The sequence below is a fragment of the Bos taurus genome, chromosome 5 (genome assembly GCF_002263795.3).
Source record: "Bos taurus isolate L1 Dominette 01449 registration number 42190680 breed Hereford chromosome 5, ARS-UCD2.0, whole genome shotgun sequence".
In the NCBI taxonomy this organism is placed as follows: Eukaryota; Metazoa; Chordata; class Mammalia; order Artiodactyla; family Bovidae; genus Bos; species Bos taurus.
The window spans coordinates 10,310,371-10,598,728 of record NC_037332.1 but is presented as its reverse complement, the minus strand read 5'-3'; the positions used below and the strand labels follow the sequence as shown (position 1 = coordinate 10,598,728).

The window sequence follows — 288,358 nt, the reverse complement described above, 5'->3', positions numbered from 1 at the left end:
GGTAAGTCATACATGGCAGGTGGAGTAGTTAAATAACCAGCATAAAGTAAAGAAGCTGGATACCCTCTAAGATGGGGGTGGGAGGGCAGAAAGCTACTAACTTGAGGGGTGGAGGAGTCGGATGGAGGGAGAAACAGGTTCCTGCTGCCCTCCCAAACCTCCTGATCTTGTTCTTGGATGAGTTTAGAAGTAAGCAGGTAGGCAAATTATTACAATGAGGTTTTGACCAACAGTTTCATCAACATAAGCTTTCCCTTTCAGGTTAGTCCTGTCCCAAGGCCAGGTACCCCTAATCCAGTTGGCTCTTCAACCTCACAGTTTGTGAATGTGTGAAAGTGGTCCCAAACATATGTCAATCCTCTGGATCAACTCAAATATTAATTTCACATGGGTCTCATAGACTTGGACTGTGATTTTATTGTTTATTTCTTGGATACTCCTGGAGCCCTAAGGCTGAAGGTGGACTAAGTTGAAGTGGTAGATGCTCGCTCGTGGTGAGGCTCATATAAGTGTCAGCTATCTGAAAGACCCAGTAGTGACCACAGAACTGGAAAAGGTCAGTCCTCATCCTGATTCCCAAGAAGAGTGGGGCTAAAGAACGTTCCAACCATTGGACAGTTGCACACATCTCCCATGCTAGTAAGGTGATGCTTAAAATGTTGCATGCTAAGCTTCAGCATTACATGAACCAGGAACTTCCAGACATTCAAGCTGGATTTAGAAAAGCCAGAGGAACCAGAGATCAAATTGCCAACATTTACTGGATCATAGAGAAGGCAAGGGAATTCCAGAAAAACATCTACCTCTGTTTAATCAACTATGCTAAAGCCTTTGACTGTGTAGTAGTAGTAGTAGTAGTTAAGTCGCTAAGTCGTGTCTGACTTTTCAAACTGTGGAAAGCTCTTAAAGAGATGGGATTACCAGACCATCTTATTTGTATCCTAAAAAACCTGTATGCAGGTCAAGAAGCAACACTTAGAACCCTGTGTGGAAGAGCTGATTGGTTCAGGACCAGGACGGGGCTGCCTCCTGCCACTCTGTTTGTTTAACCCGTATGTGGAGCACATCATGAGAAATGCCAGGCTGGATGAGTTACAAGCTGGAAGATACATGGGAGAAGTATCAACAACCTCAGATATATGGATGATAGCACTCTAATGGCAGAAAACAAAGAGGAAATAAAGAGCCTCTTGATGAGGGTGGAGGAAGAGAGTGAAAGAGCTGGCTTAAAACTAAATATTAAAAAAACTAAGATCATGGCATCCGGCTGTGACAAATAGAAGGGGAAAAGGTGGAAGAAGTGACAGATTTCCTCTTCTTGCTCTCTAAAATCACTGTGGATAGTGACTGCAGCCATGAAATCAGAAGGTGATTGCTGCTTGGCAGGAAATTTATGACAAATCTAGACAGTGGGTTGAAAAGCAGAGACATTACTCTTCTGACAAAGGCTTGTGTAGTCAAGGCTATGGTCTTCCCAGTGGTCATGAACGGTTGTGAGAGCTGGGCTGTAAAGAAGGCAGAGTGACAAAGAATTGATGCCTTTGAACTGTGGTGCTAGAGAAGACACCTGAGAGTCCCTGGACTGCAAGGAGATCAAAACAGTTAGTCTTAAAGGAAATCAACCCTGAATACTCATTGGAAGGACTGATGCTGAAGCTGAAGAAGCTCCAGTATTTTGATCACCTGATGCAAATAGCAACTCATTGAAAAAATCCCTGATGCTGGGAAAGATTGAGGGCATAAGGAGAGGAGGGCATCAGGATGAGATGGCTGGATGGCATCACTGATGCAATGAACATGAACTTGGGCAAACTTCAGGAGATGGTGAGGGACAGGGAGGCCTGGTATTCTGCAGTCCATGGGATCGCAAAGAGTCAGACATGACTGAGTGGCTGAACAACAGCATCTGTGTTAACAGTAGTCACTACAGTAGTAGTTACGGGCTAAGACTGACCTACAGGAATATGGATTGCATGATCTGATAGAGCAGTTGGTAGCCCAAAGCTAGGTCATCAAATTGAATGATGAATAGGGGTCAAAGGCATTCAACATGTGGAACTGGACACAGTAAACAGTTCTTAATGAGCTCTAGGATCTCCTGACTGTCAGTGTAGGGTATGTCTGGGAGTTGGTTGTGACCTGAATCATTGGGAGCAAAAATACTTACTTGACCCCTGCATCAAACATGGTAAATGTTATGAAGAGCCTTATCAGCTCATTGGTTATGTGATTTCTCTTTATTAATTTGAGACCTTGGTCTCTTTCTATATTAGATCTGCCTCAGGCTCACTCAGAGGTCAGGAATCAGTATCTGTTCTTTCACCATATAGAAATCAAGACAGCTTGTTTCGTCAAGACCAGGAGGAATGAGTTTCTTGACTTCTTCCTTCTTTGCTGTCTAAACTCTTTTTAAATGGTTCATGTGATAGCCAGACCCACTCAGGACAATGACCCTTTTAAAAAAAATAATTAGAGATGTTGATTATATCTGTAAAATCCCTTCACCATTGCCATCAATTCAGTTCCGTTCAGTCACTCAGTCATGTCCAACTGTTTGTGACCCCACGGACTGCAGCACGCCAGGCCTCCCTGTCCATCACCAACTCCCAGAGTTTATTCAAACTCATGTCCATTGAGTCAGTGATGCCATCCAACCATCTCATCTTCTGTCGTTCCCGTCTTCTCCCGCCTTCAATCTTTCCCAGCCTCAGGGTCTTTTCAAATGAGTCATTTCTTTGCATCTGGTGACCAAAATATTGGAATTTCAGCTTCAGCATCAGTCCTTCCAATGAATATTCAGGACTGATTTCCTTTAGAAGGGACTGGTTGGATCTTGTTGCAGTCCAAGGGACTCTCAATAGTCTTCTCCAACACCGCAGTTCAAAAGCATCAATTCTTTGGCGCTCAGCTTTCTTTATAGTCTAACTCTCACATCCGTACATCTTCTATAGATTAGAAGCAAGTTAAAAGTCCCACCCATTGTTTCAAGAGGAGGAAGTAATGCAGTAGTGTAAATCATTGGGGCTCTTTAAAAAATTCTACATGGTACAAAGTAGTGAGTTCCAATGCAGGAATGTGGCATTCTTTCTATTCATTTTTGTTATTTTTAACATGTCTCAACCATATTTTGTAGTTTTAGCACATCCATTGGAAGACTTATTTCTAGGAGTTAGATTTCTGGTGTTATAAATGATATTTTATTGTTATTTTCCTTTTTTATTAAAATTTTTGTTTTGTATTCCAGTATAACCAATTAACAAATATTGTGATAGTTTCAGTATTATTTTCTATTTTTTGTCTTCAACATATAGAAATAAAATTTACCTTTGTATATTATTATTAGTTTTGAATCTTGATAAACTTATACAGTAATTTCTCCTAGCTTATCTGGAAATATTATTAGATTTTATAAAGATACACAATCATGTCATCTGTTTCCCTTTATCCTCTCCACCTTTATCCTTTTCAGTACTTTTTGACCTGGACAGAGGCTACAATTCAGAGCTTAATAGAAGTGGTAATAATGGCATTCTTGCCTTTTCCAAGCTAAAGAAAAAATGTTAAATATTTCATCATTAAATGTAATCATAGCTGTGGATTTTTAAAATAAATATCCTTTATGAAATTTAGGAAGTTTTCCTCCATTGCCATTTGTAGTTTTTTTTTTTTTAATCATCATTGATGTTGAATATTGTCAAACGGCTTTTCTGCATTTATTGATTTATTGATATAGTTAAATTATTTTTATTTTTCATTCTCTTAATGTGGTTAGTTATATCAACTCCTCTAATATTAATGCAAACATGCTTTCCTGAAACAAATCACAATTCATCATGATAACACATCATATATTTTATATACTACTTTATTTGACTTGCTAATGTTTATTTAAGGATTTTGCCTACATGTCATGAGAGATTCTGGCCTGTAATATATCTTTGTTACATTGTCCTTGTTATATTTTCATATCAGATTTATTCTGACTTCATAAAATACACTGGAAAGTAGTCCCTCTCTCTATATGCCAAGGAAGGTTTTGCATTGATTAATGCTATGTGTTTTTTGTATATTTAGAAGGACTCACAAGTAATGGCTGGTATTTACATTTTTGTGAATGTTAATTTACAGATTCGGTGTCTTCCATAGATATAGAACTGTTCAGAAACTGTTTTTTATTTTGTCATTTTTGGTAAATTATCTTTGTTAAGGAATTTTTCCTGTCGTCCTTCTGTGTTAGTCTCAGTCCAGGCTTCTAGAATCTCCACCCCTACTCAACTACCAATAGAGAGTAAGTTAATTATTGGCACAAATTCTTCTGAAGCTGTTAAGTAAGCTTACTATTAATGGTTGATATATTTGAAAATTTTCCATTTCTGTCTCATAACTAATTGACCATAAACAATAATCAAGTAAATTTTGTTTATATTTCAGTTCAGTTCAGTCGCATAGTCGTGTCTCTTTGCGACCCCATGAACTGCAGCAAGCCAGGCCTCCCTGTCCAACACCAACTCCCGGAGTTCACTCAAACTCCTGCCCATTGAGTCGGTGATGCCATCCAGCCATCTCATCCTCTGTCATCCCCTTCTCCTCCTGCCCCCAATCCCTCCCAGCATCAGAGTCTTTTCCAATGAGTCAACTCTTCGCATGAGGTGGCCAAAGTACTGGAGTTTCAGCTTTAGCATCATTCCTTCCAAAGAAATCCCAGGGCTGATCTCCTTCAGAATGGACTGGTTGGATCTCCTTGCAGTCCAAAGGACTCTCAAGAGTCTTCTCCAACACCACAGTTCAAAAGCATCAATTCTTCGGTGCTCAGCTTTCTTCACAGTCCAACTTTCACATCCATACATGACCACTGGAAACACCATAGCCTTGACTAGATGAACCTTTGTTGGCAAAGTAATGTCTCTGCTTTTGAATATGGTATCTAGGTTGGTCATAACTTTCCTTCCAAGGAGTAAGCGTCTTTTAATTTCATGGCTGCAGTCACCATCTGCAGTGATTTTGGAGCCCAAAAAAAATAAAGTCTGACACTGTTTCCCCATCTATTTCCCATGAAGTGATGGAACTGGATGCCATGATCTTTGTTTTCTGAATGTTGAGCTTTAAGCCAACTTTTTCACTCTCTTCTTTCACTTTCATCAAGAGGCTTTTTAGTTTCCCTTCACTTTCTGCCATAAGGGTGGTGTCATCTGCATATCTGAGGTTATTGTTATTTCTCCTGGCAATCTTGATTCCAGATTGTGCTTCTTCTAGCCCAGTGTTTCTCATGATGTACTCTGCATAGAAGTTAAATAAGCAGGGTGACAATATACAGCCTTGACGTACTCCTTTTCCTATTTGGAACCAGTCTGTTGTTCCATGTTTATATTTAGTGTCTTTTAAATCCTTTTTTTTTTTAAAGAGATTTTGGTTTCTATAAATTTTGCTAAGTGAAATCTCTGGAGAAGGCAATGGCACCCCACTCCAGTACTCTTGCCTGGAAAATCCCATGGATGGAGGAGCCTGGTAGGCTGCAGTCCATGGGGTTGCTGAGGGTCAGACACAACTGAGCGACTTCACTTTCACTTTTCACTTTCATGTATTGGAGAAGGAAATGGCAACCCACTCCAGTGTTCTTGCCTGGAGAATCCCAGGGACGGGGAGCCTGGTGGGCTGCCATCTATGGGGTCGCACAGAGTCAGACATGACTGAAGTGATGCAGCAGCAGCAGCAGCAAGTGAAATCTCAGTAGCTGAAGTAGAGAGCTGCTAAAAAGTCTGAAAGGACTTCAAGCTGTTCTTTGCATGCTACTCCAGCCACTGCAGTTTGTCATGAATTAGTCATATAAATATCCTCTCAATAAGTCACCTAATGTGGATATACGTTATAATAAAAATGAATTTTTTCATGTCTTCATAATGTCAAAACATCCTAATAAAAAGTGAAAAATCTGAATAACCATTTGAATATTGATAGCTTCTACCTAAAATACATGATGTTTTGACTAGTTCATTCATTATATGGATATATATTTTTAAGTATTCTAGAGATACTTTTGTACATGGGTACTAGAATACTAGGAAATACAGCTAAAATTGGGGAAATCTGGAATTAGTTACCATATGTTGTTGTTTAGTCACCGAGTCTTATCTGACTCCCTTGTGACACCAGGCTCCTCTGTCCATGGGCAAGATTACTGGAGTAAATTGCTATTTCCTGTTCCAGGGAATCTTCCTCATCCAGAGATTGAACTCACGTCTTTGCATCTCTTGCATTTCAGTCAGATTCTTTACCATGGAGTCACCTTAGCAAACACATTTGAATTTGGGGAAATCTGAAATTTGTTACCGCGTGTGTGTGTGTGTGTGTGTGTGTTAGCTGCTCAGTCCAACTATTTGCAGCAATGGCACCCCACTCCAGTACTCTTGCCTGGAAAATCCCATGGACGGGGGAGCCTGGTAGGCTGCAGTCCATGGTGTCGCTAAGAGTCGGACACAACTGAACGACTTCACTTTCACTTTTCACTTTCATGCATTGGAGGAGAAAATGGCAACCCACTCCAGTGTTCTTGCCTGGAGAATCCCAGGGACGGTGGGGCCTGGTGGGCTGCCGTCTATGGGGTCCCACAGAGTCGGACACGACTGAAGTGACTTAGTAGTAGCAGCAGGACTGCAGTCCTCCAGGCTCCTCTGTCCATGGAATTCTCCAGGCAAGAATCCTGGAGTGGGTTGCCATTTCCTTCTCCAGAGAATTACTATCCGGGGATCACATCCAGGTCTTCCACATTGTAGGCAGATTTTTTTACTGCCTGAGCCACCAGGGAAGCCACTTTTTACCATACAGTTAATGCTTATGTAAATACTATTTTAATATTTTTTAAAGATTGGGAATACTTCATGAATCTGTGAAATGACAGTATTAGACTAAACATTTGGGAATTTTGAGTTTTAAGTCTTTATTATCTCTTTTAGTTTTTACTTATTACCAACACTTATAATTGTACCAAAATTATACTTGTTTGAAACTAATCTTAGAATACTATATCATTCTCTTGTCTAATCAAATAGAGAGATACTTATTTTTACAAAGTATAAAGAAACAAGGTTTCAATTTATACTGTTCTGTATAAAGTAAAAAACAAAAATCAGGCAAATAAAAATTGCCTGATTTTGTTCATTGGTTGATTGGTGTTTGCACTCTCTTGCTTGTTTCAGGTACACTTGGAAGGATATAGAAAGCTATTGGAGGGGTTAGCGAGGGATCAGATGGAGGGTATGCATACTCAGACAAAGACATGTATGAGTTAAATATTCTGTGCTGTGTAATAAGCGTGATCAGTGTTTCACACACCAGTTACATATACTGTGTTTGCTCTGAAGTCCAACAGAAGGCTGTCCTTTCTGTACACTTCAATGCTTTATCCCCTCTCACTGCCTAAGTAGTTTCCGGCTGATACTCAGCTGACATGCCAGCTACTCTTTCCTGCTGCCAAACATTCCTTTGATGGCCTCTGTCTAGACCTCAGTCCCTCACTACCCATATCTTTAATGCTTAAATGGTTTACACCATTTATTTTCTTCTGCCAAGGTAAACCTGAGTTGGTGCCTGAAACCCAAGGAAATAGATCTGTAACTGTTTAATACGGAGGTGCAAATGTATGACCAGCTTTCTCTGGGAGTATCTATTTGGTGGTCTGATGAATGAGAACATTGCTTAAATATACTATAGTATTCAGATTCCACCACTTAAGTACCCATCCCCTTTTGGTCCTCATTGTTAAAATCCATGTATATTTCACAGGGTAGGCTCTACCTTACACTGCTGAACACTTGCCTTATAGAGAACAATCATTTGAAAACTAGAGTCCGTGGGCAAAAGAACCTTATTGCCAAGGTTAGAAAATACATTGATAATGGAAGAAGGAGCCCAGCATGAAGATTAAATGTTTGGGATGCAGAAAGCTGTCTTCCTATAGATTTGTCGTATCTTTACCTATGTTGATTTTGTCAAAATACATTTATTTTGCAAGTGGGATCAACTGAAAAAGACACTTTGATAAAAGTTGCAGATTATATTTTCAATCCTTTCATATGGGTTATTTTAAATGAAGAGAAGAGTTATTTCTCCTGTCTGCTATAATTGAAAGATTTTCAGTTAAACAAATACCTCTTCTTTGTGCATAAAAGATTTTTTTCTAAACACAGTAGATATATACAGACTGAGATTAAACTATGGGAAAGAAAAAGATAAGACACACAACTTATCTTCTGGCAAACCCTTTGTATTTTCCATTAAGCCCTTGTTTCAGAATCTTTGCATTCTAGTATCAGCGTCATGAAACTTTAGAGCTGATAAAGACAATCTAATTTACACCCCTCATTTCCCAAGTGACGAACAATCTCCTAAATCCCAGTTCAGAGGTGATTCCACAACATCAAATGCCATTGTCTCCCTTACATATTTATTTTTATTTATAGTTGTTTCAGGGATGGAACTAATATCTGTACGACAATAATGTTCAAATTAGTTAGCATATTGGGGTAATTTTTGAGTAAGTGCTTTAGACAAAGCAGTGTTGACTAGCTATTAGTATCAAAGGTCATATGTTTTAGTGTATATTTTGTTCAAAGACTAAGTATTTATTTTCATGTCATGTGAAGATGCTAAAATGACATTATCAGTATTAAATGCATATAAATTAATATAAAATCTAGTCAAAATTCTCCCTTGGCTAAGTGGACTTATACATAACACATATATCATTTGGAATTTCCATTTTAAAAAGCATAAATCCAAGTATTCAAGTGGACGTATTAATAAACCATCTGTCTTTAATTACAGTTCAAATTACTTGCACTTTAAAGCATGAAACTTTACTAAAAATCCTTAGTTTAAATTCACTGGTGCTTTTAATTTTATGCAGCTTTAAGTATTGAGTGTCCTGCAGCTCTGTATCCTTCTATTCATTAAACGAAGATTTTGAACAAAGAACTGACTCCTTGAAATGCATGTTGTTACATTTTACTAAGTGAATGACTAAGTAGATCAAGAAATAAACTTAAATTCTTCTGACTTAACACACTTAGCACTAAAATATTTTAGTGAACTATATTTTAGAAGTTATATTAAGTAAGAATAACTGGGAGGAAATATTATCATAAAGTACATAGACATAGATGTGTAAAGTTGTCAGATTTATAGGGTACTTTCTGGCAATCTAGCAGTTAGGACTTCACACTTCCTTCAAACTGTTGGAGGGCCTGGGTTCAACATCTGGTTGGGGAACCAAAATCTCGCCAGCTGCGTGGAGCTTCCAAAACATAAAAATAAAAATATTAGATTTATAAAATTTCTAGATCTATAAAATTTAATTGTAAGAACATTTATTAGTTAGAAAGGCTCTGTCTTGAGCAATTTTCCCCTCCCCTTCCAACTTCAGAAAATGGAAAACTATGGCAAAAATAAAGTAAATGAAATTAAAGAAATATTTTTTAAAATATCTGACCACTGTTCTTTCAGGTTAGCTGTATTTTGGTCACTACTTCCTGTGCTCGTCTAAAATTGTGGGACCACATTTCAAGAATCACTGAATCACTTGACTTTTATCTACTTTTTCTTCATATCTTTTCCAATTGCCTGTTATTCTAAAGCTTTATTTGTCATTCTGAAAAGTGGAATCCTTGAAAGTTTTCCCCTCTTCTGAATAACATATTATTCTGATACATGAATGTATTTATTATCTGCTATTGTTTTGAATCATATAAAATTGCCATTTGACTAGACAAACCATTAAAATATTGGTAGTTTTATATAATTCAAATTAATATATGCCAAGCAGTCCATGTATGCTTTCAAATGTGTGATTTACTTCATTCCGTCACATCCTCATTGTATACCACATTTTACTTTATTATATGTAATTAAATATGTATCAATTTCCCATCTAACTTATAAACTCCCAAAGAAAAGAATAGTTACATTTTTTGTTTTTAATAAAGAAGAGCAAAAAAAAAAATTTTGTTGAATGAGCAAGTAGAAAAGAAGTAAATGCTATCGTTGCATTAACAAATGCACTTTTAATATCTCTTAGCCTGAGTTCTGACTTCTTATATAGCTTCTTATTGGTTAAGAAAAAAACAGAGAAGCAATATAAAATTTCTTCAATAAGTGATATGTATCTTTTAATACAGAAACATAGGTATTCATTCATTCAACAATATGTTGGCTGCACCTACAATATTTTGGACATCATAATCTAAGCATGAGAGGAAAATAATATCAAATATTTATTGAGTTCTTGTATGCCAGGCTCCATTCTACTGGTTTACGTATTTTAAGCTCACATGAAAACTATGAAATACTATTGACAATTATCAAATGGTGAAAATGAGGCACAGAGAAGTAACTTTTCAAGGGTATTTAGCTCGTAAATAGTAGAGATGGGCTTCAAACAGTGCAGTCTAGTTCCAAAATCTGTTCCCTTAACCACTGACTAGGTACTGCTTCTCAAGACAAAATCTGAACACAACACCCAATACATTCTGCGGTAAAAAATCATTTCTATTGTTTTCATCATGGTATCCTGAGCACCTATACCAATACCTCTTACATCTTATGTACAGAATAGCTGTTGTTGAATAAATGAATAATGTTCAAGAATTCCACTAGAGAACTGGTATGATGAGATAAAATCTGTTATAGACACATGAAAAAAGTATTGTTGAGGGTCTCAGGATGCAGGACCTAACCTTGTCTAATAGAATTACGACATGTTTTTTTGAGTAATTTGTGAGTAGTATTGAAAAGATATTAGCTATAAGCCTATTCTTGATGTAGAACACAGCATTTGCAAAAATTTAAGTCTTGAACAGAGTTAGGTTCTACTGCTGGGTGTTAGAAGACAGAAGAGACTGGAAAACTGGAAAGGTGCTCTGAGATGGGACTATAAAGAGTGATATATCTCAATTTGGGGTGATTGCATTTATCCCAGGGGCAAGGGGAAGGCAACCAACTTGTTTTCTTTCTTCTTTTCTCTCTTTCTATTCGAATACCTTTTAAAAGTGATTGTCAAGTAATCCACTAGTGTTATTGTTATTGCTCTCAACTACATCTTACTTAGATTTACTGAAATATCAGTCATTAAAATGACAAGTTTCAGATTTTAAAGCAAAGTAGTAATGTATTAAACCAAGCCTCCAGAAAGTCAAGGTGAATGAACAATAATTTAACTGTTAGAACAAAAGTAAACACTTTCAGAGGAAGATGACAGAATTCAGTTTTTACATCTTTCCCCTACAATGTCTAACACTGTCTAACATCTAATAATGATGTTAGATGTCTAACATTTAATAAAACATACTCAACCTCAAAGAATCAGGGAAAAGTGATTCATTGTCAAGAAAAAAGAATTTTAAGTATTCAGTAGGAAAAAACTCTAAGATGGCTGATGTATTGAAAATAGCAGATAAGGGTTTTACATATGTTCAGTGGGCTTAACAGCAGATTGGAGACAACAGAAAAAGATGTCAGTGAAATTGAACTTAGGTCAACTGAAATTCTCCAATATGAAGATAGAAGAAAAAAATGTAAGATAAATAAATAAAGAGTATCACTGAACTGTGATAAATGCTACGTGGTCTGACATACATGCAAATGAAGTTCTAGAAATATAAGAGGGAGAATAGGGCAGATTAATTGGAGAAATTTTTCACAAGCGTGGAAACCAACAAGAAGTTCAGCTAACTCCACACAGGATAAATACAAAGAAAATACACTGAGAGACATCATAATCAAACTACAAATGAGTATCAAAAACAAAGAAAGTGTCTTAAGTAGCAAGAGGGGGTAAAACATACATTACAATCAGAGGAATAGCTATATGAATTAAGTGGACTTGTTTCTCATTAGGAAAAAAAAAAAAACAAAGAAAATGCAATAGCATCTTCGAAATCAGAATTTGATGTTATGAAAATTATTCTTTTAACAGTAAGAATAAAAAACACTGTTTTTCAGATAAGCCGAAACTGAATTCATTTCAGATATCTACACTCGTGGAAATGCTGAAGACTGTAAAATGTGGCTGGGCAGACTGGTTTTCTTCCTTTGTGCATTCTTCCTATTGCATGTTACAATACCTGACACAGGTAATAATAATCTTCTCAGAATCCATGTTTGCAGTTAATTAACAAATAAAAAGTAGTTTCGGATTAGTTATCTGCACTATGGATCCTATCATTCTCCAACTTCCACAATTTTGTTTTCCTAGTCCAGTTTTTTTTTCCTGGCATTTTTAGGTTTTGATTTACTTATATTCTTCAAAAAACTACTAAAGTTAGGTCAATGTTTAAATAGAAAATGAGATTTGTGATAGCCAAACAAATTCTGAACAACCAACCATTTTCCTTGAAAGATTCATGACTTCATTTAATCATTCTTTATGCCTGAAGCATCCAAGTAATTGCCTTTTGTTTACTTACACTTTATCATGGTGTAATATATTTAAATATCTGTACCTTTATTTTCTGAGCTAAAATATAATTTTAAAAGTATTAGTGTGCATTTTTCTGGAATATGCTTTAAACTACAGTCTGGGAGAAATAATTATGAAAAGCGTTTTGCTGCATGTGCGTGTGTGTATGTGTTTGGCCTGGACAAAATTTATTATACCCCTATTCGGAGAGGGCAATGGCACCCACTCCAGTACTCTAGCCTGGAAAATCCCATGGACGGAGGAGCCTGGTGGGCTGCAGTCCATGGGGTCGCTGGGAGTCAGGCATGACTGAGCAACTTCACTTTCACGCATTGGAGAAGGAAATGGCAACCCACTCCAGTGTTCTTGCCTGGAGAATCCCAGGGACGGGGGAGCCTGGTGGGCTGCCGTCTATGGGGTTGCACAGAGTTGGACACGACTGAAGTGACTTAGCAGCAGCAGCAGCAAACCTTCTATTATGTATTTTTATTATCTTAATTCCCAAAACTGGAATACAAACTTCTCATGAACAGAATATAATCTGGAATCCTTTGCTACAGTGTTTTCTCCCTAGCAGCTGCTCAGCTATTGGTGAATGAAAGAATGAATGAATATGACAGATGATAGAATCTCTAGTTGGTTGTACAATCCTCTAAATTCTAGTTATTCCAAAGTTTGATATTAAAGTAGTTGTATTGTTTGCCACACAATCCGATTATTTGCCTGTTTTTGACCTCATAGCCAATATCATAGAGTTATCTATATTTCCTTTCTGTGTTTGTACTCTACTCTCCCTTTTTTTATGCCCTGCATTCCACCTGAAACTCTGTTTATCTTGGTCACAGTACTTGCCATCTTAATGCAATTGCTTTCTTTCTATCTTCATAATATTTCAACTTTTAGAACTAAAACCCAACCCGTTACTGAAACATTTTTCTCTACATTTCTATAATGCCATATTTGCCTAATTTTCCTCCTGGTTCATCAACTTCTAGATGTGTAATTCTATTATATAGTTTTGATAATTTATTGAGATGGTGATTTTTCTGTACTACATTGATGATGTAATATCAATATCTTTCCCAATGTTAATATATCCTTGAATTCCTATGGATAACTCTATGTGGTTGTAGAGGGTTATTAGCTTGTTATGATTTTTTTACTGAAGCATGTGCTCAGTTGATCAGTTGTGTCTGACTCTTTGCAACACCACAGACTCTAGCCTGCCAGGCTCCTCTGTCCATGGAATTATCCAGGTGGAAATACTGGAGTAAGTTGCCATTTTCTACTCCAGGGGAACTTGCTGCTGCTACTGCTGCTAAGTCGCTTCAGTCGTGTCTGACTCTGTGCGACCTCATAGACGGCAGCCCACCAGGCTCCCCTGTCCCTGGGACTCTCCAGGCAAGAACACTAGAGTGGGTTGCCATTTCCTTCTCCAATGCATGAAAGTGAAAAAATAAAGTGAAGTCGCTCAGTCGTGTCCGACTCCTAGCGACCCCATGGACTGCAGCCCACCAGGCCCCTCCATCCATGGGATTTTCCAGGCAAGAGTACTGGAGTGGGGTGCCATTGCCTTCTGATCTGGAATTGAATCCCGATCTCCTGTGTCTCCCTTGGTGGGCAGATTCTTTACCACTGAGCCACTGCAGAATGTTGAGTTAGTTTCTGATGTATAGCAAAGTGATTCATTTTCTTTTTCCATTATAGTTTATTACAGTATATTAAATATAATTCCCAGTGCTCTGCAATAGGGCCTTGTCATTCCTCTATTCTCTGTATGATGGCTTGCATCTGTTAGTTCCAAACTCCCAATTCGGTCCTCCCCCCTTCTCGTCCCCCTTGGCAACTCTCTGTGAGTCTGTATCTGTTTGTGTTGTGACTTTTTAGTGAATCCCGAAGGTGCTTTTTTTATTCTACATATTCATAAGCAGGTTTGCCTACAGTGAGTGAGGGAGAGAGAATTTTCCTATATTCTGAGCTCAGGAGGATGTTCACTTCGAAAATGACAGAGAAACGTTCTATGTTTCTAACCTGTGGTAGTTTGTATAGAATCAGTTGCATCTACAATTAAGCCATTAAGGAAAGAATTCTTTAATAAATTTAATAATGTATTTTTTTATTTTTCCATGGTTATTATTCAATTTTTTGTTTACTCTGGAGTGAGTATTGGTAATTTTTCAGAAAATTGCCACTTGCAATAATATTTTCAAATTTATTAGTGGGTCTATGAAAGGTCTCAAATTTCTTATCTCTGATTTTATCTCCTATTATATGTTTAAAATTAATTTTTTCTTTTGTCACATTTGTTATAGAGTTTATGTTCTATGTGTTACACATTCTTTCTATCCCTACTCTCCACAAACATGTAAGAACAAAGATAAGTACAATAGAAATCACAAATTTTGGATTTACTTATGAATTGTTTCTCTTCTAATATTTAAAAATTTTTCATCTTTCTACTTTGATCCCATTTATTTTCGTTCTCATATTTCTATAAACTATTTTCATCTCTTCTATATTCTTTACCTGCATAATTTATTAATGTTTTCTTTTTTAAAACATGATGCCCTCTTTGAAGCATGTTATTTTACTTCTGAGTATACATTTGGCTGTATCCCCTAAGTTCTCATTTTTCTTTTTATCTAAGTAGTTTTTTAATGCAGATTTTATTATCTATTTGAATAAATAGTTGCTTTGGGAATTTTTAAATTAAAATTTTAAATTCTTACCCTTTGAAGGGCTCTCTCCTGAGAGAGATTATTTCCTATTAATGTTTAATACTTGCCAGAACTTCCTTTTCTCCCCTGACATCCTGCACCCAGCAGTTTCTCCTTTAGATTCCACAGGTCTCATATGCTTTCTTTATATGTACATGTGGTTTCCATAATCTCCATGCTTCCTAGTTTTGTAGAAAATATAGTTTGCAAATTCCTCCTTTTCCCCTCTCCATTCTCCTTGATGCTCTCTATGGTTTCTAGAAGAGCAATGAGAAGATAAATAACTAAGCCGTTGCTGCCATATTTTGGAGACTGAATTTGTAAAATATTTATAGTAACTTAATAAATCTGCTACAGCAAAAAGAATCTTTTCTCTCCACCAAAGTCTCTGCTCATTGAATATATGAATATACTTTTTACACTGTCTCATTACTACTAAAGTTAATTTTAAATTAAACTTTTTCATCAACTAATCTAACCTTAATTAATGTTCAGGCATCCTGTATCTGTTCAGAGAATGTATGATTAACATTTTAAAAACTAAATTGATTTTATACCTATTATTGGAATTATACCAACAGGGGTAGCTAGATTATAAAGCATTTTGCCTGAATGTTTTTAATACTTAGAAAACTAAGTAAATGGCTAGAACAATCTATTTTTTTAAATTTTATTTTATTTTTAAACTTTATATAATTGTATTAGTTTTGCCAAATATCAAAATGAATCCGCCACAGGTATACATGTGTTCCCCATCCTGAACCCTCCTCCCTCCTCCCTCCCCATACCATCCCTCTGGGTCGTCCCAGTGCACTAGCCCCAAGCGTCCAGTATCGTGCATCGAACCTGGACTGGCGACTCGTTTCATACATGATATTTTACATGTTTCAATGCCATTCTCCCAAATCTTCCCACCCTCTCCCTCTCCCACAGAGTCCATAAGACTGTTCTATCTATTTTTTATCATGGACTCAGTTATTTATATGACTTAATGAGTATTATTGTTTGACTTCTTTTCTGAGTTTGATTTGATTAATTTGTATGTATGATATGATCAAATCACCATATATTTTAGACTCTTTGAGCTTTTAAATATAAAATGAAAGTCCATTCAGATTTCTAAATAGAGGAAAGTATTAATATTTATTAATGTAAGTTAAAAAATATCTTTCATTAGAAGAATATTATTGAGATCCTGATTTTCAAGTTTTAAGTTACAGGCTATAAATAGTGAGATGGCACCCCACTCCAGTACTCTTGCCTGGAAAATCCCATGGATGGAGGAGCCTCGTAGGCTGCAGTCCACGGGGTCGAGAAGAGTCGGACACGACTGAGCGACTTCACTTTCACTTTTCACTTTCATGCATTGGAGAAGGAAAGGGCAAACCCACTCCAGTGTTCTTGCCTGGAGAATCCCAGGGACGGGGGAGCCTGTTGGGCTGCCGTCTATGGGGTCGCACAGAGTCAGACACGACTGAAGCGACTTAGCAGCAGTAGCAGCATACACAAGATCTACTCTTACCAAAGGTACAAATGAGCCTGCTACATATAAGCTTATTATTCATCACAATAGCATAGTCTCTCTTCCAGCTAACAAAATTGTCTTTAAAAATTCTGGTGGTAGATTTATATTCATGAGCACTAACCTGTCTCATAATACTAAATTGCATGCACATTTCAAACTATCATATATGATTACCTTTAAAAGTTGCTACCTTTTGCTTGCCTCATTTCCAACACTATTTTGGTTTCAGGTTTTTTTTTAATTAATTAATTTATTTATTTTTGGTTGCACTCGATCTTCGTTGCTGCATGCGGGCTTTCTCTACTTGTGATGACTGGGGGTCCTTCTTGGTTGCAATACACGGACTTCTCATTACAGCCTCTCTTGTTGCGGAGCCCAGACTCTAGGCAGGAGAGCTTCAGTAGTTGCAGAGCAGAGGCTCAGTAGTTGTGGCTCCTAGGACAGGACTGCACAGATTTCAGTAATTGTGACACAAGGGCTTTAGTTGCCCCAGGCACATGGAATCTTAACAGTGCAGGGATGTTAATCTTAACAGTGTCCCCTGCATTGGCAGGCGGATTTCTATCCACTCTACCAGCAGGAAAGTCCTTGGTTATAGTTTTGAACACAGCATATTATGTTTTGTTTTACACTTATTTTGCAATTTTAATTCATACCTTTTATGGTTACTTGCCTGGGGCTTCCCAGGTGGCACGAGCAGTAAAGAATCCACCTGCCAATGCAGGAGACTCAAGAGAGGAAGGTTCAATCCCTGGGTTGGGAAGATCCCTGGAGTGGGAAATAGCAACCTGCTCCAATATTCCTGCATGGAAAATCCCATGGACAGAGGAACCTGGTGGTCTATAATCCATGGTGCGCAGAAGAGTCGGACTTGACTGAGCATACATGCATACACATCCATGGTTAACTTGATTAATAATTTGCAGAGGTTCTATGGACTCTGCTAAGAGTAAACTGGATCCTTCTGTCAAAAGTATTATAGTAGCATTGTGGTAATTACATTAATAATTTCTACATTAATACATTTTAATGTATTTCACACCAACCACACAAACCCATTTTCTTACTAATAACGTAACTGTGATATCTACGAAGTTCAATCCTTTTCTTTCACGCCGTAACTCAAGTGTTATCTTCTTGGCAACATCTTTCTTAGCCATCCTATTTAAAAATATACCTCCAATGTCCCGTATCCTCTAACCTGAAATATTTTGCTCCATAGCATTTAAAAATTTTTTTCTATTTCTTTACTTTTTTTTGGCTTAATGGGTCTTCCTTGCTGTGAGGACTTTCTCTAGTTGTGATGAGTAGGGGCTGCTCTTGATAGCAGTGTGTGGACTTTTCACGGCCGTGACTCCTCTTGTCGCAGATCTCAGGCTCTAGGGCACGCAGGCTTCAGTACTTGCGGCACATGGACTCGGTGGTTGCGGCTCCCAGGCTCGGGGGCACAGGCTCAGCAGCTACGGTGCACAGGCTTTGTCGCTCCATGGCACATGGGGTCTTCCCAGACGAGGGATCGAACCCCCATGTCTCTTGCACTGGCAGGTGGATTCTTTACAATTGAGCCACCAGGGAAGCCCGCTCCATAGCATTTATCATCTTCTGATACTGTTTTACTTATCTGTTGTCTGCCTTTCCTCTTTAGTTTTTACGTTTTCTGATGTCAGAAATAATATGTGCCCTCTCCATGTTCCAGTCTCTGCTGCCAGAATAGTTTCTGGAATGCAGTAGGTGCTCAATAAATATTTGTTGAATAAACAAACAAACAATAACAACAACAAAAAAACCAGAATAATATGGACCTTATAGAAAAAGATACATAGAAAGTGTCAGGGGTGTTATAAAGAAAGTAACGTTTGGCATAATCTTGAGATAGAAAAGAAGAATGGAGTCTCAGCCATCTGGATTCATGTTTACAATAAAGATGTTAAATCAGTAGTGAAATGATGATCTGAGCATGGGTTATGAAGGGGTGAGAATGTAGTAGGAGCCAGAAAACTGAGTCAGTTATGTTCGTGCTAGGTTGCTTCTCCGTTTCCCTTCAGATGCTGGGTCCCATTCAGTCATCCTCACTGTGACCTGACTCTCACTGTAAAGAATACTCTGCTTGAAAGATTCAAGACAGCTCCGATCCGGCTGATTGTTTTCCTGTCTTTGGCATGGATGGTACTCTGGGGAATAAAAAACCCTTGATATAGTTGGTTTCTCTACTATTTAAGGTGTTTCTCAGTGTTTCATGAAGCAAACTGTTCTATAACTGAGAAGGCAGGCGCATCACTACCAAAGCAGCTAAAATCATAGCTCATTTTGCCCCTAGTACCTGAAGCAGAATGAAGAAAGCAGCAATGTGCCAGGTGGAGAACAGTCACTTAGCTGACTGATTACATCAAACTACTCCCAATGTAATCAGCCGGGACACATTTACCAAATTGGCATTTTAAACCATTGTAAGGAAGTTGAATTAACTACCTCGGTATGTGGTTTTAACATTATGTATTTGGTATGTACTCATAGCAAGCACTTAATAAAAAATAGAATAAAATCATAACTGATTTCTTGGTAATGCTAGACTTATCTTTACATTATGACTCTGCAGTATTGTCCTAATGGTAAACTCGGTTAGGCATCAATGAATGTTTTTGATTACCCGAAAATCTGTACTGAGACAGAACAGGCTACAACTTCCAACACTCAGCACCTGAAATTTCCTTGTGTCATTTTCCATTTAGAGTCAATCAAAACTGGATTACAACTTGTTTTTAAATGTCCCTGGTTCTTCACTGCTATGTCTGCCAGCCCCTGAATCAAACCTCAGCTGTGCTATGTCCCGCATACAGTTCCCTTGATTAAGAGGCTTGTTAGTTGGTTGTGATGAGGTTGTGATGTGGGATCCCGTGATCCCACAGAGCTCACTGTCCTGACCATTTTACATTTCATTACATGGAGAAAACGAAACTTGGGAAAGATTGGGGCATAATATACGTCATTTTTCTAAACTTTGAAACTGATGACATGACAAATGGCAATAAAAATGCATCTTAAATCCTAGTACAGTGACACTGAAATTAATATAAATGGTAAGTTCTGTGACTATCTTCCTCTTGCACTACAAATAATTGTTGAATACAATTGCCTTTATGATATAATTGCCTTTATATCATAACAAAAGATTTTTAAAGCTTTTTTAAAGCTGTTTCCAAAACTAAATTATCTTTTTCTTAGCAACTTTAAAATTCTTAAAACATCAAAATTACAAAGATAAAGAATTTATGAAGGCTTTTTAATCACTTCAAAATAATTCAATCAGAGAGCCTCTAAAATTTTACTCCTGGCACATAAAAAAAAAAAAAAAATCCTACCCAACTATTAACATTGGCAACCTTATGAAGGATTATGATTTTTTAAAATTTGATTTTATTAAAACCAGAAATACAATTTTTTAAATTTGAAGTATTTAACAACATGCTACTGCTGCTGTTTAGTCACTCAGTCGTGTCTGACTCTTTGCAACCCCATGGGCTGTAGCCCACCAGGCTCCTATGTCCATGGGATTTCCCAGGCAAAAATATTGGAGTGGGTTGGCATTTTCTACTCCAGGGGATCTTCCTGACCCAGGAATAGAACCCAAGTCTGCTGGAAAAACTATAGTTTCCACTATATGGATATTTGTCAGCAAAGTGATGTCTCTGCTTTTTAATATGTGGTCTAGGTTTGTCATAGCTTTCCTTCCAAGGAGCAAATATTTTTTAATTTCATGGCTACAGTCACCATCCGCAGTGATTTTGGAGCCCAAGAAAATAATATATGTCACCACTTCCACTTTCTCCACTTCTATTTACCATGAAGTGGTGGGACTGGATGCCATGATCTTATATTTTTGAATGTTGAGTTTTAAGCCAGTTTTTTCACTCTCCGCTTTCAGCCTCATCAAGAGGCTCTTTAGTTCCTCTTCACTCTCTGCCATTAGAGTGGTATCATCTGCATATCTGAGGCTGTTGATATTTCTCCCTGCAATCTTGACTCCACCTTGTGAGTCATCCCCCTGGGCATTCCTCATGATGTACTCTGCATATAAGTTAAATAAGCAGGGTAACAACACACAGCCTTGTAGTACTCCTTTCCTAGTTTTGAACCAGTACGTTGTCCCATGTCTGGTTCTCACAGTTGCTTCTTGACCTGCATACAGGCTTCTCAGGAGACAGGTAAGGTGGTCTGGTATTCCCATTTCTTTAAGGATTTTTCAGTTTGTTATGATCCACACAGTCAAAGGCTTTAGTGTAGTCAATGAAACATAAGTAGATGTTTTTCTGGAATTTCCTTGCTTACTCCATGATCCATCGAGTGTTGGCAATTTGATCTCTGGTTCTTCTGCCTTTTCTAAATCTCCATCTGGAAGTTCTTGGTTCAAGTACAGCTGAAGCTTAGCTTATACATCTGGAAGTTCTTGGTTCAAGTATAGCTGAAGCTTAGCTTGAAGGATTTTGAGCATAACCTTGATAGCATGTGAAATGAGCAAAACTGTACAGTAGTTTGAACATTCTTTGGCATTGTCTTTCTTGAGACCTGGAATGAAAATTGACATTTTCTGGCCCTGTGGCCATTGCTGAGTTTTCCAAATTTGCTGGCATATTGCACTTTAACAGCATCACCTTTTAGGATTTTACTTCGTTCAGCCAGAATTCCATCACCTCCACTAGCTTTGTTTGTGGTAATGCTTCCTAAGGCTCGCTTGACTTGACACTCCAGGATGTCTGGCTCTAGATGAGTGATCACACCATCGTGGTTATCCCGGTCATTAAGACCCTTTTTGTATAGTTCTTCCATGTATTCTTGCCACCTCTTCTTAATCTTTTCTGCTTCTTTTAGATCCTTATTGTTTCTATTTTTTATCATGCCCATCCTTGCATGAAATATTCCCTTGGTATAACCAATATTCTTGAAGAGATCTCTGGTCTTTCTCATTCTATTATTTTCCTTTATTTCATTGCGTTTTTTATTTAAGAAGGCTTTCTTATCTCTCCTTACTATTCTGTAACTCTGGAACTCTGCATTTGCTTGAGTGTATCTTTCCCTTTCTCCCTTGCCTTTTGCTTCTCTTCTCTCCTCAGCTATTTGTAAAGCCTCCTCAAATAACCACTTTACCTTCTTACATTTCTTCTTCTTGAGGATGGCTTTGTTCACTGACACCTGTAAAATGTTACAAACCCCTATCCATAGCTCTTCAGGCACTGTGTCTGTCATATATTTGTCTCGCTCTGTCTGACTTACAACACTCAGTATGACAATCTAGGTTCCTCCATGTTGCTGTAAATGACATTATTTCATTCTTTTTTTTTATCACTGAGTAATATTGCACTGTGTATATGTACCACATCTTCTTTATCCATTCATCCGTTGATAGACATTTAGGTTGCTTCCCTGTCCTGGCTATTATAAATAGTGCTGCGGTGAACATTAGGGTGCAGAACTCACGTTTCTGGCTCAAAATTTATGGCACTGGTTCAGAAAGAGTAAAGATGCAGTGGGTATGGTTATATAAGTGAGATTATTAGGATTTGAAAACATGCGCTCATTATCCAATCCTATTAACCAGATTTAAAAAATCCTTTTCATTTGCTTAACAGCTAATCACCTTGCATGAGAGTATCCTGTAGACAATTAAATCAATTTCCTCATATCCAATGGCCCAATCATACTCATGATCTCCAGGCTTCCAACTGGAGCCATGTATCGGCATGTTTCATACAGACTCAGAGAGCTTCAGAACTTTGATATTTATGTGTGTAAATGTGTGAAAACAGAAGGTGCTCTACCAAAGAGGGGGCAATGTAATTTGAAACTGCGCTGAAGGGCTCACTATGAGCACGCTTCTCAGAGAGTCCTGATTCATTCAGTGTGTTACCTCAATTTGCTCATATGGGTCTACTTATTTGCTCCCCTAAGATGACTTATGACTGGTTACCCAATTGAACTGAGCCACGTTAATGCCCAGTATCCCAGACTGCCCCTACAGAGAGTGAGAATGAGAGTTTACTGCAGTCAGATGGTTGGTTGAGTTCTGGCCAAAGTCTGCCTCTTGGTTGGCCCAACTGAAGACAAGTCCATGGTGATTTTATTTCACAGGTCCTGACACTGTTCTGCCAATTTCATTTCTGCTGAAGTTAATCGGAGTTCATTTCTATTGCTTACAATAGAGGTCACTCACTGGCTGATGCAGATCTGTGGAACTTATCCATGTCTTTCATTGATTGGAAAAGGGACTGGTGTTAATATGAATACACCTACTTTTATTTTTTTTTAACTTTTTTTTTTTACTGCCTTTCATTCTGTTTCAATACAGTCATCATTTTAGAAAATAATGGTTTGGCCGCACCAGGTCTTGGTTGCAGCAGGCAGCGTCTTCGATCTTCACTGTGGAGTGCGGGATGTTCAGCTGCATCATGTGAACTCCTAATCGCGGCATGTGGGACCTAGTTCCCTGACCAGAGATCGAACCTTGGATCCCCTGCATTGGGAGCTCAGAGCCTTAGCCACTGAGCCACCAGGGAAGTCCCCTCTACTTTTAATTTCAGCTTTGAAACTAAATAATGTGTGACTTTGAGCACCTACTTTCTTCACTTGTAAAATGAGAAGATCTGACCATCATTTGGCTTGCTCCCAAGCCTAAAATTCTTGATTCTTTACACCATAACTGAGTCTACATGTAGCATCTCCAAACTGCTTTTATTTTTAACCCAGTGGTTTGACAGCTCCCAAATACTAATGTGTCAATGGAATTAGAATTATTGGTAAATCCTGCTCGAAATCTGGGTGTTTTTTTTTTTTTTTTTCCCACTTTCCTGCTCAGTGATATAGTCACCAAAGTTCTAAAACATAAACCTACGTTCACTAGTTTATCCCCTGAAAAAGTGTTTTTTCCTGTTTATTTTCAACCATATGATTATTGTCTTCGTTAATTTACAACAGTTACAACTAGATCAATTTCTTTAGTCTACAGTAGAACATAATCTCCAGGCCAAAGAGGAACAAATACAGAGAGAATACTTTTACAAATAGAACAACTGTGGCAAGTGCCACAGAGTTTAACAGGGAGCTGTGAGATCACATAATGAGACAGACACCTGGCAGATAACTGCCTCCGAGAGAAGCATTGTGTGTTTCCGGGGAATGCTAAGATGAAATCTGGATCACTCTAAGGCTGGCAGCTGACAGGTACAGGGCTTCTCCAGCTAGTATGTTAAAGTGAAGTGAAGTCACTCAGTTGTGTCTGACTCTTTGCGACCCTGTGGGCTGTAGCCTACCAGCCTTCTCAATCCACGGAATTCTCCAGGTAAGAATACTAGAGCGAGTTGCCATTTCCTTCTCCAGGGGATCTTCCCGACCCAGAGATCGAACCTGGGTCTCCCACGTTACAGGCAGACGCTTTACCGTCTGAGCCACCAGGGAAGCCCCGCTGATATGCTAAATGCAGATCAAACTGAGGCACAGGGTAATGTGTGGTGTGCCAGTTTGCTGACATCAAAATGCTGTATTAATCCTCACTTCCTCTTGGAGTTCTGGAACCTGAAACCTCAAAGAGCTAAGATTCAGGTTTCTTCCCCTCATCAGCCCCAAACAGGTGTTCATTTCACTTGAGAAGGAGAGGAATGGAAAGGCAAATGCATGCCTTCTGCTTCAAACATCAAGATATCTGCAAAACTCTGCCTTATATCTCTGCAGCCTCCTCTGGTTAGTTCCACTTTCTTTAAACTAAGCAAATAAAAGTTCTCACCTACACGAAATAAATCCAAAATTCTCCTTAAGAAGCAGTGTCCTATAAAAATCCACTATCCACAAAGCAGAAAGTAGATTTTCTTTTAGGCCTCCTGTCCTCATTTGCTTTGCCACTTTCATTTAATTTAGGCCCTGGGCATGAGTTTATTTTCGCAGAGGTATTTATAAAGAGAAGAAGAAAAGACAGAGAAGTTTACACTTTAATTTCTCCAATGCCTTCAAGATGCTGGGGTTTTCTCTAAGGCACATAAATGTATGGATTTCCTTCATGGTGACAGTTTTCTGAACATGATAGCCTGATTAAGTGCCAGGCTCTGGAGAGAGTAGGCTGGGTTATTATTGATGCTGTCATCTACATGGAAAAAGCACTCAATCACCTAAGCCTCAACTTTTCCAGTCTGTGAAATGAGAGCAGTAATAAGGTTGAATAACACACATTTTTGAAATGCTTGGCATGGTACCTGGCCAATATCTGCTCAATAAACATTAGTTATTAACATAGCCATCATCATTACTTTTAACAAATAGCCAATACCAGAAAAATGGTGGGAGTCAAGAGAAGCAGGGTGCAGAAAGACAGGCAAAGGAGCATAATTATGTTACAAGAGACAGCCTCTGAAAACATTCTAACTTAATATGCTCACCTACATTATACATTTTAACTACTTTTATTGACTATACCTCTTTGGATTAACTTTTTATTTATTGCTTGTATCAAAAAGCAGCACATTGCAATGTTTAAAAGTAAGGTCTTGGTAAGATTTTCTGTTAGGTCCTTGCGTTTTTGTCCTTTATTGTGCCCATCTTTGCATGAAATTTTCCCTTGGTAGGGCTTCCTAGATAGCTCAGTTGGTAAAGAATCTGCCTGCAATGCAGGAGACCCTGGTTTGATTCCCGCGTCAGGAAGATCCCCTGGAAAAGGGATAGGCTACCCACGCCCGTATTCTTGGGCTTCCCTTGTGGCTCAGCTCACTGTAGAGTTAGCTACCATCTGAAGTTTATTTTGACTTCCCTGGTGGCTCAGACGGTAAAGCATCTGCCTACAATGCAAGAGACCAGGGTTTGATCCCTGGGTCAGGAAGTCTCCTGTAGAAGGAAATAGCAACCCACTCCAGTATTCTTGCCTGAAAAATCCCATGGACATAGGAGCCTGGCAGGCTGTAGTCCATAGGATCACAAAGAGTTGGATTCAACTGAGCCACTTCACTTCACTTCCTTTGGTATCTCCAATTTTCTTAGAGATCTCTAGTCTTTCCCTTTCTATTGTTTTCCTACATTTCTTTGCATTGTTCAGTTAAGAAAGCTTTCTTATCTCTCCTTGCTATTCTCTGGAACTCTGCATTCAGTTGGCTATATCTTTCCCTTTCTCCTCTTTTCTCAGCTATTTTAAGGCCTCCTCAGAGAACCACTTTGTCTTCTTGCATTTCTTTTTCTTTGGGATCGTTTTGGTCACCATCTCCTGTACAATGTTACGGACCTCCATCCATGGTTCCTCAGGCACGCTGTCTACCAGATATGGTCCCTTGAATCTATTCGTCACCTCCGCTGTATAAACATAAGGGATTTGATTTAGGTCATACCTTAGTGGTAGTAAAGTAATGCTCAAAATTCTCCAAGCTAGGCTTCAGCAATATGTGAACCATGAACTTCCAGATGTTTAAGCTGGTTTTAGAAAAGGCAGAGAAACCAGAGATCAAATTGCCAACATCTGCTGGATCATGGAAAAAGCAAGAGAGTTCCAGAAAAACATCTATTTCTGCTTTATTGACTATGCCGAAGCCTTTGACTGTGTGGATCACAATAAACTGCGGAAAATTCTGAAAGAGATGGGAATACCAGGCCACCTGACCTGCCTCTTGAGAAACCTATATGCATGTCAGGAAGCAACAGTTAGAACTGGACGTGGAACAACAGACTGGTTCCAAAGAGGAAAAGGAGTACGTCAAGACTGTATATTGTCACCCTGCTTATTTAACTTATATGCAGAGTACATCATGAGAAACGCTGGGCTGGAGGAAGCACAAGCTGGAATCAAGATTTCCAGGAGAAATATCAATAACCTCAGATATGCAGATGACACCACCCTTATGGCAGAAAGTGAAGAGGAACTAAAATGCCTTTTGATGAAAGTGAAAGAGGAGAGTGAAAAAGTTGGCTTAAAGCTCAACATTCAGAAAATGAAGATCATGGCATCTGGTCCCATCACTTCCTGGGAAATAGATGGGGAAACAGTGGAAATGGTGTCAGACTTTATTTTTTGGGGCTCCAAAATCACTGCAGATGGTGACTGCAGCCATGAAATTAAAAGATGCTTACTCCTTGGAAGAAAAGTTATGACCAACCTAGATAGCATATTCAAAAGCAGAGACATTACTTTGCCAACAAAGGTCTGTCTAGTCAAGGCTATGGTTTTTCCAGTGGTTATGGATGTGAGAATTGGGCTTTGAAGAAGGCTGAGCGCCGAAGAATTGATGCTTTTGAACTGTGCTTTTGAAGACTCTTGAGAATTGATGCTTTTTGAACTGATGCTTTTGAAGATTCTTGAGAGTCCCTTAGACTGCAAGGAGATCCAACCAGTCCATTTTGAAGGAGATCAGCCCTGGATGTTGTTCTTTGGAAGGAATGATGTTGAAGCTGAAACTCTAATACTTTGTCCACCTCATGCGAAGAGTTGTCTCATTGGAAAAGACTCTGATGCTGGGAGGGATTGGGGGCAGGAGGAGAAGGGGACGACAGAGGATGAGATGGCTGGATGGCATCATTGACTCAATGGATGTGAGTTTGAGTGAACTCCGGGAGTTGGTGATGAACAGGGAGGCATGGTGTGCTGCGATTCATGGGGTCACAAAGAGTTAGACATGACTGAGCAACTGAACTGAACTGAACTGACCTGACCTTAATGGCCTAGTGGTTTTCCCTACTTTCTTCAATTTGAGCCTGAATTTTGCAGTAAGAAACTGATTATCTCAGCCACAGTGAGCTCCAAGTCTTGTTTTTGCTGACTGTATAGAAATTCTCCATCTTTGGCTACAAAGAGTATTATCAGTCTGATTTTGGTACTGACCATCTGGTGATGTCCATATGTAGGGTCATCTCTTGCATTGTTGGCAGAGGGTGTTTGCTATGACCAGTGTATACTCTTGGCAAAACTGTTAGCCTTTGCCCTGCTTCATTTTGTACTCCAAGGCTAAATGTGCCTGTTATTCCAGATATCTCTTCACTTACTACTTTTGCAAGAATGCACAGAAGAACTGTACAAAAAAAGGTCTTAATGACCCAGATAACCACAATGGTGTGGTCACTCACCTAGAGCCAGACTTCCTGGAGTGTGAAGTCAAATGGGCATTAGGAAGTATTACTATGAACAAAGCTAGTGGAGGTGATGGAATTCCAGTTGAGCGATTTCAAATCCTAAAAGATAATGTTGCTAAAGTGCTGCACTTATTATACCAGCAAATTTGGAAACCTCAGCAGTGGCCACAGGACTGGAAAAGATCAGTTTTCACTTCAATCCTAAAGAAAGATAATGGCAAAGAATGTTCAAATTACCACACAGTTGCATTCATTTCACATGCTAGCAATATTATGCTCAAAATCCTTCAAGCTAGGCTTTATCAGTACATGAACTGAGAACTTCCAGATGTTTGAGCTGGATTTGGAAAAGGCAGAGTAACCAGAGATCAAATTGCCAACATATGCTGGATCATAGAAAAACGAAGGGAATTTTTTTAAAAAATCTACTTCTGCTTCATTGACTATGCTAAAGCCTTTGGCTGCGTGGATCACAACAAACTGTGGAATAGTCTTAAAGAGATGGGAACCCCAGACCACCTTACCTGCCTCCTGAGAAATCTATATGCAGGTCAAGAAGCAACAGTTAGAACTGGACATGGAACAAGGGACTGGTTCAAAATTGGGAAAGGAGTACATCAAAGCTGTATATTGTCACTCCGCTTATTTAACTTGAAATAATGCAAAATTATGGGCTGGATGACTCACAAGCTGGAATCAAGACTGGCAGGAGAAATACCAACAACCTCACATATGCAGATGACACCACTTTAACGGCAGAAAGTGAAGAGGAACTAAAGAGCCTCTTGATGAAAGTGAAAGAGAAGAATGAAACGCTGGCTTAAAACTCAACATTCAAAAAAACGAAGGTCATGGCATCTTGCCCCATCACTTCATGGCAAATAGTTGGGGAAAAAGTGGAAACGGTGTCAGATTTCATTTTCTTGGGCTCCAAAATCAATGTGGACAGTGACTGTAGCCACAAAATTAAAAGACACTTGCTCCTTGGAAGATTAGCTATGACAAACCTAGACAGTGTATTAAAAAGCAGAGACATCACTTCGCCAATAAAGGTGCATATAGTTAAAGCTATGGTTTTTCCAGTAATCATCTATAGATGTGAGAGTTGAACCATAAAGAAGGCTGAGTGCCAAAGAATTGATGCTTTTGAACATTGGTGCTAGAGAATACTCTTGAGAGTCCTTTGGATTGCAAGGAGATCAAACCAGTCTATCCTAAAGGCAGTCTGAATGTTCATTGGAAGGACTATGCTGAAGCTGAGGCTCCAACACTTTGGCCACCTGATGGGAAGAATGATTCATTAGAAAAGACCCTGATGCTGGGAAAGATTGAAGACAGGAGGAGAAGGGGACAACAGAGGATGAGATGGTTGGATGGCATCACCAACTCAATGGATATGAGTTTGAGCAAAGTCAGGAAGAGAGTGACGGACACCTGGAGTGCTGAAGTTCTTGGGGTCTCAGAGTCAGACATGACTTAACTGAACCACAGCAACAAGATTTTCTAAAAAATATTTTTAAATCATCACATCACTCTTTTGCCTTACTCCAACTTTTCTAGCCTTCTTTCAGCTGCTTGTAGTCACTGTGCTCTCGCTCGCCCAAAGATTTCTGTGGCTAGCAACCTTCTCTTTCCACTTTTGCTAGTAAATGCCCATTCATCCTCAGGTTTCCACTGAGCTTTACTTCTTTTAGGAAGCCTTCCTCAGTCACTCTAACTACCTCAAACACCTTCTTATGAGTTTTTATAGTGCTAGAGACTTTTCCTTTGAGAAATATTAAGGGTTGAATTGTGGCCCCTCAAATTCACATGCTGAAGTCCTAATCCCAGTACCCCAAAGTGTGACTTTATTTGAAGACAAGGTCATTACAGAAGTAAAGTTAAAATGAGGTCACTAGGGGGATTCCCCAAACCCCTTCCTTTTTGGGAGGTTTCCCAAGTGGTGCTAGTGGTAAAGAATCCACATGCCAGTACAGGAGATGTTAAGAGACATGGGTTTAATCCTTAGGTCAGGAGATCCCCTGGAGGAGGACACAGCAACCCACTCCAGTATTCTTGCCTGGAGAAAACTATGGACAGAGGAGCCTGGCTACAGTCCATAGCTACAGTCCATAGCATTGCAGAGTAGCAACTTAGCATGCACAGGGGTTTCCCAGGTGGCACTAGTGGTAAGGAACGCATCTGCCATTGCAGGAGACATAAGAGGCTTGGGTTTGATCCCTGGGTCAGGAAGATCCTCTGAAGAAGGACATGGCAACCAACTCCATTATTCTTGCCTGGAGAATCCCATGGACAGAGGAGCCTGGCAGGCCACAGCCCATGAGGTCGCAAAGAGTCAGACATGATTGAAGCCACTTAGCACGCATGCACAAGGTCACTAGGGTGCTCCCCAATCCAACAGGATGGGAGTCTTTTCAAAAGGGGAATTTGGACACTGAAACTGTCAAGAGAGGGAAGATGATGTGAAGAGACACAGGGAGAAGATGTCAAGGAGAGAGACTTGGAACAGATCTTTCTGTCAGAGCCCTCAGAAGGAGCCAAACCTCTTGACACCTTAATTTGAGACTTTAGACTTCGAGCCTCCAGAACTGTGAAGCAATAAATATCTGTTTTAAAACCAACATAATAATAATAATAATAAATGTAAAAAATTTTAATACAAGTCATATCTCTGGAGTCACAATACCTGGATACAAATGTAGTCTTTACCATTTTCAAATTCTACAATGTCAGGCAAATTACCTATCTGAGACTCTGTTACTATATCCTTAAACAGGAGTAAAAATAGTGCCTGCCTCATAGGATTGTTGTGAGGATTGTAAAGCTTTCAGAAAACAGTCCAACACAAAGTAGGCATTCAGTAAGTATTAACTCAATATAATTATAAAGTATCATAAATTTTTTATATTCTTCCCCAAGAATCAATAGTGTTATCTCATTTCTTACCCTGCAAAGCCTGTTTAAGGATTTTGTTTAGTGTGGTAAGAGTTGATCTATAAAATTTTCATTTCAAAATTGAGGCTAAAACAAGAAGTATTGCCAAATCTCAAAATTTTTAAATTGATTCCAGCAATTGCGTGGTATCAGTCAGAATTCAGTCATAAAAATGAAGAAACCAGTCTGGTATTGCAAGCAGGAAGACACTTATTTATTTTTTTTAAAGCAGAAGCCACTTTTATTACATTATTCCTGTTGAAATCTGTTCTGCTTTTGCCTGTAGACACAGGGAGCAACTTATTAATTTTATTTTATTTTTAAACTTTACAATATTGTATTGGTTTTGCCAAATATCGTAATGAATCCACCACAGGTATACATGTGTTCCCCATCCTGAACCCTCCTCCCTCTTCCCTCCCCATACCATCCCTCTGGGTCATCCCAGTGCACCAGCCCCAAGCATCCAGTATCGTGCATGGAACCTGGACTGGCAACTCGTTTCTTACATGATATTTTACATGTTTCAATGCCATTCTCCCAAATCTTCCCACCCTCTCCCTCTCCCACAGAGTCCATAAGACTGTTCTATACATCAGTGTCTCTTTTGCTGTCTCGTATACAGGGTTATTGTTACCATCTTTCTAAATTCCATATATATGCATTAGTATACTGTATTGGTGTTTTTCTTTCTGGCTTACTTCACTCTGTATAATAGGCTCCAGTTTCATCCACCTCATTAGAACTGATTCAAATGTATTCTTTTTAATGGCTGAGTAATACTAAGACATTTAATACAGTGAACTAGTGGCTTAAAAATACATTGGAAGGGCTGGAGAAGCAGCGACCATAGAAAGCATTCATTATTAGTCACTATTGCGTCCCCAGCCATAAGGGCATTAGGAACTTCTAGGATCCCAGGCAACTTCCAGTGATGATCTCAGGTCACTGCTACACCAGAGGAATAACTTCCAGGAGGAAGCAGTGGAGCTGCAAAGCATCTCTTGTTGAAGCCCAGGAGGTCTCCTGATTGGATGAAGAGCAATGATTTCTGTTTCCCTTGGCATTTCAAACTTTGTGGCCTCTGCCTGGTGGACTCTAAACTAGAAACCTACTGATAAGAGATTCTGGGAAATGTATTTCCTAGGCTTCCAGCCACTGTGGCATAAGGCCAGCAAGGAAAAGAAATTAGAGTTCAGGCTGGTTGGTTCCCCTAAAATAATACACAACACAGTCATTGCTTTGGCTATTCAGCATTCATAGAGAACCTTCTACCTATATTCAAATTTTGAAATAACATTATTAACTCTAACATAATATAATAATTTCTTCTTCAAATAAATATATGCTAGCTCTCTCCCTGTAAAGGTATGGTCCCACGTTCCATCAGTTACTTTATCCAAATCAGATGATATACTTATCCTTCTAGTTCGGTCACAGTTCTTTTGGTATAAATAGCCCAAACTTTAAAAAATAAGTGATAAAATTAATCACCCACCAAAATAATTGAAATAGGAGAAAGCAAAAAAATGACATAGGTTAATATACAGAAATATATTCATAGCAAATTAAGCAAGAAAGTATACCATACCTGGGCACTATGGTGATTTCTGCATCTGGATGTGAATCAATAGTTGATATTAGTTACTTCCTTTCTCTGGTAGCTGTTCTTTGTCCCCTTCTCCCTTGGCTGCTCTTCTGGCTTTTATCTGGTGGACTGCCAGGTACAGAATTCTGTGGTCCCCACCTTCATTTGGCAGCTGTAATCCTCCATTCATTTCTTCCACCCTCAGAGAGATCAGAGATCAGTCGCTCAGTCGTGTCCGACTCTTTGCGACCCCATGAATCGCAGCACACCAGGCCTCCCTGTCCATCACCAACTCCCGGAGTTCACTCAGACTCACGTCCATCGAGTCAGTGATGCCATCCAGCCATCTCATCCTCTGTCGTTCCCTTCTCCTCCTGCCCCCAACCCCTCCCAGCATCAGAGTCTTTTCCAATGAGTCAACTCTTCGCATGAGGTGGCCAAAGTACTGGAGTTTCAGCTTTAGCATCAGTCGTTCCAAAGAACAACACCCAGGGCTGATCTCCTTCAGAATGGACTGGTTGGATCTCCCTGCAGTCCAAGGGACTCTCAAGAGTCTTCTCCAACACCACAGTTTAAAAGCATCAATTCTTCAGCGCTCAGCCTTCTTCACAGTCCAACTCTCACATCCATACATGACCACAGGAAAAACCATAGCCTTGACTAGACAGACCTTTGTTGGCAAAGTAATGTCTCTGCTTTTGAATATGCTATCTAGGTTGGTCATAACTTTCCTTCCAAGGAGTAAGCGTCTTTTAATTTCATGGCTGCCGTCACCATCTGCAGTGATTTTGGAGCCCCCAAAAATAAAGTCTGACACTGTTTCCACTGTTTCCCCATCTATTTCCCATGAAGTGATGGGACCGGATGCCATGATCTTCGTTTTCTGAATGCTGAACTTTAAGCCAACTTTTTCACTCTCCTCGTTCACTTTCATCAAGAGGCTTTTGAGTTCCTCTTCACTTTCTGCCATAAGGGTGGTGTCATTTGCATATCTGAGGTTATTGATATTTGCCCCGGCAATCTTGATTCCAGCTTGTGTTTCTTCCAGTCCAGCGTTTCTCATGAGGTACTCTGCACATAAGTTAAATAAACAGGGTTCTTCCACCCTAGATGGAAGCAATAAGAGTTTCCCAGAGAATCCCTTCTATATCACAGGCCACTCCACTGTGTAGCAAAGACCTATTTTTCCTTAATTATCAGGACCCTTCATCTAAGACAATTCAGTAAACCTCTCCTTTGCCTGTTGGTTCATTGGCAATCTCAACTTCTAATTTTATAGAAATGTGTTTTGTTCCAGGGTAGAAGTATCCCTGCCTTAGGTATCAGGGAGCCCGAAGTTATTAGGACAGGAATTGAAACAATAGTACTGATTTGAATCATTCCCACTTATTCTGTTAGTTGCACATCTACTTGTTCTCATTGTACTTTTAGATGTTTGAGTAGCGGTAAGGTCAGTAAATCCTAGGGGTTTATTTTATTGCGTCACACTGCACAGTAAATGAGTTTCTTGGTCAGAAACAATGTTTGAGATTCTATGACAATGAATGAGACATTCAGGGGCCCAAAACTTTGTGAAAGGATTACAGAACTAAGGAATATTCATATACACTGACAGACTATTTTTGCGGGCTCCAAAATTACAGCAGATGGTGACTGCAGCCATAAAATTAAAAGAAACTTGCTTCTTGGAAGAAAAGCAATGAGCAACCTAGACAGCATATTAAAAAGCAGAGACATTATTTTGCCAACAAAGGTCCATCTAGTCAAAACTGTGGTTTTTCCAGTGGTCATGTATGGATGTGAGTTGGACTGTGAAGAAAGCAGAGTGCTGAAGAATTGATGCTTTTGAACTGTGGTGTTGGAGAAGACTCTTGAGAGTCCCTTGGACTGCAAGGAGATCCGACCAGTCCATCCTAAATGAGATCAGTCCTGAATATTCATTGGAAGGACTGATGCTGAAGCTGAAACTCCAATACTTTAGCCACATGATGCAAAGAACGAACTCACTGGAAAAGACCCTGATGCTGGGAAAGATTGAAGGTGCAAGGAGAAAGGGATGACAGAGGATGAGATGGTTGGATGGCATCACTGACTTAATGGACATGAGTTTGAGTAAACTCTGGGAGTTGGCAGGGATGCCTGGCGTGCTGCAGTCCATGGGGTCGCAAAGAGTCAGACACGACTGAGCAACTGACCTGAACTAAACTGAAGTGTCTGTTCCACAGAGCACAAATTGCTACCCTTAATAAGATACAAAAATTCAACATGTCAGTTTGTTACCAGGTGAGTGGCTGGTCCTGGGAAATGGTGCCATACTAGGGACTCAGCTTTCATCTCAAGTCTTGACAGACTGCATAGTCAGCAAAGTGTTCACTGGCCAGATAACCCTTAGAGAAAGTATGCCCATGTGGCTTAACTTTGGTACTTCCATCTGAATGGCCTTGGACACTGTTCTTTAATCATTGAGCAAACACTGGGGTGGCTGTTGAGAGAGACTGATTAACATCTATAGGTCATGTCATCATATCTACTTGATTATGGAGAATCTTGGCACTGTATGTCTTTTGATGAGACAGGGTATATATGGGATACAAATTTCTTCTCACTCAGTAATTACCTAAAAGGGTTCTCTTCTGTTGATTTCCCATTTTCTTCCTCCTCTGACTTCCCTATTACCTATGCTCCAATTACATTCCTTCCATATTCATTATTACTCAGTAAATTCATTGAGACCATCTATTAATTGGTATATACAGACTTATGATGGTTTGACTTATGATTTTTCAGCTTCATGATGGTGCAAAAGTGATACACAATCCAGTAAAGACTCTACTTCAGATTTTGAATTTTGATCTTTTCCCAGGCTAGTGATATGCAATCTGATACTCTCCAGCGATGCTGGCGAGTCAAGTGAAGATGAACAATGGACACTTTTACAGCCATCCTGTCTGCACAACCATTTTGCTTTTCACTTTCACCACAGTATTCAACACATTATCTGAGATGTCCAACACTCTATTATAAAATATACTTTGTGTTAGATCTTTTTTTTTTCCAGCTGTAGGCTTGTATAAGTGTTCTGAGCACGTTTAAGATAGGCTAGGTTAAATTATGATGCTGCAGTCCATGGGGTTGCAAAGAGTCAGACACGAATGAGCGACTTCACTTTCACTTTTCACTTTGATGCATTGGAGAAGGAAATGGCAACCCACTCCAGTGTTCTTGCCTGGAGAATCCCAGGGACGGGGGAGCCTGGTGGGCTGCTGTCTGTGGGGTCGCACAGAGTCGGACATGACTGAAGCGACTTAGCAGCAGCAGCAACCCCATTATAAGTCAAGGAAGATGTGTTTCCATGTATCTTGTTATTTTATCTTGTTATTTCCATTACCAGCCAAGTGAAACACTAAATGTAGTGTAGCTCAAGCTGCTGCCCACTAGGCGGGTCTCGCTGTGTCTTCTAGGACCCCAGCTGAGGGGAGTTGTTATGGTATATTGTGTCATTCCGACTGGCTGAGTTCTGTTTTCTTGTGTAAACCATCCTTCAGAGTTTCTTTTCTCATACAACTGGCTGTAAGAACCTTTCCATGAGGTCACAAAGCATGTGGAGGGAGTTGTGGCAATGCAGGTTGCCTGTGAAGTTTAGAGGGGCCTTTTTCTCAATGATAAGGGGTGAGATGCAAGATGAAGCAATGTGTCTTTTACTCTGGAAGGACTGTGTCACCATAACACAGGCCAATGACACTTTAGAAAATTCACCAAGATAGCAAGCCCTGGAATAATCCTGGAAATTATTACTCAGCTTCTGGTACATTGTAATGCCAAGGCATCTGAGATATTTATTGGTATATCAACCAACTAGATGTTCAAAGGATGTTATTAGTTAGTAAACTCCAAACACTATGGGTTGAAGAGATGATTAAGATTTCTATACAGAATTCCTGTGGTGTGGTAGAAAATTAAAATAATCCTGGTAGGTGAAAAAAAAAAAAACTGCTACCAGCAATAATTTTTATGAGTTTAACTTCAAAGACAGACTACAGGGTTTTAATTTATGTGAATTACTGCTTTAGAAAGATTCAAAATTGGATGAAAAATATTTTCATATCTAATAAGCAGATTTATAAAATAAAGCCAGTGAATAAAAGTGATATCTAAGAATAGGATAAAACTATTATGTAAAAATAAAAAATAAGCATGTCAAATGGCAAGAGCTAACAAATAGGATCATAGGATAGAAGTTAGAAATTAAAATAGAATTTTAGAGAGATAATGAATATGAGTTTGGAGAAGACTTTTGAGAGTCCCTTGGAAGGCAAGAAGATCAAACCAGTCAATCCTAAAGGAAATCAACCCTAAATATTCATTGGAAGGACTGATGCTGAAGCTGAAGCTCCAACACTTTGGCCACCTGATGTGAAGAGCTGACTCATTAGAAAAGACCCTGGTGCTGGGAAAGATTGAAGGCAGGAGGAGAAAGAGATGACAGAGATCAAGATGGTTGGATGGCATCAATGACTCGAAGGACATGAGTTTGAGTAAGCTCTGGGAGTTGGTGATGGACAGGGAAGCCTGGTGTGCTACAGTCCATGGGGTTGCAGAGTTGGACACGACTGAGTGACTGAATTGAACTGAACTGAACTGAATGAATATGAGGCAAAAGTGCGGATAAGGCAAGGGGAAAAAAGCAATGATTATAAAGAATGCTGGGATAATCTACTTATGAATTATTCTGTCTACTATAATTATTTTTTTTTAAATTAGTATCTACGAAAGCGAAAATATCCCTGGTGCTAAAAGCAAATATGACTGGTATAGAAAAAAATAACATTTTGCTACAATGCTGATGCAGCAAAATCATAGGTTTTATTTGAAATTTAAATGTGCCCAGTGTTCATCTTTATGTAGATATTTAAAACTGAAATATGCTGATGCATTATTTCATTTTCTTAGTTGCCATTGTTCTAAAAAATTTAAATATTTCTCTTGAATAATTCAATGTCATTCTCTCCTAGTAAAGTTAGTCACCTTCATGCTACTGTTTTAAATCAGAAAGATATTGCTAGTTTTAAAAATAGATTTCTTTAGTTCAGCTTTAACATAATAAATACAAAAGCATATTTCCCCCAGTTTCTTCCCCCAGTTTAATGCTATTTAATAATTATTTTGTTTCTTTTAAAATTCACATTTTATACCTTCATTTTATGTTAATGAGCAAATAACAGACTTATTAAAAATCAGAATATATTTCTAGATTATTTAATTTTACTAAGTCTAAAAGTTTCAGAAGTTCACATTCTTAATACTGCAGTGCTGGAAGAAGTTGAGAGAGAAGCATCATTAAAACTTTGTATTAGGCATCCATATTGTAGAGTTGACACCACGTTAAATATAATATAAAGCATAAGTGCTCATTTTCATCTGGTAGCATGTAATCTAATTTATAAGCCACTCCATATCCCTCCTCATTTTATATAAAATGAGTAAATAAAATTTTAGAATCTCATTTCATTGTTTTATAGTTTGTTTTGTGTTTTATAGCTTACAATTCTAAGTGTCAGAGTAGAAGGTTAAATGACTAGCATTCTGTTCTTTGTTTTTATTTTCAGATTTCAGCTTTGCCAGTTTAAAAATTACAATTATATTGAAATATAATTCACATACCGTGAAATTCAGTTACTTAAAGTGTATAATTCAGTAGTTTTTGGCATATTCATCACTATCTAATTTTAGAACATTTGATTATTTCCAAAAGAAACTTGGTAGCAATCATTACTCATTCCTCCTTTACCTCAGTCCCTAGAAATCACTATCTATTTTTTGTCTCCATGGATTTTTCTATTCAATATATTTCCTGTAAATGAAATCATGTATTTGTTGTTGTTCTGTCACTCATTCGGGTCTGACTCTTTGCAACCCTATGGACTGTACCACACCAGACCTCCCTGTCCATCACCAACTCCCAGAGTTAACCCCAAACTCACGTCCATCGAGTCGGTGATGCCATCCACATCTCATCCTCTGTCGTCCCCTTCTCCTCCTGCCCCCAATCCCTCCCCGCATCAGGGTCTTTTCTAATGAGTCAGTTCTTTGTATCAGGTGGCCAAAGTATTGGAACTTCAGCTTCAGCATCAGTCCTTCCAATAAATATTCAGGGTTGATTTCCTTTAGGATTGACTGGTTTCAAATCATGTATCTAGTTTCACTCACTTACAATGATATTTTCCAGATTTATCCATGCTCTAGCATGTATCAGTACTTTATTCTTTTTAGGATGAATAGGACTATAGGATTATACCACGTTTTGTTTATCCATTCATCAGTTGATTGACATTTAGGTTGTTTCTAGTTTGACTACCATGAATAATGCTGCTATAAGTATTTATATGCAAGCTTTTCTGTAGACTTGTGTTTTCAATTGTCTTGAGTATGTATATATATATAGGTAGGACCGACATGCTACATCATATTGTAACTCTATGTTTAACGTTTTGAGAAAATGTGAAGCAGTTTTTCAAAGTGGTTGTAGCATTTTACAGTCCCATCAACAGTATATGAGGGTTCCTGTTCCTCCACACTCTGATATTTGGTATTATCTGTTTTGTTTAAGCCCTCCTAGTGTGTGTGCAATGGCACCCCACTCCAGTACTCTTGCCTGCAAAGTCCCATGGACGGAGGTGCCTGGAAGGCTGCAGTCCATGGGGTCGCTGAGGGTCGGACACAACTGAGCAACTTCACTTTCACTTTTCAGTTTCATGCATTGGAGAAGGAAATGGCAACCCACCCCAGTGTTCTTGCCTGGAGAATCCCAGGGATGGGGGAGCCTGGTGAGCTGCCGTCTATGGGTTTGCACAGAGTCGGACATGATGAAGCGACTTAGCAGCAGTGTGTGTGAAGTGGTACTTCACTGTAATTTTAATTTACGTTTAGCTAATGAGTGGGCATTTCCCTGGTGGCTCAGATGGTAAAGAATCTGTCTACAGTGCAGGAGACTTGGAGAAGGGAAAGGCTACCCACTTTAGTATTCTTGCCTGGAGAATTCCATGCACAGAAGCGCCTGTTGGGCTACAGCCATGGGGATCACAAAGATTTGGACACGACTGAGTGACTAACACATACACACAATGAATGAATGACGGTGTTGTGCCTCTTCATGTGTATTTTTTTTCTCATTGGTTTATCTATATTAAAGTTTTTTTTACCTTTTAAGAATTAGATCATTTGTCTTTTTATTGTTGAGTTGTAAGAGTCTTTTGTATATTCTTGATACAATTCCCTTATCAGATATATGATTTGCAAATTTTATTTCCTCCTGCAAATATTTTTTCCTCCTCTTTGGGTGGTCTTTTTACTTTATTGATGCTGTTTTTTTGAAGCTAAGCATTTTTGTTTTGATGAAAATGAACTTACCCATTTTTTTTCTCCTGCTGCTTATGCTACTGGTGTCATGTTTAAGAAACCATTGCCTAATCTAAAATTGAAGATTTACTCTTATGTTTTCTTCTAAAAGCTTTATAGTTTTAGCTATTACATTTAGGTTTCCGATCCATTTTGAGTTAGTTTTTGTATATTATGTGAGGTAGGGGTTCAATTTCATTCTTTTGCATGTAGTTTTGCATGTAGTTTTGCATGCATATCCAGTTTTCCTAGGGTTTTTCCATGGAAAGACTATCCTAATTGCTAATGCCTACAATTAGCATTTATATTTGATTGTTATTCATCTATGAAATATATATATATATTTTTAACATAACAGTATAAATAAATAAAACTGAAAATATGTGTATCAGTAAAAGTAAATTTCATTCTTTTTTTTTTTTTTAAAAAGACCAGGCTAAAAACTTTGTGAATGCCTTTATCTCACTTAGCGTGTACCTACTTGGATTAGTATAAATGTCATTTTCCCTCATCTATGTTAGTTGGAAACTTAGGACCATTTCTGAATCATTCTATTCACTGTCTGTTTCCCTTGCCAATGAGATGGTGGTCTAGATTTACCAAGAAAGGCTCTCATGTGAGAAACAAAAAGCATTGCTCCCGGTCAACAGTGGGATATATTTGAGCTTCAGTGGATGTGAAATTTTGCAATAACCTCTAAGAATTTTTCTGCAAATTATCTGCCTTGGAGCTTCAGGCAACTGTAAACCTACATAGTAGATCCCTACAATTTCCTTAAATGGCCTGAGTCTCAGAAAGCTAGCAGTGAATCTACAAGTTATGGTAGCTTTTTCTTACCTTTACTCTTCTAACATAGACAATGGTTTTCCAAGCTTCCAGTTCTTTATATTAAATCTCTTCCTCTTAGATTATGTAAAGTAATTTTTGTGTTTATTTTGCAAGTATAACTGATATATTTATGTTGGAAGATATGCCACATACATATTTTTAAGTACCATGAGTCAAAATTATACTCACACATTTAAGATTTTTTTAAGCCTTAACTATCATTAGATTCTTTCTCTTGCTGCCATCTCCCTTGCTTTGAAACTGCTGTAGCTTCATCTGGAATATCTACAAAACAGCAAAACTTTTCCACTCATATGCCTTACTGAGATCAGTGTTTTAGTCCCTGTTGCATAATGGGTTTTGCTTCCTATCCCCTGAAAAGCCATAGCCCCTAGAATGTTCTTTCCATTTTCATCAGATGTTTCCTCATGGATGATATATAGAACCTTCTCTGACTTCTTATGGGAGGACTGAGTCTATATTTATGCCTTTATTAAGGAAGTTTATGCCTTCCTTCTATATTATTCCAATCCATCCTCCATTACCATGGGATGCTTTTTTTCATAAGCACCTAATATAGTCCCCTTTGCTCATAAATTTTCAGAGGTTCCCTACCACCTACACTCTTTAGTATGGCTTAAATTTCATTCTATACTATACATACCACACTTGGTTATTTGACCCCCAGAACCTACTGTCTTGCTTCCTTTTCTTCCTCCAAACTATATCTTATTCTACCATGTTTTCCCTCTGTCTTGCAATTCTTACACGACTGGCAAGCTCCTAATCATTCTTCATGTCTTGCCTCCAAAGAGCACCTTCTCTGTGAAGGTTCTTATGATTTGATTTCTTCAGGGAAACTTGGACAGACCTTTTCCTCTGCTCCCATAGCTTCTTGCATATGTGTGTAAGCAAAGTATGCCTTGGTCATAAGTTCACTGTGGAAATTAATTATCCATGTGAAAGACTCAACAGAATGCCTAGCACACAGTAAATGCTTGTCAAAATATTTGTTATTATTTTTCTGTTTTTATTACTAAGCATTACCCAAAAATATAAAATTAGCACATTGAAATTTTTAGTTCTTATTATAGCTTTCCATTTTTTAATTTTTCTACCTTTTATATTATAAATTCTTTTTACATAGTATTTGTGTTTCTGACCAGAGAAAATCCTGGGAATATTCTAGGCAGGGCTTGATGGCTAATAGTTACCTCTTGCCAAAGACTGTCTAGTTGGTTGACAAATTTGGCAACTTGAAAAATTTTGAAAAAGTTCTTAGGCCCCTGTTTTTGTAATGTTTATTTATTTGGCAGCATCGAGTCTTAGCTGTGACGTGTGGGACCTCGGTTGCATCACTCAGGGTCTTTTATTGTGGTGCACAGGCTTAGTTGTCCTGCGGCATGTGGGATCTTAGTTCCCCGACCAGGGATCGAACCCATGTTCCCTGCATTTGCAAGGTGGCCCCCAGGGAAGTCTCTTAGGCTCTTATTGAAGACAGTTTGTTATGATGATGTACATGTTGCTTTGACTTAAATTGCATGATGGACTGGGAAGAGCTGAAGTGAACCAGCTGAGTATCTCTGGTCATGGCAGAGGAGAAACACAGTTTCAATTGCTCAGCTATCTGAAAGGTGGTGGTGCCAGGCTGCTTTCAGGAACAGCTTAATGGAACCACACAAGCTCCTTGCCTGCTCTGTTGGCTGCCATGACAACATGCTTATAAAGGTTTCATCATTTAACTAAAGCATAGAACTTGACACAGACATGGAGTCAGGTCTATAACCAGAGTAACATCCTTAGACATCACTAACGCACTTAAAAAAAAATCTTTATAACCATAATTCTTAGCAATATATTTGTACCACATCAGACATTGGGTGAAAGATAAAAGGAAAAAAGGGGGGAAAAGAGAGAGAGGTAGAGGGAGAAATGGAAAGAAAAAGAAGGAAGAAACGAAGAAAGAAAAGTAAGGAAAGGAAGGAGGAAATAAAGAAAAAGGAAAGTCAATGTAAAGAAAGGAGGAGATGGTTGGAGGTGACATTTCTCACTTTTACTGAATTCACCATGCACATCTTCACTTTCCTGTTGCCTATATCTCTGGATTGTTTGCTAAAGAGTGTTTTTTTCCCCTCCACATCTTTTTCCATTATGCTACCCTGCAACAGCCAGTTTCTATTGTAACTATTCTTTTATACTCAGAGCTCTTATGGCAGACATAACTAAAACTTTCTTGGATAGACAAGAAGAAAATCAGTTCAGTTCAGTTCAGTTCAGTCGCTCAGTCATGTCTGACTCTTTGCGACCCCATGAATCACAGTACGCCAGCCTCCCTGTCCATCACAAACTCCTGGAGTTCACCCAAACTCATGTCCATTGAGTTGGTGATGCCATCCAGTCATCTCATCCTCTGTCGTCCCCTTTTTCTCCTGCCCCTAACCCCTCCCAGCATAACAGTCTTTTCCAATGAGTCAACACTTCTCATGAGGTGGCCAAAGTATTGGAGTTTCAGCTTTAGCATCAGTCCTTCCAAAGAACACCTAGGACTGATCTCCTTCAGAATGGACTGGTTGGATCTCCTTGCAGTCCAAGGGATTCTCAAGAGTCTTCTCCAACACCATAGTTCATAAGCATCAATTCTTTGGCGCTCAGCTTTCTTTACAGTTCAACTCTCACATCCATACATGACCACTGGAAAAACCATAGCCTTGACTAGATGGACCTTTGTTGGCAAAGTAATGTCTCTGCTTTTCAATATGCTATCTAATTTGGTCATAACTTTCCTTCCAAGGAGTAAGCGTCTTTTACTTTCATGGCTGCAATCACCATCTGCAGTGATTTCGGAGCCCAGAAAAATAAAGTCTGACACTGTTTCCACTGTTTCCCCATCTATTTCCCAGGAAGTGATGGGACCAGATGCCATGATCTTCATTTTCTGAATGTTGAGCTTTAAGCCAACTTTTTCACTCTCCATTTTCACTTTCATCAAGAGGCTTTTTAGTTCCTCTTCACTTTCTGCCATAAGGGTGGTATCATCTGCATACCTGAGGTTATTGATATTTCTCCCGGCAATCTTGATTCCAGCTTGTGCTTCTTCCAGCCCAGCGTTTCTCATGATGTAGTCTGCATCTAAGTTAAATAAGCAGGGTGACAGTATACAGCCTTGATGTACTCCTTTTCCTATTTGGAACCAGTCTGTTGTTCCATGTCCAGTTCTAACTGTTGCTTCCTGACCTGCATATAGGTTTCTCAAGAGGCAGGTCAGGTGGTCTGGTATTCCCATCTCTTTCAGAATTTTCCACAGTTTATTGTGATCCTTGGAAGGAAATGACCAACCTGATAGCATATTGAAAAGCAAAGACATTACTTTGCCAACAAAGGTCCATCTAGTCAAGTCTATGGTTTTTCCAGTGGTCATGTATGGATGTGAGGGCTGGACTGTGAAGAAAGCTGAGCGCTGAAGAATTGATGCTTTTGAACTATGGTGTTGGAGAAGACTCTTGAGAGTCCCTTGGACTGCAAGGAGATCCAACCAGTCCATTCTGAAGGAGATCAGCCCTGGGATTTCTTCGGAAGGAATGATGCTAAAGCTGAAACTCCAATACATTGGCCACTTCATGCAAAGAGTTGACTCACTGGCAAAGACTCTGATGCTGGGAGGGATTGGGGGCAGGAGAAGAAGGGGACGACAGAGGATGAGATGGCTGGATGGCATCACTGACTCGATGGATGTGAGTTTGAGTGAACTCCGGGAGTTGGTGATGGACAGGGAGGCCTGGAGTGCTGCGATTCATGGGATCGCAAAGAGTCAGACACTACTGAGCAACTGAACTGAACTGAACTGATTGTGATCCACACAGTTAAAGGCCTTGGCATAGTCAATAAAGCAGAAATAGATGTTTTTCTGGAACTCTCTTGCTTTTTCCATGATCCAGCAGATGTTGGCAATTTGATCTCTGGTTCCTCTGCTTTTTCTAAAACCAGCTTGAACATCTGGAATTTCATGGTTCATGTATTGCTGAAGCCTGGCTTGGAGAATTTTGAGCATTACTTTACTAGCATGTGAGATGAGTGCAATTGTGTGTTAGTTTGAACATTGTTTGGCGTTGCCTTTCTTTGGGATTGGATTGAAAACTGACCTTCTCCAGTCCTGTGGCCACTGCTGAGTTTTCCAAATTTGCTGGCATATTGAGTGCAACACTTTCACAGCATCATCTTTCAGGATTTGAAATAGCTCAACTGGAATGCCATCACCTCCACTAGCTTTGTTCATAGTGATGCTTTCTAAGGCCCCCTTGACTTCACATTCCAGGATGTCTGGCCCTAGGTGAGTGATCACATCACTGTGATTATCTTGGTTGTGAAGATCTTTTTTGTACAGTTCTTCTGTGTATTCTTGCCACCTCTTCTTAATATCTTCTGCTTCTGTTAGGTCCATACCATTTCTGTCCTTTATCGAGCTCATCTTCACATGAAATGTTCCCTTGGTATCTCTCATTTCTTGAAGAGATCTCTAGTCTTTCCCATTCTGATGTTTTCCTCTATTTCTTTGCATTGATCGCTGAGGAAGGCTTTCTTATCTCTCCTTGCTATTCCTTGGAACTCTGCATTCAGATGCTTATATCTTTCCTTTTCTCCTTTGCTTTTCACTTCTCTTCTTTTCACAGCTATTTGTAAGGCCTTCCCAGACAGCCATTTTGCTTTTTTGCATTTCTTTTCCATGGGATGGTCTTGATCCCTGTCTCCTGTACAATGTCACAAACCTCTGTCCACAGTTCATCAGGCATTCTATCAGATCTAGTCCCTTAAATCTATTTCTCACTTCAACTGTATAATCATAGGGATTTGATTTAGGTCATACCTGAATGGTCTAGTGGTTTTCCCTACTTTCTTCAACTGAAGTCTGAGTTTGGCAATAAGGAGTTCATGATCTGAGCCACAGTCAGCTCCCGGTCTTGTTTTTGCTGACTGTATAGAGCTTCTCCATCTTTGGCTGCAAAGAATATAATCAATCTGATTTTGGTGTTGACCATCTGGTGATGTCCATGTGTAGAGTCTTCTCTTGTGTTGTTGGAAGAGAGTGTTTGCTATGACCAGTGGGTTCTCTTGGCAAAACTCTATTAGTCTTTGCCCTGCTTCATTCCATATTCCAAGGCCAAATTTGCCTGTTATCCCAGGTGTTTCTTGACTTCCTACTTTTGCATTCCAGTCCCCTTAATGAAAAGGACATCTTTTTTGGGTGTTAGTCCTAAATGGTCTTGTAGGTCTTCATAGAACCGTTCAACTTCAGGTTCTTCAGCATTACTGGTTGGGGCATAGACTTGGATTACTGTGATACTGAATGGTTTGCCTTGGAAACGAACAGATACCATTCTGTCGTTTTTGAGATTGCATCCAAGTACTGCATTTCGGACTATTTTTTTTTGACCATGATGGCTACTCCATTTCTTCTGAGGGATTCCTGCCCACAGTAGTAGGTATAATGGTCATCTGAGTTAAATTCACCCATTCCAGTCCATTTTAGTTCGCTGATTCCTAGAATGTCGACGTTCACACTTGCCATCTCCTGTTTGACTACATTCAACTTGCCTTGATTCATGGACCTAACATTCCAGGTTCCTATGCAATATTGCACTTTACAACATGGGACCTTGCTTCTATCACCAGTCATATCCACAACTGGGTATTGTTTTTGCTTTGGCTCCATCCCTTCATTCTTTCTGGAGTTATTTCTCCACTGATCTCCAGTAGCATATTGGGCACCAACGGACCCGGGGAGTTCCTCTTTCAGTATCCTATCGTTTTGCCTTTTCATACTGTTTATGGGGTTCTCAAGGCAAGAATACTGAAGTGGTTTGCCATTCCCTTCTCCAGTGGACCACATTCTGTCAGATCTCTCCACCATTACCGGCCTGTTTTGGGTGGCCCCACATGGCATGGCTTAGTTTCATTGAGTTAGACAAGGCTGTGGTCCATGTGATCAGATTGGTTAGTTTCTGTGATTATGGTTTCAGTGTGTCTGCTCTTTACCTTGGACAAAGGGTTCTCCTCACCGCCGCCCCTCCTGACCTTGAACATGGAGTAGCTCCTCTCAGCCCTCCTGCGCCCGAGAAGTAAATAGGTCCTCTTAAAATCAGGAACGTCCATGTGACTTGCTTAGGTCCATTATGTGTGAGCAGCAGTAATGAGTGTCTCTTTTCTTCTTTTGGATAGAAGCGTTTCCAAATGGAGAGCAAATGTTCATTGCCTCTTCCCTGCCAGGGCAAATGTGGAAGCATCATGTTAAGAGAGCAATTTGTAAACTAGCATATCCTTGTGTCACCATGATATGCCCAGCTTTCTGGCTAACCCAAATTCATATATGTAACATAAATAAAGAGTAAACATTATTGAAACTAGACATATATATCTTTCGTAAAGTTGATCACTTGGGCTACACAAGTCATTAGCTACACTGAGTTTTAGCCTGACCTCACAGTATTATTGGTCCATCTCTCAGTGTCTTGGCAAAAATTCTTTTATCAACCTTGTTGATATTTGTGAGTGAAAAGGAAAGTTGCATGCCCCCATTAAAGTAATAATATAGAAAAATCTTTGGCTTACAATGGACAGCTACCACAAGTTAAATAGCCACTATTTCTCTCTATTGATATTCTAACTTTTACCCTGATAAAGACAAATCCGTATGACTAAAAGGATGCTTTCCTATCCAGCACCCTTCTTACAAATAAATTCTACCTTCTCAAAATAATTACCATCAATCATTTTTTTTGGGTTCCTTGCATTCCTAATTATATTCAGTTCCAGCCTAGCTCCTATGATCTGATATAGCTCAGCATTCCTTTGGTTTCTGTTTCATAGTACTTAAAGTAGCTGTAGTTACTCAGAGATTTTAAGAAATGCACGATGCTGGATGCTTGGGGCTGGTGCACTGGGACGGCCCAGAGGGATGGTATGGGGAGGGAGGAGGGAGGAGGGTTCGGGATGGAGAACACATGTATACCTGTGGTGGATTCATTTTGATATTTGGCAAAACTAACACAATATTGTAAAGTTTAAAAATAAAATAAAATTAGAAAAAAAAAAAAAAGAAATGTAGAAGGCTAGGTCATTCTGGTTTCCTTTTTCTCACTGCAGGAAAATGAAGGGTGTAATAGGAGCAGAACTGTTTCCTTGTTTCCCAGGGATGTGTCTATAGTTCTGTTGGGGGAGTTTGTAATTTCCTCAGTTCTATCTCGTTGGAGCAAAAATTTAACACAACAGACGGGCCAGTGTTATAGCTCGGTTTTATTGGCAAGCAAAGGAAAATACATCCTCGAGGCATGAGGGCAGTCCGACCCAAAAGACATGAAGAGAAGAGAAGCCCCTGGCTCAATTTTAGCTCCTCTTTCTATATGTTTTTTCTCCTTCCCATGAGCCTGCCCTATGTAAATTGGGCTAGCCAGTAGGGCTGTTTGTTTTACCTGAGGTCCTCAGACCTTCCTTTGTTCCATATTCATGGGCTTTTCCCTTCTTTGTCTTTTAGCCACCACCATTTTGGATTCCTTTTTTCTACTGTAATTACCCAACCGTTCTAAACTAAATTAAACACATCGGTCTGACAACAATAATTACTTTCCTATGGAGGAAACCCTTAAAACCCTTTGCAGTCTTCATTTATTTATTAATTAAAATAAATATTTACTCTGTAATGATAGTAGTTCAGGTGGTTTTCTAAGTCCTGGTGGCCCTGCCCTCATGGAGATAACAGATAAATAATATACAAGAAACCAGAGGAACCAGAAAATGTCAGGTAGTGATATGGGTTACAAATAAAATGGAACTGTTATTGGACTAGGCAGTGCCTGGAGGTGGTCACTTTAGATTGGGTGGTCCGCAAAGACTCCTTGCTTTATTTGTGGGCTCATCCAGGTGAGTACACACCTGGAAGCAAAACAAAAATAGTAGTGGATAGAAAATGACCCTCCAAGATATTAGTGAATTGAGGAAGAACTAGGACCAGATTGACTCCAGAGAATCTGTGTTACTATGCACGCCAGGCCCCCCTTCCAACAGTCAGGCCTGAACCAAATCCAGCCACAAATTTCCACCAGAACAAGATCAGGGTTTATGAAAGTGGTGAAGCATACTGCCTTCTGACCCTGCATTTGGCTCTGAGTGGTGCCCCAGGCCTGGAGACATGTAAAGCCAATTCACTTCAGATCTGAAAATATCAACAGTATTATATTCACTAAAGACCCTCACTTTCATCACAGAGCTTTTATTGACAGATATAAAAAGGCAAATTAGGCTAATCAAAAGCAAATTTTTTAAAAAGTTAATGAAAAAAGTTCAAGTGCCTTGGGGATACCAAAGATATTTTGTTCTGTGTCGACAGTAAATGAAATAGTCCTTTAGAAAAGCTAATAGCATGTGGATTACATGGTCAACAAAGACTTAATTCACAGTCGATTTGAGTCTTTCATTAACATCTAGGAGGGCAGTTATTGAGCCTCAGTGTGTGGAAAGCTAAAAAATCTCCCTCTGAATTTCTCACTCATGCTCATACAGAGGATGACTTTCCAAAAGCTGGACAATCATTTAGCTGACACCTACAGACTGAAGGAAAGAAGGAAAAGATAACGTTTTATTTAGTGTTTCTGGTGGCTACTCATCCCAGGTGCCCTTCCATTTCCAATATTGGAATATTTTACCAGGGTATCAACCTTGGCCCTTCTAGACTCCTCAGTTGTGTTCTGGTCATTCTGCAGCATTTACTGGGACATGAACAGGGGCTCCATTGCTGTAGTTATAGTTTATCAGTTCAGGAGAGCAGTGCGCATATTCCCATAAGACAAGTAAATACAAACTCATAAAAGATTAAAAGTGCACATTTACAGAATCAATATAGAGACTGTATTTAAGAGATGGAGAATTCTGTGTTGTAACCATATCCAAATTATACATGCATAATATCTCTGATAAAAGAAAACAAAGGGCAAGAAAGAAAGTAAGCAAAGGTTTCTATTGTCTTGCCTCTGATTTTTTTAAAAAAGCATTTTATAAGGTAAGATCAGCAATGAAAAGATAATGTCAATACTGGGAGGAGATGAAGGGAAGAACCAGACGCTGGAACGCAGGTTGACAGCCTCTGAGGCGTACACCCTTAGGCTAGGACATGAATTAATCCATCCCCCAAGGGTTGCCTCACAAGAGCAGACTGTCTATTAACGCAAGGTTGAGAGACTGTCTTATTTATCATCTGGGTTTTTGTTGTTTCTTTTTGTAACTATAGCATAACGGACTTTTTTTCTCTTATGTTTTCACTTGAACCAAGGTTATAAAAGTGATCTGAATTGTATATTAGCCATTTTACATCCTCATGAAATCTCTCAATATGACACTTTTGAAAGTAAATGATTGTGTGAGATATGTTTAGAATAGTAAAGTTGTACTGGGAAATGTGGATTGCATTTTTGACATTTATCCATAAATTAATTACTCAAGTATTATGCATAAGGAAAAATTGTTGAATTATCTTCTTATGTTAATTATTGACCAAGATCTTGTTAATATTAAGATATACATCATTCTGGCATTATTTTCTTATGTGCAGTGTGTCTCCAGAAATAAAATAAAAGCCTCTAGGGAAATTGAAATGCCACTACATTTTACAATTATCAGATAAAGTCTAAGTGACAAATATTGCTTTTAAAATGCCTGGGAAACTATAATTTCTAAAAATAAATTGTAAACTAAGCATGATTTTATTTTGCAGGGCTTTGAAGCTATGAATCAATTTATGCTTGCCTCTATTAATTTAACCTATTGTTCCCTCACTTTCCTGTTTCCAAGGAAGTGATGATAATAACCCCTCTGTATCTCCTAGGTGCTACTATAAAGATAACTGGAATAATATATGTGAGCATGCTTTGGGACACTTGAATGAGCATACTTTTGGGAAAATTTGAAAGAATATATAAATTACAATGTGGCTAATATTAATTTTTGTTGAGGAGCTATAGAATGAGCATTTAATAAGATTTTTATACTTTAAAGAAAATTTCATAAATATATTCAACATATTTCAGTAAAAGAATCAGTGACTTAACACATCCCCTGATTCAGGTGATTCAGAATAAATGCTGTTAATTTCCTACTGACTTTATTGTTTCTGATCCTCCTAGGAAGTCCTCACAGGCCAACATTCACTAGTGCATTTTATGATCTGTTGAGCCTAGATTCAGAAACACACCCATACCCTCCTACCCTGTGTTACAACTATAAACAGTTAAGACAGTGGCTATCTAGAGTTAACAAATTATATTCTTCAAGTTAATTTTTAAAAGTCATTGTGTTATTGTCAATCTTAATTGTGTTATTTTAAATCCACCATTTTATTCCTAAATAGAAATAATGATGTAAGTTATCAGAAACAACAGATAATCCATTGATCCTTTTCACAGAATAAGCAGTTGTGTACAATGGGAACCATTATGGGGACTGTAAAAATGTGGCTGTTACTAGGATGAATTTCTTCTTTCTATGTCTTTAGTATATTATTGAAGGAGAGTCCCATCTGTGCTCTTCAACCCCCTTGCCAGTGGCTATTCATGGTTTCAAGGTCATCAACAGTCAGCAAATGAATGCAGATTAATATAGGGAATTGAATTTAATTCTCATTACTCTGGAGAAATAGCACTGGGAATGGATGTTATGCCTGCTTGTCTAATAGACCCTTCTTCTGTGTTCCCCAGGCACCTTGCCTACAGAAATATTTTCACTTGGACAAATAAATAAGTTAGACACTGGCATACATCCTTTAAAAGATTAAAAACATGGATTGTGAAGTTTAACCCCCAGAAACTAGAGCAGTTGTGGGATAGAATTAATGTAATATAAAATATTTGAATGAATGAATAAAAACATTCATTGACAATTTTAGATCTCAATTTGGAAAAAATGTTACTCTTTTATTCTGTCATTAGATAAAAGTAGAAAAAGAGGCTTGGAAAGGAACTTTGGACAAAGTGATGGAATTCAAATAGTCCTTTAAAACATTGATGGCTTTCTTGGAGAAGGGAAACACCTCATTAGGCTATTCAGTTACACACAAATAAAGTAAGCACTCTGCCTCCTATTTTTTGTTCTTGAGGGAAACTGGTACAATTATTTGGACCTTTTAAATCAAAGCTCTACTTGATTTTTCTTTTGTCCAAATGTCTTTCTTTCTTTTGTTTGAATATGTCTACAGCAAGATGCCCTGCAATGCCAAAGTATTTGCTTTGTAGATGTGGTGTATTCTTCTTTGGAAAGTTACTTATGAAATAAAAAGATGAGTCAGGGTCACATAAGATGATGATAGTTTCTGTGGAGTATTAATTTTTCAAGTGTTACCTCCATTACACTATTCAAACATGAAACTTTATAGACTAATTCCAAGTATTGCGTTATAACTTTATAAACAATTTCAGACAAAATTTTCCAAATTGAAGTTTTTAAAGCAAATAAAGATATTTAAGAACTATAATGTCCAGCCAAGATCTAATTTGGCATTACTGTCAATAGAATACAAATTATATGAAAACCTTGATTATAACAATGTAATAAGTAATTTTGCTGAGGGCTAAAATATTAAATTATATGAAATAAATATATAATTTTCAATTTGCTTTACTTTATTATTCATCCAAATATCTTCCTCTTTTCAATGGACTAACCAAGTATGGATCATAATATTTAAACTTGTTCATTTTTGGTATTTTGCTGACCTTCAGTAATGAAAATTACCAGAGCCTAATGGATATTTTTCAATGTGTTTATTATAAAGTAAGTAAGTGTTATTCGTCCAGTTATGTCCGGCTCTTTGTGACCCCAAGGATTTTAGCCTGCTAGGCTCCTCTGTCCGTGAAATTCTTTAGGCAAGAATACTAGAGTGCGTTGTCATTCCTTTCTTCAGGGGATCTTCCCAAACCAAGGTTTGAATCCAGGTCTCTTGCATCGCAGACAGATTCTTTACTGTCTGAGCCACGAGGGAAGCCCTATTATGAAGTGACATTTGTCAAAGGAGGAGAGAAGAATATATTTCATTTAATAGACTCTAGTCATAATTTATGTTTTAAACATTTAGTCTTACTGTATATGGACCTACATTCGTAATATTTTCCAAGTCCCACAAATATTAGGTATAAATCTGAGGACGATTTGCTCTGAAGGAAGTAGTCATTTCTATTTTTACCAATCTTGTGAAGAAGCTAATCAAAGTATCAAAGTATAATTTTCTAAAAGTTAAAAATATAACTCACAGAAACAAAAAGTAAATTCAAATAAAAAACATTAGTGAGGGATTAAGCCAAATGTTAAACTGACTCAACGCAATACAAGAAAGGACAAAGTACATACTACAGTCAGAGGAAACAAACTGCTGAAATGACATTGCTGAATGAAATGCAAAACTGTTTAATAGCTTCCCTGACCATAAAATGTAATCTTTTAGGTTATCTTTTCAATTAGAAATCATTTGTATCTCAAATGAACAAAAATCATTAACAATTTAACAATCTTCTAAGGGTTAACAAGGGCTTCCCTGGTGGCTCAGACAGTAAAGCATCTGCCTTCAATGCAGGAGACCCAGATTCAATCTGTGGGTCAGGAAGATCCCCTGGAGAAGGCAATGGCAACCCACTCCAGTACTCTTGCCTGGAAAATCCCATGGACGGAAGAGCCTGGTGGGCTACAGTCCATGGGTCGTAAAGAGTAGGACACGGCTAAGCGACTTCACTTTCACTTTAACTTCAAAGGTTAACTTCTAACTGCATAGAGTGTGGAACTTTATCAATAGTAAATAGTTAATCAGACAAATCTGAGTCCTCTTAGAGAATTAGATAAGCCTTGGGCAGACCTGTTAGATATTGCATCCCAAGTTTTGGATACTTTTTCTTAGTAAGGGAAAAGAAACAAACATTGGGAATTCAGTCTTGAGAGGGACTTCTCTAACTGGAGCTTGGAAACTGGGCCAGGACTCTGTGAATGGAGATAGACACAAAAACATGCCACATTGTACAAGGAAGCTGGACCCAGCCATTTAGAGACAGGTCTGAGACAATACTGGTCATAGCAAACACCCTTTTCCAACAACACAAGAGAAGACTCTACACATGGACATCACCAGATGGTCAACACCAAAATCAGATTGATTATATTCTTTGCAGCCAAAGATGGAGAAGCTCTATACAGTCAGCAAAAACAAGACCGGGAGCTGACTGTGGCTCAGATCATGAACTCCTTATTGCCAAACTCAGACTTCAATTGAAGAAAGTAGGGCAAATCACTAGACCATTCAGGTATGACCTAAATCAAATTCCTGAAGGGCTGGAAAAAGATTTTCCATGCAAATAGGGACCAAAAGAAAGCAGGAGTAGCAATACTTATATCAGATAAAATAGACTTTAAAACAAAGGCTGTGAAAAGAGACAAAGATGGTCACTACATAATGATCAAAGGATCAATCCAAGAAGCAGATATAACAATTATAAATATATATGCACCTAAAACGGGAGCACCGCAATATGTAAGACAAATGCTAACAAGTATGAAAGGAGAAATTAACAATAACACAATAATAGTGGGAGACTTTAATACCCCACTCACACCTATGGATAGATCAACTAAACAGAAAATTAACAAGGAAACACAAACGTTAAACGATGGAATAGACCAGTTAGACCTAATTGATATCTATAGGACATTTCATCCCAAAACAATGAATTTCACCTTTTTCTCAAGTGCACATGGAACCTTCTCCAGGATAGATCACATCCTGGGCCATAAATCTAGCCTTGGTAAATTCAAAAAAATAGAAATCATTCCAAGCATCTTTTCTGACCACAATGCAGTAAGATTAGATCTCAATTACAGGAGAAAAACTATTAAAAATTCCAACATATGGAGGATGAACAACACCCTGCTGAATAACCAACAAATCACAGAAGAAATAAAAAAAGAAATCAAAATTTGCATAGAAACTAATGAAAATGAAAACACAACAACTCAAAACCTGTGGGACACTTTAAAAGCAGTCCTAAGGGGGAAGTTCATAGCAATACAGGCATACCTCAAGAAACAAGAAAAAAGTCAAATAAATAACCTAACCCTACACCTAAAGCAACTAGAAAAGGAAGAAATGAAGAACCCCAGGGTTAGTAGAAGGAAAGAAATCTTAAAAATTAGGGCAGAAATAAATGCAAAAGAAACAAAAGACACCATAGCAAAAATCAACAAAGCCAAAAGCTGGTTCTTTGAAAGGATAAATAAAATTGAAAAACCATTAGCCAGACTCATCAAGAAACAAAGGGAGAAAAATCAAATCAATAAAATTAGAAACAAAAATGGAGAGATCACAACAGACAACACAGAAATACAAAGGATCATAAGAGACTACTATCAACAATTATATGCCAATAAAATGGACAACGTGGAAGAAATGGACAAATTCTTAGAAAAGTACAACTTTCCAAAACTCGACCAGGAAGAAATAGAAAATCTTAACAGACCCATCACAAGCACGGAAATTGAAACTGTAATCAAAAATCTTCCAGCAAACAAAAGCCCAGGTCCAGACAGCTTCACAGCTGAATTCTACCAAAAATTTAGAGAAGAGCTAACACCTATCCTGCTCAAACTCTTCCAGAAAATTGCAGAGGAAGGTAAACTTCCAAACTCATTCTATGAGGCCACCATCACCCTAATACCAAAACCTGACAAAGATCCCACAAAAAAAGAAAACTACAGGCCAATGTCACTGATGAACATAGATGCAAAAATCCTTAACAAAATTCTAGCAATCAGAATCCAACAACACATTAAAAAGATCATACACCATGACCAAGTGACCAAGTGGGTGTATCCCAGGGATGCAAGGATTCTTCAATATCCGCAAATCAATCAATGTAATACACCACATTAACAAATTAAAAATAAAAACCATATGATTATCTCAATAGATGCAGAGAAAGCCTTTGACAAAATTCAACATCCATTTATGATAAGAACTCTCCAGAAAGCAGGAATAGAAGGAACATACCTCAACATAATAAAAGCTATATATGACAAACCCACAGCAAACATTATCCTCAATGGTGAAAAATTGAAAGCATTTCCTCTAAAGTCAGGAACAAGACAAGGGTGCCCACTTTCACCATTACTATTCAACATAGTTTTGGAAGTTTTGGCCACAGCAATCAGAGCAGAAAAAGAAATAAAAGGAATCCAAATTGGAAAAGAAGAAGTAAAACTCTCACTGTTTGCAGATGACATGATCCTCTACATAGAAAACCCTAAAGACTCCACCAGAAAATTACTAGAACTAATCAATGATTATAGTAAAGTTGCAGGATATAAAATCAACACACAGAAATCCCTTGCATTCCTATACACTAATAATGAGAAAACAGAAAGAGAAATTAAGGAAACAATTCCATTCACCATTGCAACGAAAAGAATAAAATACTTAGGAATATATCTACCTAAAGAAACTAAAGACCTATATATACAAAACTATAAAACACTGGTGAAAGAAATCAAAGAGGACACTAATAGATGGAGAAATATACCATGTTCATGGATTGGAAGAATCAATATAGTGAAAATGAGTATACTACCCAAAGCGATTTATAGATTCAATGCAATCCCTATCAAGCTACCAACGGTATTCTTCACAGAGCTAGAACAAACAATTTCACAATTTGTATGCAAATACAAAAAACCTCGAATGGCCAAAGCTATCTTGAGAAAGAAGAATGGAACTGGAGGAATCAACCTACCTGACTTCAGGCTCTATTACAAAGCCACAGTTATCAAGACAGTATGGTACTGGCACAAAAACAGAAATATTGATCAATGGAACAAAATAGAAAGCCCAGAGATAAATCCACACATATATGGACACCTTATCTTTGACAAAGGAGGCAAGAATATACAATGGATTAAAGACAATCTCTTTAACAAGTGGTGCTGGGAAAACTGGTCAACCACTTGTAAAAGAATGAAACTAGAACACTTTCTGAAACCATACACAAAAATAAACTCAAAATGGATTAAAGATCTCAACGTAAGACCAGAAACTATAAAACTCCTAGAGGAGAACATAGGCAAAACACTCTCCGACATACATCACAGCAGGATCCTCTATGACCCACCTCCCAGAATATTGGAAATAAAAGCAAAAATAAACAAATGGGACCTAATTAAACTTAAAAGCTTCTGCACAACAAAGGAAATTATTAGCAAGGTGAAAAGGCAGCCTTCAGAATGGGAGAAAATAATAGCAAATGAAGCAACGGGCAAACAACTAATCTCAAAAATATACAAACAACTCCTACACCTCAACTCCAGAAAAATAAATGACCCAATCAAAAAATGGGCCAAAGAACTAAATAGACATTTCTCCAAAGAAGACGTACAGATGGCTAACAAACACATGAAAAGATGTTCAACATCACTCATTATCAGAGAAATGCAAATCAAAACCACTATGAGGTACCATTTCACGCCAGTCAGAATGGCTGCGATCCAAAAGTCTACAAGCAATAAATGCTGGAGAGGGTGTGGAGAAAAGGGAACCCTCTTACACTGTTGGTGGGAATGCAAACTAGTACAGCCACTATGGAGAACAGTGTGGAGATTCCTTAAAAAATTGGAAATAGAACTGCCTTATGATCCAGCAATCCCACTGCTGGGCATACACACTGAGGAAACCAGAAGGGAAAGAGACACGTGTACCCCAATGTTCATCGCAGCACTGTTTATAATAGCCAGGACATGGAAGCAACCTAGATGTCCATCAGCAGATGAATGGATAAGAAAGCTGTGGTATATATACACAATGGAGTATTACTCAGCCATTAAAAAGAATACATTTGAATCAGTTCTAATGAGATGGATGAAACTGGAACCTATTATACAGAGTGAAGTAAGCCAGAAAGAAAAACACCAATACAGTATACTAACACATATATATGGAATTTAGAAAGATGGTAACAATAACCCTGTGTACGAGACAGCAAAAGAGACACTGATGTATAGATCAGTCTTATGGACTCTGTGGGAGAGGGAGAGGGTGGGGAGATTTGGGAGAATAGCATTGAAACATGTATAATATCATGTATGAAACGAGTCGCCAGTCCAGGTTTGATGCACGATACTGGATGCTTGGGGCTGGTGCACTGGGACGACCCAGAGGGAGAGTGTGGGGAGGGAGGAGGGAGGAAGGTTCAGGATGGGGAACACAGGTATACCTGTGGTGGATTCATTTCGATATTCGGCAAAACTAATACAATATTGTAAAGTTTAAAAATAAAATAAAATTTAAAAAAATTCCTTATGATTATACAGTGGAAGTGAGAAATAGATTTAAGAGTCTAGATCAGATAGATAGAGTGCCTGGTGAACTATGGACGGAGGTTCGTGACATTGTACAGGAGACAGGGATCAAAACCATCCCCAGGGAAAAGAAATGCAAAGGAGCAAAATGGCTGTCTGGGGAGGCCTTACAAATAGCTGTGAAAAGAAGAGAAGCAAAAAAAACAAATAAAAGGAGAAAAGGAAAGATATAAGCATCTGAATGCAGAGTTCCAGAGAATAGCAAGAAGAGATAAGAAAGCCTTCCTCAGTGATCAATGCAAAGAAATAGAGGAAAACAACAGAATGGGAAAGACTAGAGATATCTTCAAGAAAATGAGAGATACCAAGGGAACATTTCATGCAAAGATGGGCTCTATTAAGGACAGAAATGGGATGGACCTAATAGAAGCAGAAGATATTAAGAAGAGATGGCAAGAATACACAGAAGAACTGTACAAAAAAGATCTTCACGACCCAGATAATCACGATGCTGTGATCACTCACCTAGAGCCAGACATCCTGGAATGTGAAGTCAAGGGGGCTTTAGAAAGCATCACTACGAACAAAGCTAGTGGAGGTGATGGAATTCCAGTTGAGCTATTTCAAATCCTGGAAAATGATGCTGTTAAAGTGTTGCACTCAACATGCCAGCAAATTTGGAAAACTCAGCAGTGGCCACAGGACTGGGAAAGGTCAGTTTTCATTCCAATCCCATAGAAAGGCAATGCCAAAGAATGCTCAAACTACCGCACAATTGCATTCATCTCACACGCTAGTAAAGTAATGCTCAAAATTCTCCAAGCCAGGCTTCAGCAATTTGTGAACCGTGAACTTCCAGATGTTCAAGCTGGTTTTAGAAAAGGCAGAGGAACCAGAGATCAAATTGCCAGCATCTGCTAGATCATGGAAAAAGCAAGAGAGTTCCAGAAAAACATCTATTTCTGCTTTCTTGACTATGGCAAAGCCTTTGACTGCGTGCATCACAATAAACTGTGGAAAATTCTGAAAGAGATGGGAATACCAGACCACTTGATCTGCCTCTTGAGAAACCTATATGCAGGTCAGGAAGCAACAGTTAGAACTGGACATGGAACAACAGACGGGTTCCAAATAGGAAAAGGAGTATGTCAAGGCTGTGTATTGTCACCCTGCTTATTTAACTTAGATGCAGAGTACATCATGAAAAACACTGGGCTGGAAGAAACACAAGCTGGAATCAAGATTGCCGGGAGAAATATCAATAACCTCAGATATGCAGATGATGCCACCTTTATGGCAGAAAGTGAAGAGGAACTAAAAAGCCTCTTGATGAGAGTGAAAGAGGAGAGTGAAAAAGTTGGCTTAAAGCTCAACATTCAGAAAATGAAGATCATGCATCTGGTCCTATCACTTCATGGGAAATAGATGGGGAAACAGTGGAAACAGTGTCAGAGTTTATTTTGGGGGGCTCCAAAATCCCTGCAGATGGTGACTGCAGCCATGAAATTGAAAGACGCTTACTCCTTGAAAGGAAATTTATGACCAACCTAGACAACATATTGAAAAGCAGAGACATTACTTTGCCAACAAAGGTCCATCTAGTCAAGGCTATGGTTTTTCCTGTGGTCATGTATGGATGTGAGAGTTGGACTGTGAAGAAAGCTGAGCACTGAAGAATTGATGCTTTTGAACTGTGGTGTTGGAGAAGACTCTTGAGAGTCCTTTGGACTGCAAGGAGATCCAACCAGTCCATTCTAAAGGAGATCAGCCTTCTGGGTGTTCTTTGGAGGGAATGATGCTAAAGCTGAAACTCCAGTACTTTGGCCACCTCATGCGAAGAGTTGACTCATTGGAAAAGACTCTGATGCTGGGAGGGATTGGGGACAGGAGGAAAAGGAGACAACAGAGGATGAGATGGCTGGATGGAATCATTGACTCGATGGATGTGAGTTTGAGTGAACTCCAGGAGTTGGTGATGGACAGGGAGGTCTGGTGTGCTGCAATTCATGGGGTAGCAAAGAGTCGGACACGACTGAGCGACTGAACTGAAAAAATACCAGTAGGGTCCCTGGGACTGGGACTCTCCAGAGATGCGCCTGGATGGGCACACTCCAAGAGCAGCCTTGTTATACTGTAATTATCATTCATTCTGTATTTCCAAATCCTTTATCTCCAGCCTTCAATAAAATCCAGCCAAGTGGTATTTCAGCCTTGTATTTAGCTGTGTTGTGGGAACTAGACAGGGTCTCTTTTCTGTTTGTGTGAGGTATCCATGTAAGGCATGAAGTAAAAGGGGAAGGGCAGTGGTTTTCTTCATGTTGATGCCAGAATAGTGATAGCAGCAGTGGCTAAAGGGGATGACTAGCAAGAGAAATTACTCACCATTGAAATTGTTGGTCATGCAAAAAAGAGGTGCTATGTTGATCAAATGTGGCTAACAGCAGCGAATCAGTCATCTGAAATACTTGGGCAGACATGTATCTGAGATACTTGGGCAGGTATATATCAGAAATACTTGGATGGGGGTCCTGGGAAAAATTAGCTTTTACTTTGGACAAATGAAACAGGATCCAGAACACCTGGCTTGTTAAATTGTAGTACCATGATTATAGGAAATATAACTAGAGTTATATTTCCTGGTTCAAATCCTAATTCTACCTCTTAATAGTTGTATGATACCATCTAGCTTCTTTATGCCTCAGTTTCCTCATCAGTGAAATACGTATAAAGCATATCTACTATGCAGGGTTGTTATGAGGTCTAAATTAATATTTGTCTATCTGAAAATAGTTAAAATGGTACCCATCATATTGTATGCATTTTGGTAATCTCTTGGCATAATTCCATTTTTGCCTTCCTTCATTCACTTTTGAACTGTAGAAGTAGGAGCCTGGAAAATGCATTTCCCTTTTTAGTTGGGTACAGAATGTTGGAAAGCAAGAGGAAGAGAGATACTGTCTTTCTTTGCTTCTGGAGATGCCTTCAGCAGGAGTAGTGGCATTAGGGCCACACAGGCTCTGCAGTGGGAATGTGGCTCCCAGGTTCCCACTCAGCTGCAATAACAATGGGGACATAGCCTCTGTCAGAGTAGTGGCATGGCGAGGCTTCAGCCCAGGAATGGTACCAGCTCTGTATCAATGGATAGAGCACTAAACTCTTTGGTTCACCCAGCTTTTCCAATATTTTTGTAACTAATTCTGTGCATTAAATCCCTTTACACTTGAAATATCTAGAGAGGTTTTTGTGTTTCTGACTGATGGACACAGTCACTACTGTGTCCATCATTATATTATATATATTATATTATTTCCATTATTAATGTCAATTATACTATTGATGTTATTATTAATATCCTCTGAAATATCTATGAACCAAAATTCTAAAAATATAACGACTGAACTGAACTGACCCAATTTTTCCAATCTACCACTCTAGTCATTTTTTCTACAGATTTCATCCTTGAGCCAGAAGCATATAGAGTGAATGATCAATCATCATATGAACTGGTTTATTGTTTAAATACATCACTATAGGTGTATATCTGTCACTGATCGATAACCTAGTAGGTAGGGAGATTTATTTCTTAGACACTAGTCTAAGAAAGATCATATTATTTTGGAGAATGGACTATGAACAATTAAAAAAATGTATAATCAATAACAGGAGAGTTCTTATGTCCTATATAAGGCATATTATGTGATTAACCTTTAATACATTATCTTTCTCCAGCTCTTTATTGATTACCCATGACTTATAATAGTTTGAAGGAGAAACATATACCGTTAACTAACTTCGCTTCACAGCTAAAGCTAATGTAGTGAGGGAAAATGCCTTGGTAAGAGAAACTATGATCAATGGATTTAACATCCAGAATTATAAATTCATAGAAGAATTTGTGCACGTGAGAGCTTAAAACTGGGGAATGATTTGGAAAATGGTCTGTAAAGGACAGAATTGATATAAAGGGAAAGTACCTCAACGGTTACCTTGAAATGTTTAAAGAGATCAATCTGGCTCACGTTTTTCCTTTATTTTAATTCTTCCTTTTCTTTAAGGGTTGAGTTCTGTTCTGAAACAGCCATACTCATCTTTTCTCATTGTCTTTCTCTGTTAGTCTCTGGAGAAGACTACTGTCATCTCTTTACTCTGGTTTTTGCTGGCAAGCAAGAGACTCCTCATTACACAGTTACCTAATATAGCTGGTCAGGAACCATGTCAGTTGGAAGATGTCTTTACTTTGAATGAAGTTTTTCCAACAGTTTATTTCAGCAAACAGCTTGCTTGGCTATGTTGATCTCTTTATTAATAACCTAGAGTATGTAACTATACAACGTGTGACTAAAAGTAAATAAGATTGATATCCAGCTATGACATGTAAGCCAGCATCATTACTATAGTTATACCACTTGAGACACTTGATTAGTCTATGCATGAGACTTTCTGCAAGCTGGAAAAACAAAATACAAGGAACTTCCGGGATATAATTTGAAGAATCATTGATTAGAAGACAGTATGTATGCTGTTCTAAGTCGCTTTGGTCATGTCTGACTCTTTGCGACCCCAGGGACTGTAGCCTACCAGCTTCCTCTGTCCATAGGATTCTCCAGGCCAGATTACTTGAGTGCCATGTCCTCCTCCAAGGGATCTTCCTGACCCAGGGATTGAGCCAGTATCTCTTACATCTCCTGCACTGGCAGGCACTGGGGGAGCCCAGAAGACAGTATGGCAAAAGAAAAATAACGCTTTCTTTGTAATCAGACCATTTGACCTCAGTCCCTAACTCTTTAAGGATGAATTCATATCTTGTTTATCTGCTTCTCTTTTCCCCTCTATCCCCCTCCTTCTCACACCACACAGGCCACACCTACAGCTTATATCTTAAGTTAGGTGACTATGATCCACAGGCCAAATTCAGCCTGTCACCTGTTTTTGTAAATACAGCTTTGTTAGAAAATAGTCACATCCGTTTACATATGGCCTAAGGCTTTTTTTCCCTCATTAAAGTCAGTTTTCACAACAAAGTCATTGTGAGAGATGATAGGTTGCAAAGGCTAAAATATTTACTATCTGGTCCTTTACAGAACATATTTGCTTATCTCTGGCTTAAATAATAGTAGAAGCTCAAGAAATTTTAGTCTCATTTTTTTAGCTAGAAAAATAATACAACAGAACATCTAGTTCCCAGATCTTGCTTTCTAATAAAAGGATCCAGAGCTCCTTGGAGAAATGTCTGATTCTATGAGCTGAGGCAGGAAATACATAGCATGAGCCTGGAGCATCTTGTAGTGCCAGAAATTAAAGAAATGCAAAAAATACAAACTAAACAGACAAAAGCAGGAGTGTGTCAACAGGACACAGGAGACATGAGACAATTCCCAAAGCTAACAACTTGAGTAAATAAATAAATAGATTTCATCCAGTTATAACTCAAAGTCTAAAATAAATCTCCATGAATCCATACTGATATCAATAAGTGATTCAATACATAAATAATGGGGGTGATAGAAAAATCTACAGTACGGAAAACTTCCAAATACTTTATGTAGATACTCTGTTCTTGAGAAGCGAAACATAACTGTCTACTTCTCAAAGTGGGCTGTGCCTGGTGACTTCCTTCAGAGAGTTACAGCAGAGAACAGGGAAAGAACAAAGAGTAACATTAGAGAAGCTTGAAGAACACTCTTTGAGCCAGATGATCAAGGTCAGCATCATCAATAATAAGTCAGATTGATGTGAATGTACTTTTGATATGATATAATGAGAATGATACTTTGCCTCTCTGGTCTTTCTCCACAAAATATATAACCCAGGTCTAGTCATAAGAAAAACATCAGACAAATCCCCCTAGAGGGATATTTTGCAAAATATCTGACTAATATGGCTCAAAACTGTCAAGGTAATCAAAAACAAGGAAAATCTGAGAAAGTGTCACAGCCGAGTAAGCTAAGAAGATATAACTACTAAATGTGTTGTGTTTTTCTGGATGGAATTCTGGAACAGAAAAAGAATATTGATGCTTTTGAACTGTGGTTGTTGCAGAAGACTCTTAGAGTCCCTTGGACTGCAAGGAGATCCAACTAGTCCATCCTAAAGGAGATCAGTCCTAGATGTTCATTGGAAGGACTGATGCTAAAGCTGAAACTCCAATACTTTGGCCACCTCATGTGAAGAGTTGACTCATTGGAAAAGACCATGATGCTGGGAGGGATTGGGGGCAGGAGGAGAAGGGGACGACAGAGGATGAGATGGTTGGATGGCATCATCGACTTGATGGACATGAGTTTGGGTAAACTCTGGGAGTTGGTGATGGACAGGGAGGCCTGGCATGCTGCAATTCATGGGGTCACAAAGAGTCAGACACAATTGAGTGACTGAACTGAACTGAAGGAAATCTTTAGCTATAGACTTTAGTTAATGATAATGTTTTGATTTTATTCCCATATTAATTGTAACAAGTGTTTAATACTAATATAAGCTATTAACAATAGTGGAAACTAGGTTTGGGGTATACATGAACTCAGCTCTATTTTGTAATTTTTCTGTAAATCTAAAACTAATGTAAAACAAAATGTTTTAATATTTGGCAGAATGCTTGAAAAGTTATTATATTTTGATGACCATAAATTATACATTTTGATACAGAAATTATTTCACCATATAGATCAAACAAAGCAGAATAAAATGAAGACAGAATTCCAAATATGTTTATTCTTTCACAGTCATATACCATACTAACATGTTTTACATGAAAAATGTGTGCCTTTTGAATATATAACTAATGGTCTCCAATCCTAAAAATCCTAGAGAAATAAGAAATTCTTTCTCAAGTAGAAAAGACAAAAATAACAGGAAATAGCAGTCATACACTGAAATATAGTAAAGTCATTGGAAGGTCCTATATAATAGCAGTATAAAAAGGAGAGAAGGACACAGCTAAAGGGTAAAATCTACCGGGGACACATTTAATCCAAGTATTGTATTTTGGAAACTACCCAAAAGCTGTAAGAGAGTTAGCATAACATCTGGGAAATCAGAGTGAGTGCTACAAATAGAATGGTGGTTCATTTGTATATTTGCAGGGTGGGAAATCAGCATAATAAGAAAGAAAACAAGTTTTTCCACATTTAAAGGAAAAAAATAGTCTACATCATGAACATATTTCCCAAATAAATGTCTCCCAGGTAGCAAATATGCAGCTTATAATGTGCTGCTTGAAATGCAAGGGCAATTCTATGTCAAGAATACATCTAAAATTGACACGCAATTCATTGAAGAGATTGCTAAAGTTTGAATACTTTAAAAAACTTAAGCAAAGAAATCCAAAGCTGTCATCTGAAGCATTTTAAATCTGTGACAACATGCTTAGTTATAAAATGATGGTTCGAAGCCAAATTAAGTGATACTGGCAATCTTACTGAAAGAGTAACTGATACTTCACAAGGGCTGTGTCACATCAAATTGGAATAAGGTATCACGGATACCCTGGGCTTCTGATGCTAGAAGCAAAGTGATAGACCCTGACTTAACCCTCAGCAAATATCTTTTTCAATCTTGTTCAGTCGATCAGCCGTGTCTGATTCTTTGTGACCCCATGGACTGCAGCACACCAGGCTTTCCTGTCCTTCTCCATCTCCCGGAGCTTGCTCAAACTCATGTCCATTGAGTCAGTGATGTCATCCAACCATCTCATCCTTTGCCATCCCTTTCTCCTCCTGCCTTCAATCTTTCCCAGCATCAGGGTCTTTTCTAATGAGTTGGCTCTTTGCAGCAGGTGGCCAAAGTATGGAGCTTCAGCTTCAACATCAGTGCTTCCAGTGAATAATTAGGACTGATTTCCTTTAGGATTGGCTAGTTGGATCTCCTTGCAGTCCAAGGACTCTCAAGAGCCTGCTCCAACACTACAGTTCAAAAGCATCAATTCTTTGGCACTCAGCCTTCTTTACGGTGCAACTCTCTTTTCAGTCTACCTGAAGATAAGCAATATAATCATTTAGAAGACCTATGATAGTCCTTTCAAAAGACATATTATTAGGAATGTAGTTAACCACAATGAGTGATTTCAAGGGTTTCCTCTGACATAACAGGAAAAAAAAAAAAACTAGACCCACCCTGCCATTGTGTAGAAAATAGATTTTTTAAATGGATAGTCCTTCAAGCAAATCAAGCGACTTAACTGTTATCTATTTTGTGATGCTAGATCAGAGAATATCTGTTAAATAGAAAATATTTATTAGTTTATTGGTACTCTATGCTAATAGTTAAGCATAGAAAATCAATATAATGTGCTATTATGAACTTAATTATCAAAGTAATTTTCAAAATCTAATTTTACTGATTAACTCCAAATTGAATATATAAGTTCTACATATGCTTGTTTTGTCCACATGTGGCTTGATGTGCACAGTTTGAACATTTTTCTTTAAGCAACTAATATTTCTTTCAATGAAGAGTAAAGCATTAAAGGTGAAACAGACAGACTGATTCCTTTGATTTCTTGATAGTTATGTTGTTTAACTTCTTGGCTTAAAGGAATTAATTTTGCTTATTCCATTATAGCCTTAAAATAGACCACTTATTAACATTCATTTATTTAGCAAATGTTTACTGATGGCAAAATTTGCATTAGCTATTGTGATAAAACTCAAAAGATGCAACTGTAAACAAAATCAGAAAGAATTTGGACCATGGATAAGCTTTGAAGGTCATGGTAAAAATGTTTGTCTTTAAGAGGACAGGGAAAATGTTTAAGAGTTTTACTCAAAGTTACATAATTATTTTTGCATCTAAAAAATGTCATGCAGTCTATGTGTGGATAAATGGTGAGATGAGGCTGGGCTGGATGCAAGTAGATTGCTCAAAGGGTTATTATAGCACTTAGAAGTCAGTTTTTTAGAAGAGGAGGCATGATGTTTCTACTGGAACTGCTAAAAATGGATAGATTTGAGAGCCATTTAGGCAATAATATACACTGGACTTGCTGATGGATTGAATATGGTGGTGGGAGATAAAAGAGACTTCTGGTTAGTACAGCCTCATGGGTATTGAAGACAACCTATAAAAGAAGATTATTAAAATATGGGGAAATGTGATGTGTAATTAATGATTCAATTTTAGGATGTTCATTTTAAAATACCACTGAAACACACACGAAGGGATAACCCAAGGAGAACTTCCAGAATGACAGAGTGAAGATCTCCAAAAATCTGCTCCCTATAAAAACAATGAGAACATTAGCAATTATTCTCAAAGGCAACTTTTTAAAGACTTCTGAAATTAACTAAAGGCTTGCAACAATTACAGAAGCTATTATTCAATAAAAATGACTAGATCTCTGTAAGAAGAATAAGCATTGTGGCATTTTATACCTTGTCTGGCTCCCATGACCCCCTTTTCAGCTCTGTTGTAGAACTGAAAACTTGCAGACTAACAACCAGACAGCTGGAACAACCAGAAGTCTAGCAGCCACTGGAGGGACAGATTTTCCTAAATCTGGATTTTGATAGAAAATTTAGGAAAATCCAGCTTGGATTTTCCTAAAATCTCATCTCCAGAGAAATGTTATTATTTGGCCTTTCTAGGAGAAAGCAATGGCACCCCACTCCAGTACTCTTGCCTGGAGAATCCCATGGATGGAGGAGCCTGGTAGGCTGCAGTCCACGAGGTTGCTAAGAGTCGGACTCAACTGAGTGACTTCACTTTCACTTTTCACTTTCACACATTGGAGAAGGAAATGGCAGCCCACTCCAGTGTTCTTGCCTGGAGAATCCCAGGGATGGGGAAGCCTGGTGGGCTGCCGTCTATGGGGTCGCAGAGTCGGACATGACTGAAGCGACTTAGCAGTAGCAGCAGCAGCTCCTAGGCAAAGTTTCATTCTTAGAACTTGCCTTTATTTGACTTAACCCAGAACTCTCTCTGTGTGACTCTTATCTCCAGGATATTTGTAGAAAATATTTAATAGTAATTGATATTATAGCTAGCTGAGGCAGTGATACCATCTGGAGCTAACAAGAGGTTGACCAGAAATCTCAAAAAAGAAAATGGGAATAAGATATGCATTGAGGGATTTGAAAGAGTCCAAAAATTCCTGAAAATGTAGGTGATGTTCATATGCAGGACTGTGCATATCCCCAGGAATGACCTTGGAATGCCCTAATATTGCACCTTTGGCTGATACTGATGCTCTGCCTAGCTACGAGGTAAAGACTAAGCCATCCCTGGTAGCTCAGCGGTAAAGTCTGCCTGCCAATGCAGGAGACATGGGTTCAATCCCTGGTCTGTGAAGATCCCACACGCTGCGGAGCAACTAAGCCTGTGCTCCACAAGTATTGAGCCTGTGCTCTAGAACCCAGGAACCACAACTACTGAGCCCATGTACCACAACTGCTGAAACCCAGGTGCCCTAGAGCCTGGGCTCAGCAGCAAAAGAAGCCACCACAGTGAGAAGCCATACACTGCAATGAAGAGTAGCACCCGTCTGCTGCAACTAGAAAAAGCCCACAGGCAGCAATATATATATATAATTTATATATTAAAATATATTATATTTTATTTAAAAAATATGATAGTGCTTGTCATTAAAAAGGAATTAAGTACTTGTGCTATAACATGGATGAAGCTTGAAACATCACGTTAAGTGAATAAAACCAAACATAAAAATGCATATATTGTGTGATTCCATTTATATTACATGTCCAGGTTAGTATATCTAGAGAGGTAGTTTAGTGGTTGCTAGGGGCTAGAAAGGTGGGAATGGGGAGCGGTGATGAACATACTCTATAAAGTTATATTGTGAAAGTGAAAGTGCTAGTCACCCAGTCCTGTCCCACTCTTTGTGATCCCTTGGACTGAAGCCCACCAGGCTCCTCTGTCCATAGAATTCTCCAGGCAAGAATACTGGAGTGGGTTGCCATTCTCTTCTCTAGGGGATCTTCCCAAGCTAGGGATCGAACCCAGGTCTCTCACATTGCAGGCAGATTCTTTACCATCTGAACCATTAGGGAAGCCCAAAGTTATATAGTAGAGATGGCTGTACAACTTTATGAATGTGTGTAATTGAATACTTTAAATGGGTAAATTTTAAGGCATATGAATTATATCTCAATAAAACTATTATAAAAAAATTTCACATTGAGGAAATAAAAAAATACAAAAAAAAGGATGAAATTATAAACTTGAATGGCTTTTATAGGATGGATAATTTGACTGCAAGTTAAAAAGTTTTCTGTTAACTATTTTTGATATGTTGATACATAAAATTTCATAATTGTCTTAGTTCATTCAGACTGGTAATAGAATATCAGAGACTGGGTGGCATATATAGAAATATATTTCTCACAGTCCTGGAGTCTGGTAAGTCCAAGATCAAGGTGCTAGCAGATTCTATCTGTGGTGAGGGCCCTCTTCCTTGTTCTCAGATTGCCGTGTTCTCTCTGTGTCCTCACATGGTGGAGGGAAAGAGGGAGCTTTCTAGGATTTCCTTTATAATGGTGCGGATCTCATTCATGAGGGCTCCATCCTCGTGACCTAATCACTTCCCAAAGGCCCCATATCCAAATGCCATCATATTGGGGGTTAAGATTTAAACACATGAATTGAATTCATTCAGTGCATTCATAGCAATAATGAAGTTACAGAGTACAGTGTTTAAAAGAATATGACAGTAAAGATTTCAAATAAAATTGATCTAAATGCAAAAAAAAATAAGGTAGGAGAGATATGAATAAGGGATTCTATGAGGAAATAGTTTTAGAGAACATCTTGGAGATATTACATCTATGTCCCTGCTTTATACTGGTTTAAAGCTATCACGTTAGAGAACATAAATATGACAAAAGTTACTTTGAATCCAGACAAGAAATATTAAGATAGAAGGAGCCAGCTAAGAAAATTAAAGCATCTGGTCCTTTGCTAAACTTTTCAAAGCAATTTGGGTAACAGAACAAAGCATAAAGACAGAGCAAAAACTAAAGGAAGTCATTCACAGTAGTTGAAACAGCTGAATGTAAAATGCAAATAATTTTTAAGGCATTGGTTCTGCATTTTGAGAATTCTTGAAGGTTTTGCAACAGAAGCTAGAAGATGGATACTGTTTAAATGAGTAAAGAGATAGAAATGTAAAAGAAACAAGATTTTCCTCCATGTATGTGGTGCATTCAAACCGCTAGGCAATTCTTAGGACCAATTATATACATCTTTGATGGTGGTGGTGGTGGTTGTTTAGTCGCTAAGTAATGTCCAACTCTTGTGAGTCCATGGATTGCAGCCCAGGCTCGTCTGTCCATGGGATTTCCCAGGCAAGAATATTGGAGTGACTGTCATTTCCTCTCCAGAGGATCTTCCCGACCCAGGGATCAAATTCAGGTCTCCTGCATTGCAGGTAGATTCTTTACCAACCAGGGAAGCCCAGGTACATCTGTAACAAAAGCTAAGAAAAACACTTTTGAGAGTGTTAGTTTTCCACAAGTAATACACTGTAGCATCAAATAAATCAATCTCCTCACTGATTCACATTGTGTTATATAATTACAGGGTCTCTATCTGCTTTGTCCACATTAGAGTCTTATTCAAAAAACTGTTTATATCAATTCAGAGCCTCTTGGCCAGGCAACCTGCTGGCATTTAAACAGTTGCCAACCTTGAATATTAATATCAGAACTATCAACATGAAACAGACTGGGATGGCAATAGATAAATTAGTTTTTGAATAGTGGTGAAAAGTTGATATGGTCCATAGCCAGTCTTTAAATGTCATTTTTGGAGGGGGGACAGGTAATGCAGAATGAGAAAAGGTAAGCTTTGAAATTAGGCTCATGATAAAGCCTGGTTATCTTCCTTAGCTTTTCTGGGTATTGATTTTATTATCCGTAAATAAAGAATAATTATATCTTCTTCGTAGAGATTCAGCAAAGATTAGATGAAAAATAGTTACTATTTGTGTGTCCCTGCCACATAATGGGCCCGCAGTCACAATCACTATCATTATATCTGTTATTTTGGAACCTTACTTTATAACTAAAAAGCATCCGTTAAAAAAGAAACACTTTGTGATGTTATAAGATGTCCAGATATTTATAAAAAAGCATGATCAGCTTTGGCCAACAGTTCCATATCCTAAAAACTTGGCTCCTACCTGCATGAGAAAAAGTGAGGAAAAAATAATCTCTCTATTCAAATATGCCAGAGGTACAGTGTCCATGAAACAGTGTTTTCTTCATTTTCCCCTTCAAAACAAAAAAGAAATCAGATCAGATCAGATCAGTTCCTCAGTCGTGTCCAACTCTTTGCGACCCCATGCATCGCAGCACGCCAGGCCTCCCTGTCCATCACCAACTCCCAGAGTTCACTCAAATTCATGTCCATTGAGTCGGTGATGCCATCCAGCCATCTCATCCTCTGTTGTCCCCTTCTCCTCCTGCCCCCAATCCCTCCCAGCATCAGAGTCTTTTCCAATGAGTCAACTCTTCGCATGAGGTGGCCAAAGTACTGGAGTTTCAGCTTTAGCATCATTCCTTCCAAAGAAATCCCAGGGCTGATCTCCTTCAGAATGGACTGGTTGGATCTCCCTGCAGTTCAAGGGACTCTCAAGAGTCTTCTCCAACACCACAGTTCAAAAGCACAAATACTTCAGCGCTCAGCCTTCTTCACAGTCCAACTCTCACATCCATCCATACATGACCACAGGAAAAACCATACCCTTGACTAGATGAACCTTTGTTGGCAAACTAATGTCTCTGCTTTTGAATATGCTATCTAGGTTGGTCATAACTTTCCTTCCAAGGAGTAAGCATCTTTTAATTTCATGGCTGCAGTCACCATCTGTAGTGATTTTGGAGCCCAGAAAAATAAAGTCTGATACTGTTTCCACGGTCTCCCCATCTATTTCCCAGGAAGTGATGGGACCGGATGCCATTATCTTCGTTTTCTGAATGTTGAGCTTTAAGCCAATTTTTTCACTCTCCTCTTTCACTTTCATCAAGAGGCTTTTTAGTTCCTCTTCACTTTCTGCCATAAGGGTGGTGTCATCTGCATATCTGAGGTTATTGATATTTCTCCCGGCAATCTTGATTCCAGCTTGTGTTTCTTCCAGTCCAGCGTTTCTCATGATGCACTCTGCATGTAAGTTAAATAAGCAGGGTGACAATATACAGTCTTGACGAACTCCTTTTCCTATTTGGAACCAGTCTGCTGTTCCATGTCCAGTTCTAACTGTTGCTTCCTGACCTGCATACAAATTTCTCAAGAGGCAGATCAGGTGGTCTGGTATTCGCATCTGTTGAAGAATTTTCCACAGTTTATTGTGATCCACACAGTCAAAGGCTTTGGCATAGTCAATAAAGCAGAAATAGATGTTTTTCTGGAACTCTCTTGCTTTTTTGATGAGCCAGCGGATGTTGGCAATTTGATCTCTGGTTCCTCTGCCTTTTCTAAAACCAGCTTGAACATCAGGAAGTTCACAGTTCACATAATGCTGAAGCCTGGCTTGGAGAATTTTGAGCATTACTTTACTAGCATGTGAGATGAGTGCAACTGTGCGGTAGTTTGAGCATTCTTTGGCATTGCCTTTCTTTGGGATTGGAATGAAAACTGCCCTTTTCCAGTCCTGTGGCCACTGCTGAGTTTTCCAAATTTGCTGGCATACTGAGTGCAGCACTTTCACAGCATCATCTTTCAGGATTTGAAATAGCTCAACAGGAATTCCATCACCTCCACTAGCTTTGTTCGTAGTGATGCTTTCTAAGGCGCACTTGACTTCACATTCCAGGATGTCTGGCTCTAAGTCAGTGATCACACCATCGTGATTATCTGGGTCGTGAAGATCTTTTTTTTACAGTTCTATAGCCACCCCAAATGAGATCATATAACAACTGGTAGAATGAGAAAAAACTCAAACTGTTTTGGACCTTCTCTTCTTCATAGATGAAAAGTGGAACGCAGAAAAATGTTGATTTTTCAAATGACTACACTTGCCACTCAAATACAAATAGTGCCTATATCAGAATACTCACAAGTATTTCATAATTATGCAGGATGTATTCCAGTCTTGCTATCCTACAAAAGAAAGTTAGCTAAAGCTTTGCTTTGATGACATATATTATGGCAAATTGTCACTAATATAATTTTCATTCTTTCTTCCCAGCTCAAAGGTGCCATGAGATCAGTGTACCTTCTTCACCTATCAGTGTCCTAAGTGTATTGTATCATCCCTGGTGTGCTGCCATACTGACTTAACACTGGTTGAATGAATGAAATATTCGGACTAGGTATGCAAGGAACACATCTGCTACCTCGTTTCAGGAGGAAAAGATACAGGTTGTCCTTATACACATGCAGAGGCAGGCACTCAGGGAAAAGCTCAGTGGAGGTGATATGACAAAGGGGTAGAAGCTTGGGCTTCCCAGGTGGCGCTAGTGGTAAAGAATCTGCCTGCAAGTGCAGAAGACTCAAGAGATGAGGGTTCAATTCCCAGATTGGGAAGACCTCCTGAAGGAGGACATGGCAACCCACTTCAATATTGTTGCCTGGAGAATCTTCTGGACAGAGCAGCCTGGAGGGTCACAGCCATAGGGTTGCAAACAGTCTGACACGACCGAAGCTCAAGGAACCACAGTTACAGAGGGTGTGGGTGTGTGTGTGTGTGTGTCTGCGTGTGTGTGTCTGTGTTAGGTAGGGAGGTGCAGAGTAGATAATGGAACCAGAGACTTTAAAGGCAGAACACCTAGAGAAAACATTTTTTGGAATTCTAGCTGGGGCTACATATGTGATTGAAACTTGGCCAGGTGTAATGGTAGAGAAGGCTCTTTGGTCAAGTAGCCAAAAAAAAAAAAAAAAAGTGCATTTTTAGTGCAGGAGAATTATATTAATAGGAATACAACTTTTGAGTGGGATTTAGAACCTAACCCTCATTTAATTTGCATTTAATGCCTAAGCACATGAGACTGATTCCTGTTCAGTGAGGCCTCAATAGGTACTGACAGTCTGGAAAGGCAGATGTAAGCTGTCAAGGTCTTCGCCCTATCTTTTTCAAAAATGGTATGCATGTCCAACCGCTCACATGCAAAATTTTGGTTAAAATCCCGTGAGCATTGCCTACTGTGTGCCAGTGACACTTTATCTTGTTACTTCCTCCTAAGACACATTTATTTACATTCATTAAGTTTACAGAGGCTGATTTATTAAAACAGAATGGAGTAAATCCTTCAGGCAAACAAAAACATTTTATAATTCTCATCCATCATTTGTTCTCTATTAGGAATTTTATAGTTGTCATAAAGTCAGGAAGAATAGCAAACACGCTTACTGCATGCCAGACTATTTCAGTTTACACAGATTATCTCACTTGACCTTCATAACAACCTATTAGGTTCATAACAACCTATTAGGTAATCCAGTTTTGCAGATGTGGAGACAGAGCAAGACATACTGTCATTTAGCCAAGGTCACACAGGTTCTAATCACTGGACCTAGGATTCACACAGCAGGCTGGTATCAAAGCAGAGACTTTTAATCTTGAAGCCATCCTCTCACTGAGCACTGAGTCATTCACTCCTGAGGGTGTCAACTTTGTTTTGACTTAAGTTTAGCACAGTACTCCTAAAATTTTAATGCATTTAAGAACTACAGTATCAGGGTGAAAGTGTGTTAGTCACTCAGTTGAGTCTGACCCCATGGACTGTAACCTGCCAGGCTCCTCTGTCCATGGAATTATATAGGCAAGAATACTGGAGTGGGTAGCCATTCCTTTCTCAGGGGATCTTCCTGACCCAGCAATCAGGCCCGGGTCTCCTGCATTGCAGGCAGATTCTTTACTGTTCTGAGCCACCAGGGAAGCCCACTATATAAGGATATAGACCCCAAATCAAGTTTTATAGATGATAGAAAGGATTTTTCAAGGGCATTTTTTGCCTTAGTAGCTGACTTTAGAACTTAACCCTAGAAAGAAGCAATCTCACTGTAATTTGCAAGATCACTGCCAGCCTGTGAAGAAAATGAAACATAAGTGGAAGTCAGTCCTCCCTAATAGGGTGCTGGGATATGCCAATTACAGATAACTTATCTATTCATTGGGGCTCAGACGTTTTTAGGTAACACTAGTCTACTTGCTGTATTGCACTTAGTGTATATTTAGGATATAAAATAAATACTTAGAAATATTTTTATTAGCAGTGTTGCCTTTTCAGACAAGTTTTGATCACTCTTCATTTGTTTGTTCATTCATTTGTCCCTTTCCTCTTTTCCTTCCTTTATCTATTTATTATTCATTCCCTACTATATGTTAGGTATGCGGACAAATTAAAACAAAAGAAAATGAAACTCAAACGTGGTCTTGTCCATGTTCAACTTATGTCTTTTAAAAGAATAAGAAGCTTTCATATTTTTCAGTATTGGCTTAACTCTTAGAAACATGCCCAGTGTTCATTAATGGAACTGGATCTTTTGCCTAAAACCACAGAAAAATTTTAAATGCATAGGATTATGCTTTCATATTAATATTTTAGAACTCTAATGGGTAAAAACCACAGAAAAATTTTAAATGCATAGAATTATGCTTTCATATTAATATTTTAGAACTCTAATGGGTAAAATTCTGGTACAAGATAAGGATTATAAGAATCTTATTTGAATTTGGTAAATGTATTTGTTTGTCATCACAATATTTTCTTTTAATTCTAGATAGTAGAAATAATGTGTTTAGCCCTAAAAGTGTCCGTCTTTTATCAAGCTGGGGAAATTAGTTTCCGTTGTCTATATTCTGTTTTTATATTTCTACATTTAAAATTTTCTTAATAAAAATTCCTGGATTTTAGCTTCTAAACTGTTCCAATGATACAAATAAAATCAGACAAGTTTGATGCCCAAATGCTACCATGTACAAGTGAAAACTTCTAGGACATGAGTAACATTAGAATATTATTAAATAAACTCTGTAGGAGATGGAGATTCTAGACCAATAAGATGAAGAAGTTCAACCTACATCTCATTCTGGAGGAAACACAATTACAGTTCTTCAATGCCATAAAGTAATGCCCATCTGAGAAGATCTCATTTAATGGAGGTGTTGCCAAGTTTTAGAAAGACATCTTAACATATTTAATTTGTTTAAATTTTACAATGAGCTTATATGTTGTATATCCAGGAAAACGAATGTATGACTTATGGATTCTATGAAGTTAAAAGAAAAATGAAAGTCACCAATAAGCCAGTGGACACAAATACAACCCTTTTTACGATAGAATACATTCAGGTTTGTTAAAATTAAAAGACAATTTTCATTGATTTTTTAAAAATCAAAATAGACTTTTTCTGTCAAAAACTTAAATTGTGTGATAAGCAAGGTAATGATAAATTTATACACATGTTGCATTTAATGCTCAAAGCTAACAAACTTGGTTTGTGTGATTGTTTCACTAAATTATGCAATAAAATTTGTAACTTGATGGAAAGTTGTTTTCCAGAGCTCTCTTTGAAAGGTGAAGGCACAAAATAAAGTTTTGTTTATTCCTCTTTAAGAGGACGTTTTGCATTTAATAAGCATGACAACTTAACAGTCCATAAAAGGTTTTATATTTCTTTCTGATACCTTCAGTTCTCTCAGGACTTGTATAAATGTTTTCCAAATTTAGCAATGGAATATCTCAAAAATTTTTCAAAAGACAGTATTCATATTGGTAAAATAACCTGAGTGAAAATAAAAGCAAACACAGAAGTAGAAACTTTGAAGAGTGAGAAGAATAAAATGATACTCAAGAAGACAAGACACAAAATACAGGCATTCTTTAATCTACACAAATGTTAACTTTCTACATTAACAAAGTAGTGAAAGAACACTGATAACAATTTAAAGTCTCAAATGTGAAAAGAATTGCTACCTGGAGCTGGTGATAATTAGGCAGTAGTATCCTTGACACATTATTGTACTATAACCCAGATCTAAATCACACTGTGAAGATGAGAGGTCAGGGAATACGGAGGCCGAGTTCCTGAGGCTGCATATTTGGAGTCAGAGGTTCTTTCCTGACATAGAAGAAACTAATAGTCATTGAGAAGGTGGATCCCAAAGGACTAGAAAACTACTAAAAAAGAAAAATGACCTGTCGGATTATAATTAAAATACCTGCGGGCCTACCAGTGATGGCGCACCGCAGTCCCTCGCTTGCCAGAGAGGCATGTAGGAAAATACCTCTTTCCTCCCAAAATCTACTTTTCAATCAGATTACTTGGCAATATTTTCTGAGGAACTATATTTCCAACACTGTATTGAAAATGAATAGATGACTGGCATTTTATTTTTAAAACATCTTGAAAGTCAACTTTATGGACTGTATGTCTTCAATAACCTAAAGGAGTCAAGGGAGGAAAAACTTCAGACGTGGGAAATAAATAATAACGAGTGAAGAAAACACAAGTATAGAGATGAAGGAAAATTGAAGGGCAGAAATATAAATGCTGCAATTTTATCTCCACTTTTTCTCCTGAATGATGTTGAATGCAACAATTAACCTGGCTCTAACCCCCACCCACACCTCCCATTGACTCAGTGGGAGCTCGTCACAGAGCTACAATTATGAGCTGCACATAACACAAAATTGTTAACTTGCTCATTTACCATCTCCCCTATTCCCTAAATATTTTATCTCATCTCCTACTGTAAAAGTTCCACTGATATAAAATACAGATACTTTAAGTCTTAAGAGTTATAACATTTATATATACCTCATATGAAAATGGAGAGGGCAATGGCAACCCACTCCAGTACTCTTGCCTGGAAAATCCCATGGATGGAGGGGCCTGGTGGGCTACAGTCCATGGGGTCGCTAGGAGTCGGACACAACTGAGCGACTTCCCTTTCACTTTTCACTTTCATGCATTGGAGAAGGAAATGGCAACCCACTCCAGTGTTCTTGCCTGGAGAATCCCAGGGACGGTGGAGCCTGGTGGGCTGCCGTCTATGGGGTCGCACAGAGTCGGACACGACTGAAGCGACTTAGCAGCAGTAGCAGCATATGAAAATAGAAGATTAAAAATCTCATATCTATGCTTAAAATATGTCTTACACACCTATGAATCTTAATTTTCTATGACAACTAATCTGGATAAAAATGCCAGTCACTATACACTAACATTATGACGCTGAAAATCAAGGGTGGGAATGTTGTTCAAAAAGACTTGGGGTAAAGAAAGGAAGATACCTCCCACCTGATGTTATAATTTCTACAGGCTCAGTGACATATTCCATATTTTTCTTCAGGGTTTGTCTCTAATTTTAAAACTGGTGTTAATAATAATTACAATGGACATAAATGACCCAGTATAGACACCACCATTTAAATCTCTATAACCACTCCCTGTCCTGATCTACTTCATTTCTTCAAAACACCTCAACTGAATGAGCATATTATTACTTCAAAACTTATATTGGAATGAACAAGTTTCCTGAATTAGTCCCTAAAATCTGTCCTAATGAATATCTTCTTATTGATGTAATAGCAGTATCTGCATCACATTCTATCTATAACAAAATCTCTCATATTTTTTCCTGTTACTTCATTGTTCTTTTTAGACTACCTGAAGATAAGCTATGTCAGTTAGTCAGATCAGATCAGTTGCTCAGTCGTGTCCGACTCTTTGCGACCCCATGAATCCCAGCACGCCAGGCCTCCCTGTCCATCACCAACTCCCGGAGTTCACTCAAACTCACGTCCATCAAGTCAGTGATGCCATCCAGCCATCTCATCCTCTGCCGTCCCCTTCTCCTCCTGCCCCCAATCCCTCTCAGCATCAGAGTCTTTTCCAATGAGTCAACTCTTCACGTGAGGTGGCCAAAGTACTGGAGTTTCAGCTTTAGCATCATTCCTTCAAAGAAATCCCGGGGCTGATCTCCTTCAGAATGGACTGGTTGGATCTCCCTGCAGTCCAAGGGACTCTCAAGAGTCTTCTCCAACATCACAGTTCAAAAGCATCAATTCTTCGGCACTCAGCTTTCTTCACAGTCCAACTCTCACATCCATACATGACCACAGGAAAAACCATACCCTTGACTAGACGAACCTTTGTTGGCAAAGTAAGGTCTCTGCTTTTCAATATGCTATCTAGGTTGGTCATAACTTTCCTTCCAAGGAGTAAGCGTCTTTTAATTTCATGGCTGCAGTCACCATCTGTAGTGATTTTGGAGCCCAGAAAAATAAAGTCTGACACTGTTTCCACTGTTTCCCCATCTATTTCCCATGAAGTGGTGGAACTGGATGCCATGATCTTCGTTTTCTGAATGTTGAGCTTTAAGCCAACTTTTTCACTCTCCACTTTCACTTTCATTAAGAGGCTTTGGAGTTCCTCTTCACTTTCTGCCATAAGGGTGGTGTTATCTGCATATCTGAGGTTATTGATATTTTTCCCGGCAATCTTGATTCCAGCTTGTGTTTCTTCCAGTCCAGCATTTCTCATGATGTACTCTGCATATAAGTTAAACAAACAGGGTGACAATAAACAGCCTTGACGTACTCCTTTTCCTATTTGGAACCAGTCTGTTGTTCTATGTCCAGTTCTAACTGTTGCTTCCTGACCTGCATACAAATTTCTCAAGAGGCAGATCAGGTGGTCTGGTATTCCCATCTCTTTCAGAATTTTCCACAGTTTATTGTGATCCACACAGTCAAAGGCTTTGGCACAGTCAAAGTTCACAAAAGAGCAGAGAGTTACTTGGGGTATAAACAGTGATGTTTTAGGAAAGATGTGCGGTGTTAAGAAATCCTGAGTCCTCAGAATTTCAAATTTAAGCCACTGATCACTTTTCCTTTGTATACCAGCATTACTTCTATGTTTTGTTGTTGTTTAGTTGCTCAGTCATGTCCAATTCTTTTGAGACTGCGTGGACTGTAGCCCATGAGGCTCCTCTGCCCACAGGATTATCCAGGCAAGCATACCAGAGTGGGCTGCCGATCTGCCACGATGACAGTGAAAAAGATGGCACTGAGTGCTCTCCAACCATTCCACCAAGCTATAGTTCTGTGTGAAGGCCTGTCTGTGTGACCTCAGAATGGATCTGTTCTCTTTATATGTGACTAGAACATTATCAGTTGATATGGATAGTTTTGACTTTCTGCTACTCTATTCAGCCTTCCCTGGTGACTCAGACGGTAAAGCGTCTGCCTACAATGCAGGAGACCCGGGTTTGATCCCTGGGTCAGGAAGATCCCCTGGAGAAGGAAATGGCAACCTACTCCAGTATTCTTGCCTGGAAAATCCCATGGACGGAGGAGCTTGGTTGGCTACTGTCAATGGGGTCACAAAGAATTGGACACGACTGAGCGACTTCACTATCACTATCACTATTCAGCGTTTATAATCATTTTTCTATAATAAATTTTAATATACTATTTCAAGAAGAACCTCATACCACCTGCCTGCTTCAAAAGCTTTAATGGCTTTCTGAATAAATTCTGAATTTTTTTGAGTGACTTCACAAGCCCTCCAGGGTAAATGCCATTCCTTTTCCCTACCAGCTTCTTCCTGATTTTACTATTTTGCTACTTCCTTCACATCTTCATACTGCTTCAATAATGTACATGCCATTGCTTTCTGACGCATACATTTTTACATTCTGTTCAGTTCAACTGAAAGTCTATTCAGTTCTACCTCCACCTAAGAAATGCTTTTGTTTGGGATTTCCTTGGTGGTCCAGTGGCTAAGACTCTGCACTCCTAATGCAGGGGACCTGATTTCAATCTGTGGTGAAGGAATAAGATGCTACATGCCACAGCTAAGATATCCCCCATACAACCAAGACCTGAGGCTGCCAAATACACAAATATTTTTTAAGAAATCCTTTTGTTTTTAAAGACCCAGGATAAATGCCATCTCTTTCATGATGCCAACCATGTTCCATGAAATCCTTTGTTCATCTTTTACTGTTCTGGCATTTATCAAGCCTTACATTTCTCAGGACAGACGGAGCCAAAGCAAAAACAACACCCAGTTGTGGATGTGACTGGTGATAGAAGCAAGGTCTGATGCTGTAAAGAGCAATATTTATAGGAACCTGGAATGTGAGGTCCATGAATCAAGGCAAATTGGAAGTGGTCAAACAGGAGATGGCAAGAGTGAAAGTCAACATTTTAGGAATCAGCAAACTAAAATGGACTGGAATGGGTGAATTTAACTCAGATGACCATTATATCTACTACTGTGGGCAAGAATCCCTGAGAAGAAATGGAGTAGCCATCATAGTCAACAAAAGAGTCTGAAATGCAGTACTTGGATGCAATCTCAAGAATGATAGAATGATCTCTATTTGTCTCCAAGGCCAACCATTCAATACCATGGTAATCAAAGTCTATGCTCCGACTAGTAATGCTGAAGAAGCTGAATGGTTCTATGAAGACCTATAAGACCTTCTATAGTGATAGTGATAGTGAAGTCGCTCAGTTGTGTCCGACTCTTTGTGACCCCATGGACAGTAGCCAACCACTCTCCTCCATCCATAGGATTTTCCAGGCAAGAATACTGGAGTGGGTTGCCATTTCCTTCTCCAGGGGAATCTTCCCAACCCAGGGATCGAACCCGGGTCTCCGGCATTCTAGGCAGACGCTTTACCATCTGAGCCACCAGGGAAGACCTTCTATAACTAACACCCAAAAAAGATATCCTTTTCATTATGAGGTACTGGAATGTAGAGGTAGGAAGTCAAGAAACACCTGAAGTAACAGGCCAATTTGGCCTTGGAGTACAGAATGAAGCAGGGCAGAGGCTAATAGTAGAGTTTTGCCAAGAAAACGCACTGGTCATAGCAAACACCCTCTTCCAACAACACAAGAGAAGATTCTACACATGGATATCACCAGATGGTCAATACCGAAATCAGATTGATTCTATTCTTTGCAGCCAAAGATGGAGAAGCTCTATACAGTCAGCAAAAACAAGACCAGGAGCTGACTGTGGCTCAGATCATGAATTCCTTATTGCCAAATTCAGACTTAAATTTAAGAAAGTAGGGAAAACCACTAGTCTATTCAGATATGACCTAAATCAAATCCCTTACGATTATACAGTGGAAGTGAAAAATAGATTCAAAGGATTAGATCTGATAGACAGATTGCCTGAAGAACTATGGACAGAGGTTCATGACACTGTACAGGAGACAGGGATCAAGACCATACCCATGGAAAAGAAGTGCAAAAAACAAACTGGCTGTCTGAGGAGGCCTTACAAATAGCTGAGAAAAGAAGAGAAGCAAAGAGCAAAGGAGAAAAGGAAAGATACACTCAATTGAATGCAGAGTTCCAAAGAAGAGCAAGAAGAGATAAGAAAGCCTTCCTCAGTCATCAGTGCAAAGAAATAGAGGAAAACAATAGAATGGGAAAGACTAGCGATCTCTTCAAGAAAATGAGAGATACCAAGGGAACATTTCATGCAAAGATGGGCACAATAAAGGACAGAAATGGTAGGGACCTAACAGAAGCAAAAGATAGTAAGAAGAGGTGGCAAGAATATACAGAAGAACTATACAAAAAACATCTTCATGACCCTGATAACCATGATGGTGTGATCACTCACCTAGAGCCAGACATTCTGGAATGTGAAGTCAAATGGGCCTTAGGAAGCATCACTATGAACAAAGCTAGTGGAGGTGATGGAATTCCAGTTGAGCTATTTCAAATCCTAAAAGATGATGCTGTGTAAGTGCTACACTCAATATGCCAGCAAATTTGGAAAACTCAGAGGTGGCCACAGGGCTGGAAAAGGTCAGTTTTCATTCCAATCTCAAAGAAAGGCAATGACAAAAAATGCTCAAACTACCGCACAATTGCACTCATCTCACACACTAGTAAAGCAATGCTCAAAACTCTGCAAGCCAGGCTTCAACAGTACATGAACCGTGAACTTCCAGATGTTCACGCTGGATTTATAAAAGGCAGAGGAACCAAAGATCAAATTGCCAACATATGTTGGATCATTGAAAAGGCAGGAGAGTTCTTGAAAAACATGTTTTATTGACTATGCCAAAGCCTTTGACTGTGTGGATCACAACTAACAGTGGGAAATTCTTCAAGAGATGGGAATACCAGACCACCTGATGTGCCTCCTGAGAGATATGTATGCAGGTCAAGACGTAACAGTTAGAACTTGATGTGGAACAACAGACTGGTTCCAAATTGGGAAAGGAGTATGTTAGTTCATTTCAGTCGCTCAGTCGTGTCTGACTCTTTGGGACCCCATGGACTGCCGCACTTCAGGCCTCCCTGTCCATCACCAACTCCTGGAGTTTACTCAAACTCATGTCCATTGAGTCAGTGATGCCATCCAACCGTGTCATCCTCTGTTGTCCCCTTCTCCTCCTGCCTTCAATCTTTCCCAGCATCGGGGTCTTTTCAAATGAGCCAGATCTTCGCATCAGGTGGCCAAAGTACTGGAGTTTCAGCTTCAGCATCAGTCCTTCCAATGAATATTCAGGACTGATTTCCTTTAGGATGGACTGGTTGGATCTCCTTGCAGTCCAAGGGACTCTCAAGAGTCTTCTCCAACACCACAGTTCAAAAGCATCAATTATTTGGCACTCAGTTTTCTCAGTAGTCCAATCCTCACATCCATACATGACTACTGGAAAAACCATAGCCTTGACTAAACAGACCTTTGTTGACAAAGTAATGTCTCTGCTTTTTAATATGCTGTCTAGGTTGCTCATAACTTTCCTTCCAAGGAGCAAATGTCTTTTAATTTAATGGCTGTGGTCACCATCTGCAGTGATTTTGGAGCCCCCCAAAATAAAATCTGTCACTGCTTCCTCTGTTTCCCCATCTATTTGCCGTGAAGTGATGGGTTTTGAATGTTGAGCTTTAAGCCAAGTTTTTCACTCTCCTCTCAAGGCTGCATATTGTCACCCTGTTTATTTGACTTATATGCAGAGTACATCATGTGGAATGCCAGTCTGGATGAAGCACAAGCAGGAATCAAGATTGCCGGGAAAATATCAATAAACTCAGATAAGCAGATGACACCACCCTTATGGCAGAAAGCGAAGAAGAACTAAAGAGCCTCTTGATGAAAGTGAAAGAGGAGAGTGAAAAACTTGGCTTAAATCTCAACATTCAGAAGACTAAGCCATGAAATGAAAAGATGCTTGCTCCTTGGAAGGACTGCTATGACCAACCTAGGCAGCATATTAAAAAGCAGAGACATTACTTTGCCAACAAAGGTTCGTCTCGTCAAGGCTATGGTTTTTCCTGTGGTCATGTATGGATGTGAGAGTTGGACTGTGAAGAAGGCTGAGCGCCGAAGTATTGATGCTTTTGAACTGTGGTGTTGGAGAAGACTCTTGAGAGTCCCTTGGACTGCAGGGAGATCCAACCAGTGTATCCTAAAGGAAATCAGTTCTGAATATTCATTGGAAGGACTGATGCTGAAGCTGAAGCTCCAATACTTTGGCCACCTCATGCGAAGAACTCACTCACTGGAAAAGACCTGATGCTCTGAAGGATTGAAGGTGGGAGGAGTAGGGGACGACCGAGGATAAGATGGTTGGATGGCATCACTGACTCTTGATGGACATGAATTTTAGTAAGCTCCAGGAGTTGGTGATGGACAGGTAAGCCTGGTGTGCTGCAGTCCATGGGGTCTGCAAAGTCTGACACAACTGCGTGACTAAACTGAACTGATGCAAGTCAATGCTTTGAGCAAGAAGTAAAATTAAAAATCTCTGAAAGAGGAAATTTCTCAGGGATGGCATTTCAGTAAGTGGATCTACCTTGCATAACCGTGGACTCGGGGAATGGCACAATAAGACTTTAGGCAACAGAAAGATTCACCTGCACGAGCAAGGGGATGAGAGTTAATCGAGGACCAGGAAAGTAGGGAAGACAGAGAAGCAGAGGATTGGGCATTTAGTTTAATAAAAGCGTAATCTCACCCTACTGAGAAGTTTACGAAATTGATCTTTATGCTTCAGTTTGAGCCCCAGAAAGATCATATTAAACCAATTAAAGTTGTAATCATTTTTGCTTAGAGCATTGGAGGATAAAAACAAGAGTTTATAACTCTCTCCTGAACATGCTGTCCATGCTAATGTTGCATTTTGCTCTCAAGCTTGCTAATTCCTGGCAGTATGGCCCTCAGCACACCTACAGTAAATTCTGTTACTGCCTCAATCACTGTACACTGTCACAATCTGGGAAGAACTTGAAGATGCCCTTTTCATCTGTTCCTACGATTTCTTTTTTTTTTTTTTTTTTCGTTTTTAAAATATAACATTTATTGCTTGTAGATGGTTTGATACAGAACAGCGTTTCTTCTCATTTTGAATCTGGAAGTCTATACAACTGGACACAAAGAGGGACGAGAAGTACCAAACCCGGATCTGTGATTCTCTGTTCTTGTGGCATAAACCAGTTTTGTACACAACATGTAGCAGCAGTTTTTTAAGTTCCCTTTAGAAAAATATGAATTCTACACATTTATTATTGTTTCCTGTTTAATGCATGGGCTGAAATCACCAGGATCAACTTCCTTCTGGAGGAAAGAGAGGAACAGAGCGTGCAAAGAACGGTGAGACTTTCTGAAACAAACGGGCATCCGACTGCCACACGGCTTCCCCTGGGGGCTGATGGGAAAAACAGCCCCGGGTTTTCGTTGTTCCTACGATTTCTAACTAATTCCATAGTACCAGAATTTGAGAGAAATGAATAAGTTGGGCAGGATTAAGAAAAAAAACGAAAATCAGGAATTAAGTTAGAAAGAAAAAGCCATCGAAACCATATTTTAAACAAAGCCAAAGTCCGAAACAACTAAGCCTTAACCATCCTTAGTGTCCTTTTAAGGGTCAAGGCAATAGAGTTCTCCCCTCACCATGGTAAGATTCTCTAGCAACAAAGACACTCAATTACAATAATCATGTCCCTCCTTTTCTTTAGTTCTCAGAAAATCCTGTAGAAGATCCTGGTCCACTTGTTTAGCAATCTTTTGATTCAAAGTTGCACAGTGTAGCTTTCTCCTCAAAGATGTGACATTTTATTATCTGCATACAGGAGAGAAAATACCTCCAAGTTTTGACTAAAAGTGCTTGTTAAGTGCCTCCAGGAAGCATTCAAAGAATCTGGACTTTCCTTTGATTCTGTATGCCTTTAACACATCGAGATTTATACTACCACTTATTCTTGTTGATATATCATTGTGTAATTAAATCTTTGATTTTCCATTGATGCTTCTATTTTCTTTCCAAATATTTTGTAATTCCTCAAAAATAACCTGAATGTCTCCTATTTCTTCTAACTCCATCCCAGGTCCAGCATCCTAGTCAATACTCCATCAAATACTGGATGGATATGTTATTTTTGAAAATTTTCTATCAAGCACAATGTGACTTATTTTCTGATCATTCTAATGTTGCCTGTTTCCTGCTGCATATTTCGTCACAACTTTCTATTTTATTTTCTTTGTGGACTTTATGGTATGCTGGTAAATATTTAACAACCAGATTTCCAGAAGAAAGCAAGCAAGCTAAATACTCCTACCTTGGCCAGCTTAAAGATACGAATGTGATATCACAAAAAATGATATTGGGGCAAGAGGCACAATAACTGGGCCTCACATAACACTGTAAACAGGCATGCCACTGTTTCTGGTTCTTACCATTGCCTAAAATTATCTCATTTATTGTTTACTTATGTTTTATCTGCTTCCTTCATAAAAACTAAGCTCCATAAGGGAAGGCATTCCCTGTGTTTACCACTGAACATAGAACAGTGTCTGTTATATGCCAGGTGCATCATAAGCATTTGCTGGATAAAAGCATAACTATAGACTCAAAATTGAATATACTACAATTTTTTAATGTATTGATAATAAAAATATTTTTTAAAAACCATTAAAATTTGTGGGTTCTAGAAGTTCAGAAATATCTCCTGAGTAGATGTGAGAAAGAGATGAGTCCAGTATCACCTTTGAAAGTCATTTTATCTTGCCTCTCTGTGTCTATTAGGCTTTCCCAAAGGTGGAAATATGAGGATAGAATGCATAAAGAAAATGAAGAAAATGATAAGCTTTGAATTTAAATTCATTATAAAATATCAATCATAAGTTCTAACTGTGAAAGTAGAAAAATGTTCATTTCAAAATGAAACAAAAACATCATTTTATATTTTATGAGTTAAACAGGCATAAGTAAAACATTTTATTACCAGGAAGCCTTTGCACTTATTATATGTGCTATTGCCTACGGCAGAATTAGAGCAAACATTATTATATTCATTATTTGCATAACAGATAATGTAAAATAATGCAAATAAGACCCTCAAGTGAAGATTAATTATTCAGATTTCATATTTCTTTCAGAGTTTTAAAAAATTTCTTTTGAAGGAAATGAAAAATAATTAAAATTGACATTTTATATTTTTATTGCATCTTCAGTTTTCTAACATCCAACACTGAATTAGTAACTCATTCTGATGTTAGTAATTTTTAATCTAGATGCTACAACACAATTCTTTCCTTCTTAGCCTAGATGGTCTTTGTACGTTTCATTGTATGATGGGCACAAAGCAATTCATGAAAGGTTCATTACATTTCTGTTAATTACATTATCTGTCACAACCTGACTCTCCATGGCCCTCTCTAGGCTCATTTCTTATGCTCCAAATTGAACTGGCTGCTTTGCCCAAACATACACCATGTCCGCTTTTCCATCCCTGGCTTTTCTCTCCTGTTTCTCAGAATGCCCCTTTCCCTTATCTCTGTCTTTTGTAATCCTGACATTATTCTAGATTCAATTCAATCTTTATTCATTCTTTGCACAACACATAGTCACTAATTAATCTCTTTCTTGTTTGTTTCTTAGTTTGTTTATTGTCTTTCTCCCCTTATAGAATATAAGCCATGTGAGAACAGGGCCTTTTCGTGTTCGCTACAATATAGCAGTGCCTAGAACAGCACCTGCGACATAGTAAGTAGAGTATTTACTGAATGAACAAACAGATAATAGTTATTAAACAAGTCTAAGATTCAGATATTTTGCCATGAACATATTTGCCACTCGGTTTTAAAAAAGTCTAAGGAAAAATAAATATAATAAGATTCTCAATGATTATTTAAAAAACACACACAAACATTTATATTCCAAAGTATAGGTTGGCACTTCATCTTAATCTAGCACTATTTTGACTAAGCTGTGAGAATTAAAGAAGATAACGTGATATCTTGAATCAGTCAAAAATAATTTCTAACACCCAAGGCTGAAAGAATTCCAGTTTGAAGGTGCTATTTTCTTCATATGAAACTGTGCTTATTATACTACATTTATAGTCTAACTAAACACATTTTCTTAGTATGCTAATGCTTTATGCAAACCTTCTCTTGATTTTGTCATATAATTCACAAAGATTCAAATAAGTGAAACAGACCTTAACGTAACTTTGAATGAATTTTTTAACAAGAACAGATTTTATATTCAAAGCAGATAGTCATTTTAATATTAACCTGTATTTATATAAAATGGAACCAGTATTGTAGTTCTTTCGTTTGACCTAAATTTCCTCCATGCATTTCTCTCTCTGAGTATATCTCAAGCATAACATGAAAAGATAAAGGATACACACACACACACACACACATATGAACACACTCCAAAATACAAGGCTGAAATCACTAAATCTTGAATAGTGCAAGATGAAGTATGTTTTTCAGTAGAACAAACAGGGGCTCTTGAATACAGGTGCCACTATTTTTAAGCAAGTTGCTTAGCCTTTCTGAGTCTCAGTTTATTTATCTATAAAATGGGATAATAATACCTAATCCTCTAGGCTGAAAAGATAAGGAAAGAGAAACCAACCTAGCCCTAAGCCCGGCACACAGAAAGTGTTCAGTAAGTATTTCTGAATTAATGAATTTCATTGAAAATAAATATGCCACAGAAGTATATATATGCTACATATAATTTATTCATATGTATAATTTATTTATAATTAATTTATTTATAATTATATGCTACATATAATTTAATGAAAAAGTACATTGACTGTGTAACCAAATAGCTAAGATAAAAGTATAATCACAGGTGTCTTTGATAATTTCCTAATTAATACACAATCAGCAAAGCATATTCAGTATACTTGACTAGATCAAGTGTACTGACCTTGATGGAACACTGTGGCTGCTACAGGAGTGATCCAGACAGTTATTCAAGCAACCTGATTATTCAGGAACCTATGACTTCCCTGGTGGTTCAGACGGTAAAGAATCCCCCTGCAATGCAGGAGACCTGGGTTTGACCCCTGGGTTGGGAAAATCCCCTGGAGGAGGGCATGGCAACCACTCCAGCAGTCCTGCCTAGAGAATCCCCATGGACAGAGGAGCCTGACTGGCTACATTCCATGGGTTTGCAAAGAGCTGGACACGACTGAGTGACTAAGCACAGCACAGCACACAGCACAAGAATGGTAATTATCTACCAAAGCAATAAAAGAGATTAAGGACTTTTTTTTTAAATGTTTATACATATCTCAAATCAGTTCAGTTCAGTTGCTCAGTCGTGTCCGACTCTTTGCAATCCCATGGTCTGCAGCATACCAGGCTTACCTGTCCATCACCAACTCCTGGAGCTTGCTCAAACTCATGTCCATTGAGTTGGTGATGCCTTCAAAACATTTCATCCTCTGTCATCCCCTTCTCCTGCCTTCAATCTTTCCCAGCATCAGGGTCTTTTCCAGTGAGTCAGTTCTTCACATCAGGTGGCCAAAGTATTGGAGTTTCAACTTCAGCATTAGTCATTCCAATGAATATTCAGGACTGATTTCCTTTAGGATACACTGGTTGGATCTCCTTGCAGTCTAAGGGATTCTCAAGAGTCTCCTCCAACACCACAGTTCAAAAGCATCAATTCTTTGGTGCTCAGCTTTCTTTATAATCCAACTCTCACTACTGGAAAAACCATAGCTTTGACTAGATGGACCTTTGTTGGCAAAGTAATGTCTCTGCTTTTTAATATGTTGTCTAGGTTGGTCATAGCTTTTCTTCCATGACTGAGTGACTTTCACTTTACATTTATACATATCTCAAATAGAAATTCACAAATGTTATTGGAAAGACAGTAGCTACTCATCCTTCATAACAGATAATATTTACTATTCATTTTCTACACCTGTGCAGACATAAGCTAAAAGCATTGAATTTGCCACTACTAGAAACAATAATTAAAATGTCCAACTCTTTGCAAAGATATATGGTGATTTGTTCTTCCTCTTACTTTCTCTTTCAATTCTTAAAAGAACTCTCCAGAGTCAACACAGAGGGAGAATGGTAGAATAAATTTTCAATTAGGGAGCTCAAAGCCTAAGTCCAGAAACATGCTATTAAATATTTGGTGCTGAGAATACATCAGGAAACCAAAAGACAAAAAGCCAACTTTCTTGGACTTCACAGTCTGGGATTTGCATTGAAATGGCTTTTAGAATTATGAATCAAGCCACTCAAATACATATTCATGATACCGTATGTTTTTAAGAACTACTCAAGTGGTCAAAGGATCTGTATATTCTTTTCACCCTAAATTATTGAATGAGGTTTGATATTTTGTGCAAAGCCCTGCCACATACTCTGTTGCTATTGTCCACAATTCAACTTCTTTCTATTGTTTAATTTAGGGGATATGAATAATGATAATCAGGCAGAATTGTTGCTTCTTCTCTCTCTCCCAGTATATCCTTTCCATGGTGCTTAGAGTACTTACTGCTCTCATTTTTGCTCAGAGCTTACTCATATTCTCACAGCCTGCTCATTATTTGTCTCCCAACTTGTACTGAGCACTGTCTAGAAAAAGGGCCATGTCTTATTCAACTTTGTTTGGCTAGCACCTAGCACAGTGCTTGCCATACAGTTCAGGTGTAATGTGTGTTTGTTGTATGCATATATTTGTATATATTTTACTGTTTTCAAAGCACATACATGTGCATGATCTCATTAGACCCTCACAAAACTCAGTAAGCTTGCAGGCAAGAATTAATTCCCTCATTTTACAGACTCTCAATAAGCTTGAAGATTAAAAGTGTCCTTGTTTGACAGATGAAGAAACTGGGGATCAGTGAGAGATTATGTGGTTTCTGGAGAGCATATAACTAAGACTTGAATTTCAAGATCAGGGTTCTTTCTAGACACTAAATGAAAATACAAGCACGCTATTATAAGCAAGAACTATTATTTTAGGTATGTCTTTAAGGTCTGTTAGGGTTTGACCAATCATCTTTGACTTTCTCAAATCACTCGTGAAATCTTGTTTGTTTGTTTTTTCAAACATAAACCATGAGATGGGAAAGGTCTTCAGAAACCATCCATATTGTAATCAGAAGACAATGATGTAGATTATGTGCAAATATTTTGCTGTAAAACAGTGTCTGTCTTCAGGAGTATACTGCTAGCCAAAACAATTCTGCCCTGTCATAAGGACAGGGAAGGAGGCAGCTTTGTCATTTCCAATCCTGAACTCATAGTCATCACCATTTTGGTTACATAAGATATCTATATCTTAGTTTCTTGATCAAAATGAGAGTCCCTATGTGGCAAGACAGTGAAAGCAATCTGTTAGGTGAAGGGGTCACAACCAATATTTGAAAGTTCTAGTCATTGAATCTTGATTGACTGACTCTAAAGTCACCCTTTTAAAAACATCCTCTCCCACTAGATAGCTGGCTACTGGAAGGCAGGGACTGTACTGAATTCCCCAATTCCTGTCAAATATGTTAATTAACCAGCAAGTGGCAACCCTGAGTAACCACTGGCTATAGAACAAGCTGGAAAAGTGCTAGGTACGTGTCTTTCAAACTTTGTGATAGAAACTTCTCTTTGCGATTTTTAATTTAAAACCATTTTAAAGAAGTTTACTTATAAAATAAGTTGTTTTCTAGGCAATATACTCAGGTCCTTAATGGAGACCTAGTGGTGATGGAACCCTGGCTTTACGTCAGTTATCTTGTGTACTCTTAAGAGTCAACGTTCCAAAATAAACTTTAACAGAAATTAACAGCAACCACAATTAAAACCCAACATTTCTGAACTAGAAGCATTTTCTCTCTAGGGGGATGGGATTACATCCCCTCGATTACAACTAGAGGATTGACAAACTCTCTTAATTAAAAAAAAAAAAAAAATCTCTCTGCCTTCCTCCCCTCTATCCCCTTTCATTCTTCTCCTTTCCCCCGAACGCCCGCACGCCGTGACCATTTTATTCGAGTGGAAAGTTGAAAGAAAGCAACACACTAGCTACACCCATCCGGCGCTCCTCGGGTCGAACAGCAAAGTTCCTTCCCAGAGCCAGCGAGGCATTCGCTCTCCCATACCTGCTCAGCTTCACGCCGCATCTGAAGGTCTGCCCGCCGCGGAACAGTTGCGTCTCCATCTGGCTGCCAACCCACCCAGGCTCTCTTCTCCTCCACCACCACCACCACCTTCCCTCCTCCCCCTCCTTTCCGTCTTCCCTCACCACCCCCGCCCCCAGTCTCCTCCTCTTTTTCTCACTACAAGCGGTTGCTGATGCTGAAGCCGAGCGTCACTTCGGCTCCCACGGCAGACATGGCGACACTGACAGTGGTCCAGCCGCTCACTCTGGACAGAGGTAAGGGAGCGGCTCGCCCTTCAGGCCGCTGCGTCCCCCGCCAGCCTCCTCCTCTGGCGCCGCCAACTCCCACCCAGACCGCCAGGCAGCGCTCGGGCAGGGGGAGCAGGGCAGCGAGGATCAGCCTCGGAGAGGGCTTTCGCGCCGAGAGCAGGACACTTTCTTCCCCTTTCTCGCCCGCCACGTCCCCGCTGCCCCTTCGCGCTACCATCGCCCGGCCCAGGGATGCCTCTGCGGGGCTCTTGCAGCCCACGGCGCCCCTCTCAGCCCCTCGGCGGCTCGCCTCCCGGCCGCCGGCTTTGTTGGAGCGGAGGCGCGGGGACCGCTAGGCGCTCGCCCGGGGCTCGGGGTTGGAGAGGGGCAGGGAGGAAAGCTCGCACTGCCGGGCGAGGGCGCCTGCAGCCGGAGCCCAGGGAAGCCTGCAGAGTGAGCCGCCTGGCAGCCTGCGCGGCTGGGGGCCCAGGACGAAGGAAGTTTGTCCCGGCGCCGGGGGGCGAGGGTCGGTCCGGCTGCGGAGACCCCGGCAGCCTCCCGGGAGCGGGCCAGGCGTACCCCCGGGCGGCCGGTGCCGGGGCGTACGGCGGCTGGGCTGCGGCGGCTGGGAGCTGCCCTCCGTGGAAAGGGCGAAGCGAAGCGCGGGCAGCGGGGCCGGGGTCGGGGCGCAGCGTCGCGGCAGCCGCGCCCCGCTCTCCTGGCTTCGCGCTCGGAAGGCGGCGGGGGTCGCGTCTGCCCTCGCCGGGGGCGGCTCTCCGGCCGTGGCAACTCACAGTTTCTCCTGCCCCAGCCAGCCTTGTTCTCTCCTAGCCCGGTGCCACGGCGATACCCGGGCTGCGGAAGGCGCTGGGACGTAGCGCAGGCTGGGTTGCAATTCAACTTCTGACCTGCGACCCTGTGCGTCCTGCTTTCTGACTTGACTGGGAAAGCAGCGTTTGCTTCCTTTCTAGGACCTCCCCAAGCCCAAGGATGGAATCCTTCGCTGCGATCGCGGCCTCTCCCGCGCACGGGTGCGGGGTTATACCTGTCCTTGCGTGTTCGACTTTTCTTTCTGGCTTTCCGACGTCCAGTTATGAATGCTCAGGAGTCCCACGACTCTGCTGCGGAGGACACCTGCTTGTCCTGGTCCGCAGCGGCCGGATTTAGGACCCTGTGCGGCCATTTGGAAATGGTGTGCTCAGATGAAAATGATTCAATCCGATGTGCCTCTAAAAATATTCTTTCTGGAGGATTAAACCGGACTGTGGGGCAAGGCAAAAGAGCATCCTGCTGCGAGTACAGTGAAAAAGCCAGTGCAAAGTTAGGGAGGTTTTTTAATTTGGAGAGATTGTGGGGTGACTTTAACGCAATCTGTTGGCGCCAGAAGAAATGTTATGTGGTGCCCATAGCAACCTTACTCGGGGTACGAGTTGAAAGACAAAAAATAATTGACTTTATGTTGGGAAACGTTGGTTTGCCAGCTAGTAAATTAATAATATAATTAAAGAGTTCAGAAATCTATTGCATAATCCATGATTTCTCCCCAGTATCATCATCTCCACTAAGCAGGATAAACCCACTGCCTCTAAGAACCTAACAGATGGCAAGCTATTAGAAATTATGGACTCCCAAGTATTTCTGTTTTAATGTAATGAGATCTTATATTGTCCCATTCCTATATCACCGTTTTTAAACATCCCAAGTAAAACGACTACATTAGGAAAGAAAGGGGGAAAAAAAAAAGCAAGCAAACTCCAAGAAAATTGCGTACCTGAGCAATTTTATATACTACTACTACTACTAAAAACATTTCACTTTGAAGGGCTTACCTTAAATGCCTGGTCAATTGTGGAGGGGAAGTGCAATCAGATTAAGATCTGTTCTTAGAGTTTGTTCTTGTTCACAGCCAGACTGTACCTGTCCTTCCCAGTTGTGATTCAGAAGCTCAAGAGGCAAGTTGGGTGAGACTGAATGTATCGGAATAAATTCACCAGCAGCTTACTTTGAGGTCTTGTAATTTATGGATGGTGGGTTATTGACGTCATTACTGTGTATGAAGTCAATACATATCCATAATTTCCCCTCTAAGTTGTTTTAAAGTATGATTGTTAATTATATAATAAAATTGATAAAGTAAACTGATGAGAAATTTCCTACAAAAAGTAAAAAAATCTCTGAAAAGATAGTAATTATCTGGTTCCTGGGCGTAACTCTGATACTTACTTTGGAGGAGTTGGTCCACCTCTTTGGGGAGCAGTTTTCCTTTTTGGCACATAAGGAGTTTGGAGTGAAGGATTCAGACAATGTGCAACTCTAAGAGCCTAGAATTTGGTGAATTAAAATTAGGACTCAGTTTCTGGTCACCTACTGGAGGATTTCACAGATGACTTCCTCGCCCACCTCTTCCAGGTGTTCTTTGACGTGCTCTGAGGTCACCCACTACTTTGGCCTCATCCAAGCATTTCTCAAACTGTTGCATCTATCTCCTTTCGAACGGAACTCCCTGAGGGAAGGGACCATTTCTAAATTCATCTCTGCATTCTCAAAGCCTTCCATAGTCCCTGATCACAGTAGAAAAAAAAAAAAAAATTAATGTACGTGAACTAAAGGATTGCAACAATTTAAGCACTGTTAAAATACAGGGATTTCATAGTGAACAGAAAAGTACAGGTCATAGATTCACAACATTTTAACCCTGGGAAGAAAGGCAGGGAGAACACAGGCCAATGATTCTTAAGCTTTCTTTTCTCCCATGCTCTTGACAGATTTCCATCAGCAACCAGAGCTCTGTGATTATTGAGCAAGGAGGGTCATGGCAGGTGGGCGAAGGAGAGAAAGAGAAGAAGATGCCTTATAAAGCCCCCTTCCTAGGCATCTTATCAAGCAAACCCAAATACATAATCCATGTGTATTCTGCAGGTTCTTTTCTAGCATCTTCATTTTTCAGGTGAAAAACATGAAAGAAGCAATGATAAAGAGATGTTTTCAAGGTTACTCTGCTAGTCAATGGGAGATTTTATGCTAAAATCTAATTTTTCTTGTTTGATGCCCTTTGGCATTATCCACGGATTCATCTGGAATCTTTAGGGCAGCAGTTTTAAGCAATCAGATCACAGCTAGAGCTTGAAATTAAGATGGAACACCCCCAGAATTCCAAAGATATCATCTGAAAGTAAAGCTCAGTAGTCTGCACTAGCTTCCTGGGTCTTGTGCTGGAAGCAAGCCTTTGCCAGAACCTGGATGGCCTCTGAAAGGGCAAACAGGATGGCTTCACATTTTCACTGCTCTGTGTATATCCTAAACTCTTTTCCTTCTGCGACTAAGACCTCAGATTAACTCTGTAGGGGCCTCTTGGTGGCTTTGGTCATAGTAAGTTCCTGTTCCTCCTTGCCCCTGTCCTTAGGATTACTCATTGAGTGCTTACAGCAAATCAGACCCTACTGTGGGATTGCTGCATATTGGTGAGCTGAACAGACTACCTCATGGTCTTCATGGTAGTTAGAATCTAAGGAGGGAAAGAGATTTAACACACACACCCATGCTCATGTAAATCATTCATTCATTCATTGAATAAATATTCATTTATCACCTTCTGTATACAAGATGTTACAGGAATGCCAGAGACAAAGTTTCTGCTTTTATGGTCTTTAAGAATCTAGTCACAGAAAAATATCAGTAAGAAATTCGTTCATTCCACAACAAAGTATTGAGTGTCAGCCTTTTGGAAAGCACTGTTTTAAGCAATGTGGTGGTCCTAATGAACAAAGTAGATAAAGGCTAATGGAGTTGACATACCAATGAGAGCCACACACTGAACACATAGGTATATGAGTGCTGGTGAGAAGAACTAAGACTGGGTCAAAGAGAGGGATGTGGTGCTACTTGAAACTTGATAGTCAAGAATTGGTGCCATGGGAGGAGAGACCTGAGGAAAGTAAGGAAGCAAAATTTACAGACATCTGGAGGAATGTGCTCGAGAGAAGGACCTCACGCGTGCGTCCTGGGAGCATCAAGAAAGTCAGTGTGAAAATGTGAACACAGGGAAGAGTGGCAAAAAGCCCCCCCAAAAAAACCAGCAAAGGGTTTGTGAACTGGCCAGGGGCCAGATGATGTAATTTATAATTAGGATTTTAGGTTAGTTGAAAATATGACATGCTGGGAAAACAATGAACATGACACAAAGATAGAGAATAATGAGGAAGGACCTACTTAGATGGCTCACTGAGAAAGTAAAATCTAATCTGCGTTCTGATGTGTTAATAAGACCCTTAGGAAAAACATTATGAATAGAGCAAAGAATACATGAAAGAGCAGTTCTACATCTTCAACTTGGCCACCATCCCATGAGTACATCTATAACCAAGCAAATGATCGGAAAGAAAAACCACCAAGAAATAACAACACTAAGGATGTATTTGGAGTAGGCATTTGGTTATAAGTATACCTCCAGGCAAGAACACTGGAGTGGGTTGCCATTTCCTTCTCCAATGCATGAAAGTGAAAAGTGAAAATGAAGTTGCTCAGTTGTGTTCGACTCCTAGTGACCCCATGGACTGCAGACCACCGGGCTCCCCCGTCCATGGGATTCTACAGGCAAGAACACTGGAATGGGTTGCCATTGCCTTCTCTGATACCAAGAAAATCTATAGAGCAACTGGTTGCTTCTTATTGCTAGACTAAAGCACTGTATATTATAATTAGATTTTCAAAGATATCCTGAACATTATAATGTACATGTCACTATATGTAGATTTACATGTGGAACCCAAGTGGTGATGAGATATATTCATTTTCAGTGTAATATTTTATATTAGACTGTGATGTAGAAAGTAGTAGCTGTAATTTACCCTTGTGGCCAAGAGAAGATGCTGATAAGGAGATTAGTGTGAATAGTCTCTTCCAGAATAATGTTCAGTGTAATTCCTACACCTTTGCCCAGATCTTAATCTCTACACCAGGAATGACCTTCAACTAAAATCAAGGGAATAAAGCAGTGTCCAATCCATGTACTTAATACCATCATAGCAAAGAACATAGGAATACTTCACTGTCTTAAGAATTGCATGGATTCAGGCACTTTTCTTAAGTCCAGTAGCTCTAACTCTCCTTCACTTTCCATCTCAAGGTCAGAAAAGATAATACAATGGAATTCTTCAAAATTTTACTTCAGCTTATCTTTTTACCCTTATTTTTAAGCAGAATTTTTTTTAATCATGACTTATAAGGAAGTGTTTACATGACTTATAAATAAGACTCAAAAAATGAACTCTTGGAGAAAAATGGATAATTAAAATAGTTTCCAAGAGTAATTGAAGTTGTGTAATATTCAATACTTGAGACCTTATAACGTGATCAATGGTTTACAGTCTGCATTTAGGCACCAGTATAAAATAAAATGCTGGTGTTACAGCCACCAAACTTTTCTGTGAGTTAAATTCAACTTGGATACCTTGCAAAAATGTAAATGTAAATCTTGATTTCTTGAATTCTAAAATAAGTTGTAATCTAAAATATTGATTAAACAAATTTTGATGTGTTTTTACTGTAAGAAATTAAAACTTTTGCCCTTTAAAAATTCTAATAGAAAACCAAGAGCTTTTATTTTGTGGGTTTCAACCTCATGAAAAGGAAATGAGCGCAAAAGTTGACTGCAAATGAAAATCCCATGAGTGCCATACTTTTCATAAAATTTGTGATACATTAAACTTTTTCTCTCTTCCCTTTTCCCTTTCCAAGGCAAGCAGAGCTTATTACTTTATGTATTTCCCAATTCAAGCCTTGGGCAACCTATAGATTTTCTAATCAGCTATATTCACCAGTTTATATAAAATCTGTATTTGCCTGAAAATTACTTTTGTTCACAGTCCAGTGGACTTTCCTCTTCTCTTTCTCTCTTTGTTTTTTATTTATTTAGTATGAGGAGAGATTAAGGAAGAAGGAAAGTAAAAATTAAACTAGCCTTTATGTTGTTTTAAGGTTGTATGTCCTGATAGTCGTGGTGGGGAGGACAGAAAGAGGGTTTAACTATATTTTCTGACTCTTGTCCTAAAATCTTTTTACAGCCAGGTATATTTTAGTCTACAAACATTAAGTATTTGCACTCTTTCTCCTGTTTTCCATAAGTTTCACTAAACACTTTAAATATATACATGTATTGAATTTTCTTTGGAAATCAATATTTGAGTTTCTTTTTCCACTATACTTAGAGAATATTTTCCAGGAATCAGAATTGTGTCATATTCATCTTTTCTTTTTGTCTGATATGAAAAGTTGGAAAGAGAAGGGACCAAACTTCTAAAAAGTCTTGATTATTGAAAAAGGTATTTTCCATTTAATGAGAGTTTTAGAATTGAAATTGAAAATTAAGGATCAAACTTCCAGAAAAAGAAACAGAAATTTGGTGCATACCTTCTAGTTTCCTACACCAGCCATCTAAGCTCTGAGGTGTATTTGGTGCACGCTGGTCATTTATGAAAGCAATGCTTTTGCTTTTGGAGTCCTTTTTCAGAATTGCTAGGTAGAGTTTAGCTATTTATTAGGGAATAGAGAATATTTGGAGAGTAGTATCAAATTGGAAGATATATACTGAGTTTTAGGGGCGCTATTCTAAGCTTTCTCTTGGAGAAAGCTCTTTACTTAGTTCTGACACTTGTCTGTTGGGATGAAGTCTTCATTAGGTCAGAGACTATCCTGAATTTGTTTGAATAGAGCTCAATGCATCGTCTGGTACATGGTTGGTGCACTCTTCATATTGATTGATTGAATAAATGGATGAATGAAATTGACTTAGTTGGACTAGCTAGCTTAGAGTCATTCTTAATGCTAAAAAAAAAAAAAAAAAAGCCTTCCAACCTGTTATAACGTAAAAGTGGTAGCTATCATCCTTAATCATGTTGCTCTGTGTGTGTGTGTGTGTGTAGCAGACCTAAATGTGGAATGCTCTCCAGGGCCAAGAAGGGATGTGAGTTACCAGTGTTGAGGCTTGTAGCCCTACTTCCATTGCCGACATCCACCTGCCATCTTAACTTGTTAATTGAACCAGAGAAGTTAATGCCAGAAGACAACTGAAAAGGTTACAAAAAGAGACAGGATGAGAACCAAGCAGAATCCACCTCTTCCCCTACCCTCAACCCCAAACACACATGTAAACTATACTGCCTTATTTTTCTTTTAACCACAAGTGGATGAATGATAGAGCTGTGTCCTGATAAACAAGTTAGAATGGCTTTAATTTGAAATGACTCTGGGTTGGCAAATGAAAAGACAACCTTTAAGTCGTGTTGATTACATCAGTGTTGTCAAAGGTAACTCTGGTCTAGGTGATAGAGTTGTTTTTTATTCTCCATGACTGAGTTTTACTACCTAATGTGCTAGCTGAATTTGAAGATTTGCCTATTAAAAGTAAATATGCCCAAAGACTACTTGAAAAAAGTTATGCTGAATTGAAACTTAAACTGAAGTTATACTCAGATGGTATCTATCTTGGAAAACAAGGGCTTCTAAATTAAACTGGTGGTCACTTCCCTGGTGGCTCAGTTGGTAAAGTATCTGTCTATAATGCGGGAGACCTGGGTTCGATCCCTGGGTTGGGAAGATCCCTTGGAGAAGGAAATGGCAACCCACTCCACTACTCTTGCCTAGAAAATCCCATGGACGGAGGAGCCTGGTGCAGGCTACTGTCCATGGGGTTGCAAAGAGTCGGATGTGACTGAGTGACTTCACTTTCACTTTCAAGTTCCTCTAGAAACACAGTAGCTCTTTCAAGTCCAACTGGTTCTGCTATTTTTGTTTACTTGCCTATTGTGGTGATAGTTAATGAAATTTCATTATGATCTAGTTTTTTTTTTTTTTTTTCTATCCAAGAATCATCTTTCACCAAAAGAAGGGAAGGGGATAGGGTAATGGGAATTACAAATGGCAATAATATTTAAACTCAAGTTAGATGGACTTTAAATGAGTTAAAATGTGCAAAATACTTAAAACAGGCCTGACACATGGGAACCATTTAACAATGATAGTTATTTTTTCTGAGTCCTCAAAGTCCAGAAAGGCATCCTTTGATATCCGCAGGGCATTGGTTCCAGGACTGCCTGCAGATAACAAAATCCTTGGGTGCTCTAGTCCCTTATATAAAAAGGTGTGGTACAGTTGATCATTTGTATTCTTAGGCCTTTATGTTCTGCATTCCGAGATTCAAGCAACCCATCTGTGATTCAACCCAGCTGAATCCGCAGACGCTGAACCCCCAAATATGGAGGGTCAACTGTACTCCTGCCATACTGCCAGGAGGCAGGGCCAGATAAGGTTTGTTATCTTCAAGCATACGGTACCAAGAGGCAGTTGCTGTTCAGTTGCTGAGTCGTTTCCTAATCTTTCCATGGACTACAACACGCCAGGCTTCCCTGTCCGTGGATGGTTCTCCATGCTATCTCCTGGAGTTTGCGCAAACTCATATCCATTGAGTCAGTGATGCCATCCAGCCATCCCATCCTCTGTCACCCCTTTCTCCTCATGCCCTCAGTCTTTCCCAGCATCAAGGTCTTATTTACAATGAGTCGGTTCTTCTCATCATGTGGCCAACGTATTGGAGTTTCCGCTTCAGCATCAGTCCTTCCAATGAATATTCAGGGTTGATTTCCTTTAGGATTGACGGGTTTGATCTCCTCACTGTCCAAGGGACTCTCAGGAGTCTTCTTCAGTGCCACAGTATTTCAAAAGCATCAATTCTTCAGCACTCAACATTCTCTATGGTCCAACTCTCACATCTGTATGACTATTGGGAAAAAACCATAGCTTTGACTATATGGACCTTTGTTGAAAAAGTGATGTCTCTGCTTTCTAATATGCTGTCTAGATTTGTCACAGCTTTTCTTCCAAGGAGCAAGCATCTTTTCTTTTCATGGCTGCAGTCACTGTCCACAGTGATTTTAAGAAAATAGTCTGTCACTGTTTCCATTTTTTCCCTATTTCCATGAAGCGATGGGACTGGATGCCATGACCTTCATTTTTTGAATGTTGAGTTTTAAGCCAGCTTTTTCACTTTCACCTTTATCAAGAAGCTCTTTAGTTCCTCTTCCCTTTCTGCCATAAGGGTGGTATCATCTACATTTCTGAGCTTATTGATATTTCTCCCGGCAATCTTGATTCCAGATTGTGTTTCTTCCAGTCCAGCGTTTCTCATGATGTACTCTGCATATAAGCTAAATAAACAGGGTGACAATATACAGCCTTGACGAACTCCTTTTCCTATTTGGAACCAGTCTGTTGTTCCATGTCTGATTCTGACTCTTGCTTCTTGACCTGCATACAGGTTTCTCAGGAGGCAGATAAGGTGGTCTGGTATTTCTGTCTCTTTAAGACTTTTCCACAGTTTGTTGTGATCCACGCAGTTACAGGCTTTAGTGTAGTCAATGAGGTGGTGAATGTTTTTCTGAAATTCTCTTGCTTTTTCTATGATCCAACAGATGTTGCCAATTTGATCTCTGGTTCCTCTGCCTCATCTGAATCCAGCTTGTACATCTGGAAGTTCTCAGTTCACATATTGTTGAAGCCTAGCTTGAAGGATTTTGAGTATTACCTTGCTAGCATGGGAAATGAATACAATTGTATGGTGGTTTGTACATTTTTTGGCATTGCCCTTCTTTGGGATTGGAATGAAAATGGACCTTTTCCAGTCCTGTGGTCATTGCTGAGTTTTCCAAATGTACTGGCATATTGAGTGCATCACTGTAACAGCATCATGTTTAAGATTTGAAATCGTTCAGCTGGTATTCTAGCACCTCCACTATCTTTGTTCATAGTAATGCATCCTAAGGCCCACTTGACTTCACACTCCAGGATGTCTGACTCTAGGTGAGTAACACACCATTGTAGTTGTGTTGGTCATTGAGACTTTTTTGTATAGTTCTCCTATGTATTCTTGCCACCTCTTCTTAATCTCTTCTACTTCTGTTAGGTCCTTACCATTTCTTTCCTTTATTGTACCCATTTTTGCGTGAAGTGTTCCCTTGGTATCTCTAATTTTCTTGAAGAGATCACTAGTCTTTCCCGTTCCATTGTTTTGCTTATTTCTTTGCATTATTCACTTAAGAGGCAGAGACCATGTTTATTTTGGTATTCTGTAGAAGCAAGGAGCACTTGGAGATGCCTGGAGGTCAAAATAAAAAGTTTCCTGTACAATTACTAATGTGTCAGCTACCTTTTTCCCCAAATCACTTCTTTCTTGATGCTTCTGTTACATTATTTTTTCATAACTGTACCACACAATATAGAAAAATTTCATTTACACTACTGTCACCCTAGCAGCATAAGTTATTTATATTCATCTTTGTGTATGCATTGCCTATCACAGTACCTGAAAGATAAGTGCTCAAAGGTGTGCTGAATAAATTAATTTTTTTTTTCATTCAAATACCACATAGCTTCAGGGGATAAACCTAGGTAAGTTACCAAAGGATACAGGATGACAGAATTTTTATTCAAGAAAAAATTTCCTGCATTCATTCTGTTTAAAATTAGAACAGGTGCCTTCCGGGAATTCATGAACATCCTATTACTGGATTACTGGAAAAGTACAGGCAAAAGTTGAATGACAAATTGGAAAAGTTGTTATAGATGGACTTTTAAGATTCAGTAATTGTTAAGGACATGGACCAGAATTTATGTAGATGTTTGGGGGTTTTATTTTATTCTATTTATCTGCAGATATCAAAAGTGTACTAACATGGATGGACCGTGAGATTGTCATACTGAGTGAAGTCAGATAGAGAAGGAGAAGTATCGTATGACATCCCTTATAGGTGGAAACTCAAAAGAAATGATACAAATGTACTTATTTATAAAACAAAAACAGATTCACAGACTCAGAGAACAAACTTATGGTTTCCAGGGGAGAAGAATGGGATGAAGGGATAGTTAGGAAGTTTGGGTTGGACAGGTATGCAGTGCTGTGTTTAAAATGGATAACCAACAAGGTCCCACTGTATAGCACATGAAACTCTGCTCAATAGTATGTGACAGCCTGGATGGGAGGGGAATTTGGAGGAGAATGGATATATGTACATGTATGGGCGAGTCCCTTTGCTGTTCACCTGAACCTATCAACATATTGTTAATCAGCTGTACTACAATCGGCTATTTTTAAAAAGTTAAAAATAAATAATTAAACAGTTGACTGTGGAATATATAACCAAGAGTGACTCTCTGACTCTTGTTTAGTGCAGTTTAATTGTGAAGCATCCCATGATGCTGAGAGAGGCATACAGGTGCCAGTCAGGGGTGCGAGCACTAGATCCAGACATCTGGGTTCAAATCCTACCTCTACCTGCCCCTTCCTTTGCTCTGTAACCTTAGCCTGTTAAAATCTTCTCTCTTTCCTTTACTTTTCATCTATAAAGTTGCAAATAATAGTAGTCTCTTCCTCCTAAATTTACTGTAAAAATGAGAAAATGTATTTAAGTGCTTAGAACACCGCCAAGTTCATACTATTAAATAAGCTGCTCAATATTGATTGATTATTCCCCATCCCCTTCTCCCCAGGGCATGGATTTTTCCCAGTGCAATAAATGTGAAGTGCACAAGCTTCAGATTTAGACAGATATGGATTTGAATTGCAGTTCTGCCACTTACTATCTGTGGGAGCTTAGAATGCTGCTTACTTTCTCCGCATTCTATTTCTTTCATCCTTAATATAGCAATAGCGATGCCCACTTCGTATGGTGATGCATTCCTTTGGTTCTTCCCTCTCTTAGCCATGCAAGACAGAAGGAGAATCTGCCATGTGCCAGGCACAGAGTCCAAGGCTAGGGGTAAAGCGTGCAGCCCAGGGAAGATAGACATTATCAGATAATTTATGATAACATAATTTGAGTATTTTAGCAACAGCTCACACATATTGAGTATTTACTGCACACCAGGCATTGTGCTTAGAGGTTCTCATATTTGACTTCAGTCAGTCCTGAAGACAAACCTCTGGTGTCGGTGCTATTAGTATTTTGAAGACGTAGGAATTGAGGCAGAAAAAGGCTAAATAAAGGGATTGGAACTCAGGCTGGTTGATATTGAGGCCTTGAGCTTAATCACTGTGATACACTGTAGAGAGCAAGTACATGGGCCTATAACAGGGTCTGTAACAAGCCTTGGGAAACTTGAACTTGTAAGGCATGGCAGGCACAGAGGCGCTTGCAGAGGCTTCAAAGAGCAGACAGACGGATAGGAGGTACCACCAGGAGAGTCCGTTGTCCAGACAGAAGGGAAAGTCAAAGCTTACAGAAGGGACATATACTGATGTTGGTAAAGACTAATTGTGATATATTTTAAAAGCCTAGCACAATTATTTGAAAAGAGCACGTGTTTCATACATGGTTGTGCTTACTCTTAATCATGTTTATTACTTTCTTAGTACAAAAGATGAGAATGCCAATATATGAAATTGTAAGAAAGTACTAGCCACATTCTGGTCCTTCTTTCCATGCTGTGCCAAGGAACCAAGAGATAATGACTGTGACATTTGGATTTTCTTTCACTGATCTGTCATGCACAGGTGAAACTTCTTTACAGACTTGGAGTGTTGACAGGCTCACAGAGGGAGCTGAAAAAGTGATAACAGGGCCCTGGGTCTCTTTCCCTACAATCTTTTCCTTTAAGTGGAACAAGTGCAGCACAACCTGACTTTTCAGGCACAAAGAGAAAAATTGTGACTTCTTTTTTTTCCTTCAAGATTGGCTCTAAATATCCTGAAGGGTATAAACACACTATGCTTACCCATGATCATTAAACTAAATGCCTTGGGGTTTTAACATGTGTTTCAGTGGCCCAAGCTATGCCATATTTGTCTACCACCTAAGCAAACCTCCTGTGAGGCAACTGAAAATTACTCCTTTAGGCCAAAATTGTTAATTTTTTAACCATTTTTCACCTGAAATTACAGGATTTATTTCCTTCTCTTTTCTGGGTACAGAAAATGTTCTCTGGAAAATGAAGTTCTTGTAAAAATATAGTGGAACATAAAATAAGTAAAGCAGTACACCAGTGCATGTTACTAAAGGCATGATGAGGTTTTATTTGCATGGCTCAAAGGGAAATTCTGCATCCCACCAGCTTTTCAGACTTGTTTTAGTCTGTGGAGGTTGACAGATACACACCTCTGGATAAATAAGGTATTCTGGATCATGTAGACACTCATTTCTTCTGATGACTTACATCTTCTAAGTATTGACAATTTGGCATCAAATGATAACTTCGTGTAGCAAAATATTAAGATTGTATATGCTATGGACTGCAGGCTTTTGTCTCTCCCTTTCCCCTTCATATGTTGAAGTCCTAAGCCCCAGTATAGTTTGGATGTGGCGCCTTCAAGCAATAATTAGGGCTAGATGAGGTCATGAGGGTGGAGGTCATGATGTGACTGTTGTCGTTCAGTTGCCAAGTCACGTCCAACTCTTTGTGACTCCATGGACTGTAGCACACTAGACTCCTCTGTCTTCCACTGTCCCCCAGAGTTTGGTCAAATTCATGTCCATTGAGTCCGTGATACTGTCTAACCACCTCTAGAGCACTAGGGCTCTCCCTGTCCTTGCCGTGTGAGTGTGTATACATCCAGGAGGCAGATGGCTGCCAGCTGGGAAGAGATTCTCACCAGAAGCTGAATTTGCTGGCACCTTGATCTTGAACTCCCCAGACTCCAAAACTGTGAGAAAAAAAGGTCTGTATTTTAAGCCACCTAGGCTTAGGAGAAGGCAATGGCACCCCACTCCAGAACTCTTGCCTGGCAAATCCCATGGACAGAGGAGCCGGGTGGGCTGCAGTCCTTTGGGTCGCTAGGAGTCGAACACGACTGAGCGACTTCACTTTCACTTTCATGCATTGGAGAAGGAAATGGCAACCCGCTCCAGTGTTCTTGCCTGGAGAATCCCAGGGATGGGGGAGCCTGGTGGGCTGCCGTCTATCGGGTCGCACAGAGTCGGACACGACTGAAGTGACGCAGCAGCAGCAGCAGCAGGCTAGGACATTGTAGCACTCATCACATGATCTTGGCCTTAGCAACCCTCTATCCTAAGTAGTTGAATAAATTAGCAGTGGGTAAGATTAGCTGTACACAGATATACACTGAAGTATGCCTAATTTCCTGCTTAGTTTAATTTCTTCCCTCAGTGGGTTTAGAAATCTTTGTCTTGGGACTTGCCTGGCAGTCCAGCAGTTAGGACTTGAGCTTCCAGCACAGGGGATGCAGGTTCGATCCCTTGTTGGGGAACTGAGATCCCACATGCCACACAGAACAGCCAAAAAGAAAGAAATCTTTGTCTTACAAGTTCTAACATGTTTTCAAAGCTTCTATTCTTGGATTTTTCTCCATTGTTTTCAAATACATTTAATTATTTAAATACATTTAATTATTTTTTTCTTATAGGTTTCTCCTGGGTATCTTTCAAGGTGAAAGATTTGTAAATTATGCCTTTTCCAAATGTAAAGGAGCTGTAACTAAGCATATTACATTCAAATAATATTTTACTGATCTAATATTTAATAAGCCTTTGCTTATTTTGGGCTTCCATAATAGCTCAGTTGGTAAAGAATCTGCCTGCAATGCAGGAGACTCTGGTTCAATTTCTGGATCAGGAATATCTGCTGGAGAAGGGATAGGCTACCCACTCCAGTGTTCTTGGGCTTCCCTTGTGGCTCAGATGGGAAAGAATCTGCCTACAATGTGGGAGACCTGGGTTGATCCCTGGGTTGGGAAGATCCCCTGGAGAAGGGAAAGGCTTTTTGCTGTAAGTCTTTCTTTTAATGTTGGGGGTAGAGTTTACGGAATTTGTCTTTAACTTGTCACAGTCTTCCTTAATATATTTCCGGCTGCTCCCTCTTGGCTTTTATGCTATTGCTATTTCTGTGTCATAAATGCAAAAGTCAATGCTACTAATCGTGCTTTAAACCAGGGCTTGGTTATAGACCCAAAACCAAATTCAGCTTGTGAGCTAAAAATGAATGTTTTTTTTATATTATTTTAAAATGGTTGGAAATATAAAAAAGAAAAATATTTTGTGATACATGACAACTATTTTAAATTCAAATCTCCATGTTTATAAGTAAAGTTTTATTGGAACACAGCCATGGTCATTTGTCTATGGCTAAGCAGCCATAGAGAGAGACCAACTCGGCCACAGGGGCAGAGTTGAATAATTGCAACAGAGGCCATTTGGTCTGTAAAGCGAATACTATTTACTCTCAGGCTCTTTACAGACAATGCCTGCCAACCTTTCAGAGCATTAAAAGAAATAGGAAAGAGAGAATGGCTTTTAAGTTTGCATCAGTTTAACCATTTGAGTTGCTTGACCCTCAGCTTGCAGTCTTCCTTGTACACAGTGTCCCAGATGGTTCTTGCTCTTTGCTCTCTCCAATCCCCCAGAGGTACACTACTGTTGCTTGATTCTTGGTAGTTGCTAGCCTGGTGGTGGGAGACAAAGGAGCTTCTCTGTTGTCCCAGCCCAGCCTTGGTCTCAGGAAGACCCTGTTCCCGAGTTTCAGGAATGGGCTTTCTCAGTGATCCTGTCTCTCCCCGGTCTACCAGACTAAACCTTTCCCTCATCCTTGGAGGGTCTTGGTGGGAGAGCTCCCTGTCCCTTCTTCAGTGGTAGAGGGCTGCTAATAATACCAGTATAAGATCGCAGAGTTAGCACTCTTTCCTGCCTCCCTCTCACTCCACCCTGGGGTGGGTGCATGTATGCATGCTCAGTTGTGTCCAAATCCTTGAGACCCCATGAACTATAGCCCGCCAGCCTCCTCTGTCCACGGGATTTCCCAGGCAAGAATACTGGAGTATACTGGGGGAATACTGCCATTTCCTCCTCCAGGGGATCTTCCCGACTCAGGGATCGAACCCGAATATCCTGCATTGGCAGGAGGATTCTTTATCACTGAGCCACCTGGGAAGCCCCCACCTTGGGGTAGAAGTGTTTTATCTGTCTCCTAGCTGTAATGGGTTTTTACTTTTACTCTTAACTGTGATCCATTCTTTCTCATCAGCTCCTAGTAAAAGTTTGTGAAAAAAGCGTGTGAAAGATTTCCCTGGTGGTCCGATGGTTGAGATTCTGCCTTCCAAAGTAGGGGTTGCCAATTTGATCCCTGGTCAGGGACCTAAGATCCCACATGCCTCACAGCCAAAAAACCAAAACATAAAATAGAAATATTATTGTAACAAATTCAATAAAGACTTGAAAAATGGCCCACATTTAAAAAAAAAATCTTGAACAAAAGAAGGTCTGGAATTATTCACCACTCCAGAGGTTTTATATTGTCATGTTAGCTCATGTTTGGACTCTCCTCAGACAGTTAAACACTTTAGCTAATTCTCTTTCCCCACTTGTATGGCACCTAGTGTCTCTCCTGCCATGCTGGGTGTGAGCCTGGCTCACCTTCCCTCTTTGCTTGGATGAGTTTCTATACCTTTTACTATTACTGTTGTGCAAAGTTAACTCATCCTTATGTGAGCTGTAATTCACACTAACCTAACTGAGTAAGAAAGTGTATTCCCAGTTGGGGAGGTAGACTTTGAAAGCAGTTTTGTAGCCTGGTTAATATTTGGTATTTATTTGCACATCTGGGCAACTATTTGGTTAGGCAGACTGTCTTTATGTTGTTGCTCACATTTCAAATTAAAGTTCTATTTAGAGACTAATTTGAGTGAATCCGTAGTATGGCAGACTGAGCTAACACAGAACCTCTCCAATCACAAACATCAAGATGTGCCAGATAAAAATCTAACAATTAAAAAACTCTCTATAGTTTGGATTGCAAGTGAGAAAGCGTAATCTCCAGGTGCCAGGAATGAAAGGGGAAGTGAAGGCTGTAATGGCATTGATATCGAGCTGACATCTTGGCAGGTGAGGACAGAGGGAGATGAAGTGGATGCCAAGTGGTCATAGACTGAGAAATAAGCCCATGGCTAGGGACAAAGCAGGTACTGGAGGAAATATGTTAAATTTTCATTATACCCGTACCCTAAACTGTATTACTTAGCTTGGAGTCTGAATATATACCACTGAGTTAGTTTAGAACACTTTCTCTCAAGGAACTTAGATAAAATGAATCTAAGCCTAGGACAGACTAGAGGAAGTAAAATGAAAGCACTCTTAAGAAACGTCCAGTCACACTGGTTTCTCATCAAAGAAATAATCCCTGCCAAATGGGAGCTCACAAATAAACATTAGAAACAAATGAGGAGAACATAGGAGTGAGTCAGTGCTGACAAGTCAGGGGGTGAGTGAGTTCTGTGTTTTTTGCAGAAGGAACAGAAATTCATAGAGAAGAATGGGAAATATAGAAGAAATCAGAAAGAGACCATAAACATATTTATAATGATTTAAAAGTGTACTCTAAAAAAATAGAACTTATAAGGAAAGAATATGACACTGAAAAATAGTAAGTATGCTAAGAAAGAAGACTTTCAAAAAATAAAATGACATTAAATTATATTAAAGTTTTGAAAAACTTGAGAACTTCTATTTATAAGACCATTTAAACAATTTACATATAGGAAAATTAGCACTGTTTTGCTTTATCTGATACTATAGGCTTATATTAGAAATGACTGTGGAACCTGAATGGAAGCTATTGTTGGTTAAGTATCAAAACAGCCAGGAACTGGGGGTTAGCTTTATGTTTAGTTTTGATTTTCTGAAATGTGAAAGTGATCATGTCACTCTTTGCATTAAACTCTTTGGTGGCTTATCATTTTCCAACATTTTAAATATATCTTAATATGTTCTTAATTTTATGAACTGACCATATGCCAAAAATAATTTATGTGTGGCCTTTCCTTTTTACTATGTACGTCCCAAATGCCTAGAACACAGCCTGGCACATTGCAGGTGTTTAATGAATGTTTGTTGAAGAAACAAACTCAGAGTCAGCACTGTTCTCTGTGTGGGGAGAAACTTTCCCTTCTTCTTCCTCCCTTTTCTTGGCAAATTCCTACTTGTCTTTTTAGCATTTGGGTTTCAGATTCCGCAGAGTCTTTTCTTGTTCTCTAAGACTAGTTTGGTTCCCTCTGTTTCATGCTTCCTTAGCAGTTTATAATGCCCTTTTGTGTGTGTGTGTGTTCAGTCACTCAGTTGTGCCTGACTCATTGTGGCCCCATGGACTGTAGCCTTCCAGGCTCCTCTGTCCATGGGCTTTTCCAGGTAACACTGGAGTGGGTTGCCATTTCCTACTCCAGGGGATCTTCCCAACCCAGGAATTGAACCCATTGGCAGGAGGATTCTTTACATTTGAGATATCTGGGGAGCCCACCCTTTTGTAAATTCACTCAGATACTCACTCCAGTATTTCTTGAGTGCCTACTAAGTCTTAACTCCTGTTCTAGGTCCTGGGGATTCAGCAGTTAACATAGACATAATTTCAACTCTTGTGAAGCATATATTCTAGTGAGGTGAGGGTGGAGGGCGGACAAGACAAACAAGTGAGTACATAGTACTTTCTATCATTTTAAGTCATCTGGAGAAACATAGGGCAAGGAAAGTAGGGGTGGATCTGAGGAAGTCCTCCTGCATTAGATATTAGTAAATAAGGAGTTTTCCCTGAGGATAAGTGGAGAAAAGTGGCCCAGGAGAAACAGCAAGGGTAAAGGTCTTGAATGAATAATATTCTGAAAGTATTTTAGGAAAAGCACTGAGGCCTGGTATGCCTGGGGCAGTCAACAATGGGAAGGGTAGAAGTCCATGAAGATAAAGAGACTTTGGGCCTCCAGTTTTTTTCGGAGGGGGCGGGGGGTGAGGGGGCTTCCCTGGTGGCTCTGATGGTAAAGAATCTGCCTGTAATGCAAGAGACCTGGGTTCCATCCTGGGGTGGGAAAGATGCCCTGGAGGAGGAAATGGCAACCCACTTCAGTATTCTTGCCTGGAGAATCCCATGGACAGAAGAGCTGGCGGGTCACAGCCCATGGGGTCGCAGAGTCGGACACGACTGAGCACGAACTCGCACTCGGACAAGTGGTGTCGTTTTAGTTGTCACAGTTACCTCTGAGACGGGCAGGGCGGAGGGGGAAGGCGCAGGGTGTGGACTCTGCATGGGGAGTCCTCGGAAAGCCAGGTGCAGCCCCAGGAGCAGCCGCGAGGCGGCGCCAGGCCGCTCCCGGAAGTGCGGCCCGAGGCTGGGATCCGGGATTGTCGGCGCCGGCAGGCCTAGCCTCCCGGCGGGTGGGCCCGCGGAGAGACTAGAGGGGCTTCGCATTGGTCGGGGGTCCGGGGCCTAGCCTGGTGGCGCCCATCTGTCTGAGGACAGTGTGGTTGTCCCAGCCCAGCCTAGCCCCCGCGGCAGAAGGTCTGCCCGCAGCAGTTTTCAGAGCTGCCAGCGTGGTTGGGGCAGGGTCCCAGGCCGCCCGGTCAGCACGCAGGTGCTGTAGGTAACCCGCCGCCATGCGGGGTGACTGCGGCCGCTGAGGGCCGTCTGGCCGCCTCAGGTTAGACTGTGGCGTGGACGAGCGAGCTCCGGGGCGAGCGCTGCAGGTAGGCCACAGGCCCTCCGCCCAGCAGAGCCTGAGGTAGGCCACGGGCCCTCCGCCCAGCTGTTTTGAGGACTTTGACTTTTATTCTTAAGATGATAAAGCTACAGGCGGTAGGGTTTTTAGTTTGAACGGGCTCTCGCAGCTGTGTTGACAGTAGGGGGTAAAAGGTAGACGGGGAGATTAGAAAGTAATTAAAAGAATCCGTCCATATCAAAGATGATGGGGGTTCAGATCTGGGTAGTAACAGGAAAGGTAGTGATAAGTGGTCAAATTCTGCACTTGCTAGGAAGACTTAGCCAGCAGGATTTGATGAAGGCTTGATTGAGTATAACGTGTAGGAGAAACAAAGCGGTTAATAGAGAATCAGGTCTTTGGTTTGAGAATCAGACAAGATGCCATTTCACCTGATATTGAAAAGACTCTAGAAGAACATAGAAGGGAAGGGGTTACATCCAGGAGAAATACCGAGTTTGGACTTGTAGAGATATCTATTAGACACTCCAGTGGAGAGTTTGAATTGGCAGATGTATATAAAACTCTGGAGCTCAAGAGAAGAGGCCAGGATGGAGATACAAATATGGGAATTATCAACATATAGATGGTATTTTGCCTTGAGAATCCCAGGGACGGGGGAGCCTGGTGGGCTGCCGTCTATGGGGTCACACACAGTCCCACACGACTGAAGTGACTTAGCAGCAACAGCAGCAGATGGTATTTAAAGCTGTCTGGGATCCGTCTAGTCAAGGCTATGGTTTTTCCAGTAGTTATGTATGGATGTGAGAGTTGGACTATAAAAAAAGCTGAGCACCAAAGAATTGATGCTTTTGAACTGTGGTGTTGGAGAAGACTCTTGAGAGTCCCTTGGACTGCAAGGAGATCCAACCAGTACATCCTAAAGGAGGTCAGTCCTGAATATTCATTGGAAGGACTGATGTTGAAGCTGAAACTCCAATACTTTGGCCACATGACGTGAAGAACTGACTCATTTTAAAAGACCCTGATGCTGGAAAAAATTGAAGGCGGGAGGAGAAGGGACCGACAGAGGATGAGATGGTTGGATGGCATCACCAATCAGAGGACATGAGTTTAAGTAAGCTCCAGGAGTTGGTGATGGACAGGGAAGCCTGGCGTGCTGCAGTCCATGGGGTCACAAAGTGTTGGACACGATTGAACAACTGAACTGAACTGAAAGGCATATGGAGGATGCAAAGATGTGATGTTTGATGACTCAGCTCTGGGTAATTATAACACTTAAAGGTTGAGAAGATGTGGAAGCACCAGCCAGGGAGGAAAACTAGAGAGAGGTGATCAGAAGCCAGGTAAATAAAATCTTTTAAGAAGATGGAAAGATTTATCTATGTGAAATGGTATTAATAACAGGTGAAGTAAGACATTGTCTGGGAATTGACCATTGTGGTTAGCAGTGTGAAGGTCACTGATGGTCCTGACACTTGGTTGAAATAGTGGTTGAAATAGTGGTTGAAATAGTGGTAAAAGCTTCATTGGTATTGGCTCAAGAGAGAATAAGAAGAGAGATGTTAGTGACAGTATGGACAACTTTTTTGGATAACTTTTGCTTTCAGAGAAATAGTATAGTAGTAGCTAGAAGGAGATAAAATACTCAGCATGCCTGGAACTCCTGTGTCTGTAAGAATGGTAAGAACTACACTGATAACAACTGTGTCTATTTTATTGACTGCTTTTTGCCTGGTACCAATGCCTGACCAAAAGCAAATGTACAACTAATTATTTCTTGAACAGTAAGTACCATTTCGGTTAAAATTGTAATTAAAAAAATTGTAAGGTTTAGAAGTATTTTCAGGAGATGTTACTTTTTTTAAATTGGATAAGAATATGTATTTTGACACTGGTTAAGAAATGAAGTGATCACAGGTAATGTGATCATTCTACATCTACTTACCAATTTCCTATCTGGCTTAGTTAATGCTAAGTACCACATACCACCTTTATTTTAGGAAAACAGTGCAATAATGACAAATTAATTTGCTAAAAATATTCAGTGCAGGTACTTTGGCCACCTCACGCAAAGAGTTGACTCATTTGAAAAGACTCTGATGCTGGGAGGGATTGGAGGCAGGAGAAGGGGACGACAGAGGATGAGATGGCTGGATGGTATCACTGACTCCATGGACGTGAGTCTGAGTGAACTCTGGGAGTTGGTGATGGACAGGAAGGCCTGGTGTGCTGCGATTCATGGGGTCACAAAGAGTCAGACACGACTGAGCGACTGAACTGAACTTTATCTAGAGTACAGTTTTTTAAATCATGGAGACAAGAAAGGAAATACATTTTTCTTTAGCATAGTTGCTGCTGCTGCTGCTAAGTCACTTCAGTCGTGTCCGACTCTGTGTGACCCTATGGACAGCAGCCCACCAGGCTCCGCCGTCCCTGGGATTCTCCAGGCAAGAACACTGGAGTGGGTTGCCATTTCCTTCTCCAGTGCATGAAAGTAAAAAGTGAAAGTGAAGTCCCTCAATCGTGTCCGACTCTCAGCAACCCCATGGACTGCAGCCTACTAGGCTCCTCCATCCATGGAATTTGCCAGGCAAGAGTACTGGAGTGGGGTGCCATCACCTTCTCCATAGCATAGTAGAGAAACCATTAAGTCTTTAAAGAGATGTTCATAGTATCAGAGTTGTGTGTGAAAGGTTGATTCGTTGCTAAATGATGGTATGCATTTATTTGATGAAACACACTTATTTGGTTTGAAGATGAGCAGTTATAGTACAGTAGATCCTAGGCTTGACATACGGTGAACTACAGAGATGAGTGAAGTCATGGAAGATAAGATTAAACATGTAGGTTGCAGTGAGAGGCGCTTAGCTTTGTTTGATGGGTAATCTAGAACAAGGAAATTTAAAAAAATTTTTTTAAACTTTTGAGCAGGGAAGTGAAATCATCTGAGCTGTATATTTATTGGTTAGTTTGAAAATTGGCTGCAAGATTTAATATACGGGGAAGATGAAGGCTTTACAAACATAACTCTGGAAGATTTTATTGGATGCTCTTTGAAAAACTTTCTGTGGTAAAATGAATTAGGAAATATTGGGTTTCCCAAACATCAGGCTAAACAAACTGAAAGATGTTTCTTTAATGTGTAGCCTTTAAGATACTTTGTGAATCTACAAATTGTATGGAATATGCAGATCATTCAGTTCAGTTCAGTCACTCAGTCATGTCCGCCTATTTGCGACCCCATGAATCGCAGCACGCCAGGCCTCCCTGTCCATCACCAGCTCCCGGAGTTCACTCAGACTCACGTCCATCGAGTCAGTGATGACATCCAGCCATCTCATCTTCTGTCGTCCCCTTCTCCTCCTGCCCCCAATCCCTCCCAGCATCAGAGTCTTTTCCAATGAGTCAACTCTTCGCATGAGGTGGCCAAAGTACTGGAGTTTCAGCTTTAGCATCACTCCTTCCAAAGAAATCCCAGGGCTGATCTCCTTCAGAATGGACTGGTTGGATCTCCTTGCAGTCCAAGGGACTCTCAGGAGTCTTCTCCAACACCACAGTTCAAAAGCATCAATTCTTCGGCGCTCAGCCTTCTTCACAGTCCAACCCTCACATCCGTACATGACCACAGGAAAAACCATAGCCTTGACTAGACGAACTTTTGTTGGCAAGATAATGTCTCTGCTTTTGAATATGCTATCTAGGAACTCTTTATTCCAGGAACCCTGTTATTCTTTGAAACAGTTGACGATTTTGGACTGTCGTCATATTACCGTTGTAATCTGAATGAGCTTACATGAATTTGACAAGGAGTTTTGAGAGTGGAAAAGAAGGAAGAGATAATGATAGGCATGCCTTATTGACTAATAGGTGGTGAGAATGGGAGAGGGAAAAAGTCAAAGGGGAAATGTGGGTCCACAGCCTTGATGAGCTTAGCTTAGCCCCTAGTGAACTTTAAGATGCTGGAAGACAACCAAGAGTAAATTAGGGTTCCTCTCCCCTGAGAGTACTTTTATTGTCTGAAGCCATAGGTTCATGATTGTAATGAAAAAACATAGCAACACACTATGCAGCACACTTGAAACCGATATAATATTGTAAATCAACAATTAAATTAGGGCTTTAACCTGGAAGGCTTGATTCAAGGCTGGAAACAAGTTTTAGGAGCGCAGATACCATGTAGCATATAGTGCACGAGGATAATCTTGAAATGAGTAGAACATGAATTAGGGATACTGAAGAAGTATAGCTGCAGGTTTTCTTTCCTTTTTTTTTTTTCCCCAGAAAAATAATGTGGGGTACGGCCAAAGACTAGTTTTGGAAAAAACGCGGCAGCAAGTACTTGAAAGTAAGCATCATTTTCAGTATTTAGACTGAGATATAAAAAGATAACCTATGTAAAACCTGTTTTTATTCTTAGCATATTAATTCCCCATGTCAATAAAGTGTGATGCTTCTTTCAGAAATCCTGCAGGATGTCAGTTAAAATCCTCTGCATACTTGGGTAGTCGGTATATTGTGGTAAGCTGGAAACTCCTTACTTTTTCAGCTTTGTCGTCTGTCCATTGTGTCCGTATAAGGAGTACTGTCCTAGGTTTATGGCTCCTTTCCTTGACATTCTCACGGGTCTGCCTTTGGGCCTCCTTGTGAGCCTCTCAAAGAAACACTTGTTCTCTAGAACTATGCTGTCGATACTTACAGATGTATCATGGAAAGTCTAGGAATTTACAAAACGGTTGTGAAAGGCTGAAAAAGTATCAGAAATAAAACCTTTAAAAACTCAGAAAATTGAGATTAAATAAACTACAAAACACAGTATGTCATTTGTTGTATTAATATCCTTTGCATAATTGCATCTGCCTGCATTTATGTTCAGAAGGAGGTGCACATAGCAAAACATGTAGATGCACTCTCAAGGTCAGAATGTGGAGTTTGGAAGAAAAATATGGAGCAGACGGTAAGCTCATAGGAAAATTAAGTCAGCCAGCTCTCCCCAGATGGTCATCTTTATACTGGTTTTTTTTGTAGTTTGCGAATTAGGCACCTGTGTTTTCTTTAACTCACTCTGTGCCATGTGAATTCTTACATTTGACATTTAATTGCGAATAAAAACAATAAGTTCTGATTTTTTCCACCAAAACCCCCATATTTTTAATTTTTTTTCTTGAAATGAAATAACACTTATTCATATTTTGGAATTTCTAAAATGCTTATTTGAATTTTACAGGTTATTGCCTGGTATGATAGTGGTTCAACTCACATAAATCATTTCTTTTTGCACTTCTCAGGACACTGGCTTGAGTAGCTTTTAACAACTGTTCAATTGTGTATGTATATATAATTTTTTTTTCTGTAGAATATATTTTTAAAGGAAATCTATGGTTCATGATAAAAATAGTTGTACTGATTTCATATCTAATTTAGTTTAAAATGTTCCTGGATTGTGACAGTCTGATGTTAAGTACATCGTCTAATCTCATATATAAGAAGAACATAATGCCTTTAAATACACAATGATTTTCAGGTAAACAATATGTTTTTCTCAGCCACTGCTTTCAGACTTCTATGGCATTTGAACTGGCATTCTGTTATTGAAATGTCAGATAAAAATAGTAACGCTACCTCTATCCAAGCTTAATAAACCAACACAATTTCCTCCTTCTTTTGCTTCATTTATATGCAGTAATAAGTGTTGACATTGACATGCGTGTAGGAGAAAAGGATTCCTAAGAGAGACATGTTTATCTTTTTCCTTTCCCATTAAAGATATCCTTGATAAATGTCCCGAAAGTAAGTTTGTTTAAAGCATTATAAGAATGTGATGATGTTCTTGCACCTGAGTTAAGGTATTCAGTGTATATATAATTAAAGATAAAATAAAACTACTCAGGAAATTATGGCAGGTGTGGCTTGTGTTAATGACACTTGAAAAATAATGCCTTTAAAATTAAACTTTTTAATGTAAGAGTAGCTTGTTTTGCATTAAAACATGTGAATTCATACTCAGATTTAAGTATTGGGATATTATCTTATTCAAAAGATAAAACAAAGCTAAGCTTATTTAATTTTCTCTGAAATAGAACAAAACCCGGCTATTTCCTATAAATTCAAGACCTTGTTGAGCAAGTCATTTCAAGTTTATTGCATTTGCCTGTTTGTTTTGAGGTCAATTAGATCCTAATGACTCATGAACTAGAAAAGGTACAGGTATAATTTTAAGGGCATCTAATGGTCTAATGGTCTATGGAGAAGGAAATGGCACCCCACTCCAGTGTTCTTGCCTGGAGAATCCCAGGGACGGGGCAGCCTGGTGGGCTGTCGTCTATGGGGTCGCACAGAGTTGGACATGACTGAAGTGACTTAGCAATGGTCTGTGGGATTAATTTTTTTTCATCTGACAAGAAAGTATTGTTATTTTAGTCTAATATGAAGTTGCAGCATCTGTTTTTATCCAATTAAATGTTTTATTTGTGAATTTTTAACTCCTCATGCTTAGAGTCTGCATCCCAACCTCTAAATTCCATCTCCTAGAACTTCCTTAGAATTACAGTTGAAAAATGTTTCCGATCCATTTTCATACATACAGCAGTTAAATTCTGGTTACAGAGTCAGTGGAGCGGTCTTTCTGTGCAGTGTGTTGAATAGCATTATATAAGTCACCCCTACTCCAAAATGTTTCCTCCATCTCTGGACGTGTATTTTCTTTGGGCTCATTTGTTTATTCAGTAAGTATTTAATAGTACCTGCCTTGTTAACAGCCTTCAACTGGGCATGGACAGCAAAGAAGAACAGAACCAATCATGGTTCTTATTTTCCTGAAGGTTACAATCTACAGGAGAGGAGTAGTGGTCAAATAATCCTGGAGATAAACATAAAATTATAATAATGATAAGTACTAGGAAACAAAGATGGACTATGAAAGAACCATGGCACAGAGTAGGCATTTAATAGTAGGTACTTCATATTTGTTGGCTGGATTAATGAAAAATAATTGAATGAAAGGGATGACATGGAGAATTATCCTAGAGAAAGCTTCCCTGAGGAAGTTATATTTGACCTGAGATCTGAAGCATAATCAATCAATCATTCAGTTGGTAAATAGTATAGGAAAGAGAGTTTCAAACAAAGAGAAAAACAAGGTTTTGTGGCAAGATGGACCATGGCAAATAAGAGAGTGAGCCTATAATAAGAGTTCAAAATAGAACATGGTGCCAGGAGACACTGGAGTGATTAGTCTTCATTCACAGACAAAATGCTTATCTGTGTAAAAAATCCTACATGTATGCATGCTAAGTCACTTCAGTGGTGTCTGACTCTTTGTGACTTTATGGACTGACTGTACAGCCCACAAGGCTCTTCTGTCCATGGAATTCTCCAGGCAAGAAGACTGGAGTGGGTTGCCATATCCTCTTCCAGAGATCTTCCTGACCCAGGGATTGATTGAACCCATGTCTCATGTCTCCTGCGTTGGCAGGCAGGTTCTTTACCACTAGTGCCACCAAGGAAGCCTTCTAAAATGAATAGATGACTTTAGTAGGTGAGAAGATGTAAGGTTACCAGGAAAATATCAATTGTATCTCTATATAGCAGCAGTGAGCAATTGAAAACTAAAATTCAAAAACAATATTTATGATAGCATCAAAATCATGAAATACGTAGAGTCAAATTTAACACAATTTGTGTTAGAACTGGATTCTAAAACATACAAAATGTTGCTCAGAGAACATAAAGATTTAAATAGAATGGTATACGATGGTCATGTGGTTAGGGATTCAACACTTTAAAGATGTCATTTTTCCCCAAAGTGTTACACGGTTGTAACACAATCCCAGTTAAAATGTTAGTGGTTTTTTTAAATTGATGATTTAATTGTAAGATCTATATGAAAATACAGACAGGATAGAATAGCAAAATTGAAAACCAAGAACAAAGTTGGAGGGTTTATGTTGCTACTTCATATCATAATTTGCTATAAAGATATAGTAACCAAGATGATGTTAGTGTATATGCCAAGCAATGAAATACAGGATAAAGGTCAGAAATAGGCCCACAAGTGTATAGCTAATTGATATTCAATAGTTGTGCTGGGGAAACTCAATGGAGAAAGGCTAGTCCTTTTAGTAAGTGGTACTATAAGAATTTGATACTCTATGCAAAAAATCAACCCTGACGCTTCCTATCATACTCAAAACTCACACTCAAAACTCAACTCAAAAATGCACCATAATTCTAAATGTAAGAGCTAAAATTATTATACTCTTTTAAAATATAGAATAAAATGCTTGAGAGCTTGGGTTAATCCAAGATTTCCTAGACTGAATGTAAAACGCATGAATGATAGTAGAAAATGATAATAAATTTTAAGTTGTTGGTATTGCCAAGAAAGGTTTGTTAAAGACATTTTCAATTAGAAGGTATTGTTAAGAGAATTAAAAACCAACTCAAGAACCAGGAGAAAATATTTGCACAATATATCTGTTAAAGGATTTGTATACAGAATAGCTCAGATGGTAAAGAATCTGCCTGCAATGCAGAAGACCCAGGTTCGATCCCTGGGTCGGGAAGATGCCCTGGAGAAACAAATTGCAATCCACTCCTGTATTCTTACCTAGGAAATCCCATGGACTGAGAAGACTGGTGGGCTATAGTCTCTGGGGTCGCAAAGAGTTAGACACCACTGAGTGACTAACACTTTCACTTTAACCCCAAATATATGAAGAACTCTTAAAACTCAATAATTTAAATAAGTGACCTAGTTAAAAAAAAAAAAAAAACATAAAATTTAGATCAGATCAGATCAGTTGCTCAGTCGTGTCCGACTCTTTGCAACCCCATGAATCGCAGCACGCCAGGCCTCCCTGTCTATCACCAACTTCCGGAGTTCACCCAGACTCACGTCTATCGAGTCAGTGATGCCATCCAGCCATCTCATCCTCTGTCGTCCCCTTCACCTCCTGCCCCCAACCCCTCCCAGTATCAGAGTCTTTCCCAATGAATCAACTCTTCGCATGAGGTGGCCAAAGTACTGGAGTTTCAGCTTTAACATCATTCCTTCCAAAGAAATCCCAGGGCTGATCTCCTTCACAATGGATTGGTTGGATCTCCTTGCAGTCCAAGGGACTCTCAAGAGTCTTCTCCAACACCACAGTTCAAAAGCATCAATTCTTCGGCACTCAGCCTTCTTCACGGTCCAACTCTCACATCCATACATGACCACAGGAAAAACCATAGCCTTGACTAGACGAACCTTAGTTGGCAAAGTAATGTCTCTGCTTTTGAATATGCTATCTAGGTTGGTCATAACTTTCCTTCCAAGGAGTAAGTGTCTTTTAATTTCATGGCTGCAGTCACCATCTGTAGTGATTTTGGAGCCCAGAAAAATAAAGTCTGACCCTGTTTCCACTGTTTCCCCATCTATTTCCCATGAAGTGGTGGGACCGGATGCCATGATCTTCGTTTTCTGAATGTTGAGCTTTAAGCCAACTTTTTCACTCTCCACTTTCACTTTCACCAAGAGGCTTTTGAATTCCTCTTCACTTTCTGCCATAAGGGTGGTGTCATCTGCATGTCTGAGGTTATTGATATTTCTCCCGGCAATCTTGATTCCAGTTTGTGTTTCTTCCAGTCCAGCGTTTCTCATGATGTACTCTGCATATATGTTAAATAAACAAGGTGACAATATACAGCCTTGACGAACTCCTTTTCCTATTTGGAACCAGTCTGTTCCGTGTCCAGTTCTAATTGTTGCTTCCTGACCTGCATACAAATTTCTCAAGAGGCAGGTCAGGTGGTCTGGTATTCCCATCTCTTTCAGGATTTTCCACAGTTTATTTTGATCCACATAGTCAAAGGCTTTGGCATAGTCAATAAAACAGAAATAGATGTTCCTCTGGAACTCTCTTGCTTTTTCAATGATCCAGCAGATGTCGACAATTTGATCTCTGGTTCCTCTGCCTTTTCTAAAACCAGCTTGAATATCTGGAAGTTCACGGTTCACATATTGCTGAAGCCTGGCTTGGAGAATTTTGAGCGTTACTTTACTAGCATGTGAGATGAGTGCCATTGTGTGGTAGTTTGAGCATTCTTTGGCATTGCCTTTCTTTGGGATTGGAATGAAAACTGACCTTTTCCAGTCCTGTGGCCACTGCTGAGTTTTCCAAATTTGCTGGCATATTGAGTGCAGCACTTTCACAGCATCATCTTTCAGGATTTGGAATAGCTCAACTGGAATTCCATCGCCTCCACTAGCTTTGTTCGTAGTGATGCTTTCTAAGGCCCACTTGACTTCACATTCCAGGATGTCTGGCTCTAGGTCAGTGATCACAGCATCGTGATTATCTGGGTCATGAAGATCTTTTTTGTATAGTTCTTCTGTGTATTCTTGCCATCTCTTCTTAATATCTTCTGCTTCTGTTAGGTCCATACCATTTCTGTCCTTTATCGAGCTCATCTTTGCAGGAAATGTTCCTTTGGTATCTCTGATTTTCTTGAAGAGATCCCTAGTCTTTCCCATTCTGTTGTTTTCCTCTATTTCTTTGCATTGATTGCTGAAGAAGGCTTTCTTATCTCTCCTTGCTATTCTTTGGAACTCTGCATTCAGATGTTTATATCTTTCCTTTTCTCCTTTGCTTTTCACTTCTCTTCTTTTCACAGCTATTTGTAAGGCCTCCCCAGACAGCCATTTTGCTTTTTTGCATTTCTTTTCTATGGGAATGGTCTTGATTCCTGTCTCCTGTACAACTTCACGAACCTCATTCCATAGTTCATCAGGCACTCTATCTATCAGATCTAGGCCCTTCAATCTATTTCTCACTTCCACTGTATAATCATAAGGGATTTGATTTAGGTCATACCTGAATGGTCTAGTGGTTTTCCCTACTTTCTTCAATTTCAGTCTGAATTTGGCAATAAGGAGTTCATGGTCTGAGCCACAGTCAGCTCCTGGTCTTGTTTTTGCTGACTGTATAGAGCTTCTCCATCTTTGGCTGCAAAGAATATAATCAATCTGATTTTGGTGTTGACCATCTGGTGATGTCCATGTATAGAGTCTTCTCTTGTGTTGTTGGAAAAGGGTGTTTGTTATGACCAGTGCATTTTCTTGGTAAAACTCTATTAGTCTTTGCCCTGCTTCATTCCGTATTCCAAGACCAAATTTGCCTGTTACTCCAGGTGTTTCTTGACCTCCTACTTTTGCATTCCTGTCCCCTATAATGAAAAAGACATCTTTTTTGGGTGTTAGTTCTAAAAGGTCATGTAGGTCTTCATAGAACTGTTCAACTTTAGCTTCTTCAGCGTTACTTGGTTGGGGCATAGACTTGGATTACTCTGATATTGAATGGTTTGCCTTGGAAATGAACAGAGATCATTCTGTCGTTTTTGAGGTTGCATCCAAGTACTGCATTTCGGACTCTTTTGTTGACCATGATGGCCACTCCATTTCTTCTGAGGGATTCCTGCCCGCAGTAGTAAATATAATGCTCATCTGAGTTAAATTCACCCACTCCAGTCCATTTCAGTTCTCTGATTCCTAGAATGTCGACATTCACTCTTGCCATCTCTTGTTTGACCACTTCCAATTTGCCTTGATTCATGGACCTGACATTCCAGGTTCCTATGCAATATTGCTCTTTACAGCATCGGACCTTGCTTCTATCACCAGTCACATCCACAGCTGGTTATTCTTTTTGCTTTGGCTCCATCCCTTCATTCTTTCTGGAGTTATTTCTCCACTGATCTCCAGTAGCATATTGGGCACCTACTGACCTGGGGAGTTTCTCTTTCAATATCCTATCATTTTGCCTTTTCATACTGTTTATGGGGTTCTCAAGGCAAGAATACTTAAGTGGTTTGCCATTCCCTTCTCCAGTGGACCACATTCTGTCAAAACTGTCTATCTAAACTGGAAAAAAAAATATTTAGATAGACACCCCAGAAAAGAAGACGTACAGATGGCAGGTAAACATATGAAAGGATGTAGCAGATATGAGAATATTGATTTCGAAAATGTTGCAGTCATTCTCATGAGTTGTACAGATTTGCATATACCATAAGCTATTTTTAATTAGGACCAAGTGACGAAGGCAAGTCTGAACAATTTCAGTGAAATATTGAGTAGTGTAGTGGATAAAGATCAGGCCTGGGGTTCAGAGTATGTTACTCCTAATTCTGACTTCATCATTGACATGTCAGACTACAGAGAAAATAGCAAATGTAACTAAACCATCACATCCAGTGGCAAAGCATCCCTCTTCCTCCTTGCTGAAGTGGCCATTCCTCAGGTACTTGCATACCTAGTCCTGGAAATAGACTTTTAGTATTAGAAACTGTATTCACTGATGAATGGGAATGTCTGTTTGATTATGGAAGTATAATACCATTTAATATAAATCCTAAAGTTAAATATTAAGTAGAAACAAAAAAATCACCCCTCTTTGAGGACAATTTTTATAAAGGCACCTATGTCAGAAAAAATATTACTCAGAAAATAGAGTTAATAGAATAAGCAATACATGCTATCACAAATATAAGAATATCAAGAAAATAATAAGCTGATATGAAAAACAGTCATAAAGAGAAAATTTGGAAATAAGATGGAGAATGCCATACCAGGGAAAAGTTAGAACAAAAATAGGCAGAATGATAATAGAATTCAAGCCAAAACTATGACAAAGGATGATATTTAGTAGAGAAACATTAGTAAGAATCTATTAGAATCCTAAACCTAGCATCAATTTAGAAGTATATGTGTATGAGTCAGAAACTGTTAGTGGAAAAAATCAGCAACTCAACACAACTTTCTCAGAGATTGACAGCTAATAGGCAATAAAGACTATTTGAAATCTCAGTAAAACATTTAACAAGCTCAAGCACACATTTTATATGTCTGTATCTGTTTTGTCTCTTATTTTCATCCATCTGTGACGTATTTACCATGTATTACTCCAAAAATTTGTTAAAATGTGAAATGAGAACTCACACAAGTAATTTTCTCTGATCAATATATGATGCAATCAAAAAGTAAAGAGTAAAGTACAATTCTCTTAAAAGCATTCCCTTGAAAAAAATCATTTTTCTGTAAAGTGTTCACTTTAATACATCAAGTGGTGGGGTACAAAGAAATGATCTGTCAAAAGAAGCAAGATATTGGTATAATGGGATTCTGAGAAAAAAGTAGGGTCATTAAAACACACAGATTCCCTGGTGTCTCAGACTCACCTCTAATGCAGGAGACCTGAGTTCAGTCCCTGGGTCGGGAAGATCCCCTGGAAAATGGGAATTAAAACATACACACGCACACACAGACACACACACACACACACACACATTAATAAATCTAAGCAAATGATAAAGAAGGAAGCTATATAGATAAAAGCAGTTATTACTAAATAAATGGTGATGAAACAAAATATGTTTTATAAAATCAAATGCTGGATCTTTGAAAAGACCAGAAAATGAATAAATATATTGCCATGTTTGATCAAGGAAAAGAGCAATGTTATAAATAACTTTGAAATAAGAATTAGAACATAGCTGTAGATATTGAAGAGTTTTGTTTGTTTGTTTGTTTGTTTGTTTTAAGTATCAAGCGGTGTATACAACCTTAGAGCAAAAAAAAAAAAAAGAAAAGAAAAGATGAAATAGATATACATTGTAGGGGGACTTCCCATGTGACTCAGTGGTAAAGATCCACCTGCCAAAGCAGGAGACACAGGTTTGATCCCTGGGTCAAAAAGATCCCCTGGAGAAAGAAATGGGAATCCACTCCAGTATTCTTGCCTGGAAAATACTACGGGCAGAGGAGCTTGGTGGGGTATAGTACATGGGGTTGCAAAAGAGTCAGACACAACTTAGTCACCAAACAACAACAATACCTTGTAGGACCATAGAAATTCTTTACGTTGACTATGAAGTAATAGGAAATCATAACAGCCCAATAACAGAAAAAATTGAAAAAAAGTAAAACTTATCTGTAATAAAGGCCCCAGGTCCTGATGAATTTACAAAGATATTTTTCAAATAACAGAAAAATACCGTAACTATTCCAAAGTATATGTTAAAATTAATGGAAAATATTTGGTAACTCAGTAAGTAAAATACTAGATAGAATTCTATTTATTATATAAAGGATGATCTGAATATAAAGAAAATGATTATCATAGAACTAAAATTTTAAAGAAATGAAATCGCCATATACCCATGATTAAAAGTCTTTGTAAAATAATGAATTTGGGGGCTTAGAGAAAAATAAAAAAGCTACTTCAATCTTAAGCTACAGTTATTCACTTAAATTATTTTGAATCATCTTTGAAAGTTTTAATTTTAGAAGGATTAGTGATAGTCTTGATAACATAATAAACATTTTAGTTACACATTTTTAAAAAATACCTAAAGCCTAGGACTAAAATTCATATTTACCTGTAAACCACCCTGAGAAGTGAATTATTTTGTAATTAGGGGGAAAAGTAGCCATTTGTTTCTTGTCATCTTTAAATTTATTCAATAGATAGTGTAACTTTCAGTTCAGTTCAGTTCAGTTCAGTCGCTCAGTCGTATCTGACTCTTTGCAACCCCATGAATTGCAGCACACCAGGCCTCCCTGTCCATCACCAACTCCCGGAGTTCACCCAAACTCATGTCCATCGAGTCGGTGATGCCATCCAGCCATCTCATCCTCTGTCATCCCCTTCTCCTCCTGCTCCCAATCCCTCCCAGCATCAGAGTCTTTTCCAATGAGTCAACTCTTCGCATGAGGTGGCCAAAGTATTGGAGTTTCAGCTTTAGCATCATTCCTTCCAAAGAAATCCCAGGGCTGATCTCCTTCAGAATGGACTGGTTGGATCTCCTTGCAGTCCAAGGGACTCTCAAGAGTCTTCTCCAACACCACAGTTCAAAGGCATCAATTCTTCAGCACTCAGCTTTCTTCACAGTCCAATTCTCACATCCATACATGACCACTGGAAAAACCATAGCCTTGACTATACTCATGACCAAATAGCACTTTATTAGTTACTATTAGTTTGCTATGCAAATACAGTAAGTTACTCAATAATTATTTTTCCCCCTCCTCCATTCCCAAGATTTGTTTTAGAAAAGAAATATCTATGAAAAATCTGACAAAGCAGCCCCAGGGAGTCTAACATAATGAGGAGGAACTCATTATTTCATCATTTTTAGTTGGAATTTTAAGTCATCTTTTGTACAGCCTGATAGTAATCACGTTCTTTTGTACAGCCTGATAGTAATCACGTTCTCAATAACTATTCATTCACCATAGCAATTGCTGCAAACACCAAGCTTCACTTTGTCCTCTAATCATCTTTTAAAGATGAAGATAGCACCTCACTAACCTCACCATACAGTTCTCAAAGTATCTAAAAATCCGAGTGACAGTATGATATAGTAGTGATACTGTAACAGAGGAAACATAGTATTAAGTAGCTTGATAGCAGAATAATATATCAGAGTGTCAGTTTAGAGAAAAACATTCATCTGTTCTCTAGTTTAGGAGATATTTGAGGACATGAAAAGTTAAATTTGTAAGATTTCTTTATAATGAGCTCTTTGAAAACACCCAGCTTGATTGGGTGTCTCTCCAGCAATTCCCTGATAAAATTTTTCCCTTCCAACTTCCTGAGCACTATAAAAAGGGGAATTGGAATGTGCTAGTAATACTTACCAGGAAAAAATTCCAGTTTTACCATATACACAGGGGGAATCAAGCTTCTCAGGTGGTGCTAGTGGTAAAGAACCTGCCTCCCAATGCTGGAGACCTGAGAGACACAGGTTCGATTCCTGGTTTAGGATGATCCCCTGGAGAAGGGCATGGCAATCCGCTCTAATATTCTTGCCTGGGGAATCCTATGGACAAAGGAGCCTGGCAGACTATGGTCCATAGGGTCACAGAGAGTTGGATACAACTGAAGGGAATTAGTACTCCTGTCTCCTTCATTGCCAATTACTTCAGGTGGAATCACTACCAATGTAAAAGCTTGGTAATTTTTGATGTACTAAGCTGGAGATATACTAAAACTCATAGAGCCTAAGGATCCATATCTTTTTTGTGTCTAGTATTTTAAGATTTGCTATTCAGTTCCTCAGTCTTGTCCAACTCTTTGCAACCCCATGGACTGTAGCATGTCAGGCTTCCCTGTCCTTCACTATCTCCTGGAGTTTGCTCAAACCCATGTCCATTGAGTCGGTGATGCCATCCAACCATCTCATCCTCTGTTGCCCCCTTCTCCTCCTGCCCTTAATCTTTCTCAGCAGCAGGATCTTTTCCAATAAGTTGGCTGTTTGTATCAGGTGGCCAAAGTATTAGAACTTTGGCATCAGTCCTTCTAATGAATACTCAAAACTGATTTCCTTTAGGATTGACTGGTTTAATCTCCTTGCTGTCTAAGGGACTCTTAAGAGCCTTCCCCAGCACCACATTTTGAAAGCATCAGTTCTTTGGTGCTCAGCCTTCTTTATGGTGCAACTCTCACACCTGTACATGACCACTGGAAAAACCATAGCTTTGACTATACAGACCTTTGTTGGCAAAGTAATGTGTCTGCTTTTTAATATGCTGTCTAGTTCTTCCAAGGAGCAAGCATCTTTTAATTTCATGGCTGCAGTCACCATCTACAGTGACTTTGGAGCCCAAGAAAACAAAATCTGTCACTGTTTCCATTGTTCCCCATCTATTTGCCATGAAGTAATGTGACTGGATGCCATGATCTTAGCTTTTTGAATGCTGAGTTTTAAGCCAGCTTTTTCACTCCTCTTTCACCTTCACCCAGAGGCTCTATAGTTCCTCTTCATTTTCTGCCATTAGGATGGTGTTATCTATGTATCTGAGATTATTGATATTTCTCCTGGCAGTCTTGATTCCAGCTTGTGATTCATACAGCCCAGGATGAAGGGCTGTATGAAGGTACTATGATGTACCTTGCATGTAAGTTAAATAAGCAGCGTGACAATATACAGTATTTTAAGATGTTGGACAATAATGATTTAACTTTTTATTGAGAAACATTAGGTAAGGAGTTATGAAAGGAAAAGTAAAATACATAGAGTTCAATTTAAAGCTTTTTGAAAAGTGTTTTTGTTCTTTCATCCAACAGCATCTAAAGTCAGTTGAGGTCTTAGATGAAATATAAATAAGGGATAGTGGATGGACAGGCTGGTTAGCTGTGATGCACTATTGAGGTATCATCTTGCTAATCTGTATGTGCTAGTTGTATTCCTGAAACTATACTCCCAGTACTTAATTGGCTAATGAAGAAACACGCATTATATTCATTTTTAAAGAAATTTCAGAAACAGTTTTCTGTATATACAATGTAGTTTTGACAAAGTATTTTAAAATACCTCCCAGAGAGTTAAAAATAAGGCTTCTCTAAAAATTTTCACAAGTTCTAAAATAAACTCTGATCTACTTTCCAAGTCATCCCCATGGTTCTTACTCCTCCCATTTGTAGAAGGTTAAATTTGATCTTTATAAAAAGATGGAGTCTACTCCCTTAAACCCTAATTTTCTCCAAATTCACATTTTGTAAAAAAATCTAAATCTTGTCAAATCGGGCTTGATATAGTATCATTGTTAACTAGTGAGGACAAATACTTATATAATATTAAAAGTATATAATATATACTACTTATCTCACAACAACATCTAATTCCTCACAATCAGTCTTATTCAGCAACCAGTTTTTAAGTGCCTACAATTATCATGATTCTGTAGTGGATACAACAGAGCATACAGAAATTAGTAGGACCCTGGTGTTCTAGTATTTAGTGTGAAAAAGGGCTGTAGATTGTCCCACTTCTTTTAGACATGCAAGAATAGATTACATTTTGGCCAGGTCTAAGTCCTCATATATTTCCCCAATACAGTCAAATCAGGTGTTCATTTTTGTAGCTGCCAAGAAGGCTGGAAACAAGAGAAAATGAGATGAGCTAATTTCACTGTCATTAGAAGTTAAGGTTATAGTTGGCTTTCATTATGTAAAGACATGGAGGCAAGATTAAAAAGAAAAGTGAGGTGAAAATATAGAAAAAAGGGAAAGACATCACATATAGTAGAGATAAAGCTCAAACAGAAAAGGAAGTTGAAACTTTTGATTTCCTGAGGTTTCAGGTAATGGTAGGCAAATTAAGCTTCAATTTTAGCTGCCTGGGAAAGTTAGATGAGTTTTTTTTTAAAGGAAGAAAAGAGAAGAAATATAGCTGAATTGAATATAGTTCCTGGAGAAACTGGCAACATGTTGTTCATTCAGACCATGTAACAGGGATTGTTTGACAAAGAAAGCTGTATCTTAAGCTTTGTATACCTAAAGATTTGTTTATTGAGTAAGCAGTCACTTTCAAATGAAACATGTACCTACTACTTCAGAGAATCACTTGGTAACTACAGCTTTTCATTTTGTTACATAAAGTGTTCCTCTGATTGCAGTAGGTTTGGCAAACACTTTGAGCAGAGTCTGGACCAGGTTTTCACTCTATAAATTCATGATTTTAAGATTCTAGTATTGTCAAACTTCTTTGTGGTGACACTTCAGTGTCGTCCCAAATCCTGGGAAGAGAATTCATTCAGCTTTTGATAATAAATATAAAGTGGGATTATTTTTTAACAGCATACTAAGTAAGGTTTTTAATTTGAGCACATTTAAATTGAGCTAGTTCATCCTGCTGCTGCTGCTAAGTTGCTTCAGTCATGTCTGACTCTGTGCGACCCCATATATCGCAGCCCACCAGGCTCCCGCGTCCCTGGGATTCTCCAGGCAAGAACACTGGAGTGGGTTGCCATTTCCTTCTCCAATGCATGAAAGTAAAAAGTGAAAGGGAAGTTGCTCAGTCGTGTCCAACTCTTTGCGACCCCATGGACTGCAGCCCACCAGGCTCTTCCGTCCATGGGATTTTCCAGGCAAGAGTACTGGAATGGGGTGTCATTGCCTTCTCCGCTAGTTCATCCTAAGGTTTACCAAATTGTCTGCATTTAAAAAACATGGCAAGTTGTGAGTAGATCCAAACAAAGATGAGTGTCAGATGAGAAGGACACACTGGTTGTCATGTCTCATTTATAACTTGTAAATTGGCAGAGTTGCTTTCCAAATCGGAGCAATGCAAGTGCAAAGCATTATTATCCACATATATTAATTCGTTGGTACACATGCTTTGTTGTACAGCATTAGGTTTTTAAACTGGATGTTCTTTGATCCAATTTTTGGATACTTCATAAAGCTAGTAATCAGTTAGTATTTCATGTACACTATTTAAAATGTAGACTTAATAATGACTTCTCTAATACTGTACTTGAAATACTAATGTATGGCTAAATTTAGTTGTTCAAAGCCATCCTACTTACACTCTGTTGGTCAGATATGGGTATGTCTTAAAAAAGAGGACATCTGATAATGAGTGATGTTGAGCATCTTTTCATGTGTTTGTTAGCCATCTGTATGTCTTCTTTGGAGAAATGTCTATTTAGTTCTTTGGCCCATTTTTTGATTGGGTCATTTATTTTTCTGGAATTGAGCTGTAGGAGTTGCTTGTATATTTTTGAGATTAGTTGTTTGTCAGTTGCTTCATTTGCTGTTATTTTCTCCCATTCTGAAGGCTGTCTTTTCACCTTGCTAATAGTTTCCTTTGATGTGCAGAAGCTTTTAAGGTTAATTAGGTCCCATTTGTTTATTTTTGCTTTTATTTCCAATATTCTGGGAGGTGGGTCATAGAGGATCCTGCTGTGATGTATGTCAGAGAGTTTTGCCTATGTTCTCCTCTAGGAGTTTTATAGTTTCTGGTCTTACGTTTAGATCTTTAATCCATTTTGAGTTTATTTTTGTGTATGGTGTCAGAAAGTGTTCTAGTTTCATTCTTTTACAAGTGGTTGACCAGATTTCCCAGCACCACTTGTCAAAGAGATTGTCTTTAATCCATTGTATATTCTTGCCTCCTTTGTCAAAGATAAGGTGTCCATATGTGCGTGGATTTATCTCTGGGCTTTCTATTTTGTTCCATTGATCTATATTTCTGTCTTTGTGCCAGTACCATACTGTCTTGATAACTGTAAACCACTATGAGGTACCATTTCACACCAGTCAGAATGGCTGTGATCCAAAAGTCTACAAATAATAAATGCTGGAGAGGGTGTGGAGAAAAGGGAACCCTCTTACACTGTTGGTGGGAATGCAAACTAGTACAGCCACTATGGAGAACAGTGTGGAGATTCCTTAAAAAACTGGAAATAGAACTGCTTTATGATCCAGCAATCCCACTGCTGGGCATACACACTGAGGAAACCAGAAGGGAAAGAGACACGTGTACCCCAATGTTCATCGCAGCACTGTTTATAATAGCCAGGACATGGAAGCAACCTAGATGTCCATCAGCAGATGAATGGATAAGAAAGCGGTGGTACATATACACAATGGAGTATTACTCAGCCATTAAAAAGAATACATTTGAATTAGTTCTAATGAGGTGGATGAAACTGGAGCCTATTATACAGAGTGAAGTAAGCCAGAAGGAAAAACACCAATACAGTATACTAACGCATATATATGGAATTTAGAAAGATGGTAACAATAACCCTGTGTACGAGATAGCAAAAGAGACACTGATGTATAGAACAGTCTTATGGACTTTGGGGGAGAGGGAGAGGGTGGGAAGATTTGGGAGAATGGCATTGAAACATGTAAAATATCATGTATGAAACGAGATGCCAGTCCAGGTTCGATGCATGATACTGGATGCTTGGGGCTGGTGCACTGGGACGACCCAGAGGGATGGTATGGGGAGGGAGGAGGGAGGAGGGTTCAGGATGGGGAACACATGTATACCTGTGGCAGATTCATTTCGATATTTGGCAAAACCAATACAATTATGTAAAGTTTAACAATAAAATAAAATTTTAAAAAAAGGATAAAAAAAAAAGAGGACATCTATTCACCTTTTCAAAGGTAATTTGAGTAGCATAGTTTCATTCCTATAATTTAACATTTTCTCTTCAAACATTTCCACTAAATAGAACAGGAAGTGAGAACTCATAGAAAGAAAGGATTAGAAGTATAGATCTCATATATATAGCTCGTGTGCCAGGCACTCTCTATGAAAATCTCATCATAATTATATTCTCTTTCAGACTTCATAATAGCTATATGATCAGTTATCCCACATTTTATAGTTCTCAGGTCTCTGACTTTTGGGTTTATATCCATATTCTCCAACTGCTTGGTGCAGTGATAAAACATTTTACATAATCCCTAATTGACCCTGAATGGAGGGATCTTAAATGGACAGGAAGAGGCTAAGCAGGAGAGAAAATGCCACCCTGTTATTAATGTCTATTTAAAATAATTTTGTCTTCAGGGTTCTGATACTTCTCTTTTACCTTGTTACTCTTGTTACTTGTGAAGTTTCTTGACACCATTTGCTCATGGGTAAAGCAGCAGACACAATTATTGATGAAGCAGGCTAACATGTATGACTGTATTCACTAATAAATCCTTTTGTGATGAGACATTTTTTTGAGACCTCATCATACTGATGTGCATCCCCTTGGGGCACTGATTATTCTCCCTGCCTGTGCTGTCCATGTCTTGCTGTCCCCGCTGCCACCATTTAATCTAAGCTTTCACCATTTCTTGCCAACGCCACAGTTATAGCCTTCTTTCTAACTGGTTTTCTTTGTATACCATTGATCTGCTATAACTATAGCTATATCTATATATATATATAACTATATAACTATATCTATATATAGATATAACTATATCTATATATAGATATAACTGTATCTATATATATATATAACTATATCTATATATAGATATAACTATCTATATATATATAACTATATAACTATATCTATATATATAACTATATCTATATATAGATATAACTATCTATAGATATAACTATATAACTATAGTTATATCTGCTATAACTATAATTTCAAACAGTAATCATAATGATATTTATGAAACATGAATCAAATTATATCATTCTTCTGCCAAAAATTCTTCAATGACTTTTTTTAGCAATTACATGAAAATAAAATCTTCTTATTAGATCTTTGCATAAAGTCTAACCTGTTTCCTATACAGTGATGTGTTGGAATTGGTACTTTCTGCCTTGTGAGAGCTGATTGTTAAGTAGTCAAGAATTCTTTAAGCCAATGTTAACATGTCAGTAGTTTGAAATTGGTCATGGTAGTAGTATTTGCACTACAGAGATCAGTTGTTGTTGGAGAGTCCCTCAGTCATGTCTGACTCTATGATCCCATGGGCTGCAGCACACAAGTCTTCTCTGTCCTTCACCATCTCCCAGAGCTTGCTCAAATTCATGCCCATTGAGTCGGTGATGCCATCCAACCATCTCATCCTCTGTTATCCCCTTCTCCTCCTGCCTTCAGTCTTCCCAGCATCAGGGTCTTTTCCAATGAGTCAGCTCTTTTCATCAGGTGGCCAAAGTACTGGAGCTTCAGCATCAGTCCTTTCAATGAGTATCCAGGACTGATTTCCTTTAGGATTGACTGGTTTGATCTCCTTGCAGTCCAAGGGACTCTCAAGAGTCTTCTGCAACACCACAGTTCAAAAGCATCAATTCTTCAGCACTCAGCCTTTTTTATGGTCCAACTCTTACATCTGTACATGACTGCTGGAAAAGCCATAGCTTTGACTGTATGGACCTTTGTTGGCAAAGTAATGTTTCTGCTTTTTAATGAGCTGCCTAGGTTGTCATGGCTTTTCTTCCAAGGAGCAAGTGTCTTTTAATTTCATGGCTGCAGTTAGCATCTGCAGTGATTTTGGAATGCAAGAAAATAAAGTCTCTCACTCTTTCCATTGCTTCCCCGTCTATTTGCCATGAAGTGATGTGACTAGGTACCATGATCTTCATTTTTTGAGTGAGAACCCCATGAACAGAAATCAGAACGTGCTACAAATAAAAACTTTTTCTGTTTTGTGTTTTAGAGAACTGGTGGTTAATCATTTGCCAGCATACCATTGTGGCTGTTGCTTCCTCCTGTCTCACATAGTGCTCCACTGACACTGGTTTTATCTATTCTAATATGTAGGCTTGTTCCCTTCAGTTTAGAGTCTTTACTTGCTCTTCTTCTTGTCTGAATATTCCTTCTTTGGATTTTCATATGGCTGGCTCCTTGTCACTATTCAAGTCTCAGTCTGGTGTCACCTTCTCAGAGAGGCTTTCCATGACCATATTTTTAAAAAAATATATTTATTTGGCTGTGTCAGGTCTTGGTTGAGGCATGCGGTGTCTGTAGTTGTCGCATGTGGGCTTAGTTACTTTGCAGCATGTGGGATCTTAGTTCTCAGACCAGGAATCAAACCTATATTTTCTGCATTGCAAGGCAGATTCTTAACCACTGGGCCACCAGGGAAGCCCCTCCATGACTATCTTAATCAAAGGACCACCATCCATGTTTGACCACAGTTTCTGAATAACATCAACCTTATTCCTGCTAGAATAATGCCTTTAAAGTCATTTCATTTGGTAGTAGTTTGTATTTGGCTGCAAGTCACAGAGAACCAAATAGTTAAGCGTGTATTTTTCTCATAGACAAGAATCATGGGGTTGCACAGTTCAAGGCCACTGCACAGCTTGGTGATGACATCAAGGGCTTGGTCCCATCCTTCTTCATACCCCACCTTCCTCAGCACATGATAGTCTTTTCATGATCACACAATAGCCAGTTCACATCTCAGCAGATTTGAGCCTGGCAAGAGATGGGGAAAGAGTAAGGGTGCAAAGACCAAAATGCTGAAGCATATGCCAGCATTTTATCCATTTAAGAAGCCTTCCTGGAAGCCAGACCCAGTGACTTTACCACTTACAACAACTCGGCCAAATGACAGAAGAGTCTGGCAAGAGAAGTGTGTTTGCTTTCCAGCTTTTGTAGTAGAAGAAGGCAAGGAACATGAGGGTTTGGATGACTTTGGGGTAGATAATTCATGTTGTTTGCCATAGTACTCAATAAATTTTTATGAAATTTGTGATGATATGTCTTAAATGACCCAGCTCCATCTTCATCCAAGTTCCAGATGCAAATGAGTCATGGTTAAATTCTGCAGTCTAAATGTTAGCAAAGTTAATAAAAAGTCATCATTAAGGAAAGAGAAGATGATAATTGAAGTATTCCAGATGACTGGAAGCTCCTCCCACTTAAGTTTCAATATTTTGTTTTTGGTTATAATATTCAATTATTTTAAAGGAAGTTTTTCAAGAACATGTTATCTTACTATCATCAGGCAGTTGATGATGATTTAATCATTTTTGATGATTAAAACATGTTATCAATATAACCACACTGATTATCAGTTCAGTTCAGTCACTCAGTCGTGTCTGACTCTTTGCAATCCCATGGATTGCAGCACGCCAGGCCTCCCTGTCCATCACCAACTCCCAGAGTTCACTCAAACTCATGTCCATAGAGTCGGTGATGCCATCCAGCCATCTCATCCTCTGTCGTCCCTTTCTCCTCCTGCCCCCAATCCCTCCCAGCACCAGGGTCTTTTCCAATGAGTCAGTTCTTCACATCTCGTGGCCAAAGTATTGGAGTTGCAGCTTCAACATCAGTCCTTCGGATGAGTATTCAGGACTGATTTCCTTTAGGATGGATTGGTTGGATCTCCTTGCAGTCCAAGGGACTCTCAAGAGTCTTCTCTAACACCACAATTCAAAAGCATCAATTCTTCGGCACTCAACTTTCTTTATGGTCCAACTCTCACATCCATACATGACAACTGGAAAATCCAAAGCTTTGAGTAGATGGACCTTTGTTGGCAAAGTAATGTTTCTACTTTTTAATATGCTGTCAAGGTTGGTCATAACTTTTCTTCCAAGGAGTAAGCGTCTTTTTAATTTCATGGCTGCAATCACCATCTGCAGTCATTTTGGCGCCCAAAAACATAAAGTCTGTCACAGTTTCCACTCTTTCCCCATCTATTTGACATGAAGTGATGGGACCAGATGCCATGATCTTCGTTTTCTGAATGTTGAGCTTTAAGCCAACTTTTTCACTCTCCTCTTTCACTTTCAACAAGAGACTCTTTAGTTCTTCACTTTCTGCCATGGTATCATCTGTATATCTGAGGTTATTGATATTTCTCCCGGCAATCTTCATTCCAGTTTATGCTTCATTCAGCCCAATGTTTCTCATGATGTACTCTGCATATAAGTTAAATAAGCAGGGTGACAATTACAGCCTTGATGTACTCCTTTTCCTATTTGGAACCAGTCTGTTGTTCCATGTCCAGTTCTGTTTCCTGACCTGCATACAGGTTTCTCAGGTGGTCAGGTGGTCTGGTATTCCCATATCTTTAAGAATTTTCCACAGTGTTTTGTGATCCACACAGTCAAAGGCTTTGGCATAGTCAATAAAGCAGAAATAGATGTTTTTCTGGAACTCTCTTGCTTTTTCCATGATCCAGCGGATGTTGGCAACTTGATCTCTGGTTCCTCTGCCTTTTCTAAAACCAGCTTGAATATCTGGAATTTCATGGTTCACGTATTGCTGAAGCCTGGCTTGGAGAATTTTGAGCGTTACTTTACTAACGTGTGAGATGAGTGCCATTGTGCGGTAGTTTGAGCATTCTTTGGCATTGCCTTTCTTTGGGATTGGAATGAAAGCTGCCCTTTTCCAGTCCTGTGGCCACTGCTGAGTTTTCCAAATTTGCTGGCATATTGAGTGCAGCACTTTCACAGCATCATCTTTTAAGATTTGAAATAGCTCCACTGGAATTCCATCACCTCCACTAGCTTTGTTCGTAGTGATGCTTCCTAAGGCCCACTTGACTTCACATTCCAGGATGTCTGGCTCTAGGTCAGTGATCAAGCCATCATGATCATCTGGGTCATGAAAATCTTTTTTGTATAGTTCTTCTGTGTATTCTTGCTACCTCTTCTTAATATCTTCTGCTTCTGTTAGGTCCATACCATTTCTGTCCTTTATTGAGCCCATCTTTGCATGAAGTGTTCCTTTGGTATCTCTCATTTTCTTGAAGAGATCTTTAGTCTTTCCCATTCTGTTATTTTCCGCTATTTCTTTGCATTGATCGCTGGGGAAGGCTTTCTTATCTCTCCTTGTTATTCTTTGGAACTCTGAATTCATATGGGTGTTTCTTTCCTTTTATGTTTTGTTTTATGCTTCTCTTCTTTTCACAGCTATTTGGAAGGCCTCCTCAGACAGCCAGTTTGCTTTTTTGCATTTTTTTTTTCTTGAGGACAGTCTTGATCCCTATTTCCTGTACAATGTCATGAACCTCCACCTGTAGTTCATCAGGCACTCTATCAGATCTAGTCCCTTAAATCTATTTCCCATTTCCACTGTATAATTGTAAGAGATTTGATTTAGGTCATACCTGAATGGTCTCCTGGTTTTCCCTACTTTCTTCAACTGAAGTCTGAATTTGGCAATGAGTTCATGATCTGAGCCACAGTCAGCTCCCAGTCTTGTTCTTGCTGACTGTATAGAGCTTCTCCATCTTTGGCTGCAAAGAATATAATCAACCTGATTTCAGTATTGACCATCTGGTGATGTCCATGTGTAGAGTCTTCTCTTGTATTGTTGGAAGAGGGTGTTTTCTATGATCAGTGCATTCTCTTGGCAAAACTCTATGAGCCTTTGCTGTGCTTCATTTCATACTCCAAGGCCAAATTTGCCTGTTACTCCAGGTGTTTCTTGACTTCCTACTTCTGTATTCCAGTCCTCTGTAATGAAAAGGATATCTTTTTTGGGTCTAGTTCTAAAAGGTCTTGTAAGTCTTTATAGAATCGTTCAAGTTTAGCTTCTTCAGCATTACTGGTCAGGGCATAGACTTGGATTACTATGATATTGAATGGTTTGTGTTGGAAATGAACAGAGATCACTCTGTCATTTTTTAGATTGCATCTGAGTACTGCATTTCAGACTCTTGTTAACTATGATGGCTACTTCATTTCTTCTAAGGGATTCTTGCACACAGTAGTATATATGATGTTCATCTGTTAAATTCACCCATTCCAGTCCATTTTAGTTCGCTGATTCCTAAAATGTTGATGTTCACTCTTGCCGTCTCCTGTTTGACCAGTTCCAATTTGCCTTGATTCATGGGCCTAACATTCCAGGTTCCTATGCACTATTGCCATTTACAGCATCAGACCTTGCTTCCATCACCGGTCACATCCACAAATGGGTGTTGTTTTTGCTTTTGCTCTGTCTCTGTATTCTTTCTGGAGTTATTTCTCCACTGACTTCCAGCAGTATATTGGGCTCCTACTGACCTGGGGAGTTCCATCTTTCAGTATCCTATCTTTTTGCCTTTTCATACTATTCATGGGGTTCTCAAGGCAAGAATATGTTGATATACTGTAATGTATTGAAGGGTTATCTTCCAGGACTTTGAGCAGTGTTATGTCTGTTTGCCTTAGTTTGCAATGATGCTGTATTTAAAAAATAAATTTGCAATACCTTTATTGTTTTATTTCTAATCCTTTTTAATGGCAGGATAGAAAAATAAGTAAGCATGGGCACTGGAGTCAGACGCATCTGATCTTGAATCCTGATTCTACCATTTCCTAGCTGTGTAGCCTTGAGCCAGATAATTTTTCTTTCTCAGCCTTAGCTATTTTTTAAAATATTTCTTTAACTATTCAATGAGGACAGTAGTAAGTAATCCTTATACATGTTTTTGAGGATTTTATAAGATGATCTAAGTAAGGCAAATACAAGTGAATGATGGTCTTTAGCTCACCTTTTTCTGGATCACATATTAAACTATCATTAACCTACACAGTGCATTTGTGGACCACTGCCTGCATCAGCACCACCCACGATGACTACTAAAAGAGAAAATTTCAAGGCTTCCCTGTCAGTCTCTTTTTAAAAAAAAAATCTTAATTTTTAATAAATGGTACAAGGTTAATTTTTTGTTGTTGTTGACTAAAATTTGAGAACCACTGATTTCAGTCCCAAGCAAGGATTTATTGATCAGATTAGCTTAATCTCTGTTAAAGGCTTGGATAAGAAGTGCTGGGAATGATTTTAAGAATATGCTTTCCTGAGCCATGTCTTAAATGTAGTCCAGATTCTAGAGCCATACTGCCAGGATTCAAATCCTAACTTGACAACTTACTAGCTCTTTCTCCAGAGAAGTAATTTTAACTCTATGGGTCTCAGTTTCCTTTCCTGTAAAATGGAGATAATATTACGTACCTCATAGTGCTCAGAGAAGGAAAATGTTGAACATTCATGCTATACCAAAGTCTATACATGACAGCAATTAGTATTATAAGTAACATTGTTTTTAGAACCCATAGGGTGCACCTTAGAGGACATATCAGTGATTCTCAACACAGCCACACATTATATCACTGGAGAGCTCTGAAGATTCTGATGCCCAGGCCATACCTGAGAACAATGAAATCAGAAATAATATGTAGCTAGGATCTATGTATCTGGTTTTTGTTTGTATGTTTGTTTATTTTCAGTTCCTGCAGGTGATTCCAGTGGGTAGCAAAGGCTGATAAAAATTCTTCCCTCTCATTGAAAAGCTCTCCAGGGAATTCCTGGAAGTTCAGTGGTTAGAACTCAGTGTTTTCATTGTCAGGACCTGGGTTCAGTCCCTGGTCAGGGATCTAAGATCCCATAAGCCAAAATAAATAAATGAATTAAATAAAAGCTCTCCAGATAATTTTGATGATCACTGAATATTCCTTGAGAGAGGTATACTGGTAAATGAATTAGAGGTTAGTTTTTATTGAGAAAGGGAAAATAAGAGCTCAGCCTCTGACCAAGAAAGCCTGCAGGACACAGGGCTATTATAAAAGTATTGAATGTTGAAGGAAAAAGCCTCTAAAAGAAAATCTATTACTGGAATAAAAATAAAGGGCATAGGGTCTGGAATCACTTAGATCCAGACTCCAAACCCAAGTCTCCTATTTGTTAATGAAATACTTAATATCACTATAAGCCTCAATGTTCTCATTGTAAAATGTGGATATTTACTACCACGTAAAGTTTTTACGTGGAGAACGAAATGGCAACCCACTCCAGTATTCTTGCCTGGAGAATCCCAGGGATGGGGGAGCCTGGTGGGCTGCCGTCTGTGGGGTTGCACAGAGTCGGACACGACTGAAGCGACTTAGCAGCAGCAGCAGCAGCAGCAAGGTTGTTACGGGCTTTCCAGGTGGCTCAGTGATAAAGAACCCTTCTACCAATGCAGGAGACATAAAAGACAGGGTTCAATTCCTGGGTTTGGAAGATCCCCTGGAAGAGGACATGGAAGCCCAATCTAGTATTCTTGTTTGGAGAATCCCATGGACAGAGGAGTCTGGCAGGCCACAATCCATGGGGTCATAAAGAGTCAGACATGACTGAAGTGACTTAGCAAGCATGCAGCACACAAGGTTGTTAGAAGGATACAGTGGGTAAAGAGATGGAAAGCTCTTGGCTAGTAATGACTCCTACTCCATAGACATTAAATAAAGGTTTATCGTTATGGTTGCTTTTTGAAGTGAGATTAATGGGATCCAGAGTGTGAAGGAGAGTGAGGAGGGGCAAAGGCAATGCCCAAGTACTGTGCTTAGATAATAGGATAGACAATGGAGGTGTGCACCTGAGAGTTGGTAGACGAGAGGAGGAGTTCATTTCAGGAAAAACTTCTGAGATCTCCTTGCTTGCTTAGTGTTTATCAAGCAGCCTCCCCAGTCCTTTTCTAATATTCCTTCCAATGTGAGCTATCCTGGTAAACCCAGACTTCTGTGTTAGTAACCAGATTTTGTAGAAAATTTCATAAAGTGAATGTAAGGAAGTTCTCAGCAAGAACCTTAAGGGGACTTGTAAATAAACTACACACAATTTATTATAGTTGTTTTAAGAACAATTATTTCACTTATTGAAAGGTTTACTTGACTTCCTTATAGATCTTGGGTCTTGCAGGTTTCTGGTACTTTTATAGAGCTAAAGGGAATCAGAATTAATTTTAAACTCCATTTAAACTGCATTTTAACATCCAATTTGTCACTCACCACATCTTTGCAGCACCAGTCAGAGCTAGGCTGGAAGGACCCGATCTCTGCCATTCTTAGTCTCGGGGCTTCTTTTGGCTTTTACCAACTGCCGTATAACCCCATGACCTCACATTGCTAGACTCGCTAGGTGGGTGCCAGCGAGTTGGCTCTGGTGCCAGTGCTCGCCACGTCTCCGCCTCTGACCAGATGGGCAGGGGCAGGCAGATCACCTGAGCGACCAGGAAAGCAGTTGTCTCCCTCTTCAGGCGACCCCCAGTGCCTGCAGGAGCACTCCTTGCTTGGCTCATTGGAGAGAAGACCTAATATTTTGTCCAAAATTAATGAGTCAACAATTCTTCATACATTTTTTTTTTCATCTCACAGTTACCTCTTCATACATACTGGAAAAGGCCTATGGTATAATGTAACAGAACTGGCCCAGCTTTTAGTAATTTTTGGTGGAGTGAAGGGTGACTAGTTTCTTTGATAGCTCATTTTGAACAGTACTTCTCAATTTTGAATGGTCACAGGAATCATCTGGAGTCTTAAAGAACCTGATGACCGAATCTCATACGTAGAGATTGTGAATACAATTATACAAGTTTGGGGAGCAGGCTGACTTTATGACTCCACAGAGGTCAGGGTGACCAGCCTTTGCTAGGAGCACTGTTGCAGAATAGGGTAGATACTTGATACTACTTACTTTCATTTATGGACTTTGATCAATTATTCCAGACTCTCAAAAGAATCCCATTCAGTATCCTGTTATATAGGGTGTCAAAGAATAATAGAAAGTGCAGGAGTTTTGGGAATGCTGGGACGAAAGGAAACCTGAACTATCATTCATATCTCTTGGAAACAGGATCTGTGAAACAACAACTTTAGAATCACTTGAATCTTGGGATTGACATATACACACTACTCCACAGAAAACAGGTAACTGATAAGAACCTACTGTATAGCACAGGGAACTCTACTTAATACTCAGTAATTACCTACATGGGAAAAGAATCTTGGAGTGGATATATGTTTATGTGTAACTGATTCACTTTGCTGTACAGCAGAAACTAATACAACATTTTAAATCAACCATGCACTAATAAATTTTTTTTTATAAAAGCTAAAACTAAAAAAAAAAAAAAATCACTTGATAATTTTAAAATTCCTGAGCCTTATCCTCATGCCTCCTTAGTCAATGTCCCTCAAGTGGCAGTTGGGGGGGGGGGGGATGTCAAGAACCTATATTTTAATACATTTCCCCAGGTGATACTTAGGCACCATTCATTTCTAGCAGAGGTTCTCAACATGCACATTTGAATCACATAGGGCTATAAAAACACCCGTGCCAACTAAACCAGGGGTTCTCAAACATGGCTTTTATCAACCATTGGCATCACCTTGAAGGCTTCCAAAAGCCCTTGCTCAGGCCCCACCCTATGCCAGTCACACTAGAATCTCTCTGTGAGACCTAGGCATCCATGGTTGTCAAAGCTCTCCACGTGGTTCCAGTCTGAAGCCAGGATTGAGAACCACTATACCATATATTCTGGTTTAATTCATTTGGGGTGAGTCTCAGGCATTAAAAACTTATTGTGGCAATCATTTTGCAATATACATATATCAAATAATTATGTTGTACACTTAAACTAACACAATGTTCTGTGTCAACTATGTCTCAATGAAACTGAGGGGAAAATAAATAATTTCTAAATGTACCCCAGGTAATTTTAAAGTGCAGTGCAAGATAAGAACTCCTAAATAGTCATTTTCAGCTTTCTGAATTTCCAGTTCAGTCACTTGATACCCTTTAGCCTACACATTCAGGCTTTCATCCTTCCTGCGCATCAGACCCAACCCAGTCTTGACCAAAGCTGATAGTGATCTGGAGGCTTATTCTCATGAGAAGTTAGTTATATGTCCACCTAGACATAGGCCTCGACCCCCTTCTTTTCTAGGCTCATCAACTAATCTATCATTCATTCAACAAATATAAACACCCAGTATTTGTCAAGGACTCTTCATTGAACTGTGGATACGATGATAAATAATACACTGCTCCTGACCTCTCAAAAATCTTATGTATTTGCAGGGTGAAGGAGGGAGACATACATACAAAAAGAGCTATAGCAGAGAGTAGTAATTATTACAATGGATAAGTGAACAAAGGACTGTGGGAATACCAAATGATAGCAACTAAATCTGCCTTGGAGAGTCAGGGAAGACACGTCTAAGGAGAGGCTATCTAGGCCAAGTCTTCCCTGCGTGACCTGTCACACCCTCCATGATGTGATTCCTCTCTACTGCATTTCTTGCTACTCTTGACCTGGTTTCAACTTCGATCACATTAAACTCTCAGTTCTTTGAATGCCCCACACTCTCTTGATAAAACTTCAGTAGTCTGTGTTTGTTTGCCTGGAATTTTTTCTCCTTTTCCTCATCTGTACCTCCTACCCAGGGCTCCGCTTAGCTGTTATTTTCACAAAGAGCCCCTCACTGACCTCCTGGATGATGATACATGTCCTGGTTAGACATCCGTGTACTAGCCTATAGAGCTGTTTTTATAGCTCATGCCCACTTTATTAGGTATCTGTGATCCTTCAGACCTGTGAATGCCATGAAAGCAAGAGCAACCAGTGGTCTCTATTGCCAGTGTCTCTCATGCCTGGCACTACTGGATGAATAAATTATTGCATTCCAGGAACAGGGGATGATATGTTCAAAATCACAGAGACATGATGTACTGTGTTGTGTTCTAGAGTAGCAAAAACTTTGGATAATCAATGTATAGGTTCGGCAGGAGGAGGTTTTTAGAGATGAGTCAGAAGAGGTTGATTGTTAAGGGCTTTGTATGTATTCCTAAATGGTCTGAACTTCACCCTGTGCAACAGGAAGCCAGAAATATGTTTTATGCAGGGGAGTATAATAATGAGGTTTATCACTCTACAAGAGTGGACTGAAAAAGAAAAGCCATTAAAGAACATTAGGAGATATTCTAGTCCCTAGGTAAAAAATAATAAAGGCTTCCCTGAAGCAATAAAGCACAGGGTTTCCATTCAAAAGGCTTTCTGAGATTGAACCTATAGCACTTGCTGACTAATTACATGTGGGGGTGAATGTAAAAGATGATGCCATGGTCTAGCTTGGAAGACAGGCTGGGTGGAGATGCTGTGAATGGAAATACGGCTGGGTGGAGATGCTATTAATGGAAATACGGAGTGTAAGAAGAGAAGAGCTACTTTCAGGAAAAAATATAACAAGAACAGTTTTAAACATGTTGAGAGTTCCAAGTACCTATTGGAATCTAGAGAGTCTTTCATGTGGTTAGAAGTGCATACAGTTCTTAGCTTGGTATCTTATTGATTGTGGATGCAACTGGTTTTGTCCAACAGACTATATTGACTTTCAGTTAATGTACAAAAAGACAGATTTTTGAAACTGACAGTGTCTTACTGATTTCATGATTTGTGCTTCCTTGGGCCACAATTGGCAATACTTCAAGGGAGTCTCCATTAAAGTTACTTTTTGGTTCTTGTCTTTGATTACATACATAAACCTATGCCAACCCCACCTGAAATTTTAGGTGGTAGCAATGCTCCCCCTGATAGCTCAGTTGATAAAGAATCTGCCTGCAATGCAAGAGACCCCAGTTCGATTCCTGGGTCAGGAAGATCCCCTGGAGAAAGGATAGGCTACTCACTCCAGTATTCTTGGGCTTCCCTTGTGGCTCAGCTGGTAAAGAATATGCCTGCAATGCAGGAGACTTGGGTTCAATCCCTGGGTTGGGTAGATCCCCTGGAGAAGGGAAAGGCTACCCACTCCAGTATTCTGGCCTAGACAATTCCACGGACTGTATAGTCCATGGGTCCCAGAGAGTCAGACACGACTGAGCGACTTTCACCTTCAGTCTTATTATGGGTGACTATACTGTTATGTTTTCTTCCCTCATCTGACTCTGTGTTCAGAAAAGAAGCATGTCTTATTATTCTTGTCAGTCTTAGTGCCAAGTATACAAAGTGATGGATGGATGGCTGAATTATTTATTTAATTAATTAATAATCTGATGGCAGGGATATGGGTACTTCCTGGGGTTAATCACATAGGAATTGAAAATCTCTGTATGTAACGTCTCAGTGTCTTTCAGTGAGTTACTGGCCACAGCAACAGAGGTAGAAGAGATCACTGTAAATATTTTTTAAATGGCCTTCATCTTATCATTTTCTCTTGACAGTACAAAACCATCCTGGGAATTTTAAAGCTATGGTTATAAACGACTGTGTTTCTTGATATATATCATCAGGTGAAAGAGAAGCATTTAAGCTAATTGTTGTTGAAAAACATATTTGGTGCTAAGAGATGGCTAGGTGGGTACATGATCAGATTTTTATTTTCAGAAGATAACTTTATGGATCATATGAAGTGGCTGGAAGAGAATAAATGATTCCAGTTGGACAGAGGACAGATGATGTTGAGGGTCTGCATTAATGCAATGGCAGTAAAATGGAGAGTACTTGTTCATTCATTCATAAATATGAAGTATTTATTTATTGTTTTACACCAGACTCTGAGGATGCAGTGGTGAATAAGCCCAATTAAATTCTTACCCTCAAGGAGATTATAGATTGTAGAGAAGATGCACATAAATCAGATCATCATACTAATAAATGTAAAAATGCAGGTTTGATAAATTTGGAATGAGAAAAGAAAAACTGAAAAAAAGCCTCTCAGAGGTAAAATGGACAGAATTCATTTCGTTATTGGGGTATCAGAATATACAAAAGACCTGCTTCCTGCTCTTCTTTTTTGAAAGAATATTCAGACTAATTTGTGTAACAGAAATAACATATGAGAAATACCATTGAGGAAGATGTATTATGTGACAAATGGTGTGGAACAGATTTAAATGACCTTTTACCAAAAGATGAGATCAAAAGACTACGAATTGTAAATTCTGATTTTGCAATAAATTCCACTTACTTTTTCATAGTCACTGTTTAATTGGAGTAATGGTACTTTTTGATAAGATACAGTTTACTCCATGTCTCTCTCCATTTTGATTTATTTTTTTTTCATTCAGATGTTGCCAGAGCAATTGAATTACTGGAAAAACTGCAGGAATCTGGAGAAGTACCAGTGCACAAGCTACAATCCCTCAAAAAAGTGCTTCAGAGTGAGTTTTGTACTGCTATTCGAGAGGTATGGGACTAATATTTTTATAACTATATTCTGCGCTATGCCTTCTGAATAGAAAGCATGTCTTTTCCACACAAACAGTTGAACTAGTTAAGAATGTAACTGCATCTTAAGCTTTCTGGTTTTAACTGCTTAGACAGATGATAAAATATAATTTAGTCTGCTAAATTCCAAAATTAGATTCAGTTAGGATTTTTGCATTCATGTAAAACCAAATGTTGAGCTTATGGTACCCGTGAAGTGACTACTTCAGTGGGTGACTCTGACACGTAGTCTAAACTTTTTAGTAGTCACTTGAAGTCGTCTGGAAATTCAGGTAGAAGTAGTCATCATTAATGGGGACTGAGCTTTTCTTAAAAGAACACTTGACTAAATCTTTCTCAGGTAAATCTGAAAGAGTAACTCACTACTGACTAAAGTTATAGTTATTTGAAAATTACTGTCTAGTAAAGTAATGGGCACAGGCTGATATGCTCTTCAACAAATCTTTGTAATGCTTTCCTGTTAATGGTTTCAAAAAGCCTGAGGTAGAATAAGTGTGTTCAAAATGACTGTTTGAATTTTTTATTAATTTGTGGTGAAATTGACTAGTCAGTTAATGAATTTCACTGGTTATAAGATAGTTCACTTAATGCTTTCTTCAGTAAGCCCATCACCTCTTCTGCATTTAATTAGCACCTAAAGTACATATATCCAGCATTATTTATCCTGCCCGAAGTCCTCAATAGTAAATTACGTACTGTCATCCTTTCCAAAGTCAGTTGAACCCAATGGCTGCCAAGAGGGTCTGTGTAGCAGAGGGCATGCATCTCTCAGAGATGCTTGTATCAACCTTCCTCTTTAAAAAAAAATTTTTTTTACATAAATGCATTGCTATATTTATGTATTATTTATATATTTATTTTTGGCTGCACTGAGTCTTTGCTGCTGGTGGACTTTCTCTAGTGTGGAGAGCGGGCTCTACTCTAGCTGTGGTTTGCGGGCTTCTCTTGTCTGTAGTGACTTCTTGAGTGACCTTTCTTGATTATAGTGACTTCTCTTGTTGTGAAACCTAAGTTCTAAGGGTGCTGGCTTCAGTTGTTGCAGACAAGGGCTCAGCAGTGTGACTTGCTGCCCCGCTGTGGGCTTCAGCAGCTGTGGCACAAGGGTTCACAAGTTGTGGCTCGCGGGCCCTAGAGAGTGCAGGCTCCGGTAATCATGGCACGCAGGCTCAGTGGTTGTGACTCACAGGCTCTTGTGCACCAGCCTGTAGTGGCACATGGGCTTCGTTGCTCCATAGCATGTGGGATCTTCCCAAACTGGGGATTGAACCTGCATCCCATGCATTGGCAGGCAGATTCTTATCCACCCTACCATGAAGGAAGTCCTCAGCCTTCCACTTTGCAACTGTACTTGTGGTTAATGCATGTTCTCCACCTGAACAGCGCTAGTTTCTGAGTTGTCGTTAAGTAGAAAGCCTCATGTGACATTAAAATACACAAAACCTGTCTCACTGCATATTTTAGCCATGCCTACCCAATGAGGTTAATATTTGAATTTTGCTAGGATTTTACTTAGACGGTGCTTGTGCTAAATCTTCACTACATGAGGTTGTTAACTACTTAATTTGTGTTTACAGTGAATGCAGTTTAAGGAAGTAGCCATAATTCTATCTCTAAATTTTAATTTATGAATTGTACCAAAGACTAAAAGAAAATTTCTCCAAGTGTATGAATTTTCGGCCATCCACTGCTCAGTGGGAAAGGTATAAGATACATAGAAACCCCATGGGCCTCCCACAGTCACTCTGTAGACTAAGGCTACATCCCCTATACACTCTTTTCTTCCTTCACAGAGTGCTACTCCCCTGTGATTTGGTGGCTGACTTTTCATCTTATTCTGTCCCCTTTCTACTTTCTACAGAATTAAGTAAAGAATAGTATCCATTAAATATATGTCTCTGCTCACTGGGAATTTGGCTTGTGATCCATGTAAAGTCTCTACTTTTACGGAACTTAAATTCCAGTGCAAGAATGATGATTAATAAATATATAATACAATGTCAGAAAATGGCACTATGGAGAGAAATGAAGCAGGATTAGGGGAGTACGGGTAGGACTCTTAAATTAGAGTGGTCAGAATATAACTTAAGTCATGGAACACAGGTATTGGAGGGGATAGTGTTCCAAGTAGAGCAAACCACAAGTGAAAAAACCCAGAGACAAGAATTATCTTAATCCATGGACGCAACAGTCCAAAAGCCAGCTATGCCTTCAGTGAAATAAGAAAGGTAGGCTTCCTAGAGGCAGCTGCTGCTGCTAGGTCGCTTCAGTCGTCTCCGACTCTGTGTGACCTCGTAGACATCAGCCCACCAGGCTCCCCCGCCTCTGGGCTAGGGAGCAGGAAACACAAGGCCTCACAGGCCATGGTTAGAACACTGGATTCTATCCTAAGCATGATAGGAAGCCCTTGGAGCATTTTGACCTCACCTGCTCAGCTTTTGAAAAATGTTTTTCTGACTGCTGAGAATACATGGGTCTGTGCAAGAGTAGAAACAAAGAGATCAGTCATAAGGTAATGAGCAGTTCAGGAGGTGAGATGATGGCAGCCCAGATGAAGGTGGCTACAGTGCAAGTTGTAGGGAGTTGTCAGATTCAATATATATGGTTTTGAGAATAAAGGCAGTGGGAATTGACATACAGAGTATATCAATGAGAGAAGTCTCAACGGATTCTTACATTTGGACCTGAACAGTTGGATCAATGTGATGTAACGAGATGGGAATCCTCGGGGGTGGACGAGGTTTGGAGTCGACTATACAAGCACTCTCTTCTGGATATAGCAAACTGGTGATTCTTTTCAGAAATCCACCTAGAGATGTCTGGTAGACATCTAAGTCTGAAGCTTAGGGGAGAAGCTGATGCTCGAGGTGTAAATGAAGTGTCGATACCTGTTCAAATAAACACACAGGCCTTTTTCTTTAAAAAGTTTGCTAAGGAAAGAGAAGATTCAAGTGAAAAAAAAGAAAAATGTAAAGAAATGTGGAGCCATTGTATAGATATTGTAAACACATCTTACAAGCTCTGTGGTAAAGTACGCTGTCATTAGTGGCCCTTGGAATTTATAACTGATGAATAAGCAGTTCAGAAGTTGTAGAAGGGAGAAAAAAGATGATGTAGTTTATCTACCTTATATTTTATAAATTTCACTAATAAAATTAGTTTATATTCACATTACTGTCCTTAGTAATAATTTTAAAGGCAATGCATGTTATATAAACATTGATTTTGTCCCTTCTTCTCAGCTAATATTTCATAGTAGTTGCATGGTATTGTTTATATTTAAGTTTGGAATTTTTATTATCCTCATAGTATTTTTGTGTTAATCATATGAAGTAATGATAAAAGTAGCCAATGTGTATACAACAATTCTGATTCATAGAATAACATTGTGACCTCATCTAGTGAAAGTTCTTCAGTAAAATATAAGATATGAATGCATGTTGATGGATAGGTGAATCCACAAGCAAGTAAAGTACAACGAAGAAGTTATGATGTAAGGTGTTAACTACCTGAAAATTAGCTTTAATTTTACTCCTGGTCTCTTCGGTTTTGACTGTTATGCTGGAGTGAAACCATTAAAGTGTGGGTTTCTTATTCATAATAGGAATAATACTCAGAGTCTCTCTGATTAAATTATTTGAGTTTTCAGAAATATTTGCCAGTTAATACTTTCCAGTGTGAAAGTTATAAATGTTGTCATCACAGGAGGAGAAAAGAACTGGAACTATAGAGGCATCATTCTTTGTTAAAATGTATTTGTTTATGTTTCGGCTGTGTCGGGGTTCTGCTGCTGTGTGCGGGTTTTCTCTAGTTGCAGTGAGTGGAAGCTCCTCTTTGTTATGGTAGACGGGCTTCTCATTGTGGTGGCTCCTCATTGTGGAGCACAGACTCTAGGCTTCAGTAGCTGTGGCACTCGGGCTTAGTAGCTGTGGCCTGCGGGCTCTAGAGTGTGGGCTCAGTAGTTGCGGTACATGGGCTTGATTGCTCTGCGGTATGTGGATTTTCCTGGACCAGGGATTGAACTCACGTCTCTTGCACTGGCAGGTGGCTTCCTGTCTGTTGTGGGAAGTCTGAGGCATCATTCTTAGTTGCATTCACTGGAGCAAAAATAGGTACAGGTCATGCCATTGCCAACAAGACTGTAAAACCCAAATTATGCTTAAAAAGAAAGCAGAACAATCTATTGCAGTTTTTTGTAGGTTTTTTTTTTCTCCATACATAAGTGTTAATAGTAATTATTATTTTATGTTGAGGCAATTCCATATTTTGCTTTACCATCAAATAAAGCCACTGAATCAGCTTCTGGCATATGTGCAGCAATTATATGGGGAGAATAATTTAATTAAATTTAATTTTTTTATGAAAATGGATGATTAAAAGAGATTACATGTTTTCTCTGCTTAACTAATTTTATTTAGTCTGTAAAAAAGACTGAAAAGGTTTTGTTGTGATCAGTACTGAAATAAGACCATCTGTATATACAACAAATAAAGCACTGATCTATTAATAAATGAGTTACACTTGAATGACAGTGCATGCAGAGCTTTATTCATAGAATACAGATAGTGGTTGGCAATACTTATCTTGATTGTGTTTTTTTGCTCAGTGATTTTAAAAGGACTGATTGATAATTTGCTTGTACCTATTCAGGACAGGTAATTTTGGAGTACATGACAGAAAACTGGAGTGACAGGTGATGCTGCTTTTCCAAAGTGAAAGGCACTGGCACACAAAGAAAGTTCATACAAAGTTTAGAATGAGAGGTGAAATTTATAAATTTATTCTCCTTACATTCCCAGCAAAAACTATTTCTGTGACTTTAAGTGGCTTTCTCAAGTTTTAGTTCATCCCTGTGTTAATTAACTTGAGTGATCCAAACTTATAAATTAAAATATAGGGGAATATAAGGATTGAAATAAAAGGATTATTAAATGTTGATTTTTTGATAAGAGAATTTCCCAAGATAATTGCAATGCAGTTTGAATAGTTCAATTGGCAACATATGGACTTTCCCCCGACACTTTGTATTCTTTGTGCCTCAGAGTAAGAAATCAATAGTATCAGTTTAGTTCAGTTCAGTCACTCAGTCGTGTCCGACTTTGCAACCCCATGAATTGCAGCAAGCCAGGCCTCCCTGTCCATCACCAACTCCCGGAGTTCACTCAGACTCATGTCCATTGAGTCAGTGATGCCATCCAGCCATCTCGTCCTCTGTCGTCCCCTTCTCCTCCTGCCCCCAATCCCTCCCAGCATCAGAGTCTTTTCCAATGAGTCAACTCTTTGCATGAGGTGGCCAAAGTATTGGAGTTTCAGCTTTTGCATCAGTCCTTCCAATGAACACCCAAGACTGATCTTCTTTAGAATGGACTGGTTGGATCTCCTTGCAGTCCAAGGGACTCTCAAGAGCCTTCTCCAACACCACAGTTCAAAAACATCAATTCTTTGGTGCTCAGCCTTCTTCACAGTCCAACTCTCACATCCATACATGACCACAGGAAAAACCATAGCCTTGACTAGACAGACCTTTGTTGGCAAAGTAATGTCTCTGCTTTTCAATATGCTATCTAGGTTGGTCATAACTTTCCTTCCAAGGAGTAAGTGTCTTTTAATTTCATGGCTGCAGTCACCATCTGCAGTGATTTTGGAGCCCCCAAAAATAAAATCTGACACTGTTTCCACTGTTTCCCCGTCTATTTCCCATGAAGTGATGGACCAGATGCCACGATCTTTGTTTTCTGAATGTTGAGCTTTAAGCCAACTTTTTCACTCTCCTCTTTCACTTTCATCAAGAGTATAGGAATGGTCATATTTTAAAAGGGCATCCACTTTCTGCAACAGAATTCCAAAAATTTCTTTCCGAAACGAAAATGATTTAAAAAAACAGAATTAGCCATCCATTTGCTACCATTATCTTCCAAGTTTTAAAGCATTTAGGCTTCCTGCTCTTCAGAGTCATGTGCTTATTGACCTGTGTATGCAGACTGTGGTGAGCACTCACTCCCACTATTATGCCTGTCACTTGCTTGTTTGCACCAAATACACAGAACTGAATGCCATAGTCACCAAAGACTGCCTTCCTTGGGCGATCACCAGATGGTATGTGTTAGTAACGTCTAATGTAGTAGAACTATAGAATAAGAAAATAAAACCGAGTACACATAGCAGCTATCGTTCTGTGATGGTGGATCATTGAAAAACATTGTAGTTCTCTTGTCCTTCTTAGCCCATGACGCAGTTGGACTTCCCCATCCTCCTTTAAGCTCCATGGGGTTATGGGAACCGCTTTGGCTAAGGAAATGTGAGTAGAAGTTATGTGTGCCATTTCCTCATGGAAGCCTTTGAGTCAGTGCAGTATTTGCTATGTCCCCTTCCCTTTTCAATGTGACCTAATGGACATGAGTTTGAGCAAACTGTGGGAGATAGTGAAGGACAGGGAAACTTGATGTGCTGCAGTTCGTGGGTTTGCATAGAGTTGGATACAACTTAGTGACTGAACAACAACAAAGTGATGTTTTATGCGATAATCAATCATCCTGGATTACAGAGTGAGAAAACCAGAAATACAGGTTTAGCCAACTCTTAATGAACATATCGGCTCAGCAAAAAAATAAATCTTTGCTACTCTACGCCCCCAAGACGTTGGGGTTATACCACAGCAATACCCAGCTATCCTGATTGATACTAAAACAGTTACAAAGCCAAATTTACCTTGGCAAAAGCTTATAAGCTTTTATCAGCCCTTTCACTGCTATAAAACAAAGTTAATTTTTAAAAGCTAGGTTGTATGTTTAGTAAGCAGTGATAAATTGGTTTGAAACTATGTAAAATTGGTATCTGATATAAGGACCAATGCACATTAGGTGTCGCATGCATTTGGTCATATTTTGTTTGCTTCTAGCTCCCATTTGCTCTTACACTCTTTTTTTTTTTCTTCCTTAGGATGGAGCTTACTAACCTTCCAGCACCACCTCCCACCCCATCTAACCCCCACTGCCATGTATTAAATTGAGCCATTGCATCCTAATTCCACAATCATATGGGTCATAGCATTATGACACAAGTGCTTGTTCTTGATGCTCTTTTGTTCATCTTAATTTACTGTGTGGATGAAAGCACAAACAGCAAACGTTATTACCTTTATGAGAAGGCTAATGATTGGTCATCTAATAGCATATAGATTTCTAATTATCTTAAGAAAACATATCCTCACATCAATAGTGACAAGATGAGATGAAACAAGGATACACAGAAGGAGAAAGAAGAGTTGGAGAAAGGGAGAGTGAGAGGAATGAAGGAAGAAAGGCAAGAAGGGAGGCTGGTTGATGTTAATTATGGCATAGTGTACTATAATGGAAAGACAGAGGAACATTGCATGGAGTCAGAACATTGACAATGCATTCAGACAACCTGGATTCAAATCCTTGCTTGGCCGCTTAACTGTGTGATCTTGGGCAAGTTACTTAAACTCTGTGTCTTGGGTTTGTTTAGCTTTTCTTTCTTTTTTATATATATATATAAAATAAGGTAACTTCCTAGGACTGTTGGGAGGATTAGATCAAATAAGATAAAAAAAAAAAAACTCCAAAATACCTTGACTAATATACCTAGCTAAAAGAGGAAGTAGTTAGGAAATGGTGCTTATTTTGGTGAAAAGTTTAGTGGTTTTAGTGATAATACAAAATTTTAATATGTTTTAATAGAAACATTATTTACAAATATAGAGAATAATAGTTCTATAGTTATCAATCATCCAAATGTAGAATTTTTTTCCTTAGGAGGAGGATCCACATTTTAAGTTAAATGTTGACAGTCTAGTAGTGTTAGAATAAACAAATATAGTAAGGAATCTGGAAACCTTGCCATATGATGAGAAGTTAATAACAACAGGGGTTATTTGGTCATATTTCAGGTTATTTTAGAACAAGAGTTTTTAATTTAATGTAATATATAGACCCTGGTGGCTCAGGTGGTGAAGAATCTGCCTGCAGTTCAGGAGACCGAGTTTTGATCCCTGGGTCAGGAAGATCCCCTGGAGAAGGGAATGGCAACCCTCTCCAGTATTCTTGCCTGGAAAATCCTATGGACTGAGGAACCTGGCAAGCCACATTCTATTGTAAAGAGCTGGACACAGCTGAATGACTAATACACACCATATATAGGCTTCATGTTGTAGATGAGGAACAACTATATATTTTTTTATTTCTTTCCCTTTATTGGCAAAAATTTTACGGCAAAATATGTTTTTAAAGTTTTACTTCAAATATGAATAGAGTGGCATGGATTCATTGTATAAATTTATCATCCTTGTTATATAATGGCATCTTGAATAGCATTACACTCATCAGAATTAACAAAAATGTATCTGAAATTATGTTTATGCATATCTTTTGTTTGTATTGAACTTAGCATAAGTTGGCAGATGACAAAGAAAAGAAAGCTTGGTCGCTCTTACATTTCCTTTGATTTTGTTTGCATTGCTAAATATGATGGGGCACAAAAGTCAAACTTTCTTTTGTGATAAGTTTCCTGCCAATGAGAGCATGAAGTCAAGGAAGCTTATTTCTGAGCATCTTGAAAGTACATTACACATTATAGAATTTTTCCTTTTTTTTACAGAAAAAGCTCAGCTTTTAAAAACTGAAAATTTAACCAAGACTTCTATTTTTCCCAGTGTATCTTGACACATTTCCAAGCAAAAAGAAACCACCGAATAATTGGAAAAAGCTTGATCAAATCATGTACTCTAGAAATGTTTGAACTGGTGGGTTGCTCAGAAAAACAACAAAAAAATTTAAAGAGTGTCTGTGTTCACTTCACCTAATTCTGAACTTTGACATTTTGCTAATGTTTTGTAACCAGTTATGGTGAAAATAATAGCTGTACATTTCCATTTGGCATGCAATTGGGTGAAAACTATGATTGTTTCAGTGAAGTTCTGATTTTGATCTGTCTCGTGAATGCTGATACCCTAATGTGTGTGTGTGTTGTATACCCCGTGAATATTTTCAAGGCCAGTTGTTCCAACAGTGAAAAGCTTCTTTGTCAAGCAGAATTTCTAATGGGAGAAAACTCTTTGATACCGTGTGCGCATGTGGAGTGCATATGGAGTTTCTGGGTCCAGCAACCAGCTTGCTTGCTCTGGTGAAGACAGGCATTCCCCACTTTATTCATAGAGACTTACTTCTTTTAACATCAGGGTAAATTAGTGTCACAGACTCCAATAATTATCCTAAAAGATGCCTGGCCTTCCCTGCTCTATGGAAAGTGGTCCAGTAATCTCACAGCTCTAGCCTGGAATGTATATTTTCAATGTTTTATTTAGGAATGGAGCAAAATGTTTTCTTTTTATTTGACAAAAGATTCTTGGCTTTCCAGAAGATAAGTGTTAATATGCTTGGTTGCACTTGGGTCAGAAATTTCAATGTTTATTTTTCTAAGTAAAGGATTGCTATATCTTAGCAAAGTGTGACAGAAGACTCTCATTCATGGCTGGATTTTCTTGTAGCAATATTAGGGCATAAGAAGGAGGCTGTGGTCCCTAGATTCCAGGTTTGCTGATCTTATTGTGGTTACTGTTGGAAACAGCTGCCATTTTGGCGGGAGAGATTTAGAGCTGAAAATTCGTGATGTTTCCAGTGCTAAAAGGGTGTCTGTGAGGGGAAGGGAGTTGAAAAGGAGAAAGCCTTGTCAGTGTATCCACAGGGAAGACCTGCAACAACTGGAAAGCCTGCAAAACTCTTTTAAAGGTTACTTCTACTTAGATTTAAATGAAAAAAGGATTCAAATGTCATTCTTTGCGGACAGAAGCCTCCTTGCTGATGCCAGCCTTTCCAAAACTAACATCACTTGACCTGAGGATAAAGGCTTTGCTAGAACCTGATTCAACCTGAAGTGTCTTAGAGAAAGCTCAGGTGTCAGAAGTCCTACTCTGCCCTGATGAAGAATTTAACCCACTGCTGTTGAAACTGATCTGAACTGAAGCTTTGAGCACTTGCTGCTATGAGAACAGACACTAATGGATTGGAAATTAAAAATGACCTAAATATTTGTAAAAGATGAGTCCAAATTTTCCCTTTTTCTAAACAAATAAAGCAGTCTTCTTATTGAAGCATACTTTAAGTAGACACAAAGTTTTCCTATTTTATATGAATTGTTTAATTTGGAATTATTATATTTTCCAGGAAATGATTAATTAAAAAAAAAAAGTCATAGTATCGTTTGTGAAGTGATTCAATGTTAAAGGCAAAACAATGGCATGAACATTTATTTACATGTCTGTTTATCTTGGGATAACACCATATACTTCATTAGACTCTCAAAAGAGCCCATGATATGTCCTCCCACCTCACTCCTCAAAAAAATGAAGAAAACTCCCTAATAAAGGGTGATGGTATCAGTTGAGAAATACTACATGACTAGTTTATCTGACTTAAGGTCCCTCCAATTCTATGAATCCATACATAGTTATGTAGCAAGTAAGTAATGTTTTCCTTGGTGTAGATTATATGGAATTATGTAAAGTTGAGCATGTATGTATGGTAGGAATATGAGACTATGTGAGACTGTATCAATTAGATATGGGAAAGACAGATACCATGAAGATTTTCAAACTGATAAAAAGAGTAACATGTGTCCTCATTTGATTGAGTTTTTTTGGAGAACCTAATCTATTAATATCATTTTATCACAGGAAATTGCAAAAGCAATGAGAAACAGAATTTGTAAACTACAGTTATAGTTCTATTCCTGTTGCTTTTTCAGAGAGAAGACACATTTTAAACAATGTGAAGAGTGTTTATAGCATCAACATGTCACTTTCTGGTGGCAAGAACAGGGTCTGTGTGGCAGGAACCATTTTAGACTATAATTGCACTAATGGGTCATTGATCTTACAGATATCTAAACAGACCCTTACAAATCATCTGTAATGACTCTGAAGGCTGTTAGCATCACTGTTGGGTAAATGCTCAGCTCCATCCTTTCTGTTTGCTACTACAAGTGATAAAATAAACAGTACAGATTTCCCCAAACTTGTAATTACATGTAATACTTACACAGTAGTTCAAAATAATAGAGTCTTCAGAGAAGTTGTGTTTTATATCAGAGAAAATGAACATTTCTGTCTTCTGTTGAGATCATAGGACTGGAAATCAGAACTTCTATTTTTGGCACCAGTGATGATAAAGTTTTTTTTTCTCAGTGAGCAAATCATTTAACCTTTCCTTGCTTCAATATTGCCAACACATGTGGAGACAAGTCCATTTGTACAAGCCATCTAAAATGAATGTTAAGTTACAATTCATGTTTTTAACAAGATTGCTGTTATCCCTGAGTGTGATTTGCACACAGAAAAGGGAATGAAATTAGTATCACTTATAATTCAAATATATGCAAGGCGATTACTAACTTCCTCCCTCTCTTCTTTTTTCCCTTCTTCCTTCTTCTTTGTTTTTCTTTCATACAAGATTTAGGGCTGAAAACTGACCACTGCATCTTGTATGCATAATTTCCTTGATTTTTATATAGTCTGAGTGCTTGTGTTTAATTCTGAAGCACATTTATTTTAATTTTATGTGTTTAAAATGTTATAAAAAGGTATCGTGCTGATGAAATCTTTAGGAATATATTCTTCTCCACTTAAAGTGAAAGTGTTAGTCACTCAGTCATGTCCAACTCTTTGCAAATCCATGGACTGTAGCCTGCCAGGCTCCTCTGTCCATGGAATTCTCCAGGCAAAAATACTGGAGTGGGTTGCCATTCCCTTCTCCAGGGAATAATATTATAGGGCTTAAGTTCAAACTTTTTTTGTGTATATTGCTGTGATTCACTTGTTTTGACTATTGTGTGATAGTCCATTGTGTAAATGTTTTTTCACTCTCTCATTGGTGAGGATGTGAGTTGTTCCTTCTTTTTCACTTATGATCATTGGTGCTGCTATTAACATACATGTATTTATTAGATGATTAAGACTTTTCATGGATATATATGTAGATATAGAATTTCTGGATCATAAGGTATAAAATGTTCAACTTTTTATGAGATAACACCAGTTTTTAAACTTGGTTGCTCTAATTTATGCCCCAAATGCAATATAGAAACTGTGTACTCACATTACCTCTAATCCTTGGCATATGAAACATTTGAATTTTTACCAACTGAATATACTAAAATGGGATCTCATTGCAGTCATCATTTGCATTTAATTGATCACTAAATTGCTGAGTGTCCCTTCATTGGTGATGTATGTTTCTTTATCTGTGAAACATCGGTTTATGTATTTTCCTATGAGTTTGTGTTTTTATATATGTATGTATATATACATATATATTTAGTATATTCTTGTTTTCAATTCTTTACTGGTATATATAGTGAATATATTCTACTACTTTGTATCTTATCTTTAAGATGTCTTATAATTGTTAATTTTTAAATATTCATATTGATCATTTTTTAAATAATCAGTGCTTTTTTGGTATATCACCTCAGATATCTGGTACCTCACCCCAGGTTCTAAAAGATATTGCACCTGTATTTTCTATTAAAAGTAAAACTTTTATTTTTAAAATCTGTGTCCTTAGTATGAGGTAGGAATCCAGTGTTTTTAATATGTAAAGATGACTTTATTTTCAGCTCTATTTATTAAATAATTCATGGTTTCCTCTGATTTATTGCATCATTATATACCAAAAACTATACACATGGATCTGTTTCTGGTTTTTCTGATTCATTGGTCAGTTTACATTATTTCCCTATTTGCTCATTGGGAGATCCAAGGCAATAAATATTGGAGGTGGGGAGAACAGGGCATGAGGAATAGTTTCAATTCTATCTAGTTTTGATCCTAGCTTTTGTGTGTGTGTAAAAGTAAATTAATAAGAGCAAGCCATTCATGGATCAGTGGACAATGATGAGTATATGCCATAAATTAAAGTTTATGATAATTCCAATTCTGGTCTTTGCACCTGAGGTCCAAGGAAGGAAGAAAGAAAGAAAGCACACAGCCAAATGGTCTCAGAGAACAGTTTCACACTCACGATTTGTGGGTCTCTTTCTATTTCTTTCATCAAGGTTAATTAAAGTTTTAACTAAAGTCTTACTAGAATGAAGTAAGCGAATGTCTATTTCAATCATCACAGTGTAATTAGCATCTAGTATATAATGTGTGCCAAATAATGAGTATTTATAATTATTTGTTGAGTGCATGAAGAAATTCATTAAGATGGCTTAGATAAACATATATTTTATTTTCATAAGTCTTGAATTTCAAATAGGACTCTGAGCTCTTACAAATCCCAGCTAAAACATGTGTTTCTTACCTTTAGGAAGTTATAAACTTCTTTGTGATTCTGATGATTGTGAATCTGGTAAAATATATGTGCGATTTTTTTCCCAGAATATGTAAATGTGCAATTTTTTTTTTTTTTTTTTTAGTTCAGAGGCTGATAAACCCTCTATAACTGATCCATTTGGGGTCTTGATCTTTTTAAATCTCTTAATTTTACAGATGAGAAAATAAGATCTGTAAAGTTTACATTGTCTTTCAAGCTAGTTAGAGCCTGAATTAGTATAGAATCAAATTTCATGATTCCTAGTCTAATCTGGTTTAACTTGTGAGCAGTGGCAAAAACAGAATATTCTGAAATGTGGAAACAGTGAAACATTTGTTTCACTACTTATTGGTAATGAGCTAAAATAATTGGAAAATTGCATCATGCATGATTCCATTTCCATAATTCCTCTTCATATCATGTTCCATGTATGCCAACATCATTATTTAAAAATTTTGTTTCCAATTATTTTCTTTGCTTCATTTAGCATGAGACAATGCATGGTGTTTTCATAATGTATTATATCATATATTTATTATACAAATTTCCAGAAGGCAGTGTAAAAATTTAGTTACTAATCATGGCATAATTGGCATTAAATCACCAAAACAGTTATGACATTCCCAGAAAATTTGAGTCCCTTCTGGAATAACTTAGGGTTTTGGGGGAACTATAGCTGATTTATAAGAATATTAGTTTCAGGTGCACAACATAGTGATTTGATATTTTTATAGATTATACTCCAAAGTTATAAAATATTGGCTATATTCCCAGTGCTATATATTGCGTACTACATTCTTATAACTTATTTACTTTATGCCTTCTATAAAACTGTATATCTTAATCCCCTTCACCTATACTGTACCTTACCCAACCTCTCTATACCTTCTGGTAACCACTAATTTGTTTTCTAGATCTGTGAGTCTGCTTCTGTTTTAATTTAGTTTTTAAGATCAAGCTTTAGAAAGTCTTTAAGGATATATCACACATATTTATGTCTATTCAAATGTGTCCCTGCTGCTGCTGCGAAGTCGCTTCAGTCATGTCCAACTCTGTGCGACCCCATAGACGACAGCCCACCAGGCTTCCCCATCCCTGGGATTCTCCAGGCAAGAACACTGGAGTGGGTTGCCATTTCCTTCTCCAATGCATGAAAGTGAAAAGTGAAAGTGAAGTCGCTCAGTCGTGTCCGACTCTTAGCAACCCCATGGACTGCAGCCTACCAGGCTCCTCCGTCCATGGGATTTTCCAGGCAAGAGTACTGAAATGGGTTGCCACTGCCTTCTCCGGATGTGTCCATAGTCCTTTTCTAAGTTAGCTCTACGCATGCATGTGTGTGCTAAGTTGCTTCAGTCGTGTCTACTCTTTTGTAACCCTATGGACTGTAGCCCACCAGGCTCCTCTGCCCATGGGATTCTCCAGGCAAGAATACTGGAGTGGGTTGCCATGCCTCCTATAGGGGATTTTCCTGACCCAGGGATTGAACCTGTGTCTCCTGCGGCTCCTGCATTACAGACAGATTCTTTACTGCTGAACCACTGAGGAAGCCTCAGCTCTACATACAGGGAAGCCATTTCAACCAATAGCCACAACTTTAGGGAGAAGGCTTGCTTTCCTAGATAAAGAGAAAAGAAACCTGTTACCGGTAATCTTATCTTCCAGAACTACATTGTATCCTCATGTGCGCCTGTTAATCATAAGAGACCCCTAATATTTATTAAGCCTGATACTTGAAAAACTTTTGAATTGCATTTTCTCTCTGGTGCTGTTTCCCATAAATCAGCAGTAGCACATCCCAGACTTGGCCGACTGGCTAAAGTCCAGCCAAAAATTCCTTTGCTCTCCATTCCCAAATTGCCAGCAACTGGAGGTGAAATCACAGCATCTAGTCCTACCAGTTAATAAGCAAGAAACAGCAGTCATATTAATTAGTTAATTATTTTTATTGAAGCATAGTTGCTTTACAATGTTGATGTCAGTTTCAGCTGTGCAGCAAAATGATTCCATTATATGTACATAGATATCTATTTTTTTCCTATTCATTTCCCTTGTAGATTATTATAAAACACTGAGTATAGTTCCCTGTGCTATAGAATAGATGCTTGTTGGTTATCTATTTTACATCAAGTAGTGTATATAATTTAACCCCAAACTCCTAATTTATCCCTCCCCTGGCCCCTTCCCCTTTGGTAGCTATAAGTTTGTTTTCTCTGTCTCTGGGTCTGTTTCTGATGGCAGTCTTTTTTTTGACAACAGTCATTTTTAAAGGCATCTTTCCAAGTTTCTCAGGGGCTATGCAAAGACATACACAAATATAAAAATCAAATAAACAAAGAACTAACTAGACAACAGCAAAAGCAACTCAGTAAACCATTAAGGCCTTGCTGTCACACACTCTCTTCCTCTCCTCTGTCTTGCTACTGGAAAGATGGGACTTGCCAGAAATACCAGTAATGAAAACCATGGACTTCTGGATAGCTTACAAAAGCATCACTTTGATGATAGTGGACAGATGTGTACCTTCTGCACTAAATATAATAATGTTCCTCTTTCTTTAAGGTCAAGAAAAGAAAGGGAAATTAGCCTCTCTGGAACACCCAGTAGAATGGATTATTTCTCTTTCACTGATTTCTTGATATCATTTTCTCTACACACCTTGATATACAATTTTTAGATCCTGTCCACTTGGAAATATCAGTAGGCATGCAATTGCACAAAGATGACGGGGCTGTACCACGTATTTCTTAAAGAATATGCAGGGCTAACTATTCTGAGAACTACAAACTCATATGGAGTCAACGTGGGAAAGGTTACTGGCTGTGTAGTGAAATTAAAGAATACTACCTCCTGAAGTTTCTGATTGAAACAGTATTCTGTTAGATTTACTCTGTGACTACTTACTTAACTGCCAGATACTTTTGACTCCTTATTTCAGAAAGTGAATTATAACTGGATTCTATTAAAAATTTCTTTGAAAATCATTCAATTTCCTCACAGATGGGACAGCAGTTACTTTTGTGTCTAGGATAGAGATTAAATAACTATCACTGCACATTGAGAGAATTGGTATTGCCAGACATTAGCTAAGTAAATTAGACTTGTGTCAACAAGCTATAAAATATGTCCTTCCTCCAGATATGACAAAGACTCATGTCACTTATATTTCAATAAATAATATATCCAAATAATTAAGTTGGAAGAAATTAAAGGACTTAGAAAATTATAGAAGCCCTGTAATAGTTCGGTAGAACTTATCAATAATAAATACTTTAAATGTTTGAAGATAGTCCCATGAGAGGTCAGTAATGTATTAATTACCGTGGTTGAAGATTTTGTAATCATGAGTATGATTTAAATCACACTGTTGATACTTCATGCAAAATACCTTGTCAAGAATAGGCAATTATTCAAACAATAGTTAAAGAACAAATCCATTTAGAATGTTCTTTTGCCTCGATTAATTATATCAGAGATCTACAGCTGAGGGAGGAATTGTGAAGATTTCTATGACTTAAGGACTTAAAAGTAATAGAATTGCTGAATCATACCTGTTGCCAAAATCTTGGCTCTCTGTGGGCCAATGCCAAATAGAAATATAGAGACAGAGTTACGGAGGAGAAGGAAAGAGTGGCTTGATTACTTTGCCAGGCAAAGAGGAAACACAGCAGGCTAGCGCCTCAAGAACTGTTCCGTTCCTCCCCCCACCTCCTGAGAGGTTATATAGTCTGGGGAGGAGTATGTGAAAAGGATCAAGGCAGTAAGACTCTTGTATTTTTTCTTCTGCAAAGTTTCAAAATGGTGAGGTTGCTGACAAGAACAGGGTGTGTGCAGGGTCTTAGGTGATCAGCCTCCTAATCTTGGTGAGATTATCTGGTCTGTTAGTCTTGCCTCAGATGGTTTCCTGGCTGCTGCTTCTTTGATTAGGAGCTGTTCTGCCCTTTGGAACTTGGGTCCTGAAGTCTGGAGTCTTGCCTGTAAGAAATGGGGGACAAAAAGACCTTCATGCCTAGGAGCCCCACAGGGCCCTGCTCTGCATCATACCTGATGTTCAGATTTTCGTCTTAGAAAGAATAAACTTGGGTAATAAAGAATCCATATAAAATATGATTTAGTCATCATAGTATAAAAATAAAAGCAAATGAAATTGACTTATTATAATTACAACTTTAATAGTATTTGCATTGCCAAATACAAAGACAGATTGAAGTGTCCAAATATTTGAACATGTGACTACACATATGAATTTCCCCAATTTGAATTTCTGTATAATTAAAATTAGACCCTGTGATGTTAAAAGCTTAAAAAAAAATTCCCATAACATTTATTCTGTCTTTAGTTAGCTAGTTGTAATGATCTAATAGTGAGAAAAATAAATATTGACTATGTGATTATATTTCTTAAAATATTACAGAAGATAAAATATTTATCTTCTGTAGAAGATAAAATGTTTTTCAGTCATTGAACTTCTAGTGATTTAAATGTTTACATTTGTTCATTTATTATAAGATTCCAGAAAGTTTTTGATCATCAAATACTTATATATAATTTTGAGAGATGTTTTACAATGGATGCTTAATTAGATATGAGTTTACAGGCGAAAGACTTAATCATTTATCTGGCTATTTATTTATTTAATGTTAAATGTTCAGATGTTTACAAATATTGGTTTCCTTTGAGGAAAGCAGTATTTTCAATTACTAGAAAAACACATGCTTATTGAGCTATATTTCAATGTGTTTGGTATCAATGTACATTGTTTTGGTTTTCAGTTGCTAAGTTGTGTCTGACCCTCTGCGACCCCATGGACTGTGTAGCCCACCAGGCTTTTCTGTCCATGAGATTTCCCAGGCAAGAATACTGGAGTGGGTTGCCATTTCCTTCCTCAGGGAATCTTCCTGACCCAGGGGTTGAACACACATATCCTTTGTCTGCTGAATTCCAGGCAGATTCTTTATCACTGCTTTGGAGAAGGAAATGGCAACCAGTCCAGTGTTCTTGCCTGGAAAATCCCACGGACAGAGAAGCCTGGAGGGCCACAGTCCATGGGGTTGTGAAGGGTTGCACACGACTGAAAGACTGACACACACACCAATCTTTATCACTAAGCCACCGGGGAAGTATATCAGTGTACATATTAGCAAAGAAGCAAAAAGAGAGTTTTCCTCACGTCAATGGCTAATTTGAATGTATAAAACTATTTAACTGGATTCAGAAGTAGTTGCCTGGTAATTAAGCTTGTTGATTTACTTAATAATTCCTCTATTGTTCCTACTAGAGGAATAACCTTTTAGAGATATCATTTCAGATACTGAAATTCACCATATGTAATTTTATATTAATGGAGCAAGTTATTTAGGAAATAAATAACATAAACTATATGCTGTGTTAACTCTGAGGGACATTTCCTGTTTCCCACTCTTCTCCACTTCTCCATTCACTTGGCTTCTGAAAGCCTAGTAACCACTGATATATTCTCTTTACCTTCCATCCTCCCAAAGCCTTTCCTGTTAGTGTCTGGAAGAGGGAAACAAACAGAATGAGATGGGTGCACTCCCCTCCAGCCCACCTCCACTCTGTTTTTACCTAAGGTTCTTTAATTCTGTGTATGATAGTGGTTCCTCTTCTTCTTTTTTAATGTAGCAGTCCTGCGTTTCTGACATTGGGGCTTAGATCATTTTTTATATGAATGCTTTCTCCATTTATAGCAGAATTTTTCATTGACCTTTCCTAAAGTATACACATAATTCCTTAGAATCCTTATTTGGTGCCTAAAATGATACAGACATATTACATTTACACTTTCATATACAACAGTAATTTAGGCTCAAAATTAGTGAATTTGAATGTGCCTATGATAGTGCAACAAAAATATTATACCCTATGCAAAGAAATACTAACTTTCAGTATGCAGCTAGTAGCTGGAGGCGCTCTTGGTGTGAAGTTCATAACGCATCTCTACACAGCCTGGCCATAGTCTTGGCTCAGCTGAAACTTGGAGAGTTACCTCCTGCTCACAATGTCTAGTTACAGAAGGGCTTTGTCTTCCTTTGTGGCCTCCCACTAGGCCATCGATGATGGTGCCAAACGTGGTAGGTGTTTGTGATGATAGCCATAATTTAGTGTACCTTTAGAACATTTCTTGAGTCCTCTGTGCTTGCTGTGCTCCCCACTTCTGCTTATTTTGCAGCAACTGCTTGTCCTTCGCCCTCTGCCCAGTACTTCTGGACACTTTTTGTATGTAATGCCAGTTGTTATAGGGATAGCAGGATTCACCCTCCTTTTTATTGAAAAGGAGAGTATATTTACATTAGTAAGTCTCCTGAACTTCTCAAGAGTACCATGTAAAAATGTGCACTGAACTTTTTAGGTGCACCATTCAATTTTGTGGTTGTCCTGAATTTAAATATCATTACAATTTCCTGGCAGATGGCTGTGTCTTGAGGAAGGGCCAGCTCTTTCTAATAGGCACAGAAGCAGCAATTGTGCTAAGAATAGGACTGGATTTCTCATAACATTTTCTTTGTCGTGTTGTGCATTTATCACAAAGAGGCAATACTATGTACACTGACATTCTAAGAGAGACCACAAATTAGGATTTAGCAGTTCTTGGAGCCTTGAAACAGGCAAGTTTCCTCTTCCTGATTTAAACATCATTTCTTTTAACTTTCCCCTTACAGCATGGTGTCCCTTCCTTTCAAGCATCTAGTTATTTCTTCTCCATGAAGAACTCCAAAGCTTATAAGAAATGCTTACTGGAAACATTTGATTCTATAATTTTCTATTTTGTATGATTGTTTTATGTACAACACAGTCATATAATTCACATCCACTTACTCTCAGTAACCCATGGGCAAGATTTAAGAGCATTCAAGTGTGACCTTCTCTTAGACTGAAGAAAAGAAAATTTGTAAAAAAAAAAAAAAAAATTTGCATAAGGAATAATCCAACTGAGTTAGGCTCTTAGTAGCTGTATAGTCGTTTAAATTTATAGCAATACTTATACTGTTTGGGGCTTCTCAGGTGGTGCATTGGTAAAGAATCCACATCTAGTGCAGGACACGTGAGTTCCATCCCTGGGTTGGGAAGATCCCCTGGAGAAGGAAATGGCAACCCTTTCCAGTATCCTTGCCTGGGAAATCCCATAGACAGAGGAGTCTGGTGGGCTACAACCATGGAGTCACAAAGAGTCAGACACGACTTAGCGACTAAACAACAACAAAATACTATTGTATGGCTATCAACTTCTTAGAATCTTCCAAAGTGTGTTATGCAGTGAAATGACCCAGCAGTTTTAAAATTAAGGATATGGCTATTTGAGGATACTTGAAAGGTAAATTAAAAAAAAATAAAGAGGTGCCAGCAAATTTGGTTTTTGACCTAAACTTCTGAGACCCTTTACCAAGCATATCCCATGGTGCTCTTATGGAGTACAGTGCCTTCTGCCTGAGGATGACTCTATACACAGCACACTAAACACTCTGACCATTCTGACCGAATTGGGTATAAAGGGTGGACAATCCAGATGTCCACAGAATGGCCTCCACTGAGGAATCCTCTAATCAGATTGAATGCTCTGTTTACGTGGGACCAGAAAACATATGCATTGCTGAATGCCAGCATCCTTTCTCCACCTAAGCCACAATTTAGGCCGCCTCCAGTTCTCCTTATGCTTCACCTTGCAGCTTTTTGCTGGGAATTGTGTCATTGTTTAGATTGGGTATCACATCCATATCAGTCTTCCTAAGTTGTCAAGTGCAGAGCAGTTGAGATCCAGTGAGTAGGTTTTTGACCCTGGAGGCAGTGTCTTCTCTAGGGTTTCCTAAAGGGTGCGTGTGTCCTGTGACTTGATAGCCATTATGGTTGATTGGAGCCCCTCGTGAATCCAGCCCAGAGGCAGGTGCTGCCTCCAGGGATCTCATCCAGTAGGTTGTACATGCTCACTTAGTAAACTAAAGCTCAGCAGTGGGTCTGCTGAGCGCTGTGGTGGGTAACATTTCTGATCTGTCTTGTCAGAGGACAGTTCAGTGAGATACTACTAGCCACTTTTTTAGTTTCTGAATCTGTTAGTTCGTGGCAACTTTGACCCCAAATGATACCAAAAGACAAATAACACACAGTTGTGTAACTCCATCAGTTTCTTTCATTATCAGCAGGGCTAGTGTGTCTTTATCCTTGAGTAGACAAAACACTGACATGTTGGAATAACTTTGTGAATGATTACCTTGCTCCTAGGCGAATGGCCTCCCATAATTATTATTACAATCTTGTGGGAGGCAACTTCAGCATTATCAGAGGAAAGAAAAGTTACCAAGGTGCAGTCAAGTTTAACCATCCATAATTTCACCACACAGGGCTTAAAATAGCTGTTTCCAGCTTTCCCTTGCTCTGCTCTCAGTGTAGTAACACTTCAAAGATAAGTATTTTCATGTGGACTGTAAATCTGAAGTATGCTTAAGTGAAAGTTGAAATACTACTAATATGTTAAGTTGGCAATATAAGATGCATGCAGCGAAAGTGTTTTACACATTTCCGGGTGTGAAGAGGGTAGGTTGCAAGTACTAGAAAAGTGTAAACTGAAAAGAATGAAAAATTACTATAATAAGCCTTATATCACGGAAGCATTTTTTGAGAATGAGACGTTCTAGGTGGTATTCCTCTGAGCCCTGACGTCTTCCTGATTTCTCATGTTTATGGAGCACACTATTCATAGAAAGAAAGGAGTGTAAGGGGAAAATGCACAGAAGTCTTGCATAAGAGGAAACCAGTTGAGGTAGATGGCATGCTGTGAAGTAGAAAATGGTAAAAAGGAGCCCGGCAGATCCTCCAGGTTTCCTACCAAACAACTTCCCTCACTTCTCTCTAACTGGCAGAAATACAGTTTCCTTCTGGTGCTGCACCCCTACCTGTTTACTCCTGGCCCAAGCAAGACTCAGGAAAGAGGGATCCAAGCCCCAGCTAGAAGGGTCAATACAAGGCAGATGCCACAGGGGTATCCCTTGTGAGCGATTAGTTTACCAAGGTGGTAAAGTGAAGTCGCTCAGTCGTGTCCAGCTCTTTGCAACCCCATGGACCGTAGCCTACTAGGATCCTCCACCCATGGGATTTTCCAGGCGAGAGTACTGAAGTGGGTTGCCATTTCCTTCTCCAGGGGATCTTCCCAACCCAGGGATCAGACCCAGTTCTCCCGCATTGTAGGCAGTTGCTTTACTTTCTGAGCCACCAGGGAAGTCCAGCAAGATGGGAAAGTGACCCTAATCTAGCCGAAGTGGCGTGAGTCAAAGTCCAGCAACGAGATTCTGAGAAAGGTATCAATGTTATTAAAAAGAGACATCCGAGCAAGTAATTCCCTCTTTTCTACTGGATACTATCCTGTCTGGATATAATTTTTGAAACTATAACAGTCATTTGAGGATTACAAAGAGAACAGGCCTCCAAAAGACAAAGCTGACATTCTGAGCATGCCAGAGGAGTAAAAACCTGGGTCTCTGATGACAAGATGAAGACTCTGTCCTGTCTAGATTCACCTTACCTTGAAATCTCTTCTTACTAGATATTCTCAGTGCTTGAGTCCATGGTTGCCAAATTTCACTGCACGATAAGAATTACCTGGAGCACTTAAAAAAATCCTAATGCCCGGCTCTCACCCCACCGAAGTTTGATCAGTGTTGGGTAGGAAGCCAGACATGAGTATATTTTAAGGATTCCCCGGTGATTCCATCATGCAGCACCATTTGGGAACCATCTGGTTTGAGCCATTTTGAATTACTTCTTTTGTTATTTCCATCTGAGTGCTCCCTAACTGAAACAACAGAATTTAAACTAAAAAAAGTTTAAAAACATAATTTGTATGAATAACTATACTGGATTACAAAAAAAGAAACAACAGTAAGAAAACTATAATAAAAAGTCAGAAAAAATGCTTTAATAGTTTTCAAAAGGAACTTAGCGAAAGGATTTGCAAAGTCAGTTACTTAGCAATCTAATTGAACTATATTCAAATGTAATTAAGTACCTACAACTCTTGATAGAGTAGTCTAACTGATTATTTCCTATTTTATAAAGCTTTGTATCTATTTGATAACCTGAAGTTTAATTTTTGTAAAAATAATTAAAAGTGAGAGAATCCTTTCATCTTTATTACATTTAATCTTTGAAGAATATGTCTACATAATAGAAACAAATATGGGCTTTTATTATATGTAATTTCAAGAAAGGAAGATTTATTTTTCTTGTCAGCTGTTACCAATCTCCTCAACCACACACACACACACACTTTTACTTGACACTGGTGAATTAGATTAAGACCGTCTGATATCTTCTTACCTGGCCCATGATTATCATATATTGAATTTAGAAAGCATCTAAGAAATGGTCCACTGTGACTCATGCCCCATGTCGGGAGACACAGGCAGCAATCCTAACAGCTCAAGGTGAATCGTGGCCAGTTTTGTGACTCAACCACTTTATAGAAGAAACATTTTCCACTCTCTGGAAGGCTGCACTTCCTCTTATATTGAGGAGGGTAGTTTCTTGTCATCTGCCTTTACAGGGTGGAGATCACAGAGGAGTAACTCTTTCAGTTCATCTCCTTATCTAAGAGCCAGAGAACAGCAGCCTGTTTCTCTTCTCACACTTCCATAAAACACTATGCTCTGAACTCCGAATCTTGCTGAGAATTTCAGTGTCACCGTGTTGTGTAGGAGTAGATATTTTGGGCGCTCTCCATCCTGACCATGTATGTGATGACACTACATCATGATCAAATATGACAGCTGCCAGAGCAGACTTCTGGTTTCTTCAAAGATGTTCTTGATATCCCACAGCTAACATTGACCCCATCCTTCTTTTCCACTGCTCAGTCACTGTACTTGGGTTTTGATTTCTTTGTCTTCATGTAAGATAATAAAAACTATATAGATATTATATAATAAGTAAGCATCTCTAGTCTCATTAGACAGCAGAGAATACACCACTCAATTTAAAAAAATAAGCCTGGTAAATTGACAGGTATATGGGCTTTTCATTTTATTAGTCATATTAATGTAAAATTTCTTTAATTTTATAGTGCATAGTGATAATTTGCTTAACAGAGGGCAGAAGTGACTACACAGCCTTATTCTTTAAATACTTTTAAAAATATACATTTATATAGGCAGTAAGAAAATAAAGAGGACACTATAGAGTTTGAACCAGGCATGGTTTCAGGTTGTTTTCCTCTGATGCTGAGTTATGCTGACAATTATCTCTGATAAAAATGAACAAGCAATGTGATGGGAATAATCAGTGGCTGAGAAAGAGATTCTTTGCATCACCTGATTAAGGGTAGATAGCAATGAAGCACTTCAGCCTAAATAAAACTTTCTGAGCATTTCCACTCTGCCCTCCTTTCAAAAGTTAGATTCTTATAGTATTTAATTTGAAGGATATGAAATACAAAGGCAGGTTTTTGTCATGCCTAAGGACAGGTTAATTATACATTCAGATTCAACTCATCTTCCACGTTGATAAAATTGACCTACTTTTTCCTTCAGAGAGAGAATGCGTTATGAAATATTTTCACATTAAAAATATTGCATTTTGGTGTCTTTCTTCTTACATTCTATAATTAAACCTGGCATATCACTCCCAAAAGTTAAATGAATTTCAGTTCATTTTTCAGGTCTGGGCTTTCTAATGAGTTAGCATCTCTGCTGCCTGAGACAAGTGGCCTTCACTGCTTTGCATGCCATAGAGTTTTTCTGACAGTAGTGGTAATGATGCAGATGTTTGTCTTTGTGGGAATGTTCCAACAATATCCCTAATGAAAATGCATGCCTATTTCCTGGCAAATAAAAATATACCATTTTTTCAAAACAGAAAAATTCAGATGCCTTTATCCTAAGACGGCAAATGTAAACAGTCCATTACTTTCTCCACATCATTTTTGCTGTATTCTGCTGTAGCCATAAAGTCATTTTCTGAAACTTCTCTTTTTGGTGTTGATATGGAACCAAATTCTCCAAAATCTTACGTAGTTTCCAAGTGGAGTGGGAATATTTATAGAGCTGTAAGGTTATAATGTGGATGTGACTGGTGATAGAAGCAAGGCCCAGTGCTGTAAGAGCAATAGTGCATAGGAACCTGGAATGGTAGGTTCATGAATCAAGGCAAATTGGAAGTGGTCCAACAGCAGATGGCAAGAATGAACGTCGACATTCTAGGAATCAGCAAACTAAAATGGACTGGAATTTAACTCAGATGACCATTATATTTACTACTGTGGGCAGGCAGACCATCCCCATGGAAAAGAAATGCAAAAAAGCAAAATGGCTGTCTGAGGAGGCCTTAAAATACCTGTGGAAAGAAGAGAAGCAAAAAGCAAAGGAGAAAAGGAAAGATATAAGCATCTGAATGCAGAGTTCCAAAGAATAGCAAGAAGAGATAAGAAAGCCTTCCTCAGTGATCAGTGCAAAGAAATAGAAGAAAACAACAGAATGGGAAAGACTAGAGGTCTCTTCAAGAAAATTAGAGATACCAAGGGAGCATTTCATGCATAGATGGGCTTCATAAAGGACAGAAATGGTATGGACCTAACAGAAGCAGAAGATATTAAGAAGAGGTGGCAAGAATACACAGAACTGTACAGAAAAGATCTTCATGACCCATATAATCACTATGGTGTGATCACTCACCTAAAGCCAGACATCCTGGAATGTGAAGTCAAGTGGGCCTTAGGAAGCTTCACTACGAACAAAGCTAGTGGAGGTGATAGAATTCCAGTTGAGCTGTTTCAAATCCTGAAAGATGATGCTGTGAAAGTGTTGCACTCAATATGCCAGCAAATTTGGAAAACTCAACAGTGGCCACAGGACTGGAAAAGGTCAGTTTTCATTCCAATCCCAAAGAAAGGCAATGCCAAAGAATGCTCAAACTACTGCACAATTGCACTCATCTCACACGCTAATAGAAGGAAATGGCAACCCACTCCAGTATTCTTGCTTGGAGAATCTCAGGGACAGAGGAACCTGGTGGGCTGCCGTCTATGGGGTCGCACAGAGTCGGACACGACTGAAGTGACTTAGCAGCAGCAGCAGCACACGCTAGTAAAGTAATGCTCAAAATTCTCCAAGCCAGGCTTCAGCAATACATGAACCCTGAACTTCCAGATGTTCAAGCTGGTTTTAGAAAAGGCAGAGGAACCAGAGATCAAATTACTAACATCTACTGGATCATCGAAAAAGCGAGAGAGTCCCAGAAAAACATCTATTTCTGCTTTATTGACTATGCCAAAGCCTTTGACTGTGTGGATCACAATAAACTGTGGAAAATTCTTCAAGAGATGGGAATACCAGACCACCTGACCTGCCTCTTGAGAAACCTATATGCAGGTCAGGAAGCAACAGCTAGAACTGGACATGGAACAACAGACTCGTTCCAAATAGGAAAAGGAGTACGTCAAGGCTGTATATTGTCACCTTGCTTATTTAACTTATATGCAGAGTACATCATGAGAAACGCTGGGCTGGAGGAAGCACAAGCTGGAATCAAGATTGCCAGGGGAGAAATATCGACAACCTCAGATATGCAGATGATACCACCCTTATGGCAGAAAGGGAAGAGGAACTAAAAAGCATCTTGATGAAAGTGAAAGCGGAGAGTGAAAAAGTTGGCTTAAAGCTCAACATTCAGAAAACGAAGATCATGGCATCTGGTCCCATCACTTCATGGCAAATAGATGGGGAAACACTGGAAACAGCGTCAGACTTTATTCTTGGGTGCTCCAAAATCACTGTAGATGGTGATTGCAGCCATGAAATTAAAAGATGCTTACTCCTTGGAAGGAAAGTTATGACCAACCTAGATAGCTTATTAAAAAAGCAGAGACATTACTTTGCCAACAAAGGTCCGTCTAGTCAAGGCTATGGTTTTTCCAGTGGTCATGTATTGATGTGAGAGTTGGACTGTGAAAAAAGCTGAGCACCGAAGAATTGATGCTTTTGAACTGTGGTGTTAGAGAAGACTCTTGAGAGTTCCTTGGACTGCAACGAGATCCAACCAGTCCATCCTAAAGGAGATTCAGTCCTGGGTGTTCATTGAAAGGACTGATAATGAAGCTGAAACTCCAATACTTTGGCCACCTGATGCGAAGAGTTGACTCATTGGAAAAGACCCTGATGCTGGGAGGGATTGGGGGCAGGAGGAGAAGGGGACGACTGAGGATGAGATGGCTGGATGGCATCACTGACTCGATGGACATGAGTTTGGGAGTTGGTGATGGACAGGGAGGCCTGGCATGTTGTGATTCATGGGGTCTTGAAGAGTCAGACGTGACTGAGCAACTGAACTGAACTGAAGGTTATAATTAGAGCATGGCATCAATCTTTGGGAATTGACTCATGAAATTGATTTGCCATGCCATCTTGAGCCTTATATATAGGTAAGCTCATTTGGTTTCAATAAATAAATAAATATAGTTGCTCTTAGTATTATATCCTTAAACTTAAGAGTGTAACTTTGTCTTTAGAGATTTGCAGAGATGGAAATAATGAAAGATCTATGTAAATAATCTTAAATAACTTTTTAAAAATTAAAGTATAATTGATGTATAATTTAACAAATCTTTTTTATTTTTTAAAAATCTGAAATTTTGCAAAAATGCAGAGATTTTTCCAACCTAAACTCTAGATATATTTTGGTATTTAAGTGAATGTTTGCTGTTGCCCTATCCTCAGAGGAGCATTTTGAAGTGTTCTCCCAAAAGTTAAGTGAAGTTCAGTTCATTTTCAGGTCTAGGCTTTTTAATAAGAACTTGGAATTCCTATACAGTGTTAGTGTGTAACTAAGAATGCAAAATGGTGCACCTGCTATGAAAGACAATATGGAGCTTCCTCAAAAAATTAGAAATAAACTACCATATGACCCAGAAGCCCATCTTCTGCGTATTTATCCAAAAGAATTGAAATCAGGATCTTGAAGCGGTATTAGCACTTATCCTATTCATAAGCATTGTGCATGCATGAAAGTCATTATAGCTTTATTCCTGAGCATCACCATAAGCCTGACCAGACCCCCAGATGGGGTACAGGATGGATGAGCACCAGAGATGTGCATTATACCCACTGTTTGGTCATTTTAAAAAATAGTGTTTTATATTTACTTGTCTATGTTATAAGATTATGTCAAAATGGACATCAGATGGGCTGCATCAAAATATTCTCATTTTCAAGACTTATTTACTGCCAGGGGGTTATTCTGAGCCTTCTTTCTCCTTTGTTGTTGACAGTGCAATCATAGTCATTAGGACATATTACATAAAGAACTCATCAGAGTAGAACGGGAAGGGACCTGAGCAGCCTGGATAACTCAAGTCAAATGAAATCTGCCATCAGTAGCAGCTTGGTGAAATTCATGTGCATCTATGGGTAGCTGCTGTCCAGTGTTCTTAAGGACAAAAGCTATGAGGTAGTTTTCACAGAGAATGTTCTTGCTAGATTAACTTTGTTTAGGCATGAGTTATTGTGCTGTTAGCCTTGAGTTTGATATTAATGATCAACAGTATGTATTGAATAAGGTGTCTTTAAACAAAAACTCACATAAAAAGACTAATAATTGCTTGATGGAAATGTAACCAGAGGCTTGTAGGATCCCAATTCTGAATTTTCCATAGGAGCAGTGGTAGAGCATAAGTTCAGCCATGAAATTAAAAGACGCTTGCTCTTTGGAAGAAAAGCTATGACCAACCTAGACTGCATATTAAAAACCAGAGACATTACTTTGTCAACAAAGGTCCATCTAGTCAAAGCTATGGTTTTCAGTGGTCATATATGGATGTGAGAGTTGGACTATAAAGAAAGCTGAGCACCAAAGAATTGATGTTTTAGAACTGTGGTGTTGGAGAAGACCCTTGGAGTCCCTTGGACTGCAAGGGGATCCAACCAGTCCATCCTAAAGGAAATTAGTCCTGAGTGTTCATTGGAAGGACTGATGCTGAAGCTGAAACTCCCAATACTTTGGCTACCTGATGCGACTCATTGGAAAAGACCCTGATGCTAAAAAAGATTGATGGCGAGAGGAGAAGGGGATGGCAGAGGATGAGATGGTTGGATGGCATCACAGACTCAAAGGACATAAGTTTGAGCAAGCTCTGGGAGTTGTTGATGGACAGGGAGGCCTGGTGTGCTGCAGTTCTTGGGTTCTCAAAGAGTCAGACGTGATTGAGCAACTGAACTGAACTGAGTGGTTCAGTATTTGCTAATTCAGTGTTTGCATAGACTTTATAGACTAGAAATATTGCAACTAAAGGAATCAGTGGTGCTCATTTTCAATATAATCAATCCAAGAAGAGAGATCAAGCCTAGGAAAGCAGTTGTATAATATAAAGAATCATAATTCATAATTCTCCAGATATCTAGACATTGTGAAACATGATTAAGCTATTTTTGTAAGGTCACAGAGATTACCACAATGTGCCTCACTGTAGAGTAGTGCACGCTGAAGGATTTGGTTGTAACCAAGACAGTTATAGCTTCTGCCTGATAACTTATTTGGAAAAGGACTAAATCTTCTGCTTCTGTGTTTTAAAGACCTACTTTGAAGGCTACACAACTACTGTCTAAACAGTGTTTACGTGGTGAGTTAGCACATGTTTTAAAAACACTTTCTAAATAGTAGGAGAATCTGTAGAACCTTTGGAAAGTTTAAGTGATGATGAAATCATTTGGTATTAAAATCCAGACCAGAAGTCAGTATTCTTTTTTACTCATTTTCAACATGATAACCTCTTCCACTCTGAAGCTTTATTTATTAAATAGTCTTTCTTTGTACTGACCTCATTTCAGAAATAATATGTTTTAGTAATTTTCAGCATTTAATTGTTACAGAAAAATTTATCTATCGCGAGCATTGCTTCCTATGTAAGTATATAAGAACTTTGTTCCTATGTACACATAATTTGGCAGAGAATCAGATAGGGAATTACTTGAACTATAATTTGTTAATATCTTCTCTTCTTATTGACCTGTCTATAACTCCGTTTTAACTTCATTTAACTTTCAAGTAATCAAAATAGAAAAAAAAGCAAAACAAAAATAATTAGTAGTTTATAAAATAAGTCACACAAGCTGATTCTAATAATTGGGGGTGGGTGGGTTAGGCTTAAAATTCTGTAGTTTAAAAATCTATGTCTGTCTTCAGTAGGGTTTTTCCTAATTCACATTTTCTTATGACTATCAGAAGAAATCATATCATATCAGTCATATTTTCTTATGACTATTAGCATGTCTGTGCCATTAGGATTCTGATGAGTAATGCTTATAGATAGAATTTGGTTTTACTTTTTAATGTCTGGCTCTGATCTAATTGGTGAAATACTGAGTTAAATTATACAGTGTATACTTTTATGCTCAGGAGTTAATATAAATTTGGCAGTGAATATGCTAAAGTAGATCAGAAAATAATTATGAATACTGTTTCTCTTTTTTATCAATCCCATCCCATTCTTTCATTTTTTATCAGGCTTCCAGTTACCACTAGTAAACGGGCCTGTATTTTCTTTAGTCTGTCAGAACACAAGACAGAGGTAGGAATAACCGAGTATGAAGTATATAAACTATGGTAAAAGGGTAATTGATGAATGAACAGATCTCTCACATGAACAGATGATAAAATCTACACATAGACCATCTTTCGTTTTTTCAGTCACTTTCATAAATACACGTGGCACATATATAAGATTAAATATGATGGCACCTTAAAATAATATAGAAGAATATTTAATACATGGGGAAAATGTTTCCAGTATTTTAAGTGAAAAATCAGATTATAAAAGATACTCGGTGACTGACTTGGTACTGATTTCTTAAAATCAATAAATAGAACAGACTAGAAATAAATCCCCCAGAATGTTAATAGTGGTTATACCCTGATATGGAATTATGAATAATTTTAGTTTTTTGTACAGTTGTATTGTACAAATTTTCTGTAGTGTATATTGATTACTTTTACTGTCAAATCACTTTTTAAAGATTTATCTTTTGATATTCCCTCTTTCCTGAATATATTTTGAAAAAGGTAAATATATGAGTTATTTAAAGTCAAAAAGAAGCCTTGACTCTATAGGTTAAATATAAGACTAAGGCTTAGTATATAAATTACATAAATAGAAGTTGGATCCCTCAAGACCCTCACATCTTCTGACTCTAAGTTTCTCCCAGAGGATAACATATACACTAAGGACTTCACTTACCAACTAACCAAATAGATAACTCACAGATTATATCTTCCAGCCCGTATTCTTCCTCTGGTCTTCAGACCTACATATAACTGCCTACTGAGCATCTCTTGGAGATGACACAGTGATTTAAACTCATTATCCTGCATCCATGCCCATGCCACCAAACTAGACCCTTTTCCATCTTTTCTCACCCGGAGGCTTCCAACACCCAGTTCTGTTCGGTTTACTCCTTAATTGTATTTAGCATCCTGCTCTGAAGTATATCCAGCATCGCATGCTTGCCAGAAAATTATAGTCTCATTTTCAACCATAATCCATTTATAACAACTTAAATATTGCACAGAACATACTTTAACTAAAATTTTATTCATTGTTTACCTGAAAATCCAGTCTAATGAGGCATCCTGTATTTTCACTTTTACCTCTGGCAACTTTATTATGAGCTATAATAATTTTATTCCAATCAACTGAATAATCAGGCTGGCTTTTACTGGGTTAAGTTTTTCTTTACTATTCGTTCGATTAGCTGAAATGACTCATATGACAATGACAGTATATACCTAATTGATCCAAAATGTACAGTTCATTTTCCTGATAAATGCATAATTTAAAAAGTAGAAGTTGATTTTACAAATCTGGCAGACTTGTAAGTACCCTGGTAAATTTCAAGTCTACTTAGCCAATATCCTAGAATTTTGGGATCCTTTATGAGATTTCACATTGTCTTAATTCAGTCAGAAAAAAAGATTTTAAGCCCGAAACTTTATTTGAATTTTACCCAAAATAAGCACATAGAGATTATCCAGTGCCTTTGAATGGTGCTATACTAATCGGAAATGACATCTTCCCAAAATTTTGTTCAGGCGTTTCCTGTCACAGGGGACTCTGGCTGTGTAACAAGGACAGGATGGGAACAGCTGCCTTAAGGGATTTCTTTTTTAGACAACAGTAAGGAAGGATATTTCTCCCTGGTGGCTTGGCCACCTGTCATGTGGACCCTGTGGAAATTCTCCATTGTGATTTCATTTTTTCCTTAAAGTTACTAAATAATTTGTACAAAATATTTATTTTGTTCAACCTTATGAAAGTTCTGTGTGTTAAGAAACCACTAGGAAATATAAACCAATTATAAAAGTAAATAGAAACGTTAATAGTTAACGGCATAGTTTTTAAAATTATAATCATCCTTCACTTTTATAGTTTCACAACTAATGCTTCTGCTTTTTATAACAGAATAATTATAATTAGTTTTGAAACTATAAAACTGAACAAAATATTGTCTGTTCCTTTTGGAAAATTTAAGTATATTCAGAATCATTTTAATTCACTTACAACAAATGATGTAACTAACATGGTAATTTTAAAAATGATGGAGATTCTGAAGACTGTGATATGTAACTTAAACCAATAGTTCTATGCCTCCCTACTGAGTTCCTCCAGAATTAAAACAAGAAAAAAAAATACAATATGCCATCCCATTACCATCAGGGATCAGAAGGCATTTAATCCTCTGTAGGAAGTGATCCAGCATTACCCTCCTTGAGGGTCCTCGCATCCTTGCCACATCATTTGGGAAGTAGAGTGCTAGAGAACTTTCTTAATGTGTACTTCTCATTAGAATTAGCCCATGAACAACATTTTAGAAAAAGTTCCCATCCCTTTAAAACTTGCCTAGGAGGATGGATAGGTATTTAAAGCCATCAATTTTACCTTCATCTATATCTAAGCATTGATGATCACTTGCAATTTGAGACTGTATTTTCCTTAAGCCTGGTAATACCATTTTCATAAATTCACTGTAACGCACGAGTTAGGTGACAAATTATGGACCATTTTAATCTAGCTTTTCTGCTGTTGTAGCCTCCTTGTGTCCTTTAAAGCAAATCGCAAATGGCTTGTATCACATTGCAGCAGAAAGTCTTGAGTTACGAAGTTGAGTTTTGAAATGAGAAACCATGAGAAGTAGACTTGAGATTTCAGTGCTATTAAGATGATAGCATCCTGGAGAAGGAAATGGCAACCCACTCCAGGACTCTTGCCTAGAGAATCCCATGGACAGAGGAGCCTGGCAGGCTACAGTCCACGGTGTCACAACAGCTGGACACGACTTAGTGACTAAAGCACCACCACAAGATGGTATCATAGCCAGTGGTCCAGGAGTGCTAAAATCCTCTCCTGCATTCCATCCATCTTCTTAAGGGGGTACCAACCGAGGTGAAAGACTTAAATAGAAAACAAATGACCACTTTGTTATTAGCATGGAAAGCACCCAAATCCTCTCTCTAGCGTGTCTCTTTCTGGTAAAAGGTAGATTGGAGAATGAAGTCTGGGCCTAGATATCCAAATGAATTCCCCATTTCCTCCAGTCTGAGTCTGAGATGTCAGGTTTGGCTTAAGAAGGTAGAATAGAAAATGAGAGGAACAGGTCCATCTTCTCCAAGCCAGCTGCCCCTACCTGAGTTCCCATGACATGGGTGCAAAAAGAGCAGAAGATGGGTCTCATGGCTCCTGACCTTTTAGAGACCCTATCAGTAACCATAACCTAATAAAAGTTGACCAGTCACATGAGCAGACAGGTCTTTCCCTGGGGATATTGAGGCAATAAGTAGACAGTTGTACAGAAGCTAACACGTGGAAGGGAAGGACCAGTAACATTTAGTTCCCCCACATGTCACATTTGTTTTCAGTCTTCAAATTCAGCATTTATTATTTTTGGTTTTGGTTATAAGTAATGCCATGATTTCTGGCAGGAATGTCAGTTGACATATTGATTTTACCAGTAATACCATCAAACATCTGCTTTAATGACTGAACCCTGTTTTTAAATCATTTAAGCCTAATAGAGGTGTATTATCTCTTCTCTATACCTGTCAATATTTTTATTGTCCAAAAGGGTGGCATGTTTTCATCAAAGTTGATAGTCCTGGAGAGATGTAGCATCCCCACTCCATTACTCTTGCCTGGAAAATTCCATGGATGGAGGAGCCTGGTAGGCTGCAGTCGATGGGGTCGCTAAGAGTCGGACACGACTGAGCAACTTCACTTTGACTTTTCACTTTCATGCATTGGAGAAGGAAATGGCAACCCACTCCAGTGTTCTTGCCTGGATAATCCCAGGGGCGGGAGAGCCTGGTGGGCTGATGTCTATGGGGTCACACAGTCAGACACGACTAAAGTGACTTAGCAGTAGCAGTCCAACTCTTTGCAACCCTTTGGACCATAACCTGCCAGGCTCCTCTGTCCATGGGATTTTTCAGGCAGAGTCCTGGAGTGGGTTGCCATTTCCTCCTCCAGGGGATCTTCCTGACTCAGGGATCGATCCTGTATCTCCTGCATTGCAAGCAGAAAAGATATTACTCAAGAATTTTTTTCACAGGATTGGTTTGACCCTTGATCTTACTGTAGTAGACATGACTTGTAACCAGTGTGTGCTTTTTTCTTTTCTTTTGAAAAAGTGGTTGGTTCTAGACATTAAATTTTATGCCCTAAATTTGTGGTTTATAGGAATTCTAACACTGTGATTTTAAACAGAACATTACCACAGTTAGAAAAGCATATGGGGACTATATCTATACATGGATAGCTATAGATTTAAATGTGTACAATTTAATTATGGCTACTGTTTTTCCAAAATGAAAGAAAAAATTCTAAACAAAAATTAGATATTTAAAAAAAATCTCCTCCTTAATAGATGGGCCACTTTCAATTGATCTGAAATTACTTCTACAAAACCTCCTAAAATAAGTAGACTGTGTATTTGGTGACATAATTTCTATTTTATTCTAGTCACATCTAGTACAGTATACTTATTCACATCAGGGCACTTGATTTCTGCATGCATGGACTCCATTAAATGCAATTAAATTTAGAGCCACACAGATTTGTTTTATGTATTAATACCTCCCTTGGCCTAAAATTTACTAAGATAAAAACTGCTGAGTTTATATTTTGATAAATACACTGGCTTAGCATTGTGAATGTTGTCCAAAAACCTAGGTGACCTTTAATTATATAAGAACATGAGAGATCTCAACCTTCACTTTTAATGTTATGAAAGTATTTAATATTTTAAAATCAGAGTCCACATCAAATAATTTTTCTTTATTCAACTCTTATCTGAGTTTCCAATTCTGAAAAATCAAGAAATTCATTCAAAAATTATAGATAGCTGTAGATATAAGTATCAGTCTCAGTACTCACATGGCATTTTTTTTCCTGCTTGCTTTTGAATAAAAACCTACATAATGAACACGATAATATGGTAGGATTTGGGCCATGTAATTTTCCCATTTAGACTTTTTTCATTCATTTTCTGTAATCTGATCTCATGTCTTCTTGCTTTTCTCCCTCTTGAAGTTTAACGTCATTTTCATTTTTCACAACGTTGCTGTAAGTTTTCTTTCTTTTTTCCAGTCACTGATATGGAGGAGTTTGTTTAATCTTGACTATAATTCTATTGACATTTTAGTAGTTAGCTTGTCTGTAATCAGGCACTGGAGTATTCTATGTTTGACAGAGATATTACCATTCATTAAAGTATGCCTTGCTTTCCACATTTATAAATTTTGAGGAATGGGGGCTAATGTCATCTTCTTATTATAATAAATACTTTCTTAAATATATGTAGGGCTTCCCTGGTGGCTCAGACGGTGAAGAATCTGCTTGCAATGTGGGAGACCTGGATTTGATCCCTGGGTTGGGAAGATCCCCTAGAGAAAGGAATGACTACCCACTCCAGTATTCTGGCCTGGAGAATTCCATGGACTGTATATGTATAGTCCATTGGGTTGCAAAGAGTTGGATATGACTGAGTGACTTTCACTTTAAATATATGTAGGTTTTTGTGTTTTGATGTTTTTATTTTTAGTTTCCAAAATAAAAGTTAAGTTTCTGAATATTTTCGTCTCTTTAGAAATATTTTCTGCCTTTTTAAAAATCAGGCGTATAATTGCCATAAAGTATACTTCCCCTTTTCAGTGTAAACTTTCAGAGCTTTAATAATCCTGTGTAGTCATCTTAACCATAACCTACATCAAGGTATTAGAACAGTTCTAACACCCCGCCCCAATTTTCTCATGCCTAATAGTCAATCTCTTCCCACCCTCAGCTACTGACAACCTTCGATCTGTTTTCTGACCTTGTTTATTATTTTGCCTTTTCCTGAGTGTCATATAAATGAAATCATTAGAGAGTCTGGCTTCTTTCACTGAGCAGCATGCAGTTGAGATTCATCCACACGGTTGCATGTATGAATAGCTTGCTCCTTTTTATTGCCCAGCAGTAGTCCATTGTACAGATGTGCTTCCATTTGATTATGCATCTACCTTTGAAAGCTATTGAGCTGATACCAGTTTGTGGTGATTATGAATAAAGCATGCTTGCATCTCATTTTTATATGAATTTACATTTTTATTTATCTTGGATAAATAGCTAAATGAAGGCAATGAATCTTACAAGATTAGGTTTAAATTTATAGAAAACTATTATTTTGTTTTCTCAGGAGGATGTGGCATTTTCCATTCCCACTAGCCATGTACAAGATTTCTAGTTATTTAACACTCTTGCCATACTAGTTAGGAGAAGGCAATGGCACCCCACTCCAGTACTCTTGCCTGGAAAATCCCATGGATGGAGGAGCCTGGTGGGCTGCAGTCCATGGGGTCGCTAAGAGTTGGACACGACTGAGCGACTTCACTTTGACTTCTCACTTTCATGCATTGGAGAAGGAAATGGCAACCCATCCAGTGTTCTTGCCTGGAGAATCCTAAGGACGGCAGAGCCTGATGGGCTGCTGTCTATGGGGCCGCACGGAGTCGGACACGACTGAAGCAACTTAGCAGCAGCAGCAGCCATACTAGTTATTGTCAGGATTTTTTGAAATCTCAACATTTTAGTAAGTGTGTACATGGATCTAACTATGGTTTTAATTTGAATTTCCTAGTGATTAATGATGTTTACTATGTTTTCATAGTTGCCACCCATGTATCTTCCTTGATGACATGCCTGTTCAGATACTTTACCCTTTTTTTTTTTTTTTTGGACTTGCCGGGAGGCTTATGGAATCTCAGTTCCCCATCCAAGGATTGAATCTGGGCTACAGCAGTGAAAGTCTGGAATCCTAACCAAACTCTCTCTATTTTACATAGTTTTTAATTGGATTGTTTTCTTGTTATTGACTTTGGAGAGCTCTTTATATATTGTGGATAGGAGGCCATTTTTAGCTATGTATTTGCAAACATTTCCTCTCAGTCAGCTTGTCTTTTCATTTTCCTAGTTATTTTCTGCATTTTTAACTGTATTTTTATCCTTTACTCTTAGTTTCTAAACCCTCATATTAACAAATTTACTTTGATTTCTAACAAAACTTGCAACTTTTGGAATTGGAAGAGGCTAGAAGGAAACAGACTCCAAATATAGCATAGTTACATATAACATTTACTTGAATAATATAGCAATGAGGAATTCTCTTGGCCGAAAATAGTATAAAATCCAACTTAAATGGCTTAGACAAATAAGACTGTTTTTCTTCATTACAAGAAGTTGAGAGTAGGCAGCTGATCACAGAGATTCAGGAGGCCCATGTGATCAGAGCTGATGTCTATAGGTTTTGTTGGCCTTTCTCTTGTAGTTAAAGGTTGCTATCACAGCTGATAATATTCCCTCAGACAAGAAACAGAGGGAGAAAAAAGGACAGTACTTGTACCAAGACAGCAACACTTTCACAGAAACCTCTCATCTACTTCTGGTTGAATTCTCACTGGACAGAACTGGGTCGTGTGTCTAGTCAGTGCTGGGAGGAGGGGGTTGAAAATAGGGCTGGCGTAAGGCAAGCCTTCCTTGTGTCTGTCTCATGCAACAACTTTAAAATAACACCCAAATGCACAAGTCAATAAAACTGTCTGCAAGAGCAGAAGATAACAATCGGAATCTAGTTTTGAACTTAAAAGTTTTTTTTCTATACTTGGTGGCCAAGCAGCTAAACTCTAACGGCATCTTTCCAATTGAATCTTAGACATGCATGTAATAGTAATAATAAAAATATGGCAGCTATTATAATAAAAGTATAAGAATAAGATGTCATGGTTCATGAAGCTACATAACTTTTTCTTCTTTGGCTAACTCTTGAAGATAGTGTTTTACATAGTAGAAAAGTAAGATTCATAGGTAATACATTCCTTAAAGTCACAGAGAAAAGGGACTGAGAACAAGAAACTCATGATATAGAGTGGTCATCCCTTTCCTATATCTCTGTACCAATCAGAGTTTTCAAGATCAACAGCAATGATTCAATGTAAAGTTCATATTGATACTGTCTACATAGTCTATGATGGAGAAGGCAATGGCACCCCACTCCAGTACTCTTGCCTGGAAAATCCCATGGATAGAGGAGCCTAGTAGGCTGCAGTCCATGAGGTCGCTAAGAGTTGGACACGACTGAGCGACTTCACTTTGACTTTTCACTTTCATGCATTGGAGAAGGAAATGGCAACCCACTCCAGTGTTCTTGCCTGGAGAATCCCAGGGATGGGGGAGCCTGGTGGGCTGCCGTCTATGGGTCGCACAGAGTCGGACACGACTGAAACGACTTAGCAACAGCAACAACAACATAGTCTGTGATAAATGAAAGCTCAGAGGCAAAAATCCTCTTGCACTTGAATTTTAGCTATTTGTTTTAACTCTATCTAAGTGGGAACTATAAACTTGGTACACAAGAGAAGCTTTTGCTGTGTTTGAATTTGTTATTCTCTCAGAGACATTTTTTCTCTCCAGAAAAAGTAGACTATCTGCTTTTAAATATAAAGAAAAAGTAAAATTTAAACTTTTCACTTAAAATATTTTAAAGTAGCCCCTCTTTGGTAAACACTAATATTAGCTCAAAGTTTTAGAAGCAGCCAGTATTTTTTTTTTTCATATTTTGGCCCATATGCCTAACATACTGAGTAGAATAGCCCATAAGTGAATATTAGCTGAATGAATTAATGAATGAATCTTTTTGAACCAACTCACTACACTTCCAATGCTTTTATTGAATTAATCTGTATTTGTCGATTTTCAGTATGTTAGAATAGATTCTGGGCTTTCCTGATGACTCTGCCTGCAATGCGGGAGACTTGGGTTCAATCCCTGGGTTGGGAAGATCCCCTGGAGGAGGGCATGGCAACCCACTCCAATATTCTGGCCTGGAGAATCCCATGGACAGAGGAGCCTGGTGGGCTACAGTCCATGGGGTTGCACAGAGTCAGACACGACTGAGCAACTAAGCAGCTGTGCTCATGACTGAGCACAGCACGGCAGAATAGGTTCTAAATACACAAAATGCTTGTTGAATTTGTGGGATTTACTCAAGGTTAGGGAATTATTGATTAAAATGTAAAATAAAACCCTGTGGGAAGAGTTTTTATAAATTATTTGACTTTTCACTAGGAGTTAAATGTATCATATCCAATAGAATATGCTTAGAAATAGTGTAGGTAAAGTTTGCCAAACGTCTGGGGACCCAAAAGATTCCGAGGACCATAAGCCCCATCCCACTGTCCCTTCAAGAAGCCCATACAAGAGTTTTCTGTTTCCCATCAGAAACTGTCTCAGGGTATCTGGAAAGTACTCTAGCTTTCCATAACAACTTTCTTCAAAATTTATACTTTTACAGTTGTCCTTGAAAAGTAAGATAGGCAGGGATAGGCTTTGCCCCTTAGGAAATAAAAGGCTAAGAAATGTTCATAAGATGACACAGCTAATGAAAAGATAATTAATGTCTCCAGGCTTTGACTTCGAGCATGACCTTTATAGCTCACTTTTGAAAGCCAAGTAATCAGAATCTATTGTATTTTATAGGATGAAAGCTGACAATAATACTCGATTTCACTTTGTATGTTAAAACCAGAAAAGAGGATTAAAGTGCTGTTTCACTTTCATTTGGAGTGATATATTTGTTGATTTCAGAACCATATTGTAAATTTACAGCTACCACTTGTTTAGTGGTATAAACATAAAAAATTCAGAAACTTTTATTCTGAATATAAGAACTTGTGACATCTGCACATCTGTTTCAACACATGCTGTCAAAATAGTAGTGGTCTGATGTTGTCTCAATATAAGAGAACCTGATGTGGTTAAAAGAGGAAATATTTGGGAGGCAGTTAGATATGAATTTCTGTACCAAACTGACCACTGACTAGCTGTGTAATTATGGGCATGTTGCCATCTCCATGGCTGTTTTCTTGTGTGCAGAATGCCTGAACCACAAATTGTGAGAATGAAATGAACTCATGGATATAAAATGCTTAGCACTACACTTGGCCTACACTTGATATTTGACTCCAAAAATTATTTATTGAACATTTAGAAGACTCTTTACTCAGTGCTATACAAATTACATTTTCCAGCTCACAAATTACTACATATCAAAAGAAAATCGGTATCTCTGTTTACTAGTTCAGGGTTTTCCAATCTCAGCTTCATTGACATTTTGGTAGGTAATTCATTACTGGAGTGGGGCAGGCTACCCTGACCATTGTAGGCTGTCTAGCAGCATCCCAGGCCTCTACGTACTAGAGGCCAGCAACACCATCACTCTCCCCATTTGTAACAACCCAAGATGTCTCCAGATATTGCTCAGTGTCTCCTGGAGGTGGGGACAAAATTGTCCCTTGTCGAGAACCACAGTCTTGATCAATTCTTCCTAAAAGTGTTCACAGCCTCCTAGTCCTAGAAGATTCTTCCTCAAAGTTCCCAGGGTCAAATACATTGGGAAACATTAAATAGTAATAATAGTAATTAATTTCTTATGCATTTACTATATCCCATGGACAGCTCTTATCTCATTGAATCTTCACAACAGAAGAACTACAAGTTAGTTGCTGCTTTAAGCACATTTTTCAAACTAAAAATTGAGCCCAGAGAAATCAAGTAACTGATCAAGGCTTAGGGTTTGTTTCCTCCAGAGTATGTGCAGTTATCTATACACACTACTTTTCTTATATGGCCCGTTTTTAAATTCACAATTCAAACTGGGGTATTAGGATAATTATTCTTAATTTGTATTTATCTCAGACTCTTAGAAAATTATTTTTTGCTTTTGTGCTTCAATTTTCCTCCTTTTATTTTTTATTGAAATATAATTGACATATATTAGTTTCAAATGTACAACATAGCAATTCAGTATTTGTCTATACTGTGAAATAATCACCACAGTAAGTCTAGTTAGCATCCATAACTGTGAATAGTTACAAATTTTTTTCTTCTTTTCCTGGTGAGGAGGACTTTTATGATCTACTCTGTTAGCAACTTTCAAATGTACAATACATAGCTCCATGGCGTCACAGTGAGTCAGACATGACTAAGCACGCATACATACACAGTACTGTTAACTGTAGTGACCTTGCTGTCCACTGTATTCCCATGACTGATTTTATAACTGAAGTTTGTACCTTTTTGCCCACCCCCTCTCTGGCAACTACCAATCTGTTTTCTGTATATATGAGCTTGGTTCCATTTGTTTGCTTGTTTTGTTGTTGTTTTTTTTTTGTTTACATGCAACATATAAGTGAGATCATATGGTATTTATCTTTCTCTGTCTGACTTATTTTAGTTAACGTAATGCCTTCAGGATCTATATACTTTATTACAAATTGCAAGATTTTATTCTTTGGCTGACTAGTATTCCCTTGCCTGTTTATCCATTGATGTCTACTTAGTTTGTTTCTATACCTTCAGTTCAGTTCAGGTGCTCAGTCGTGTCCGACTCTGCGACCCCAGGAATCACAGCATGACAGGCCTTGGCTCTCCTAACTAATGCTGCAATGAACATATTGCATATATGTGCATATATAGATATGTGTGTGTGCATATATCTTTTTGAGTCAGTGTTTTCATTTTCTTTGGGTAAATACCCAGAAGTGCAATTACTGGATCATAATATAGTTCTATTTTTAATTTTTTGAGGAAATTCCACAATATTTTCCATAGTGGTTACACTAATAGGACTTCCCTGCTGGCTCAGACGATAAAGCATCTGCCTACAGTGTGAGAGACCCAGGTTCGATCCCTGGGTCGGAAAGATCCTCTGGAGAAGGCAATGGCAACCCACCCCAGTACTCTTGCCTGGAAAATCCCATGGATGGAGGAGCCTGGTAGGCTACAGTCCGTGGGGTCGCAAAGAGTCAGCCACGACTGAGCGACTTCACTTTCACTTTACAGTAATTTACAATTGCATCAACAGTGCACGGGGGTTTTCTTTTCTCCACATCCTCTGCAACTCTTGCTATTTCTTCTCTTTTTGGTAATAGCCATTCTAACAGGTGTGAGATGATATCTCATTATGGTTTTGATTTGCATCCCCTGATGATTAGTGATGTGTTAGTGATGTTGAGCTTCTTTTCATGTGCCTGTTGGCCATCTGTACGTCTTCTCTGGAAAAATGTCTATTCAGATACCCTGCCCATTTTTAAATTAGATTGTTTTATTTTTGGTGTTGAGTTGTATGAGTTCGTATATTTTGAATATTATCCTCTTATCAGATATGTGATTTGCAAATATTTTCTCCCATTAAGTAAGTTGCTTTTTCATTTTGTTGATGGCTTCCCTTGCTGTGCAGAAGCTTTTTAATTTGATGTAGTCTCATTTGTTTATCAGAGAAGGCGATGGCACCCCACTCCAGTACTCTTGCCTGGAAAATCCCATGGACGGAGGAGCCTGGTAGGCTGCAGTCCATGGGGTCCCAAAGAGTTGGACATGACTGAGCGACTGAGCGACTTCACTTTTCACTTTCATGCATTGGAGAAGGAAATGGCAACCCACTCCAGTGTTCTTGCCTGGAGAATCCCAGGGACGGGGGAGCCTATTGGGCTACTGTCTATGGGGTCGCACAGAGTCGGACACAACTGAAGTGACTTAGCAGCAGCAGCAGCAGAGTAGCAGCATTTGTTTATTTTTGCTTCTGTTACCTTTGCTTTTAGAGTCAGATCCAAAAAATTATCTCTGAGATCACTATCAAGAAGCTTACCACCTATGTTTTCTTCTATGAGTTTTACGGTTTTAGGTCTAACATTCAAGTGTTTAATCTATTTTGAATAAATTTGTGCATATGGTCTAAGATAATTGTTTAGTTTCATTCTTTTGCGTGTGGCTGTCCAGTTTTCTCAACAGTGTTTATTTGTAAGAATGTCTTTTCCCTATTGTGTACTCTTATTTCCATTATCATAAATTAATTGACCATACACTACAGGTTTATTTCTGGGCTCTCCATTCTGTCACATTGATCTATGTCTGTTTTTATGTCAACACCATACAGTTTTGGTCACTACAGCTTTGTAATATAGTTGGAAACTAAGGTAGATGATGCCTCCAGCTTTGTTCTCCTTTTTCAAGATTGCTTTGTCTATTCAAGGTCTTTTGTGGTTCCATATAAATTTTAGGATTATGTTCTATTTTTATGAAAAATGTCTTTGGAATTTTGATAAGAATTGCATTAAATCTGTTGATTGTGTTAAACTTAGATGAGAGTCTTCCTGATGGAAGGGCATTCCAAACAGAACACACAGCATGTGCAAAGGCCTGAACAACTCAGAGGGTGTGATATGTTTGGTTAATGCTCAGAGAGGAGGAAAGGAAGTACGAAAACAAGACTAAGAGAGCACACTGGGTTCTGCATTGTTTTGCTAGCTGGACTTTTGTAAGCATTTGACTTTGCAACCTTTACTGTAAGGGCAAGAGGCAGCCAGGAGCACCGAAGCAGCATGGTCTGGTTGATGATGATAACTAAAGTCCATAGTGCTTTGTTGGTGGAAAGACCCAGTTGACATTAATGCAGTGCTTTGAGCAACAGATAGTAAGTCAGAATGGAGCAAAGGGGTCAAATTTGAGAGAGTTTTAACAAGTGAAACAGGCTAGAGAAAATCTTCCTCTTAAATAGGCTGTAAGAGCAAATAAGTGGCATTTGTAGAAGGGCTATTTCTACAAAACAAAATGATGTACTGTCTAGGAAGTAGCATGGAAACATGTATAGCAGCTATTTTGATAATCTGAAGAATTTGCATTAGCAGGTCCCAGTTACACAAAATGCTCTTCAGAAAACTGTGCTCCTCCCTGTTTAGATTTCCTACAGAAATTGGATACCATGGTTATTTAGTGGAAGTACAAGATAAAAGGTAGATTCTGAGTAGTCCTCCTGCCCTTCTAGTCCAGACTGTTTTATCTTTCTTCTCCTTAAATATGCTACCTGGGGAAGATGAATCAGCATTAGTGGGGAATTCAACCAAATCTATTTGAGAAAGGAGCCAATAAAAAAATGTTGGGAAATTAGTCCCAGGCACTCAATGAATGGTTGTTGAATTGATCAACTTTTGAATTGACCTTAATAACTTTTAACTTAAGTATATAAAGTATGATTAATAGAAAAGAAAAGAAATCTTCAATTTAAATTTTCCTATTTTATCTTTTATTGGTATAGCTTATGGGTCACTCCTGAAATATATTCCAGTATAATACCAAATGGACTTTTACCTTTGTGGTTTGCTGTACTGTGCTTAGTTGCTCAGTCATATCCAACTCTTTGCAACTCCATGGACTGTAGCCTGCCAGGCTCCTCTGTCCATGGGATTTGCCAGGCAATAATACTGGAGTGGGTTGCCATTTCCTTCTCCAGGGAATCTTCCCGACACAGGGATCAAACTCGGGTCTCCTGCTTCACAGGCAGATTCTTTACTATCTGAACCACCATGAGAAGAGGGAGGTGCTACTTTGAGGACACTGAATCCAGGAACAGACCTAAGCTGAGAGTAAGAGAAAGATAGGACTCTTACTTTAGCAACTTAAATGAGAGGCTTGATGTAGCATGCATTATCAGTTCCCACCATGGGAAGATTTATTATTTAAATCTTCAAAATGAGCATATAATCAAGCATATTTAATCATGTTATTTTTCAAAACGTCTTCTTCAAACTGTCCTTTAAAAGTTATCTTCTACACTTCAGTTTATTTAAAATTAAGCAATACATTTTAGCAACTGATTTCCTAACCCCATCCTTGGTAGTTTAGAGGAAAAATATAACAATATTTCTGTTATGTTTCAACAGTCTCTATAGTTGTGTCTCAGTTCAGTTCAGTTCAGTCACTCAGTCGTGTCTGACTCTTTGTGACCCCATGAATCGCAGCACGCCAGGCCTCCCTGTCCATCACCAACTCCCGGAGTTCACTCAGACTAACGTCCATCGAGTCAGTGATGCCATCCAGCCATCTCATATAGTTGTGTCTAGAATCATACTTAGTAATAATATGTTCTTTCTAGGAAGTAACCTGTTGGGGTTGGCGTTCTGAGAGTGTTACTTCAGTAAAAGGATCCATACAAAATAATTATTATTTACTCATATTTCAGATGGACAAAAAGAATCCAAGTGGTAAAGTGGTTCAACCAAGACCTCATAGTTCCCAAATTATATTAAAAGGCTCAAACACAGGTCCACTAGTCAGCAAAACCTGTATGCTTACTGTAACATCATTCTAGACTCAGATTTTACCCTCCATTCTTTCCGTGTCACCTAAGTGTTAACATGAACCCGTAGTGCATATGTTGTTCTGTATACCAGTTCCGAGAATCTCTTACTTGACTTGTCTTTGCTCTTGAATCTCTGTAGTTCCAAATTATGACTGTGTATCAGCAACACATTCCAACATGCATACCTTCCAGTCAGTGTTCAAGGAAAAGATATTGTCATCTCAGTGTTGTGGAATTTTGAAAACTGTTTTTAAAGTATCACCTAGATTCAGGAAATAACTATATACATCATTTTTATTACATATTTGAGAGCTAGAACTGTAAATAATGGTAAACATTTTTACCAAAGGGTTTTTTTTTATAAAACCAGATATAGAAGTTTTATTACTTGATAAACAAGGAATGCCAAATTTAAAACTTCTGAATAAAAATGATTGCCTTATCTTTTCTACAGCAACCTCCTCCAACCCAGCCAAAAAAATAGGAGGGATTTTTAGATCAAATCATCAGGATAATTGATCCAGACCTGTTTCACTTTGTGATAGGGAACTTCTGTCTTAGCAATGAAAATTTATTGTCCTATCTGCAATGAAAGAATTGATATTCTTAATGTTCTTACACATTCTTTTTTTATGTGAACATTTTAGGTGTATCAATATATGCATGAAACGATAACTGTTAATGGCTGTCCCGAATTCCGTGCCAGGGCCACAGCAAAGGTAAGACTTGAGTAACTTTAAAAATATACTTAACCCCAGTGATCTAGTAATTGATTGTGCGCGTGTGTGTTTCAGGTATTCTCGTGTGTACACTGTAAGAGAATTTAGACATCAGTGGCAGCCCAGAGTCTAGAACCAGTACTACTTCCCAGGTAAAAATCCTAATGGAAAAATTGAACGTTTCTGCTGCTTCTGTAGCTTAAGAAAGGAGAATGATTTCATTAAACTCACTAAATGTTCATTTGGCACAAGCAAATCTACTGGTTCATCGTATGAAATACTTCTTGGTTTTCTGACACATTCTTCTGATCCAAAAGAACCTGTTCACTATTCAATGCATGGAAATTTATTTGCACAAGTCTAAAGGTTTGACTCAAGCTAGACATGGCAAGAACTCACCTGATACCCACTGATGGAGGATTTTTCCATGTACTACTCAGCAGAGCAGCTGAACGAATATGATATTGACCTAAAGGGAAGGCTTGTTGGCTGTTGTGGTAGAGACTACATTTGCTCTTGAAAAACTCCAATCCAGAGATTGCAGAGACCCTATGAATGAAAATGTTACAGCAGTAGGATCATGAGATTATATGGAAAATAGACCATAGGAAATAACAGTTTTAACCTAAAATTACTACTGCAGTTCTTATTTTATAAGTGCAGAAATGTTATAGTAGATATACATTTGCTTTTTAAAAGCTTTTCTCTTTCTAATAATATATAAGAATAACTGTTGGAAATAATCAGAATTTTCCATTTAATTCTTTTGTGTTACATCACCTCTTACTTGGTTTCTCTCCTGACTTTTAAGTTTTCATTCTGTAACTGAACACTGTAGACTTGTGACTATTTTTTCGTTTTTGTTTTTTAATTTTTTTTTAACCCAGGCACAAAAAGGGTATTATTATCATTACATCATGCTTTGCTTGTACTGAAGTGAAACACACACAGAAAAATGATCCCTACATGGTTTAATTAAGGGGAAAGTGAATTATGTAGTATTTTACCATTCTCATTTCTTATTCATGTAGAACAGCAGGATAGCAGCATAATGTTGCAATAGCACAATATTTTCTGGTTGTTTCTGGGCTGTCTGCATTGCATCCATGTCAGCCATTAAAACCTATGCATGACAACAGGGTTTGCATGAGCAAATGCATGTAGCTAAAAACAAGCCATTATTTCCATTTCATTCACTATCTTTCACTAAATGCAGACAGTAGCATAATGCTAAGTTGATGTGTTAATGCTGTGTGTGAAAAAGAATGTACAGTTGTTGGGAATCAGTATTTTCAGTGTTGAGTAAATCGCTTTATAATAGACATTTAACCAGCTGTGGTTAAGGCAGGTTACTGGAGGTGGAAAATAAGAAGCAGGCAATATTCTTACTTTATTTCAATGGAAGGGAGGGGGTGAAAACTAATGGTAAGTTATTTCTTTAACTTATTTTTTAAAACTAATATATATGAGTTTTAAAATAAACGTATGTCCATATTAAATTGTATTTTGTACATCTAGGTATAAAACCATGGACTTCTCATTTTACCTACATTGCTAGAGTAGTTGAAATATCAATTTTAAATATAAGGGGGAAAAAACCTGTGCCAGATAAGAGGACCTCTCATAATAATATGGAATACTGATGTGGAATAATTATAATCTGTTTGAATCTATTATTTTGTTTTAGCTTTTTTTCTTTTAGGCATTTTCAATTTAGGAAAAAAGTAGTAAATTTGTTAAGCCAGTGGTTACAGTGCTCCTTGGTGTATTGAGTTATTATTTATGAACATTTATCAGGTGTCGCTAGTGGTAAAGGAACCGGCCACCAATTCAGGAGACATAAGAGATACAGGTTCGATCCCTGGATCAGGAAGATTCTCTGGAGGAGGGCATGGCAATCCACTCCGGTATTCTTGCCTAGAGAACCCCATGTGTTGACCCCATGTGTGTCCATAGGGTCACAGAATCAGACACAATTGAAGCTACTTCATGCATGCACAAGCACCAAGTTAGACTGTGTAATACAAAAAAGTGGAAGCCACAGTCTCAGCCCTTAAGGTGCTGGTGATCAGCACGTATATAATATATGCAATAATTGTAGTTTATGTACTGTATGTAGGTATTATATGCACCAAAGCTATTTGGAATCCAAGGATAGGAAGAATTGCATCTAACCAAGACCTCTGGGAAAGATTTTTATGAAAAAGGGAAAACTTTGTCATAATGGGTAAGATGTAGAACGGTGGAAATAGTTGAGCTGAGCTTTGCCAAAGAAAGGAATTATAAAGGACCCCACTCCAGTACTCTTACCTGGAAAATCCCATGGATGGAGGAGCCTAGTGGGCTGCCGTCTGTGGGGTCACACAGAGTCGGACACGACTGAGCGACTTCCCTTTCACTTTTCACTTTCATGCATTGGAGAAGGAAATGGCAACCCACTCCAGTGTTCTTGCCTGGAGAATCCCAGGGACAGAGGAGCCTAGTGGGCTGCCGTCTGTGGGGTCGCACAGAGTCGGACACGACTGAAGCAACTTAGCAGCAGCAGCAGCAAATGAAGAAAGCCCCCTCCATCCCTTTTGTATTCTTTCTTTCACAGGAGAATGCTATAAAATAGGAGGAGTTGCCCGGTCTACGCACTGCAAATCGTGTGAATAGCCTTATTTCCCTCGTTTTATCACCAAATGATCATCTTTTCTTTCAGGCTACAGTTGCAGCTTTTGCAGCTAGTGAAGGCCATTCCCACCCTCGGGTAGTCGAACTGCCAAAGACAGATGAAGGCCTTGGTTTTAACGTGATGGGAGGAAAGGAGCAAAATTCTCCCATTTATATCTCTCGCATCATTCCTGGAGGGGTGGCTGAAAGACACGGAGGCCTCAAGAGAGGAGACCAGCTGCTATCAGTGAATGGAGTGGTATGTTCATAACATAATCAGAGGTTTTTCACTCTGAGTACATCCTCCCCTCCCCCATCGCTGTTATTGAATCAGTGTTGAAATCCTAGAGCAAATCTTTATATTGTGTCCAAACAACTTCCTAAGCATTGATGGATATCAAACCTACAAAAGAGATAATTTTATAGCTTTGATTTACCATTTTGTCTTGTTCAGGGATAATAAAGAGGACCTCCTAGGAAAATCATCCCAAGATATTATTCCAGCTAGTAGAATTTTCCCCACATAATACTCTAATTGAATTAATACTTAAAAGAACATAATTTCAAGTTACTTTTATTCAAAGTTTGTTGTTATTCAGTCACTGAGTTGTGTCTGACTCTTTTGCAACTCCATGGACTGCAGCATACCAGACTCTCCTATCCTTCATCAGAGATACGAATGAATTTCCTCAAATTCATCTTTAATCTCAGAGCTTGCTCAAATTCATGTCCATTGAGTTATTCAAAGTTACTGTAGGCAAATATACACATTTAAAAAATAAAGCTAGAACTTTTACCCTATTTATTTTTCATTTTAATTATAGAAGAAGGATGCCTTTAATATGTATAATAATAACACACATGGAAAAGGCTAATGCACAGGTAATTCTTTAAGCCAAGTAAACAGCTACAGTAAAATAAAAATATATTAGCCCCTTTCCTGAAAAAAAAAGGGGGGGGAGTATCTATTCATTATATTTATCTTAGTTTTCACATGAAGTGAAAAGTATGAACATATATTTTTTCACAGTCTCAAATTCTTTGGATGCCATTACCTTTACATGTAATAATGAGTTGTTAATGAAATGGCTTCATGTGAAATGCATAATTCTTCCCTTCTACTTAAATCAAAAATAATAACCCAAAAGCAAAAATTTCAGAAGTATGAATAGAAACATATCAAAGCTTACTTTTCTTTTCACCTTGGATCTGTCTTCTAAGAACTTAAGGTTTAAAAAAATAAATTAGATTTGTGTTTTTGTGGTATAGTGATTTCTGCTAAGGACATAATATCCAAAATAAATGCATTTGAAATGTGATATTTTGTTTATAGCCATGGAATAAATTCTTCTGTATTTATATCTTGCATTTTTTTGGCGTGACTAGTAGTTTTATAGAACCCCAAATTATTCAACTCTGCAGATCTCTCATGTACATCAAAATCACCAATCCATGAATATTTTATATCCCTTCAGCATTCCAATTCTAAAATTACCATTTCATTTACTTTTTTCTATGCAACAATGCTTTAAAATGAGCTTTTTTATTGACCTTTAGATAACTAGGACTTTTTCAAAGCATGTTTCAACTGATAATTTCATAGTTAAGTTTTCTAGGGGAGGACTCTAAAGCTAGGTCATGCAATTATGTCACAAAGTAATCTGTGCCTCACTGTGTGAATTTATGATTTCTCTGAATGTATTGGGTAGATCAAAGGAAGATATTTTTTTTAATATATAAAAAACATATATAAAAATATTTTAAAAAGATATATATTTTTAAAAGAACCAAAAATATATTCATAGTAAGTGTATTTATGTAAAGCTACAGAAAGTTTATATTAAATCAATATTTAGTTGACTTCATTTAAGCTATCTGTCAAAAGGGCAAAAGAACCTTTGTTTAACCCATAAGTTTGTAGGGAACAGAGCTGTTGGCATTTAATAATCACTCCGCTATTCCTTGCAATGATCTGGGACTTTATCTGGCAGATTGCAGGCGCAATGGAATCAGACACATCAGACTCTACCACTCAATATCCATGGATTTGATAGATTGTTGTTGTTGTTCAGTCACCCAATCATGTCCAACTCTTTGCGACCCCATGGACTGCACCATGCCAGGCCTCCCTGGCCCTCACCATCTCCCAGAGTTTGCCCAAGTTCATGTCCATTGCATTGGTGATGCCATCCAGTCATCTCTTTCTCTGACATCCTCTTCTGCTTTCAGTCTTTCCCAGCATCAGGGACTTTTCCAGTGAGTTGGCTGTTTGCATCAGGTAACCAAAATACTGGAGCTTCAACTTCAGCATCAGTCCTTCCAATGAATATTCAGAGTTGATTTCCCTTGCTGTCCAAGGAACCCTCACGAGCCTTCCTAGTTTGAAATCATCAATTCTATGGCACTCTGCCTTCTTTACAGTCCAGCTCTCACAACCTTACATTACTACTGGGAAGACCATAGCCTTGACTATACAGAGCACACTGTCTAAGTTTGTCGTAGCTTTCCTGCTGAGAAGCGGTCGTTTTCTAATTTCATAGCTGCAGTCACCATCTGCAGTGATTTTAGAGCCCCCAGATAGGAAATCTGTCACTACTTCTACCTTTTCCCCTTCTATTTGCCATGAAGTAATGGGGCCAGATGCCATGATCTTAGTTTTTCTAATATTTAGTTTTAAGCCAGCTCTTTCACTCTCCTCCTTCACCCTCATCAAGAGGCTCTTTAGTTCCTCTTCGCTTTATGCCATTAGAGTGCTATGATCTGCATATCTAAGGTTGTTGATGTTTCTCCTGCCTATCTTGATTCCAGCTTGTGACTCATCCAGGCTAGCATTTCTCATGACTTCGCTCAGTTGTGCCCAACTCTTTACAAGCCCATGGACTGTAGCCCGCCAGGCTCCTATGTTCATGGAATTCTCCAGTCAAGAATAGTGGAGTGGATTGCCATTCCCTTCTCCAGGGGATATTCCCGACCCAGGGATTGAACCCAGGTATCCTATATTGCAGTCTGAGCCACCAGGGAAGCTCAGTGTGTAGGTTAAATAAACGGTGACAGCAGGCAGGCCTGCCGTGCTCCTTTCTCAGTCCTGAGCCAATCAGTTGTTCCATACAGAGTTCTAACTGTTGCTTCTTAACTCACATACAGGTTTCTCAGGGGACAGGTAAGATGGTCTGGTATTCCCATCTCTTTAAGAGCTTTCCGCAGTTTGTTATGATCCACAGTCAAAGGCTTCAGCATAGTCGATGAAACAGAGGTAGATGTTTTTCTGGAATTCCCTTGGTTTTTCTATGATCCAACAAATGTTGGCAATTTGATCTCTGGTTCTTCTGCCTTTTCGAAAACCAGCTTGGGCATCTGGAAGTTCTTGGTTCATGTAATGCTGAAACCTAGCACACAAGATTTTAAGCATGACCTTACTAGCATGGGAGGTGAGTGCAATTGTCCGATGGTTAAAACATTCAAGTACGAAGATTGACCTCTTCCAGTCAGTAGAAAAGGATTTAGTTAATGGATTAATAACCCCTAAACTGAATTTCCTAATCTGAATAAGGCGAGCAGGGACTAATTTTAAGAGGTTGAATGAAAATTAAAATGAGGCAAAATGTCTGTTGAGAACTATCCTATGATAATTTGGTCACACACAAATTAAGTGTGTAAGTGTGGTTAGTGAAGAAACTTGAAGAGAGTTAGCAGTCCCCCTATGATATTGCTAATGCTAGTTATGTAAGTTTTAAAGCAAAGTCTGCTGTCCATAAAAGCATATTTTAGCAAACATTTATTAGCAAAAAGGCATTAATAGACTCATACAACCTCTTTGGTTAAGTTTGATAACATCCTAGTTTGGTCCATTCAGATGTTCCAAACCCTGAAACCTTGAAACCTTGAAAAAAGGGTTTATTTGAGGCAGATGAAACAACATGCCAGAGCCAAGATTTTTGTTATAGTCAGCATCAGAAATTCTATTAAACTGGCAGTTGGAAATAAGAAGCTTTAGTGATCAAACTTACACCACTAATCTTTTGGTGCAAGCTGTGAGCCTCCTTAAGATTTTTGCAACCTGGTCATGCAAAGGTGGGAAATATCTCCAGAATCTTTAGTATTCCACTTATATTTAAAACCTTTAATTTTGTTGATTAAGTTCCATTTATCATGCTAATTCATAAGTCACTAATTTTGCCAGTAAGAATCCATTTCTGACAAACTGATGCTAATAAACAAAACATCCTTAAGATGGGTATAACAGAAGCTTTTGTAGTGCGACCAGCCTCTGGAGTACCTCTCTGATGTACTGTTTGCTGACCACCTAGACTGATTTAGGCTTCTCAGTGTGTAATGTAAAATATTGCATATCTATAAAATCAAACTATGCATTATAAACTACCTATTTTAAAGTACCTAAAGGTAAGTTATATACATTTTAACAGCACCTAGTATTTATCAGGTATTCATCGAAAGGTAGTTTTCATTCTGTAAGTGAGAAATTTCATGACCCAGTGGGTTTCCAATTGTCAGCCAAAGTAGTTAATCCAATGCAATAACCCTGGGCTGCTAATACTGAATCCACAAGTCTTCTCAATATAAATAATTCCAGGCAGATAGCAGTATTTAATGGGAAAAAAAAAAATTGTTCTGTAATGGAAGGACCACAAAAGAGAAAATGTTAGCAAATGATCAATTTACACTTTAAAATAAAGTACCATTTGGGAAAATTAATATGGGATATTTTTAGAACATACCATCCTAAACTGAGAACAAATTCTGTAAGAGTGATTTGAATAGATGAAGCAAACCTTACTACCTCAGTACAAGTCTTCTGGAGAAAATTTCCTACTGTCCTACTTAAAAAGTAAGGAAATTGCTGCATGGACCTTTTAACATCTGAAAAGACACCTGAAAAGATGTATTAATTATGTATGTTTGTATTTATGCTCTACCTGTATTTAGGAAGGATATATCATGATTATCTGGGCCTCTGTGGTGGCTCAGATGGTAAGGATCCACCTGAAGTGCAGGAGACCTGGGTTTGATCTGGATACCCACTCCACTGTTCTTACCTAGAGAATTCCATAGACAGAGGAGGCTACAGTCCAAGGAGTTGCAAGAGTTGGACATGACTGAACAACTACTTTTTTTTATCATGATATCAGTAATCCAAGTCTATGCCCCAAGCAGTAACGCTGAAGAAGCTGAAGTTGAACGGTTCTATGAAGACCTACAAGACCTTTTAGAACTAACACCCAAAAAAGATGTCCTTTTCATTATAGGGGACTGGAATGCAAAAGTAGGAAGTCAAGAAACACCTGGGGTAACAGGCAAATTTGGCCTTGGAATACAGAATGAAGCAGGGCAAAGACTAATAGAGTTTTGCCAAGAAAATGCACTGGTCATAGCAAACACCCTCTTCCAACAACTCAAGAGAAGACTCTACACATGGACATCACCAGATGGTCAACACCGAAATCAGATTGATTATATTCTTTGCAGCCAAAGATGGAGAAGCTCTATACAGTCAACCAAAACAAGACCAGGAGCTGACTGTGGCTCAGATCATGAACTCCTTATTGCCAAATTCAGACTTAAATTGAAGACAGTAGGGAAACCACTAGACCATTCAGGTATGACCTAAATCAAATCCCTTATGATTATACAGTGGAAGTGAGAAATAAATTTAAGGGCCTAGATTTGATAGATAGAGTGCCTGATGAATTATGGAATGAGGTTCGTGAAGTTGTACAGGAGACAGGAATCAAGACCATTCCCATAGAAAAGAAATGCAAAAAAGCAAAATGGCTGTCTGGGGAGGCCTCACAAATAGCTGTGAAAAGAAGAGAAGCAAAAAGCAAAGGAGAAAAGGAAAGATATAAGCATCTGAATGCAGAGTTCCAAAGAATAGCAAGAAGAGATAAGAAAGCCTTCCTCAGTGATCAATGCAAAGAAATAGAGGAAAACATCAAAATGGGAAAGACTAGAGATCTCTTCAAGAAAATTAGAGATACCAAGGGAACATTTCATGCAAAGATGGGCTTCATAAAGGACAGAAATGGTATGAACCTAACAGAAGCAGAAGATATTAAGAAGAGATGGCAAGAATACACAGAGAACTGTACAAAAAAGATCTTCATGACCCAGATAATCACGATGGTGTGATCACTGACCTAAAGCCAGACATCCTAGAATGTGATGTCAAGTGGGCCTTAGGAAGCATCACTACGAACAAAGCTAGTGGAGGTGATGGAATTCCAGTGGAGCTATTTCAAATCCTGAAAGATGATGCTGTGAAAGTGCTGCACTCAATATGCCAGCAAATTTGGAAAACTCAGCAGTGGCCACAGGATTGGAAAAGGTCAGTTTTCATTCCAGTCCCAAAGAAAGGCAATGCCAAAGAATGCTTAAACTACCACACAATGGCACTCATCTCACATGCTAGTAAAGTAATGCTCAAAATTCTCCAAGCCAGGCTTCAGCAATACGTGAACCGTGAACTTCCTGATGTTCAAGCTGGTTTTAGAAAAGGCAGAGGAACCAGAAATCAAATTGCCAACATCCCCTGGATCATGGAAAAAGCAAGAGAGTTCCAGAAAAACATCTATTTCTGCCTTATTGACTATGCCAAAGTCTTTGACTGTGTGGATCACAATAAACTGTGGAACATTCTGAAAGAGATGGGAATACCAGACCACCTGACCTGCCTCTTCAGAAACCTGTATGCAGGTCAGGAAGCAACACTTAGAACTGGACATGGAACAACAGACTGGTTCCGAATAGGAAAAGGAGTACATCAAGGCTGTATATTGTCACCCTGCTTATTTAACTTATATGCAGAGTACATCATGAGAAACGCTGGTCTGGAAGAAACACAAGCTGGAATCAAGATTGCTGGGAGAAATATCAATAACCTCAGATCTGCAGATGACACCACCCTTATGGCAGAAAGTGAAGAGGAACTCAAAAGCCTCTTGATGAAAGTGAAAATGGAGAGTGAAAAAGTTGGCTTAAAGCTCAACATTCAGAAAACTAAGATCATGGCATCTGGTCCCATCACTTCCTGGGAAATAGATGGGGAAACAGTGGAAACAGTGTCAGACTTTATTTTTCTGGGCTCCAAAATCACTGCAGATGGTGACTGCAGCCATGAAATTAAAAGACGCTTACTCCTTGGAAGGAAAGTTATGACCAACCTAGATAGCTTATTCAAAAGCAGAGACATTACTTTGCCAACAAAGGTCTGTCTAGTCAAGGCTATGGTTTTTCCTGTGGTCATGTATGGATGTGAGAGTTGGACTGTGAAGAAGGCTGAGTGCCAAAGAATTGATGCTTTTGAAGTGTGGTGTTGGAGAAGACTCTTGAAAGTCCCTTAGACTGCAAGGAGATCCAACCAGTCCATTCTGAAGGAGATCAGCCCTGGGATTTCTTTGGAAGGAATGATGCTAAAGTTGAAACTCAAGTACTTTGGCCACCTCATGTGAAGAGTTGACTCATTGGAAAAGACTCTGATGCTGGGAGGGATTGGGGGCAGGAGTAGAAGGGGACGACAGAGGATGAGATGGCTGGATGGCATCACTGACTCGATGGACGTGAGTCTGAGTGAACTCCAGGAGTTGGTGATGGACAGGGAGGCCTGGCGTGCTGCGATTCATGGGGTCGCAAAGAGTTGGATATGACTGAGCTACTGAACTGAACTAAACTGATCTGATAAAAAGTAAATGTGTTAATGAAGAATTATTAACATGGCATGTTAGGGAAAAAATCAATAAATAGAAATTTTTAAAAGATACAGCAATAGAGCAAGTAATATTTTTTTCTCTTAGTGTCTTAGAAATCAGAACAGAAGGAGACTCATACCAGCTTAGCCATCATTGGTAGAGACTTTTTTTCTGTCCCTGAGCTCCAGAGAAACTTCCCCTGGGATTTTTACAAATGAGATATTGAATTACCTAATACAATTTTATGGAAAATGCAGAGGCCTTTTGCGCAGGGCTACTTCTTAGGTCAACCCTCAATAAAAACTTAGAACTGAATGTTCAATTAAATTTAAAGTTAACAGGAAGTCAAAATGTTACAGTTAGAATTTATAGCTTTCTAATGATCTCCTTTTCACTCTTTTATACCCAAGTGTTTCATCAGCCATTTCAAGAAGGAACTAAAGGGCCATATATAACGGTAGCCAGCAGGAACAGTAAATACATTTATTGATTGGGTCTGGATATATATGTATTTTTTTAATGCCAATGGAATGGTACAATAAGCTAAATTTAATAAGAATCTATGTGAAGTTCTGCCCATTTGCCAAACATTCTACCTTTGTGCAGAATCAGGAAGTGTGTTAGTAGTTCTGTTGTGTACAACTCTTTCCCATGGACTGTAGCCCACTAGGCTTCTGTGTCCATGGAATTCTCCAGGCAAGAATACTGGAGTGGGTAGCCATTTCCAGGGGCTCTTCCCAACCCAGGGACTGAACCCAGGTCTCCTGCACTGCAGGCAGACTCTTTACAGTCTGAGTCACCAGGGAATCAGGCAGGGAAAACCAAAATTAGGCAGAATCAGGAAGGAATGGTTAAATATCAAAACCTGAAGGAAAAAAACAAAAAACCTGAAGCAAAAACTAGTCTAGGGGGTTTCAATTGATTTCAAGAGAAATCTGAAGCAAGTTAAAGGAAAAAAAATATGTGATTATAGTGGCCATTAATACAAATATGTATGAACATGGAAGGAAGAAGAGATGGGTTCAGCTCTGAACGTGCTGTTTGGCTCACACCCCACTGTGCTCTGATCCTGATTCCATCTTTGCAAAGAACAGTGAGCTCGTCCCGAGTCAAGCAGTCTTGTACAGGAAGAAGGACTTGACTTGTTTGGGACAGAGAAGAGACTCAGGGGAGCGATGGCTGCCTTCACGTGTCCTCCATCGTGCGAGGCACCAGGTGGCAGAGCCAAGGCCAGTGGGGCAAAGCCACAGGGAAGGCAGATTTTAGGAAGGGCTTCTTGTGAGAAAGAGCCGTTAGACACATAGGGAAGGACGGAATCATAAGTCATAATGTGCCCATCATTTGAAGTTTTAATCAAAGATTAGAGGACCAACTGGCAAGAATATTTCAAATTATGAGTACAATATAGAGGGCTATAAGAGTTGACCCAAGGTCCCTTCTAACTGTGACTCTGTGTTTCCAGATGGTATTTTGCTGAGGCTCCTGTATACCCCTCCACACACGCAAACACACACACTCTCCTTATACACGTAAGGAGGCTCTCTGTGTACCTTCCTAATGAGATTTTTTTCTTAAACAGAAGTATTAGACATGGGCTACAATATAATTGTTTTTTAATTTAGTACTTTACAGTTTATGAACAGTATTTACCTAAAATTCTCTCATCTGTTCCTCAAAAAAGTGTTATGAATGGATAGGGCCAGAATTTGTTTTCTCTCTTTCTCTTTTACATGTATACACATGCACGCACACACACAGATACACACAGAGAAATGGATACACCTTTGCACACCAAAGCCCACACCAAATACATACATAAACAGTGAATTTCAGCCTTTATTATGACCATAACTGATGCTTACTAAGTGTAATACTTGGTTACTGAAAAAGTAAATCCCAGTGAAATCTGAGTGAGGTCCAGGACTGTGCCCTGATTTTAATACTATACAGCTGTTTTTTTTTTTTTAAACTTTACAATATTGTATTGGTTTTGCCAAATATTGAAATGAATCTGCCACAGGTATACAGTTGTTTATTATAAGATGTTTGTATCGAGGAAAGCAGGGTCTCCTTGTACATTTCTTTTCAACTTCCTCTGACCTAATAATTATTTCCTAGTAATATTTTAAAAGGGAGAAAGTCCAAAAGAATCAGTATGATAGCCTCCCATACTGACGGGAGAGAAGGCAGGTGGGGAACAGGGAGGCTCAGGAGAGAAAGATAAAATAAAAGCACAAGAAATTTAAAACTATGTCATATTGAAAAAGAGACCTTCATTAGCTCCTGAAATCCAGGCATTGTTTTTGAGCATCATTGGTGGGGAAATTGCAGTTAAATTTGCCCAGCTCTGTAGTTAATCCTAAATAAAGCTGTCGATACAGTGTATGAACAGTGCTAATTGATTTTTAAGCATAACAAATGAATGAGTAAAAGTTGAGGGATGGAACAGAATAAATTGTTTTCCTGGAACCTGGCTTTTCTCCCATTTTATAAGTACTTCTGCCAAGTTAAGGGTGAGTACTCATACCCCAAATTATTTATGCAGAAAGGCTGTCAGATGTGGAATGAGGATGAAACAAAAATTAGAACTCTCTAGATTTGAGCTTTGTGAAACTACAGAGTCCAGATGGGAAATCTATGTTAAATCTTATTTATCTATTATCTGAACAAAGAGAAAAGACAAAGATGTTTTTAAATTACTCTGAAATACACTATAAGATTTCTGTGAAAATTTAAGTGCTGCATTAAAACGCATACCCCACTGACAGGGATGATTTTGTTCACTGCCTTCTCTGCAGTCTTAGTGCAGCATGTGGGTGTGCTCAGTCGTGTCTGACTCTTTGCTACCCCACGGACCATAGTCTGCCACGCTTCTCTGTCCATGGGATTCTCCAGGCAAGAATACTGGAGTGGGTTGCCACTTCCTTCTCCAGATCTTCCTGACCCCGGGATCGAACTCGCATCTCCTTTTGGCAGGCATCTTCTTCACCACTGAGCCGTCAGAGAAGCCCGCTTAGAACAGCAGCTATCTACGTAGTCAAAGCTCCATATGTATTTACCTCCAGGCAACGTTCTAAGCACTTTACATATTGAATTAATTGTTTCCTTATAATGCCCTTTTGTGGTAAGTGTTCTTATTGTCACTCTCATGAATGAGGGAACTGAGGAAGAGAGAGATCAAGTGACCTGCCCAAGGTCATACAGCCAACTGAGTGGCAGAGCTGGAGAGTCTAATCTGGGCAGTCTGGCCTTAGTCATCCTAATTTAAGGGTCAATCTCTTAGTCCTTTAAAGACTAGTGTTTTCCTGTATGGGTATAGAAAAGATTAAGGTTTTTTCACTTTTATAGGTTTGTATAAGCAGTTTTGGTTGGGGTGAGTATTGTTTTTCTGTTTCTTATAAAGGGCTTTGACTTTTAAAAAGTGGAAAACCGTTCCTAAAAACAGTAGTATTTTGGAAAAGGAGACATTTACCTTAGTATTTCTGAGGTATGCCTGTGTACATATAAATGTATATGAAACTGTTGACATAGCCACCACTTATCCCAGCATAAAGGAAATTCTCCCAGAGATTCAGTTCAGTTTCATGCTGGTCATAGTAATGAGATTTTTGCTCCATGTGTGTATTAGTTTCTTATGGCTGCTGTAACAAATTACCATATACTTGATGGTTTAATGAATAGAATTTATTCTCTCATAGTTCTGGAGACTGGAAGTTAGAAGTCAGCCAGGGCTGTACTCCCTCCAGAGGCTCTGGTAGACAGTTCTCTTCTTGTAGCTTCTGTGTGGAATCTCCCCTGGCTTACCAGGTGGTGCTAGTGGTAAAGAACCCACCTGCCAGAGCAGGAGACGTAGAGATGTGGGTTCAGTCTCTGGGTTGGGAAGACCTCCTGAACTAGGGCCAGGTAACCCACTCCATTTTTCTTGCCTGGAGAATCCCATCGACAGAGGGGCTACAGTCCATAGGGTTGCAAAGAGTCCATCAGGACTGAAGTGTCTTAGCATTTAAATAAGGTGGGATAATCTCCTTATCTCAAGATCAAGATTCTTAAGTTAATCACATTTGCAAAGTCTCTTTTCCATACAAGGCAATGTTTACAAGTTCCAGTGAAGAAGACTTGGTCATGGAAAACCGTTATTCTAAATTCAGAGGACTTGTGAGTTTCCAGGACAGTCGAAAGGGATCAGTTGTCCACAGCCCATGAGCACACTGGTTTTTCTACCCTCGAGATAGTATGTGCTGAGTATTTTCCACTCTACTCCTGGTTCTGACAATGCAACTTCCTTTTCCCCCCTCCCACTTTGAGTACTTTTCTGCTTTTACTTCTGCCTGTCGAGTCAGTGAAGCTCGTCCTCCTTCTCTTCCTCCTTACCCCAACCCCAGCCTTCACCTAGCCTTTAGATAATGGGGGGAAAATGCAACCCTCTCCTTCTGCCTCAGCTAGGTTTGAGTTCTGTTTGTTCCTAGGTGTGGGCTGACAGAAGCAAAAGGGGCAGGGAAGTACATAAAAAACCCACAGATTTATACTTCATAGTATAACACTGCCTCATAATTAAATACTGTAAGAAGGGTTAAAGGGGGAAAAGGAGAAGAAAACAAGGTGCCACGTAAAAGAATAAGAGCAGCTCCTTTTGATAGTGTTAGGAATGGCTTCTTTTAGAGGAGACATTTAAGCTGAGACTAAAGGCAGGGACGGGGCTTGTAGGTGGCTCGGGTAAAGAATCTGCTTGCCAATTCAGGAGATGCAGGTTTGATCCCTGGGTTGAGAAAGACCCCCTGGAGGAGGAAATGGCAACCCACTCCAATATTCTTGCCTGGGAAATCCCATGGACAGACGATTCTGGTGGGCTATAGTCCATGGGGTTGCAAAGAGTTGGGCACGACTTAGTGCCTAAAAACAAAAGGGCAAGGAAGAGTCAGTCATCATCATAAGAGCTGGTGTGAAGTTACGGGTAAGAAAGCCCATGACTTTCATGTAGGATTGTTACCAACCAGGATTCTTGGCCTTCCTTACTACAGATTGATAAGAAGCCAGAGAAGAAATCCAGGAAAGCCTTCACTGGGGCCTTCGCTGCAGCAGGGGGGTGGTGGGTGTGAAAACAAGTAACAGGTTCCCTCGCTCACTCCCCCAGGCGGCGGGCTGAAGCCAGCTCCTTATATAAGGTGAGGGCAGGGGTCAGGCCAGAGGGGTGGATCAGGGGGTTTGCCCACCTGTTCTTGTGATGTTGAGTGCAGGGTTCATGCTCAGTACCCTGTTTTTAGCTCCCAGCACCTTGTTTTTGCTCCTGGCTCTTCAAAAGTGGCAGTGTGTTTTTGGTCTTTGTATATTTAGTTGTCCATAATCTGCCCCAGTTGTTCACGCACACAGTTATTTTTAGTCCTTTACAGTTTCTTTGTGTTTTGTTGCTGGAGGAGATATTTGTCTATTTGCAAGCACTGAAGCAAGGGGTCCCAGGTCCCAGGTTGTCTCAGCCTTGGCTGAAAGAAGAGCTGGGGGTTGGGTCATGGAGAGACGGACAAAAGGAGCTGAGGAGTGGTGGGAGCCAGACAGGTCGGATTCTTAGAGGTGCTACCAGAAAGGTTACGTTTTATTTTAAGGGCACTAGGAATCTCTGTGTTGTCCATCAATCCTAAAATCTGGTCATGTGCCAAGAGTTTCTGATACATACTGTGGCCGGTCGTGCTGCAGTCCATGGGGTTGCAGAGACATGACTTACAGACTGAGCAACAACAACTATGGCTAGTCACTGCAAAATGAAATGTATTATAGATTTTCTGTTTTAGTATAGTATTATTATTTTTTCTATATTGAAATTTTCTTTATAAACCCTTAAACCACTTGAATAAGATCTAGTGTCTGAGAGCAACTTTACAAGTCATTTTCTTTCTATTTCTACTTTCAATGAAAATTAGAAAGCCTTATTGTCAATTGCTATTTTCAAATTATCAAATGTTGTTACATTTCAAGTTTTTGAAGAGTTTGAGGTTAGTCTAACTATAATATGACTATTTACAATTTGGGGACTCTATTTCATCATCTGTAGAACAGATAATAATATCTTTCTCTCATGGCTGATCTGAAGGTTATATAAAAGAAAGTATGTGAAAGTATCTGCCACTGTGGCAGATAACTTTTATAAACTCAATAGCTGCTGCTGCTGCTGCTGCTGCTAAGTCACTTCAGTCGTGTCCAACTCTGTGCGACCCCATAGACGGCAGCCCACCAGGCTCCCCCTTCCCTGGGATTCTCCAGGCAAGAACCCTGGAGTGGGTTGCCATTTCCTTCTCCAATGCATGAAAGTGAAAAGTGAAAGTGAAGGCGCTCAGTCGTGTCCGACTCTAGCAACCCCATGGACTGCAGCCTACCAGGCTCCTCTGTCCATGGGATTTTCTAGGCAAAAGTACTGGAGTGGGGTGCCATTGCCCTCTCCGCAATAGCTGCTAACTATTAGTTATTATTAACTGTTAATGTAAATTTCTTTTCTGTAAGGAGCTAATAGTCTCCTTCCTATCTTACAATTTTGCCTGCATGTAGATTTGAACTTTTAGCTCAGACTAAGTGATTTCCTCTGCTCTCTGTTTATTTTCAAGAGACAATAAAAGTCTCCCATTAAAGATTCTAATTTCAGAGGCAGTTGGCTCCCACTTGTGTGCTGTTGATTATTGGCAAGTCATTGAAATTTTGGGTGTCCTTACATCTGCAAAACTGATGTAATGACACCTGTTCTAACTACCTTTCCTAATGAATATAAAAGGGAATTGATAAATATAAGCACTGGAAAAAACATATGACTTTCTCTTTCCACAAAAATAAAGCATTATTGCTGTATATTATTATTAAATAGCCTTTTCATAAAATCCCCAGTCTTTGTATCTTTTGTGGCAGCAGAGTCTTAATTTTCAAAAGCAGAAAATGTAAACAGAGCAAGGACTGTTCTGTTGGCTGAGAAACAGGGAGTTCAGTGTGAAGGAATACAGGGTTTGCCCTCAAGTTTTGTGCTAGGTCACTTTCTGGCATCATTTATTTTTTATGGAACTCACTAAACCCAATTATTTGTAAGGCCTCCCCGGAGATCAGCCCTGGGATTTCTTTGGAAGGAATGATGCTAAAGCTGAAACTCCAGTACTTTGGCCACCTCATGCGAAGAGTTGACTCATTGGAAAAGACTCTGATGCTGGGAGGGATTGGGGCAGGAGGAAAAGGGGACGACGGAGGATGAGATGGCTGGATGGTGTCACGGACTCGATGGACATGAGTCTGAATGAACTCTGGGAGTTGGTGATGGACAGGGAGGCCTGGCGTGCTGCGATTCATGGGGTCGCAAAGAGTCGGACACGACTGAGCGACTGATCTGATCTGAAACCCAATTATCAGTTATTGTTTTAACCATTATTGGAGAAGCCAATTTCTGTTGCCTAAGAGCTGTTCTTTATGATTCAATTTAAGCCCAACTTGCTTGAGAAGGATCATTCTTCTAACTTAACTAAATATTGGCCTGAGACTACTAGTACCAGCCTAAAGCAAAGTTGGAAAATTTTTAATAGCCATAGCTCCATAGGTCTACCCAATAAAATTCAAACCAAGTTAATCTCAGAGTTTGTACAGTTTTCTAGAATGGATTTTGATCTTCTCTTGTTCTCGAAGAAACAAGAACTTGGTTCTTAAAGAAACAAGAACTTCCTTCTCTTGTACTCAAAGAGAGATGACACCGATACAGATGGGACTCACGTAGCACCGCATGAGTGATCACACTGCATGTGATCACTGAGAGGTTCACGCCTAAACTTTAAGTCAGATGTTAGTTGCTGAATCTCAGACATGGGAACCTCAGTGAGAGAGTCTTGGAAGTTGTGGTACCAGAACCACACCTTTCTAAGTTCAGTCATGGGGTGTGGACAGTCTTAATACAGTTGCAAAGTGTGTCATATTGAACCATAAGCCTTCCCTCCTTGGTTTGCTCTCTCTTCTCTCATGGAGGCAGAATCATCTGTTGGTAATTTTATTACTGTTGACTTTACTCTGAAATGTAGATTACATTGTAGCTCTTCTGTGCCCGGCATCACCAGCAACTATGCAAATATAAGGTAGCTTAAGATTTAAGAATGTAACTTTGAATATGAAGCAAAGCTTGAGACTTTTACACCCTGGAGTTAGAGTCTGAATATGTTGCAGTTATGTTTTTGATGGAACAGGAATTTAAATCTTTCTTTGATTGGTATACACAAGATCTGATCTCCTAGCATCGGCCTGAGCCTAGTTCATCACCCAGCATCAGCATCTCAACTCAGTTTTTTGTTCTGAGCTCATCACCACTATGCAGCAGTCAGTCCATATTCAGAAATTTAGTAAACTGTGACATTAGAAAACTTGAGGCTTCTAGACCGTCACTGAGCTTCTACCTCTGAAAGCCAATGGAGCATGATGCACTAGTAGACTTGGTTTTGTAAGAGTACGTTTGGCTTCCTTGAAGTAGAAGTAGGAGTGATAAATGTAACTACAGTGAGGACCAAGAAGAGATTATGCACATAACTGGGGATGACCAAGTGGGAGCTGTGGCAGTCCAGAGAGGAAATGCCCCATCACAGTTTCAGCTAGTCATTGTCATTGGACAACATGGACAGGGTTGACTAATAGTTCAGAATTCCTGAAAACAAAAAAACACCTTCTGGCTTTGTAGAAGAGATGATATATAAATAGAATCTTAAAAGGATAAATAGTAGTTTTCATTCCAATCCCAAAGAAAGGCAATGCCAAAGAATGCTCAAACTACCGCACCATTGCGCTCATCTCACATGCTAGTAAAGTAATGCTCAAAATTCTCCAAGCCAGGCTTCAGCAATATGTGAACTGTGAACTTCCAGATGTTCAAACTGGTTTTAGAAAAGGCAGAGGAACCAGAGATCAAATTGCCAACATCTGCTGGATCATGGAAAAAGCAAGAGAGTTCCAGAAAAAAACATCTATTTCTGCTTTCTTGACTATGCCAAAGTCTTTGACTGTGTGGATCACAATAAACTGTGGAAAATCCTGAAAGAGATGGGAATACCAGACTACCTGACCTGCCTCTTGAGAAACCTGTATGCAGGTCAGGAAGCAACACTTAGAACTGGACATGGAACAACAGACTGGTTCCAAACAGGAAAAGGAATACATCAAGCCTATATATTGTCGCCCTGCTTATTTAACTTATATGCAGAGTACATCATGAGAAACGCTGGGCTGGAAGTAGCACAAGCTGGAATCAAGATTGCCGGGAGAAATATCAATAATCTCAGATATGCAGATGACACCACCCTTATCTTATGGCAGAAAGTGAAGAGGAACTCAAAAGCTTCTTGATGAAAGTGAAAGTGGAGAGTGAAAAAGTTGGCTTAAAGCTCAACATTCAGAAAACTAAGATCATGGCATCTGGTCCCACCACTTCCTGGGAAATAGATGGGGAAACAGTGGAAACAGTGTCAGACTTTATTTTTCTGGGCTCCAAAATCACTGCAGATGGTGACTGCAGCCATGAAATTAAAAGACGCTTACTTCTTGGAAGGAAAGTTTTGACCAACCTAGATAGCATATTGAAAAGCAGAGACATTACTTTGCCAACAAAGGTCCATCTAGTCAAGGCTATGGTTTTTCCAGTAGTCATGTATGGATGTGAGAGTTGGACTGGAAGAAAGCTGAGGGCCAAAGAATTGATGCTTTTGAACTGTGGTGTTGGAGAAGACTCTTGAGAGTCCCTTGGACTGCAAGCAGATCCAACCAGTCCATCCTAAAGGAGATCAGTCCTGGGTGTTCATTGGAAGGACTGATGCTAAAATTGAAACTCCAATACTTTGGGCACCTCATGCGAAGAGTTGACTCATTGGAAAAGACTCTGATGCTGAGAGGGATTGGGGGCAGGAGGAGAAAGGAACGACAGAGGATGAGATGGCTGGATGGCATCACTGACTCAATGGATGTGAGTCTGAGTGAACTCCGGGAGTTGGTGATGAACAGGGAGGCCTGGCGTGCTGCAATTTATGGGGTCACAAAGAGTCAGACATGACTGAGTGACTGAACTGAAATGAACTGATAGAAATGTCAGAGCGAGTAGGATGATGGAGGGTTAATCCAGGAAGAGGAGAAAACATATGTACAAACATACAAGGAACAGCATGACGTTTGCAGTTAAAGAGTAAGGCACAGTGTGGTGGGATTGGTCTTGGAGAGATGGGCCAGGGCTATGTTGTCGTGTGCCCCATAAGCCACAATAAAGAGCCTGGACTTGTCATTTGAAGGTTGTAGAAAATGGCCAGCATCACATGCTTTTATCTGCATTTAGATAATTGTTCTGGCAACTGCCAGCATGTGACTGTGGGAGTGTGTGAAGGAGTGGAGAAAAGCTGGAGGTGAGGAGATCAACTAGAGAACTCCTATGAGATAATGAGATAATGGTACTATAAGCAAGACCTGGTGGTTGACTGGATGTGAGAGATAAAGGAGAGGGAATTACCAAGGAAGTCCCAAGCTTCTGGCATAGATCCTGCCTCCTTCTGGTACAGGAGAAAAGATGTTTCATCCTGAGCTCTCGGTGGCCTCGGATCAGAGGCAGGAACCCACAGGAATCAAGGACAGATGTAAAGAAAACTGCTTTTCCAGGCTAAGAGTACCTTTCCACTTGATGATCCAAAATGTGTTCTGGTGACTTGGCAATTAAAAAGAAAGATGTTTCAGGTAAGAAAGTGAGAAACCCAGGACTCAGAAACTGTGGTATCTGTGGGTCATCAATGTGAAAGTGTACAAAATAGAATGAGTCATCTGGTTTTGGAGAAGGATATAGATTTTGGGCCATGGGTAATTTTAAATGCAGTAACTGAGTTCTAGCAAACTGGCAGCATTTTAAAGTAGAAAACTTTATTTTTTAAAAATTCTACTCTGTAAAGTTGTCTCTAAATTTGCCTTAATCAGAGTTTCTCAGCCTTTGAACAGTTGAGGTTTTAAACTGGGTAAGTCTTTGTTGGAGAGGCTGTGCTGTCTATTGTAGGATGTTTGGCAGCTCCCTTGGCCACACTCCGCTTTCCAATGGTGACCATTGAAAGAGTCTCAGACATTGCCAGCTCTCCTCAGAGCGGTCAGATCATGCCTAGCTGAGAACCATTTCCTTAAACTAAACTGGTACAATTTCCTGGAGACTGATAAAAACCAAATATTAGCTGCACCATTAAAATCTAAATTGCGTACATTATACACGGTATGGTGTATGCGAATAGAATGGACTTCTCCCAAATCACAGCATGCGGGGGATTCCACAAATGAGGGCAACTCTTGCAGAGACTTTATCCAAGGCTTGTCTCTGAATTGAGGATCTGTGAGGAAGAGCCCTGCAGTTGATCCTAATTACTGTCTATAACAAAGGCAAGGAGATTGACAGCCCACCATTATTGAACCTGTCTCTACAGGCAAACAGTACTTTAAGAATACCATTTTAAAGGCTTCATTCAGACTGCCAAAAAAAGAATTATTAACCACATGCCATGTGCTTGGCACTGGGAAGGGACAGTTTAATAAAACATATAGCATACCTTAAAGGAGCTCACTTTTATTGAATTCTCCTAGAAACCTCAATGTAAATTTTTCATGGAGATGACCATATTACTCGTAATTGGCCTGAGCTGTAGCTTTGGGTGATTTGTAGAAATTCTGTGTCAATATGTCATAAACAGAAATATAAGCCCTCACTACTTTTCTGCTTAAGTCTAGAAGGCACAGTATCTATCTGACTACTCAGTAAAGCCAAAAATGAAGTTTACAGGGAGCCTATGAGCCCTCTGAGTTTTACAATGGATCTGAAATAAGGCAGGCCACAAGGCTAGGAGGGAGACAGCTTCTAGTCCTGAAATTCTCTGTGTTTTGGTGCCGATAATCTGTTTAAATTATTTTACAGCTTATATGAAATGATCACTATTATATTGCTCTTCACTCTTACACAACCTTAGAAACAGTTTTAAATATTACTGACCGGTCTGTAGCAATTCCCAGCTAATTACCACAGGGACCTACTATGCATACTGTTTCACATGGGTCCTCTTTTGTTGGGTGCAACTGGCAGAAGGAATAATGCAAGAACGTTCTGATGCTAGTTATCAGATCTCACATCATTTTATGGTGTCACCATCTATAGGTATTAAAATGTAATTTCCCCCAGTTGCATTGAATATAATTTTGCACATATTTTGAGTGTTCCACAAAGTCACCAATCACTTTAACCTTCTTCACCTCTAATAAACTTATTTAATTTTTAAGGAAATCATCAGGGTTTAATTATGTTCAGTTTTTAGTAAGCATGTTCTATTCTGTGAAGAAAACAAGTCAAATATAATCATGAAAATTCCTTTTGACGCACTTTTTATTACTGATACTTATAGGAACATGGGTAACCTACGTTGAGCTTTTAGCTTTACCTTTCTTGGTTGTGTTATTCTTCCTAGATCAAAGCTGGAGCACCTGCTCAGCTATTTACCAAACCCTAAGTCTCAGAGCTACTGAATAGGGCAGTATGTTGACAAAATATACATAAACACCCTGTTTCCGGAGCACATATGTGGCCAAATGAGGTTATACAGCATTGCCTGGACATAGGCAATATTCATCCATTCATTCAAAAAGTATTCATTATCAATTACACTTCAATTAAAATAACCCTCCCAAAAAAAGCCATTGAAAAAAATTTATTAGGCATCTCGGTGTACCAGGCATTACTTGAGGCAATCTGGATTCTTCAGTGAAAAAGAAAAAGAGATAAATCCTTTCCTTCTTGGAGTCTACATTTCAGTAGAGCAGAAAGCAATAAACATGTAAATAATAAGTGTGTGTATAATATATATATAGTATGTGTATATATATATATATAATGCTCGATGGTGGCAAGTACTAAGGAAAAAGAGAAATCAGCACATATGAAGGCGGGCAAGGAGTGACAGGGTAGAGAGGGGAGGATATGATGCTGGGCAGAGTAGCCTCAGTGAGAAGGAGATATTTGAGAAGAAGAATCAAGATGAAGGAGGGAAGGGAGTCATGTGAGTATCTAGGGAGAAACGTTCCAGGCAGTGGGAGGAATGCGTGCAAAGACACTCAGATGGAAGAGCACTGGCACGTTGGAGAAGCACCAAGGAAGCTAGAGATGAGTTCAGCAGTAGCAGCTCACATTTTTCATTTTAAAAGTTTTTTCTAATTAAAAAAAAAATGCAACTTTTAAAATATGTATCTTCTACTCAATATATATGCCACATTTAGCATTGTAGTTTGAGGATCCCCAAAAATTAGATTTAGAAATAAAGCAGGCAGACCCGAAGTGTAGTAACAAAGCTGATAACAGAAGTAACAGAAAAGAGTTCCTCTGAGAGCTTACAGGCCAGGCATTCGCTCAGCACTCGAAATGCACTGGGCAGTCTAAGTCTCATAAACAAATTCAGTGTAATTTATGAAATTTGAGGAACAATCTGGTAACCTGTCTAAACCTTAGTTTCCTCACTGCTAAGAGATGATAGTAACAGTGGCTACCTCGTTTTTATGCTTTGGTGGTTAAGTGACATGACATAGTTCCTGACCCATAGTAGGTACTATATAAGTTAGTTGTGTTGATTGTCACAAGTTCATAATTAAGGGAGTAGCCACTGGTTTAAATTAGAAATCATTATGTTTTCTCAGAGAAGTGACAACATAGTTAACTTACAAGTTTGTTGATGACATTTAATCCATAAAACTTAGATATGGATTCATTGATTCATTTGGTAAAGTATTATTGGGCCTGGTATTGTTTTAGTCACTGGTGAAATAAAAAAATAAATACCCCTTATTTCACCCTTACAAGTATGAGGAGAAATACGCAGGGAAGAAGATTATCTTTGCAACATAGGTTATTTTGTAAATAAGGTTAAGTATAGGGTTCCACGGGAGATGATAAAAGAAGCATCTCACCCAGGCACGGGAGGGCCAGAGATGGTTTCTTCTGTGAAGAAAATTCACAGGCAAGTAGCTGTTGGGTAGGTGAATGGAGGCAGTGAGTAAGGTGAAAGAGCCATGTCAGAGCAAACAATCCTAGAGTCCAGACATGAGGAAATTGCCAGTTCATCTCTTTGGACCCTTTAGAGTTGGCCAGTGAGGCTAAAAATATAAGCTGGGGCCAGATCATAATGCAAAGCAAACTGGATTGCAAACCTGGGGCTGTATCTGAGCAATATGGAGATTTGGAGGCTTAGTCTCTCAGTGGTGTCCAACTCTTCACAACCCTATGGACTGCAGCCCATCAGGCTCCTCTGTCCATGGGATTTCCCAGGCAAGAAGACTGGAGTGAGTTGCCATTTTCTTCCTCTAGGGGATCTTTCCAACCCAGGGATCAAACCCGTGTCTCCTGTGTCTCCTGCATTGCAGACTGATTCTGTACCCACTGAGCCCTGGGGGAAGCCATATGGGCATTAGAAGAATTGTAAGCAAGAGAATGACATGATCACATTTGCATTTTAGAAAGATTACTGTGAATACAATCTGAGCAGTGGTCTAGAAGAGGCTGGAATTTGAAGCAGGGTAATCGGAGAAGGCAATGGCAACCCACTCCAGTACTCTTACCTGGAAAATCCCATGGATGGAGGAGCCTGGTAGGCTGCAGTCCATGGGGTTGCTAGGAGTCGGACATGACTGAGTGACTTCACATTCACTTTTCACTTTTATGCACTGGAGAAGGAAATGGCAACCCACTCCAGTGTTCTTGCCTGGAGAATCCCAGGGACGGAGGAGCCTGGTGGGCTGCCATCTATGGGTTCGCACAGAGTTAGACACAACTGAAGTGACTTTGCAGCAGCAGCAGCAACCCAGGGATAGATGTAACTTAATGTTGAATGAGAGAAGAAACAGATATTATGAACCTGTTATGTAGGTAACAGCTATATTTCTTTGTTGCAACCCGTTGTTATTTGGGGAAATGGGAGGAGAGGATCAGAGATAATCATACCAAAGAAAAAATATAAAATCAATTCCTTTCATTTTCAAAAGAATTTCTAGGTCAACTGATATGTAACTCACTCTGGGATCTCACACCCGTCAAGCTTGAAGTCACTGTGGGTTTCATTTCAGGAGTCATTAGTGAGAAACAAACACTTGGCTGTGCAGTATTTCATAATCCTTCCTCACCATCTCTCAGTCACATGTCACCCCGGATTTATAGATTCACACTTAAGCATAGTGATGTAGCAGGCCATACAACTGAAGCTAGCATGGACAGATACACTACCAAGAGGAAATGGAGGGAAGGGAAAACTCAGGGTTCAACAAATTAACAGTGATGCCAGGAGAGAAAGCATTCAGTCATGACCATTTGAATGGAATCTCAGTGGCATTCCCTTACAATTGGGGTTTTGAAGCTCCCACAAACCACTCTTCTGTGTCCATTATCTCTGAGGTAATGTCGTAAAAACACCTTCATTTCACCTAAATTGCCCAGGCAATTGCAGGTAGAATTTATTTTTTGCTCAAATTACTTTAAAGCTGTGCCTCAAAGCACTTTTAAAATTACCCTTTGTCCCGCCTTCTTCAGTTTATCCTAGAATGCCTTTCCCTCTCACTTTCCTCATGATGATTCTGGGATACTGTATCCGAACAAATTATACAAGAAATATGTTGAATGAATCCTTATAAATTTCCAAAGAATTCAATGTTAAAACACTAAAATCTGATTTTTTAAAAGCCTCCTTAACCATTTTCCTTTCCGTCACTCCATTCCTGTTCCTTTCCCCCATGAGGAAACACTATGTGATGTGGGTATTTATTCAAGTGTTTGCCTTGGTACTCAAGTACATGCGCACAGACACACACAGTCAATTGTTCATTTTTAGCTATGAAATGTAAAAGACAATACAGAGCCATAAGTAAGGCCAGGCTTGGCCACAGATTTATTATCCTCTGATGGTGTGCCCATGGAAACTCACTGTGCTCCCATTTCTCCATGTATAAAATTGGGAGGACAACATTACATACCTTACCAGGTTGTCAGGAAGAGTAACTATTTTGATAAATTTAAATCACTTAGAAAAGTACTTGATAGAAGTCACTCTTCTATCGCGAATGTTAGTTCTTACTATTTTAAGTTTTTAAAAAACATGAATATTTCCATATGTACTTTGCTATGACTTGCTTTTTCAGTTAGAACTACCTTGGATATCTTGTCTTCTTATTACATACTCATGTTTTCTAATCTGCTGTAGAGTATTCCATGGTGTGTGGGTAGCAGAATTAATTCAACCATCCCCCTGTTGATGGACATTTAGCTTGCTACCCAACTGAGTTTTTTTGTTTTGAATTGTTTCATTTTGTTCTTGTAAACACTGTTTCACTGAAAATTTTCATGTGTATGAATGACTGTGTCTTCGGATAAATAGGTGGCAAACCAGGTAAGGAGAATATGGGCACACTTTAATAGATACTGCCAAATTGACCTCCAACTTATATTTCAATTGTAGGAGAATACGAATTTCACCAAATCCCCAGCAGTACCTTATCAATTTTTAAAAATAAGTGAACAATTTTTACTCCATTCTGGATTTAATCTGGATCTCCCTAACTAATAGTAAAGTCGAACATCTTTTATCTGAGAATTTTATGAGAGGGAGCTAGTCACACAAAATCCTGGCAGGAATGAACCAGGCATGTACAATACAAAAAAGAACTCCAGTTTAATTTGGGGTTTGAATGAGGGGAAAGAAAGTCTTCGAAGGTAGAATTGGAGAGGCCAGTTGGGAGTGGAGAATGAAGGTCCTTACAGGCCGTCTTAAGGTGGTCACACTTTACTTTGAGCAAGAAAATACCATATTAGAGAGGAAGTGCTATTCGGAATGGACTTTGAATGATGAGTGGAGGTTTACTAAGACAGGAGAAGGAGGCAGAACAATTGAGTCTGAGGGAAATACAATGAGAGATTACAGAAACACGAAAATACGTAGTGAACTCAAGAGCATGATGCTCAGGCTCATGTTGAAGCCGAGTATAAGGAAATACGAGTTGGGCATGCCTGTGTGATAGAAGTGCTTTGCATGCAATGGGATATTTTTATTTTCATTTCCAGAAAATGGAGAAATATTCATGGGTAAGGCAAGGGTCCTGACCCATGGGCCGTGGACCAGTACTGGTCCGTGGCTTGTTAGGGATTGGGCTGCACAGCAGGAACTGCGTGGTTGTCTTTCACAAAACTGGTCCCTGATGCCAAGAAGGTTGAGGACCACTGGGGTAAGGGGACCCACATTTGTTGGTGCATTCTGTGGGCCAGGTATGTAGAACTTGGCACTTTACATGGGTGGTTGATTAAATCTTAGATGGCATATTTAAAGGCAGTGTTATTCATACTGTTTTGCATGTTGGGAACTGAGGCTCAGGAAATAACTTGCCTATCTTGAAGTACAGCTGGTAATCTTTGGGCCTAAGCTTCAAAGCCAGTGCTCCCCAGACTGGGTGGGGACTGTGCAGTGTGCTGAGTTCTGGGGAGAAACAGTCAGTGTAGATCAGTCCCTGCCTTCAAGGACAGAGTCCACCAGAGCTGTATGCTTTCTGCGCTTTGCTGAATTGTCAGCAATGACAGGAAGACCAAGTGACTCAGGCTAGAATCTGGAGAATTTAGACAAGAGAGAAACTGGAGGATATATTAAAATCATAAGAAATAAGAGGGAGGAGAAGATGAGATGAAATGGTAAATAGGGAATAAACATCAACCAGTATCTGCGGTTAACTGTGTGTGGGTGGAGGGGAGAGTTAATAGCACCCTCTGGAAGCCTGGTTTGGGTGGCTGCAAGGTAAGTGATGGGCTTCCTTGAACTCCGCAGTAAAGAATCCGCCTGCCAATGCAGGAGACACAAGTTCCATCCCTGGGTTAGGAAGATCCCCTGGAGGAGGAAATGGTAACCTGCTCCAGTATTCTTGCCTGAAAAACCCCATGAACAGAGGAGCCTGGTGGGCTCCAGTCCATGGAGTCGCAAAAGACTCAGACATGACTGAGGGACTGGGCACAACTGTTCAAAAAGAGAGGTTTGGTTAATTATCATTTATCCACACAATGAAATGCCATACAGCAAAATCATGTTGAACTGTGATTTCAAAGTATTTCTAGTAAGTAATTGGCTCATGACAACAGGAGTCAGAGGGGAGGGGTAAAAATAATCTTTGGAGGTTAGAGCCAGTTAGAGCATTTAAAATCAGTAAAGTTGTATTTTTTGGAGTTAACTAAAAAACTTTAAACCTGAAATATCCCTTAACTTTTCACTCCTCCTCTTGCAAGAAGGCATCTGTAATTAGATTAAGCATTATAGCTATTGTTAATGTTTATTATTCATGATTCAGTTCAGTTCAGTCGCTCAGTCGTGTCTGACTCTTTGCGACCCCATGAACCACAACAAGCCAGGCCTCCCTGGAATTCCATCACCAACTCCTGAAGTCCACCCAAACCCATGTCCATCGAGTCAGTGATGCCATCCAACCATCTCATCCTCTGTTGTCCCTTTCTCCTCCTGCCCTCAATCTTTCCCAGCATCAGGGTCTTTTCCAATGAGTCAGCTCTTCGCATCAGGTGGCCAAAGTATTGGAGTTTCAGCTTCAACATCAGTCCTTAAAATGAACACCCAGGACTGATCTCCTTTAGGATTGACTGGTTGGATCTGCTTGCAGTCCAAGGGACTCTCAAGAATCTTCTCCAACACCACAGTTCAAAAGCATCAATTCCTCGGTGCTCAGCTTTCTTTATAGTCCAACTCTCACATCCATACATGACTACTGGAAAAACCATAGTCTTGACTAGACAGACCTTTGTTGGCAAAGTAATGTCTCTGCTTTTTAATATGCTGTCTAGGTTGGTCATAACTTTCCTTCTAAGGTGTAAGAGGTCTTTTAGTTTCATGGCTGCAGTCACCATCTGCAGGGATTTTGGACCCCAGAAAAATAAAGTCTGACACTGTTTCCACTGCTTCCCCATCTATTTGCCATGAAATGATGGGACCAGATGCCATGATCTTCGTTTTCTGAATGTTGAGCTTTAAGCCAACTTTTTCACTCTCCTCTTTCACTTTCAAGAGACTCTTTAGTTCTTCTTCACTTTCTGCCATAAGGGTGGTGTCATCTGCATATCTGAGGTTATTGATATTTCTCCCGGCAATCTTGATTCCAGCTTGTGTTTCTTCCAGACCAGCGTTTCATGATGTACTCTGCGTATAAGTTAAATAAACAGAGTGACAATATACAGCCTTGACGTACTCCTTTTCCTATTCGGAACCAGTCTGTTGTTCCATGTCCAGTTCTAACTGTTGCTTCCTGACCCGCATACAGATTTCTCAAGAAGCAGGTCAGGTGGTCTAGTATTCCCATCTCTTGAAGAATTTTCCACAGTTTATTGTGATCCACACAGTCAAAGACTTTGGCATAGTCAATAAAGCAGAAATAGATGTTTTTCTGGAACTCTCTTGCTTTTTCCATGATCCAGTGGATGTTGGCAATTTGATCTCTGGTTCCTCTGCCTTTTCTAAAACCAGCTTGAACATTTGGAAGTTCACGGTTCACATATTGCTGAAGCCTGGCTTGAGAATTTTGAGCATTAATTTACTAGCGTGTGAGATGAGTGCAACTGTGCAGTAGTTTGAGTATTCTTTGGCATTGCCTTTCTTTGGGATTGGAATGAAAACTGACCTTTTCCAGTCCTGTGGCCATTGCTGAGTTTTCCAAATTTGCTGGCATATTGAGTGCAGCACTTTCACAGCATCATCTTTCAGGATTTGAAATAGCTCCACTGGAATTCCATCACCTCCACTAGCTTTGTTCGTAGTGATGCTTTCTAAGGCCCACTTGACTTCACATTCCAGGATGTCTGACTCTAGGTGAGCGATGACACCATTGTGATTATCTGAGTCATGAAGATCTTTTTTGTACCTAGTAACATAAAAGTCCCTGTTGTCTTACACTGTACAAGAAACACATTGGACAGCTCTGGATTCAGGCAACTTCTGTGTAGATTTGTTGTATTTCTCCTTTATGCTTTATATAATTGGTAGGGCCTTTAGGATTCTGAAAAGGTTAGATAGTAAAGGGCACCCTTTGATGGGTTTGTTGAATAATTTCAGGTACCTGTTATTGTCTCCATGATACTCCTTAGAAAACAATGGTGTCTGTGAAATCACTAGAATAAGATACTGAAAGAAAAAAGAAAGCTATTCTGCTTGACAGAATCCTGATACAGTTGACATCTAGGGAGAGGAGATGGCATGATGTATGCCACACTTAGTGAAAGTTCCCAAAACTTCTTATAGGCTAAGCTTTTGTCTAGGTTGCAAAGTCTGTCAAAGAACCTTCCAGAGTTAGTCCTGTCTCCAGCACATCAGAACTCACCTGCCATAAAAAACAATGGAATCCATTTGAGGGATGGGCTTTGGACTTTGTCCTTGGGGATCCAGCCTGTGTCCAGCATGCTGTCCTGATTCAGCAACATTTAACGAAACTGAATCTGGGTACTTCTTCTAAACTAGCTTTGCCATTTAAACCAGACACCCCGGGATTTAAACCATTATCCCCGGGATTCTGCACTAGCAGAAGGCGAAGCTGCTCCACGGTATTAGTTCTGTCTTTAAGGTGTTGGCAGAATTTCAGAGTAAACAAAAATGACTCATCTGCCCTTGAACCTATTCTTCCAAACCTTTCTTTTATCTCAGATCTCTCCTTTCCTTTCTTCATACTGCCCTTTGGGGTTCAGTAGACGCTTCCTTCTTTAATAAAACTGCTCCCCTTCATATCTATCGAAAATTCAAATGCCACAAGGGATACTGTAAAGACAACATTTATTGAAGAAATAGCATGTACCATGCACAGTTATGCATCCTTCAATCATTACAGCCTGTGTCTTAATCAGTGACCAACTGTTTAGGCTTTCCCAGGACCAAGGCATTTTGGGGGACTTTCAGTACTAAACTAGGAAAGTGTCCATCTAGGACCTGAAACACAAAGACAAGAGGTCATTTTCTAAAGGTCACACTCTTCAACAGTGATCTGTTATGACTCAAACCCCTGGCCTCTGTGGCCTGTCACACTCTCACACTGGCTGTACTGAGGGCTGGTCTGATGATTTGATTAAGGAGTCACACTTGATTTTAGTGACTGAGATGTATTTGCATGTCTAAGTGGAGCTGTAATAGCACCAAGTATGAGTATGAGGGAGGTAGTTTTAAGTGGGTATGTGATCACCACCCCCAAAATCCCGCTCTTATGCCAAACCAGTTCAGCTTGGTCAGGTCAGTCACACAGTCGTGTCCGACTCCTTGTGACCCCATGGACTGCAGCATGCCAGGCCTCCTTGTCCATCACCAACTTCCGGAGTTTACTCAAACTCCATTGAGTCAGTGTTGCCATCCAAGCATCTCATCCTCCGTTGTCCCCTTTTCCTCCCACCTTCAATCTTTCCCACCATCAGGGATTTTTCAAATTTTTCAATTCTTCGCAGCAGGTGGCCAAATTATTGGAGTTTCAGCTATAACATCAGTGCTTCCAATGAACACCCAGGACTGATCTCCTTTTGAATGGACTGGTTGGATCTTCTTGCAGTCCAATGGACTCTCAAGAGTCTTCTCCAACACCACGGTTCAAAAGCATCAATTCTTTGGTACTCAGCTTTCTTTATAGTCCAACTCTCACATCCATACATGACTACTGGAAAAACCATAGTCTTGACTAGACAGACCTTTGTTGGCAAAGTAATGTCTCTGCTTTTTAATATGCTGTCTAGGTTGGTCATAACTTTTCTTCCAAGGAGTAAGTGTCTTTTAATTTCATGGCTACAGTCAACATCTGCAGTGATTTTGGAGCCCCCCAAAATAAAGTCTGTCACTGTTTCCCCATCTATTTGCCATGAAGTGATGGACCAGATGCCATGATCTTCGTTTTCTGAATGTTGAGCTTTAAGCCAACTTTTTCACTCTCCTCTTTCACTTTCATCAAGAGACTCTTTAGTTCTTCTTCACTTTCTGCCATAATGGTGGTGTCATCTGCATATCTGAAGTTATTGATATTTCTCCCGGCAATCTTGATTCCAGTTTGTGCTTCTTCCAGCCTGGCGTTTTGCATGATGTACTCTGCATATAAGTTAAATAAACAGGGTGACAATATACAGCCTTGACGTACTCCTTTTCCTATTTGGAACGAGTCTGTTGTTCCATGTCCAGTTCTAACTGTTGCTTCCTGACCTGCACACAGATTTCTCAAGAGGCAGGTCAGGTGGTCTGGTATTCCTATCTCTTTAAGAATTTTCCACAGTTTATTGTGATCCACACAGTCAAAGACTTTGGCATAGTCAATAAAGCAGAAATAGATATTTTTCTGGAACTCTCTTGCTTTTTCCATGATCCAGTGGATGTTGGCAATTCGATCTCTGGTTCCTCTGCCTTTTCTAAAACCAGCTTGAACATCTGGAAGTTCACGGTTCACGTATTGCTGAAGCCTGGCTTGGAGAATTTTGAGCATTACTTTACTAGCGTGTGAGATGAGTGCAACTGTGCAGTAGTTTGAGCATTCTTTGGCATTGCCTTTCTTTGGGATTGAAATGAAAACTCACCTTTTCCAATCCTGTGGCCACTGCTGAGTTTTCCAAATTTGCTGGCATTTGAGTGCAGCATTTTCACAGCATCATCTTTCAGGATTTGAAAAACTCAACTGGAATTCTGTTACCTCCACTAGCTTTGTTCCTAGTGATGCTTTCTAAGGCCCACTTGACTTCACATTCCAGGATGTCTGGCTCTAGGTGAGTAATCATACCATCATGATCATCTGGGTCATGAAGATCTTTTTTGTACAGTTCTTCTATGTATTCTTGCCACCTCTTCTTAATCTCTTCTGCTTCTGTTAGGTCCATACCATTTCTGTCCTTTATTGAGCCCATCTTTGCATGAAATGTTCCCTTGGTATCTCTAATTTTCTTAAAAAGATCTCTAGTCTTTCCCATTCTATTGTTTTCCTCTATTTCTTTTCATTGATCACTGAGGAAGGCTTTCTTATCTCTCCTTGCTATTCTTTGGATCTCTGCATTCAGATGCTTATATCTTTCCTTTTCTCCTTTGGTCTTTGCTTCTCTTCTTTCCACAGCTATATGTAATGCCTCCTTAGACAGCCATTTTGCCTTTTTGCATTGCTTTTTCTTGGGGATGGCCTTGTTCACTGCCTACTGTCCAATGTCATAATTCATCATGTCCATAGTCATGTCCATAGTTTTTCAGGCCTTCTGTATATCAGATCTAATCCCTTGAATCTATTTTTGACTTCCACTGTATAATTGTAAGGGATTTGATTTAGGTCATACGTGAATGGTCTAGTGATTTTCCCTACTTTCTTCAATTGAAGTCTGAATTTGGCAATAAGGAGTTCATGATCTGAGCCACAGTCAGCTCCCAGTCTTGTTATTGCTGACTTTATAGAGTTTCTCCATCTTTGGCTGCAAAGAATACAATCAATCTGATTTCGGTATTGACCGTCTGGTGATGTCCATGTGTAGAGCCTTCTCTTGTGTTGTTGGAAGAGGGTGTTTTCTATGACCAGTGCGTTTTCTTGGCAAAAGTCTATTAGCCTTTGCTTCATTCTGTACTCCAAGGCCAAGTTTGCCTGTTACTCCAGGTATTTCTTGACTTTCTACTTTTGCATTCCAGTCCTCTATAATGAAAAGGACTTGCTAGGAGTGTCCAGTAGTCTCCAACAGAAGGTGGGCCAGTGGTGGCTTACTGCAGGGTTGGGGTTAGTGAGTGTAGCAGTATATACATCTGATCTTTGTAAGGAGGTAGCCATTATCTTTATTACCTCCAGCATAGACTAGGCCCAGGTAAATAGCAGGGAGGGAACACAGCTCCACCCATCAACAGAAAATTGGACTAAAGATTTACTGAGCATGGCCCCGCCCATCAGAACAAGACCCAGTTTCCCCTTCAGTCAGTCTCTTCCATCAGGATGCTTTTATAAGACTCTTATGCTTTTCCATCAGAGGACAGACAGACTGAAAACCACAATCACAGAAAACTAACCAATCTCACCACATGGACCACAGCCTTGTCTAACTCAACGAAACTATGAGCCATGCCGTGTAGGGCCATCCAAGATGGATGGTTCATGGTGAAGAGTTCTGACAAAATGTGGTCCACTGGAGAAGGGACTGGCAAACCAATTCAGTATTCTTGCCTTGAGAACCCCATGAACAGCATGAAAAGGCAGAAAGAAAGGACACTGAAAGAGGAACTCCCCAGGTCGATAGGTGCCCAATTTGCTACTGGAGATCAGTGGAAAAATAACTCCAGAAAGAATGAAGAGACAAGAGCCAAAGCAAGAATGACACCCAATTGTGGATGTGACTGTTGACAGAAGCAAAGTCCGATGCTGTAAAGAGAAATATTGCATAGGAACCTGGAATGTTAGGTCTATGGATCAAGGTAAATTGGAAGTGGTCAAACAGGAGATGGCAAAAGTGAACATCGACTTTCTAGGAATCAGTGAACTAAAATGGACAGGAATGAGTGAATTTAACTCAGATGACCATTATATCTACTACTGTGAGCAAGAATCCCTTAGAAGAAATGGAGCAGCCATAATGGTCAACAAAAAAGTCTGAAATACAGTACTTGGATGCAATCTCAAAAATGACAGGGTGATCTCTATTCGTTTCCAAGGCAAATCATTCAATATCACAGTAATCCAAGTCTATGCCCTGACCAGTAATGCTGAAGAAGCTGAAGTTGAACAGTTCTATGAAGACCTACAAGACCTTCTAGAACTAACACCCCCAAAAAAGGTACCAAACCAGACCTGGAAGCAAATATTGAGAGTCAGCAGTTTTGATGTCCCTGCTTCTGAACACTTGCAAAAGGCCCTGCTTGGGGTTGGGTGTCATGGCTTGGGAGAGTGTATGTGGGCAGACCATGTATTTTGGAAGTACAAATCAGTATGAATCATGATTGGTAGGGTTCCTTGTAATTTTGACTTCCCACATGAAGCCTACACTCAAAAATTAACAGACTGATTTAAAGATCTCATTTTCTAGGAATATTTTTCCAGACAGCTTTGTTCTGGTTTCACATCTCTGGTGTTCACATTTGTACTCCTGAAGATGGCTATACGTATGTGCATGTATGTGTATGCATGTGTTTATATGTGTGCATGTGTGTATATGTGTGTGTGTGTATATGTGTGCATGTGTGCGTACTCAGTCATCTCTGACTCCTTGCGACCCCATGGACTGTACCCCCTCAGGCTCCTCTGTCCATGGAATTTCCAAGCAAGAATACTGTAGTTGGTTACAATTTTCTGCTCCAGGGGATCTTCCCAACCCAGGGATTGAACTTGTGTCTCCTGAGTCTCTTGATTGGGAGGCAGATTCTTTAGCACTGAGACACCTGGGAAGCCATGTATATGTTTTGTTATTGTTGTTCAGTCACTCAGTCATGTGCAAGTCTTTGTGGACTGCAGCATGCCAGGCTTCTCTGTTCTTCACCATCTCCCAAAGTTTACTCAAACTCATGTCCATTGAGTCAGTGATGCCATACAACCATCTCATCCTCTGTCATTCCCTACTCCTCCTGCATTCAATTTTTACCAGTTTCAGGGTCTTTTCTAATGAGTCAGCTCTTCGCATCAGGTGGCCAAATTATCAGAGCTTAAGCGTTAGTCCTTCCAATGAATATTCAGGATGGATTTCCTTTAGGATTGACTGGTTTGATCTCCTTGCAGTCCAAGGGACTTTCAAGAGTCTTCTCCGGCACCACAGTTTGAAAGCATTAATTCTTTGGTATTTAGACTTCTTTATGGTCCACCTCTCACATCCGTACATGACTCCTGGAAAACCCATAGCTTCGACTATACACAACTTTGTTGGCAAAGTGATATCACTGCTTTTTAGTGTGCTGTCTAGGTGTGTCATAGCTTTTCCAAGGAGCAAGTGTCTTTTGATTTCCTGGCTGCAGACACCATCTACAGTGATTTTGGAGCCCAAGAAAATGAATTCTGTTACTGTTTCCACTTTTTCCCCATCTGTTTGCCAATGAAGTGATGTGATCATATGCCATGATATTCATGTTTTGAATGTTGAGTTTTAGGCCAAGTTTTTCACTCTCCTCTTTCACTTTCATCAAGATGCTCTTTAGTTCCTCTTTTGCTTTCTGCTGTAAAGGTAGTGTCATCTGCATATCTGAGGTTATTGATATTTCTCCCGGCAGTCTTGATTCTAGCTTGAGCTTCATCCAGCCCCGCATTTTGCATGATGTACTCTGCATAGAAGTTAAATAAATAGGTGACAATATACAGCCTTGATGTACTCCTTTCCTAATATTGAAACAGTCCATTGTTCCTTGTCTTATTCAAAGTGTTGTTTCTTGACCTGCATACAAATTTCTTAGGAGGCAGGTAAGGTGGTCTGGTATTCCCATCCCTTCAACAAGTCTCAGTTTGTTGAGATCCACACAGTAAAAGGGTTTAAATGTAGTCAATGAAGCAAAAGTAGATTTTTTTTCTGGAATTTCCTTGCTTTTTCTGTGATCCAGAGGATGTTGACTATTCGATCTCTGGTTCCTCTGCCTTTGCTAAATCCAGCTTATACTTCTGGAAGTTATCAGTTCATGAACTGTTTGGAGCATAGCTTGAAGGATTTTGAGCATTACCTTGCTAACATGTGAAATGAGTGCAATTGTCCGGTAGTTTGAACATTCTTTGGCATTGCCCTTCTTTGGGATTGGAATGAAAACACTTTTTCCAGTCCTGTGGCCATTGCCAAGTTTTCCAAATTTGCTGGCACACTGAGTGCAGCACTTTAACAGCCTTATCTTTTAGGATTTGAAATAGCTTAACTGGAATTTCACCACCTCCGCTAGCTTTGTTCGTAGCAATGCTTCTTAAGGCTCACTGGACTTCACGCTCCAGGATGTCTGGCTCTAAGCGAGTAATCACGTTGCTGTCTTGCAGTATTTGGTTCTTTAATAGTTCTCCCCTCTCAGGGTTGCTCACGTTATGCACCCTCCTATCAGGTGAATCTCTAGCACACTCTTTCTTTCCCTAACAAAGTGTGGCACTGTGGAGGGACTGAGAGAGCAGTTTTTCATGAATTTTCATTTTTAATTAGCATAACAGTTGTTACGTAGGGAACTGGTGCTTCTAAATTGACTGTGATTAGAAGCAGTTGATTTATGTAAGTAGTTTTAAACCTGTTTCCAACAAATTCCGTATATTATTTATTAATCTAGTAAATACATTTTTTTACTTCCTAGAAAATATAAAAGAAAATTCTACCTATTCCAAAGGCAAATTATATTTTGTTACTTCTGTTGTCCTTGAATGCCTGAAGCCCTACAGTAACATGATCGCACAGGAAACAGTTCCGCAAAGAGCCAGTGTTTGTTGGACCCTTTTAAATGCAGGCTGTCTTCCAGGTGCTCTGTGTAGGTTAAATGTAATGATTCTATAAAGTAGATACTCTCTGATACCCTTTTTACAGATGAGAAAATTGAGACTCAGGGATGCTAAGCAGTTTGTCTGAGCTCACAAAGCTGCTATGTGAAGAAGCTCAAATTCAAACCTAGGTGGTACTGGCTCCTTAGCTTAATAGGAAATATATATGTGTGTATGTATGACTTATTCATTGACTAAGTATTTATTGAGCACACAATAGATGCTACACAGAGATAAATAAGACTCATCCTGCTTTAGGATGGTCTGGTGTCAGCAGAATGATTGTAAACTGATGAATTACAGTGTACTGAAATAGATATTAGCATTTAGGCAGGAACACAGTACTATGGGAGAGAATTAGCATGTTTTTTCCAAAGGATAAATGTAATACTTTTTATACTTGCCACTTTTCTTCAGGAAAAAAGAATACATTTAGAAAGGATATTAACCTATTTGAGAAAAGGAGAGGATCAGAGAGTCATAAAGGTTTTTGTTTTTGTTTTTTTCCTGAATATATCCTGTAACTTGTGTGGGGATATTCTGTTCTTAATTAAACATCCAATCAATATGCCTTTTTTAAATGACCAAAAATACTGACTAGAGGCAAAAATACTACACCAAGACAATATTATAAGATTTCCCTCACCTACCCAGACCTCTCTCCTGCAGTAACATAGTAAAGGAACTGTTAAAGAGGACATTTACTATTCGAGGTAGTTATAGTCAAGGGCACCATGTCTAAACACTAATCTTCACATCAATGACTGGCTGGTTGTTATCAGAGTTTTATGATGTCGCACATTCCTAGGTCATACTGCTGTGGATCTTGATATGGCAAGTCTAGGGTACAGCCTAGGTCTTTGTATTTTATAAGTACTTAAATTGATTTCTGTGTACATTCAACTTCAAGAACAACTGATCTGAAAGTACCCATGAAAAGGAGAGCCACTGACATGATATTTACTTTCTATTATCTTGTTCAAGGTTATGGATTAGTCAGTAAGAGTCTAGTCTCTGGAAACAGATCTCAGTAAGTTCGATCTGTTTCACTGAGTAGTTGGGGACCTGAGACAAATTTCTTAAGCTCTGTATTGCCTTTCTTATAGTGTTATAAGGATTAGATATAATGCACACAAAGCAGCTAGCAGGGCCTTGCACTGAGTAAGTGCTCAATGAATGTTAGAATACACACACACACACACACACACACACACACACAGGCTCACACACATATACCCATGTTTATTATGTATAAATGATCATTTCATTTCAAATGAAATAATTTTCCACAATTACCATTGTAGGAAAGAAGTGGGTCTGTGGCTATAGAGGGCCTTTTCAATGTTGAGAACTATAATCCACTAATAGTGAGCATGTGGTTTCTTAGGGCTTCTTCGCTAGCCAACTTAATATGCTTTAGAGCTGGGAGTTGACACATCTTATACTGGTCATTAATTCCTATCCTTCACATTCTGTAAAAACTGACCCACCACAATCTAAATTAGTTAATCTTGAAAAGCAGAATGAGATTGTTAAAAGAGCTGTCATCAAAGATAATGAGTTCTAATCCAGCATTGCAACTAACAAATTTATAAAATGGACCAGGTCACGGCCACTCTTAAGTCTTTATTTTCATATGTATTAAGATGCAAGGAGACAAATGAGGTGGTTTCTAAGGGCCTTTACAGCTAGAAGGTTCTGGTTTTCTGAGATGCATAATTGTACCCAAATATCGTAACCCAATATCCTTGATATCATCTCTTTCTTGATGACATCATTTGGCCTTTAATCCAAAAGAGTGGCTGATGTATTTAGGAGCCTAAACATGAACTTGGCTGTAGATATTCCTACAGTAACTGAGAGGTATAGCCAACTCTTGGTTATCCAACATAGTGTTTAAACAGCTCATCAGCAAGCTGGGTCAGGATTGTGTCTGTGTAATCCTCACAGAGAAAGAAGTCCATGGAGTCCTGGGTGCCTCTCATTTGGCAGTTGACTGTGCTCAGATAATGAGGTCCCTTTCCAGGCAGGCAGCTCTTCCACTGGAGGTCTGAGATCAAAATTTAGCAGCTAGTTTCTCTATAGCAGGAAGAAAGAAGAGAGTACCTATCATGAGCAAGTATGCAAGGTAATCCAGAGCTCCCTCTTTTTAAGATTCTTAATCAGTCAGGACACTGGGGGTACCAAGAAATAGCAGCCATTTTGATAACTCACAATGTGTGGAAATAAAAACGAGTGAAAAATCGGAACACGACCATGTTGAAAAGTTGGTTCATTCACCATCTACTGTGTTAAACTTCAATCAGATTAACTTTAAAGCTTTCCAGAGCTGTCTACTGTTGCATGAGATTACTAATGAAACAAGTATGCATCTCGTTACTTACTGAGCTAATTTTTCTCACGTTCCTGAATGAAAATATATTCCTTTATATATTAACATTATAGAAGATCCAGTTCTTAAGCCTTTGAAAATGGTAATAGAACCATTTGAATTCTCCTTTTCATATTGATTTCTACGTGTACTTTCTAAAACGTTAGCAAGGGAAAAAAGTATTTTCAAGATGGGAATGTCCATCCCTTCTTGTGCACTTCGATTCAGTGAAGACTCCTGTCCAGACTAGGTGCTTTTGTGGGGTAGGTAATATTTTGGGGGGCTTTTCTCTTTTTGGACCACTTCTCTTTGACCTGAATATTTCCTGGATACCTAGTTTACCCCATGCCTTCCTCACCACCCCTCACCTCCTTCATGACATACATCTTTTATCAGATGTCTGTTGGAAAGCTTTGTTAACTTAATCCATTCTAATGACTTCCTTAGATTGCAGTAGCTACAACAGAACTCTTAAAGCAAGAGGATGAAATCTAAAATTGCAAAATTTGTTTTAGAAAGTATGCAAAGTTCTTATGGAAAGTATGCAATTTGGGGTTTTTTAATGGAGGAGGGGATTCCACTTTAAAATCAGAAGTTTTCCTAGGTCTCCTCAAATCACATTAAGGGCCACGTTTTCATCCTTTGTGAAAAGCTAGTGCTACAGGTTTTCAGTGATTTCTCAAACTGGGCTAATTTTTATAAAGGACAATTCCTGAATCAGAGAGAGGGTGGTGTGTATGTATCTGTGTGTGTGTGTGTGTGTGTGTGTGTGTATAAAATATCTGTGATAGAAAGACAGCTCAACTGTTTTACAAATAAACTCATATTTCAAAACATGTTTTAAATACTTAGCTTGAAATAAGGCTTAGTTTTATTAAGATGAGAAAAAGACAAAGTCAAAATTAGGAATAAATGATAAACTTTCAGGGCTAGGGAAACCTATTGATGGGTGTTTGTTCAACAGCATGTGTATCCTAACAGAGCAGACAGCTTGACCTTTTCTTAATTCATGGAACAGGAACTCCATTGAAAGGTTGCCTGCTTTTTTGTTCTTACTTTAAAAGGGAAAGAAAGGAGAGAAAACTGCATTATTCTTATTAAGAAGTTATACTGATGGACTGAAAGCACTTCAGAGATAAATTTTAGATTAAGAAGACAAACATATGCCCTTAAAAATATTAATAAAGTAGACAAAGCCAGTGGAAAAGGAGAGACACCCAGAACAGTCCTCTAGATGCAGATTTTCTGAAAACAATTTAAACAACAAAGTTAACAAGTGTTTGAAATGATACATTCTACAAAGATGCTTATATTTCTTCAAGTCTCTGAGTGACCTCTTGGTTTCTATTATACTGCTTAATCATGTAATGTATATTATTTTTAACATAGCATTTTTAGTAGTGGAAATGTTGAAGCGTGACACTCTGACCATGTGGATTCTGTGCCCTGGTGGAGAAGACAGTGAAAGGTACATTCAGACCAAGAGACCCCTTAACTCTGCTGAGCCCCCAAAAATCAGAGTCACTGTCTGAGCCAAAGATAGAGCATTGAGACAAAAAAAAAAAACTCTGGATTCAAAGAACATTGGAGTCTGCCTTTTATCAATTGCTAAGTGTGTGGTGGAGAGCAGATGGCACTAGTGGTAAAGAACCTGCCTGCCAGTGCCCATGCAGGAGATGTAAGAAACGGGGTTTGATCCCCGGGTGGGAGATCCCTGGAGAAGGAAATGGCAACCCTCTCCAGTGTTCTTGCCTGGAAAATCTTTGGACAGAGGAGCCTGGCAGGTAGCCAGGCTAGTCCTTGGACTACAAGGTAGGTAGTCCTTGGGATCACAGAGTCAGGACATGACCAAAGTGACAGTATGCAACCACGCACGCGTGGTGGAGAACAGGGCTGAGGGTGAGTGGGGTAGGCTTGCCAGTTCTGCAGGGTGGAGTATGAAACCCCAGCCATCCACTGTGGTGAGAGCCTGATGGCTCCATGTATTAATCCCACAGCCCTCCGGGGGCAACTCTAAACTGTAGGCAGAGTGCCTACCCGGGGATAATGAGCATCTAAAGGTCTGACCTAGAATTTCCAACCTTATTAAATGAAAGCAAATAGGACAAAAGCCAAAAAGAAGTCTGGAGACTAATCATCTGGCCTAGAAAACAGGTGAACCATTGTTATTAAAACATAGAACTTGTTAGTTTTAATATTAAAAAAGAAATTAGGGAAGGGTATGAACAAGCACATCATCCAGTTTTCCTTTTAAAGGGGAATTCCATATATTAATAGTTCACCTTGGGGCAAATTACAAAGAAATTTCAAGTACACTGGAAGAGAGTTTATACTGTACAAAGCTGTCAAAGTTTTCCCCTATGCACGTTCTTCCAAAGAACTTAGTAGAGTATAACTAGTAAAATAAATGCATAATAAACATCAGCTGAATGACCAAGTCAATGACTGAGTGAATAGTTAAATGAATAAATTAATCAATGAATAAGTCTATTTTCCTAGGCTTCAGCCGCAGATGAAAATTCACTCTGCTCAACAGCTATTTATTACCCCCTGCTCTCTAGTTAGTCCAGACTTGGCAAAGGAGTGGTTATATAAGTTGCCTCCAGGGCTCTCCACAGTCATTTCTTAAGTCCTTTAGTATCTGCCTGGCTCTCAGACAGATGACTGAAGGCTACCGATGACACTGTTTAACTCAAAGCTTTTTTTTTTCTCCTCAGTCCACGTCCACCTTGCTGAAGCAAATGATAGAATGGAACACAATTTCTTAAATCTTCAAATATGTATGATAGTTATAATTATGAATCTCAAGATATAACTTGTTTTGGTAACTCAGTGTAATATTTGAGGCTCCCTTCTGCTTGGGTTGTGAAAATGTAACCTAAACCAATTTTGGGGCAGCCTTTTCTGCCACTTCAGTGCCACTCTTCAGTGTTCTGGCAGTATTTAAGCCTGTCTTGATCCCTGTCTGTCACATCACACACATTTCTTTGAGCTTTACCTGGGAAACAAGTCAAAAAAGGCCTTTGTACATTGATCCTATAAATAGAGTTTATGTCATCTGCCCTGGGGGTCAGCTGAGAGGAAAGGACTGTCTCCTCTTCTCAGGGTTCTATGATGTCTGATTATAATTTTCTTCTGTTTTATTTCTCCCTAATCCCTTGTAGCTTAGTCAGTAAAGAATCTGCCTGCAGTGCAGGAAACTTAGGTTCAATTCCTGAGTCGGGACGATCCCCTGGAGAAGGAAATGGCAATCCACTCCAGTATTCTTGCCTGGAGAATCCCATGGACAGAGGACCTTGGCAAGCTATAGTCCATGGGGTTGCAAGAGTCGAACACAACTTAACGATTAAACCATCAATCCCAACCTAGAGATACTTTCGAAGCTCTGGGAGAAGCCTCTTGGTGTTTACTTATAGTAAACTTACTTACCCCAACTGTTGTCTATGCCATTATGTTCAAAAGAGTATTTTGAGATTCAAAAGCTAAGAATTAATTTTTGTTTTGTTTTCTGTCATATCATATCTGTCTTACAGGTATGTGTGTATGTATGTATGTATGATTTTATCCTTAGTACATTTCTCTAAAGTAAAATTCTTTATTTATAAAGGATTTTATCCATTGCGTAACAACAGTGCCCAGCAGAAAAGCTGTACTAGTTTTTGTCACAATATTACCAGTGTATGAGTACCTTTTCCCTACATCCTTGTCAATACACCATATTTTAAAATACATCTTCACCATTTTTAAATTAAAAACAAAATATTTTTTCATCTGCATTTGTTTGATTATGAGGGAGGTTGGGCATTTTTTTTCATAGATTCATTGACCATTTAAAAAAATTATTGTTTGTCCAAGAGTTCACTTGCCCATTTTGCTTAGATCTTTATTGACTTGTAAGAGCTCTTCCGTTGGTTCATTGAAAAAGCAAGAGAATTCCAGAAAAACATCTACTTCTGCTTTATTGACTATGCCAAAGCCTTTGACTATGTGGATCACAATAAACTGTGAAAAATTTTTAAAGTGGTGGAAATACCAGACCATCTTGCCTGCCTCCTGAGAAATCTGTACGCACATCAAGAAGCAACACCTAGAACCAGACATGGAACAATGAATTGGTTACAAATTGGGAAAGGAGTACATCAAGGCTGTATATCGTCACCCTGTTTATTTAACTTACATGCAGAGTGCATCATGTGAAATGTGGGGCTGGATGAAGCACATGCTGGAATCAAGATTGCCGGGAGAAATATCCATAACCTCAGATATGCAGATGATACCACCCTTATGGCAGAAAGCAAAAGAGGAACTAAAGAGCCTCTTGATGAAAGTGAAAGAGAGTGAAAAAGCTGGCTTAAAACTCAACATTCAAAAACTAAGATCATAGCATCTAGTCACATCACTTCATGACAAATGGACAGGGAAACAGTGGGAACAGTGAGAGATTTTATTTTCTTGGGCTCCAAAATCACTGCAGATGGTGACTGCATCCATGAAATTAAAAGGTACTTGCTCCTTGGAAGAAAAGCTATGACCAACCTAGATAGCATATTAAAAAGCAAAGACATCACTTTGCCAACGAAGATCCATCTAGTCAAAGGTATGGTTTTTCCAGTAGTCATGTATGGATGTGAGAGTTGGACTGTGAAGAAAGCTGAGCACCGAAGAATTGATGCTTTTGAACTGTGGGGTTGGAGAAGACTCTTGAGAGTCCCTTGGACTGCAAGCAGATCCAACCAGTCCATCCTAAAGGAAATCAGTCCTGAATGTTCATTGGAAGGACTGATGCTGAAGCTGAAACTCCAGTACTTTGGCCACCTCATGCGAAGAGTTGACTCATTGGAAAAGACTCTGATGCTGGGAGGGATTGGGGGCAGGAGGAGAAGGAGACGACAGGGGATGAGATGGTTGGATGGCATCACTGACTCAATGGACATGAGTTTGAGTAAACTCCAGGAGTTGGTGATGGACATGGTGGCCTGGCGTGCTGCGATTCATGGGGTTGCAAAGAGTCAGACATGACTGAGTGACTGAACTGAACTGAACTGATAGTATGTGAGACATAGAAACTTACATTTTTTAAAAAAAAATTTTTATTTTATATTGAAATGTAGCCAATTAAAAATGTGGTGATTTCAGGTGCACAGCAGACACAGGGGTACATATACATGTATCCATTCTCCCCCAGACTCCTCTCCCATCCAGGCTGCCACATAACATTGAGCAGAGTTCTCTGTGCTGTACAATAAGTCCTTGTTGGTTATCCATTTTAAATATAGCACTGTGCACATGTTCGGAGAAGGCAATGGCACCCCACTCCAGTACTCTTGCCTGGAGAATCCCGTGGATGGAGGAGTCTGGTAGGCTGCGGTCCATGGGGTCGCAAAGAGTCGGACACGACTGAGTGACTTCACTTTCCCTTTTCACTTTCATGAATTGGAGAAGGAAATGGCAACCCACTCCAGTGTTCTTGCCTGGAGAATCCCAGGGATGAGGGAGCCTGGTGGGCTGCCGTCTATGGGGTCGCACAGAGTCGGACACGACTGAAGTGACTTAGCAGTGCACATGTTGATCTTCAACTCCCTGACTACCCCTTCCTCCCACAAGTCCCCCCTGGTAACCATAAGTTTTTTCTCTTCAGTCTAAAAACTTCCAATTTTTAAATCTGATTTTGTGGGGGTATCTTTTTTGGTATTTTTACTTAAGAATTACTTTTACATTGCAAGATGATGAACAGTGATCTATGCTTTATTTTAGTTGTTTAATGGTTTTATTTTTACATTGAAATTGTTAATCACTCTGCTATATGTAGCATAGACTGTGAGACTGGAATCCACATTCTTTTGTATTATTTAGTTATTATCTGTTCCAGCATCATTGTTTAACAATCCTTTCTTCCTTTAGTCTGAATTTCACATTTATCATGTAACATATGTTTTATGCGGTGGATCCGCTTCTAGATTCTGTCTTGTTCTCCTCTTACTACATCAGTAAGACACTACTTTAAGCATTGTAGATTCTTTTTAAGTGCTAATACCAGATAGGAATTCTTTTTTGTTATCCCTCTTCATTATTCGTTTTAAACTTTTCCTAAGGTTTCTGGACCAGTGAAATTACTCTGCCAGGTGAAATTTAGAAGTCCTGTTCTAAATGTTAGTGTTATCTTTAAGGTCTTCATTATCTCTCCTCCTCCCATCCTGAACCTCCATTCCATCCATCCTGTATCTACTGCAGCTAACCTGTTCGTGGTTCAACTACAAATGCACTAAATGATAACATTGAGGGCATGAATCTGCCATACCTTCTTTAAATTCCCAGTTGTTAGAGGTTGTACTATAATACTCATTTTGCATTTCGCTCCAGAGAAAAGAACATGGAAGCTCTCCCCTTATGAGATATCATTGTCGTTTCAGAGTGTGGAAGGAGAACACCATGAAAAAGCCGTAGAACTGCTTAAGGCTGCCAAGGACAGTGTCAAGCTGGTGGTGCGATACACCCCGAAAGTCCTAGAAGAAATGGAGGCTCGCTTTGAAAAGCTACGGACAGCCCGGCGTCGGCAACAGCAACAGTTGCTAATTCAGCAGCAGCAACAGCAGCAGCAGCAACAAACACAGCAAAACCACATGTCATAGGTAAGAGGTGCCCTCTACACAAGGAAGCCCCATATGCACAGAATTTGGTTTTTTTAAAAGTATAGTTTCTTAGACAGCTGGAATGTAATCATTAGATTTAATAATCCAAAAAAATTAATCAAACAAAAAACAGTGACCTCAGAAAATGTTAATGAGACAGTTGCTTATATTATGTTTCATTTAGCCATATTCCCTGGAAATGTACGCTATTTTGAAAAAAATATATACTTGAGGAGGGCCAGGTACAGACGATATGATGCCTTTGTGCAGATTACAGAACTGCGGCATCTGTGCAGACGCACATCCTCTGGCACACGGCTTCATGACAAGAGTGTGGGCCACATTCCAGCCCCGCTTGCCTCCCTGGCTAGTTGCCTTTGCACAGTGTACAAACTAATCAACCATATAGTGCTAGCCCTGGGGAGATCCCCTTTACCATACTGAAACCGTTTACTAGAAGACTGCTCCAGTGAAGAGGACGAAGTAGAAACCTGCCAGTGTTTAATTACGCTCTGAGATTTTGGAATTCTCTTTGGGTCTTCATTAAAATGTGTCTCAGGTATACCTGTCTTTCTAAATTCCACTTTGTGACAAGGGTAAGTCAGGTTTTGCTTCATGTTTTTAGAAAAATTCAAAAAAAAAAGAGAGAAAATTCAGGAAAAATTGTTAAAGAGTCATCATCTCTGAAGTGCCTGCTGTGTGCTAGACCCTTCTCATGTGTTATCCCTAATCCTCAAAAAACCCTTCACAGCAAGTATCACTGAAACACCATTTTTTCAGATGAATGATATGAAGCTGCCATAGTTTCAATGAATTCCCCACAGCCACACTTACAAGTAGCAAAGAATTATTTCTCCTTCTTACTCTGCCAAGTAATTCATCTGCCAACATTAGGAATTCTGGAGTTACATACACTTTCCTTGCTATCTTTTGGAAGAGACAGTTTGAATCTTTGATACCTCTATACTATAATGTCTGCAAATGTGTATTTAAAATGAGGTTCAAACATTCTTGGGAAGATGACAGTGGGTAATAGTGGTTTTAACCCATTCAATATCAGATTACTATTTGCACAATGAGAAACACTGGATATGAGAAGAGATTTTCAATTTTTGGTGACACTCATGAAAAGAAGCTACATGAGGAAGTTAAACAGAGTATGGGACTTGTTCTCAGAGGGTCCTGGGAATTCAACTATCTTTCTTTTATAACCTGCTAGTTTTATTACAGATACCATAGTTTGGTGTCTTTGTCTGAAATTACATTCCATTCCAAAAATTACATTTACTCAACAATAAATATCTATTTGTTACTGGGAAGGGCCAGGCACTATTTAATGGGCTTTGGAAGCAGCATGAAGAAATCATGGTCCTTGCTATCCAGGTGCTTACATTATGGTTGGAGGGGATAGTTAATTAACAAGTAGGTAAAAAATATCCTATTGAGACCAGTACTTGGTAGAATCAAAATAGTGTGTTTTAATAGAGACTGGCCAGGTGATGACTTTCTGGGAGATGATCAGGCAAGACCTCTCCAAGGAGGTGACACTGAAGCTGAGGTTGAATGACAAGGAGAAGCCAGGAAACAGGCATCAGAAGAGAAGGAAATAGGCCAGTGCACTAGCTCTGTGGCAGATATGAGGCTATTTGATGTTTGAGGAATAGAAAGAAAGCAGAGGTAGTGAGGCGATAAAGAATGAGGGGGATGGTGAGGCGGACAAAGGCCAGGTTACAGAGAGCTTTCCAAACCACTGAGGGAAGTTGGATTTTATTGCAGTAGAAACCACTGAAGGTTTTTAAGCAAAAGAGCGACATGATTTATGTGTTAAAAGAGATCACTCTGGGTGCTATAGGGAGAACAGATTATTGCAGGATAAGAGTGAAAGTAGAGACAGTTAGGATACTATTATATAATAGGCGAGAGATATGGTGGTTTGGACTGGGGTGGTGGAATGATCTGGATGCATACAGACAAGTCATTTTGTCCATCTCCTCCTCTCTAATCCATTTCAAATACAAAGGTACTGAACATTTGTACTTCCAGAATCCTTTCAAATGTCTTTTTGCTAGTAATAACAATTCACTATTCTTCAGCCAAACATTGGCATTCTTTTCCTGAACTCGTTTTTTCTTCCATTCACAATAATACAGACTTGTAGCAATTCTCCTAACTGTTTTACCACACTGGCCCTTAGTAAAATTGTTTAAAAGTGTTTTGAAAGAAGTGTGCCATTCAGACTTCTAAGATCTTACTAAAAGCTTCCTCTTATGCTCATTCAGTCATCTTTGGAAGTATACAACTTGGCCATAAATACTGATGGACCATTTCTCTGTCCCATCAGTGTTCATGAAATCACTTGAGAATTTCCTACTGTCTCATTATCAAAGACTAACTGTTTTAATAAAAAGCATTTAAAACCATGTTTTTGTTGTTGTTGTTGTTACACAGGATAGGGTAAAGTTCTATTTAAGTGAACGTGAAATTTATATTTATGCCTGCCAAGGTAGCACTTGCAATACATGGTATAATGGCCCCTTGAAATGAAGCTCGTGTCCATTTCAAGTACAAGCAAAGTACAACTAAGTCATATCATCCATGGATTTTATGGTGGATTCAGTCAAAGAGACTTACATTAGCTCTTATTCAACTTTTAATTAATTAGATTTTTAGGGATTAAATGGGATTCATCTACACTTGCTAACTCATGCTCTGGTTGCTTTTGAGAAGAGATCTGAAACTGTTTACTTTGAATAGATAGCTAAATTTTTTTTAAATTTTGACAAGTCAAGCAAAGACCAGGTAAAGCAAAATTACTTGTCAGAGCCTATCTTATTTTTATCACATGAAATATTTCTATTCTATAAATTAGAAATAATATTTTTATATGAGATGGTAGAAGTTATGAAATAACTAGCAATGGTCAGTGGTGCACACAGATGGAAAATAGGTTTAATGCAAGTAGTGTGCGGACAATGTGTCTTATGCCTACTTTTAATTTTAAATTTCCCTGAAGTACATTTCAGTTGTCTTTTTCCTAACTTCCATCTTTGTTTATCTGGAAGAATAGATTACATTTTCTAAAATGTAGTAAGTATGATCACTTTATAATTATATTATAGAAACCTATGAATATAGGATTTTTAAAAAAATAACCACTTTTTTGAGAAACAGTATTATATTTCTTTAAGCATTTATTTTTTTTAATTGAAGTGTGGTTGACTTTGATTATTACTTTCAAGCAAACAACATAGTGATTTAACATTTATAATACATTACAAATTGATCATCGCAGTAAGTCTAGTTACCACCAGTCACCATACAGAGTTATTATAGTACTATTGACTGTGTTTCAATGCTGTACATTATATCCCATGATTTATTTATTTTATAACTGGAAGTTTGTACCTGTTAATCCCCTTCACCTATTTTGCTTTCCATCCCATAAGCATCTCATTTTTAAAAGTGTGAATCTATGTAAATCCATATTTCACTCAGATTCTCAAAGAATAAAAGTGAGAAGAACAGAGAAATTCTTTTTGAGATGTCAGCATTCTGAGGAAGTCAAGACCAAAAGCTTGTTTAATGTCCTTGACCTTCTGTTGGCCGATCCAGAGGTCATTTACATTCAAATACAGGCAGCATCTTAGCAGATCTGTTAACACACAGCAGCTGACCATTGCCAGTAGCCTCACTGACTCTCTCCTCCTGCTCTTCAGGCCCCCCCTTCCTGTACTGTACCCACTACTTCCTGTTCTGTACCTTCCTCTGCCACAGTCACGAGCCTTGCGGTCTGATCCTGGGAACCACTGCCAGAACTGCCAGCCCACTTATTGAGAGGTCCCAAAGGATGACTCTGATAAACACTGAATTTAAGGAGCCCAGACTCATCAAGCAGAAAACTGAACCAGAACATAATCATAATGCTGGATAAAATTTGTTAAGGAATCATGGTACATCAAGAACTTTTCTGGATGTTTCATATATGTAAAATTACTTAACCCTTACAATAATCCTTTGAGTATTAGATACTATTTTAAATCTCATTTTAAAGAAGGAAACTGAGTCATGTAGGATTTTTTTTTTAAGTCTATTGATTTCACAGGTAGGAAGTTATAGGGCTGTGATTCAAATTCAGAGATATGGGCTACAAAGCCTCATTCTTTTCACAACTGTGCTGTTCTACCTCTTTATTCAGTGGCACCTGCCCTTACGTGTCCCATCCCTCATCGTAGACACGTTTGCATGACCTTTCCAGGAATTCAGTCTCTCACTGCTCCAAGCTGACATTAACCCTCACCAGTTGCCTCTAAAACAGTACCTTATGCTTCAAAGTACTTCATCATCACAGGTCTGTTAGTTTCCTATTGCTGCCCCCCAAATTACTACAAATTTAATGGCTTAAAACAGGGGTCCCCAACCCCTGGGCTGTGGACCAGTACCGGTCCATGGCCTGTTAGGAACCAGGCCACACAGCAGGAGGTGAGCAGTGGGGTGAGTAAGGGAAGCTTCATCTGCTGCTCCCTATAGCTCCCCATCACTCACATCACCACTTGAACCACTCCCCACCCCCGTATGTGGAAAAGCTGTCTTCCGTGAAGCTGGTTCCCCATGCCAAAAACGTTGGGGACCACTGGCTTTAAAGAATACAAATTAGTTTTCTAGCAGTATTATAAGACAGCCCAGCACAGTCTCACTGGGCTTTCAGAGACTCCAGGGAAGATCCATTTCCTTGCCTTTTCCAGTTTCTAGGGGCTGCCTGCACTCTTTACCTCCTGGTTCCATTCCCCGTCCTCCCAACCAGCAGTGACAGGAGAGTCCTCTCACTGCACCCATTCTCACCTCTGCTCCTACCATCACCTCCCCTTCCCTGACTCTTTCTTCTCTCACTTTCTTCCACTTCTAATTACAAAGTATGGACCCACCTGGACAGCTCAGGACACTCTCCCTATCTTAACATCAACTGTCTAGCAACCTTACTTCCATCTACAACTTTAATTTCCCTCTACCATGGAATCTTAACACCTTCACAGGTTCTGGGGATTTGAACATCGACATATTTCAGAGGTCATTATTCTGCCTACTGTAATGCCTCGTTCAAAAATTGGAAAGCAATTTGATCAATAAAATTTAAACTGTGTGGGAAAGGCATTTTTTTTTTAAAGAATCATTAATCTGTTCAATTATAAATCAGGAGAATGAGGGAAATAGAGAACATTCTGTGCAAGTGGTTCTTCCCAGTGGGTATTTCAGTGATGCACCCTTCAGAGGCCCAGTGTTCTCTCAGCTGCTGGCATATCCCATAGGCCTGCTTCCCCTCTGGGTAGATGAAGAGACCCAAACCTCTTACTAAAATTCACCTGCCGAGTCCCATTCCCTTGGGACATGTAACTCTATGATAAGTTAAGTAATTAAAAACTCAATCATTTGGTAGCTCTGTCACTTGGAAGCTAAGGGACTTGGAGGAAGTTATTCAATGTAAGATTCATTAAAATGGCCTCTTATGGAAATTAAATAAGAAAAAATATGCAAAACTTAAAATATGTGGCAATTGATGAGCACTCAAGAGTAACAGGCAATGGCACCCCACTCTAGTACTCTTGCCTGGAAAATCCCATGGATGGTGGAGCCTGGTGGGCTGCAGTCCATGGGGTCTCTAAGAGTTGACACGACTGAGTGACTTTACTTTCACTTTTCATTTTCATGCATTGGAGAAGGAAATGGCAACCCACTCCAGTGTTCTTGCCTGGAGAATCCCAGGGGCGGGAGAGCTGGGTGGGCTGACGTCTGTGGGGTCACACAGAGTCCGACACGACTGAAGTGACTTAGCAGCAGCAGCAAGAGTAACAGTAGTAGTGTTGGTATAATAGTCACAATATTAATGGCAGATATTTTTATGCAATATCTTGTTAAATGATTCCTGAAGAAGTACAGGGGCCTCATGCTCGACTTTCAGTTCCACTCTGTAGGCCCAGGGTGCTTTTGGGCATTTCTCTAGAAGGCTTCGAGCTGGAGAGTACTGATGCAGAGGAGGCAGATTGCAAACCTACACCCAGCGCACACTTTCACATCAACCCAACCAATTCCTTAATTTTTTGTTTTAATATGGTGTTCTGCATTCATTGAAATAAAAATATCCACAGCTTTAAAAACAAAGATTGAAGCCACTGTTGTTTCTGAAAGAAATGACAGTGTTCCCAGTGACAGGTCTCGGGGAGTGTTCGGGGAGGCTGCTCCCGCAGGTCTGACCACCTGGGGCATCTGCTTCCTCTGCTCCACTCTGTGTCAGGCTGACCTCGTGGGAGGAGAAGCAGGCTGCGTCACAGGAGGGGTATTGGTAGGATCGGCCTGTCAGAGAGAGGCTGTGCTTGCGTGTACCTCAGCAGGGGCGCTACTCAGAATCAGAACATATAAAGCTTATCTCTCCTTTGCCTTCGTGAGGAAAAACAGAGTCATCTGGAATTGAGAGGAAAAAATATTTTACTTTTGAGATGTTTCCAAACTGATTTTTTAAGAATTTAATCTTAGGGAATAACTGTGTCTTTTCCATCCTCATTTGATAATTACTTCCTTTGCAAACATCAATTTTTTTGCCTCTGGAAGACTGCATGAATGATAGCGCCTAAAATAATCCTCTGTGTTCTCATAAAGCAGGTGCTCCTTTGATATTTTTAGCATATTGTAGTTGACAAATGAATACTAATCACTGATTTCTCTTCACTCTCCCTCCACCCTTTCAGGTCCTTGACGCTCCTTGATCAAACACTCGATTGTCACAAATTTGAAACCGTGCTTCAGAATCCCAGCACATAGTAAAGGAAAAGACAACACTAATTATACCTGTCAAGAAACTGTGAACACGTGGTGTATAAATTCTTTACCAAGACAACTCGACACCTTCTTTCTCTGGGGCTGAACCCCCGCCGCTCACGTGCTCTTTCCACACACCGACCTTCCATTCACGGCAGTGAGAATTCTCAGTGTGTGAAGGGAGAGGTTTTCCAGTCTGCAGACGGAAACAGTACAAGAAGAATAAAGTCTGTGACTTTCACATAAATCACCAAGGCCAGGGTTAAGTGAATCTTGGGTCTATAGCTTTTCCAGAGATTAATAAATCCCTTAGTAGGCTATAGTTCAAACTGCATCAGTTCAAGGTTGTCGCTACTTAAAAGAAATCTACACATTGCCCCTCACCTAGACCTGTTCCGCATCTGTAATGCTGAGTTGTCCAAATGAGAATTCCAGTTAATTGCAAATTCAACTTCTGTTCCCTCCTGAAAATGGCAAGTTATTATACTGTATTTATACTCTATTCAGGTTCTAGAATCAATTGGCTTTTTATTTTCCATTTCCATGAATTTTATTATGCATTAATAGGCAATTTCAGCTCAACTTTTAGTTTGTTAGAAGCAAGGATAGAGAACGCTAGTACTATTTGTTTTTTTTTTTTAATTTAAGTTTTGTATCTATTCTTATTAGTTCTAACAGAAGATAATGTTTATTTATTCCACAAAGTAAATATTATCAGAGTATATTTGCTACAAAATTAGGTTCTTACCAAGTGTTATGAATCTGGCAAGAGAATACAAACAAGGATGAACTGATCCTCGTATAATATTTATATATAACCCTTCTCTAAATATTTTTTGTTAACTTTATATTTTTGACTGAAAAACCGAAGAAATCTCAACTGTTTTTACCTACACTGATATTTTAAAGCCTAGGGCTTTACAAAACCAAATTATAAATGTGCATATATATACAGAAATACATCATACAAAATCTAGATCAGTTTTCTCAAATATACAATAGATGTTTTTGGCAATATAAGATCAAAAGTGTAATTCCTTTTCAAATTAGGCATATAGAAACCAGTGATATTAATATTGTGAGTGAAAAGTTACTGCTGCTTCCAGGGTGAAGATATACCTGCTTCATTACACATGTTCATGTAGGTGAATGGACAGTGAGACATCTTTTTCAGAAAGTATCATATACTGGAAAATTACCTGTTGGAGGCACCTATACTGATCATAACTTTTAACTTGTGAATCTAGGCACATAAGTCTGATTTTACTTTATGGCATTAGCAGGAGGCAATAATTATTTGGGCACTTAAATACCTTAGCCACACACATGTACCCGAAGAAAGAATAAATGTCCAGTTGAAACATTCTAGAGAGAGCATTAACACAGAGGGAAATATTTGAATATTCCCTTTCCTCAAATGCAGCCATTGACTCCCCAAGAGACAATTATATTTCACATTTCAGATAGTCCCCCAAATTAGAAATTTAAGCAGCTCAGTTTAGGAAACGTTTCATTTTGCCCTTTCCGGTGGTCATTCCAGTCAGTATCAAATTCTCCTATTCATAGTCCATCACTCAGCAGAGGACAGACAGCAAGGAAACCAAGAGGTGAGCCTGCTTCAGCAGTGTCCTGCCATGGTAACAGATTCCCATCCCTGCACACATATCATTTTTTACTAGAGAGAATGGAGCTGGGGGAGGGGCGGGAGGGGGGCAAGGGTGAGGACCCTGAATGTTATGTAAAATAGGTTTACAAAAGAGATAAGCATGACTAAAGGGAATGAATGGAGAATATGTGAGTAGTATTCAGTTTGAAAGAGGTAGTTCTCATTTTTATAAGAAAAATTTAATAAAACATATATTTTAGTTATCATTTAACAGAAAAATATTAAAAGTTATTCAGGCTATGCCACATACTCTCATAAAGGGAAATCATTGCACCCTTATAATGAGGAAATGGTCATTTCAACACATCTCAGTACATTGTATAAATTTGGAGCTTAAGGTATATTTTCATTTAGCTGTAAGTGGTTGGTTAATATTAAATTATCATGTGTTTTCACATCAGCATAAATATTGTCATGGTGTTACAGAAGCAACTGTCAGATGAGCAGATAGCTTACATTGGTGTTTTTAGAAGTCTTTGTATTTTATGCTTCATTTGCATAATATTAAGTGCTAATAAATGTATGCCAAGTCATCTAAGTGAAGGGGTAGTCCATCACACCTAAGGCATCTAAGGGCACATTACATGTCACATTGGTTCTGCTTACAAATGACCAGCCAAATGGACAGTTTTCTTTAGTAAAATCTAGTTGTTGAAATATAAGCCTTCCTGTGAAGTTTACATCAAAAGTAGCCATCCCTAAGACTTAGAGAGGTCCCTTGTGGTTCCCTAAAGATTCACTGAAGCCAGAGGGAAAAGGAAAAAAATTACTACAATTTGTATTAATGCCTTTTATTATTACTGATCACATTGGAGCCACTGAGATGTCCAAAATCATATCAAAATAAAGACATAGGTTGCTCCTATATGAAGCTCAAACTTTAATATCATAAACAAATGAGGTATTAAAAGGGTGAAAATGTTTTGTAACTATTCATCAGTGATCCTCGTGAAATTTAGTGGTTTCCCTTGACCTGATTGGTAGCCAGATTTTTCTAAACTCTTTCCTGCTATGATTTTTGAAGGCAAAATACACAAAGCATAGTTCACTGAAAGAATCCTCAAACCTTTTCATTGAGGCATTTACATTTTGATTCTGTTGCTATTTGAAATAGAACATCCACAGGGAGATAATGGGCTGAAATTACAATTGACTTTGGAAAGAATAACAGATTTTGTGCTTCCTCAATCATATAATCAATAGGGAATTCTCTAGTTATGTGAACTACCACTATCTTTTAAGACAATGCTGAGATCTAAATGCAAAATCTGTCATTCAGGAGCCTTTTAAGAATTCAAGGCTGTCTCTGAGGAACTTAGCTAGAGATGGATTACACTAATTTACAAATGCAGTTTTCAACCGTGACAAATCAAAGTGATCTGATCTCAGTTCATTTTACTAAGCTGTGCCCATAGGACTCTGAGATATTGAGCTATTTTGTCTACATTATTTTTTAACATCTACAGGTATTTGTGGATGTGTCAATAATGTCTGAATTTCTCATCTTTTGGCTTTATCTTGAACACAGCTTTTTAGTAAGACCAGCTTTCAGAGCATCATGAAGTAGAAATCAATGCTCCAGAGATTCAGGGAGACCAACATAAGGGAAAATCTCCCAAAACATGGAGGTAGTCTTGCCCATCTCATCCCTCTCTAGAATATAAAATGTCTGAGAAAGGGCTGTGACTGCCTTGTGGACTGCTGTCTCCTAGCATCTGGAAAAATGCCCAGCACAATAGAGGCACTCAGTTAATATTTATTGAATGAATAAACAATTACATAAATGAATGAAATTAAATAAATGAGTTTTACCTTCTGATAATTTGAAAAAAAAATCACCAATTCATTTTATACTGATGGGCATTATAATTTCTGAATTACATAATTAGAACCAGAATTGACTCTTCATACTTTTTAGATATATGAATTTGAAATCAGTTACTTCCAAGGGTTCAAGGGTTTGAGAACACTTAGATAGGCATGTTTGCATATTCAGAGTGTTTACAATGAATAAAACTCAGCCTTTCTTGTTATTTTTGAAAGCTCCCTGAGTTATGATCCATACATGGAACCCCATTTATAAACTTTGTAAAATATAATATTTTAATTTTTAAAAAAGAAAATTTAAATTATCAAGCGTATTATTAATAATATGTCCTTCAATGTTCATTAACAACTTTTCTCTAAGGCAATTCATTGTGATTAGAGACACCATCTCTAAATCTCCTGCTTTCAAAAAAATCACTTTTCCTTTCTCATTTGATCTTTAGAATATATCTGAGCTAAAGATTAATCATATAGCAATTAAGACTTTTCCATGTGTTTATTCATCTAACAAACATTTATTGTGTGCCTACTATATGCTAGGTTTTGGATGTAAAATGGCAAACAAGACAAATCTAGCCACCCCTTGGAGTTTGCTGTGAGGAACTCAACACTTGCTCTAGCAGTTAACTAGAGTTTACCATCTCATGGTTCCTTCTTCACAGCTGATAGGAGAAATGAAATCCCTTATGCCATGGAAATCATAAAAGGCTCTCTGCACATATTTATGTAAGCTTGTTTTTCTAAAATACCACACAAATATGCTGCTCAAGGAATCCAAAACCATAGTTAGATGCCACTGAGGTAGGTACTAATTTACTCATAACTGACACATAGCTCTTACTAAGTTCTGTGCTCAGGACACTCATAGACTCTATCACTGAATCCCTTCAACAACTCTCTTTAGTAGGTTCTATTTTATCGACAAGAAAACTGAAGCACAGGTTTGTGACCTGTCCAAGGTCACACAGCAGATGGAACTGGGATTTGAACCCACACAGTGTAACACGAGAGCTCATATGTCTTCGCATTTTCTGTGGCTTGGGGGATACCATTACATTAAAATAAATGTGTCACTGTATATAAAAAGTACTTTGAAATTGTAGTATACAAAGAGATTAGTGAAGTGTGATCAGCAAACCACAGCAGTGGCAGAAACAGAGTGGGAACTCAATCTTATGTTGCAGCTTACTCTCATGAAGAATATATCAAGCCAGGGAAATGGATAAACATACAGATTCAGACAGTTTCTGACATGCGATAAATATTGCAATGACTTTTCAGAATTATTTGTTGTTAGCCACTGTGTCTATTTGGTGCTACAAAAAAACCTGAAAGAAACAAAATCCCTTGCTATAAGGGCTTATCATAATTACACAGTGTGGAGATGAGTCAAGGATGTTTCAGATTTATGGGGAAAGATTGGGCGATAGTAATACTATTTTCTCACCATTGCATGTGATTGTGTCTTTCTAATTGTTTTCATTATTTTTCTGAAAGAGCTGCAAAATTGTGCAGTGGTTCAACCTGACCAAAGTGGTATTATGCTGCTGGGAAGTAAAAGTACTAGATACCAGATTGGAAGTACTGTCTTCATTATCAAATTTAAATTCCTTTAAAGCATGAATATAGAGGGATTTTTAAATGCTCCAGACCCCTGATTATTTGGATGTTAAGTTTTTCATGTTTCTCCTTTACAGACCACACTGTGAGATCATGCTACTGAGGGGTTAGGTTCTAAAACCAATGTGAAAGGCAGAAATTGAGATTGGGCTAACATTATTACCACAATCAAGTAGATCAGTGTCCATACTTCTAGAGGTGAGCAAGAACTGATGCCTTTGGGAAGAGTAAATTCACAGCTCCCATCTCAGTCATCAAACAAGAGGAATCATATTCATTATTTAAATTTGTTCTCTCTCTGGCCCCTCACAGTTAAATGAGCATGTAATGCAACTTAAATGCTGGTTCCTATTTGTGGAAGCAAGGAGTCTTCTTATGAAGATTTTTTATTATCTCCTCATTCTTTCTTATTACCAACTAATTACTCCTTTAAATGATTAAAATTTTGGAAAGTTTAACTTCACATGTAATACAGCACTAAGGAAACTCATAAGTCTTTTGTCTAAAGCCATACTTTATTTCTACTTCTCTCGACACCTTTATTTTTACTGGAGATACTCCTATTCTCTGTACAGATTTACTGATCTTCCTTATTTGTCATTCATGTCGGTTCTTAGATTCTTTAGATTTTTGCTTTGGGAAAGTCTCCAACTGTCTTCTCTTACACATTTTTTAATATTCCTACCTATGAATGGGATTCCCTGGTGGCTCAGATGGTAAAGCGTCTGCCTGCAATGCAGGAGACCTGGGTTCGATCCCTGGGTTGGGAAGATCCCCTGGAGAAGGAAATGGCAACCCACTCTTTTGTGAGCTTTAAACTCTTTTCCCAATTAGGATGTATACCCATATATATTTCTCTATATCTTGGTGCTTGATAACTCCCCCTGCATTTATTCCTTTGCTCAAAATCTTCCAAGGGGTCCCTCAAAAAACAAATGTAAGATTTCTACTCAAGACTCTAAACCAAAATACTAACATGATGATGGAAAAGAACTTTATAGTGTCCTCCCCTCACAAAGGCAAAACATAGAACATGAAATGTGATGGTATGAAAATCTGGTACATGGTCTATGAAATACCATCATGGGGTTCTATGACACTGAAAAATATTGCAAGTTTTCTTCAAGATGAAATCAAATGCAATGAGAGACTACCAGTGTTCTGTGGTGAAGATACAGGACTATATTAGATTATGACCTAAAAATTCCAAAATATTTGCTTGTGGTGGTGATGGTTGTATGTGTGCGTGTGTGAGAGAGAGAGAGAGAATGTGCAGGGTTAGGCTAAGATGCTAACATTTGTTCAGTTGCTAAGTCATGTCTGACTTTCTTCAACCCCATAGACTGTAGCACAGCAGGCTTCACAATGTTCTCCAGGCAAGAATACTGGAGTGGGTTGCCATTTCCTTCTTCAGGGGATCTTCCTGGATCAGGGGTCAAAGCCTCCTACATTGGCAGGCTGATTCTTTACCACTGAGCCACTAAGGAAGCCCTATGCTAACATTTTTTTTTTAAGTCGCTCAGTCATGTCTGACTCTTAGCAACAATTCTCCAGGCCAGAATACTGGTGTGGGTAGACTTTCCCTTCTCCAGGGGATCTTCCCAACCCAGGTCTCCCACATTGCAGGCGGATTCTTTACCAGCTGAGCCACAAGGGAAGCCCAAGAATACTGAAGTAAGTAGCCTATCCCTTCTCCAGCAGATCTTCCCGACCCAGGAATCGAACTGGAGTCTCCTGCATTGCAGTTGGATTCTTTACCAACTGAGCTATGAGGGAAACCCCATGCTGCAAGACAGAGAATGGGTAAAAGCGCTATCTAGTTGGGAAATACGCATCTCAAACCATACTTGGGCCTAATGCATGGTTTGAGGTGCATATTTCCTGACTATATAGCACTGTTTTTACCCATTCTCTGTCTTGCCATCCAAGTTGACCACTACCTATTCCTGGAAACTCCCGAACGTTTCTTCCCCTGAGCTTTTGATTATTTCTGAAATGCCTCTCCTTACCCTGAAAAAAAATCCTCAACTTTCATGGCCCATTTCAGATGGTGCTTCTTCCAAGAAGCTTTTTCTAATTTTTCCAGGTCTGATGTTATCTTCTCCATCATCAAATCTCATTGTGGTGTCTGTGCCCCTCCTTAGTGGTTTTCTTTGCTTGTCTTACGTATATCCATTTGTGTCTTTATATCTCAATTTCCCCTGAAATGACTAATTACATATGGCATGAGTGCTTAATATTTCATAAAAGAAATTACCTTTCACTCGTCAACTTCACAGAGTAGCTTCCAGATTATTTTGGGGGCTTATCTCAATTCTCAGTAGCTCACTCATGAAGTACATGTGAACTGAGAACTCGACACCAGAACTTTTAAAGAGAAAAAAGTCTTAATTATTGAGAAATTTTTATTTTTTTTAAATAGAACATAAATATAAAAGCAGAGACATCACTTTGCCAACCATCACTAAAGGTCTGTATAGTCAAAGCTATGGTTTTCCCAGTAGTATGTACAGATGTGAGAGTTGGACCATGAAGAACTGAGCACTGAAGAATTGACGCTTTCAAATTGTGGTGCTGGAGAAGACTCTTGAGAGTCCCCTGGACTGCAAAGGGATCAAACCAGTCAATTCTAAAGGAAATCAACCCTGAATATTCACTGGAAGGACTGATGACCATCACCACCACCAATCCCTCTGCACACGTACCCAATGTTTTATTGCTGGCTTATCCCCACATATTTGGTTGCTTATTCCATGGGAGAAATGATAAAGGCTAAAACTGGGTTTAAAGTCAACAGCCAAACAAGATGGGCACCATGGTACCACTTCCAACTGGACTCTAGTCCTATATTAATGGTCCTCTCCATGGCTGCTCTCCAAAGGAACACAGAACTACCTACTCTTCATTAGTCCTTCCCCACCTCCAGACTCTCCCAGATCACTGCATTTGGAATGGGGGTTTGAGAGAATAATTACTATTTCTCAACTGCTTTAGTTTACCCTGAAAAATAAAAGTTAATCAAAATCATAATATTTCACTAGTGTTAGTCACATATTGTAGTGTTTTTTTTTTAGGTGGGGCCAGCACAAAGTTTTATCTGTGTGTGACGTTTATATAACAATATGTTCAACACTTAATTTAAATATGATATTTATTTAATCCCTCCCTCCAAACCCCAAAGAAAAACCCACAGTATCCTAAAGGAAAATCCCCACACTTAGACTAAGAACTGCACTTCTTTTTTTTTTCCCCTTTCTTTGTGTTAGAATGATTACAAACAGAATTTCAAGAAATATCCTACATGAATACAATTTCAAATTTCAAAGTGTTTAATTGCTACCTGTCCAATAAATCTTGCTTCCTATGGGCTTTTTTTTCATTAACTGCATTTTATCTAAACAGCTGTAAGAGTGAGAGGCTAATGGCTGCCATAGAAGGAGACCCTTACCGGGTCTATACCTCAATTTTTGATAGCACAACTTTTCCAGCATCTGGTCCTTAGCTTTGCAGACCCAGGCTCATTTTTTTTTTCCCTAGGAAATCTAGGGATAGTCTCAGCTAACATCTGTCTTTTCAGAATAATTACTAATAGCACCCCCTTTAACACTCAGAAGTGCCCCAATTTAGACAACACAAGATGTTGTCAACCTACTTAGAAATGATAAAGCCCTAGGATGATGATTTTTATTAACCTTCTTCAATTCACAGGTTGATTGGGAGGATTCTGTTTCATTGCAAGTAAACAAAACAAGATTCAATACAGCTTGAGTGAAAAAGGAATTCACTACTGGCAGAGCAGGTCAGGTCTGAGATCTCACTGTTGACAGAATCCTCAGCTCTTCTCAGCTCTTTCCTAAGCTCTGCTTGTCCCTCCTCTTTTTGTTTGTGACCCTTGTTCTCCTTGCAACTTGGTTTCTCTTCCTTGTCTGTTCCTCCCTGAGTCTTTGCACCATCCGGCATAGGTCCTTATAGCTCTTAATCTAAAAAGGAAACTGGATTCTCATTCTTACAGTCGTATCATATAGGCAGACTCTGAATGGCCGTGCTTGGCTCTGGTGCTCACCTCCTGAGGCACTATAGGAAAAAGGTGGCATGACTGGCTAGCCTAGGTCACACCCACATGCCTACTGGGTATCATTTGTTAGCTGCAGGAAATCCAGGAAGAGTAGCATACAAACAGTTCTATTCAAGACAAGTTACGAAAAGAACCACAAAGTAACACAGCTAGCAAAAAGGGGGTTCACCTACAGGTGAGATAACACAATACCCAGTGAATTTGAAGAATCTTCTTAGATACCAATTTAAATGGATGGTAAAATCTGATTTGAGAGGTATGGAAGGAGTCTGGAATAGCTTTGAGACAGACATTGCTTGGAGGAGGAGCACTATCTCCAATCTTGGATTAAAACAAGAATCATGCATCAGTTTTAACTCTGAAGCCCACCAGCTTATGCTGAGCTCCAACAGGAAGTCCTTGTAGGTTTGGCTGTCTGTGGTTCTCCAACTGTCCGTAATCAGCTGTCCATCGGCTCAGTAGCTGAGGTTCTAGGTTGGTTGACTCCCAACTGAGGTGCCTCAGCAGTCCTGTACATGGTGTCTTATCCTCCATCAGGATAGTCTGGGCTTGGCAAAGGGAAAGAAATCAAGAGATAGCAGGGAGGTGGGAGGGGGGTTCAGGATGGGGAACACATGCACACCCATGGCTGGTTCATGTGAATGTATGGCAAAAACCACCACAATATTGTAAAGTAATTTGCCTCCAATTAAAATATATTTTTAAAAATGTAAAAAAAAAAGAGATAGCAAAAGCAAAAGTCCATAAAACCTTTTTTGAGAGTTAAGACTCAGACTGACACAATGTCACCTCCACTACATTCTTCTGACAAAAGCAAGTCACAAGACCATCCCACGTCCAGGGATCAGGGGTGAACTCTATCTTTCAAAAAGAGAAGTTCATTGCGAAGGGCATGCATGCACAGAGGGACAGAAAACTGAGCCATTTTTGCAGTCAGTCCACGAGTACCCTTTCACTGAAATAAGATGATTGGAAACGCATCCTCAGTAGACAAAGTTAACAGAGTTAACAGGTAACATTTATTAAGTGCTTACCATGTTCCAAGTACTCTTAAGAGCTTCATGGATATTAACACATTTTAATCCTTGCAAAGTCTTTCAGAGAAATAGACTGCCTGCATATGGAAGTCTAGATATGGCTTCCTTATTAGAAAAGGAAGCAGCTGAGTAAAGGTCAGGAATTTTCTGGACTCTGGATTGCTGTCCCTCATCAGAAGTCAGACTACTCTGCATAGCTGCTGCTTGGGTTCCCAGCAGCCTGTGTAGAAAGCAACAGCAAACAGGATGATGTATCAGTCAGGGTTCTCCAGAGAAACAGAACCAATAATATAGATGTATATAAGAGGAGACTTATACGAATTGGCTCCTGTGACTATGGAGGCTGAGAAGTTGCAAGACTGGCCATCTGCAAACTGGAGAACCAGGAGCACCTGTGTTAGATGCCAGGTGAAGACAGATGTCCCAATTCAAGCAGAGAGTAAATTCACCCTTCCTCTGCCTTGTTGTTCTACTCTGGCCCTTAATGGATTGGATGACTACCCACTTGCACAGGTGAGAGTGATAATTGCTTGGTTTACTGATTCCAGTGCTAACCTCTTCCAGAAACACCCTCACAGACACACCAGGAAACATTTTAGCAGGTCTCTGGGAACTGCTTAGTCCAGTCAAGTTGACAGATAAAATTAATCATCACAGGTGGTTTCAACCTTTTCTTCTCAAACAGAATGCAATCCACTAAGGCAGACATAATAGGATGTTGAGAGAATTTGGTTTTCTGTTGGCTAGAATTATGGCTAAAGTCCAAAGCCGAAATCAGAAATTACCATACGGTCCCATAATCTAAAGAAAACCTTGGACTTTCTAAGAGGTAGTAGAACTAGCCCAACTCACTTCAACCCCTCAGGTACCACCAAACAGGGGAGAGAGGGAAAGAAAGATATAGGAAATGCAGTTTTTGGAGAGAGAGCTTTCAATCTCCACCTCCATTCTTAACCAGGCCAAGCTATGTGAGAGAGGGGAGCTTCAAGACAATCTCTCATAAAGAGCAGAGGTGACTTTAAGGGAAAAAAATCGCTAGAAACTCACTCCCCAGCTGGAAGATTGCAGAAATCTATCATTCCCCAATGTTGCCATTGCTTCTGCAGCTGAGTGCCTTGAGAATTAGGAGAATTTTGAGACAGGTTCCTTGAGGAGTGTGGACATACATAAACAAAGAGACTGAAGATTGTGGGGCCCCATGCAAGGTTTGTGCCAGCAGGATTTGCAGGGAATGTGGTACCTGAGAAGAAGGTGCGGACAAATGTCCACTTCATCCCAATTCCCTTTGACCCTCAAGGTTCACAGATGAGGGCGGCCTCTGAAGTATCACTTTGTCCGTGTGATGAAGTGTGGAACTTAGAGGAGGGGCTTGGCTGTTATATCAGTGTCAGGTCACTACGTGCGTGCGTGCTAAGTCGCTTCAGTCCTGTCCAACTCTTCGAGACCCTATGAACTGTACCCCACTAAGTGAATCCTCTGTACATAGGATTCACCAGACAAGAATACTGGAGTGGGTTGCCATTTCCTTCTCCAGGAGATCTTCCAACCCAGGGATCCAACCCGAGTCTCCAGCAGCTCCTGCATTGCAGGCAGATTCTTTACTACTGAGCCACTGGGGAAGCCCTGTCAGGTAACCTTACAAGCTGCTAAATGCTTATTCTCACTGACTTTGCCTCTGACCAGTAGCAAACCTCATGGGCCAGAAAGAATCTATCAACCACACTTTGAACATCAGCTTATGTACACTCTGTAGAATTGTGTACCAAACATAAAGATTGCAATTTTAAGTAAAATCAGATTTAATTTCAATAAAATAAGCTACCAGAAAATTGTAGATTCTGTCGATGATATTGCCAATAAGGATTGCAAAGGAGAAAGTCACCAAAACATTGCTGGGGGAAAAAAAAAAAGATTAGAAACAAAAAACCCCACAAGGTATAGAGATTCTTCAATAAACCCATAAACCTATCATAATTGTTACATTCTAATTTTGAACTTTTACAAAATCCTTTTGTGAGTGCTTGAGTGAAGTGAGTGAAGTCGCTCAGTTGTGTCCGACTCTTTGCGACCCCATGGACTGTAGCCCATCAGGCTCCTCAGTTCATGGAATTTTCCAGGCAAGAGTACGGGAATGGGTTGCCATTTCCTTCTCCATTGTGAGTGCTTACCTCAGATTAAAGTCCTAACAAAGGACTTGCTTCAAAATTTAATCAATCAGGTAACAGTGTGACCGAACCAAGCGTTCACTGCCAGAGGCTCACAGAATCCAGTATTATGGCACTGGTTTTTGAGAGGTCCACCTGCAAGGAGACGGGAGGAGGGGCTCAAATATGTCTTCCCAATCTGGGAATGAGTTCAAGCATATTATGAATTGGAGAGCAGGGCTAGTGTGTAGAAGCACTGGCGGGGCAGGTTCCCACTGGAGGGCTTTGGGATTTGGCCATTCAGCAACTAAACGACAACACAGTACAGAGGCTTCAGCACACAATCTAACGAGGTTTCAGACCATTCACTTCTTCAGGCTCCGGTCAAGTTCTGGACCTTTGGCTCCCCATAACTTTGGTTCCAGGTAGTGTTTAAGGTTATAATATTTCCTCCATGCATGCTCCAGCTGTGTGACTTGCAATTTTGTTGTTTTTCTGCAAAACACCGCAGCATCTTGTTAGAACAGGACTGAGCCGGTTTGGGGCTGGTTCTGTGGTTACTGGCTTCCCTTTTGGCTCAGCTGGTAAAGAATCCGCCTGCAATGGGGGAGACCTGGATTCTATCCCTCGGTTGGGAAAATCCCCTGGAGAAGGAAAAGGCTACTCACACCAGTATTCTGGCCTGGAGTATTCCATGGACTGTATAGCCCACGGTGTCACAAAGCGTCGGACACGACTGAGCAACTTTCACTTTCTGTGGTTACAGAAGCCTGGTATGATGTGATTTCCGTTGCGTTATGATTTCTACTCGTCGTGTGTGAAACTCAGAGGATTTTAGCTGAGTACAACAATAATTCAAAATGGAGTCACAGCGGCCAGTGTGGACTGCGATTGTTAGTTGTTTTGAAACGTCCAGTATAGGACGGTGAGGGTGTTGTTTTAGATAATAAATTTGTCCAGTAATGTCCATGGAAAGACTTCACTGAAACTGAAGGGGATCTCATAGAGGCAAGACCCCGGAGGGCATAATTGTTTCACCCTACCAACGGACTCGTTACAACGAGGCCATGAACGAATTGAGCAGACTTGAAGCTGTTGAGAGCTGTTCCAAAGGGATGCTGCCGGAAGCTCTGTCGGTACAGAAGGCATCTTCCGGATGAGCGTGAGACCTGTTGCTGAACTGGAGACCTTCTGTCAGGCTGAGATGCCACTTGCTGGGTCTCTCTCCAGAGTGGTTTGTAACCTTGTTTTCTCTTTTTTTGCATGACTAACTTTGTGCAGGAGAAGGCAATGGCACCCCACTCCAGTACTCTTGCCTGGAAAATCCCATGGACGGAGGGGCCTGGTGGGCTGCAGTCCATGGGTCGCTAGGAGTCAGACACGACTGAGCGACTTCACTTTCACTTTTCACTTTCATGCATTGGAGAAGGAAATGGCAACCCACTCCAGTATTCTTGCCTTGGAGAATCCCAGGGACGGGGGAGCCTGGTGGGCTGCGGTCTATGGGGTCGCACGGAGTCGGACACGACTGAAGTGACTTAGCAGCAGCAGCAGCAGCAGCAGCAGCAACTTTGTGCAAGGTTGTGTCATTGTGTGCCATAAACTGAGTATATTGGTAAATTGAATATTCACTGCCCTTTGTATATTTCCGATCTCCTGATTCTTACCTCTGGGTCCTGTGACACAGCCCTGAATGATATTATTTATAACAAAAAACACAGTTATCCCTCCATATCTTCTAGGTCTGCATCCAAGGATTCAGCAACTTCAGATAGAAAATATTGGGAAAAAAGTTTTCGTAAAATTAAAAAAAGTAACCCTCAAGTTTGCCACACACCTGAAACTATTTCCATAGCATTTACATTTTATTTACAACTATTTCCATAACATTTACATTGTAATAGGTATTAAAAGTAAAATATAGGTGGTTTAAAGTGAATCAAATGATGTGCTGCATAGTTTATATGCAAACGCTACACCATTTTATGTGAGACTTGAGCGTCCTTGGGTTTTGGTATCCTTGGGCGTCCTGGAACCAATCTCTCTTGAATACACAGTTAGGACTGTATTTGGTCTTTAACCCCCTTCCTGGCATAAAGCCCCTAAAACCCTTGGTGTTTCCTGTGATGAGAACAAAGATGTCTTTTGTTATGTTAATGAAATAGTTTTTGGAAACAATTGGATTTTTAAAAACTTTTTAAAATTGAAGTATAGTGTTTTTTTTTTTTTACAGTACTTAAGGTGTACAGCAAAGTTGATTTCAGTTATAGATCTGTTAGAATCTTTTTCAGATTCCTTTCCATTATAGGTTATTACAAGATATCAAATACAGTTTTCTGTTGTTTATAAATCTTTATTGTTATCTATTATGTGTGTGCGTGTTTGCGTGCTTCCCAAGTGGCATTAATGCCAATGCAGGAGACATAAGAGACTCAGGTTCTATCCCTAGGTCAGGCAGATCCCTTGGAGGAGGGCACAGCAACCCATTCCAGTAATTTTGCCTGGGGAATTCCATGGGCTGAGAAACCTGGCAGGCTATAGTCCATTGGTCACAAAGAGTCAGACACAACTGAAGTGATTTAGCATAGCACATACACGTGTGTGTGTGTATTAGTATATATCTGTTAATCTCAAATTCCCAATCCTCCCCTCCCCATTCCACTTTGGTAACCGTAAGTTTGTTTTCTATGTCTGTGAGCCTGTTTCTGTTTTGTAAATAAATTCATTTGTATTATTTTTTAGACTCCACATGTAAGTTATATCATATGGTATTTGTCATTGTCTGATTTAGTGTGATAATCCATGTTGCTGCAAATGGCAGTGTTTGGTTCTTTTTGATGATTGAGTAATATTCCATTATATATATATGTTTATATATCTTCTTTATATATTCATCTGTTGGTGGAAATTTAGGTTGCTTCCATATCTTGATTATTGTAAATAGTGCTGCTATGAACATTGGGGTGCATGTATTTTTTCAGATTAGAGTTTTCATCTTTTTTGGATTTATGCCCAGGAATGGGATTGCTGAATCATATGGCAACTCCATTTTTAGTTTCTAAAGGAACCTCCATACTGTTCTCTGTAGTGTCTGCACCAACTTACAGCCCATCAACAGTGTAGGAGGGTTTCCTTTCCTCTACACCCTCTCCAGCATTTATTTATTTGTAGACTTTTTGATGATGGCCATTCTGACCAGTATGAAGTGGTACCTCATTATAGTTTTGATCTGCATATCTCTAATAATTAGTGATGGAAGCCCCCTGGTTTCTCTAATGCATGAACTTGAAAAGTGAAAGTGAAGTTGCTCAGTTGTGTCCAACTCTTAGGGACCCCATGGACTGCAGCCTACCAGGCACCTCCATCCATGGGATTTTCCAGGCAAGACTACTGGAGTGGGGTGCCATTGCCTTCTCCAATAATTAGTGATGGAAGCCCCCTGGTTTTTATTCTTAGAGGAAATTAATTACTATTGAGTGTGTGAGAGAGAAAGAGACCTTGCTTTGTAAGAATTGAGAAGGAACTCATCCTTGGTAACAGTTACAGTGAAGGTGTGTATAAGGGTAGATCCTGGTTTTGAGGGGCCTGAAACTTATACTGAGGAGTGTTGGAAAACAAAACTTGTTAAGAAAAGTAATTTAAAAACTATGTGCAAATCTGCATATTTATTTAGTGTGAGAATAGAAATCACAAGAAATTACAAAGTCATAACTTGACAAATACCATAAAATCCAGATATTACATAATTCCTAACTTTCCCTTCCTTGATCTTTTGTTCTTTTTCTTCTCTCTCTTTTTTCTTTTTGGTGTCTACTCTTTGAATCACCTCATGATACAACATTGATTTAAAATGTTTTCCATGAAAAAATTAGATCTTTCAGCCATCTCCTTGAAATTTGGTTGATTAAACTTTGTTTTGTTTGGTTTTTAAATTTTTGGAAGTTGAGATGAATTTCTTACAACTTTATAACATATTCGGAACATCAAATTAATTTTTTAGGGCTGTGATTCATTTGGAAAACTTTCTGTCATATATAAGTCATAAATTCACAGGACAGTTTTTGCTCAGTGATTTATCTTAATATTAATTCTATTTGAATTGACAATACTCATAAAAAATTAACAAAGAGGAACATCAGTTACACAGAGTCTGGAAGCCAGAACAGGCGCTCTCATGCCCTGCAAGTATAGCAGAGCCCATCTGGAAGGAGAAAGACTCCCCTTCTTTCTTGGCAGAGGGCTTTAGCCAGTGAAAAGCTCTGGACTCTGGCACAGCCCTCTAGACTTCCTTTTTCCCTCTGTGCTCTTCTCTTGCTATTCAGGGACTTGTGTGTGGCTCACCATGGTTGCAGACCCCAAATTGCAGTTCTCTGCTGATCACAAATAAACTCATCCTTGCTGCGGAAATACCGGGCAGTTGATTCATTTTAGGACAACAGTCTGTAAACACTTTGATATCGGTGTCCTCACTGTGATATAGTGGTAGTACATTACAAGTTTTTAAAGGTTTCTTCTTCTGTCAGTGTTTCTTATCAAATATACAAAAAAACAAATCTTTTCCCACTCTGTTCATATGAAATATTAAAACATTCTTTTGATTGGATTATCTAGCAAGCCAAGAGCTTACTTACTAATTCCATTCAAGCTTATCTTTATCTTTACCTCTTAATGAATTGCTTTTTTGGATAGGATCTGATTTTATTGTTTCTGTTGCTATAATTTTCTCTTCAATGTCAGATTAAATGGTATTGATTTTAATCACTCATTTTTGTGACCTTTTCTTTTCATATTTCAGTCATATGAACTGGAATGTCCTCTCAGCTCATCATTAAATACATTTTAAAGTGACAAAATTGTATCCATAAATATCCATATCAAGAGTTTATAATTTCTCGCTTTATTGAAACATTCCAAGCTGTCTTTATAAATTACAGATAAAATGGAGTATCTGTAACTCAACGTACTCTTGGCCTAAACTCAAAATGCCCAAGGCCACTGGAGGGGAAATATAAAGAAGGACCAGTCATAGTGAAAAATGGTTTTAACAGCTTACATTAAAAGACTTTATTTTTTGCAAATCGTATAGAAACACATGATGGTGTGGAAACGTTTGCTAGGGCCCCTCGCAGGGCTGGCTGCTGTGGGGAGCCCAAAGCTTAAGTCTCATTAATTTCACAGTCATCCTGCTTCTGCTTACAGATTTTCAGAGTTACTTGCATGTGGGTAGAGTAAGCCTACCTCCTGTTGGGTGTGCATATGATTTAGGGGATTTCCGGACTTAACTTACAGGAGAGAAAACCTAGAGAGGAGAAGCTGATGCAGTTGTCTTTCTAGGAATGCTGGAGTAGACTGAACAGTTGCCACACTGCTTTGGGCCTGGATATCAAAACGGAAAATCATAAGAAGTGAATAATTACTGCCAAGACAAGCCTTTATTTGTGTGTGTGTGTGTGTGTGTGTGTGTGTGTGTGTGTGTGTGTAATACAAAGAATATGAACCAGGGAAAAGCCTAGATCTTACCCTACCATTCCAGCAATTCAGAAACGTCTTGTGAAACACCAGTCTTCCTCCCAGTTCCAAGAATGACTCAATCTCTCTTTTCCCCGTTTTGGTTCCCTAACACCTGATGTCCCAGAGGATAGCTCTGCACACTAAAAATGAAACAAAAATTTCTCTGTATAAATGTTAGGATATTATAATGAAAGGGGTATTTGAAGCCTCAGTGAAATTAAAAAAAAACAAAAACAATGATTTAACCTAATGCAGGACCCACCTGCTGATAAGATGAGAGACAATGGACCTCTGAATGCCAATTTGAAATATTATTATTATTTTCTAATGTGGTTCAGAAGACATATGATTTTTCAGTGTTTGAAAGTGCAATTTTCTGTCTGACCACCAGGTAGCAGACAAATGCCTTGCAAGAAAGGCTCTTCAATCACTTGAACATAAAATGTCAAAAACTGAGAACAAAAGGAATGTAAATAACGCCAAAGACATAAAGAGATTGATAAGCACAGTGGCTCTTTCATTTAAAAAACAAAAGATGCCAGAAGGCATATGCTACAACAAAACACCTCAGCCATTTTCCATCTTAAATATATTTAAAGATTTTATCAACTGTCATTTACTCTGTGGGTCTGGGTTAAAGAAGTGAGATTTCCTCTCTCTGAAGGTGAGCAAGTACTAATAAAAGGAATGACGTCCTGTGTTCCCTGCCTGCTTCCTGGAACACTGTGGATGTCACCATAGTTAATCTATTGACAGAGACTGCCCTAGAAGTTCTCTTTAGTCCTAATAAAGTGAAAAATGAAAGCGTTAGTTGCTCAGTCATGTCCAAGTCTTTACAACCCCAATGGACTGTAGTCAGACTGTAGCCCACCAGGCTCCTCTGTCCTGGGATTTCCCAGGGAAGAATCCTGGAGTAGGTTGCCATTCCCTTCTCCAGGGATCTTCCTGACCCAGAGATCGAACCCAGGTCTCCCCCTTTGCAGGCAGATTCTTTGCCATCTGAGCCACCAGGGAAGTCATAATAAAGCTAGCTGTAAAAAGAGAAAAAGGGAATTCTCAATTAAACCTAGTGTGTAAGTGCTAATAAAGGGTTTAGCCATCGGCAGATTTTAAATTAGACTCCAATTCACCAACTGTAAAATAAATAGAATTTCAGTATAAAATTCTTCTTTCTAGGTAACTTTAAACAAATTATCCTTTTATACACAAGTTCACCATGTATGTACTTTTCATTAACTTAAAGGACAGGCATACCTCATTTCACTGTGTTTCATTTTATTGTACTTTGTGGATACTGCTTTCTTTACAGATTGAAAATCCGAGGCAACCCTGAGATGAGCAAGTCTGTTGGCACCGTTTTTCCAACAGCATTTGCTCACATCATGCCTCTGTGTCACTTTTCAGTAATTCTGAAATTTCAAACTTTTTGACCACTGTTATTAGTATATTTGTTATGGTGCTCTGTAATCAGTGATCTTTGATGTTGCTATTGCAAAAAGATTATGACTCACAAAAGACTCAGATGATGGTTAGTAATTTTTAGCAATCAATTGTATTTTTTGATTAAGATATGTTGTTTTTTTTAGATATAATGCTATTGTACACTCAGTAGTATAAACATAACTTTTATATGCACTGGGAAATCAAAAGAATTTGTGAGTTGCTTTAAAAATTCTGTGACTTGAGGTGGGGTGGAGCTGAACCTGCAATCTATCCAAGGTACGATTACAATCACTTAATGTCATAAAAACCTCCCCTGGGTTTTACTGAAACAGGCTTTCTCCAGAGGACAATTAATCTTAGGTAGAATCAAGCTGAAAAACTTGTCTTTGATATCTGGGAGTTCTAATCTTCCCCCTCCCAGGTCTTTAACTCTTATACTCTCTGTAACCCCACCCCCATCTTCCCTGAGTGCCAACTGGTCACATGCTTGCTCCTCCCGCCCTCGCAACACCTGTTGTTCTAACCTCAGTTGCCATAAAAGACATGGTGACTGGCTTTCAAAGTTACCTTCTGAGTGCTGACTGTATTTTTACAGGTCTTGAACACTTGAGCTGCAAGGAGAAGGTGCAAAACTTTTAGACTCAAAAGTCAGAATGTTGGACTTAAATCCCAGCTCTGTGCCTTACTAGCAAAATGCTTAACTTCTATGTGATTTCTTTTCCTTTTATGTAAGCTGGGAAATAGTTCCAGGACCTCGTCACAGGACGGCTGTGAGCTTTGACTGAGATCATGGGACAGTGTGTCTGGCATGATGCAAACTCTTAATGAGTGCTAGTTGTATGTCTTCATTACAAGGGGCTTTTCATAAGCCCCTTCTCCGGTGACTGGAATCATTACCCCTGACAGGTTTTCCCTTAAATAGGTCAGAGGATTCGGACCAAGGCTATGACTTAATGCCTAGATTGCAGTTTGAAAGAACAACTGTTCATGACAACAATCGTCATGCTTTGGAACCCTGCACAAGCCATCTAATCCTTTCTACAAATGAACCTCTTACTTTGTGAATACATGTTATTGATTAGACAGACAAATATTCTATTTATTGTAATCTCAAAGCTGTTTTTCAATTAAGAAGTTCAAAAGTAAATTCTCAGATGGACATCTCAAACCCAGCACATCCAGACTGAACTGACCACCTCACCCCCATTCAGCACCCTCACATCATAATTTATGGCAGCTCCAACCTGCCAGTTTTGTAAGCCATATGCATTGGAGGGACCCCCCTAACTCCCTTCTTTCTCTCACATCTTACATTCAGTGTGTTAGGTAATTCTGTTGCCTGGACCTTCAAAGTATATCCTAAAGCTGACCACTTTTCACTAATTATATTCCCATCATCCTGGTCCCTGCCACCATCTCTCACTTGAATTACTGTAATAACTTCCTAACCAGTCTCTCTGATTCTGCATTGCCAACCCCAGTCTATTCTCATCACAGCAGCCAGATTCTTTAAATATCCAAATCTGACTGTGTCATTCCTCTGCTGAGAACTCTGTGATGACTCTTCACCTAGAATTGAAGCCAAGGTTCTTAAAATGTCTTTCAAGGCTTCCTGTGACCCAGCTCTCACTTCTCTGCCTTAAGACCTACCGTTAGCTCACCCCTCTTTGATCACATTGGCTTCTGTGCTGTTCCTCAATAATATCAGGCATGGCCACCTCCAGGCCTTTGAGCTAGCTATACTCTCTACCCAAAACATTCTCCCCTCTTTGACCTATTCCTGCAGATCTTTCTTTCAAAACTGCGTTCAGATCTTATTTTCACAGTGTGGTTCACTCTAACCACTTGATTTAATATTGCCACTTGCCTGTCCACACCCCTCACATCCTCAGCCCCTATTTCCCGGTTTTACTTAATCGTTTGTTCCTTGGTATCATACGTTTGCGTCTATATTCTGTCTCTCCCTCTGTTTCTCTCTCCATCTTTTATGCTGCTTTTTTTCTTTTGTCTGTTTCCCTCCACTTGACTGTAAGTTTCACAGAGGAAGGTATTTTTCTTTTTGTTTTGTTTATTGATGTGTCCAACTACCTCCAATACTCATTATTTCCCGAAACTAAACTGGAGTTTAGGGGGAAAAGTAGTATGTAGAGAGGAATTAAGATACATTGAAGATTTATTGATCATCGTTCTAAGCACTTCCATATACAAATTCCCTTGGCTTCCTCTTTTATGTGAGATTGGCAAAAGTCAAACTTCTGTTAACACATATTCTTATTATCATTTCTTGCCAAGGAGCTGCTTTTCAGATGCTGAAATACAGTAGTCATGTTTTATATGTAGCTGGGACAGAACAGTAACAGTAACAAGAATGGGGGGAGAAATAAAAAAGAAAAGAAGATGAAAAATTATTGAAAGGGGTGTGCATTAGTATAGCCTTACAATGCTTCAGAGTCTAGCAGTTAGGTTTGTCAAATCCAAGCTCGTGCTTATAAAGTCATTTTCATTTCCTTAGGAAAACTGGTTTGGATCCAGATTATTTAAAAATGTCACAGCAGAAGTTAAGCTTGATAATTTAAAAGATAACTGAATTCTACAAAACATTGAGTCTGTATTGAGTGGACATTATGTATAAGCAATGTGTGGGTGACAAGTAGGATAAAAACAATGAGGCATTGTCTTTTCTCAGTAAGAGGTTATAATTGAGTAGGAGACACAAGACATGTAACACTGATAATTATAATTCACTGCAGAAAGTGATAAGTGCTATCATAAAGGTACAGCATACAATAGAAAGATAGGGATAGGAATGATTAAATACTTAGAGATATTCACTTTTAAATTTCAGTTTAAATTTGTGTATGTGTTTATCACAAGATACTTGCAAGATGCTTCAACTAAATTGACCTCTGCCAACTACCAATAATTGCTGTGGGTTTTATATTATGTTATCAGACTCTATACTCTTCATTTGTCACTACCTCAATTTATTTAAGTAATGCTTTACAAAGTCCAAAGCCCTGAATCTTGGAGCTTTAAAGATTATTTTTTTAATCTAGTAACTTTCCATAATCTAAAGTGCTAACTGGACTCAATTTAATTCATCATTTTATGTGAAGTTGAAATGAATGAGAAAATATAGAATGTGAATTCCATATAAGACATAATTCAAGCATCTACTGATAAAAAATACTAGAGTGTTAACATTAAACATTGCTGTCTGAATGCATTTTATATAGATAATAAATATTATAAATATATAACCGGGTCAAAAATGATGAAGAAATTCCCATGCTAATATTCACTTTTTTGGTGAATGATAACATCAGATCAGAAACCTAGAATTTTCTTTGACATCTCTCTATCTTTCCCCTCATCCAGTAGCCAATCAAGCATCAGATCCCATAGACTTTTACCTCCAGAGTGTCTTTTAAATGCATCCACATATCTCCATCTCTACTGTTATTCTAGTCCCATCTACCATATCTCGTTTGGACAATCTCTATGGATTCATACCTGGATATTTTACATTGACTCCTTCCCCAACAAGTCATCCTCCACTCTGTGGTAAGAGTGGTTCCTGATGGTGTGTGTGGTTATTTTGGGACCCCGGGTGTGGAGAATCGGGTGGCTCATATTTCTCAGTTCATGGCACACTGTCAGCATCAGTCCCTGTAATGTGCTTCTCTTATTTCATATTTTATTATCTTCCCCCTGTACTTCCCATTACCTTCTTTTCTTCCCTCATTCTGCTAATTCATGTAGGTAGATATACTTGTTAATAAATATGATATTATTTCAATACAATGAGTTTAAAAAGTGTATAAACATCACACTGCCCTATTCCATGCCCTGAATCCAAATTCTTTTGTTCAGCATCAATTTATTGAGCAACAGCTAAGGGTCAGGCAATTTTCTAGGCTGCTGGAGATAATAAGAGGAAATATAGTGGACAAAAAATGTCCTCAAGAGCTTATATTTTAGTGGTATTATGTGTTCAGTAATGTCCAAATGTTTGCAACCTTATGGACTGTAGCCCACCAGCCTCCTTTGTCCATGGGATTTGCCAGGCAAGAATACAGAAGTCGGTTGCCATTTCCTCCTCCAGGGAATCTTCCTGACCCAGGGATTGAACCCATGTCTCCTGCATTGCAGGCAGATTCTTTACCGCTGAGCCACTGGGGAAGGCCCATTCTAGTGGCAGAGACAGATAATGAACAAGATAAATAAGTAAATAACGTTTCTATGCCTCCATTTCCTCAACTGTAAAATGGGGATAATAATAGTCCCTATCTCATAATAATCATATTAAAGACATTAGCAGCAGCAGCAGCATAATAATCATATTAAAGACATTAAAATATGTAAAGAACTTAGTGTTTATATAATATAGTGTTTGACATATAGAAATTGCTTTGTAAGTTTTTGTGAAGTAATTAAAATAATCAAGATTATACCAGTGGTAACAAAAAAAAGATAAGTAAAATATAGATGATGTTGGATGGTGATAAATATTGGAGAAAAATAAAGCAGGAAATGAGGGGTAAGATGTGTGCAAGGATTAGGGATGTCAAGCACCTTTGTGTTCAGAGAAGGTGACATCTGAGTTAAGGCCTAAAGGAAATGAAGGTGTGAGCCACACGGGTAATTGGAGGAAGATTATTCTAGGTACAGAAAAACTTAAGTTCAAGTCCCAAGGTAGGAGTGAACAAATGTGTGCAATAAACAGCAAGGAGGGGAAAGAACAGTACAGGTAAGAGAAATAACATGGAAATGCCTCTTCAAGGACATTGTAGATCACTTTAAGGAATTTAATCTTTGTGCTGAATTATATGAGAAACTATTGAAGTATTTAAGCAGAGGAATAACACGATCAGCTGTATGCTTCATCAGGAACTTTCCGATTAATACGTTGAGAATAGACCGAAAGAGGCAAGGCAGGAGCAAAGGAGACTAGGTTGGCAAGTGTTGCAATAATCTTGTGTGAGAAAATGGTAATTTAAACCAACATGGTACCAATAGAGATGATAAGAAGTTCTTTGGGTTTTGTTATATTTAGAATGTGGAGCCAACAGGGTATTTTGATAAGTCATTATAGTGTATGAAATAAGAGTCAAAGATTACACAAAGAGTTTATTTTTCTTTTTTTCCCTGAGTAACTGAAGTAATGAATTGTCATTTACTGCATGAGGAGATAAAAAATTATGTCTGTCCATGTGTAGTTTGAGATGCCTATTAAGCATCTAAGTAGAATGGTCCATCAGACAGTTGGATTTATGAACTTATAGTTCAGAGGGAAAAAGCTAGACTAGAAAGAGAAGTTTGGGAGCCTTCACCGTTTGATAATGAGTTAAGCCATGAGATTGAATGATTTCACTGAGGGAGTAATTATATCAATAAAAAAAGACACTGATGCCTGAGTTGCTCTAACATTTTTAGATCAGAGAGATGAAGAAAAACCAGCAAAAAAAAAAAAAAAAGTAAAGGGTGTCCTGGGAGGCAGTTCTTCATCTAGTCTAAAAGAGATTTTCTAAAGGCATGTCATTTTTTAGTCTATGGAAATACACCTCAGGTCAAAACAAGGACCTAGGTTTGGGGATTTGATGAGTTGAAAAGACCAAGAGAAATTGCAGATAAACACCACTGAGCTCAAAAAGCTGTCACTTTTTAAAAATTTGGTAAAGAAGCTAAGCAACATCCACAAGCAAGCAAAGTGGAATGGGGTAGAGGGCACAAGATACCTGTCCAGTGATTGACAGTCTTTCTCAGTAGCTCAGCCATTGCTCACTTCCAGCAGATTTGTCTCCTGGTCTTATTGCAAGGCTCACCTGATGGTCTGCATGTGGTAATTTGTAGGTGGCTCTGCACATTCTGGAGGCCTCAGGGAGTCAATGTGCTTCCTAGTCTGGACAGAAGACCTATATGTTAACTGGGGGAACTAGGCACTCTGGAAGGGCCTCATATTTGATTAGTTTGCAGTTGTATCAACCTCATTTTGATTGGTTAGACCCAAGGTTACACGAGCCATTACATCATTGATTGTATAATGTTTTTGCAAGTTATATCACCCCTTATAATTATATTCCAGAGCTTTCTTTACTTTTCAAAATATGTTTACATCTTTGAGGCACAGCAGATGTTTATCTTCTTTAACTGAGGTGCTCTATGCTCACCCAAAATGAGGTAAACATGTTTACAACTTTAACAACTAGTGAGAAAAACATTTTTATAAGCAAAGAACACTTTTGGTGGGGAAGTTTGTTTACCACTTTAAGCACAGCAAGAGATTTTTATTCATTTGATTAAAATGAAGGATGAGGCATACTTAACAAAACATTATTTCAAGCATGACACATGACTGACCATATTATCATTCTGCTTCAAATTCTTCAAGGGTGTACTGTTCTTCTTAAGACAAAGACCGAAATATCTAAAGTGAGTACCAGGGTCCTACAAGGTCTGGCTTTAACACACCTTTACCTCACAATGATCCTTTTCATCTATCCTGCCCCTTTTGATGGAACCTTATGCAGTTCCTCTGCTTGGAAATCTCTTCTGTGACCCCACGCCCCAGCTACCCTCCATTCACCCAGCTAACTCCCATAAATCTCACAGCGTTTATTTCTTCCTCAGAGAAGCCTTCCCTGACTTTTGTCATTTACTCTTAAAGCACCATATGGTTTTCCTTTTTAACCATTGTATCCTTTGTAATTTAATTTTTATCTGAATCATTATTTGAGCAATATCTTCCTACTTAGAAAGTACGTCCCATTTCATTCCAGCAATGAGCATAATGACAGTTTACATAGCAGGTTTTATTAATATTTGTTGAGTGAATCAGTAAATAGAAAGTACTTGTCATTGTGTTTTAGTGGAACAGAAAACAGCTTTCTTTTCCTCCTCTTTTTGCATTTATTCTTTTCTTCCCTTTTTAAAAATAACTTTATTTATTTACTTATTTTTGTCTGCTAGGTCTGCATTGCTGCTCAGGCTTTTCCCCAGTTGTGGCAAGTAGGGGCTGTTCTCTGGTTTCAGGGTGGGCTTCTCACTGCCGTGGCTTCTCACTGCAGTGGCTTCTCGTGTGGAGTATGGGCCGTAGGGCGCATGGGCTTTGGTAGTTACACCCTGGGGCTCTAGAGCACATGCTCAATATTTGTGGCAAATGGCATACAGGATCTTGTCAGATCAGGGATCAAACCCGTGTCTCATCACCACAGTAAGCCTAACATCCATCCGCATACATGGTTGCAATCATTTTTTCCTAGTGATGAGAACTTTTAAGATCTATTCTCTTGGCACGGCATTCTTAAAGTGCTTATTTTTTCCACTTAAAAAAATCCAAGTTGGAAGCAGCATGTTATATTAAGAGATTCTGCATGTAATATGGGCATCTTAAATTTACCATGAAACTGAATTTTTTGCCTTAGAGATGCAGAAGCTAGAATAATGGATATTATAATTCATGCTCAGTGATGCTTCAGACAACAAATGTGACCTGTTGTTTGTCTGAGTATCTAAAATCTATACACTACTTTTTGGAAAAGCACAGCTTACTAAGAAATAAATGTGAGTGGAATTTGACTCATCCATAGTTCTTATAATAAGTTTTGGGATTTTTATAGAACATAACCACAATGCCTGTGGGTATGAGTCATGAAATGCCTGAATTGAATATGCTCACATTCAATCAAAGAATTTTGACAACTCTGTTGACACTTCAATGCTTCCACTCGATGTTTTTAGATTATAATATGTATTCTGGGTTGACTAGCATCCACATTCCTTGATTATTGTTAAATAGGTTTGAAGAAGAACTTCAGACTGCCATCCATCTCATGCTACCCAAAGATTTATTACATGTCCGTGTCGAAAGCCACAGTATTGTTTTTCCCATCTAAGAAGACGACACTGTTGCTTCAGTGCCTGCTGACTGCCCACCCCCACAACCTATTTTTTTTAACTCTAACCCCACTCCAGTACTCCTGCCTGGAAAATCCCATGGATGGAGGAGCCTGGTAGGCTGCAGTCCATGGGGTCGCTGAGGGTCGGACACGACCCAGCGACTTCACTTTCACTTTTCACTTTCATGCATTGGAGAAGGAAATGGCAACCCACTCCAGTATTCTTGCCTGGAGAATCCCAGGGACAGGGGAGCCTGGTGTGCTGCCGTCTATGGGGTCGCACAGAGTTGGACACGACTGAAGTGACAGCAGTAGCAGCAAACCCAATCATAACAGACTTGTTCTTCATTTTCTTGTCTTCTCCTTGCATCATTTGATTCGAGAGACAAAAGAGGGTACAGCTTCTATGATAAGAAATTTGGAGCTTGATTTTAGGCTCCAATGAGTAGGAAGAAGGGATCTTGTTGATTGAGGGTAGAAAAGGGAAGAAACGTTAAAGCAAGCAGAGGATGGGGCAGCAAAAGACTGAAGACGTTGCCCAGCTAGAGCAGCATGCCTTCCAGAAGACAGCTGTAACATCGAGTAAGCTACAGGCTTGAGTTGAACAGAATCATTTAACAAAATTATAGTTTTGATTTGTTAAACTCTGGAAAAGTTGTACCCATTTTTGCCTTTATTCATGCCCTCTCACATATGCTATTTTATTTTCATCATAGTATGTATCACTATCAAAAATGTTCTTATTATTTATCATTTATTTGCTTATCAGTTTGTTGTTTATAGTCTCTTTAGTCCTACTCTGTAAGCTCTGATAGCAGAGACCTTGATGGTTTTGTGCTGGACTGTATGCCCATCACCCAGAGAGGCATACAGTACTGAGTAGACTCTCAAGAAAACTTTTCTAAATGAATTAAATAGTGATTAAAGTCCCCACAAATATTTCTTTCTTCTCTGTAAAGTCTTTCCTGATTCCTTTAGAGGAAGTAAGTCATTTGCTCCTAAGTATATTCTTAAGCATGTTTCATTCACCCATGCAGTCATTCATTCATATATTTATTCATTCCTTTGTTCTTTCGTGTATTCATTCTTGTAACAATCATTCATTGATTGTGTGAGGGTATACTCAGCACTGTGAGAAGTAAGAAGGCTCTATGGTTGAATAACACTGGCTGCAGTTACCGTTTAGAGAGGACACAGGAAGTGCAGGCCTGTAGTAGAGATGTGCACAGACATTTATGAGGGTGCATAGGAAAGAGCTATTAATCCAGCCTTGCAGGGGCAGGAAAGGCCTTCAGGAGAAGAGATCTTTTAAGCTGAGGTCTAAAGAACGAGTAGAAGGGAATCATATTACAGAAAGAAGAAACATCATTTGTAAGGTTGAGAGGCTGAAGAGGAGCATGGCAGATGTTAAGAGCTGCATTTTTCATCTGACAGATCCCAGCAGAGAGACAATACCGTGCATCCAGTAAGTACTCAGTAAAGGTTTACCCCAGCGGTTGTATGGTTTCTTCATTGAAAAACGTAATAGTTAGGGAAAATAAAAAATCATCCATAATTTGAGTTATGCTGTGCTTTCCTTACCTTGATTTAAAATCAGTATCATTTCTGTCTCCTGCTACATCAATACACGGCTGAAATAGCATTAATTCCTACCCATATTCTATTTTAAATGTCACGAAGGACAGAATCCGTGTCTTCGATGTGGAACCATTATTGCACCACACTTCACATTTGAATGGCACTGCACCTGCTGTCGTGGGTGGCAGAAAGGACATGCTGCTGCTGCTGCTAAGTCACTTCAGTCATGTCCGACTCTGTGCGACCCCATAGACGGCAGCCCACCAGGCTCACCCGTCCCTGGGACTCTCCAGGCAAGAACACTGGAGTGGGTTGCCATTTCCTTCTCCAATGCATGAAAGTGAAAAGTGAAAGGGAAGTCGCTCAGTCGTGTCTGACTCTTCGCGACCCCATGGACTGCAGCCTACCAGGCTCCTCCATCCATGGGATTTTCCAGGCAAAGTACTGGAGTGGGGTGCCATTGCCTTCTCCGAAAAAGGACATGAGTACCAACCATTTCCCCATCCTAGACCCTAACTGTTTGTTCTTCCAGAGCCAGGGACTGAACCTGAGTCTTCTACATTGACAGGATATTCCTTACTGCTGCGCCGCAAGGGAAGCGCTGTACCCTAACCTACCCTATGTCTAAAGGGAAAGCTTCATCCACCTCTATCTTGGGAGAAGGAGAGCAGGTGCTTCATATCTATCAAAAAGCTTTCACTAATCTTTGGCAAAAACAACTACTCGATTATTCTTTCAGTCTTCTGGGTCTTCAGTATATTCCATGCTAGTTAATGCAGAATAACTTTGGAGGATTTCTTGGCAAATGTAATTCATGGCTGGCTTCTCTCTGTTCTTTATGATTTCTAGCCAAGTCCCATCTGTTTTGTAGTTTCAGTAGGAACTTGTCATAGAAGAGATTCACTGCCCACCTAAGATTTAAAGGAGTTGTCACGAAAGCTGCAGAGAGATGTTTCACATCTCAATCTGCAAGAAAAACGCGAATGCTTGTACCCAGGGTACATATGAAGCCTGTTAGAGTCAGAAAATGTGTGTTATTATTGAGATAATGAAAAGACATTCAAAATAGATAGTTCAGTAATTACTTCACTCTAAAACAAAACCACCAAAATCATACGGCATATAACAGGATCCCGAGGAAAGGGGCTGCCAGGCAAAGGTCAGCCATGAACTTGCGTAACATTTAACATCCTACCTGAATGGCCATCTCAGCCCCACAGCCTTTAATCATGTCTAGTTTATCCCTTTCCTCTCTTTTCCTTAGCATTCCCTCCCTTTTCCTGACAATGCACATACAAAACTAGAAACTTCAACACAATTTCATTTAGTTGACACCATTTAAAAATGTGACAGTTTTACACAACAATTGAGATTCTTAGTTTCTCTTGAAAAAAAACAGGCCTTCATTCTTACTTGGTGATAGTTAGAGCTGACAGTGTAAACTCCCTGGATTCTGTTTTTGCCCCGATCCTCACTAATCCCTTCAATCACACACAGACTCTTTTCCATGTTTACATTATGTTTACATTATGTTTTGTTTCTATAGGAGTTTGAATTTCTTTTCTCTGATTTTCTCTTTTAGTCCCCGTATCTCTCATGTATCACAGTGCCTGCTCTTGTAGTTGTCAGTATACGAGTCCTTCCTCTCATTCAACTGTTAGCTCTATGAGATCTCTGCTTCATTTTTTGATTTCCAAAGGGCCTATAATGAGGTTCAATGAATATTTGATGAAAAGTTAATACAGTAGATTAGAAAGTGGCATGGAGTGAAGAAAGGACTGGTTAAAACATTTGGCTCTTCTGTTAATGAACCGTAATCTTCAGCACGATGCATCTCCATCTGGGGTCTCAGTTACTGTGTTTTTAAAAATAGGAAATTTAGTTTAGATGACCATAACTTTCTCTTTGCTCTAGACTTTTATGACTCAGGAGTTCTTTGAACTGGACTTTCCTTAGTTTCTACAAATTTTCCAGCTGGGTCACAAAATCCCCACCCTCTTCGCCATTAAATATGAGTGAGGAATTATTCTGATTATAGTTTTGCAAAAGCAAGCAAGAGAGCATGTCAAGGAAAATAATACTTGGCACATTGTGAATGAGGTTTTAAACCAAATATTTTTAGACTGCATTTATTCTTTGATGTGCCGTTATCTAAATCCTCCTTGCAGGGCTTTCATTTCAGATGTGATTTAGAGTTAATAATATGGTAGGAATCAAGCAATTCTGTCTTCCCAGTTATGCCTCACAAAAGGGTAAAATACAGGCACCAGAGAACTCATGATGAAGAATACGCCGAGTCATGTGTTCCTTTATGTTCTGCAGAGCAGAGAGAATTCTGTTGCCATTTGGAAGATAAATAATAATAATTGTAGTAAGTTCTTCTTTATCCCCAGCAGGGCTGTCAGAATCTGAACAGTACCTTTTACAATCTTGCAATGAGGGATACAGGCTCCCTGGTGTTTTGGGGAGGCTCAGAATCGTGTCAGGATTTATTCTGTTTTCCCTGACTTGGCCTCAGACTGATGTCTCAAGTAGAGGAAGTGACATCTTCCTTAAAATTTATCACTGTAGAAATCCATTGTGGACATTTTTAATATAAATAAAGCTTCATATTTTTGTAAACAGAAATTTTAGAATTAAAATCGACTAAAATTTTGCCATTATATAGCTCCTTTTAATAATTTTCAAGTGCACACATAAGTGTGAAAAGGGTATTTGCCGTGTTTTCCTCTAGTGTCTTTCCCCTTCCTCTCAGCATGGCTGTCTGTGGAGCGTCACGTCTGACTCCCCTGTGTGTAATGTCGGTGAGATGGCAAATTTGATATTAGAGAGAAAAATCATTTCCCAACTTTTGTATTTCTGTATGGAGCCGTCTTCGTCAGCACCACTGGCATTTTGAGCCTGAACACTCTTTGTCATAGGAGGATGTGGTTTGTAGGATGACAAGCGGCATCCCTGGCTTTTGCCCACTAAATGCCAGTAACACCCTCCAATTTTGACAACTGAAAATTTCTCCACGTACTGTCACGGGGGCAAAACTACCCTCGGGTGAGAACTAGCAGTACCGTGTGATTGTGCTGCAGTAGAATCCCAGGCCTCTGATAAAGGGGGAGTGGCCTGGCTGTGCGGAGACTTGGAGGGAAGGAATGGAACATGCGTGGCCTGCATCTTCTGGATTCCCTTTGGGATCTGTTTGCCGCCAGAGAACATAACCATGGTCTGCTCTTACTTCTGGTACTCCAGCTGGAGCTTGCAATTTTGGTGGCGATTTACTTAATCAAGTGTTCATTTTGTCAGAGCTAGCTAGTAGTCAAATCTGTACTACCATGGCATGCTCTAAAGGTCACACTGGCTTCCCAGGTGGCACCAGTGATAAAGAACCCACCTGGCAATGCAGGAGACGCAAGAGACCTGAGTTCAGTCTCTGGGTTGGAGATCCCCTGGAGGAGGAAATGGAGTCCACTCCAGTATTCTTGCCTGGAAAATGCTGTAGGCAGAAGAGCCTGGTGGGCTACAGTCCATGGGGTGGTGAAGAGTCAGACATGACTGAGCTGCACACATGCACACACAGTTGACTTTATTTTAAACTGGCATGATTTAGGCAAGTGGCTTTAGGACTCGGGATTTTGTGAGCGCAGACTCCAGTGTTGTTTTGATCTTGACAGGTCATCGCAGCATAAGGTGGCTTTATCCGCAGTCAGTTGACTGTATCTCAGCAAAAATGGGCCACGATGGCCTTGCCACATGTTGACTGCTTGGGCTCTAGAATGCAAGCTGCCGCGTAGCTTGACTGTAAGCAGCATGCCGCCATGGCACTGCCAAAGACACGGAGAATGCCTTTGTTATTTTCTGCACTTCAATAAGGAGAGAACGTTTGCCACTTATATTCTGCTTTTTCAGCCAGGCCTTCAGATTGGGACTTTGAATAGCAGAGGCTCTTGAGTTCTAAATGAACTACACTAATGAATTTCAAACTTTAAATGATTAGTGTCAGGCCTGAACAGACAGTGCTAGATCAGCTGCCTGAAATTCCATCCTTCTTTTTGTGGCCTTAACTGCATTCCTGGAAGAGGAAGAGCTAACATTTTTGATTCATGTTGCTTATCCACATGTTCCTGCACATACACCCTTCACTACCATCACTACATGGTCTCAAAATGGCTTGGCCTTTATTCATTACAGACGTTCTGAGCTTAGTTTAAATTTCAGAGGCCCAAGCTGATTTTATGTATATTAGGTTGGTCAGTTTTGGAACTTACGGAATAAAAAGTAAAATTAAGTAGTTTTTTTTTTTTTTAACTTAAAGAGAATATTCCTTCTTCTTTGTTGGAGGCAGAAAAGAACCCAAAGAAACATTGCAAAACCAAAAGTTATGAAAGTAATTAAAGAGGCCTGTGCCTGAAACAGCATATCTTGGAATCACAGTTCCCAAGAAATCAAGAAATGGTTTGGAAAAATAGGTTTCAGATATATACTCAGAAAGGAGCAAGAGAAGAATACAAATAAAGAAGAAAGACAAGTGTACTTGAGAAAGAGAAAACATTCTTTAATTTTACAATCATAGGTGATATTTTAGACAGGAAGAGAAAAATGGCATTAGATCTTCAAGGCTAAAATAAACATATTTTAAAAAATAAAAGAAAATGCTTCCTGGTCTCATTTCTTGAGAAAGTATAAAATAAAAGGAATTATTTCTGTTACTCACAAGGAGTAACTGGGATCAGGTAACGTCTAATAGAGGAAGAGAGGCAAGATCTTAACGAGCAGGTTAAAACGCTACACCAAGTGAAGGATCCAGTAAATTGCTGACGCTGATCAGCACAGTTACTCAAGTAAAGCTACACAAAGTGAGCCCACCTGGACACACACACCCCTGAATAGCTGTATCAAACAGTTTTAATATAGAGGATTTGAACCTATTGAGAAGAGAAAACTAGGGACACTGATATAGAAACTCCAGAATTACTTGGTTAGCTTTCAAGGTGACAGCTATTGTCACCAAGCCTGCGTATATTGCCTTTGTCTTAAAGGATAGAACATCACGAATCCAAAGGAAGACACAGACAGAATGATAGACTCAGGGAAGTTGGGCAGAATGAGAATAGAGTCCATGACTGCTCTGAGTGTTTGCCTGATAGAAGAGCATCTCCTAGGTGAGATTAACCGACTTGGGGAAAATAAAGGTGGATATAATTTGTTTGAATTATGGGAGTTTTTTAGCAGCCCCATAAACTTGATGTTTTTGTCTAAAGCAGACACCAGGAAAACAAAATCTAGAAAAATATCGATGAAAGATAAAGTTTGAGCCAGGAAACAAAGATGGGAAAACAAAGAACAACGCGTTCAAATTAGGCCAATAGTGCTAGCTCCACCTCTCTAAACTAGGAAAGAGTCAGGTCAATTACAAAAGCTGGACTAAGCAGAGTAGGAGAATATCAATGGGAAAATAAAATGAATAGCTATGTCGAAAAGTATGCATGAGAAATATCTGGAACTTTCAAAAGCTTCAAGAAGACAACGTTTTGGGGAGCACATGGCCGAGGTATTGGTCTTTACTGGACCTTGAGCCGTGAGCTTCAAAATTTCGACAGCAGCATCAGTTCAGGAATCTGCTGAAGGAGAGTCTGTGGTTGAGCAAATGTGGAGATCAAAGGTGATAACCTTCCCAAGCATGCTGGGTTCACAAGCCTAAAATATAATACAATGAAAAACAGTGAGAGCAGCCACTGCGCTTGGACCCAGGAGGAAGTGGAGACTTAGTGTAGAATCACAACATGAGAAGCACAGATTCCAGTGGGAGATGGAAATAAGGAACTTTTGAATATGCTGAGCAAAAACAAATTAGACCTGATCACTGGGAATCCCACATTGCAAATTTTTTAACTTTGCAAGGAAATAGCAGTATCAGTGTGTTTAGCCAAGCATTTGCCAGGTTAATTAGGAAGGAAAATTTTTCCAGAGAGAGGGAACAGTGTCTTCAAGACTAAGAGGCATGAGATAAATGTCACAATTGGAAGATTGCAACTAGATCAAGTGATGGAATAAAGTAATAACCAGAAATGAAGTCAGAGGCTAGATCTCATGTTAAAAAAGAAAAAAAAAAAGCCTGATCTACAGTATTTACACTCAGTACAACATACTGAGTGTATGTTAGAAGGGAATATGAAACCAAAAAATAAACATTTTTTAACATAAAGTTTTAATAATGGAAATATTTTCTTCTTGGTGAAATGTCTTGGGAAAAGCGGCAGTTAGCAATATTCACAGTAAGATTGATAAAACTGAGCTGGGAAGGGAAGAGGTGTTACTGGAAGTGGCAAATACATATAGTCTGCTGTGTCTGTTGTCTGCTGCTGCAGATCAGTGTGCCCCCCAAATGTAGTAGATTAAAACTACAGAAGTTTATTACTCTATGATTCTGTGAGTTGGGTGGGTGACTTCTGCTGGCCTCACTGGAGCTTCCTCACGGGACTGTATTCAATTGATGGACTGCTTGGGGATTGTGCTTAGCTGACGCATCTGGAATGACAGGCACTTTCTCTCCATTTACTCTTATCTCAAAAAGGCTTGATAGAGCTTCTTTACACAGTCTTGGATTTCCAAGTGTGAGGGGGCACAGCTACAAGGTCTCATGAGTCCTAGGTTCAAGAACCTGTACAACATCACTTACATGACATTTTATTTGCCAAAACAAGCTACAAGATCAGCCCACGGATGATGCAAAATATTGTGGCCATATTTTCAGTCCATCCAATCAGCTAATAAACTGTTGACATTTTGTGGTCAAAATCAGTTGAGAACTGACCTCCAGTATCTGAATTAAAATCCACCTACCAGCCTATGATGTCATCTTCCTAGACTTAAGTCTTGGGGTTCTGTAAATGCTGCTCACAGAGAGGCCCCATATCACATAAATTATTTTCTCCCCTCTGTACAATATTTGTTTTCCATAGAATTCATTTCTGTTTTCTTTTATTCTTGTGTGATTTTTTTGGTACGTAGTTTATATTAAGTTCATCCATCCCCACTCTCCCACATTATTTTTTCTCGATACATTTAAAAACAGAAGGTATTCTCCAGTTTTCTCTTCCTGAAGGTATTTACTCTGGTGAATTCTGACTTGCTCCAATCTGATTGGTCAGAAGAATGGCTGTCCCCTTGAAATTTCCCCTTAACCCATTCTTGTGTTTGTTTCTCCCCTTCATGGATATTATCTTTTTCTTAGAAAACTCCCTCCTACTAGGGAAATGCATCCTTTAGAAACTTTTTGCAAGATGGTGAAATTTGGAAGCCATGCATGTCTATTAAAAATGCCCTTTTCCTACCTTCCCACTTAATTGAAAAAAAAAATCTAGATTAAAAATAATTGTACAGAATTTTGGAAGTATTCTTCTGCTGTCTTCTAGATTTCAATATTACTCTTAAGATGTTTATTGCCTTTTAGATATCGATCATGTGAATAAATCTCTGTTCTGTTGGAAGGTCTTAGAACCTTCTCTTGCCCTCCATCTTCTCAAACTGTAATACTGATGTTATTTGATTTGGGCTAATACTCCCCATCGTGTACCAATGTCAGTTCAACTTGACAAACCCTGTTCTTTATTTCTGAGGAATTTTTTTCATATTTTTCTTTCTACTGCTTTCTTTATTCTCCATTTTTAGAATTCTTATTATTTGCATGTTAAAACACTTGGTTCAAAAAAATGTCTAATCTTTTCTATGCTATTTTCTCTCTTTTCCACTATCTTTAATTTGATCATTCAGTCCTTCTCTTAAAAATTTCATTGTTATGTTTTATATTTCCATGATCTCTTTTGCTCTCCAAACATTCCTTTTTTGTAGGACTATTTATATTTCATGGTATACTAATTTCTAAGAATCACAGAGGTTGAACCTTTTGTCTGTTCTACTTAGTACTGAATTCATAGTGCCTGACACATAGAAGGCACTGAGATAGCTGTTTAATGATTGTCCATGGACATAAGAACTTGTTGATGGTAGATTTCCTTATAGGATTAGTCAAATCGAATTTAAAATATTCAGTCATAGTTTTTAGCATGCTGCTGCTGACTTCAGTCATGTCTGACTCTGTGCGACCCCAGATGGCAGCCCACCAGGCTCCCCCGTCCCTGGGACTCTCATTTACTTAATTTAACCACAGAATGTTCTATGTCATGTGGAATATATTTAAATTTCTCATTTTAACATGTTCAATCATTTTTCCCATCTTCCTGAATTCCTCTTAATGCTTACCATAATAGTCTACACAAAGTGGGGTCACATCAAGTGCTTCATCTCAATTTTACTATGCAAGTATATTCATATAAATATCCAAAGATCTATATACAAAATGGTATACATTACAGTATACATTGCACTTGCTTTGTAAACAAGCAAGTGCCCATTAGTTTGTAAAGTGTAAAGTAAATGATGGTATAGTCATATAATGGGACACTGTACTGATTTTAAAGAGCATGAGGAAGACCTACGTGTGCTGATATGGAAAGATGTCTGAATTTCGTTTTAAGCAAGGTGTGAAACAAACAAACAAAAAAATAGGTGGTATTCTACTTGTATAAAAAATGAATAGGCACAGAATTTATTATCCCATTCATACAAATAAAGCCCAGGTTGTTGTCAGAGGTGGAGGGAACACAGTCTCTACCTCCTTTGGTACCTTATTATAGGAATTAATAAAACTTATTAAAATAAAATTTATTCTAGGAATCAATAAAAAAATATATATCAATAAAACCATTTTCTTATTTATGTAAGACAAATTTTAAGTTATTTCTTTATATATTACTCACTGTATTTCAGGTACCCTTTTATGTACATGTGTCCTTCAAGTACTTTACAAGTATTCACTTTAATGCAATTCTCACCATTATTGTCTGCATTTCTAGAAGAGGATTCTGAGACACAGAGAAATTTTTTTTTTCTTATTTTATTTTTAAACTTTACATAATTGTATTAGTTTTGCCAAATATCAAAATGAATCCACCACAGGTATACATGTGTTCCCCATCCCGAACCCTCCTCCCTCCTCCATCCCCATACCATCCTTCTGGGCCGTCCCAGTGCACCAGCCCCAAGCATCCAGCATTGTGCATCGAACCTGGACTGGCAACTCGTTTCCTACATGATATTTTACATGTTTCATTGCCATTCTCCCAAATCTTCCCACCCTCTCCCTCTCCCACAGAGTCCATAAGACTGTTCTATACATCAGTGAGAGACACAGAGAAATTAACTAGTCTGCGTAAATTTATTACCTAAGGTTTGAATCTAAAAGATTCATGTTCATAGCCTGTTCTTTGACCACTATAGTATCCATTTTTTTAACCATTCTTTCAGCCCAAAGCATTGCTAGCTAGTATATGGTTGGAAGAGCCAACCTTGATCACTTTAAAGTTATAGTTAAAAATTATAGTTGCTTATCCCAGAGAAATTGGAGGAGAAAATGGCAACCTTTTCTAGTAGTCTTACCTGTAAAATCCCATGGACAGAGAAGCCCAGCAGGCTTTAGTCCACGGGGTTGCAGAGTTGGACATGACTGAAGCAACTGAGCACATTCCAAAGAAAGTGAGTTTTTAAACCTTTTCATCAAACTGCTATTTAATATGCACCATTACTCATATCTTCCTCTGTTAGATTACAACTCCTATTGGTATTTCATTTTTATATCTGCATCCTTATAAAGTCATAGATTCCAGACTTGCATTTTTCTCACCTGGTGCTGGAAGCAGCCAAGAAATATTTGTAAACTTGAAATCTAAGAGGTAGATTTTCACCACAAGAAAAAAAAAAGGTAACCATGTGAGGTAATGGATTGACAAATATGTTAAATTATCTTGATTGTGGTGATCACTTTATAATGTATACATATATCAAACCATTAAGCAGTACACCTTAAATATAAACAATCTTTATTGGCAATTTTATCTCAATAAACCTGAAAAATACCTTCCTTTGTACTTCTGTACTTTTCCTAATGTCTTCTTTTCTGTAGCTAGAGATACAGTCGGCAAACTGACAGATTCATCATAGCATGAGTTCAGGCTAGGCTTAGGAGATGGATTCTCCTGCATACCCTCTCCTAGCCCTCTGAATTAAGCCAAACACTGCTTTTTAAAGCTTATAAAGTGCACCATTGTTTAGTCACTAAGTTCTGTCCGACTCTTTGCAACCCCATTGACCATAGTTTTAATTAACTCATATTTATATATTATGACTGGCATGCCAAATTTATTTCATTCCTACAACATTAAAGAAAATATAGAAGATTAGAATAATATATTCTTAAACACTCTAGCTAGGGGGCTTCCCTGGTGGCTCAGCAGTAAAGAATCTGCCTACAATGCAGGAAATGTGAGTTTGATCCCTGGGTTGGGAAGATCCCTTGGAGAAGGAAATGGCAACTCACTCCAATCTTCTTGCCTGGGAAATCCCATGGACAGAGGAGCCTGATGGGTTACACAGTCCATGGGGTTGCAGAGTCAGACATGACTGAGTAACTAAATAACAACAGTCTAGCTCAGTTCCCATTCTCGTATTTAAAAAAATTATTTTATGAAAGGGACAGGTAGATGGTTGATTTTAATTTTATTCATTTTCCCTAGAAGCCCCTGGGAACCCTCCTGTCTGTGGTCTAGTTTACCCTTCTGATAGACCCTAACTACCCCTTTCTATAGCATTGTCTCCTACTGAGAGAAAACTGTTTCAAAGGATAGTGGGCATCATCAGTGGTACTCTAGCTCTACCCAGGCCCCCTCACATTCCTGATCTGTGCGTCCATCTCCAGGTTCTATGTGCCTTTCCACGCAAAGTGCGTGCCCTGTCTAGAACGACTTTCCCTGCAAATGCAGAGAGCAGGACGTTCCTGGGAAGTCACCAGCAGGGCCGTTAGGCAATGACTGACTTGTTATATGAAAGCCCAGATCCTCTGCCTGCAGTGAGGACAAATTCCGAGATAGAATTTACATTCCAGAGATCCCGATGAGATCAGGCACGACTGGAGCTTTGTCTGAAATCACACCCTTTCTTGGCTTCTTCCCCTTCCCTGTTCTGATTCTCTCGCTCCATCCACATTTTTCTGGGAACACTTCTTCAATAAACTACTTGTACATGAAGCCCTATTTTGAGATCTACTTCTGGAGATGCCAACTTCCTAACCTAAGACATGAAAGAACAGATCTTCATCGGGCTAATTTTTTTTTTTTTTTTAATTTGACATTCATTTTTGTCTGCGCGGGGTCTTCCTTGCTGTATGACTTTGTCTAGTTGTGATGACTCCTGTCTAGCTGCAGTACTTGGGCTTCTCACTGAGGTGGCTGCTCATTGTGGAGAGCGGGCTCTAGGTACACAGGCTCGGTAGTTGCAGCAGTGGGCTCAGCAGTCGCCTCTCGAAAGCTCTAGAGCACAGGCTCAGTAATTGTGGCACAGGCTTAGTTGCCCCACTGCATGTGGGATCTTCCTGGACCAGGGATCCAACCCGTGTCTCCTGCATTTGCGGGCAGACTTCCAATCGCTGGACCACCAGAGTTATAAGACTCTTACAAGAGTCTTCTCAAACTCAATGTTCACCTAAGTGTCTGTGTTTTTGAATGAGCTAGATCTGTTTGCTTTAGTAGGATTTTTCTCCCCATCAACTTAATTCATACTATGGTGGTATGTTTGTGTTTTTGTTTCTTTTTCTTGAAATTTATTTCTAAAATTTAGGGTTCTTCTTGCTACTGACTGTGTCTTGCACTCCAGAGCCTCCTAAAAACTGTATTATTCACTATCAATTCTTCCTCAAGAGTTCAGATTGATTCCCAAATAAATATTTTGAGATCTTAAATAATTTTATGCATGCATACACATACCAGTGCATGTGTGTTAAAATGTCTGTTTGGTAGGACAAAGTCCTTTAATCTTTCACTCTTTCTGCTCCTAGGTTACTATTTCTGACTATGTGGATTGGTGCATCAGAATGACCTGAATCGGGGTGATTTTTGCTGTTACTCTCACATGAAAATTATTTTACATCATGATTCGTTATACACATAGATACCCACACATTCC

General features: G+C 39.1%; 1 protein-coding gene and 1 long non-coding RNA gene across 4 annotated transcripts; one reads left to right on the top strand and one right to left on the bottom strand.

Annotated features, from left to right (window-relative positions):
* Positions 1-92,169: 92,169 nt before the first annotated feature.
* On the top strand, positions 92,170-252,561 carry LIN7A (lin-7 homolog A, crumbs cell polarity complex component). 3 transcript variants are annotated; one of them, NM_001079602.2, is given in 6 exon segments: positions 92,170-92,460; positions 146,970-147,088; positions 193,807-193,878; positions 196,580-196,789; positions 240,468-240,686; positions 247,424-247,541. In NM_001079602.2, coding segments are annotated over 5 exon segments (702 nt in total). In that variant the 5' UTR covers positions 92,170-92,378; the 3' UTR covers positions 247,424-247,541.
* Positions 252,562-277,362: 24,801 nt separating this feature from the next.
* Positions 277,363-285,856, bottom strand: LOC132345239 (uncharacterized). Its single transcript, XR_009494445.1, has 2 exons — positions 285,782-285,856; positions 277,363-280,107 (listed from the first exon to the last, which is right to left on the bottom strand). It is a non-coding gene; the product is annotated as an uncharacterized lncRNA (long non-coding RNA).
* Between the last annotated feature and the right edge of the window lie 2,502 nt (positions 285,857-288,358).

Bases quoted from the DNA above. Each gene is read 5' to 3' on its own strand.
- LIN7A (XM_059886488.1), top strand. From the start codon at position 193,819: ATGCATGAAACGATAACTGTTAATGGCTGTCCCGAATTCCGTGCCAGG. The intron at 193,879-196,579 runs GTAAGACTTGAG...CTTTTCTTTCAG, and splicing joins GTGCCAGGGCCACAGCAAAG to GCTACAGTTGCAGCTTTTGC. The intron at 196,790-240,467 runs GTATGTTCATAA...TTGTCGTTTCAG, and splicing joins TGCTATCAGTGAATGGAGTG to AGTGTGGAAGGAGAACACCA.